Source organism: Dermacentor variabilis, chromosome 6, assembly GCF_050947875.1.
Source record: "Dermacentor variabilis isolate Ectoservices chromosome 6, ASM5094787v1, whole genome shotgun sequence".
NCBI lineage: Eukaryota > Metazoa > Arthropoda > Arachnida > Ixodida > Ixodidae > Dermacentor > Dermacentor variabilis.
Window position 1 is genome coordinate 116,839,649 of NC_134573.1, and position 269,791 is coordinate 117,109,439.

Sequence of the window (269,791 nt, forward strand, 5' to 3'; positions counted from 1 at the left end):
AAGTGGCAGATAATTCAACTTCCATATGATGTCGCGAGATGCCCAAATGGTCTACACCACTTGATCAAAAAGCAGTTGCAGTGGCGAATCCACCACCCTGTCTTGGCTCGGTGTTGCTGTCTGTGGGTGCCGTTTTACTCACCGAGGGCAGCAAAGGGCGGTGATAGCGTGGCAATGTCACCACTCCCTCGGTTGGGTGGCGAGATATTTGAATTTCGAAAAAAAGTATTCGGACCCTTCGGATACAATTTTCTCGTAAACTAAGCCTTTTCTTGGCATGAGATAAGTGTTGCGAGGTTGCTGGAAAGGTATTTAAACATTCCAAGCCGACTTAGTATTTGCCTTTGGTGTCCCTTTAACGAGCACCGAGTAGGCACTGCCAAAATCTGACATCTTTTGCAAGCACTTCAGTGCGAGCTTACCGCCAGTCGTTCGTGTGCCTTTTATTCATTACCATGGCACCAGTTACAGTAAGAGCAGCCCTTCTATAATTCCAAAAGTGTAATTTGTCAATCTAGGTTAACTTGTTCGTTTAATGGCTCACTCTAGGACAAATTTTCATCCTTTGGGGCTTGTATTATTCCCATATGGTAATTGTAGTCTGTCTTCCTTTCGTCTACAGTATTTACTTACTTACTGCAGTGCTCCCAGTACTTTACGGTCACGAATGGCATGCAGGTTTCTGTGTGACATAGTGTTCTTGACAGGACAGTATTGGGCGCTCATTACTAAAGAAGCAATGTGCATGCTACATAGAGATGTTGTTAAGATTTTTTTAATGAGTGAAAGGTTGCTTGGAAAGTCTGTCAATCAGGCAGCATGTCAGGATAAAATAACAGCATGTAAACTTTTGCATCACAGGTGCAAGATGCGCAGGCTGCAATGCGATGCTACACCATGTACAGAAAGCAGTGGGAAGAGGACGTGCGGAACGGTCGACGGTGGTTCACCCAGCAGAAGCAGCTGCAGCAAGTGCAGCCAGAGTCGTCTGCATGAAGGGACCTCCCTTTGTACACTTTGTTTTTGTCACATGCGGGCTGGCTACCTATTTATGGCTGTGCAAATTAATATAACTTGTATTTCATGATATATTTGTTTCTTGTTGTTTTTTTGTTTATTACTGCACACAATTGACACGATTATTCTGCCACAACACAGCAACAGCAGACCAACATGCTAATACAGTAGACGGCCATTAATTCAATTCCTACCGAAGGTCCTGGCCAGTCCCCATGCATGTTTATGGGCCCAAACATTCGTTATTCTGATCCTAAAATTGGCATTCGCCGGATAATTCGAACTTGACCAGCCAGCACGCACATTCCTGACCCCTATGGTGAGCCCAATGATGGCCCCTTTCGTGGCAGTGTCTGTCTCAGCGGAGCTTAGAGGACAGTGAGTGTGTTGAACACACATCTCGTCGAAAGACCCTATTTTCGGCCAGCCCTAGGAAGCTTTTTAAGCAATAATGGCCTCTCACAATGTCTCATTGTGGTATTAATGAGCACCTTTTGTTTTCCGAGGAAATCGGGCCAAAAATTGCCTGCACAATGCAATCGGATACAAAACCAAAACCGCTTTAGCGGCGTTCGGATGTTCTACCGCCCAAATTACAGCGAAGCTGACTTTAGGAAACCGCCCACCATTTTTACTTCGTTTAGAAGAGTTAAGGTAATTTCTACGTTAGTTTTCTACTTTGGATGCATAGAAAGTGGGTGTGCTTTTGGTTGGGGGGCATTTCAGACTCTGGCAAATACGGCCAAATGAATCAGCTGTGTGTTTTGGCATTTTTTCTGCGCCGGCCAGCCGGAAAACTTGATTAATTTTATCGGTCCTGCCAGGGTTGAATTAACAGAAGTCGACTGTAATTAAAGTGCCATACTGAGGCACAAAATGCTGCACGGACAACCTCTGAGGACATGTTCGACTGGGCACTAGCATAACCTGGTAAACCAGAGGGCCGCCAAGAGAGGGCACCATGCACCCACCTAGAGTGCTAACGTAGCTGTACAGCGAGCATCATGATGAGCTCCTCTTGGGAAGGTGCATGAAAACCTACTGAAGTGTGTCTTCTCGCTAATGCAAATACTATACTGTATTGTGAGTGGCTGACCAAACTGTCTTGGATGTACCGAATTATACAGTTAAACCCTAATATAATCTCAATATAATGAAATTCTCCATATAACAAAGTATTCAACTTTTTATATAGAAGCTTATCCATAGAACACCATGTATTCCGAACTCCAATATAACGAAATGTGTATATACGATTTCACTATAACAAAACTGCACTGTCCCCACGAAGGAATACCGAAGCAATAAATTGCTGTGGATGCAGATGGTCAAATGGTTAAATTGCATGCGGCTGCTTGCGAATGCACATCTGAAATCACGCGACAGGGTGGCCACTGAAACGGAGCAGCGCAGCAACAAGGCTCTCTTGCTGTAATGTTCCATATAAAGTCCAAGTGTCCTATTGCATCCCACAAGCATGGAAAGTGTGCAAGGCTGAGACCAAAAAGACCAAAAGTATGGTGAATTGATGCACAAGCAAGAGGAAGTGGGGAGGGAGTGGTGGGGGGCAGCTGAGCATGCGTCTCACCTGCCCTCCACTACACAAAGGCTGCAAAGACTGCACAAGTCAAGATGGTGGTGGCTTCACGTACGTTTCTTCCCAAGTGTTCAATACTAGAGGTCACGTAATCTTAATATTCGAAGACAAGTTAAGGCGAAAAGCCAGACGAAGCATTCGCTCCCTTCTGCCTGCGCTTTTCATGATAGCATTGGCCACAGTGACATTATCAGCCACGAGTGGACATGAAAGTGTTTCATGCTTCGCTCCATACTGCTGCTGTGAAGATACTGTTGACACGGCATGAAACTGTACCTTTGGTCACCGGCTCTCAAATTCAACAAAACTTTTTTTCTCATTAAAATTCTTTTTATTATGTGATAATTTCAGAAAATATTGCAGTGCCTTCCGTGCAACAAAAGTCCATCAGCAACCGAACTTATCTGCATAAAAGATCAAATTTCAATATAGCAAAATTTTAGTATAACGGAGCAAAAATATTTTACGGACTTCGTGATATAGAGGTTTAACCATATATTAAAAATTCTGCAGTCTTAATTTTTAGAGATTGTACAAAAAGAAAGCCTATTGGCTTCGGGATCTAAGAGTTGCTCTAAATTGCAAGGTTCAGGGGAACGGTGTACCATGGCACCATAGGCCCATAGCTGGCATGCAACGTGTCGCTGTTTGTTATTGGGCTAGTTGGTCCATACTTGTGGCGAAATAGGTGATGTCTAAAACCCAATCTCTATGACATGTTTCCAATTCCCACAGTCGCTCCAGCACGTGCAGGCAGCAAGAGCATAGCCATCCAGAGGGCACCATGTGGATGGCCACTGGCACCCTCTGGCCACTGGTGCATGGATTCAAGATTTGGACGCAACCTTACTATATATAAGGTTTTGTATCCTGTTCACATTATTTTTCACCCCATTACACAGTAAAAAAGCTAGCATGCAGATACGTAAAGCACGAGCACATGCTGCACTGTCAAACTTACTTCCACACTGCATTGAAGGAACCACATACCTGCTGCGGTTGCTTAGTGGCTATGGTGTTAAGCTGCTAAGCGCAAGGTCGCAGGATTGAATCCCGACCACGGTGGACGCATTTCAGAGGGGGCGAAATGCAATAACACCAATGTACTTAGATTTAGGTGCACGTTAAAGAACCCCGTTTGAATGAACAATTCTTTGCAATTGTCTTACTTTAGTCTCTGATCTGTCTCCCTTGTTCTTTCCTCTTCCCTGCCAATCTTTTCATTGTTTTTCTATCCCGTCCTTTCTGAAGAGTAGGTAGGTGTGGTGCCCCTTCCGGTTGCGATTGCCAGCCTGTCTTTTGGTAAATGTAGATGGTCATCCTACGAAAGCTAGTTGTATCAACAAACACAGGTTAAACGTCCTTGCAGGGGTGTGCTCTCAGTCTGTTGAATGGAATGTCACGTAAAGTTGGACCTTGATATAAACTATTAATGTTTACTATTTCTTTCACAAAATCTTTGAGGGAATGTTGATGCTGTTTGATGGAAGAATTCGGAATATATTCAGGTTCAGATATAATACAATCGAAACACAGGATGTTGGGCCCTGGTTCGATATTTTCCTTGTGTGGAATTCTGTGCTAAAATTGTCAAGTTGCTTAAAGCCATGTTCTCAGTAAAAGCAAGGCTTGGTACATTTCATAGCATATCTTATTGCTTCAGCTTGTCTTGGTGTTTGCCGTTAATGTCCCTTAAGCTTCCTCAAAGAAATTTATTTAATTTAGAGAGTTTTAGCATGTCCAGTATTTGAGCAAACACAAGCGCACTGGGCGTTTTACTGGATGAGTGGAGGTGCAAACGCGAGTGGCTTGCATGGTGCAGCCACCTGGTGGCACAGAGTTCAACCAGACAGACACAGCTAGTATTGCAGTAAACAAGTGTACTATTTTACTTTGCTGCTGGTGTAAATTTACGGTAGCAACGTCATCACCTCATTTGCGAGGAATTGCAGAAGGCTCCAAGCACTTCGACCCAGTGCACATGCTTGTGACACTAAGAGAGAAGTCAGACATAACACTTTTTTCTTTTTTGGACCTTTTCCAATCCATTTTTATTCATTTTTTTTTCTCTCATTTCACATCCCAGTTTGTACACCTTGATGTCACTGGATAACATTAGATAGCACAGGTCTCCTCTGTGATTGGGGTTGCATGAATGCCCCGAAAAACAACGAGAACAAAAATAAAACCGAAAAAGGTACAACGACAGAAGGCTCCGGCTGCACGCGAGATAACACTGTGGACGTTCCAAGATGGCTGAGCAGCCCAGTCACCGAGGTCTGCGATTTACACGACTGGGCAACTTGCGACAAAGAAGAAAGGCATTGCTATACACTGCCTCTCAACTCCTACTGCCTGCCGCTTACATTGACAAAACTCGCAGGCATAAAGTTTTCTAAGCATATCACATAAAGGAGTTGCTCACAAGTAACAGCACGCATTGGGCTGCAGAACTGGTAATGCAACATCATCTAAATCTGAGCCAGCTGGGACGTAGCAACGATTAAATGAGCCGAAGGGAGAGTATGCACGGAAAGAACCAACGCGAGATCTCAAAACTGTTGATGCCGATGGTCACTGCTCTGGAGAAAACAAATTACCTCTGTTTAATGCAGTGCAGTTGCTTACAATCTAAACTTTAACCCAACAAATATGGCTGCCATTAGTCAGCTGTACTGGAAGGCCTAAATGTGAAATTAAATGGGGGGGAAAAAATGCTGCCAAGTTTGTGGTAATTGTAAGTTGAATGGATCTGCAGAAAGAAGTAACACAAATGGACAATGCACACCAAAGTGTAGTGAAGCCTCATAAACCTCTATGCATTGTCACTTAGTCGCCACTTTCAATAGATCAACTATTCCAGTAGCAACTGCCTTTAACTGCTGGAGACGTCCATAGGGGACACTGAAACATCATTTTCGGCTTATTAAGAATAGTGACAATGTTTACAATTGCTACAACTTACTATAATAGTTAGCAGATGTCTTGACCTTTCATGTTGGTTCTGGGCATCAATTCAGTTGACCAATTACGAACTTAAAATTTTTTTTCAGCTCGGTAATTTCAAATTTCTTCTACTCAGCTGACCACTGTCAACCATGGTTTGTCAGTAACAGACTTCAGATTGTAAGACTACATAATGTGAGAATGAAGGCAATTTGTTTCCTTCAGAAACGGTGCCCATGAGCATTTTTCATTACTTATCCAACTGTGTTTTGTCACTTTGGGTGCGCTACTCATCTGGCTTTTGTGTCAAACAGTCAGGCTCACTTAGGACTGTTCTGTGGCTTCAGAATATGTCTCGTCGGAGACTCCACCAAACGTGGCAATGTGTATTTTAACACATTCTATGTTCGCAATGTGCACCTGCCCACACTGGTATCACTAGCTTAGCATTTGCAAAGCTGTTGCCATAAGCACTTGTAACCACTAAGCGGTGCAGACACTTTGCTGCCCAGTTCATCGAAGACAGCTCTCAGGTTATGCATTTATTGCACATTGGTATCGCTACCCCATAGTGGGAGGTGCAAAATGTGATGTGTTGTTGATGCTACCACCGGCAATTTTGGGAGGAAGTAACAGCAATAAGGATGCATGCTGAATTTGCACCCATCATCGGTACGTTCGAGACTCTTACAAATGTTGAACAACCTCTTCGTCTACTACCAAAACGTACTGTGATGCGAATGGCTTGCTTCTGGTGTCATCAATGACGCAGCTCACACGGTATTGGCTACCAGCCACTAAACATATGGCAACACAAATGCACGAAAGCGTTGTCATTCCACCTTTCAAACCACAGCCAGGCATTCACAAGTATGCCAGTCATGTAAACCTCAGCCAAGATGTTTCTGGTGCGCATCTTGATCCCGGAGTGAGGTATACTTTTTTTTTTTTTTTGGTCGTAATATGCAAGTGCTTGTAAAGAAGACTAGTGTTTTGTCGGCTGAGACATGTACGTTCCCCCCCTTCCTCCCCCCCCCCCAACCATACTTTTCTTTCAGTTGGTGGGTGTCGTGCAAAAAAAGAAAAGGAAAAAAAACCAGAAAAACGCAGGGTGCTTAACTGCGTCTCTACTGAAACTCTGCCTCTGGGATGGAATCCAAACAACCTCAGATAACTTGTGATGAACCAGCTGTAAATATCTCTGGGAAACTTTCTTTTCTTCAACAAATATTTACACATTATATTATTTATTTATATATATATATATATATATATATATATTATATATATATACTCATGCCTCCACCTACACAACGTGCACATTGCAGCATCAAAGTACAGTTTGAGGGAACGGGCAACGCTCAACAATTCAAGGTGTGGTGTGTGTGCGTCCACTTAATGGCCGTCACAGATCTCTGAAGCCTTTGGTCTTTCCCTGGAGCTGGGCCCCTCTTGTCACTTCTTTTTTTTTTTCTGTTACGAAGCTGTAACGCAGCACGCCCTACAAAAGGTACTCTCAAAAAGACTGGGTGCGGGAGCAGAGTTTGTCAAAAAAGCAGAGCTTCCTGGGCAAACACATGTAACACGCTCACACCAAACTAGAACAGTGCAGCAAGATCAGATTGCCAAGAGCCTCTACCCCCATGCCCAGAAAAGCCCTTACCCCTCCCCCAATGAAAAAATTCCAGCTGGAGAGGAACCCTCTCTCTCTCTCTCTCTTTGAGCGCAAGTGTCACGTCATCACTCTATCTCGTCTTTCCTTTTTGTACAATGCTGCTCGAAATCTCACTTTTGTACACCACCGATCCTTGGCATTCTTCCTCAACGAGGGGGTGGGGAGAGTTGAGGAAACAACAAAACCTATGGGCCCGCACAACAAACTGCGGAAGCAGAAACAAGCTATCCACCCCCTCCCCTCGTCGAGATTACGCCTCACGGAAGGGCAAGGGACCATCCACCTTTTCTCACTGTTAGCAGTACAAGTTACACGGTCTTTATTCAACAAAAATAAATAATGTTTCTCATCCCCCCCACGTCACTTACTGGTCTTTGTTGCCACCTTTCCATCGCCACGTTTCAAAATTCAAGAGACTGCACGCTGCTTTTCACACTATTGACATTCCTGCAAAGTTTACTGCATTCCAACCTTGCCATGACACATCAATGCTTCACAGACGAAATGAGACGGAAACCAAAAGCTTCTGCAAACCTGCATTGGGACTACCCTGTCCTTCAGGATAACACCCCTTCCTCGCTTTCTTTAAACTCTGCTCAAAGCAGAAGTCTCTCAAAGAAACACTTCGGTACACCTTCTTTTCACATTCTACAAGGACTTTGATCAACTGTGCGCATGCAAAGCTTTTTTTCCCCATTCCTGTTGGCTTGACAAAGGGGGGGAAGAGAGAGGGGTCGAGGGCACTGAGAGAAGCTTACAGCAGAAACATCCCCACAACAACGTCAACAACAACAACAAACGATGGCCCCCACAGGATGCCTGCTCCCCCGCTGGCCCCCTCGCGATTGTGTCACAGAGAAAAGGGCAGGAGCCCGCCCCCCTCGCAAATCTGCTGCGCCTGCCAAACAAACACAGAAGAAGGAACACTCGCCACCATCGTGGAACAATGGTTAACAACAACAATAACGGCAAGCCAGCCCCACCAATGACCAACACAGACCCTCAGCATCTCTCTGACCCTCATGCCAAATAAACCAACAAAATTCCACTTCTGGGCAATACTTGGGTCAGGAACCTTGCTCTCCATCCTTCCTCGCCTTACAAGTGACAGCATGTTGCTGCCAGTGTGCGATGCAGATGCAAACGGGGCTGTTGCGCAAGCAGCAGAGAGGGTGAGGGAGCAGCTACTTCTTTCCCAAGAGAGACGAGTGGGAGAGGAGGGCAGGGGCAACGGAACTGTCCGTCGCGCATCAAAGGTGGCGCTGTGCAGCGGCTCGAACGGCGGGAGGAGCGTCTCTCAGGCCTTCATCTCGCACTCCCGTGCCAGGTGGCCCACCTCACCGCAGTGGTAGCAGCGGTTGTTGGCGCGTGTGGACCGGCAGTTACGTGCTATGTGCCCACGCTCATTGCAGCTGCAATTTAGGAAAGGGAGGGGGTAAACGATGCAGTGCGTGTCAAGACAATGCAAAAAACACTACATCGGGTATCTAATAGGCAATGAGTACTATTAACTAAGGTGTACCAACATTTATGGCCCAAATGGCCAACTTGGGAGTCTGGCCAGTTCTAGAGTTTGCCTCATGGGAGTGACCAGTCCAATAAACTGGAACTGATTTTTTTTTTTTTTTTCAAGTGCTACCCATGATGTGTGACAGTAGCCGACCTTTATTTATGCAGTGTGTTGCTTACTTTCCCAAATTACACATTATTAGTGCAAAGAAAGGACAAAGTTACGTTAACATGTTGGCAGCATTTAAGCTAGTGTCTTCACTATCAGCCCAAGGTTAGCAGATTTCTGGGCATAAAAACCTTTGGGCTATCATCACCCATAGGTCAGCATACTCACTAACGAGCAAACCCCCCTCCCCAAATCATAATCACTTTACACTCATCTCATAGGCTTGAGATTGAGCGTCAACGAGTGAAGAAAGGCGTGAGTGGACGTGAGGATAAACGAGAGTGAATATGAGCAGGGAGTGAGTGCCAGTTAATGTGGGTATGAAGAAAAGCCGCTGACGGTGATTTTAATCCGCAGGGGGACTTGTTGTTGGGCTAGTTGGTGTCTGTTTAATGACATATTGCAGTGCAAAGGCACAATCACAAAGAATACACACAGACACATGTCACTGGCACCCATGACATGTGTCTGTGTGTATTCTTTGTGATTGTGCCTTCGCATTACAATATGTCATTAAGTGACTTTAAGCAGACCTGAGTATATGAGCATGAGTTACTACAGTCAAGTGTGAGTGGACCTGATCATGTAGTAAGTGGGTCGCCGGTGAGTGAAAGTGGACACGAGTACAAGCGTGAATGGGTGCAGGTAAGTGTTAATGGAAGAGATCATGAGTGTGAGTGATTGTTGGTGAGTGTAAGTAGGAATGAGCAGTAACGTTAGTGAGTACCGACGAGTTTGACTACATGTGTGCGATTGAGTACAGAGCCTGCAAAAATATTGGTGACCGAGTATCCGCTTATTCATTGTAAGGTTCGTTACAGCGAGACACAAGACATGGACAAAAGGAAGGCATAAAACGACACGGCGCTGACTGGCTAGCATATATATAGGTGCCAGTTCATAACCATGACCTGCACGAGACACAGAGATACATCGAGGCAACTTTGACCAACTGACGCATAATCAAAATCGACGTAGGTAACGCAGTTCCTTGTCATGAAGAGCGACAGACGGTTCACTGATACATGCCTTTTCACTAATCTTTGTAGTGTAAGCCTCAGTGATTTCCCTTGTAAATTGGCTCTCGTGTTTATAAATGACATTACTTCTTTTAAAATAGGGGCGACAACCGCACAACTTGCAATGCTCTGGGAGATTAAGTGGCACAACCGCTTGAAGAGATAGCTCATGCTCCCTCAAGTCGAACATTCACACAGCGCTTCGTTTGTCCCATGTACTCTCTCTGTTGATAGTGCACCCCTTTACTTCCTTATCCTTCAGCATATTATCAACTAACGGGCATATGTGACCTATCTTATGTTTCGCAGAAAAATGAACATCAATGCTGTACCTTGAACCAACGTTCTAAAGCCCATGCTTCAACTTGTGTACATACGGTACTACTGCATTTTTCCTTTCTTTCTTCTAATTTAGTTTTACCACCTTGGTCATTTATGCTCTTGACACCACAAACCATACTTTCACTCACAGATTAAATAATCATTTCGGGGTAACCAGCGTCCAGCAAACGATTTACCTGATCAGAAAAAGCAGCCTTCGACATATGAAAACACGACTTCTTTAATGCAGCATTTAGGATAGTTTTCGCTATAGCCCGCTTCACTACCTTAGAATTATCGGATTTATAGTTCAAAATGGGCATAACCGACCTGAGATCATATTTTCAGCACGCATGATTTTTACCAGAGGTTAATCTTATTATCTGCGAAACTTATTATGCCATACGTTTTGCCTGTGTCTTGTGTTGTGCTGTAATGAACCTCGCAATGAATCCCAACCAACTGGCCCAACTTGCCATCTTGATCTGCTTAATTTGCATTCTGCCGACCTATTTCGTCATCCCTGTGCTGGTGCTGGTAGCTTAGGCAAGTGTGAATGTCAGGTTAATATAAACAGTTACTAACTAGGGATTGCACCTTTAAAACTCTTTTTTGGCAAAGATGTGTAATTTCACACATTGCTGGGAAATTTGGTGTCTGTAGCTAATTGTGGACGAAACAAATAAGAGATGTTCAGAGCATGAAACTACAGACTACACTGGTTCAATGAACCTTTTCCAGGTAGACGTGCGCGCATGTGTAGTCGCGATGCAATCATTATTGGGGTTGTCCACACTCTGCAATGTGGGTGCAGTAGGACGTATGAACATGGGCTGGTGCAGTGGCGTAGCAACCGGGGGGGCCGGGGGGCCGTGGGCCCCGGGTGCAAGGGGCCAGTGGGGGGGGGGGGGGGGGGGGGTGTCATATACGTCTGAAGACACCCGGAAATTGTCTATATCCTCTCCTTCCTCGACTACACCCGAGGGGGGGGGGGTGACAGAAGACCTATGGGCCCCAGGTGCCAGACGACCTAGCTACGCCACTGGGCTGGTGGCCCGATCAAATATGCATGTAGTGCACAATAAACGAGAACAATAGAAAGCAGCTGAAAGTTGGCGGTAGGTGTGGCCCTGTATCCCTCTTTTGTGCACGTGCATTGCTCACTGCAACGAAGCAGGCAATGCACTGCATCAGCACAGACAGATCACAGCTGCCTTCTAAACACTGCTCAACCAGTGCACAGTTTGAAGGAGCAAGTCACAAGAGCATGTACACATACGCACAGAACATGACGGCACACGAACCTACTTGCATGCTCAATGCAGCTAAAAGAACACACACGGTCAGACCCATTGAGCCACAACGGTTAGATCCACAGTTGCGTTCTTGGCAGCATCCGCAAGCGGCACTTTCATGACGTAGAAAAGGCCCATTGCAGAACTGCCAACTTATTAGGCGAGTGTATGCAAATGCCGTGTATGTATTCTCTCACATTTCACGTTGGACTTGCATGGTGTTTTGACTGATAGGTCCTTTTCTATAAAGCTGTTTGCAAACGTGAAACTGTGCCTTGTGTTTGTGAAAAGCTACAAAGTCACTGCTTGAAATGTTTTTTGAGGTAATGCAATATATTGCTATATGCACTGCCACTTCTGCACTTTTACTCCGCCTTCAGTGTTGTCATGTTTGGTTTGTGTCTGGTATAAAACCGTATTTTCAGCTCTTGAGCAAGATACGCTAGCAGTATTAGACTGCTATTACACCACAAGCATTGTAGGTTTTACCACAGCAGATCTATGTTTATCAGATGAAACCAATGTGCGTAAGCACATTCTGAAATTGCCACGATGCTTGTCAGATGATCCAGAACATGTGATGGCACCTCATAAATAGGAGGCCAATAACCAGCTGTGGTGTTTGACTCAACACCTGCAGACCCATTTAAAAGTTTCCATTCATGAAGTTCTCATCTACTGCCTGCCTATATCAATCACCTCCATATGGTGCACGTACAGTGCTGTCCACTGTTAAAGGGAACACACGAATGTCGATCCCGTGCAAATTTTCCCCTCTGGCAAGCGTAGAATCCCCCCCACTTTGCAGTAGATGACTTCTGGTTGGTGGTGCTGGCACCTTTCTGCACATTGGTACAGGGCATTGACGTAGCTTCAGCACGGTCGTGCAGCTGCAGCGCCAACAGAGCGAGAGCCGCAAATTAGAGTGTTCCCTTTAACAGTGGACTGCACTGTACATAACGAACACGCAACGTTAATTTTGTAAGTCGTATGTGGCGCTAATGAGGACTTGTATTCATATTCCCAGTGCGAAGTTGAGGAAGACATGTACTAAGAAAGAAACAAAATAGACAGGATGAGTGCTGGATGAGTGCATCTGATGAGTGATGAGTACTATCTTGTTTCTTTCTATGTGAGCGTCTTCTTCAATGTTGTGCTGCATGTATGAATGCAAGGCCCCCTGCAACCAACTAGCCCGCCTTACTACCCTGGCACCAATGTGGGTGTTTTAACTTGGCATAAGCAGTTGTTAAGTGGGCCTTGTTGTTCTTCCTTGGCAGTGCACTGAGAGACCTGTGGATTTAATTATTACCGCACCATGAAAACAAGCACCACACAACACATTGTTCGTTTTCGTGAATTATTACGCATTAGCTAATACTGCATACCCAGAAATATTCTCTTATTGCTCTTCCCAGGCAGTGCTAGTCTCGACAACTCGAAGCATGACGACTCACTGTTCTGTGCCCCCGCGATTCGAATTTTTGCTTGATTACACCTTGCTGTGCGATCTGCCATCCTTCTGGTTAGCCCAGATGGTAGAGCGACTAGCCTGAAAGGCATTGGCACCTGGTTTGATCTCTGGGCAAGGATGAATTTTTCTTTAACTGTGAGGCTTTCTTTTTCAGAAACCTGTATAAGTTTCTTTTGCAGCTGTGACTACTGTTGGGTGGATGACGAATTTTCCCTTTCATAATTCTTCCTCTACCTTGCAGGCTTCTTCAGAACTGATTAGTGCTGTCTGTCATCTCTGTGAAATGTTATGCTAGCTGAACCAGTAGTTATAGTTATCATTACCTTCAGGCACGAGGGATTTTGAGTCATAGCTGGAAAGCAGACAGGATTGGTGTCAGCAGACAGAGAGAGAGAGAGAAAGGCCCTCTCACCGGTAGCAGACGTCGGCGACCGCGTCGTTGCCTCCTGCCTCGGGGCAGTCCCGGCTGATGTGTCCCAGGTGTCCGCAGTTGTAGCACTTACGGTCATCCCGCTCGCTGTTGGGGCAGTCTCGGGAGATGTGGCCCAGCTTTCCGCACAGGTAGCACTGGAGAGACAGGCCAGCACCACTCTTGTGGGGAGGAGGGGAGAGCAGCGCTTTCGAATGAGTCCCAAACACAGGAGAAGAAAGGCAACAAAACAAACGCAAAAGAGAAACGAAACTGAGGCAAACACAAGAAAGAGGATAGTGCAAACTAACGAAAAAGAAAAAAAGTATGATAAGATTCTATGACGGAGGGAATAGCCTCTTGTGCAGTCTCCTTCAGCAAAGATTTATGAAAAAGCACCACTGTGCAAGGGTGCTGCAAATAAGGTACACACACAACACTTCAGAAGCTAGCATAAAAACATGACACTTTGGCTGAGTTCGTAGTTCTGCTGAGCTTTACTGAATTCTTAGTAGTACTAGAAAGTCCTGTCACAATGTATGCCTTCTGCGTCTGACACTGCACCTAATGCACGGTACCAAAAGGAGCACAATGTAACCGAACCAACAGGCTCCCTCAGATCTTGAGGTGAAAAGGACTGAGATTTCCCACCTACACAAAATATCGTAAAACAAAATAGTATTTTCTCAGGACAATGTAGAGATAAAAACATACTCTTCCACTTTTTTTGCATGCGTGACACTTATCTCTTACTGCACACTCCTGGTCCAAAGCTGCGACCCGCAACATGTTAACACTGACCCACATTCAAGCTACCCTGTAATCATGTTGCCAAGAAGCACTGCATAAGAGGCCTAACTTGACACTGCCACAACAGCCATAAGTTTTCCGAGCACTTTGCAGTGCAAGGCGCACGTGGAAAGTACAAATGTAGTCTGACACGTCGAGTATTGTCTTTAAATTTCAAGTGAATTACTGCACCCTGCAACATCCGCACACCCGGTTATCTGCAATACTTAAAGGAGTACCAACACATATATTCTCAGAAATAGAAAAATGCTACCACATGCTCCTCATACATGTAAAGAGATGACACTCGGTAAGTGCGAAGGTTGTTAAACACATATAAGATATTTAAATTTGATGGTAAAGCTTGCTCAGAAGCGAATTTTCCGAATTTTGAAATGGAGGACTCGAATTTTTGTTGTTTTAGTTGGTAAGGACCATTAATTTCAATTTATGAAGCGTGGTCATTACTATGTGTAGACACCATATTTTAACAACTTCTTTTCCTGCGCCACAGAGTGCTTCCAGGCAGTGGTCATTCTGTGGCTCTGCCTGGTGTCATTTGACATTTATTGTGACATCATGGCACAGAGCGAAATTCGCCGACATTGTGCACTTATGATGGTGTTGCGAAAAGTTAACAAAAGCATTTCACTCACTACTCGCTGTGGTCACGCTGTAGCCACAGTGATCACAAGTACAGAGCAAGCCAATGTGTCATGACGTTACGACATGCCCACCTCCTGGGCATTGAAACTAGAACAGGTTCATCGAAAGAAATATTATAGTAGACTATATAGGGCACTTACACACTTGCCACTATTTTTCGAAGGCTTAGAGGGTATGGACCTTCTTTCAATGCAAACAAAAAAAGTCAAGTCAGGAACATCATGTCAGTACTCCTTTAAACACTGCAGGTCTTTTACAGCGGAAGCCAAGACTTGCGAGAAGGCACATAGACACAAATAGCACTGCTAGTTCATTAAACTGTTGCGACAGGTCACCACAAACGAATTTAAACAAGGAAAATGAAGGGAAAAACCAAATGACATTACTGCAAAGAAATAACTGGCAAATAATAAGCAAAAATGAACACATAATAAGCAAAAAATGAACACCCCAGGACTTGGACGTTGACGTTCCGAGCCAAACTATGTCCCTGAACCTTCAGGTACACAACTACACAGTGGATTTCGAAGTTTCAAACAAACGAAGTCTGTATATTGCCAGGCCTGTGACTGTGTTTGCTAATGACTTTCAAAACAATTTGCATATCCTGTTTTATCTTCAAGACAATGCAACAACAGTGTTTCCACTTGTGAGGCCAAGGCATCATTATTTGAGAAAGTCATAAATACTTTACAACTATATAAAAGTTGGCAATCTTATGCTTGGAGGCAACTTTTTCCTACAGTAAAAATAAGGTGACAGCTGCAAAGTAATTATTAGGGCATAGTAATATGCCTGCTTCTGTCACATGTTTTGCTGCTTCCATTGCACCAGTCACTGGTTTTCCAAGGCAGCATCTAGCATGTGAATTATGTGTAGTACACACACATAGCATATGCACAGCATGTGTAGTAAAGCAAGTCTTCAATCGACTTCTAGCTGCTAGAAAAGCTTGTCATATTAAGGCATGGCCAGTTTTTAAATAAGTTGCCACAACCACTGTCAAAAGACAAGCAAGACCACTTGAACTTTCAGTGCTGTGAAGTCTTCGCTGTGCTGTGTCACATTCGTAGAACTTCTGGCGCTATAAATTTCTGAAAGATGAATGCCATAGTTAGTGACAACAAAGAATTCCATGCAAATACAAGTTGTACAGGTGAGCAGGCCAATTAAATTTGCTCATTTTCGAGACTTCACACCAAAGGTCAACTACTTTCAACGTTGGCATTCTGCTGGTACTATTTTTTGGAGGCACACAGGGCAAGTGCAGTGTAATTCTGTGGGCCAAACTTGTGCTGTATTCTGAGGTTGTCACAGGGAATACAGAGTTTACATCACTCTCCAGGTGCTTTTGAGCAGTGCAAGTGTAACATGAAGTCAACTGGACAGAATAGTGTAGCCACAACTGTCACAAGAATAATAAACTATAGGGAAAGGAGAGTGGGAGACATTTTGTGGATCTGGATTCTTAATAAAGAGGTACTACGCACTCAAGTGAAGAAAAACAACCTAACTCGCACAACTTGAAAATGAAACAGAACTGGCAAGCAACACTATTTCAAGGACTACACATGCATAGTGAAATGAAGCCAGTGTGCTTCTCTGCTAAGATTTCAGAAGCACAGGAAAAAAGTTCGGCAGCATGTTAAACTCCTGTAACATGCGAAGGCAAAAGCCTGCTGCACACGTGGTAATGCATTGTTTTAAGATCAGAGGGGTCAGACTAAGACATAACAAGCTGCAGTGTGAAGTACACGCGTGGCAAGCCATTGTCTGAGAGCTCTGGCCACCTCTCCACGTTGCCATTTCGCATTGTCGCATTGCTGCTTTCGCAGTTAGGCTTCTTTGGCTCGTTTTCGATGCTTAGCTGTGGCTTCGCGCGCTTATATAGCAGGGTCAGACTCTCACAAATGACAGTCCTCTTCCACTTTACGCTACATTCTCTCAGCAGGGGAAAGCAGCATTCGTAGTCGAACGCCTTGCTCCTGCCACTTCGCATGTTGCACCTCATTTCTTGCTTGACAAGCATCCTCGGCCATACAGACTTCCTAGGGGAATATGCAATGTTTTATTGCTGTTTCGTATGCTTGTTTTAAGCTTTTTTTTTATTGAAACATATGCTGTTCTGTGTGTTGCATAGGTTATTTCAATAAATGTATGAGCCATTGCATTTTTGCTTGCTTATGGGCCGGGCCATTGATGAGCCATTGATGATGATGATCATTTTTGTGACACTCAACTAGACACCACTTTAAGGGGATACGAGCCATTGCTTATAGATTTCGCCTTAATAAAGTGGGTCATTTATTTCTAATTCGATATGCCTACCGAACGGATATTCGAGAAGTTCTTGGAGAATTTTTTAAACCTGGATTGAAAATCAATATATTAAGTATAGGCAGATTCGGATGCTATACTGGCAACTGGCAGCACTTAAAAAAATATACATGTGCAAATAAACAAATACCACAGCTGTGCTAGGTGAAAACGCGAGAGGTGGCAGCCATACTGCAGAGTCAAGCAAGGATAATGGTTGACAGTGGCTTCGTTTTTACTGATAAAGGTTGTATACATGCGGTTAGTGAGTTTTACGAGGTAGATGAATGTCAATGTGGCTCCCACAATGACACTGCTTTCAATTACAGCATGCAACAATGTGTAGTCAGCACTTCTTTCAATGGTCACTACGGCTGCCGTTACTTATGGGTTTTCTCACTGGTCGATTTGGAGCAGGATTTCTTGCTCCATGGCAACGAATCCTAATTTCACTGGTCAATCTGGAGCAGGTTCGCGCTTTCCGGTGGTCGTTTCGGATCAACTCGCTCCGCACCGGATCGCTCTCACTTGCTCCGCCACCGAGGCGCGGAGCTATTTCCGCCACCGAGGCGGAAATAGCTCGCGTCACTACCGTTCTCAAGCGAAATCGGTACCTAGTGGGTACACCCAACACTGTGTTGCTTCGCGATGTGGCTGCGTTCGGTGCTACTGTAGAGCTCGTGTTTAGCGATGAGAGCTTGGACGGACAGCGATTCAGCTTGGAATCAGCTGTTATGACAATAGCAGCTGATTTAAGACCGTACAAAAAATACACCTGACTTCTGTACCCTGTTTGGTTTATTTCTGTTGGTGTGCTGCATTTGTTATGCACCTTGTCTGCCAGTACTTGGGGGTGCAGACCTCGTCAAGCCTGATTTATGGCTTTTTGTCTGTACCCACCAAGTGTCTTTGACACTGAAATAATTGATTGATTGATTGATTGATTGATTGATTACAAGGTGACGCAGGTGCTGTACAAAGCCTTCTATGTATCTTGTCCATGCACAATCCTTGCGGGTGCTGCATAGAAATGACGGACTCTGCGACTGTCACGGTCAAATTACGCACAGGGGACGGCACCTTTGATTCCTGTGGAATTGTACAGTGCGAAAGTTGGTTTCTGGAACCGGTTTGTGTGATGTGTACGCAGACTTCCTGTGTGATCCCCGCGGAGCATTATTGCGCTCCGCTGGCCGATTCGGATTTGTGAAACCAGAGCACTCGCTCGAGGATTTTGGCGGCTGCTCCAGATCGACCAGTGAAAAACGCCATTAGGAAAAAGGGCAATGTATAGATACTTAAAAGATGAGGGAGGGGTGTTAGTATTATTGGTGAAATATCCACTACTGCCAACAATTACCAAAAATTTGCGAGTCGATCTTATTTAAATTTTGCCACCACAAGCCGCTCATAGCCTATCTCTCAGTGGCTGCGAGGGAGACTAACAAAGGGAACCTAAGGGTTCAATTTCTAGCCAAGTCACGACGACATCGAGCTAGCAAATGAAGTCAAGAAAAAAAAATTGACATTTTAAAAAATTGTGCTATTGAAGTAATTCAAGGAGAATGCTGAATGTGCGATAATCCTATCAATTTTTATAAAAGAGAAGGAAAGTCAAAGTAGAAGAAAAGATAACTTGCTACCAGTGGAAGCTGAACTGACAACCTTAGTCCAACACACACAGTGCTCTCCCAATGGAGCTTTGGGTGCAGTTGAAGAAGCTCAGGAGGCTAAAATATGGAGCACTGCGCCAGTTAGGATGTTAACAGACCTGCCTGCCAACAACCTGTCCGCCTTGTCCAGAGCGACCCAACAGCATATTTATGTATCCATCCGCCCACTCACTCAACCAATCCAGCAATCAACCAATCAGTGCTACAGTTTCAAGTGCCACCACCTCCATTACGTACATTTTGTTGTAGACTTTGTTGATTTTGTGTTTCAGCATGTGCAAATTATCCAAAGATTGTTTGTGGCAGACAGCAATTCTGTCACTTTAGCTGGATTACTTGAAGAAGCAGGTGCATTATTTGCACAGCAAATCACAATATAAGATTTGGCAAACATGGTTTCACCAATCAGTCCTCCAACTATCTTTTTTTTATTTTGCAGCTGTGGAATTCAAGCCAGTCAGTGTTCATGACATGTACATTTAATGCAAATATTAGGACAGCACAAGCTAAATATTATTAGCTTATTTATGTCTGCTGTAGAACAAGGGCCTCTCCCAGCGATCTTCTATTGCTATTGTCTTGCATAAGCCAATTCCATCATAGGCCTGTAAGCTTTCGTAATTAATCGCATTACCCGATCCTCTACCTTGGCGCCCACTGTTACTGTAACAGGCCACTTGTCATTTTCTCTGCACATTACATAACATACCACTCTGTATTCTCCTAGACAATGAAGTAACCCTGTCTACTAATGTCATGCCCATCTTTTTTCATTCATTCCATTGCTCGCTACATGGTCCATAGGTTCATCTCAAGACACACTGCGGATGCAAGAGATACAAGATTTTTGAATAATTACAATAATCATGAACAGCAGGTTGCCATTATCCCTCAAGAGAAAAGTGTATAACAGCTGTACTCACGTACGGGGAAGAAACCTGGAGGCTTACGAAAAGGGTTCTACTTAAATTGAGGACGACGCAACGAGCTATGGAAAGAAGAATGATAGGTGTAACGTTAAGGGATAAGAAAAGAGCAGATTGGGTGAGGGAACAAACTCGAGTTAATGACATCTTAGTTGAAATCAAGAAAAAGAAATGGGGGGGGGCATGGGCAGGACATGTAATGAGGAGGGAAGATAACCAATGGCCATTAAGGGTTACGGACTGGATTCCAAGGGAAGGGAAGTGTAGCAGGGGGCGGCAGAAAGTTAGGTGGGCGGATGAGATTAAGAAATTTGCAGGGACAACATGGCCAAAATTAGTACATGAGTGGGGTAGTTGGAGAAGTATGGGAGAGGCCTTTGCCCTGCAGTGGGCGTAACCAGGCTGATGATGATGATAATACTCTTGCCACCTATTAGCATCACATCAGCTGTTATTCTATCATTTACTACTGTTTTCCCCCGGACCACACTTAATTCCAAGTGCTGCCATAACACACATAAGGAGGAGGAAAAGGAAGGAAGGAATGGTAGGGAGGACAACCAGACACACGTCCGGTTTGCTACTCTACACAGGGGAAGGGGTTAAAGGAAAGAAAGGAGAGGGAGGGAAGAGGGTACTATCAGTGTGAATATGTGCAGTTGTCCACAACACATAAATCTTCAAGAACATTGGTAAGCTGCCGTAATGCCTGCCATAAGTGCTCTAACCCATATTTCATTAGTCTGAAGACCTCGTGATCCATGATTTTCCTGTTGGGACTTTGCCCAGATAAGAAGACTCAATAGATTGTCCAACCAATCACAAACTTTTGTGCCCTTGGAAGGTTACTGAACATTACCAGTCTTTTACATTTAATCTTCAACATACCCTTACATTTTGACAATTCAAATTTTCATTCATGTTTTAGATCATTTCGAGCATTGATAAACAGGACAATGCAATTTGCAAACTATATAGGTTGATTTCTTATTAATTCTCATCATTCCAAATCTAGCAACTAGAGTACTCCTTTACAAGCATGCTGCAAATAACATAGGGCTTCATCTCAAGACACATTGCGTATGCAAGCGATGCAAGCTTCTTGAAAAGTACAGTACTCTTGCCACCTTATCAGACCAGTGGTTATTCCATCATCTACTGATGTTCTTATCGCACTTCCACCAGACCCGCAGGAAAGAAACAAGGCATCAATTCCTCAGAGAAGTAAAAAGGTATAAAAAAGCATTCCTAAGGGGGACACTCTTTCTGGCTGCAAGAAAATACTGTACCCATTACCTGTCTGTCCCACAAGTGAGCTCGTTGCCCGACTGACCACGTGTGACAATATCAGAGCCCCTTTTTTACTGCCGCAGAGTGGATGTCCCTTTTTAAGTGCTTATTGCTAACTATACCACTCATCGCAGTAATTAGCTAATATATCCTGTCACCTTGACTTGTTTGCCGGAACTAGCCACAGTTGCTATTTACCTGCACTATGGTTTGGGGGCATGATATGGAGCTACTGAGGGTGGCTAGGATGGGAGCTTGCCTTCAGCCTTAGCCGTATGCAGAGTGTACACCATAACCTTTTGAGGGCATGTTTCTCTAAATTGACTGTAGTCAGAGTATTCCTACTATACAGACACAGACATGCATCAAGCACAAAGTTGCTCGATTTTACAATAGCAATGTATGCAGTAAAATAAGTAAACAAAATGCTAATTTAACCCGCCGTGGTTGCTCAGTGGCTATGGTGTTGGGCTGCTGAGCACGAGGTCGCGGGATCGAATCCCGGCCACGGCGGCCGCATTTCGATGGGGGCGAAATGCGAAAACACCCGTGTGCTTAGATTTAGGCGCACGTTAAAGAACCCCAGGTGGTCAAAAATTTCCGGAGTCCTCCACTACGGCGTGCCTCATAATCAGAAAGTGGTTTTGGCACGTAAAACCCCAAATATTATTATTATAAAATGCTAATTTGTGAAATGTGATTGCTTAAACAATTAAAGGGGCCCTGAACCACCTTTCATCGAAGTGTAGAAAGGCATTTGAAGTAAAAATAGGCTATTTCAGAAACTCTTTGCCACAAAAAGTACTTCAATGCATTCAGCAAAAGTGGAGTTATTTGGCAATCAAACACGGCCTCCAATGTGCTCCTGTTCCTTCTTCTTTGCCTTGAAGTGCAAAGGCTACGGCACAGTGGAGCGTGCCCACAATGCTTTGCCTTCAAAATGTCACCGTGGCACGCAGTTCAAATTTCATTTTGGATGTTAGATGTCACAACTTCCGCCTTTGGTGCCTACGACGCACTGTACATTAGCCAAACACGGTTGTCCTCAGTGAGCCGCAGTGTGCATAGTCAGTGGACTCGTAGCAGCATCCCACGGCGACCGTGGTATCTACGCCGTGTAGCCGACCGCAGCTTTATATCAGCTATCAGCTAATAGCAGACGTCTAAGGGAATTATGAAATAAAGTGTCCGATGATGAAATAAAGCGTTCAGAGGAGAGTGGGGACAGGGTCTTCCGTTGAAAAGAGAGTGTTTGAGAGAAAGGCAACTTTGCAATTCGCTTGCAAGCTCCACGTACCACATACGACAGCAAAACTTGGACAAGATCTTCATGGCAGTGTACGCTACCCGCACGACTATGTTATTTCACCAAGGCCAAGATTGTGGCACGATTGGTCGCTCAAGTAACGAAAGAAACCCCAGGCAATCCAGCTGAAGCGCTGAAGTGACGTACGAGAGGTTACTTCATAAAACCTTTATAAACAAAAAAAAAACAACACGCGTGGCATAGGCCATCACACAAATATGATGAACTCCACATCTCTCCCTTGGGATATGTTTGCTTGGTACAGTTAATTTTGTTCTATTATTTACTTTGTGAAATGTTTGTGATTACATAACGTTGCAATCAGTATAGATACAAATTATGTTACAGTACACTGAGTTAATGCATCTCCTTAGTGCTCAGCCATAAACACAATCACTGTTTATGCAGACCGACATGTAGCTGCAATATGAACTTGGAGTAACAATTATTATATTATGTGCTGGTTGGTTTCATGCCTTGGAGTTCCAGCATTGCCTTACAAATGAATCAAGGTGTTTGGACTACAAACAGTGCTACAAAAGGACTAGGAACATTTAGGCACAGACTCTGTGTAATGCCCGTCATGTGAACATATTTGTGGTTAAGCTGAACTTAGCCTATTGCTTTTCTAGCCTGTTGCAGTTATGCCCAATCACAAGGAAAAAATAACAGCACTTATATATGCAGCATTAAGCTCTGTTTCAAGCTCCCGTATCCACAATTAGTGTGTTCGTGTAAATAGGGTGAAACACCTTGAGTTTTGTATAAGCTTCTGACAATGAGTGATACAGCTAGAATTGATACCTGTCCAGGTTTTCATAGGCACAGTCAGTCTTTACAGATGCTGTTGGTCACCAGTTCAATCTGCCCGCTGACCACATATTTGACGGTTTCCTAGTATTGCCTGAATGAACATCCTAAAAACCACATCTTGAGAACAAATGCGTGTTACTGACCACTTGTAACATAGAACTGATACATATCGCTACGCGCATAATTGTGCATGCCACAGCAGTGCATCAAAACCACTGATGAAAGTAGTATTTAAAATGTGTTGCATTCATACTGAAACAGTACCGGTTGGGTCTGTGCTGCAAGTTTGAATACATAGTACATTTAAAATTCTTTAGCAGAACCAGTTCGAAAGTGCACGGTTATGCGAGTGCTCTCACTATCAATATGTTTTCATGTAGCAGGTTCACTTTTTCATAGTTTTTATTTATGTTTTACATCAGGCATATTTTTCAAGTGGCTGGATTCCTTCTAAGTATGCTAAGCATAGAATTGATGTTATCACATCTGATGTTCATGTAAGGAGTTCTCGGATAAAGCCCACATTCCATAAACTTGACAAAACTCGCCAAAGAACTGACAGTCCTTAATCCCTTCTGCGGCTGTATGGTTTTCACAGTTCTCAAGATGAGAGAAGTCTGGTCAAATTGGACAAAATTGGTGCCTGAGAAGGATGGGCATAGAATAATGTCACAATGCTTGTAATGATGAAGAATTACATAAAACTGCTTTAAAAGGTGCTCTTTTCAACATTTACAATTGTACTGCCAAGTGCTAATGATGCATGACAATGACTTGGCACCAATACACCAACTGCCTCTTACAACTTCCACTATGGCCAATTGTATTGGCCTTTGGACACAAGCTCTCCTCCTCCTACAAATGAATACAGGTGCTTGCACATCAAAGAGCAGCTGTGATGACAAGGCTTGATGTGAATAATTGTAGTTTGTTTTTCTGATATTAGTATTTTAATGTTTGCTTTCTTTGCTTGCTGTTCACAAGTCAGCAATGATTGCTTTATATGTCAAAAGCAGTTTGAACAGTTGCTATCAGGTTCTCACGTGCAATGCAAGAATGGCATGAATTTGAAAAAGCCTCAGGCAAGCAAAAGCATAAAGCAACTCTGTAGGTTCCCAGCTGCATTTTAAAGAACAATACCTGTCTGAAGTGTTCGCAGTAGCATTGCTTGCAAATGGGTGGGTATTTTACCTCATTTCACAGCGATGTTTTAACAGTCATCAGAATTGGGGGATGGCAGTCTGCATTGCCTAACTGATAAAGGCAGCAGCACCAATTTTTTTTTTCTTCTGCTAGTTTTGCTTATTTTGTGCACACTGTTTTCAGCAGGTTGCATTGTCCGTGTGTTTTAGGCACGTTTTCATTCTAAAAGGCATAAACCTGCTGGTAGTTAGCGCTGCCGCCATATCCCTTGCCGTTTTAGCCTTAGCGTTGTTAGTTCTTATCATGGTGAAAGACACCATGCAAGAAATGTCTCCTGCAGTGTCAGGTCTCGTCGCTCTGTGTGCCACAGCGACATCAACTTTAGTGCCATTGGCTGTTCACTTTTCTTTGTGTGCAAAGAGTCCAATGACTGCAATGCATAGGCATCGATTGACCACCTCCAGTGTGCCATTAATTCACGAACTCTCTTGCAGTAGGATTGCTGTGAAGGTAGCTTAAGTGACACCTACTTCACTCATGCGCATGCTTGAATATGGTGGCGTGCTGCTGCAGGCTAAGAGCTACTAAGCCTGTTGTGGAGAAAATTCAAGCTTTAATGCAATGGGATGCCTCCATACATGCACAGAAACATCAGCATGCCCACAACTACGAACAGTTTCAACTGCTCTCATGCAAAAAAAGAAAAAACGAAACTGCCCTTCGTTTTCTTTTTTTTAATCACTCCCACTTTATTTTATCACCTGAGCGAACAAGAAAATAGCTCCTTTATGTACAGCCAACGAACCACAACGCACAGCTTGTCTTTTCTCAGTGCAACACAGCCAACAAGTGACGAGGAAAAAAAGGCAGCCTACAACTTTGTGCAGGCATTAACAGAAAACTACGATATCTAAATCTTAGAAGCAAAGAGGAAGAAACTGAAAGCAAGGGAGAGAGAGGGGTGTACAGAGGGGAGAGAAAGAACAAAACATACTGCACCTCTCTTTTTGGCACTAGGAACTACTGAACTCCATCTCGAAATTAATGGAAACAATAACCATACAATTAGAAAAACGACACCCGCAACAGTACAAGGTTACAAGTCTGCAACAATAAAAATGAACGCTTTCGAACAAACAAAACTGCCAAATTAAACATAGCAGTTACAGCAGCATTTGGCTAAACTGAACACCTGGGCCTCCTTTTAAGAGCGAAGTCTTGGGCCAAATATTTTTAATACATATCTATTTTCCAAGTTATGGTGCTGAAAACTTGCAGATATATAATTCTGTGCAATTTTTTCCGAATACATTATCTATTTTGGTCTCATTGGTTCCAGTATGCCAGTATGGGGGCGAAGGACTCCCTCAAGCCATACTTGAATGGCTTTTCCCTTCACCTCCCATCACATGTATATGTGATAAACCAATAAAGAATCAATAAATAAATAAATCAATCAGTTAAAATATTATATAAACAAAAAATAGGCCTCATTCAGAAAATGTGTACGTTTTGTAACACAATTACCTGCATCCAGCTTTCAGCATTTTAACTCAGAGAATGAAGACTAAAAAGAACCATTCTTTTTTTCTTTGTGTCTAATTCCAAACTTGCCCCTTAATAACATGCACAAAAGAACAAAAAAAATTTGAAAGTAGGAAACAGGTTCTCAAGGAGCAATTTCAACAGCGAGGGTGATACGAAGGAGAGCTCAGTTTCTGGGAAAGGCAGCAGCCGGAGAACAACACGCCGCCATCTCTCCATAGCAGCTGGGACAAGCAGCAGGGGGAGGCACGCATGGGATGGGGAAGGACGAGGAAGTGTGCGAAATTCCGTTCCCACTCTGTGCACGAGAAAAACGCTGCCGCCGTCGCGGCCTACGGTGATGGTGGTGGTTCGTCTTGGAGGGGGCTCCCGTTCTCTAAAGAGTCGACCCTGCCGCCCCCCGAACTCATCATTCGGGACGCTGAAATGGGGGGGCCAAAGTCAAGAAGTGAGGAGAGGGGCAAAAAAATCAACCTTTTTCAAGAAAAGTCGGGAAAACAAACAAAAATCCACCCCCGAAATCAAATCAGCAACCACAATCAATGCCACCACAAAGCATGCGGCATGCAAGAGGACAAGCCAAGCACAGGATGCATGTGTGTGCAAGCCAGAGTGAGAGACTAAGCTGTGGCCTGCCAGAGACAGAACACACACAAGTACTTAGTAGAAGACAGAAAATTAACCGCTGGTCATTTTGACCACTATTATGCCATTTCCCCCCATGGTCAATAACCTCATGAGAAGTCATGTAATGTTTGTCTTTCAGAACTGTGCTTGCGAGGACCAATCATGAGCTGCCAGAACTCTTTAGTTATTGAATGCACATTGCAAGTCTGTTTAATTCGTCTCTGCTAACTGAACTAATTCAAAAGGGGCTTCACTTCATACAGATGTCCCCATTGGTTTTACAGCAAGGAACTCAAGAGGCTTTAAGGAGGTGTCACCGGGGGTCACCGGGATCATGCTGTACCGTAGTGTAGATAGGTCTGTTCACTTTGTGAACTATCATATTTTCCTATCATACCCCCCTCAAAATGGCAGTTTATGCGAAATATATATATATATATATATATATATATATATATATATATATATATATATATATATATATATATATATGCACCTGTTCACTCAGTGATTAAAAAAATATACAGTGATGCTTCACTTTGCGAACGCGGGTGATGCGCAAGCAATGATATGGACACTCTAGGCACATTTCTGCCATCATGGTCACCGTGATGTTCGATATAAAGTCCAAAGGTGATGAGATTGTACCCGTGCGCCGTATGCTGTATGCGCAAGTGAAAGCGTGCGATGGTGAGCCGAATCGTACACGAGGGAGGAAAGCGGGAAGGTAGTGCGAGAGGGAGGGTGGCTTGTACTTTAGAGCAACCGCATAGTTTGCGAAGCGGTGCGTACCACATCTTGAAAGTTATCTGCAGATGCGACGACTTCTTCAGAGTCGGTTGACTAGCAGTCGGCCTGCCGCCGCTTGCGTTGCTCCTCTGTCCTTCTCGCGCAGTGCTCAGCAACTCGATCACGAGAAGAACCCGCTACCTTAATAGTACGCACGCGACCCGTAGCAACTGCCAGAGAACGCCAACCCAGCGCACTTCGCGTGGCCATAGCATGTAATCTAATTTCAACGGCAGTTTTTTTTTTTTTAATTATATAAGTTCAATAAAACCCACCGATGAAAAATTCAGAAAAAAAAAGTGACTTATACATTGAAAAATACAGTAATCAGTTCTTGCCAGTTGAGTGGCAGTTCTTGCTTTGGCAGAACTGGCATGGCACCACACCATCTGCAGAAGCCCTGCACTACCTCTCAAACGAGTGCAAGCAATCCCTTAAATGTGTCCTGCCCGAAGCCTGCACTGTGCGAAACGAATAGCAAAGTGCAGCACCTCCGAAACTAGCTCAGGAAGTGCCGGTAAATCAAAATGGTGCGATACAAATCTTTAGGAACAGACACAGTGTAACAAATGCCGTTATAGGCGCTTCCAGATAGGCACTACCTTCATGCTTCCCTTAAAAAAATCACTTATCACAGTGTCACACACAGGCACCGCTGGTTAACTTTGCATTTTTCATGAATACGTGCATCACTCAGAGATGCAGCAGACTCCAGGGATGCACAGCTAGCCTGGCTGAAAAATTATAAAGCTAAGTGGATGCACAGTCATGCTCCTTCCGCTCAATCAACTCGGCAGTGGAGCAAGGCTACCGTTTTAGGGAGAAGAGACACTGCGCCTGATGTCTCTCAACTCTGCACTAGAAGAGAAGCCCCCAAAGTCTTTTATTTTTCACAATTTTGGCAAGTGGTAGCCTACAAAAAGATTATAATTTTAACTACCCTTTCACACTTTTCTTTTAGTTTCTTGAGCAGGATCACATTCTCTGACTCGAAGGACCGTGGCTTTGCGAATTCCCCTCTCGAAAAGCACAGTTTTAGAAGGAGACGTATGTGCTTTCTAACTGAAGTGCTAATGGTTACTCGTGGGGACAATTGAATGGTGTGCCAAAAGTATGTCTTTCTAGTAGCTCTTGAGATGAAGTTGCTTCAATGACTTTGCATGAAGTTGCACACTGACGAACGTTTGACAAAGAAACAGTCACGTCATATGATTCATTGTGCATTAAAGAGCCCAGAGAAAATGATGCCGGAACAGTGCACATTTCTACTAGGAAAGCATTGCCACCTCTCACATGGTAGACCTATGATTGGAGAGTCATCTCATGGCATCGACATTGTCAGTTTTACCTTACATCTTGCTGACTGAATTCTGAAGTTTTACATGCCAAAACAATGATTTGATTATGAGGCACGTCTTTGTGGGGGGACTCCAGGTTAATTTTGACCACCAAGGGATCTTTAACATGCCCCCAATGCACTGGACACGGGCGTCTTTGCATTTCGCCCCCATCGAACAGCGGCTTACACTTTGCTTTGCACAAACCTGAAGCCAGTTCACACAGCGCAGAATTGGTGTAGCAAATCTGCAGTCATATTACTAGCTGGCAGAATGTGCCATTTGAAGTGCCTGTTTCATTGTATGGCTGAAATGTTACTTCTATGGCTACTTTAAATTCCCAAGATATGCAGCAGAAGACATCAGCACATTTTTGTTTTCTTTTTGGCCAATGCTTCATTGTCAATTTACATTGGCATCCTGTTCAATGTAGCATACGAGTCAAATGCTGACTAAAGTTCAAGCTAAAATGAAAGTGAAGACAGAAAGGCACACAGAGACAGTACAGGTGTTAAGGTGCTGCCGATGCCTACCTGGAACACTGCTTGCCAGAGTGAACCGACACCGTGGTAAGCGAGACAGCAGACTGGCGAGTGCATGCTATTGCAGGACAAAGCTTAATTAGGCTGAGAGGAACAAACAAGTGTGTCGAAATGTGGGGGGAGGAAGAAAGTGCTAGAGGAGCGTACCTGAGTAGTCCCAGCCAGAGTGAACCGACACCTTGGTACGTGGGACAGCAGTTGTGCTAGTGCGTGCTATTGTGAAACAAAACTGGACATGAACTTACAAACAGAGCTTGAGGCATGCAAAGTACAATGTGCGGTGTACAGCAGGGAATGCATGCATTAGCTGCAGCAGCCTTCACTAGTCCACACACTGAACTCTGGTTACGGGGAGTTATGAGTGTGCTGTAATGCAGTGTTTGTCATGTGTAAAGTCATATTAGAATGTCTTCAAGTTTCCAACCCTAGAGGCATCCCAAAGCCTCACTGCCATGCGAAGATTCCTCTTGGCAGAGAAAATTTTAATGTAAGCTGACAGCTTCATGTCCGGCATGCTGGAACACTAATGTAAATTGATTTATGCTTTCTGGTTTCCTTCTTGCTTACAATGTGTCAACATGTACCAAGCATCCGGAGAATGCAATGGCACACCACAGTAAACTTTCACCTTTCTTAGCGATCAAACAAAACTGCATATGAAGAGAAATAAGTATTCTAGAATCTCATGAAAAATGGATCTTTCAAGTGTCCATTTTTAATAAGTCTTGGTGCCAGACACAAGTAAACACAAACACCAATCAAATAGATAACAGTTGACAGGGGCAGCAGACACCAAAATACTGATGAAGCACATATATTGCAGCAGGGAAGCTGCTGTTACCTCGTGACAGGAACCACAGCAACACTGCACACAGCCCAGCTGTTTAGCACAAACAACAAAGTGCCACTTGAAAAAGACGAGTTTACAGCCACGCATCATGCACAGTGCACAAGGTTCACCGGGACCTTGTAATGGGCATATTGTGGCAAGGGGTTAATAAAAGGGAGGGAAGTACACAAAGGCAGGCACAGCAAATAGGAATCAAGTGGTTGCACCTCCATGACAAACAAAACACGCAGGACAATGGACACGAGCTAAAAGCAGGAGAGATGACTGGAGTGCTGCTCACCCTTCTCTCATCCTGCTCGCAGTCCCTCGAGATGTGTCCCTGCTTGTGGCAGATGTAGCATGTCTTCTCCTGCTCCTTGCATTCACGCGCAATGTGGCCCATTTTGCCACAGTTGTAGCACGACACTGGTCAGAGGAAAAGAAAAGGGTGCAAGGGTTCTGTGCTTAGATGACTTCCCCCATATGCTGAAGGGCAAAGTGCACCGAAATTTCACTTTGGTTATAAATGCATACTTACAGTGTGACTACTTATAGTGAAGAGCAGAATATAAGTAATAATAATAAAATTCTGGCGTTTTATGTGCCAAAACCACAATCTTATTATGAGGCACGGCGTAGTGGACGACTCTGGATTAATTTTGTCCACCTTGGATTCATTAACGTGCACCTAATGCACAGTACCTGGGCGTTTTTGCATATTGCCCCATCGAAGTGTGGCCGGGATTCGATCCCGTGACCTCATGCTTAGCAGTGCAATGCCACAGCCATTGCCACCACGGCAGCTTATAGTAATAAGGTCTTGTCTGACTACCATTTACTCTCTCACAGAATTCAATTTAAGCATAACACTAGTGCCAGTTATAGCAGTCATAATGCAAAACACCAGTCGCAATGCAGCTGTTGAAAAATCCCGCAGACAAGCGCAGTAATCTACTGAAGCAATCTTGACTAAGCTGCAGCATTGCTACTATTTGTGTGCGTGCGTGTGCCTCATACAAATTCTAGCCAGAACAGGGCCTCGGAAGATTTTCAGCATGCCACAGGCGCCACCACATCTCGGAAGTCACGCACCAGTATTACGCAGATTTTAAACACCAAGGAGCTTTGTCATCTTTTGCAAGTGATAAGAGTTTCAGTACAATAGCGCCTCTTTCTGTGAGCTTTTTGCAACCCATCTATTTGTATTTCAATCATCATACTTTTTGCAAGGAAGCTGTTCTATATATATGCTGTTCTGGGCTTCTTGCAGCACCCATTACAGTTGGCATTTCACTGCAGTTCATTGGAGTTTGCCTTAAAGAGCTATGTCATCAACATAAATCGAAATGCGAATGGAAAATAACTGTTTAGAACACTTGTTCCACATGAGCGCATTGAAGTGAAAAATGTACAGTAGAACATCGTCGATACGATCCAGTTTCGTACAATTTCCCGGCACTAACATTCGCAATCAAGAACACAAAAAGATAAGACCTAATACAGCTACAGTCGAGCCCATGTATAACGAACCCAGATAGTACATCAATTTATCAGTTATAATGACCACATTTCACTGCACTTACGGCAAAGCCAAGAAAGTAGGCAAAAAAAAAACTTTCGATTTAACAACTGGGCAGAAGCAATCAGAGGATGATTATCAAGCCCAAGCAATAGCTTCCTAGCAGAGCTACTGGGATACCAGTTGTGATATGCTGCTCGAAACACTTATTGTTCACGTCTATAGCTTAATGCTGTGAGCTGCATCAATGTACTGTGACCTCACACTATCTCCAGTATTGGTCCGCGGTAAACATCACATTAAAATTCCTGCGAGGACCCATCGTGAACTGGTATATCAGGATCAGTTCATCGAGTCAGCATGACGACGACCTCGCAGCAACTAGATGTCAATTATTAAATGATGATGATGGTATAATGACGACAGCAAGACAAGTGACGGTATGACAAAGCTGAAATGGCAACGATGGCGCAACCACAATGGCATGATGACGGTATGACAATGGATGCATGATAGCGACTGCATGACGAAAGACATCACGAAGCTAGAATGACGACGATGGCACTACACCAACGGCATCACAACCATGAACACATATCTAGTGGCCCAAGCAGGTAGACAACTTGAGAAAATGGGTCTGCGTAAAGGCTAGATAGATATAGCTAGATAGGCTCAACACAACTTAAGTAGGCAAAGAATGCTAATTACATTAAAAATGGCAGTGACTGCACTTGTATTTTTTAAATAGCAGGTGATTACAACAGGTCAGGTGCAGTTTTGAAATAGCTACGATGCTGCATTTCGTTCTTAAAATAAAATTTTTAAATGGAAACTTGCAGCTTGATGCGATAATCCCTGCAAGTTGCTTGAACACATTATCGCTTCGCAGATTTACAGACATCTTGAGACTAACAAATTCCTTTTTCATAATCAGCATGGCTTTAGGAAGGGCCTCTCGTGCGATACACAGTTATTTGAATTTACAACAGACCTACACACTAACTTAAATTATAACTTACAAATTGATTGCTTGTTCCTTGATTTTTCGAAGGCATTCGACAGTGTCGCACATTGTCGCCTAATATCAAAACTCTCCGCACTTAAATTAGACTGTCTTACCTTGTCATGGCTCCGAAATTTCCTGTCTAATCGTCAGCAGTTTACTATTGCAAATGACTACTCTTCCTCCGTAACAGACGTTTCTTCTGGTGTACCACAGGGTAGCGTGCTCGGTCCCTTGCTTTTTCTAATATTTATTAACGACTTACCTCAAAATTTGTCCTCCACCATCAGAATATTCGCCGACGACTGCATAATTTATCGCCCTATTAAAAACTCAGATGATCATCTCGTTCTTCAGCAAGACCTTCAACAAATCAATAACTGGTGCAATAAATGGCTAATGACTTTAAATACCACAAAATGCAAAGTAATGTCTTTTACCCGGAAGTCGGCAACCTCACAGTATCCCTACCATATTAACAATTACACTGTTACAACAGCTACACAATATAAGTATCTAGGGGTTCTATTCACGTCAAATCTTTCTTGGACAGAGCATATCACGTCCATTTCAGCTAATGCCTCCCAATCGTTGGGGTACTTGCGACGCAACTTAAGAAATGTTCCTTCAAATGTTCGCAAGCTAGCTTACCTAACTCTCGTTCGTCCCAAGCTCGAGTATGCATCTCCCATTTGGTCCCCTCACCAGAAATACCTAATTGAAACGCTAGAACGGATCCAGAATAGAGCAAGCCGCTTCATCATAAACGATTACAGCTACCAGTCTAGTGTTACACAAATAAAACTTAAGCTTTCATTACAATCCTTGAGCACTCGCCGAGACATTGCCCTTTTAACACTGTTCCACAAATTCCTTCACTCCACTCGAACACCCGCATGCTTGAAACGACCCTATTCCACGTCACATAGGCTTCATAATCATTTCAGCTATGCCCGCCTTTACGGGTCTACAAAGGCATTCCATTACTCTGCTCTTCCTCGTGCTATCAGAATATGGAATTCACTCCCGGACAGCATTGCAAGCCAATCTAACTACGATTCATTCCGTGATGCCTTGATTGATTACATGACTAAAGAAAAGTGAAGTTTTACGTTTGTCGCACAATGCTTTCTATACTTGCACTATATTTACAGCTTATTTTCGCATTATTACTGTTATGTCGCTATGTTTACCGTTTCGTTGGAATGTCGCGTCCGTAACTTTTCTGTTATTGTTTTTCATCATAACTGTTTTTTTTAATTACACGACTTCACTGACAACAATCTGTGTGATTTATTCCTTGTTATTATATTATGTTTTTTATGTTTCTTCTTTTCCCTAGTGAATCGTGATCTAAATAATTCTTTTTTCATCTCAGTTGTACTTTGGTTGTAGGTTGTAAACAGATACGGTTTATAGATGTCTTGTATTCAATGTATTTTCTATGTACTGCCCCCCTTACTCAATGCCTCACTTTGAGGCCTGTAAGGTATTTTTAAATAAAATAATAAAATAATAAAATAAAGTGCCATGAGTAAAAATTAATATACATGTAGTGGAACCCTGATTATACGACTTTTTCGGGACCGCGAAAAAGCGCCGTAAAATGCGGGTGTCGAAAAATCCGAACATAATTTATGCCTATAAAAATACTACTTATTTCGCGCGACGGATTTACAAGAAACTTCAATGTAAACTACTAACATACTCTGCAGTGCTTGGAAAACCAAATTACCAAAAAAGTAAATGCGATAAGAATTAATGTTGCAGTACAGGTACCAATCATGCTTTATTCACACGAACCTTTACAGCACTCCACTGCCCACTGCCGCGATTCCTGCCAGCCGGCGCGAAATCTGAAAAAGGTCGGTTAGTTTCTTTTGGACCTTGTTTGATCCGTGAACCAAAAGCTTTTGCTTCAGTTGGGCAATGTCCAAAAGGAGGTCCTCTGCGGCATCGCATGAACAGATGAAGTTCCGGATGCTGTGTATGTGCTGTAGCACCTCGGCGAACATGGTGGGCACAGGCACGGCATCTGTGGCGTCGTTGTTGTCCTTGTCTGATGTAGCAGCAGTGTCGGCACTAGGCAAAGCCTCCTCGATGGCATCATCCAGCGACACCTCGCTGCAGATCGCAACGTTCTCGTCGGCCTCCACATACTCGGCGAAGGTCGTGGCGAGGTTTAAACCCTCAAACTCATCATCGGCGAAGCCTGCATCGGCCTCGAGCGGCATCGAGGTTGTTGCGTCCCCAGCAGAGGAGGCAGTCTCTCGCTTAAAGCCACACTGCTTGAACGAGTTAGCGATTGTGCTTCGCGCCACTGTGTTCCACGAACTGGCAATAAAATGCATGGCGTCGAGCACAGTGATCTTTTTTTCTGACTCGCTGCACTCCACAGCCACCAGCCGACGCTGCACGAACCACTTTCGGTACCCTTGCTTGACAAATTTAATGATGCCGGCATTTAGTGGCTGCAGCCGGCTTGTGCAGTTGGGCAGAAAAAAAAAACAACCTTTATGTTCCTCAGACTGGACATAACGGGTGGGTGGCATGGTGCAATATTTTCCTCACCTTAGCACCCATTTTGTTATCCAGCTGCTGCAAAATATTGCTGAAGAGCGAAGACGTCATCCACGCCTTTTTGTTGGTGACGGTAGTGTCTTCAACTTCTTAAAGCACTGTTGCTTTGCAAACTTTCCAACAACGATCATGGGCAGCCTCTTGGAACCGTCCTCGTTAGCACAGAATAGTGCCGTCACGCACTCTTTACTATGCTTGCCACCATGACAGCTGTCATCCTTAAACGCAACGGTTTGCCTGGCCTGCATATGGTAAAGAATACCGCTCTCATCGGCGTTGAAAACATTGCAAGGCTTGTATGCAGCAATCACCTACAGCGGCGACTCGATCCACTCGTTCACCGTCGAAATGTCCACGGAAGTGCTTTCTCCGCAGGAGCAGCTGTATACAATCCTGTTTTGTTTTTTTTAAAGAAATCCAGCCACCCATTCGATGCCTGAAAGTCGTCGATGCCCAGACACAATGCCACAAGGTCCGCATTTTCTTTTATAATGGTGCCGTCAACGTTGATCGCAGAGCTACGTGCTTGATGCAGCCACTTGACGAAAACTTTTCCAAACTTTTCATGCTGTCCTTCTTTTGCCGCTTTCTGCTTGAGCCCGAACTTGTTGGCATCCTGCCATATCACTGCTTTGTTTGACAGGATCGTCTTAAGCGAAGATTCGGGTATCTTAAGGTCCCAGGATATGCTGGCTTTCGTGGCTCCATGCCACTTTTCCGCTTCCTCGATAATATTCAGCTTATCGCCGAGCGACAGAAATGTCCGCTTTCGGGACATCGTGCGTCTCGCTGCTCCACACAACTCAAAACCTCCGCTGAACGCTGGTCGCTAGGATTATGACAAAGAACACGTGCGATAAACCTAGGCCTGTCCGCGCTACCTTGTCGGTGATCTGCTGCTGGGAAACTGGAAGGAGAGAAACGCTGCCCCAACGTGACGAGAGGTGACACCGCTGAGAAGAGAGGGAGAAAGTGATTGTGGAGAAGAAAAGGCGCTATTTCAGCACAGCGGGCATCACGGGCGGCTGCTGGTAGGGAAGAGAGAAACGAACGATGAGACGAGGCATGCGGAGAGACTGAGCGGAGAAAGAGACCCGCAGCACTTTTGCTTTGTCCGCCGTTCCGTCCCGCGCTTCAAGAGGGTCATCGTATAACATGGGTCAGGCGTAAAATTGCATCGGATAACCAGGGTCTTTAGTGCATTGCTTCCATGGGGACTTCGCCTGGACTGCGCTAATCCATTGTAAAACGCGGGTTATCGCAAAACGAGGGTTCCACTCTACTGAAAATATGGTTTTCAAACTGAATAAATCATAGCTGCAGATGCCAGCTTCAGTGTTAATTTTTGTACGTATGGAAGGGCAAGTCCACATATAATGAACTACTGATACAACTACTTTTCACGGAACTATCGAGTTCATTATAAATGGATTAGACTTTTACACTTCCTTTTTGCTGGTTAATACACTTCCGGAAAACATCTCTCGGCACCAATGTCCAGTAAACCGTCAAACTGCTATCATACTATATGTTTTCCAGCCAGTAGATCCCGTGTAATTAAGAAAAGCTGTGAGGCACACACGATTAAGAGCAGTAGTCGCCCTCAACAGCAGTTTTTCCACAGTACTCGCCCGCCCGGGTCCATTGCATTAAGCATCTTTGCTTATCTATTTCACAGCGTATGTGGCGTAGAAAACGTACTGCATGCTTTTAATAAGCAATAACCCAAATGACCCAAACATGATGCCGTTCCGATGTCAGTGTCATGTTTCGCCCTGGCAGAGATTCCCAACTGCCACCAAGTGGGCACGTCAAAACTTCCCACCAAAATGCATGCCCGAAGAAGCTGCTGACCCAGGCCAAATTCGAGTAGCGCAAACATAAGCTTGCTGAAGCCTCAAAAACGACAATGTGCGTCTCGGGCCACTCAGGCCCCACCAGATAGGTGCTGATCGGCATCTCATGCCACAACACATCACATTACGTAGATGTCAATTACAGTCGAGTCTGTTGAATTTTTTAGCGACTTCGCAACGTACATTCTCCCAGTTAGCACGTTTTTTCTTAAAAAGTACACACATACTTTTCAAGGCAGCTTAAAGAGACACTAAAAAGGAACACTGAATCACTTTAGATGGATAAAATATTCTTTTGAAACAATTTTCACTTCATTCGCGGTAATACGTTGACTAGTAAAGAATATTATGGTAAAAACTCTGTTTTCTTTCATTTCGCACCGAAGCTCCAGCAAAGGAGGTGTCACCACCAGTCTTTTGTTTCAGAGCGCAGTTCTTGGACACCCGTCCCTGCGGCGAGTGTCGGCGTGACCAAATGAACAAGCCCAACAGCAAAGGATGAAAAACACGGAACACAGCAGCGAATGAAAGTCGGCGACAGCGAAGAAAGCGTGAGGCGAAAAGTGGAGGAGGAGGGTGCAGCAGAACCATGAGGGAGAAAGCGAAGGAAGAGGGTATGGTGAAAGCGCAAGAAGAAAAACAGTGCCACCCAAGACGTGTTCTGCGACGATCACTGCGAGATGGCGCCGGAGTACCGTGCGTCCGTCTGTTCACTGCTTTAATCTTTCTTCAGTCACTGCTTTTCACTGGCTAACAAATGTTAAATGTTGTCCCTCAATGCACGATGTGCCTGCATGTATTGGGAGTTTCTCGAATGTTATAAATAGTTCTATCCTTTGGCTGTTCTCACCAAAGCTTTTTGTAATTTGATTGGATGCACAATGCAAACTGTGTAGTGCAGTACTTTCTGGAAGCCATGCAGGCACCAGCAATTGCATGGGAACTTTCAACGAGTCATGTACAAAATCCGATGCGCTTGACCCACAGATCAGATTTTCGACGCTCGCCGGCTCCGCTCGCTGGCTCCGCTCGCCGCTATTGTTGTGCTTGTTGTACGTGTTTTGCTGGGCACAAGTTTGCCAAATAAAGAGTTAAATTTGTCACTAAAAGTTTGAAAACTGTCATTCTTCACTGCCACTACCATGTGACAATATAATCCTAACACAAAATGTGTCGGCCAGTTCTTTCTGAACAATGAGTGATGCAACTGATCGAAGTACTTCATCTGCCGCAGCTGCTAAACGAGCTGCCCGAGCAGACGCTCAGCACTGCCGCAGAGAGCACACAGTCATTCAGAATCAAATTCTTCACCGCAATACATCATGAATTCAAAACACCTAAACAGCTGTGCTCAAAATTTGCATCAGGGAGTATCATAATCATCAGTGAATTTTTTTTTTTGCCTCTTTTCTTGCTTACCAAGTGTCCTCCAACAGTAAGGGTAGATCTTTTTTGCTATTGAAGAAAGCTTATTTAGTAATTTGGCTCAAAGTCTTCTCTTTAGTGTACCTTCAAGGAATGAGAATCCAAAACAAAAGCTGAAACTAGTCAGTGCTCCATGAAAGCAAGGAATGCAGAATGACGCAAGGCAAGGAATTGGAACCAGACACACACGGCACCAATCATCCTCCATAAGTTTATTGAGGGATGATGAAATGATGTGATAGCAGCTTGCTTGCTTTAATATTATTCGCGCACATGATGGCGTACTGTCATTGCTGTTCAGGGCAATTTACAATTAATTCCATTCTTGCGATTCTCGTGCTTTAAACAATCTCATGGCATATATGGGACAAAGTAAGTGTGTAGGCTACATAATATCATTTATGCTTGTGCTGGCTCACACTTTTTACAAAGAACATGAAGTTGATCCCAGCATTCTTTTTTTCTGAAGAAATTCATACTGAAGGCTGTATGCAGCATGCGGATTTTGTCCTTTTCACCATTCACGGCAGATAGGCTGGTGCCCTGCCCCATGCAAAAGCATCAATGCTTTACCGAGCTGCTGATCCATCACTATGTAATGTACATGCGTAATGATATAAATATATATACACTTCTCATCAGCATTAAAGCTCAATCAGGAGCTGCCACTACGTGTCTGGTTTGCATCAGCTGTGTCTAGCCACAATGTACTCTTGGAGCAAGCTTAAAAGCTTGCACTTCGAAAATTACTTTGCATGGCTTGTATTTCCTCAACATTTGCTTGTGGTTGTATTGCTTTTTCTGTGTGCCAGATGCTTTCAACTTCAGTCATTCCTCCAGCATCTGTCTTACTGTACCTGTCAACACCTTTGAAATTATGTTATGCCTGCTCCATATTGACACTGAAGGTATAGAACTAAGTAAATAAATATGAGAGAATGTAGCCGGCGAGGACGGCACTCACTTTCATCTGGGCCATGCTGGCAGTCCTTGGAGATGTGACCAGTGCCGTTGCAGCGGTAACACCGGTCCTCGGCCTCCTTGCAGTCCCTGGCAAAGTGGCCTATCCGGTTGCACTTGTAGCACTTCTCTGTCCCCCGCAGGAGGAAGAACAAGAGACAAAACAGCTGTTGCAGACGCCTGCCGTTCAAAGCGGGACAAGCCCATCAGAAAAAAACAGTGGCAACTTGCAACCAAGAAAAGGGCACGCGCTTATCAGTGGTGTGGGTGCCCAGCCATTGCAACACAAGGCCATTAATATTGCGAGTTAGTCTTGTGTGACAGCTAGGTGGACAGCAGGGGCTAACACCTGATGACATTCTGAAAGCAAACTTGACATCTTGTGCAAGAGCTGCTCCTTGTGGTATAATAGTAAACAGTGTGGCTCACCTCGTGCAGAAGCTAGAGGCTCAACAATCTAGCTGGTTGATAGGTGTGTGCGAATACTAATATACAATAGGTTACGCTTCAGAAATCAAAGGGACAGAAAAATGTGTTCAGTTTATCCAAAGCTTAATTTATGCAAAGTGCACATAAACCATCAATAATTATTATATTCGAAGATTGTGAGTGTTTTATTATTACTGTGGAGAAAAAATAAAAGACCTTCACACGCTTTGTTTCTGATATAGTACAGCCAATTTCTATTAATTCGACCCTGATAGAACCGAAGAAATTGATCAAAGTATTCAGTGGGCTGAATTAAACGAGATGCATAAAAATGCCAAATCTAACTGCCGATTCATTTAGCAACATTTGCTTGATTCTTACACCCACCTAAATAAAATATGCACCCACTTTCTATGTGTCCAAAGTAGAAAACGAAAGTAGAAATGACATTAAAACTCCTAAACAAAGTAGAAATAACAATCACCTGTTTTCTTAGTAATAAAAATGATCAAAGGTCTATTATGTGTTGAACAGTGGCCAGTTTATTAAAACAGCTTCACCACATGGTTTTTAACATTGGCTTCACCGCAATATATGGTGTTATGCGGTAAAGCATACATACGTCACAAAGGTGGTTGTAGTATCTTGTCGGAGTGCACTACGCATGCAATTTTCAGCTCAAATTTCTTGGGGAGAAAAATGCAGCAGATCCAACGTGCCCTATTTTAACGTATAAAAAGTGAAGCTTACAAGGCCGTGTTCACACGCACCTTCTAATCTGGGTCATGGATGCCCCGAATGAAGCGTTCTGAAATGCAATGCACCCTTCAATGAACCGGCATTATATATGCAATTTGTTTAGGGTAACAGACCCGACAGCCCTCCCCCCTCCCCCTCCTGGAGGAGCAAATGCGACTATCCAGGCTGTTGCTAGGCGGCGCAATGCACGTCCAATGTGCGGCCATCTCCTCCAGTGCCATCTTTCCTATCTCATTGCAGCTTTCCGTGTCACAGAGCCCCCTCGCCCTCTCTATCAGAAGCCAACGAACTGCATATCCAGGCCGGATTTCCCCCTCTACCTTCCACTGCTGCGGGTGAAGTAATGTGAGCCATCACTCCTAGATGGCGCCGCTGTCTCGCAGCCAAGTGTAAGCTATTTGGCTAGACAGCAGCAGCAGGCGGCAGTCATGGTTAGCAAGCCAGGCACAAGGGGTTCACAAAGAAAGCTTTGCTTTAAAGGAAGATGCATATTATAATTGGGAAATTACTTAATGAGGCATTGTGAGCTATGCTTATTGCCTGAATATGTTCCTAGGGGAGTCCGAAAATAGCCATTTTCAATGGCAGATGACGCATGTTCAACGCATTCACCGTTCCCCTAAGCTCTGCTGAGATGGATGCTGCCACTAAAAGGGTCGTTATTGGGGTCACCATAGGCATCAGACACAAGCATGACGACGGTTCACGTTCGAATTATCCAGCAAAGGCAAATTTTAGGATCAGAATAACAGAAGTATAGGCCCATAGAAATGCATGGGCACTGGCCAGGACCTTCAGCTGGGATCGAATTAGCGAAAACCTACTGCAGTTTCTTTTTTACAGGGTTGTGTTAATGAGCAAAACAATTGCAAGCAATTCCACACACTCGTCACATCTAATATAGCGCTGCAGACAATAACTGCCATCTGGTCGGAAACAGTGACACACACTAAAACAGCCATACCTATGTATCCTTCAATATAACCATGGCCTTCATCACAAACTTTAATATCTTCTCATCAGAGCAGGTAACAAAGGCATCATCTGAGATCACTCATTCCTGGCGACGTGAACAAAGCAGTAGCGGCAACCTGACTGGAAAGAAATTACCAAATCCATAGTGTTTTCTTTTTCTGGGATCATTACTTGCCTAGTCTTCATGATAGAAACACTGTTGCAACTTCAGCATCCTTAATTTGAACTAACTATCCTACAACTGCCTTATGGATTGGATTTTCTCCGCCATTTATAGCATCATCATTTCACAGGTTTGTCCAACATTTCCTGTTCCATACACTTATGAGGTAGGTGGTATTTTCAGTTAATTAATGTTTCGTTTAACCGAAGTTCACAAAAGGATGCGTTCCATTTCAAGCAAAGCTTGTTACCATTGCGCCTATGGGCAGCCAACTAATGTTGTTACCATCGCTTCGTTTATTCAGCATTTGCATTCAAGAGAGTTTAATCAAAGTGCACTCTATCAAATATTAATGGAATAGTGCCAGAAGCAAACCAAATATTGAATACCTTTCAATGAGTTTTCAAATAACAAAGAGCCATTTTTCTCATTAATATAAAATTGCTGCTCCCTTCACAGTATATTCGTAATGCTAGCGAGTTTATCATTACATTGCACATCATAAAGTGCTGTTTGCTAAAGGCACAAATGGAGCAGTAGGAGCAAATGAGCACTCTTTTTGCACACTTGGGACTCCCTGGTGAGTGCAACCAAAAGCGGTTTAGCCAGAAATGTTTGGCTCCCTGAGCAACATATAGTGCCCACTACATAACTTCTCATGTTAGTGTATGTGTACACTGAGTGCTAGGGCTAAATTTATCCCACTTTTTCTCCACTTTTATACTTGATCACCCACAGTTGGAGACTTGAAATATTAGGAAAACTACTGGAACATATTCATGTTTAACAATAGGGCCCAAATATTGAATAGGGCAATATTCAATTTGTTATTCGGAAGTTTTGACTATTTGCACATCCCCAGGGCTGGGCAAAGATACTTTGCAATTGTGATGATATGATACAAGCTACTTGGGCAACAAGTATTTGAGATGCAGATACAAGATACAACCACAATTATTGTACCTGATACAATACTTTCCATCTGTATTTCAAGATACTTCGATACATTTGCAGATTTCTTATTATAGATCTATACAATGTAGCAGTAAACGTGTATATGCACAAAGATGTTTGCTTGGAAATTTCTCAACTCTGACTGACTTTGTTTCATTTGAATGAAATGTCTGCTAGTGCAGTAAAACCTCGTTAAACTGTATCCGCTCAAACAGTAGTTTCGTTTTAAAAGTAGTAAAGTCAAATGCCCGACTCAGCGGCCATTGAACATAATGCGTCCTTTATCAGTATAAACCGTACCAGCTTATTGCGTAAGCACCTGTTAACACAGTGTTTCCACTTTTCGTCGCGCAATCACAGCGGTGCATCGTCCCATAGAGTTACTACACTGACTATGTGTCGCCCCCTTCGGGTGGCCTGGCAGAACAACAAGCCTCAGAGATCACAACGGCCTCCCAGCGCCCTGTTCTCTATGTGCCCCGTACATGTGATTGCGCGTGAAGCCACATCAACATCATTCTGGTGCCATGCCAGAGAGTGTTGTGGCGTCGTGCAAGCTACGACCCACGTGATGCCGCAGCAAAAAGCACTGGGTGCTGAGCACAGAAGAAAAATTGGACATCATTCATGCTATCGAACGTGGCACGAAGAAGTCAGCGCTGGCACATGACGTGACATTAAGCTCAGCGTTACCGCTGCTGTTACCACAAAAAGATGTCTGCTACGAGGTTCGAGTGTTCGCCATCGTTTCCTCTGTTGCTGCCGAAGTGTCACCTCATGACAGTAATGAGGACAACACAGAAAGTGACAGCATGGGCGATTCAGGCCCAACAGTGGCAGAAGCTGCGCGTTAAGTCAGCCTCATGAATGCAATCGTCGCGACAAGAACAGCACCTCGTGACTTCTGTAGCGCTACAGTGCTTGTGTCAATATGCAACGCCAATGAGGAATCTGCCATGCAAGTGTTTGCCAAGAAGAAGGGTCTGGCTGAAAAGCTGGCTCACACCTTCAGTAAGCTTGAGGCCGCTGTCGCCGCTGCTAGGCCGCCGCAGCATCAAACGAAAATAACGCGTTTGTCGCACGAAGTGAACAAATACTGCCTTTTTTTGCCCGTTCATCGTACTCTCTCAGAGTTCCGTTTTTGACAGGTAAGTTGGCAATCTCATGCTATTTCGTTTAAGCAGTACTACGGTTTAGTACGTACTTTTTCCGAGCTCCGGCCAACTAGAGTTTACCGACGTTTCACTGTATCTGAAAATTTTTGCCTCTCTTGCTCAAAGTAGAATACTTCCATTCCGAAAGAATTTATTGGGGTTGCTTTAGCTGCTTAACATAAAAAGCTCTTTATACGCTGCGCTGTCAATGGTTTTTGCTTGTTGATTTTGTAACTGATGGGAGCTGCTATGCTTGCCGACCAGCTAGCGGGTCGCCATCTAAATACAAGAATGTATAGGACGTCAGGAACGCTCCTCTCCGCGTACGTTAGTGGACTGCACCACGTACTAACAAAGGGAGACCATAGGCCGCCCCATGCTACTGCTGGCCCACGTTTTAGTCACCCTTGAAGAAAGGACCAAGCTGGTCTCGAAACGTTGGGTTTCAAATAAATTATTGATTGGAGTTAATAAGTTTTTCCATTTTTTCAAGTCAATAAGAAGCCTCCAGACGATGGCGCAAATACTGCTGTGGAGCTTTACCTTGTCCGTAAATGTATTACTGTTTTGGCATGTAATGTAGCCCAAAAAAATTGCTTTTGGTGCTTGCAAGCAACAATAACATACACAAAATAGTCACCTTGTATACAAGTCTCCTGGAGGCAGCACCAGCCATGCTTTGGTTCACAACAGTCAAAGTTGCATTCACGAGATCCTTCAAATCGCTGATGTGTGAAATTCACTATACCAGGGTGTACACCAAGCTGACATTTCCAAATTCCCCGAGTTTTCCAGGTTTTCTTTGAGTGCCTTCGCAAAATTCCCTGAGTGATGCAGAACTGTGTTTTATGTCAAGAAGGGCTGAAACCATATCGCCCGACGCTGTCACTCTCTAGTAAACACATGAAAAAAATATTTTAAAAAAAATCCGACTTAATCCAATTTGAATACAAAGGAGAAGTGTTTATGCTATTGAAAAAAAGAGGGACTAGAAGGGAGGGGTTAGTAAAATGCACAGCAAATAATATGTCTTTGAAAAAAAAAAACTGCAAATCAAGTCATTTTCAAATATAAATAAAAAGGGGATGCATACAGAAGCAAATATTTTGGAATACAAGCTATTTCTATCAACTGATAGCAAGCTCAGTGGTACCAAACCCGAACTTTTTCACAATTGAGATTCTCTCTCAACAGCTCGTAAGTCAAGCTCAACTGTTCTGACATACTCTCAGCCTGCGCACGACACCTCAGTGTTGTTTCACTGCTTTAAACAGTTTACTTTGGTTTCGGTGAGGGACACCTGCATCTTGGCGTCAGTCAACACTTTGTTTTTTGAGCTCAGGCTCCTTTAAAGAAGTGGTCTCATACTTAATTCCCCATTCATTCCTCAATGCGCCGGTCCTTTCTGTTCTCGTCCTTCTTTCGCCACGCGTTCGCCCCGCGGACCATTTGAAGCATACTCTTGGTCAGTTTACAGTCAACGTCCAATTTTTTGGACCACCTACGGGCTGCGAAACTTGCGAAAAATCGGGCAGTCCAAAAAAATAAATACATGTCTTTTACTGCCCTTAAGGGCTCAAATCGACAAGGGCACGTCTGAAAAAGATCTGAATGCCTGCCAGTATACATATTAGGCACATCGGTGCTCCTACTGTGACAAGAGAGGGCGGGTGCAGGCGTATAAAACTGAGGAATACATACTGTGTCCCGCCCCTTCCTACACTTGTTAAGCTTCACAGCAATACTTTGCTCATGCTTCACCGCGTAACACAAATGTATTGAGGCAAAACTAGCTTTTGGGAACAAGCATTACGCAATGCGCCACGCTTTCCAAGCTTCGAAGCCAAAATTATTGCTGATAGCGAAGAAATGAAGAAACACAGAATCGAACAACAAGAAGCTTAACAGCGAACATTGAAGCAGCTAGGCCTAGCGTTGCCGCAGTGGTGGCTACGACTGCCAGCAGATTTGTGCGCGAGAGTGCCAGTTCGAGGCGGCGAGGTAATCAAAATGGCAGTGGTGGTGGCTTTGGTTAATGTCGTTTCAGCCTGCGGTCACAGCAAAACGTCCGGTAAATCGGACAGTGAAGAGTTCTTGCATCCGAAATTTCAGACATCTGATACATTGACTCTATGGGGTACGTGGCGGTGCCGCGAAGCTGTCCAAATTATCAAGAATCCGGAAAGTCGGTCGGTGACTGTACACTGGCAACTCCTCCAGCCGAGGACAAGGCGTCAAACACGATTCGTTACGATTCCTGCATGTTAGTCCAGCCAGCATTACTGCGACTTTCGACCCTTTCAATAATATTACAGCTAATTCTCCCTGATAGAGGCACTAATTCCCCGAGTTTTCCCTGAGTTCTTCCAGAGTACTCAAAATCCCTGAGAATTCCCGGTTTCCCCGGTTTGTAGACACCCTGTATATGCAAAGCAAGCCCATTTTTGCATTCTTCAGACTGCGTAACAAAGCACCACACAAGAGAAACTTCGATAGCGACACTATAGCGGCATCAGAATTTGTGAGAGAGACGCCGGACGCATCACAGTACAGTGGCTACAAGCGTTATGACAGCGATGCAACTAAAAACAAAAAAAATCAAGGAAGCAATAGGTTGGTTGTGTGCAGACGGTTGAGTGCTTGTTTTGTCGAGACGGCGCAAGCACCACCACGGGACCATGTGACGCCAATAGAGACGCACACACCTCATCACCTGACCTCACTGGAGGGCTCTGGCGTAAAGATAAAAGAATGTCACTGCTTTTAGTTTTAATCAGGTGGCTCAGTGGTAGCAGTATAATCTTGAGAAGTGGTGTTTAGCAAACATTTATAGTTTCGCATGGTGATGCTGCAATAGCAGTATCTTGTATATTCAGATACACTATATACGCTTTCGTGTATCGGCAATACAGTGCTGTTTGTGCCCTGGGATGTGCCTGACAAGAGGCCAGTGCTGTGGTGGGTCGACCGTGGAGGCAGCATTCATCCCCGCATGGTGCTCGCTTCGGGCACAAAAACGACTACGTGCACGGCTCGAGTTTCCTCGCGGCTGCACGGCGTCTACGACAGAAGCGGCTGCCGGCTCATGGACTGCTATTCGGACCCTCCCCGTGCCGGCAGCAACGCAGCCCCCCCCCCCCCCCCGCTCCTTTGTGCGGCACCCAGGGCAGCCCTTTCACCGACCAACCAAGGAGGGCTATGTTTTGACCCCGTGCCTTGCAGTTGGTTCCCTTTGTCCTATGCCGGGCCATAAAACTTGCCCGGCGCACCATTCCGACCGACCACCAGAACGACCTGACAACGCAGCGCGGTGCCCGGAGGCGCCGGCCACTGAAAGCGTCGTTGGGACCACGGAGGCTGCCCGGACCCCCTCTCTCTTGACCTTGTTCGTCCTTAGGGACTGTCTGGAAAATCTGAGGACTGAGGGGTGTTATTTAAGCAGCCTATAGCTGCTCTGTTGGTCTCTCCTGATAACCACGCCAACTTGTAAACATTGTATAAAGAATTCTTCGCCAAGAAAGCTCTCCTTGTCTCTGACTCTGCATGAAGTGGGGTCAAGACCTCCTGCCGGCCATGCATACCTCGGCACATTCAACAAAAGATACATGTCTTGCCAGGCACTGAAGCTTCCTTAACACAAAGTGGTCAACTTATTAATATGCTAGCAGCGAAAGAACTTTTCAGTTACATGAAAGGTTTTACTGCAGTTCTGTTAAGCTGACCTTCTCGTAAAATGAACTGATTTCCAAAATGCCTTCAAGCATGTCGAATGACAAACCATACAATGAAATTTTTAAAGCAAGCTACTTCCTGAATTATTGAACCTTGCCAGCCTGGCTGCTTGAAGAGCACTTTTTCAGCTCACGTGAAACTGAAGGTGAGCTGTAGCCCTTTTTATCATTCAGCTGCTCAGTTGATTTGACTTGCAAATAGCACTGCATGTACTGAAGAACATAGGATTTCATTTATACTACCTTTTCTGATTTTGTTTCGCTGTAGGCAATAACATAGTCATTATCTCAATATATATCTAAAGCCTTTATTTTTCAAACATTGATTCATAGTTGACGGTAAGCAAATTTGTCTCTCATCTTTCCTGTGTTTTGATTACCTTGTGAGGCAATAAGTGCCACACTGGGGACATACATTTAGCTATTGCGCTATTGGGCACATATATTTAAGCACTTCTGCTGATAGGATAACTTCACTGGCACGAAAATGAGCTCGATAAATCAAGGATTATACACACACTTCAACAAGCTTTACAAACTTATGACGTGCATGGCCACTTATTCAATGATCCACAAGGTGCTGCAAATAACATAGTACTGGAGATATGGGGAACTGGGGCCATAATGCCAATGAATCACTTTCGGGGATTTCAGTGTACACTGACTAGTGATTAAGCCAACAGAAGGTGGACATGACTAAAAAGATGGCACAGCTCCAATGAGCGTTATTTTCGAGTAGCATAGATTTCAACTGCATTGACAAGATCAGTCTTGATCCAGCAAGGCCTTCAATCATGGACCTCTTATCGTGAAACAGTAAAAGTATGCCCACGGGTGACTGAATGACAGCACATGCTCCAGTTAAAAGCATCTGCTCCAGTTACGATGCAAAGAGTAGCTTTAATGCTGAAGAGTGGTAGCAAGACTATATATGCTTAGGCTACAAAAACACTGACAGTTTTCAGGGAGCTGACACACCTAACCTTCACTTTAGCAGCAGCCTTTGAACATTAAAACTTCGTGAAAATTCAGGTGGGTACCACACCTTAAGTCTTAAGCAATCCAATGCACACCAGGAGACATTGAACTTAATTAGCAGATCCTTAACAGACAACTTTTCTGGGTAGGCAGCACACTAACTTGGAGAAGAAAAAGCAGGACTCAATGTAACACTACAGTTTTACCACAGCAGGTAAAACTGTCAGTTGTCTCACCCTCACCTAGACTGTCACCACTTAAAGTGCAAACCAACAGAGGCACATCCTATCGTGCTCGGCAAAATGAACAGCGTTCGGTACAAGTGAAGCAAACAGCTGACAGGCGTGCTCACCTCTAATCGGAGGCTTGTAGTCCATGCGGCCTCGGGAGGCGCCGCGGCCCCCGCCCCGTGGTCCCCCTCCTCCCATGCCACCTCGTCCCCCTCCCCCACTGCCACCATCCTGGAAGCACTCGCGGGCAAAGTGTCCCAGCTTGTGGCACTTGTAGCACTCCGTGGTGGCACTCATACTTCCCTGGCCTCCTCACCCTCAGCTCTCGACTCACTCCACCCGCCCCTCGGCGCCCACCTGCTGCGGCTCCTCCTGCATTGAGAGAGAAAACAGCATGCCGATTACTGATAAAGATCAGCCAGAGAGTCTCATACCGATTTACTGATTCACGAGTAGCAACATCCCAAAGCAATACTGGCTTTATGAGACACAGAAGTGGACGGTTCCGGAATACCATTTTACCTCCATTGGAATATGGCTGCTGCAGCCAGGTATCAAACCCACAAGCTCTTGCATGCTCACAAGCAGAACACCATGGCCAATGAACCTCTGCAGCAGGCGAGTTTCGTACTGATATCAGAGGAGAGAAACCTAGCAGTGCTCCTATCATTCTACCACAATAGGAATCGTGTGTGGTAGAACATGTCCAAGACGTGTTTAACAGCATAACAGGGGCTCAGAGCAAAATAAATGTTTAAAAAGATATGCCTTGAAAACAAATCTTTCATGATACTAGACTTCCATGGTGCTTTCCTTGCGTGTTTCAACTCTTAATCACACGTCAGCAATTCATTACAGCTATTGTACACGTTCATATTTGTCATAATCTCAACTAAGACAATTTTGCCGACTGCCAACCGCTGGAGACTAAGATAACAAACATGCAATGTTTGGCTCAAGAAAAAAAAAAGGTAAGGAAAACAAGCGTGAATAGGAGGCCAGGCTTAGTTAAGAGGTAGTTTTGCAGCTTTTTCTCACTACCCCCTTTTGCTCAAGAAAAAATAAACCTTGATTCATTGAATTCACATAACCACCAGTGCTCCGAGCTGTTCACTCCACAGCACGAAAGAGCAACAACAGGCATTTGTGGCATGTAGTTAGCTAACAATGTGTGAAAAGGTTATCTTATAGATTTTCCTATATAGCCAGTAACTAAATGGTACACACACCGGTGGTCACTGCCCGGAATAAAATGGATGAAGTGATTTCCAGTGATGCTATGCTGAAAATTTGTTCCACATAGTTGAAACTTAAGTCCCTCCCATTTTTCTTTTTTTTCATTTTCAATGAATACTCAGTCATCACTGTTTGCATATCCTGTTGCCATGGCCACAAAATTTGGGCCAACATACAATGTAACATTGCCCAAAGTTCACTCGGCACTAAACATGTTACTATTACAATACTCCCACATCCGAGTCATTTACGTTTTCTAACCAAACAAATTTCTGAACTCCATTGGCCACCTCCGAGCGCAACAGAAAAACCTAGCTTACGTGGATGCCCACCAGATTTCTAAGAAAGATCATCGTGCGGCAGGCTATTGTGTCTTGCTGGACAGCACTTTGCCCTTTACAGGTGCATCAATCACCCTGAGCTCGTGGCACGACAGCAACAGCTGCAAGGCAGTATTCAGGCCTTGGGCGACAAGGTTTGCTGCCTTTGCACTGCTTAAAATTTCATTCCTCCAGCCTGCCAACAAGAGCTTGCTTCTCATAACTTTTTGTACACTTGCACAACTCTTCAAAATATCTGGTCACAACTGCCTTTCCACACAAAGTGGGCTGCTTCAATTGATCAGCAAAATTACAAGGAAAAACGAAATCTGGTTAGTAAAACTTGCTGTTGGGCTAGTTGGCACATAACTGGTGTGAAATAAGACGTGCCACGACCACAGAGGGATGCAGAGAAAGAAAAGGGCATCACTCGCAACTAATCTTTCACAGAGAAGCAGCTTAATATATAGCCGTTCCAAACACGCGCAAACCACATCATTTCAAACATTCCATCAAATTACATGAGATAAGGGAATTCCCAGAAACTTTCTAATCTAGTGAAGCATGAGAAAATTTGTATTCGCCTCCACACAGAACCAGATACTGACACACATCTCTTTTCTTTTTAATGTAGTATGCTTCCATAATCTCACATGCCAGGGCATCTGTACTCTCACCAAGAAAGCAAACACCAGAAAACCTCAGCTCACACATGCACAAATCACAATGGACAAGCAAATGTGCTGAAAGCTTGTTTTATATTGAAAGTTTGTGTTCTCTAGCTCTGTCATTTGGGCACCAGCCTGTTTGGTCTGTGTAAATGCTACTGCTGCTAAGCAGGATTTCGTATACCACGCCAACCGAGCGGGCGGCCTAGAGTGCCTCTCCCGCACAGGGAGGGCCTCGGCACTTTGGAAATACATGGGGGCACAGGCTAGTCAACTTGCGCGGCGCCAAGAAAACCATAGGTACCTTTTACCTGTTAGCCATGCTCTCAAGGTTCTGCGAAACATTATGAACATAAGGCACAACCATTGACCTTTTGTCTATCCACTGCCCGTTTTTCCTCGTTCACTTTTTGAAGGAGGGTTTCAGAAAGTGCGACGATGACAGAGCTAGAATAGCCAGCTGAATGCAGCCACTTGACCTGATCATCGAAACTTTCCTGCATCTTGCAAGGACAAGATTTCACCAGTGCCCCCTCCAGTCACATGGAAGCAATGGCCTTCTTAACAAGTTTGGAATGGGCCGCGCCAGAGGGTAAAAGCTCCTTGCGTCAGCGTGGGCAGTAAGCCCAACATATGTGCTGCTCCGAGAATGTCAGGCTTGGGCCTAAAATCTGCAACTTGCCATTAGTGGGAAGCTCATGCGTAAAAGAAAGCCCTTTGGTACGTTTTCTAGATAGTGCTAAAATTTTATCCACAAAAGGACTAGTTGTTAAGATCACTGAAAAGTCAAGATACCTAAAGGTCTTCATTTTTGCACTGTCAAGTACCTGAGCCAATTCTATGTCAAAGGCAGCTAAAAACGTGTTGCACAGAAATGACACGACACACAAGCCAATGCGGATCCCTTTTTGCCAAATATCAAGGTGATTATCGTAAGAGACAAACGTTGAGCGTGGATAAAATTTTAGTAAGGTCAAAGTTATCAAGAGAAATGCCTACAGCCCTCTCAGAGGCGAGAACCCCATTCTGTTCAATGCAGCTTCTTGCAATTAAAAACAGCTCTGCGTGTGGTACAGAATAAATCTTTGACGCCAACAGGAAAGGCACTGCCACCACTGTGAAAGTTCTGCAAGAACTGCGTGAGTACATAAATCAAAAGTTTTACATCATGCAAATCCAATCAATGTCTGTTTACATGTACTGCTTGGCTTTAAGGATGTTTTATTTACAGTTTTGTGTTGTGGACATTTGGATGCACCAGCAATATTACTGAGATTATTTAGATTACACCTGTTAAAATTAATTTCTGATCAAACATTATCACAGTCCTTTCAACCATTTTAATGGGAGGCTACCATAATAGGGAAGTCTAACATGAACTTCTCACGAGGAGTCTAAGGGGCTCACAACAATTTTGCAGACTTGGAGTATATTTAACATGCTATTACTACCTATAAATGCATGAATAATATTCTATATATTATGCATATGTGCTTTTTTTGGCAGTGGTATGTTCTGAAGCATGCACAATAAAAAGTAATATGATGTCCCCTTCCCCATCTTATGCACACACTGTGGTATACTGCACATAATTATCAGCTGGTCCAGCAGTCCATACGCAGCACGGCTCCCACGTGATTGATCTGTGTTTGTGTGGTTATAGTGTTTGTATGTAGCTGAAAAGCGGTTTGTGCTGACAAAAGAGGCAAATGATTGAGACACCACAGAAGTTATGCACATCCTGCTTAAAGCATTTTTTTGCTCCTCTTTCGCATATGGACATTGCCACATAAGGGCTGGTATTTTGTAAAAATTCTATTATACCTATTTTTCTATTCCACACTTTGCCAGTGGTCTGGGTGGCCCTACGTTTGCAGTATCGCCAGGATATTCAAGTTGCGAGTGTTAGATAAGAAAGAAACATAACTGAGTGACAGGAATCACTACATTAAACCTGCCCAGTGGAAAAGTGAAAACACATGCGATAGTTACTAGCTTTGCAGCCACTTTCTGGAAAATCCTGTGGTCTACAAGGCAACCAGATGCCAAGTGCATAAAGCAATTAATTCCACTGCTTGCAGTGCTTCGTGACAGAGCTCACCTTAATGAGTTGTGTGACAATTGCATTTTCTTCACTCTTGACATTAAAATACTATAAACACGTTGGTGCACGATTCGCGAGATGTCATATGAATGAATTGACTACCAAAACTGGTTGCGGAAACATGACAGACATGCAGAAAAAAAAAATAATAATGGAAATGTAGCGTGTGACCTGAACGCCCAGGTATTTAACGAGCTACTTATACAATCTCAGTAGCAACGACCGCCGCCGACACCGTTTTCATTACAACCAGGGCGATTAAGCAATCCACAACCAGCTGCGGGAGTCAGAGACAATGTTGCAGCGCAAACTGCGATGTAAACGAGATTCTGGGTAGCTCGATCGATGCACATACGGTCACTTCAGTATAGTCGCAATGAAGCTACCCCGCTTAACGAGGTCGGGACGCCACAAGAAACACTTTCAAGAGCTTACGTGCCGACGAACGGCACGATTGGCTAGGCACAAAACAAACGCTCCACAAAACCGCGGGAACGCGCGAGTCGTCGCTCCGCTATTTCGTCACCCTCGCGTTTCCGCCTTCGACCGATCAGGTGGACGCTCGAAGCGTTTTATTTCTCGCGTTCTCGTGCCGACTCCCCAAACGAAACACGCCGGCGGAGGAGCTCGAAGCCGCGCCAGGACGGCCATTGCTCGGATATTTACACGCCGGTTCGTCGCTGCCTCGACCACGAAATCCCGCCGCGCTTCCGCGATGGCGAGTGCACGCGTTCGCAATGGAAGGGCGGAAAGGGAGGGAAGGCGACCTTCGAATCACCGCAAGAGAGTGCGGGCAAACGCGCCCCTACGACGCGCTGAAGTGACGCGGTCCCCCTCCGTAACCGTTTATAAAGGGGTCCGTCCCATCTTGTTGTTTTGGAATGCGCGAGGTGGCGACAGAGTTCAAGGTCAGCCCCCTCGAACTGGGTCATCATCGTTGCTGCAGGAAAGAGGTGCTCTCCCGCGTCCTCCCGCCTTCGCACGATCAGCTGAACCACCGAAGCTCTCTCTCTCTCTTTCCTGGGAGCCCGGCCAAAGCAACCGCGGACGCACACGAACGCATGACCCGAACCCCCAGAGCGACAATCCCGACTCGCTGTAGCAACACACTGCGCCTTCAAGCTTTCTCACACCGACGCTCCTCTCTTCCGCGTCGTAGTAGAGAGAAGCGAAATGAAAGATCAAGAAAAGAAAAAAAAAGCGAAATAAAGGTGAGGAGGGAGCAGCCGCGAATACGAAGACGGAGAGTGGAGCAAGACCGGGAAGTGTTATTTCCCCGCTCGGAGAACGGCGCGGCGACCAGCGTTTCGGATTAAAAAGCGAGATTCTACACAACCGCGCGCCCCGAAGCAGCTTATCGAAGGGGAAAGATAATACACTAAAAACAAACACAACGGAGCAACAGCTGAGAGCGCCACGGGTTCGCTCGAAAGAGAAACACCTATCGCTCCCGGAAAGACAGCTACTGCTAACCTTCGCAACGAAACACAACATTAGGCTTACTTTTATTTGTTTCCTCCCCTAGCAGCGCTGACAGCCACGGTGTTGGAGCGATTACGAAAGCAGCGTCCCGGCGGGAATCGGTGAGCAGCCTCCGGTAACCGCTTCAAACCAGCTGTGATTCGACCTGGCCGCCAGTTAGACGGATAGGCTTAAAGGGCCTTTTTTTTCTCTCTCTCTTCTTCCTTCCTCACCTCGCGCCACGGAGTCGTCGGGGTGAACGCGGCCCCTTGATCGCCCAGGCTCAACTGGCTCCCAGCCACCGAGAGCGGTGCGCGCACAGGTCGTGCGGGGCTTGAAAATGTCTACCCACGGGTGCTTACCTGGTTTGCCGGCCTGATGTTCGTCAGTTGAGCGCCGTGTTTGTTTTACAATATGGAATAAAATGTAACTACGGAAGGAACCGCGCGTCACACGTGGGATTTGCACACGGCCCGCCACTTTAATGTGGAGGCGGAGTACGCAAGCACGTTTGCGCACAGCCGATGCGCAGCGGCCACCGCGACTCTGGCGAATGCTCGGGGAACTACGAGAAATGTACCGCTTTTGAAAGCTTCCCGTTGCATTTTCCGGTGCAAAATGCGTGTCAGCGAAGCGGCTCCAGATCGCGCGTAAAGCGACGTCAAATAAACCGCTCGCGGCTTACCAAACCGCGATTGCATACGTTTGCGCTTCTCCTCGCCTCCGCTGGAGAGAGCCACATGATAAGACGCAGCCACGTGACCGCGCCTAGCCAACGGCAGTGAGTCTTTTTGGCGCGCATGCATTCATCTGTAGTCTGCTGTTGGAGGAAGCTTGCTTGCGTGCTGTTGACGCGGTATTCTTCACCGATTCAAAAATGTGACCTAGGCCGCTATTTTGTAGCGATGCCTTATTCTATGCTACTCTTATCATCCACCACACAGGGCCGCCTGATCCCTTTGATAATGCGGGCAGACCGTCGCCCTGACCACTGGCCAAGCGCGAAAAGCCTGAAAAAGCATAGAATCGGAAAAGGCATGGCTACAAAATACCGGCCCTAGTCATCTCTTTCACTACCGTGCGTTTATTGAATTGCGCCTTCAAAACATGCAGCAGAAGCTTGATGTGAGCGAGTTGGTTTTGTACACTTGAAGAAATGGGCGCTACGAAGACGCGAACCATAGGGAGCCTCCATGTACCGAGTCATGGAGGCACCCTAGCGGACCAAAGGAGCGCCTTGTCCGTCGTACAAGTTCCTCCTTTGGTCCGCGTCTTCGCAGCGCTCATTTCTTCAAGTATGCAAAGCATGCGTTGACGCTATCAGGGCGGGTTCCATTCTTTAAAAGAAAAACTCGATTTTCACCAGATTGCAAGCATGTATAGTGCTTCTGGATGACAATTTTTCGATGCATATCTACATAAACCTTGAAAATGTGCACTGGCGTTATCTGGGTAACAAATGGCAATTTTTTTTTCAAAAACAAATAATTTTATTGCAATGGAAGACAATTCAGGAAAGAAATTCCACCCTCCATGGCAGTATTAAAATCGATGAGTACGTACAGTAATCCTGCTGGAAGCAATACGTACAATTCTGGAGTGATACTTCTTGACACTCATGGGCATATTGTGTAGGAAGCAATTCTATAGGATGAGCAGAGGTGTCTGAGCTCAAATTAATTGAATGGAACAATCACGGTGTTATAACCACTAAACTAGCTGCAGTTCCATCTAATCTGTATTGTGGTCCACTGTTGAAAAGAACGGCTAACCAATAAAGCCAATGTAACTGCAACATTTCTTCACCTTTATCAGAAAGAAGTGGCTGATATAATCAAATGGAAGCGTACACATATCTAGGGACCTTTGCGTCTTATCTCAGCAATAATTGATGGTGGAATATATACTAACTACATGTTACATTTAACATTCCGTTTACCAGTAGTACATACCATACAGAACCAATGACGTATGTTTGATGTTCAGATTTCTATTAAGGAAATGCTCATATAAATATGTCACTCTGTCTTGGTTTGTTCAGGGCCATCACAGTGAGCACAGAGCAGAGACAAACAGTACAATTTCTAATTGCCATATAATGCAACAATGCTGACCATTTAGACAAATACAGGGGAAGCAGAGCTTTTGACCCTCTAGCTTATATTCACATATGGAGGCTCGTACGTGGTCCCTATGTAGTAGCCACAGTGTGATCCTCAACCAAAATGTGACATGTTCACTCTAAACCACCGAAACAGATGTATTTGATATGTGTAAATTCGTCGAGCCCATAATGCGACCCCTCGCGGCCAAGTCCAGACTCCTTAACACCACCGAATGCTGCTTCAGCACAGGATATTATGCCTTCGTTGACACCAACCATGCCCACTTCGAGTGCTTTGGCAACACGCCAGCCCTGTGCAATGTTCTCTGTGTAGAAGTAGCCTGAAAGAAAAAATACATAGACATTGTTCAGCTTTGTTTTTCATGTACAGTGCAGGCAGCTCACTTGGAAACAAGAGATAGTTGTTTAATAAACATTATCTAGAGAAAAAAAAAGTAAGAACAGAGACATACATGGCAAAGCATTCTTAGCAAAAGCCTGCCACTATCAATGTTGCTATAATGTCAAATTTAAACTTTATCACACATTTTTACTGTGACAGCAATTATATGGACACTCCAGGTGCCTTTTTGCCATCGCTTTGATGTTCCATATAAAGTCCAAGGGCGATAACGCTATCACCGCGCACCGTATGTTGTACATGCAAGTAAAAGAGTGCGAGGGTGAGCCAAAAATCGTGGCTCAATCTTGTGCGCACCAGGGAGGAAAGTGGGGAGGAAGTGTGCAGTCTCCCATTGCGTACAAGAAACTGGGGGGGTGCGGGAGGTAGGGGGTGCGTTCTACTTTAGTAGCAACTGCATATGGTGTGGTAATGCAGGCTTCATCTTGAAAGTAGCCTGCTTTGGGGGAAGAGTATAGGTGGGCTGACAGAGTGTAGCTTTGTGGTGCTCTGTTCTCACCACTCAGTTTGCATTGAAGCGACAGACAGCGTGGATTGAGGTTTTGACAGTGAGTGTCTGCAGTCATCGAGTGTGATGTATGCATGTTTGCCCGTGTGTAACGACACCATGCTTGTTAATTTAGCTAGCAAGCGAGTGTTCACAAGCTTACACAGCTGATAAACCTACTATTCTTACTTATTATGGCTGTCTACTAATTTGGTATCGCAATCGATGCTTTGAGTTTCAGGCAAAACTGAATTTTTTTAATGTAAGCTGTCAGTTGTACAAATCTTTTACTCTCTGACAATTAGCCTCGAAGTATTTCAGTTTGAATTAAATTCACAAAATTTTTAATAAATATATGAGGTTAACAATACAAGAATAGTTTCATGTAAGAGCCTGGGACAGAGTAACATTCTACAAGGAAGCGGACAACATCCAGCCAGGCTGCGGTGAGCTTTAGCACATTTAAGCCAAATGTGTACGTAAAAACGAGATTAGTAAAGAAATTTAACTTTATCAGAGGTACGTCTCATTGGTGGATGTGACTATAACCAACAGCTCGACACTGTTGTACACGTAATTTTCTGAGCCCACTTTATTAATGCAAGCTGGCCAACAGCTAGATTGGCAGTCCGCTTATTTATGCGCTATTTGGGACTGAGGGTCAGCAAAACAATTTTACATATCACTGCATAATGAAGTGATGCTACAACCCTTTGAGGTGCCAAATAATTCTGCCTATGGAAAATTCATTTTGACCACATTTACTCCATGTTCAGAATCACGAAAAGCATACAGCTGCAGAACAAACTGAGAATTTTGAATTCTTCAGTGAGGCCTGCCAAGTTTGCAGAATGCTGACTCGGCACAACAACCCTCTACAAGAACATCAGATATGAGAACTTGAACTATTTTGTGTCTAGCATAGTTGGAGAATACCTATACGACGACTTGAAGAATGTGTAAAACATTGTGAATGATAATGAAAGAAGTGAACCCGCTGCATGACAACATAAGGACATCGAGTGCAAACATCCAGTCGTCTACTTTCCAATGCGTCTTAGTTAAATACTTCACATGTAATATTCAAAGTTGCAGCACAGGTCTAATCAGAAGTGTTTTAAGATGCATGCTGCTGATCATGGGTGTTGTTGGTCAGGATCATGGCAATACCAGGCCTTACTTGAAGTTTTTAACAGCCATGATCTTGACTCATGGTTGCAAGCAGACCTTACAACATTTCACAGCATTTTCGCAACATCCATGTCCCACCATTTGTCCTCACTGTCACCTTTTCTTTCAAGCCCCTCTCCACTGAACATATTTTTCTCTTTCATATATACTTCGAACAGGAGAGCAAAACAACAACAAGGAGGTGAAAACATTTTTCTGAGGCTCTGTTCAGTCGGAGCACTATGTTGCACGAAGACAACAAAAAAATGGTCTCAAACTTTGCAAACTTAAAAGCTCATCTGCAAGGGGAAAAAAATAAATAAAGCTGGCTCAGATACACCTACAATGTACACAAAAGAAAAAGGGAAACAGCATGACATGTAAGATTTGAAAGCCACCACAGTCCATGATTCTGTATTGCAATATGGGTCAGTTCAAAAGGCTACATTGGAACACATTTCAATGTGCAACTTGTACTTGGGAGCAGTTCCACTTGCATACGACTGAGGTTTTGCGGTGCCATTGATAAGCCTGCAGAATGATTCGAGAATTATCTTCCCCTTCTGTTATGTCGCAGGAATAATTAATGTTCATTTCACAGTTAAGTTAAAGTTATGTTCATTTTATAGTTAACACCCCTGTTACTGCTGAGGTTGACAGAATAATATATTTTAAAGAATGTTAGATTAAGAGACATAACACACAAAGCAATACATAGGGGCTATAAGAGATGCCTTATATAGCTGAGGGCTCCAGGGTAATTTAGACAGCCTGGGGTTCTTTAATGTGCAAATACTTCAAAGCTCTGCACATGTTTTTTTTTTTTTTCATTTTGCCTGCATCAGAGTGCTATCGTTTGAGCCGGGAATCGAACACACAACCTGATGCTGAGGCAGTCACCATGGCGGGTTAGCAGAATTACCGACTGTTAAGTTTTGATGCCTCACAACCATCGACTGTATTGGCCATGAAGGATACCACATTCTGGGCATTCATTTTTACCCTCTGAGGTTCCTCAACATGCGTCAGTCTCGGCATGCGTGCATTTCTGCATTCGACCCCCATGGAAACGTGACCGTGATGGCCAGGAGACAAACGTGCAAACACTTGCCCAACAGCAGAATTCCATAGCCAACGAGCCACCACAGCGAGTGTTGATAAGATGTATTTACTATAGTTGGTGACTGCCCAAGAATGTAGTTGCAAATACAGAAACTTGAACAGAATTTACATAGATGCATCAGTCAACTACGCTTCCTCACTTCAATGATGTCACGGTAGAGGCAATCTTCTTTCAATAGAGGTGCCTCTCTATAACTACGGTATTTACTCATGTAAGACCCACCCTCATGTATAAACTTCCGCTTCCATACTTTCACAGTCAAATGTATGGAAAGAAAAAATAAATAAAGCTTTGTCAAAGACTGGATCTTAAACGCATGATGCTTTGTATCAGCTGGTACATTTAACGTTGTTGGAATATTTAACAGCACGAATGCCATTGAGGACAACAATCTTTGGGAAAGTGCCAATGAGGTCGTAGTAAGCTTCAGTGGTGATGGCAGCAACATAGAGAGGAGAAAGATGGAAAATGCGTCGGAACTTGAACAATGGTTCCGAATTTTGAATATAAATGTGCAGCATGTAGCCAGTGTTATCATTGTTCTGCACATCATTCACAACAGTGTCCATGATTTAAGCATCTAGTCAAATGCCTGACTCATGTCAGAGCCATACCCTGCCAATATTTCGAAAAAAAGTGCAGGTCTTACACTAGTAAATACTATATATTTTTCAACGTGGAGGCATAGGTCAGCTACAGTAAGGTTTTGTGCACAAAGCTCGTACCTAATTTACAGACTGTCAACACATACAGTGCAGATAGTAATGTCACTCTTCACCTTAGTTTCAAAAACCCCCTTACCTGCAAGTCCAACCCTGGTGGAGTTTGCAAGCTCTATGGCTTCCTCTTCAGTTTTGAACCTAATTTGCAGCGCACACAACAGATAAAAATTGAATGTAATTGCAGTCACAGCACTTAATATTGCAGTTGACACCCCAATTTCATGTAGTTCAATCATACAAACTTCTAAGTTTTACAAGAAATTTTCAATCGTATGATGATAAGAAATTGAGCTCAATGTATCAACAAACTTGATCTTACAAAAGAAATTTTACCTGAAGCCTGCTTCTATGAATCGTTGAAGAATAAGTGGGCATAATGCCATGGAGAACGTTTATGTGCACAAAATGGCATGAAACAGCAATCAACCCCAAACACAGCTGCAATCTCAAATGCAATGCAATTAGCTATAAAGCATAGCACATTTTGTGCAGCCTGGCAACATGCGATCTAATTCAATCAACAGGATCTGGTATATCTTGTGGTCAGCTTGATATACAAATTTTGCTCATGCCTTGGCATTTAGAATGCCATGTGCTGTCACGTGCTTTGGAGTTTTCAAGAAAGAAACTTAAAGAAAGGTAACCAGTTGACCCTTGAAAGGTTTGGTGGCCTCCACAAAGAAATCGAGGATATGAACTCAACACATTTGTTACATCCAAAAAGTGCGTAGCTCTAGTCTCAAAAGAATGAGAGTGGAATAATGGTTCTACTTGAAGTCACGAACTTAGCACCCAACTGTCGCGTAGTATTTTTCCAGTTTTACTAAATTTTTCATTTTGCAAAGTTCACTCACCCCGTAGATTTCATAAAATTGGGTCTAAACAATTTACGTTCACAATCTGGCACCCAGCACTTTTACCCATACTTCAATTCACGTCTACGCTTGGTTGAGAGTAGAAATGCAATGGGTGAAACATGGTGCAATATGCAGCAGAAAAAGCAATAAGAACAGAGAGTGTACGTTGACATTAATCATGCAATCATTCAGCTTGTGCTAGAAAGTAAACTTCCTTCTTGGTCAATATTACCAATCACACCACATTATACTTGGGTTGGAGTTCATCAAACCCATGCTTGAATGAGCAAACTCTAAATATTGCCAATTATCTTGAAAAGGCATGTAGTGGGGCCACTATGGTAGGTAAATACTGAGTGCTGCATAGCTATGCATATGAGTGCCGGTTATACATGTCTCTTCGTGCTAAGCTGTTGCCTGATTTCGGCTTAAATTTCACACAGAAGTGCCATTTTACCTGCAAATTCAGTGAAGTTTAGACTGCAACTTCACTTCACAAAGCATTTCTATATGCACAACACATGTAGGACATCTTTGCACTTTTATGGAAGGTTACATTGCAAATCTGGGCACAAATCTGTGTGCGCTACTATGGTCTTTCCTCATCTCGATTGAGTGAGTGTCTGACTGATTGAGTTTAATGTTCCAAAGCAATACGGCAGCTACGAAAGGATGTGTAGTGATGGACTCTGGACTAAGTTATATTGACTGGGGTCTTTCAATGTGCACCCAAAGTTTGCAGGTACATCGCCATTTCTGCATACCACTTTAGAGTGTGGCTTTGTGTGCTCAAGAGCAAAATGCCATAGCCACTATGGCAGGTTCTGTGCATAGTGGGCCATTCATTGCACATTTAAAGCCTGGGATCACACATCAATGGCACACGCCATATCGGCTTCCGAGACTACGGTCTGTGTTCTTGGAGCTTATTTCACACTTAATTGGGGCACCAACTGTCTGTTGAATTTTTGAAGGCACACACAATCTACATTAGCTTAAGCAATGTAGGACCACTTTTAATCTCAAAACCAATTTTATCACTTAAATAGAAAAAAAGTGCGTCCATCCTATAGGCTGTGCATTCGTACACGTGCGAAAATCACTGTTCTCTTGGAAGCTCATAGCGTTCGATTCTTGGCCATGATGATTGCATTGCAATAGTGGGCAGACTGCAAAAACGCTTGTGTACATTGCTTAAGGTGCCTGTTAAAGACCCCAGGGTGGTCCGAATAAAATCAGAGCTCTCTGTAGCATTTCTTTTAGCCCGGGTGCTGCTTCAGGACATTAACCCTTCCCCCTCCCCATCAACACCAGATGGTGACATCACATTTTCCTTTACACAACTGTTCGAACATTCAAACAGAGGGCTCTCACTTGATAACTGAGGCCACAGGACCAAAGGTCTCCTCCGCGCAGACCAGCATGCTTCTGTTAACATTGGTGACAAGCGTCGGTTCAAAGAAGTTTCCTCCGAGTGCATGCCGCTTGCCTCCTACGAGCACCTTGCCTCCTTTCTTGACGGCGTCTGCCACATGGTGCTCAACCTGCAAGTTTTCAAGAGGAACGCCCGTACATGACCCATACATGACCTACGAGGGTAGGGCTTTGCCTGCAGCATCCTCTGCTCAGGGCCACAGCTCAGACACCAGCATGCTGGCACAGGAGCGGTGTGCACGCTATGTGTAAGCAGTGTGTCAATGTGAAAGGAGACACCAGATATCAATTTCCAGTGTTGCAATAAATAAAGTACCGTAATTTGAACTCTAAGCATAAGAATTTTGCAGCTAATAGACCGAAGCCGAAGATTTTTTGCCTACACTGATTTGCTCAACGCTGATTTCCACATATGTGTCATCACCAGCCCAATTTTTTTCGTCATCATCAGCCTAACTTGCATCCACTGCTCAATGAAGGCATTTCCCAGCGATCTCAAAGTATCCCTGTCCTGCATCAGCTAGCTCGATCCTACATACCTGGAAATTTCTTTATTTCATCACACCACCTGACCGCACGCCGTTCTTGACTGCAATTTTTCTTCCCTTGTCATGCATTCGGTTACTCTAACAGACCAACAGATATCTGCTGTATGCACAACCCGGCCTGCTCCGTTTCTTCCTCTTAATGTCAACTGGAATACTGGCTACCCCCATTTTCTGTCTAATCCACACTGTTTCCACACATTGTGATGAATAAGGGGAATCCGTGGGGCTTAGTGTTTTGTTAATCACAACCATATGAAGAAACAGACAGTGAAGCCAGAGAAGGTGTAGGAGAACTTAATGATTAAGGTTAATCTAAATGTAGAAATAATAAGTTAACGGGAAGTGAAAGTGATGAAAATGACACTTGTTGCAAGAAAGGACTGAATCCACATCTTCGACATTGTGCTAGCCGTGCTTTGCCAAAAGGATGTTCTACAGTTCCGACACCATGAATGGCGCTGGCTAACACCCCCAGAGCTTGTCTTGTACGCATACAGAAATAGCCAAGGAAATGGGTGGCAGGATGGCCACTGCTTAATCTTTAAAGCTCCACACTCACAACGTGGAAGCAGTGTGTTCGACTCCTACCTGCAGCAAGATATCTTTTTGCCCACTTTCATTTCCTTTTATCTTACTATTTCTACACTTACATTAAAGAAACATAATTAATTTGAATAATTTCCCCCACGCTTTCTCTGGCTTCAGTGTAAGTTTCTTCACGTGCTTGTGGCCACTTTGTTTCTGTCCCCCAACATTACGTCAATAATTTTTTGTTCTATCTCACTGCGCAGTCCTCAGCTTTCTTCTCAAGTTTCTCTGTTATCCTGCAAGTTTTCATCCTATACATAAGTACTGGCGTACACATTTGCTGGCAAATAAATACATTCACTATTAAAAGACCCCGAACAAATGGTAGAGAGCATTAGCTATGAAATAAATGGACTCTTGTGTCACCACTACTGTTTTCCTTTTGTGTGTGTCCTTTTAGTGTAAGATATATTGTTTACCAAATGTCCACTAAACCAAGAAGGAAATAAGGTGACAACACCAATTTTGCACACGCTATACCTCACTCGATCTGTACTGTATGAAGAACTCTTTAAATTAAGCAGTCTAAACAGCCAGGCAAAGCTAACTACTTGCATTATCCCATTCCTTTGCGACACCTCACTTGCACTGTCAGCTGACAGGCACGGCTCAGTGCCTCCGCTTGAGCTCCTGCCGATGTTCCTCGTGGCTTCAAGTTTTATTAAGTTGTATACTGAAAGAGGCTAGTGCACTGCAATAATGTCCTTCAGGTACACCGAGACAGTTCGTGAAGCTGAGCTTCTTAAAGGACTCCACAGCATCATCGTTTCAAATGTTAAACGTTAAGATTCAATTTCAACAATTCACGTACAAACTTTTTTCTAGCTCTTCTTCGCTGAGAAATAGATGTAAAGCACTTAAGAGTCTCTAGGTGCTTACATTTGAGAAAGTGAAATATTGCCGCATGCGTTGTTTCAGACGGAATGTGATGTCCATTATCACTTTCAGTGTGGTGCGAGATGCGCTCGCCACATTTGAGTGCTCAAGCGTCAAGAATGTTGTAGCTACCCGTAGAGTGACCGGCCTGTCATATCAGAGGGCATACATGAACACCAACTACTGTACCCTGTTCTCAAACTTGTGCTGTTATTCTCACAATATAATCCAGACTGTATGAATGCACCTTTATAAGCAGGGAACAGCCCGATAGCCATGTCATTCGATTTGCCGACTGCCAACCGCACTGTTTTCTATTGCCGCTGCTGAGTTGTACTCGGGATTACAGGGCAAAAGTTCGCCCAGTGAAGAGTTTTCTTCCAAGGTGGTTGGTTGCCTGCCTGCCAGCACTCACCAATACCATGCGACAGTATTGTGACGTGAAAAGCGAGCACGTGTACTCAGACAGGAAGCCAGATGAACAGAGACAATAGATTTCAGGATATACAAACTATCTATTGGGGCAAGCTCGAGCATGATCAATGAAGGAACGACTCGGGCACCAGCGTTTGTAACTGGCACTATCAACAAATGGAACACATATACTATCAGCAATGGTACATGGCTGACACATTGCTCCTGTTTATATATAGAGTGTCATTGCACAATCTCCTTAAACTAGTAGTTATTGCAGAAATTCCATAAGCCCTGACATGCATCACAACAAATTTTCCAAATCTTCACACTCAGAAATTAGCCTTATCCTCTTTTCTTTTTTCTTGCAGCTCAAAAATTTACTTCCATCAGCAGCAGCAATCATTCACTTCCCTGGATGAATCTCAATATTTTGCAAATGAGACAGGAGGGGAGCAGACTTTTCTTGTAAACTCCAAGGAGTTTGGGCTCTTTACCTTTTCAATTGCCTTAGAGTTGATGAGCGGGCCAAGGGTGGTGTCTGGCTCGAATCCGTCGCCAATCTTCATCCTCTGTGGAATGGCCTCCGCAAGGGCGGCAACAAACTTGTCGTGGATGCCCTCCTGAACCAGAATCCTGTTGGCACTCACACACGTCTGGAAAGCAAAGTTTTAAGACGTTTCCTCAAATCTAGCACACTTCCTCCCAAATGTTTTCAAAAAAAAAAAAATTTGAACGCACCTAGTTTGCATGAAGTTATATTGGCAATCAAATGCTTTGCCCGTCAGGCCTTCACAGTGTTCCCATTACTTTTCAACATTCCTGCCTCACTTGAAACTGCGTTGCAGCACCGACTCGAAACAACACCTGCCATGTTCCCTCTATTATTGCGCTCGGCTTTAATATTGGAATAGCCTCCAAGACAAGTCCAACGCTCCACCCAATCTTGGAGGCCACAATAGTATTTGGCCCAGTGGTAATCGTCTCCGCCACCATGTGACGCCACCATGTGACGCCATTACTTTAACAGCCATGAGATATCTTCGTTTTTGGTGAGATCTAAAGGAATCTAGCCAATGGTCATGTTCTTCATCACTGCATACAAATATACAAGACCAATTGTGGAAATTTCAGAAAGTCTAAAGAAATAGCAGGCAGTCTTTTAAGTGTAGTTATAGCTTTTCTGCTGTGTGTACCGTAATAATCCTTGGATCAGACGGTCACAAGAGCACCGTATAGTGAACAGGCAGGCCTCTTTAAAACATACTGCATGCATTTGAAAACACTTTGGGTGTGGGAAAACAAATGCCTATAAACACAAACGCTTGTGTGGCTGCTGACAGTGCCAGCGTGCAGTCACCTACAAGTTTCTATGCTTTTGTCATTTTTCTCATTTATTAATTATGCAAGGAAGGCCCCGCAAAGGCCCATAGAATGCTTTTTATTTTTTTCCAAGAGCATTTCATTTGAAACACCAGTGATTTTTTCCCATAGCTCCACTATTCTTCTAGTTTGTGGTACAGAGTCAACATTATGTACGTAACGAATGTCTTTGATAAATTCAAGGTCTAGCTTTGTTCATATGCTGTTGCCTGCTTTTAATGATGTTGAAGGTGCATCGAGTGTGGCAAAAAAAAAAAAAAAACATCTATGAGCAGAGTTAATTGATCCTTGAGTGGAATAACTGCCACAATATCTTTTTTTTGCTTGCAATAGGTGCATGGTAACTTAATTCTGATTAACCTGGTGGCAACTATACTTGAGAACTGTGTATTATTACTGTGTTTGGGTGTCTCATTCTTTTTTTTATAACAAATTAATTATTTTTGTCATGCACAGCCAAGATGGCCTTGCTGGATCATTATACGTAAAAACAAGGAAACAGACATCACATGTGTAACAACTGCCAGGCACACAATAAGCCCCATTTTCATTTTCGCTTTTTCCAAGGTTTTGCTATAACAACACACAGCCATATAAAATTATAGATACATACATAATCCAAATTAGTCCACATTATGTTAATCATATCAATGTACTACCACCTGACAAAATGGAATTGTCACTAATGTATGCATTCCTAAGTGACACTTCAGTTTTATGATAAGATTCTGAGACATGATTTTTTGGCACGTTGCTGCATCAATCTGTACCTACGTTGTTACAGTGAAACAGAGAAAGAGTGCAGTGTTGCACTTTTTCGCTGTTTGCAGCGACACATGACAAGGCAGTTTCTGCACATTCGGTGTCTCTTCTTGCGAGGATATAAAAACAATTGTCAAGGAGTTTTCAGGTTGCAGTCGTCACTTGACCCGGTACCTGCACCGTGATAACATGCTTCGCAGTCTAAATTTCTGGCACTCAAACTCTTGAGAGAACAATAGCCGACCTGGCCGGTGTTCCTGAACTTGCAAGCCAAGGCTCCGTTGACAGCTTTCCCCAGGTTGGCAGAGTCAAAGACGATGAAGGGGGCATTCCCTCCCAGTTCCAGCGACACTTTCTTCACGCTGTCAGCACATTGTGCAAGCAGGAGCTGCAGAAAAAAAAAAATTGCGAAGTGTGCCTCGCCATTTTCATTGACTAAACCAGCCATCCCGGCTATCATGCAGTGAGCTTCAGAAACACACGGATTATTCTACACAAATAATCCCAAGCATATGTTATTCCGAGTCTTGTTGAGAAACCACCAGCAATTTTTCAGTCACTGACATTCAATTAGTAAATAAAAGCAACGAGATACGCAACTATTTGGTTGTTGCTCCAATTGTCAAGATGTGAATTAAAGGGTTGTATAAAATTGTAAGGAATGTAAAAATGAAGTGTTTCTAACAAAGTTTACATAGCGTGTTTACTTTCCCCGGCAAATAGAGAAAGCCCACGAAATATGAAAAAAAATGCCCTGTGTCTGTGCTTCCGTGCACATGCAATAGCAGTGCCATCAAACAGTCTCAGTTGAAAAGCAAGTTGTTCTTCTGTTACTAGACCAAGCAGCAGCGATAACAGTATGCGAGTTCTTTCCACAACATGCATACAGTTCCTAGCGATTACTGCATATCAAGATCAAGAAAATGCGCTGCCCTGAATGGCAAACCCAAGATGAACAGCTTGCTTCCCCACTGAGACTGGGCTTACAAGGAATATCGTACATAACAAAGACATTTTTGTGTTGGACACATTCGTTATGACTAGGTTTGACGGTAGCCCAAAAGGCTTACTCACATGATAGTTTAAGCATTTGCTCTATGCCCTATGTTTTTTTGGCATCCTATTCTATGCTTTGACTTAGTGTGACATAATTACGCCATCACAGGAAGCCAATCGGCCACTACGAATGTGTCACTGACGCCAATGCTTGCTTCACCTTGCCAATAGCCGAAGATCCGGTGAAGGAGAGGGCATGGATCTGGTGGTGCTCGCACAGGGCCTGGCCGACGCCGGGTGTGTTCTTCTCTGAGCTGGGCAGCACGTTCACCGTCCCTGGCGGGAAGCCGGCTTCATGGGCCAGCTGGGCCAGGGCTAGCGCTGAGAGCGGGGTCTCTGGTGCAGGCTTGATGATGCAGGTGCAGCCCGCTGCCAGGGCAGCACCGATCTTCCGGGTGATCATAGCGTTGGGGAAGTTCCACTGTGGCAAACATTTCTTTTCTTTTTTTTTGGACGCACCTCTCACTTTTGCTTACACTGGCCATGCTGGCGATCTCGGAGGCCTTAATCTGTGGGGCCACTACTGCCTACTTTGAGCAAGAGGTCCACTCAGATAGTGCACCACACCCCTACAAGCAGCACTGACAGATGTGTGTGCGTGTGTTTGCACTTGCTCTTTTACCGATATGGTAGCACATCAACAAGTTCTTTCACTGGGAAATCCAATTGAGTTCAACTGAGTTCCCAGTTAACTAAACTGCGCTTTGCATAACGTTGAACTTTTGCACCAATTACCTTTTTATCATCAGCGTTTGACTACAACCTACCAAGTATAAATGTGACATGTTATGTTGCAGGTGCTCATAATACATTTTTGCAGTGACACTACCAATCCAGTCTATGCAATTTTCTCACTTATAAGAGCTTTTCTCTCAGTAAAAATGACGGTTTGGGCAACTCGGAATGTTTTACATTTTTCCCTTTAAACTTTACTTTGTATTTGTCTTTAGTATTTGCATTAGTGCCATACTAAGAAACAGAAAATATTAGTTTTTACAACTATTTCTGCCAAGAAAACTGATCTTTGACTGTAGGAATGCAGGTGCTAAATTGTGCACAAAATGAATGTGTTTTAGAAAAGCTTTTAGTCACAAGTGTTTTAGTCACAAGTCACAAGTGTCAAAACTTGATATGGCATAACATTTATGTCATTCAATGACATAATTATACAGTGAAGAGAAAAACTACATACAAAAAAGCTGTGGCCCAACCATCCACTAGACGATACGAGTTTGCAAAAACCAAATCCATAACACACAAATTAAGCTTCTTGGCAGCTTTTAATGAGGCACACAAAGAAACTACCAATATATATGAAAATATCAATGAGAAAGGCCTTGCTGCTTTCAATAATGTCCTGCTGGATGCCATCTTATATGAGCGCAAATCAGAAAGTCCTTGCCCCTATATTTTTTAGCCAAATTGTGGCTGTAAATGCAAAGCCAATATGTCCACTCCCAGCGGTGGACCTTCCTTGGACCGGCCCAGCCTTGTCTGCCGCTAGCTCCACGTCGCTGCTGTCAGTTCTTGAAGATGACGGCTTCGCTTCGTATGTCCACGGCGTACGAGCAACAAAGTGTGATTCGTTTTCTATGGAGCATGGGGACGAATGCCCATCGAAATCCACAGGGAAATGCAGCCCATGTATGGGTTGAAAGGTGTCTTGCTTTGAAAAGCTTGAGGTGATGGTGTTGTGAGTTTGCAAAAGGAATTGTCATGCAAAAGACTTGCATGGCAATGAGCGTTCGGGGAGGCTGCATGCATCGCTGACTGACGACAGGGGCATCCCAAATTTAGTGCTGCAATGGGACAAATGTCTGAACCAGTGTTGGGGGGACTATGTTGAAAAATAGTGTAAGGTACATAGAATACTATGTATATTTGTAATCACCTGTATGTACCTAATTTTGGCTAATAAAAAACAGGAGCAAACACTTTCTGATTTACCCTCGTATTTTGCGCCAGCAATAGAACCAAAGTATTAACATGTGCTTGATGGAAGACAAGCCAGTAAACCACTATAACATATAATGTTCTCGAATCCGGCAACACTGATGGCTTCAGGTAGCATGTGTTGGTCTATTGACCGGTTGCCGTCACCCAAAAAGATCATATTCTTGTGACGCCTGCGGCAGAAAGGATGTTCTATGTCCACCGCCAAGGCCTATAAGTGGTGGCGCTGGCTAACACTCCCAGGGTTCTACAAGGAAACATAAATACCCAAGAAAGTGGACGGGGAAATGGTGCCGCGGTAGCTCAATTGGTAGAACATCGCACGCGAAATGCGAAGGTTGTGGGATCGTTCCCCACCTGCGGCAAGCTGTTCTTTCATCACTTTCATTTCCATTCATTTATCGTTTCTTTATTTCATTTATTAAGCACAAGTAATTTCCCCTATGTTGTCCTTGGTGTCAGTGTTTGTTGGCTTCTTATGATATGACTAATAAAAATCGGGCCTTTCGGTTAACCCCATTTCTTCTCGTATAGTATATAATGACAGGTCAAGAACGCAGCAACAAATGCCTCTCACAAGGAAATGAAACTCGTATGTCTTACATTTATCACCACTTATTATGTCCTCTCCTGGCATATATACCGTATACACCCGTGTAAGGACCCCACTTTTTTTCTTTCTTGCTATCATGACAAGATGCAATCCTTATACAGGGGCAGACTATTTCGGTTCATTTTCTTGGGCCATGCATAATCCCTGTGATCCCTTTGTAATAAAAGAGCGAACTTTATTGCTCTTATAGTGCATTTATTTGTTCACAGATGCACATGATGTGCCTGGTGTCCCTTTAGTCTTCACTACTGTCCCTATCAGCGCTGCTCAGGCTCAGTCCGGAAGCACATTCATGGATACAGTCATCCCCCGTGCCATCCATATGCCTGTGACTTTAAAGCTTTTCACAACAATATTCAAAAACACCGCATCCTGTGTGCTCAAACTCACAGAGGGGACATGCTGCAACACTTTTTTATGCAATTAGCACCTTTTGAATACTTCAGGTGCTTTGACTCCATCTATCCACTAGCCTCTTATGCCGACCAAGTCACCAAAGTTTTCTACTAGCTTGGGCCACTAGGTGTGTACTCATTCTTGCTAAGCCGCCGTGGTTGTTCCATCATCGTCATTCCAGCTTCATCATCTGAATCTCGTCACACTGTTATTGTACTGTTGTCATAATTTCAGGAACATCATCCAATTGCTAAGATGAGTTTGAACAGCTGAACTAAAGGAACAAAGGAAAACAGGCAAGTACATCACTGTACTAACAATTGAATTTGTTTTCATGCTTGTGGCTGCATATATAGTAGTGCATGCACAAAAATGAAAAGACAGATACATAGTGTTCATGCCTCATATCGGCCACATAAAGGGAGATGATATGTCACATGATCACATGTCACCTGCCGGCAACATATGTTCTTTCTTTAGTCATCAAAAATACTGAGGGGGTGCTTAAGCACATGCTCCCCTCCTTAGATATCTCAATGGGCTCCACGATTACCCTCTTTGTTTGCTTGTTTCTGCTTTTTTTTTTTTATGCTAACTTGATTAAAACGGGCTTGGCATGCACATTTCCTGCAATGGGCCGCCAAGTATCTGGTGTTGTCTTGAGTGAATCTGCATGCTCTCTGGTCCACTTATCGAGGCATCTTCCTGTTTGCCTGATATAGGCACAGCTGCATGACACAGGGATGCGATACACGGCAGCTTGCTGGAACTGTGCGCATATTGTTTTGTGGTTATTTTTGCATATTTCTCGTTCCCTGTCAGCATTCACGGCTCTGTACATGGTCAATGTCTAGTTTAGAGCTGAAAATACAATTTTCAAGTCCCGTCTGTCAGTGATCTTTTTAAGACTGCTACTCACGCCATGAAAATATGAAAAGATGGCAGGCAGCCTCCTTGCGTTGTCTTCATCTGTCAATGTCTTGATAGGGTTCTTGCATTTCAGCTTCTGAAGCATGATCTCAAAGATGGCAACTAAAATCTCTTGGGGGCAACTGGCATCGCTCAGCCTTGCAGCTTGTCCCTTAAGAGTGTCTAGCATCTCATGGTGGCATGATCTTTTAATGAACATTAAAACCGCAAAAGCAACAGCTCGCTTCATGGTTCTTGATTGGCTGGAGGCATAAGGGAGCAGACCAACCTTGAAACAGGGCTCATACTTCCAGCAAACATGCCAAGTATTTTTGATGACTAAAGAAAAACACACCTTGCCGGCCAGATGACATGTAATCACGTATCATCTCTCTTTACGGGGCCGATATGAGGAGGGACGCTATGGAAGAGTGTCTTTTTGTTTTCGGGCATGCACTACTATACATGTAGCCGCAAGCATGATGATAAATTCAGTTGTTAGTACAACAATGTCCTTGTCTGTCTACCTTAGTCATTTGTTTTTTTTTCAGTTGCACTGTTCAAGCTCGTCTTAGCTATGAACCAACTAGCTCAGTTAAATACTATTGTGTGACCCAATTTTCCTCATACCAATCATGGTTGGTATAGTGGTTGCGCTTAATTTTGTGTGCGCAGCATGCACATTTTCGAAATGTTAATTTGAATTTCTGGGTGATCTTTGCTTTAAATGCTCTGTATAGAAGCTTGCCTTCGTCTCTTTTTTTTCTCGAATAACATTTTGAATTGACTTTCTGTTCACAATGTGCTTGATTGTGCACTGGTAAACTTCATTATAATATTGATGTTTTTGCTTGAGAAACTGCTTATACCACGTTTATTGCTTTCAATTCTTTTTTCTGTTGTTGTTTTCTTCGTTTTTTCTTTCTTTTTCTTTTCAAACATTATTGTCTTTGGAATGCCCACCTGCTATGCTCTCAACTGAGAGTGGCAGCATTGAAAATAAATAAATAAATAAATAAATAAATAAATAATGTGCCATTAGCCTTCCGTAATATGTCAAAATTGCTTGCGCCCCGCCCATACATACGAACGTGGCACCTGCTCACATAGGCTGGGCCCAAGCCATTCCAACCTATCACAAAGGGTTAATGGCGGATTCGGAATAAAAACAGAGTGGAAAAGCTTTATATTATCCCAGCCCAGAAGTCTTGATTATGACACATGAAAAAGCACAAAACAAAAAGAAAACAAAACAAAAATGACAATATGCTCAGGAAACTATGAGCATGGGAAATATGTAAAGCCAGACACACCGGTGTGATGATTCCTGTGACGCCCACTGGCTGCTTGATGAAGACCATTTCCCTCCCTTTCACAGGAGCGGGCACGTAATCGCCGTACATGCGCCGGGCTTCTGCAGCAAACCACTCGAGAAAGGAGGCCCCGTAAACAATCTCCGAGCGTGATTCCACCATTGGTTTGCCCTGCAGCAGGTAGGGGAGACATTAAAGGGGGCGGAACACCAAAAGGTTGAACACCCATAAGTCCCTTTGACAAAGATATTAAAAAGGCATTTTTAGCAGAGCATTCTCGGTCTGCTCCACTCAGACCTCATATTACTCAGGCTGGTGTACCCTAATGTGATTACTCAGATCAATGTATCTTAACTATTTGCCTACAGCCACACAGTGGGAGTACTAGCACTCATGCACACAATGCTCATAACGACAGTAAAACTTAGGCGGCTTCCCATGCTCCGTGACGAAGGCAATTGAGCACAGTATAGAGCGTGCATCTATACTCGGTTCCTTTCTTGTTCTACAGCCAACCTGACTGAGTGCTGCTGGCATCTCGGGGAGACGGGCACCTTATGAAAGCGAAATCAATACAGTTCTCTGCAGCCATCTGAGCATGTGAAATTTGAGCAGAGTAGAATGTAAATGATGCTCTTCTAGAAATGTCTAATCTATGAAACAATAGTTGACTTTGACATGTATGCATTGTCCCAATTCTTTCTTTTTTTGTTGTATACTTATGTTTCCAGCTGTCGCATTTATGAAGGTTATTCTTTTTTGTTATTGCTGATGTTTTACTATGTTGTTTTGACACTTTTTACAAAGCTGTTTCTTTTTCTGTTGATTCCTAGTGTCTCATAGTGTGGTCCTTTTGCTTGTGCATTTGTAGACGAATGACTACACTTTTGTGTTAACTGCCCTTTTCTACGCCAGCTGGCCGGGCATCTGTAGTGATAATTCCTGTCAAGTAACGCTGTGCTTTTTCTCCATTGATTGCCTCCATGCGTCCTTTCTTTTTTTCTTGTGCCATGTTCTTCACTGATAAGTCAATGTTATATATTTTGAACCACTTTGAATAAAACCATTGACTGATAGTCAAAACATGTGTTTCATATTTCCTTCTGTCCTATGTGCACACAAACCAACTATAACCCAATTTTGTACTACTCTCCTTAAGTAAAGATGTATTAGCAAATTATACTTTTTATTAGTAAATTATGCTACACAAAAGATCAAAGTCATTTTTAACAAGTACATTAAGGAGAGAGGGCAGCATGCAAGTCAAGGATTCCTTGCTGTAATATGTCTAGGGGGATGGGAACATGCCATTTTTCTTTGTGTATTTTTTCCCAGATACTGGTATTTTCTTTTATCTGTGCCAGCGAAATAGCAACTGAATGGTTACATTTCAGAAAGAATTTATATCTCAATATTAACCTACAGTTGTACAATGCAAGCAACAGAATAATATCAAATTAAAATAAAATAACCTTTTGTTGGCCGGAAAAAAGGCACATTTGCTATGCAGAAAACTGCTTCTTTTTGAAGCAAATGCAATGCAGACAGGTTTGTAATATTTGTGGTGCACTAAACAAGGCTACAGTATTGAAACAGTGAGAACACCAACAACTTGTACAGAATAACTGATTTTAGTAGGAAAAAAATATAACATTCGTGCAATAATACCAACAGCAGAAGATGCCTTTTACACAGGTATTCGACATGATCGTTCCAATTCAAATTACTAGAAAAAATAACTTAAGTGTTAAAACCCAACCAACACTCTCTAAATATTCATTTAATAGGTGTATGTTAGGTGACACTTTCAGCATTTTTCCTCTTCCGCATGCACACCACAACCTTTGTCTTGTAATTTATACGCAGTTTACTTCTTCCCATTGTGCAAAACTTGATAGCACTTATTTCCTTGCTGTTCTCATTCCCTTCCTGTAGTTGCCGTAATAAATACTGCTGTGGTGTTGCAACTGGGCGAAACCTGAGCTGTGAGGACACAAAAAGTAAAAAATAAAGAAAAAAAGCGGGGGGGGGGGGGGTGCTCTGAACATCAAAGAACATGAGGTTCTTCAAGGTTGCTCAAAAGCACCTAAATGAGAGCACACATAAATTTTTGCATGCTGCCCTTGTCCATATTATGTATAGCTGCTACGGCAAGGAGTTGAACCCATAGACTTGTGCCTGTCAGCTGATTGCCACGACCATTAATAAACTGCACTAGATACAGGAAAGATGTTGTCAAAACAAAATTTTAAGGTCTGCATCATACATTTTCAGCAGTCATGAGCTTGGCAAGGTCTTCAGCGTGCTTGTTTTGCAACTCGTACAACCTGAGTAGCATTGCTGACCGCTCCTGTAAAAGAATACGAGATCAAAGCAAGGGGACAAAGGTTAGCACCATTATATTTTAGATTTACACACATTGCTACAACTCAGGAACAGGCAACATCTTGAATAATGGTTTTAAGAGGCAAGAGCTGTGATGTTTTCACTAGGTAATGTGAAAAAGTGGCGAGTACATTGGCAACAAAGAAAAATGGCAAGTGACTATAGTGGCAAGAGCAGGCAAGGTTGGACAAAGAATAAAAAGAGGCAAAACAGAACAAGACCTAAACACCAACAATCCATGGAATGAGTGGGTGACTGATCAGGCAAAAAAAAAGAGAGAAACACTACACAAGCCAGAAGCAGCGTCCTCATATACTGAGCATAGCATAAAAAAGTTGTGCCAGGTATATGAGACTATCCCAACTACACCACTGGCTGATTTATACTCCATTTCTGCCACAATAAATTAGGTCCATTGAAAACTTAGTCTCGCCGCATTTTTGTATCTTCAGAACCATGAAAAACATACTGCTGTAGAACGGATTAAGAATGTTCAATCCTTTTTTAACATGGAGGCCATATAGGATCATCATATAGGATCATCATATAGGATCATCATATAGGATCATCATATAGGATCATCCTTGTTCTATATTCTTTCTCGTGTTTCATTTTTTTGTGCACTGCCCAAGAATGGACCGTATAGAATGAAGACTTTATGCTATAGAACAGGGGTGGCCAGACAGGTCCAGGCAACAAAGAGCCCCCCACTCCCCCCCCCCCCCAATAAAAAAAACATTTTACTCAAGAGCTGCAGTAAAAGGGGGGGTATGGTAATTTTTTTTTTTTTCGTCCAACAGTGCTGGTGGTCACAGTGAATGCCACTCATGCAGTGACTGCCTCTACATTGTGCTTCCCCATTCGCGAAGCAAGCACCTTGAAGTTTGGCAGCCTGTGCGCACGTCTCTTCTAGAACACAAAGGAAGCTGGTCTATAGATGCAAAAAAGGGGGAGGGGTTTACAGATGCCAGAGAGTCGCAAGCCATACTCGGACCTGCACTTTGACCCCACTACAGAACTCTCTACAGTAACATCAGATATGAAAACGCCAGCTATTTCACCCTTACCAACTTGGACAGCACCTATCCAGCCACTTGATAATTTAATATGTATATATACTTGATGTAGAACATCGTGAAAAACCATGAAAGAAGTTAACCCACTATTCGATGACATATTAACACCAAGAGCAAACACCGAAATGTGTACCTTGCAACTTGTTTTACTTGAACAGCTTACATACATTATTTAAGCTTGCAGCACAGGTCCAACCAGAAATGTTTCAAGATGTTTCCGGCACATTATAAATAGAATTATTTTCATCAGTGCTCTTGCTTTTGATGCACTATATTGGAGTGCACAATTCTGCACACAGCATCTGAAGTGGATGTCTGCGAGGATTGCTTGCCTGTTTTGCTCACAATAAAGCCAAAATGCACATCATCAGTGGCAACACCGCTAAATAAGTGTCGATTTCAGCACAAAAAATGGTCGCAACATCTTTCATCACTACAGTGAAATTCACATTTCACCACAGCGACAGATGGTGCCATCAGTCTGTTGTGGCAAAATTGACCATTCTTCTGTTGTCATCACAGACAACAAGTATTTAGGCTTTAAAGCAAATGGAACAGGTTAGTATTCAATTGAATCCACTGCAAAATGCTGCCTTTATTTGAGCAGGAATCAGTCAGCAGTTTAAAGTCACCTGACACTTCTATTTATGGGATGCTCAGTATAAATACAATATCGCTAACAAAAAAAGAAATTGTTGAGATCAGAAATTTTATTTTGCAGAGGCAGGAACAGAAGGACACAGGCATTTGCAGCTATTGTGTAGGTGACTGGGCGTGGTTCATCCTCGTTTTGGCGAGCTCTGACAGACACAAAGGGATTTTAGTGGCTGTCTCCACAGGAATGCTTCTGAAAGGCCAGCCAGCAAAGTACAGGTGCATGAGCACTTCTGAAAAGCTCAAATTGAGTGCAGTTCATTGACAGTCCTTCCTTTTTGCTAGGACTGCTTCTGACATGTGACTGCACCAACTGTAGCCGTGGTGAGTATAGTATATTGTCTGTAATAGACAGTCAATAAATTATCAAGTTTTAAGAATGCATACCATGCAGGATAAAGATAAGTGATTAACTTGTGCAATGCTTAAACTGTGTTCCCTCTAGCCACAAATTTCTCTTAGCCTGCAGAAATGTGCACCGTCTCCAAACGTGAAAGTTACAATAAACTATCTTCTGCTGCCACTCTGATCTTATAAACACCTCCGTAAGCAGGTGTGCATTTGTTCATTCATAAACAGGCTATATGTTTGCCCAGCATTAGCATCCCAAGTGCATCTTTCTATATGCGGGTGTACTGTGACGTTTACTGTGTAAGTGTATAAGTACTATGTAAGTGGTTTTTTTGTGCTGGCAGACACGGACATAGTACAGGACACATGAGGCACTTTGCGTGTCCTCTACCCCATTCCTAAGTCCACGTCTGTTAACACACACAAAAAAAAAATTCGCAATACATAACGAACTCACCCAAATTGTAACTCTGACTTTATCCATATAAACCGTCACCATACCAAGTGACAGAATATGAAGCCACAGAAATTATGCAACATTTGAGGGCAAGTTATAGTAGTATAGTAGTAAGAATGCTTTTATTTTGTCGAAGGGGTGGCCTTGGGTACCATAAGAACATTCTCTGACAATCATCCATTCACACTGCAGCCCACAGCTACACGGCCAACATCTGACAGCCATGAAGAACCATTTGTGTTCCATTTCTGGCTTCTTCTTGCTACACATGTAGCTACGTATATGATATGCACACCTCACAGAAACCAATCCTGTGCCATAGAGCAACTAACTTTCACGGTTGTGCTACATATATGAAGGGTCCTTCGTTTTCAGGTAAAACCCAATAATTACACATTTTTACACCCCAAACACATTTTACGAAAATCAGGTTTAACCCAGTTTCTCCTGAAAGTTCCACCTTTTTGTAAAGGGTAAGAGCAGGTGTTACAAAACGAAGAGCGTTGCTTGCCTGGCATGTGTGAAGTGGTGAATATATATTATTATTATTTATAATTATGTGAATATTACATGTGCTTTATTTTTGCTTATCCCTCAAGAAAAAGCAAGCATATAGTATAAAATATAATCAGCACCTGTTGGCCTTGAGCAAATGAAAGCTTGTTGCTCTCTTAGCAGCCACATTTGCATGAATGCGATCACAGTGCAGCATGTCACATTCCCCGCACTTCGCATACATGTCATGGTGCTAACGCACTAGAAAGTGAATTCAGCACTGACATTGCTCGAGCATTGCAAATGGTAGCTGCAATGTTTAGAGGATGTTTTCCTAAAAGAGGTACATGCAATAGCTCGAGACAAGTGTAAGATGAACAGAAAACTGCTCAAATTGCAAACGATAATGCTTGTCAACAAGGTTTAGACAAGGAAAAGCATCACACCTCTTGTGAAGCATGCCTGTGTACACTACTATTTGTGCTTTTTTTTTCCTTTGTTAAAATAAGGCAGCGAACAAAATAAACAAAGGGAGTGCCAAGTGTGCGTCTATATGTCGTTTTTCTTTTGTGGTTCCTTTAATGAGTGTAAATAATACCTGTCAACAAGAATTTGTGCAGATTATATAGTTCCTCATGACTTGCGAGCAGCTCTCTTTGTCATCATATGTTCCTGTGAATGATTGCCTTTTTAAACAAAATTTTAGTGTTCAAAAGCTAAAAAGCTAGAAGCCTGCGTTAATCATTTGTGAAAGTTACCAGGAAAATTTCTAAATTTGTGTTAACTGCCAGACAGCAAAACCACAGATTTCTCTCTGGTATTTAAATAACATCCAACTGCCCCCTAAATAAATGAATAAAAAACAGCATATAACAAAGCACCCTGTATATATGCAGTAATGTTTTGAAAAGGGTGTATCAGAATGTATAATGGCTCGATTGCTGGAAGCGAACAGGAGAGAATTAACTGTGCTTTGGAGAATATGCAAACTGTACATATTTGGCTCAACATTTCGTAAATAATGTAAGTAAGTGCACCTTTGCTGTAGTCTCCTTGAATGACTTGAAGGCAATAATGGCTGCCTGGACTGCTTCTTCAACATCCTCTGAGGAGCAGTCAGTGACACTGCAAATTACTTCCCCATTTGCAGGGTTGAACACCTGAAATAAATTAAAGCAATTACTTTTATGTCCTCAGGTAGCACATATACATCTATAAGATTCAATTCAATTTCATTCAATTTGTTTTTCCATGATAGCAACGAGGGTGCAGCCGCATAAAGGCTATGGGACTAAGCAGCTTGTTGGAGGCGGCTGCCCCCTTCTTTGGCAGATGGACAGCTTAACATCAAAACATGCTTCAAACAGGTATCTATATAGTAACCAACAAAAACCCAAGATATATTGCCATGCATGCATGCGTACGTATATAAGTGCATAAAAATTTATGTACAGACATTTGCGTGTTAAAATAGATTAAAAAGAAAGCAACATTGTACATTATCACATAATGGGAGTGCTTATACAGATTACCTTAACTTAGAAAACGTACAGCCGGTTCAATGTTCAGTCAGACGAAGGCGAAGAGAAGAAAACAGGAAGTATGGAAATAAATGTGAAGTAGGACAATATTCCAGCATAGGATGGAATACACATTCTAATAAAGCAGCGCAAAAAGAAATAATAAAATTGCAGCAATGACTGAAACAGAATCACAAGAATATACATGTAAGAGATCAAAAGTTAGATAATCAATGTGTCCGCCCATATGAGGGTTTCAGAAAAGTATTCACAACATTTTAAAGGACTGAACAACTTTTATTTCTGTATTGTCAGAAGAGGGGCCTTCTGTTAGTGTACTGAAAGTGTTTGTTTCGACGAAAAACATTATTGCTTCGGTCTTGTTAACATTCTGTTTCAAACTATTTTTAATGGACCAGTCTTCAAGCGCGTTGTTTGTGTGGTGATACATATTAATGTCAGATCGGCCGGAAACAAACAAACTTGGGCTGTCTGTGTAAATAATTATGTAATGTGTGGAGTTGTCAATGTGGATGATTTATTTGTGTATGGAATAGAAAAAAAAGGGCGAGGGAGGCAGGCTCAAAATGCTTCCTTGCAGAGCACTGGAAGTAGGTGGTTTTATTGCAGATGAATAGAGAATGACCTAGACAAATTGTGTTTTGTTTTGTAAGTATGACGATACAAATGAGTGGGATGCAGTACAAGCACTGTAACAGTGGAAATATTTAAGTAAGGCTTCATAGTGAGTGTGATCAAAAGCTTTGGTAAAATCTAAAAATAACCAAGACTAAGTTCTTGTTTTCAAAGTTGTGTGAAACAATCTTTTTGAGCTAGGAAGCTCTAGGTCGGTAGACTTGCTTCTTCTGAAACAATGTTGTGCCAAACTAATAATACTGAGGGCGGTCAATAAAGCATGAAATATAAACCCTTCAAGGTGATGTGTACACAATTGTGTACACCAAGATAGTAATCAACAGCAATATCACTGATGAAAGTAATAGAAAGATGAAAGCGTCTGATAGTTCAGTTCCTTGCAGTTCTACACCGTCTATGACAAGTTTAGTGACTGCTACCAATATGAAGCGAATATATTGAAGATTGCGGACATGTCAATTAAATGCCTCGCAGAAATTTGCATTGGTTTCCACATGAACTTGCATATACAGCCCACATACAGCAGCCACGATATATCAATCTACAGCATTGGCCAAAAGTTCACAGGCTATCACATGCACAAACATATGTTGACTTCGTGTGCTGTAGCAGTGCTTGTATTCGATTCTAAGAGAATTTAGAAGAGGGAATTAGGGACACTTGGGAACAGAAAGCTGAGCGAGTTGGTAGGGATTCACGATAGTAAAAGGTAAGCATGAAAACACGAAAGAAGTAGAGGGAAACGTGTCTTATGGTCAAGGCCATTGGTATATATAATGGATAATATATAATTATTTTACATAAAGATGAAATGCCATGAAACAGTTATCTTTTGTGTAGGCCCACACGTGTTCCCGATTGACGGTTAGCACTGCCTCCATAGAAAAACATATCTCCATGCTGCCTCGATCTCCTAGCTGAGCTTGTGCGTAAATTCATTTGACGGCCGGGTAGCGCTGCCATTTCTGAGCATATGCACTGATAAGTTTTGTGTCTATCTTCAAGCTTCTCCGCCACTGTGCAACCTTTCGGTTGACAGTCGTCATTTCTGTTGTCTGTTTCTCTTTTTAATTGTGCCCATGCATTGTCTGCACGCAGCTTTCTTTGGAGGCAATATAAGTTCACCACCATCCACAGCGACTCCGAGTGTCAAAATTACTTCAGGAGGCCCACCACCCGTGTGAAAGCCAACATATTCGCGCACGCTGTGACCTATAACTGGAAGCTTTTGATAGCTATATACAGCCGCGGGTCTACATATATGTATACACGGGTCTTATGTCACCGTCACGCAGCGAAAAGTGACGTAGTACGTACTACAAGTCTGTAAACATATACATCGCTATGCCCGCGTGCATATGCGTTCACGAACAGCGGTTCGAGTATATTAAATATATGCATGCGATACTCACGGGGAAAGTGGCTCCACTTTTCGACTGCCGCCAGCTACCATTGATGAAGGCTTTCTCGTGCGCCAGAGCATATTTATGCTGTAGTCGCACTGCCGAAGTCCCGCACGCACGTGACACCATGATGGGCACCTGGGTGACAGAAAGAGCGAAAACGTCACCGCACAAGGCAGAGAAACTTCGTTACAGGAGCTACCTTAAATTACATCGCTCCGCGTGCAAATATGCGCTTCGTATAAGTTGCACTTTCACTATCTTGCACTTTCAGATCTGAAAGTGCAAGATACACACACGCAGCGTGGTAAATGAAACTTCCGACTCGCGCGGTGCCCGATAAAACTGCTTTACTCTCAACTAGTTTTTTTTTTTTCTTTCGAGAACGAAAACATAAGCATCGCGCTACGATAAACACTCGCGGGGTTGCTCAAAAGCGTCTGCTAGCCACGGTGGTTTCGCCATCAGTTCACGCAATTGGTTAAAAGAACATACCAGGATTCCGGTGCTTCGGAGAAACGGCAGCATCTTTCGTCTCTTAGCGGCCTGTGCACGCCCTGCTCGCGGTACCTAATCAACACTAAACGACAGATAATAAAAACTTATTCCCGAGGTCTTTGCCACTGCACGAAAGCCATGTTCATGGCGCTGCGCTAACATGGCCAAGCCGCTTAGCCGCATTGTCGGGTCTACTCTGTGCGTTTTAGAGAGCGCTATAGTTAGAACCACTACAATAAAATTTTAAATGTAAGTAAAGCGCTTTTACATCTCGTATTTTTAGCGTAAACATGCATGTGTGACAAAAAACATGTTTATTTGCTAGTTTCGTTTGGTTTCGTTTTGCAGCCGGCACGGGAGCAAGGACCAACCCACCTGACCCAGCCCACTTCCACTTTCCTCTCTTCGTGAAATCGTGAATGCTTCTTATTTATCATATTCCGCAATCACATCTGTAAGAATCTCTTCAGGGAGGGCGTTACAGAAATCGTGTAGGACGTGCGATCGGAGAGCCTGTGTCAACGTGCATCTAGACAACCTAGGAAGAAAGTCTAGAAAAAAAGATGCCCGACAAGAGGAAAGTCAGCCCCGTGAAAGATTTCTTCGCCGGTGGTTTCGGCGGCGTTTGTCTCATACTCGCCGGCCACCCACTGGACACAATTAAGGTGAGTAGAACCCAACGCCATCTCAGAGGTGTCTGCTATGGCGTTACAACACGCGGCTTTAATATTTCTGTCAATTAGACGAACGTGTCATCCGATGTCAAGCTGTCGGATATGCAGGGCTTGACTGAAAGGATGTTGTCGCAAGCGATGCGGCGCTGTACCGGTTGACGCGCGGCAGAGTACATGTATGTGGCTGCTTAAAAATTTCTGCGCGCGACGGCATACGAAGCACGTGCATTGGAAACACTTGTTGCTACAAACCGCGGCGCCTCGATCCGCTGCAGTGTCGAAAGGGGGAATCAATCGATCCGCGACGGTATACGCGAAAGCGTTCGCTGCAGACACTTCGGATGAGGTTGCACACCTTATCGCTGGCATTGCTGGTCCCGTACGTTATGAGCCAGAAGACGTACGCCACTCGTTTTTGCTATCTCGATCTCGTCTGCAACGTTACAGCTTCGATAAGGCGCCCGCAGCTTCGTTTTTCAACCGCTCTCTGAGAAGAGGAAGAAGAAACGGCCATGCACTCATTCAATGGCCGCGCGTCTTGATCCATGCATTTAAGCAGCGCTATATAGATTGGCCCCAGCTAGCTCTGACGCGATTTTTCGTGATTGTCACTCGAACTTGTGGCCGCTCAGTGAATAGAAGTCTGTGTTGGGTTCACGGGTGTGTGCACGTACAACTCGAGAGACCCGAACCGACCGGCGCGCGTGCAACATGGGTTCGAGAAACAAAGTCAGCCCGTTCAAGGACTTTATCTCCGGTGGCTTCGGCGGAGTCTGCACGGTGGTCACCGGGCACCCTCTAGATACCATCAAGGTAATTAAATTATATAATGAGAAAGGAAAGTAGAGCGGAATGTGACTGCGTGCACAATGCGTGTGTCGCCTCACCTTAATCTGTTACATATATAGTTCGAATCGTCAGTGCGCATACAGTCAGAAATGGACATGGTGCAACATTAACATTGGTTGAGCGATGCTTTTCTTGTTCGTTATAAACAAATACATGCATGCACAGTTTAATCAATATATGCCATTCAAAGGAAAGCTGCGTATCAACAGCCTGAGCAGATAAGATGAGCATGCAGTGATTGCCAAATGGCTATCATTGGTTATTTTATTCATTACACATATATTAAAACATAAATGCATGTAGACATATATATCACTATGAAAAGAAAAAAAAAGAAGGTGAGAGTCTCTTGACTTATAACCTTTTCTGTATGCCTTTTCTACAAGTGTCTCATTAATGCTGTCCTGCGCTTTAAAATGATCTACATTTAAAACTGCCAATTGCCAAATACAGTGAATGATAAAGACCGTTAGCTATCACTTTTGTGATGGAAGAGCTGATATGCAGTCTTCTCGTACTGCAGGCATTATTTTCCTATTATCATATTCAAGATCTGCTTAGGAAATAACCTTGAAAACCATCTATCAGCATGGACAAGAAGCAAATATATTTCTTGCAATGGTGTGGAGCAATTCAGTCTCTCCAAGTGTTTATTTGAAGTGATGATAGTTTGAAGACACTAGTACACGCACATGATGATGATGATGGCCAATTGCTGTATTCAGCTGCTTATTATCACAGGACACTGTCATGTAGAATTTACAAATATATGCACAAATGTATTGCAAAAGAAAAAAAAAATTTGCGCAGAATCCATGTCACGATCTCATCATGAATACCTATAGATATTAATTCGTTAATGCAATTAGCATTGAAGCAGTGTAGTTGACAAATTCTTCACTTCTACATAGCCAGCTTATTCAATTTTATGTTACTGTCATCTTTACTTCTCTGTAACTCCATGTTCCTCAATCAATGCACGCACTTCTCCCATTCTGTTCACTTCTTTTTCTGTACTCCACCTTAGATCAGCAGAAAAAAATACACCTAAGTATTTATAATCTGACACTTGTTCAAGAGTAGCGTTATTTATAGTGCAATGATTGCTGTCATATGAGCGCTTCCTGGTAAAGGTGACATGGACACTCTTTTCCACATTCAGTGACATTTTCCATTTTTCACACCATGTGGCAATCAAATCCAAATCGTGTTGTAGTGCTTGCTGGTCAGATTCACTGTTGACCCTATATACTATGTATACCCGCTATATAATATATATACTACTATATACTATATACTATATAGACCCTATATTCTAGTTAAGGCTACTGTAGTGTAGCCAGGAGACCGTCTATGGCATGCATGATTCAGCAGCTGCTCTTGCCACAGGTGTATTTGAGCGAGGCAGCAGCTGCCAAAGGGTGTCAATTATTTGCTGGAGCATGACTCTGATGACTGGGTCAGTGGCCCAAGTTGTCTATTCAGGCACATACCCAGTGGGCACATGTTGGCGTAAAAGAGGTTTGATATGGACCAACATACTGAAAAGTGCATGAAGATTCCAAAGAATGCTAATCACATTAAAACCAAAATGGCAGGTATTACGGTGGTCTAGCTAAGCATTGCTATAGGACTTGTTGCAGTGGCTAAATGATTACGGTACTGCGCTGCTGAACACAAGGTTGCCCATTTGATCCCCGCCACAGTGGCCGCATTCTGATGAGGGTGAAATGTGAAAACAATGGTCATGTGCTGTGCTTCGGGTGCACGTTAAAGGATCCCATGTGGTCAAAATTATTCCGAAGCTTCATGCCACAGCATCTCTCATGGCTCACTCTGCACTCATTCACTTTTGAATCACTCGAACCAAAAAGGGTGAATTACATTTTCTTTTTCTTCAAAATTCATACTGCCCTACAATTTGGGTCAACTGGGATTACATTCGACTATAGTCTTAGAATCATACCATTACCGGTCATTATGTTTTGATGACTCATTTGTGCATGTTATTGTAGATGCTCTGTCTTTGATGACATTGTTCTCACAGTAACAACTCAAAGTAGAACCTGTGTCTTGTTGTTTTGTGGTGTAGTGTCCATCTTTTAAGTACTTGCAATCAAATTCAGTATATTAATAAAGGGAAAATGAGACATCCACCAAAATGTAGCTAAGTGCTACAAAGGAAACCCATGCGGGTTCCTCAAAAGAAAAGCTTCGCAGTTGAATAAAAATTTGTCCTGGCTTGGGACTCGAACCTGGGACCACCGCCTTTCCGGGACAGCCGCTCTACCACCTGAGCTAACCAGGCAGCTAGCAGATGGCAAGCGAAGTCGAATTTATCAACAACACAGAAGCAAAGACAAGAGTTTGACATAATAATTCTGCGGAAACCCGCAACAACCTTGCGGGTTCGAGTCCTGGACCAGGACGAATTTTTCTTCAACTGCGAAGCTTTTCTTTCAAGGAACCTGTATGGGTTTCCTTTGTAGCACTTAGGTATATTTGGGTGGATGTCTCATTTCCCCTTTAATAATTACTTCTCTCTGCCTTGCAGGTTTCCTCAGAACTATTAGATCAAATTCAGTATATTTGACTGACTAGCTATACCATACCATTGCTACCAATTTGCGTTCTCCCTTAGTAGCAAATTATAGGCAGTTATTTTTAACTGTTAGTAACATGTTTTTTTTTTTTTTCAATAAATTGGGTGTGCTCAAAATTATCACCTGGTTGTTTGCACATGACAGCACCATGCATAGTCTTATCATTGGATAATAATTTATTTCTATTTTTTGTGTCTATTATTTTATTTTGAAGTAGTGTAACTGTGCATGCCACTTCTAAGTGAAGGTATGTGATTGATGACCTATGTGGATGCTTTATGGTGGATGACACAGTCCTCAACTAAGCAGGTGAAAGCAGGTATTCTTCCTCGTGCTTTCCATTTATAGCATTATTTACCCTTCACCATTTGCAACTTCAGCACTGCAATCACTCGTATCTACCACACTGTGCTGTCGAACAGGAGGTTGCGGGTTCGATTCCTGACCACTGTGGCCACATTCTGATGGGGGCAGAACGCAGGAACCCTCATATACTTAGATATAGGTGCACATTTTAGGATGTTATAAGCTCCATAAATTAACTATTTGTAATTTCAAGTGCATAGCAGTTAAGCCCTCAGCAAGGCCTTTTAACCATTCGCTTCCCCCCACAAAGATGTCTGTGAAACCTTTATATTGCTCTCTTACTTCTGTCAAATGCTTGAAGGGGCATAAAATTGTGTGATTTTTAAAACTTAGATGCATCACTTACATTGCTATTGGAATTGCAATTTTCCACCATGCCTACAGGTTCTGTAGTATAACAGTGCACTTAAATTAACAGCTACACTTGTTGCAGTTGGTAAACTTAAGTGCATAGGGTATATGCGAAATTCTGCAAGTGAACTTCCCCGCACATCTCGTTTGACCTACACATGATATTAGGACTTCACCTACGTAGAAGTGGAAGTAAAGCAGAAGTGCATGAAAGTTGGTGTTACTAGCCTGGCCACTATCTCTTCCTTATTACATCCTCACTGTTTGTAAGCCTACATCCATCGTTTCAGTAGAGCCATGAATGAGCTTGTTTGCAGAAGGTTGTCGTGAGTGGTGAATGACCTGGAAGATGTCAAGATAATTGTAACTGATTTAAGCAAAGGGAGTGTTGGCCTAAAGATGGTCCAGAGCAAAGAGAATATATGATATGGGTTGCATGCGAGATTTGACAGCATGCTCTACCACTCAGACGATAAGCCATGTGACTGCTTACATACCCTAGTGATGCAGTATTCTGCTACACTGTATGTGTATATGACGGAATTAAATGCAGACGTTGCTTTGTATACCAGAATAACGTCTTTTTAGAAATGCACTCGTTACTAAAGGCATTTTCAATTTCAGTTTCCGTCATTGCACACCTAAAAAAAAGTAGTACGTTCTTTTCTACTATAACTAACTTCTGATATATGGTGCGTTATATTTTACCCGTTATCGCAATACTTATATTTTGGGATGTTGCCAGTATTTTATGTATTTTGAAAGTTGCCTGATTGTTATTTGTTACTGTTACAGTTTACACTTTGAATACTATAGTTTCTATTTGTATTCTTGCATTCACTGCTTTTAAATGTACTCAGGACTGTAGGTCCCCATGTGTTGTATGCTCTGGTTCCTCCTCCTGTATATTCTGGTATGAATGTAGACCACTGACTTACGTGAATAAACTGAAGCTGATTCAGTTTTATTACTCTGTTAGCTCTGATGACTTGTGCTAGGTGTTGAACCATAGTTGTTGCACAAAACTGAGGGTTATTGCTTCGTATGTTCTACCTATGAAAATGGTTACTTTGGTTATTGAAAGGTAACAAAATTATGAAACTAAAGTGTGCTGCTAGTACAACCATCAGCTTCCATAGCAGCCCACTCGGAGCAAGTCTACAAAAAATCATCTTGGAATGATGTAAGAAGCATGGACAAACAAAAACAGTGACAGTGCCAACTGCCAGCTAGCTCCTTGTGTTCTTTGTTAGCCATGTTTAATGCACTGTCAAATGTTTATCAGCTTTTCCTGCATTAATTATGAAGCTAACAGTGAAACGAGTTGATCTAAAGCACTCTCACCATCATCCTTTAATACCCACTGTGCCCGTCATCGTAGTTGCATTCAGCTATCAAGAAAAAAAGAAAGAGGGAGAGAGGAATTAGAGCTCACATTTTAGGTTGCACTACTATCAACACTATCCTAAAGACATTGCACCTTCTGTGGCAAATACTTGTTGCACAGCAGCAATTGTTGCTTCTTGCACCCAGTTCCTATTCTCTTTCTAGCATATCATATGTTTGGTGATTTCCTGGCATTAGCACTGGCATATGTGTGGAATTGCTTGTGTACAAGCAACCTCTGCTCACAGAAGTGATGATTGTTGTAGGCCTCTAAGGCTGTAAGATTTTCGCTGCAGTGGTTGAGGGAGAGAATTTACTTGAAATTTATCACCGGTGGTCAGGCAGTTTCCAGACATGTGAATATTACCATGTGGAGTGTTGGGATCTCATGTGCCCTTGTACATGATGGAAACAGCACAACAGTTGTGTGAACACAAAAGGGGCATTTATTGCTCCTTCTGTACAAGAATGCCAGCTTGCCGAAGTGAAAGCAATAGTTCTTCAGCGAATATTTTTTTTTTAGTGAACCCGCTCTAATTCACTACAACTTCAGGCTTGGAGTGGCGCCTAACACTGGCAAAAAAGAAAAAAGTGCCAAGAACCTGTGGGGCTAGACTAGTCCAGATGCAACCAAATTAGGAAGGCCCACTAAGCTTCAACAAAAGACACTTCCTCACCAGAACAGGAATTGGCCTCCCTAGTGCAGTATTCGGCCACTACCTCCCTCATGACTCCTACAATTAACCCATGGCCCTCAGTCCCCAGCAGCTGCGAAGCACATGACCAAGGCGGTGGTCAAACCTGCGATGCTGCAGAAGGTGCTAAGAATCTCTGGATTTAGACAGGCTGCCACTGGAAATTGAACCTGGCAACATTCAACGCAGGAACCCTCTCGTGTGAAGCTAGCTTAACAGGACTATTCGAGGAACTATCGGGCATTGCATGGGATATTACTGGCCTTACTGAAGTTAGAAGAACTGGTGCGGCTTATACATTGCTGATTAATGACCACGTCCTCTGCTACAGAGGAGTTCCAGATAAGAAACAATACGAAGAGGATCTCTAATCCATAATGACAAAGCGGGCAACATTGACAAATTCTACAGCATTAATGAGAGGGTAGCATGCAGTAGTCCTAATAAAGCTAAATGGGAGGTGTAGAATAAAGTTAGTACAAGCCTACGCTCCAACCTCCAGTCACGATGATGAAGAAATCTAACAGTTTTATGAAGATGTTGAATTTGTGATGAGAAAAGTGAAAACTCCATATACTGTAGTCCTGGGCGATTTCAATGCAAAAGTGGAGAAAAAGCAGGCTGGTGAACAAGCGATTGGCAACTATTGCACAGATTCTAGGAACACTACAGAAGAGATGTTGGTGGAATTTGCGGAAAGGAATATGCCCAGAATAATGAACACCATCTTCAAGAAACCTAGCAATAGGGTCGAAGCAGACCTGGAAAAGCCCTCATGGAGAAACAAGAAATGAAATAGATTTCATTCTTTTTGCTGATCCCAGCATAGTGCAGGATGTAGAGGTGTTAGGTAGGGTAAAGGTGCAGTGATCATAGGTTAGTGAGGGCTAGAATTTCCCTCAATACGAAGAGAGAAAGAGTAAACTAGTCAAGAAGAAATGGGCCAACCTAGATGCAGTATGGGTAAAAGCAGACCAATTCAGGCTTGTGCTTGCAAACAAATATGCAGCTTTAGAACAGAGATGAAGATGACATAGAGGTAATGAATGAAACCGTAAATTCAGAGACAGCAATTGAAGTGGGAGGCAAGGCACTAAAACAACCAGTAGGTAAGCTCTCCCAAATAACAAAATTAAGGACCTAATAAAGAAACGACAAAGTATGAAAGTGTCCAGTTCAAGAGACCAGATAGAATTCGCAGAACTGTCAAAACTGATCGACAAGGAGAAAGTAAGAGATATTCGAAATTATAACGCAAGGAAGACTGAGGAAGTAGTAAAACATGCATGCATCATGAAATCAGTGAGAAGAAAACTTGGCATAGGACAAGCCAAGATGTATGCTCTGAAAGATAAGCAGGGTAATATCAGCAATTTCAAAGATGTAGTAAAAGCAGTGGAAGAATTTTATACTGACCTGTACAGTACCCAGAGTAGCCACGCTACTGTCATTTGAAGTAATAATGATCAAGATACAGAGGCTCCCTATCTATAACCATCGATGAAGTTAGAAAAGCATTGCAAGATATGACCAGGAGAAAAGCAGCAGGAGAAGACGGAATAACAATTGACTTTATCAAACATGGAGGAGACATCTTGCTTGAAAAACTTGGAACACTAGATTCTAGTGTTCTGTGCCAGGAATCTGTGCCATAGTTGCCAATTTCTTGTTCACCAGCCTGCTTTTTCTCCACTCCAGCCCGCTTTTTTTTCCACGAAGTTCTACTTGCCACAACACCCAACACCGATGTCTGAGTCATTCGTGGTTGCATCCCCGCAAATGTAAACGCGTCCGAGCGATCATGTTTTTCAATGCCGCTGCCACATTAGGATGCCGAATGGGACGCCTTTACACAAGACAATACCACCCGCAATACCGACGATTTCGTGTGGTGGCATCCTGCAGTTGAAGGAAGAAAGTTATACGCTCGAGCACTGCCTCCTCTATGCTAAGTTATCCATGCTGCCAGGTGGCGCTAGCATTGGAACACTCCCGCCATCTCTCGCTGTTGACTCTACGACTCTGACTTCCACCATCGCATATGTGTCATACGGGAAAGCCAAACATTGGAAGATGCGAGAGCCACGCGGGACAGATAAACGTCAGGGGACGCAAGAGTGTCGAGCGCCCTCGCAGGCGGGACACCAGTAGACTATGTAAAGTGCCAGTTGAGTGCGTGGGACACGAGTCAAGGTCGGAGTGGAGATTGAGCATCCTGAGGTGGGGTGATCTGATTCCCGCAAGAGAGAGTTAATTTTTATGTGGAAAACGATTAGAGGGAACAGATAAGGCCATAGGGATTGTCATGGGGTGATAGGTGTCATAGGGATGGCTGTGATGTGATGTTTGTGTGGAGAAGGGAGTTAAGTGATCCTTGCAAACTTGGTTGGTAATGTTGGCACATGTATAGGTCACATTAAATCAACTAAATCATTGCCTTGCTGCACTTCTGACTGAATCATGCTTATCATTCTCATCATTCTTTTCACACAGAGACTCGATCGACACTATTAAGTGCATATCGACATGATTAAGTGCATATCTGAGTAAGTGTGGAATGAGCCAGCTCGCCACCTTAAGATGTCCGGTAGGGCACTGTCCTCACCTACACTCAGCTGCAGCTGTGCTGCGCAGAATTGCTGAGGTGGGACATGTAGTGCCCTCATTTGGTACGTACTGCACCACATTGAGTAGCATGCCTCCTGGTTTCACTTCTTTAATGGTGAAGAGTTCGACAAAATTCTCATCTGGTGTGCATGGGACATGTGGTGTAGTGATTGAAGCAGCAACTTCTCACCAAAATATAAACAGCGAAAAAGGATCTGGTCATTATTAGTTCTTTTTTGAGGTGGGGGGGCAAATTTTTATAATGTTGCTTTGATAATGGGATTGCAGATCACAGAGCTATGAATGGATAGACTGTGAAACAAGCAATTGTAAATCTGTTGTCTACATTTCCCATCAGGATTATTACAGGACTTGTGTTGAACAAGATGCCTTGGACAGGGTCCACACTTTTTCTTGTTGGAGATCTCTAAAAAGAAATTTGACAAGACAGCCACAAGCTACTCAGTAATGGGATGTCACTAAACATAGCCAAAGCCTGCTAAATAACAATGCTGCTTGATATAATAATAATAATAAAACTATATTTTATCACGAAAGAATACGAAGGTCCCAAAATTTCAAGTTTCTTCTTTTTACATTTTGGTGAACGCCTGTTCCAACCACTATAACACAAGTTTACTTCGTTCCCTTAGCAATGTCACTTTAGCAGTCTGTCGTCCACCTCGCTTATGTTTGTGGTAAGTTTTCTTTTTTTTCAGACAAATAGTTGCATTCCTTTTCAACAGGTACGGCTCCAGACTATGCCGAAGCCAGGTCCTGGAGAAAGCCCACGCTATACAGGTACCTTTGACTGTGCCAAGAAAACTATAGTGAAAGAGGTAAGCATGGCACCCTTTATGTGATTGTGTTGTACTGAAAGCTTTTTGAACAAGAGGTGTTGCTATAGCCAATGTTTTGACACGAGAACTCATCTTTGTCAAGATCTGCTTGAATCTGCTTCATTTATGAAGCTTGTCGAAAAATTGGCTCCAGCAACATCCCTTGTTCAACCTCTGTTAAGCTTCTTCATCTTCCTCTGAACCTCTGTGTTTCTGTTAAAGTGTTTCTCAGGTAGTCAGTGACTTCACGAGCATGGCTATTGTTACTGTTTGTGTCGTAAATTTATACAGATAACACCTTAGATATTTTTGTCTTTTATTTTCTAATGACACACTGTGCTCGCAAGGTTGCACAAATTTGTATCTGGCTGTTTGAGCAAAGCGGTGGTTTGGGCTAGTTCGTAATCCATACTCTTAGACTTTTAGTGCAGAATTTTAGGACGACACTGAAACACACAAAATATGTACAAGTACAGTGCTTATGCCTGTCATTTTGTGTGTTTCAGTGTCATCCTAAAATTCCACACTACAAGTTTTAGAGTATAGCTGTTTTATTATCTTCTGGTAATAAAAATTTGTGCTTCAGTCATACTACGTAGAAAAAGAAAGGAGCCTTACTCAGATGTACCTGCTAGCTTTTCAACACATGCACGAATAAGAACGGAAGACTGCATATGCGGAGCATGTATGCAGACAAGAAGAGTGCGCATAAAAAAGAGTCTACACACCATGCACATCGCCATAACTAAAGCTGTTGTCCACAATCTGTCGGACATATGCCTCGTAAAGCATGCAAAATGCCTTTCTCAAGCATGGGAGAGGCATGCAGACTCCTGCCACAAAGGAGGTCCACGATGGAGTTGTGTAACGATGACTTCCTCTGTCAGATCCAAAGTATGCAGTCACTCATGTAAAAGGGCAGGAATTGTAGCATAATGACGATACTTTATTGTGCTGTGCAGTTGCCTGTCCTCTTTTCACAAGTTTCTTCTTTTATTGAGCGGTGAAATAATGGTCAGCGCGTAGGAATTTTGTTGTTTTATTTTCATGCCACATAGGGTGTCCTTGGGCTCTACAAAGGTATGGCTGCGCCCCTCACGGGAGTGACGCCCATGTTTGCTGTCTGTTTTCTCGGATTTGGAATTGGCAAGAAGATCCAGCAGAAGCACCCCGAAGAAGAGCTCACGTAAGCTGGGGGAAGTGGCACAAGCACTGCTTATTTGATGATGACCGATGTCGCTTAATCTGGTTTTGTGTCCTCGAGTGACACATGCTATGGCAGAAGCCATAGTGGAGGGCTCTCAATTTATTTTTTGACTACCTTCAATTTTTTAATGTGCACCCAGTGCTCAGCTAATGAGGTTTTTTCCCACTCTGCTCTCACTGGAATGTGGCCGCTGTGTCCAGGAATTGAACCCTCGACCATGTGCTCAGCAGCGAATAGCCATGGCTAGTGAACTGCCTCCATGGCTAGTGAACTGCCTTAGCACATCTCTTATCTGAGATCACCGTTTTTTATGTGAGTCATCTTTGCAGCTTAAGTCAATCCTGTGGCATTATGTGACCGCCACGTCTGGCTTCGTTGACATGTATTCCTCCTTCATGCTTGAACCTGGACTGTGCTTGGCGCCCGTTTTGAACTGGTCATTTAAAAGGTCATGTAATTAACTAACTGTTGCACTTTTGAAGAAGTGAGTCTTCATACCATAATGATTGTGTTGATAACTACACAATAAGAGGGAGGGGGAAAGAAAATTAAAAGAAACCAATACTTGTGCTAGGAGATCTGGACCCTCCACGATGGTGTCTCTCATAGCTCTTGTGTCGCTTAGGACGATAAGATTGGTCAACAAATTAATGAATCAAATCTTCCATGCATGCTGTGCAGGTTGCCCCAGCTCTTTTTAGCTGGCATGCTCTCTGGTGTCTTCACAACAGCAATTATGGCCCCTGGTGAACGGATCAAGTGCCTTCTTCAGGCGAGTTGTCAAGTTGCAGTCTTGTCAGCGATATGAGGTCTAAATACATTCAGGGCACAAAAGAAGGAAAAAGCGAACGCAGGGAGCACAAAATGCCATATGTAATAGCATCTTGTAAATGTAATGTAAGGAGACCTGATATGAGGAGAAAAGGGCCTGGTATCTAGCAGCCTTCTGAAAGGCAAAAGTATCAAGTCTTCTGCCTGCTGCTGACAGTGCTTTCACCACTGTATAGGCATACATGTTGCACAGAAATGTGCAGTGGATAGTGAAGTTATTGACTGAACTCAGCACAAGTACTCGGAAAAAGAAAAGAAAGAAAGCTTCGAATTCTGAATATCTTCTCAATTCATCACAAGCAGAAGTGGTAAGAAAAAGAGGGCAAGGAAACGAAACAAGGCTGGTTGCTGCTGTTCAATACATGCGCTGCAACTCGCAAATGGACATGCGTGAACACGTGCTTCACTGCACGAGATGCAAATAAACGACAGTCGAAAGGTCAACACATTGTCTGCGACCATGACATTGGCAATAATGAAGCAATGTAGCTGCAAGCGACACACAGAAAGTTAAATTTCTTACATACTTGCAGCCCAAGTAAAAAATTACTGCTAATGGGATCGCCCGTTTCGCTTTGTTGGCATCTGGCGTTGCTCATAAAACCATACCCATTTCTGCCATTCTGCGGCGGGTGGCAAGTCTCGGTAAAAGTGGAAAGTGTTCCTTTGGCAATTCCACTGTGAAATTAGTAATCTGCAGTTTCATGATCAGATTATTATACATTTATTAGTTCACCACAGAATGAAGGCCTTTACACCTTCTTTCTAATGTCACCACTCTATAATCCTCCACTGCCCTTGATGCAATTCCCCTCCTTAGGCAAGCCCTTTATCACTGTAGGGAATCACTGCCACCTGACCTATGCCTAAGGGACCTGCTGAATTCCACTCCTTGCTCTTAGCTCAAATGTAGTCTGTCTAACCCACGTTTGATCTCTTATCCACACTGTTGTCTGTCTCTTAGTACTACTATTTATATAATTTTCTGTTCCACAGCTCATTGCACAGCCCTTAAGCCGTAGACCTTTCAAAAATTTCCCCATTTAAACATCACGTCCAGGTAATTTATGCTAGCTTACGCACCTATAAAATAACCTGCACTTGAACCTCCTTACACCGAAATATCCTCCGGCTAAAAAATAGCTTTGTCATATACAATATTCGTAATAAGCATATAATATTTGCACAGATGTAATGCAAATTCTTTTTTTTTTTCGAGATTTATAGCCTAAGAATGCACCTCGTATTATGTTTGGGTGAATGATGCGAATATATAATGTACTTTAAAAAATGTTTATTTTATTTCCACCTGCTCACTGTGCTCTCTCTGCCTGCTGCCGCCTTGTGTAAGAGCTAGGTAGGAGTTGCCAGTGTTCAGTTTGCCCCACCTTTCTTCTTCTGATTTAGAATTGGAACACTGTTAGCACTGCATAAATGTGGTTATGGTGTACTAATCAGAACCTTGAGCGAGGCAATAGGCACTGTTGTGCAAGCACATCAATCGAGCATTCTTTGATCCACCACACAATATCGAAAGGCTTTGCCATTATTGATTGTGTTGCGGGAACCTCTGAAGTGTTCTTTGTCCGATAACTTTGGCAGATGTCTCGGAGGATGATGCCATCTCCATAGGCTGTGGCAAAGATGTCGGCACTCGTCCTTTTACATTATTTTGTGATGGCAGTTTGCAGTAATGGCGAACAAAGCCCTGCTGACATCTACTTCTACTGGCATCTTATGTCTAGACATCTACTGACATCTGAAATCATTTTTCTGGCACTACATACACTTTTTTGGAAAGGGGAAGGGTCCCAGGGCTCCCACTTCTTTGCTGGCACTATGTATACTTCTTAGGGGGGGTGCGGGAGAGTGAGGCTGGGGGCTGCTTTGAAACTGTTAGTGCTTGCAGCGATATGCATTTCTATAAATGGAGATGAGTCTTGTGTCGTTTCCACAAATTTGCTTCAGTGGCCTTCCTGGGAGTGCAGAAGGAGGTGTTTTAACATTCTGGAGTTGAAACAAAGCAACATACACACACTGATGAATGCCTCTTTGCTGGTTTGTGGTCACTGGAACAACAGGTTCAGCAGGCCCACGCAGACCATGGAGGCAAAGCCCGGTTCGCTGGACCTGTGGACTGTGCCAAGCAACTGTATCGCGAGGGGGGAATCCGCAGCATCTACAAGGGAACGGCTGCAACTCTTCTACGTGGTGAGTTGTGGGGGATTGTTGCAGTCGCTTTCGCATAGTATTGTGTAGCTTTACTTTGGGGTCATGTGAATATTCAAAACTTCCGAATAACAAATAGAACAGCTTTTCTATTTGATTCAGTCTTCAAATTGAATAGTCACTATTCGTAAATGTTAACATTTTTTTAATAGTATTTGAATATTTCAGAATCATCAGCAGTGCTGAATCAAACATAATATCGGAGCAAAAGTACAATAAATTTCATCCCTGTGGCAATATTGAGAATAAAGAAAAGTGAGAAATTACGTAGTGTAGCAGGCTACTTTGCTCAGGGAGCCAAACCTGACCAACTAAACTGTGATCGTTTGCACTCTTCGAAAAGCCCTGGCTATGCGTACAAGCTACATATTTGTCCGTAATGTTCCTTTTGTGCTTTTAATAAGCAGGTCCTTATAGTGTGCAATGTAATGACAAAAGCTTGCTAACATTATTAATATGATAATGTGAACATTGTTTTGTATTAACGGCAAGAAAACTCTTCATTATTCGAAAACTGTTAAAAAATATTCAATATTTGATTTGATTTGCTTCTGGTACTATTGATTCGTATTCTATTCAGTCATGAAAATTACTATTAGCACAGCCCTACTTCACTTACTGTTGTGGCTTCAAGGGTTGTCAAATTCTGCTGTCAAGCACAGCACGGTTGTGGGTTTGGCATCCAGCTTTCGTGGTCGCATTCCTGCATAAATATTGCTGCAAATGGTAAAAAACTACAGTTTCAAAATAATTACTCCAGAAGTATAGAATAAAATGCATTTGCTTTTCAGAGATTTTTGCACTTCAGCGCATAAAACGCCGTTTCGTTAAAAAGCTGCTAAAACAGTAAAAAAGTTTTTATTTTACTGCTAGTTTGATGGCGCATGTCTCGAAACTGGTTTCAGCCTCAATTGTTTCCAAATGAACATGCCTTGCTATCACATAGGCTACTATTAGTAGATTACGATACATGCCGTGGAGTAATTTGTTGGAAACTCAGTGAAATTTTGTTATTAGCCAATCACACATTTTGATTTATTGTGCAAGTAGTAATGCCTGGAACCTTGAGCAATACAGTTCAAGGATTAGAACTGCGCTATCTGCCGCAGCTAAATTTTAAAAGATCCTGTATACTAGTTAAAAGAAAGATGCCTGGTATATGCGCCACATTGCACCTTCCCGAAATAAAATCCCACCTATGCCACTTCTCTTGTAAGTGTAAGCGCAGCCATGCTAGCTTGCAATATTGGTCCCATTATGTCTTGACATATTGTTGTGCGCAGATGTGCCGGCCAGTGGCATGTACTTTGCCAGCTACGAGTGGCTACAACGGGTGCTCACACCAAAAGGTGGCAGGTATGCATTCCTGCTACTATGTTGTGTGTGTGTGTGTGTGTGTGTGTGTGTGTGTGCGTGCGTGCATGTGTGTGTGCGTGTGCTGCCATTGAAAGCAGTCAGATATCCTTGCTTTCTATTGGTAAATTTCATTGGCCATGTTGAAGCAGCTCTTCCTAACACAAAATAGGAGGGTGTCACCTAACACCCTCAACAATAATGCCTCAGGGCAATTGTAGGTATGGGGAAAAAAAAAGGAGCACTAAATTTTATGATTCAGCATTAAATGCTTGTGGACATAGAAAGCCTTGCACATGTTAGTGGAATGTATGGTCTTGCTCTGTATCAGCTGTTGTTTTCACCAGTGGAGCAAGAATGAGTATCAAACAGTGAAATTATACCCACTTGTCTGGCATGCCCAGCTGGTCAAGACGCTTGCATGAAACATTGCAGCTGGCCCCCATCAAGCAAAATTAGAATACAAAACATCAGTCGCATCTCAAGTTTTGAACCATGAGCGTCAGTGAGCTCTGTGCACTTGTAAAAGCAATTGTGTGAATCCGCAGGAGCTTAAATGACTATGAACTATATTAAGCTATTGTGTAAATCATGAGAACAAATTTAAGAAAGACTTGTGTATTTTTCTGGTTCAATTGAGAGTGTCCCTGTCACACAACTAAGCACTATAGAACAGACGTGTTGCTGGCATAGGAAAAGTCAAGTCCCGTGCTGGATTCCGGATTCTGCCTTTGTTTTGCAGCATGCTGTGAAAAGTGTATGTTGGTGCTTATGACTCAACAAAATATGAAGCAGCCATACAATTTGTTTATTGAGCTGCATGATATCTCTTGTAGTTACATGACTAGACAGTGCTTAAGCATATAGTTTTGTTCTTGAAATGTGGTAAATGAAATGCGACTGCGGGCTAGCCAAAATATAGCAGATGTAGCAAGGCTTTTGCACAGTTTTGCGCAATTGTTTCAGCAGTTGCATCACATAGGCTGCAACTGGTGTTGACGTTAACACTTTTTTTTCAAAGGCATGATTAAAATGTGTTGAGCGCACGTGATATTGGCGTACAGTTACGAGAGAAGGAAGTATTGCTAAGAACGATGCCTTTATCGGCCCTAGGAATGTCGTCACAGAACCCAAAGTCTGCAGACTCACATTTCGTGAACCACATAGTTATGAAGGCCAGTGGAACATGCCCTTCACCAACAAGACATTCAATTTTGTGCGAGCGTGTTCTTTTGCATGCTGCTTGCCAAATCTTCGATTACCAACTAGCCATTAGTACCTGTTTTCGTAACTTGCTTAGCAATTTGCTTTCAAGAAGCCATAGTGGCTAAAGACATATGTGCCGCATAGAAGTTGAATGAGACAAAAAAGAAAGCCAAGCTGCTCATTACATAGCAAGTTATTAACACGTCAGATTCAAATCCATGCATTACAAGTAAATGTTGTTGAAAAAACCAGTTTACTGTTACCTCTCGTATTACTCAGAACTGTACCTCAGTGAACATGCATTTAGTTTTTCGAAATTTCTTTTTGCTCAGTTGATGCTTATCGTGCTGACTCGCTGTGAATGGCTATCTGATGTGCTTGCACCTACTGTCCAGCCGTTCAGACCTGAGTGTGAAGGTGACCCTGTTTGCTGGCGGCATGGCGGGCATCTTCAACTGGCTCGTGGCCATACCACCCGACGTGCTGAAGTCACGACTGCAAACAGGCAAGTCTTTTATGGTGGCTTGAAAGCTGACATGAATGCAATAACCATGAGTGCTGTTCATTGGTATAACAGACAGATGGGCTGGAGGACAGTTAAGGCATGGGTTGGTTCTGCTGCAGCGGGAGGTTTTGGTGTACTAGATGGCCAGAGGTAGTAACCAAGCTATGCATTGTTAATTGATGACTACTCTATGTTCTGTGGCTGCTAAGCTTTATCAGCGAACCGTTATCCTATTTCGTGTGGCTACTAGATGCTCTGCTACAACATATTCGCCATATCTGTGCTGGAGCTAAGGCTCTGTGGAACTGCTTGTTGTTGTACCACTAAGCTGTTCATAACATGCATCCTGATGCAGTATGTGAATAAGTTATAGAGTATTTTTGCATTGTCACTTTGAATACGATTTCCTATTGCCAGGAAATAACCGAGTGCAGCTACAGAAAAATCGAGAGCTGGACGAGTTGGTACATTCTTGGAAGACTACAAACGGTGCAAAAAGGGCAGTGAAAGACGCATCAGAGTGAAAGCAGTGCCCATGTTGTGTTTTTCACTGTTCTGTGTCTTTCATGCACTGTTTTTAGTCTTCCAAAACTGACTGCAGCTAGTCTGCCTACACGTTCACCTTAGCGCAGCCTGTCCATATTGAAAGGGAAAATTCACATTCACCTGACTTTAGCACCTGTGTTTGTAACTTCACGCTAAAGTCAGGTGGATGGATCTGACTGTAGACTGAATATACAAATGTGCATGCTACAGCCCAAAAAAGCTAGATGCCAATTTTCCCTTTCATGAAACTTCTTCCAGCTTTTGGGTTTCCTCAAAACTGATTTGCCATAGTCTGTCCATCTGTTTCAACTTCCTGGACCCATTGGTGTGCATGTTCTGCACACCCATAAAAATTAAAATTTAATTTATGAGGTATGCTTTAGTGGGGATACTCCCGATTAATTTTGACCACCTGGGGTTTTTTAATGTGTGCCCAAGGCACAGTACACAGCGTTTTTGCATTTTGCCCCCATCAAAATGCAGCTGGTGCAGCCAGGATTCTATCCTGCACCCCTCCTCATGCTTATCAGCGCAACGTCAAAGCCACTACGTAACCTCGACGGATCCTGCGGCTTTAGATTTTGATCTTAGAATCAAAACTGAGATGTGAGAACAGGTATTGGAATTAAAGTGGAGAAAAAACAGGATTAATTATGAATTACTTGCGAGAAATGCCATGAGATGGAGAAAGCAAAGGTAACAGTGCTGAAGCTGCCTTTGGCTATTTCACTGTAGAGCAAAGTTTCCAGTACAGTAGGTGTTACCCTTGTGTAGAGTACGGGAACGACGGCTGCCGGGGCACTCGGGAGCCAGAAAGCGACGTGTAACGGTAGTTGCTGGGCCCAACCGTGCCCAGAAGCTAGCGTTAGACATCGCTGGCTGCCTCAGGAGCACATAAATGGTCACATAAACTTTTATGAGGTGCATATTGCACACTACTGTTAAATAAAACTCTTTTTTCTACCATTTGCTGGGCCCCTTGTATAAAAATGTTGCAAGTTCGGTAATGGTATAATTGCGTAGGCGTATCAGTTGGGCACAATGTTTTGCTTGGGTGTTTCCTAAACTAAGTACTAACTGACCATGTTGACTGGTGAAATGGTAGAGCGTCTGCCTCGTATGCAGGACATACTGGGTTCAAATCCTGGTGCTGCCAGGAACCCACCAGTTTTTCTAATGTGTAGAGACGTACCACGACCTGGTACTCGGTTGTTTATGTGAGTTCTCATCTTGAAAGGGGGCCCCTATAGAGATTTGCAAGGGTCTCTGGATTTCCCTTATCCCCACTACAGCTCTGGTGAAATAGTCGATCATCCGCCATTGCTGTAGGAGGCAGACGAGTGCTGTCTCCGGGTACCTACCAGTAAATTAGAAACAAACGTGCTTCCGGCCTGGTGCTCTGCAACTACAGGAGTTCCAGACGCTTGGAAGGACACCCACCTATTGGAAAGTTGGCGTCATAGGACTGCTGGAGCCCCTTTCACCACAAATTGATGAAATGATAGAACATCCGCCTCAAATGCAGGAGGTCCTGGGTTTGAATCGTAGTGCTGCCGGAAACCCACCGGTTCTTATAATGGGTAGGCATGTACCACGACCTGTCGCTCGAACGTTTATATGGATTCTCATCTCAAAAGGGGGTCCCATAGAGATTTCTGAAGGTCTCTGGGTGCCCCTTCTCCTATCACAGCATTGGTGAAATAGTCAAGCATCTGCTGCTGCTGTGGGAGGCAGATGAGCGCTGCTGCCGGGCGCCTACCGGTAAAATAGGTACACGGATGCTGCTGGCCTAGTGCTTGGCAAGTGCAGGAGTTTCAGACGTTCAAAAAGGCACCCACCTACTGGGAAATTGGCGGCATGGGACCGCCATGCTCCTTTATTTTTAAATGAGTGCATGTTGGCAATTTTCTGAGCCTTCAGCCATAAGGTGTAATACCAGCACAGTGCGAAGCCTTTTCACACGAGTGCCCTTTTCTGAACAGTGTACACCGGAAATAAACTCGTTGCAGCTTTTCTTTCAACCCCCTCCATTTGTTTTGTGTAAATGGAAAACAAAGTTTGATTTGATTTGGGGTTATCCTAACAAATGGAGAAGTGACAGCACTGTGCATTGAATCATCGATTGAAATCATGGTGTGCACCTGTGTTTGCCGAGTTCTATAAGAGGTATTGGCGTTAACTGCCAAGAGGGCTTTTTTTGTTATTTTATCAGATGGTGATTAGGGTACAACTTATGAACAGCGTTCGCTACCACCCTCCCCTCTCCTCTAGTTTCTAAGCCATTTCGCAACTTTCCCGCTTAAAAGTCTCGCACCTTCCCTGTGTTCGTGACCCACAGTTATGGAGATACTGCCTTTGTTATTCGCTTCCATGCTAGTGATGCCAACTCAACTGCAGATGCAGTTATGCCCATTGAAGGTCATTACCAGGCCCCATTGAAAGCTTGCTTATACACTGGAAGTTGGGAAAAGACCGACAGACTACCTCCAGGGTTAGTTCGCCGTGCGGATAATTACGTGCTGGGAGAAGACAGAAGAAATAGAAATGTTGCGTTGCCATGCTGCTCGGAGGCAAGCTCCGCTGCCATCGTCCACATTCTCCCCCTTTGTCTTGACTAGTGTCCTCAAGAGACTTTTCTTCCCTGCCATCATCCACGCTCTCCCCCTTTGTGTCGACTAGTGTTCTCAAGTGACTTTTGTTCCCTGCGATCATCCACATTCTCTCCCTTTGTCCTCAAGCAACTTTTCTTCCTGGCCTTCCCCTTTACTATGTCACGTTAGCGTCACGAGCTCTGCTTCCTTATTTGTTCTCTTCCTCTTTTGCTGTGTGGCATACTTCCAGTGTTAGTATTCTACAGTGGATTATTTATCAAAATCACGCGCCATAACTTGTAACATTGCAGGCACTGCATCTCACGTAAAGTCACTTGTGTGCATGAACCCAACTGGTTGGAAGCGTGGTTTCCTCGTGAGAAAGGGTGTGCAGGCTGCTGTTTAAAATTTCAGCTGTTCGATGCTTTGCAAACTACATGATTGCCCACATGTTGTCTACGAGCTGCACTTGTGCGTTTGCAAATTCCCAAGTTTTGAGAGGGAAATTCTAAGAATTCACGCCTCTTTCATGTGCAGCACCCGAAGGAAAGTACCCGAATGGCATCAGAGACGTGTTCCGTGAGCTGATGAAGCACGAAGGTGTCCGTGCCTTGTACAAGGGTGCCACCCCAGTCATGCTTCGAGCGTTCCCTGCAAACGCGGTAAGTACATTCAGTTTGGTGCAAAATGACATAGTGGCGCAAAGAGTTTACAACAGCTTACCACAAGTTTACCATATCAGAATGAAATCTTGTTACTATGAACTTCATATTAGATTTTCTCAGAGTAACGAAAATTCGAAAATTCCCCAGTCAAAAAGCCTATTATTGTTATGTAAAAGAATATTTTTGTGTTACAAATTGTGCAATGAACATTTGAAACATTGGGCGTGCCTTCATCAGTGCCAGATGGCTATGATTACAATCCGTGCCAGACCTATCACAGTCATCCGCAATGACAAATTGCAGAAATAAAAACAACATTAATAGACACCGTTGGCCATAATTTCTTTCCTCCATGCTGTTGGTCCTGCAAATACTGCGAGACTACAATTTTAAGGATTGCATGGATTTTGAGATATACACCGTAAAACTTGCAATAAAAATACTGTTGTTCCAGATACCTTTTTATCAAATTGCCGCTTTATGCATTCAAGCAAAAAAGTAACTGGAATGCCCATGTATTTCATCATGCACTTTAGGAATGAATGTTTCAAAACTGGTGTCACCATGAAAATTCAATCCAAGTGAGTACGCCTTGCGAACTCAGTAGCTGCAGTTGGTAAATTGCAATATGTGCTGTAAAGTAATGAATAAGCGAATTAGAAAATATTTTTGGTTGGTTAAAAATGCTATCAATTCCTCATGTAAGTAATGTCTGCTTCGGAGTAATCCAGCTTGAACAGAATTATGCTATCTTCCATAGGCACTTTTTAAAAATCCTGTATGGTCTAAAAAAAAAATCCGGTATTTTAAAGTAACGAATTATTTTTAGTGGTCCCATGAGATTTGTTATATTGAGATTTCACTTTACATGTTTATTAGAGGCGTTCGAATCCTGAAATTTGTGAATTGAAAAATGAATGTTGAGTTTAATGTTGAATAATATTAGTACTAAACAAAGTGAAATATAAAGCATGAATGGATTTCATTTGGTGAAACAAGGACTTATTTGTATTTGATAGTTGTATAATTATAATGATGTTCAGAACTGGTCATCCAGTCAACTGTGGAGCTTGTATATGAAAAGTATTGGCTTTCAGTTATCTGGCGCACCACTGACAGCAATGAAACACAGGAACAACAGCTCACTAGATGCATGTGAAGTGCTATGTGTTTTGAAGGAGTCAAGCGTAACACTACAATGCCAAACATTGTTTTAATGCAATGCCAACATGGTCAGGCTGGAGAAATAACAAATTGTTTTGCATAAATGAGGACCAGATTTGTAGGCTACGTAAAAGCGAGGTATCCTTTTCAAATGGCAGGAAATTATTAAGCAGTGTTATTTTGCTCCGTGAATTCTCTCGAGAACTTGTGCTTATGCACGACAACTGTAGCTGTTCTGCAGCAGAATCATCCTGAATAGTACTCACGTGCATCAATCTTTTGCCCCCGAGGCTCCAATCTGAGCCCGACAGGATAGGTATTTCGCAGCGGTGCACTTGCGACCAGCAAGCTTGCCGAAGAGGTTGTGAAGTTTTTGCTTGCATACATCCCAGCTGGTCAACTCTTCTTCGTGTGTGTCATATGAGGTGCGTGCTGGTCCCTGGAGGTAGAAGAGAAGATTTGCGAGCATCACTGTCGGGTCCCATCGTTTGTGTGCAGCGATGCGTTCGTATATGCCAAGCCATTCTTCAATGTCGAATTTGTCGGTGCCGTTATCAGAGAAGGTGCCGGGGTCGTGCGGATGGGTCAAGGCGACTGACTGTTGCGGTGTCGTGAATGCTGATGGCCCGGGTGCGCCCGGTGCTGACGCCATGCTTAACCCAGAGATCTGATATTCTGTCAGCATGGTAGTACGGCCGAGGACAAGCCCACTGCGGAGTTCCGTCTTGTGAAATACCCAGCACCTCCACCAAAAATGAAACAGGCAGAGATGTAAGGTTAAATGGGACTGTGTTTATTCTGCAGAAGATATATGGCCGGTACAACCGGTATGGCCGAACGTTAGGTTAGCCCCACCATGTCGTCTCTTTCGTCTTGTTGGTGATCGCCGTCTTCGTCCCTCTCGTGGCACCGTGACAATATGTTAGCTCTTATAATCAAAGAGAGATGAATATTTATAGATTCTGAATTGTGAAATTTTAATAGCAAAGATTGTTCAATTCGTATTAGAAATTTTGAATATGTGCACGCTTTTAATTTGAATGGCTTTTTCTTCTTGCAGGCTTGCTTCATGGGGTATGAAGTTGCGATGAAGTTCCTCAATTGGGTGGCACCCAACTTATGAAGAAAACAGCAGTGCTGCGAAAACTTGGTCAACCCTCTCCCCACCCTTGTGCAACGAAACCGGTGTGAACACAAGCTTCAACCTTAAGAGGTCAAGGCTTGCTGTACTAAAGTCCATCCAGTGCTGTACATAAGCATGATGAACTCCTTTTAAACATGTTAACTGTTGCCTGCTAGCCTGCGAATTGATATGCTGGACATATGGTGGGGCCCAGAAGATCAGTAGTCATTAGTTTTGCTTGGAATAGATTTCTGGTGCCTACGTGTACTTATTGCTGCTTTGCCAGCCTGGGACACTATATGCATGTGTTGAGAAAGCTAAGGGAAAGGTTGTTGGTTTTGTTGAAAATGCAGTTTTTCCCGCCCATGGCTACGCTGGAGAAAAAAAAAACGACCACTGAGCGGAGATATTGTGCTGTCTTTAGCAATGTTAGTGGTGCTGATGTGTTAGTTGGCATGCAAGGTGGTTGCTCTTTTTGATGTTTAGGCACCTTGAGAAAGAACAAAGGTTAGCTGGCGGTATGTCATCGTTGTGTGACACTGTCTATCAAAGTGCTGTCAAGTGCCCTAATCCCAGGTCGTTTGCATACTAACTTAGCTAGACGCCACAATTGTTACATTTTTTTGTGTGGTCCATGGAACTAGAACTACTTCTGCAAGTACCATAGTCGACGACATTACAGCAGTTGGTGAGCAGCTATTCCTTCACGACTACTATATTGAACTGCTTCTTTACGTAGTCTCTTTCTGAGAGGCTGCAGCTACATGCACTTTATATATGTTGAAGGTTATTTGCTCAAATGCAGTTCTGCTATGGGATTGTTATGCTGGGACCACACTATATTTTTTTGTTCCAGTTTAAGTGCACCGTTCATGGCATGCCACAGGCTCTGTTGTGCATAAAAGAACCTCCTTTATACATCTTCATAAATAGAAAAATATTAGTGATTTCCAATTTTCTGCATTGTTGCATTCCCGTGCGATTCCAGTACATTGTTGAGACCTCTGCCTTGGAACCTTATGTGCAATAATGCGTCTCGAGTATTGCTTAAACTTGTTGGTTTTCCTATGCTATGCAAAGAGATTATGTATACTTGTATGTAGTACAGTATGTATAAATGCACACAGTTATACTATACTGGCACTGGTTGTATTTTCAATCTGTGGATCTCTTCCTAGTAATGCACACTAACTTCCACTCTTTTAGGATCATGCAGTAAAGCACCTGATGTACAGTATCTAGAATACAAAGCACAGCATCTCTGATGAGATAAACAGATTAGGGACCACTATAATGTTTCCCATAGACTCGGTGCTCTTTTATTGAGCTGAACAACAGAGAGAAAGGAAAGGCTGGGAGGTCAACGAGATGAGTTTCCAGTCTGCTACCCTGAACTGGGGGGGGGGGGGGGTCGTTGGAAAAGAAAGGTGAGGCAGAGAACAAGGAAAAAAAAATTAACAGGAAGGGCATTTCAATAAGAGGTGTTCACACAGGCAGGCAGATCTCACAAAGCGTAGGTGTACTTGCACTGCTTTCTGATGTGATGTTGTGTCCCGAGATTTCATAGGTGCTTATGAGCTAGCTTTGAAGGGAGTTGATGTAGTATTTTCTGGGCAGGTTGCATTGGGGGATACCGAATCTATGACCTTTCACCCAGAAAATATTGCAGGACAAGCAAGTGCATGGCTGCACTTAATGGTGCACTAGTGCAGCTGCCCTGCATCAAATCAAACTTGCGCAGGTGAAGTGATGCCTGAAGACGTGGCTTCGTATCTGCTACATTGTTTGAGTGCGCTGACGAAAACGTTTACTGAAGTCAACAGCACACTGAACTGGGCTTGAGGTGGTGAAATCGTCCTTCCCTATCGCATGCAGTACACAAACGCAAGGCTCCCTTGTTGTGACGGTGACAGGCTACTGAAAGCAAACTTTGTGAAACCACAATGACAAGCAGGCTTGGCGAACCCAAACAATGTAGCACATTAAGCAAAGCCATGCATCTAGGCGTCCCTGTGCCTACACAGGTTTGCTTCAATGCGCTCGCGTACCCTGTATTGCTTTGCCAGTGAGTGTACAAGCCATGGAGTGTTGCACAGCACAGATGCGGCAGTTCTGCCCCCACATTCAGTGTGCGAGAAATAAAAGTGATCAAATATGGTGGCGTGAAATTTCTCCGACAGCAAGATTAATACGTACGGCCAAATTATAGGCAGTTACTTGGCAAAAGACTGGTGTTCGAAACGACAGGCAGACAAGAATAGGAAATGTGTCAACATAGTTGCACTGTGCTCATACTTGGAAATGTGCAGCTTGTCTGTAAGGTGGATGCAAGCAGTTTCATGTGAAAAGTTCACAATTTTTGTTTACACCAGCTCGTACTTGCAAGAGCCATTATTTATCTGCATCAAAACGGCAAGTTGGGCCAGTTGGTTGGGATTCATAGTAAGGTTCGTTACAGCGCAGTACTAGACAAGGACACAAGAAGGTATGAAATGACGACACGGCACTGACACTCAACTGACATTTTATTGAAGATATGTATAACATATATATAGGTGCCAGTTGATAACCATGACATGCACGACACGCAATGATGCATCGAGACAACTGTGACAATCTGACGCATAATCAAAATTGACATAGGTAACGCAGTTCCTTGTCATGAAGAGTGATGGATGGTTCACTGATGCACGCTTTGTCCCTAATCTTTATGTTGTGAGCCTCGGCGATTTCCCTTGCCAATTGGCTTGCGTGTCTAAAAATTACACGTTTTTTTTTTTTAAATTCGGAGTGACAACTGCAAGACCTGCAATGCTCCGGGAGATGAAGTGGCGCAACCCCTTGAAGAGAGAGCTCATGCTCACGAAGTCGAACATTCACACATCGCTTCGTTTGTCCCACATACTCTCTACAAGATAATGGAATGGTATAGACAACCTGCTTAGCACAAGTGATGTATCTGTTCACATGTTTGAAAGTGCATTTTCCCTTCATTTGCTTATCCTTCAGCAAGTTATCAACTAACGGGCATATGTGACCTGTCTTATGTTTCGCAGAAAAACGAACATCAATGCTGTATCTTGAACCAACAGTCTTAAGCTCATGCGCTAACTTGTGTACATACGGTACTACTGCGTTTTTTTTTCTTTTTTCTTCTAATTTTGTTTTAATACCTTAGTCATTTATGCTCTTGATGTTGCAAACCATACTTTCACTCAGATGAACTAATCGCTTCGGGGTAACCAACATCCATTAAACGATTTACCTGATCAGAAAAAGCAGCCTTCGACATATGAAAACACGACTTCTTTGATTGACATGATTTTAATCAAAGATTAATCTCAGGTCTAGAAACTGCAGTTGATGGTCCTTAGGGACTTCGAAAGTAAAATCAAGGCCCATGCCGTGCTGCCTGAATAACGTTAAAATTTCATCAACACCCTCGGCGTGAATGTTACTGGTAAAAAATATAACGATATCATCAATGTAGTGAAAAACCCTATTGGAAAGCTTAGCAAGGCGGCGCTCTAGTTGCCTATCAATATAACCTAGAAAAATGTCCCTAATGATAGGAGCTACGCACGAGCCAATACAGACCCCCTCTCCATAAAACAAAGGTAGACCTTCAGTAAAAGGAAAAGTTCAAGAAAGGCTTCTACTAAGATACTACAGTCATTGATGAAGGCTTCATCATTGTCATGCACAATGCAGTCTTTAACGCATTTCATAACCTGGGCATTTGGAAGGGAATAATATAAGTTTTCCACATCTATGCTGAAGGCACACCGAATATTCAACTAACTGTCTTCCAGGTACTTGCACACATTTTCCGAATTGGCTATCCGGAAAGGATCAACTATTGTTAAGCTCACAAGATGCCTCTGTAGGAATCGCGACACGCTTAACCGCCAGCTGTCCTTTTCAGAGACTATGGCCCATGGGAGAGAGTACGTGGGACAAACGAAGCGATATGTGAATGTTCGACTTCGTGAGCATGAGCTATCTGTTCAAGGGGTTGCGACACTTCATCTCCCGGAGCATTGCAAGTCGTGCGGTTGTCGCCCCGAATTAAAAAAAAAAGCTAGTGTCACTTTTAAACACGCAAGCCAATTGACAAGGAAAACCGTCAAGGCTCACGATATAAAGATTAGGGACAAAGCATGTATCAGCGAACCGTCTATCACTTTTCATGACAAGTAACTGCGTTACCTATGTCAATTTTGATTATGCGTCAGATTTTCACAGTTGTCTCGATGCATCTGTGTCTTGTGCATGTCATGGTTATCAACTGGCACCTATATATATAGGTGTTATACATATCTTCAATAAAATATCAGTTGAGAGCCAGCGCTGTGTCGTCGTTTTATACCTTCTTGTGTCCTTGTCTTGTATTGCACTGTAACGAACCTTACTATGGAGCCATTATTTATATGCGTGTCACACGGTGCACTCTTGATCGCGATCAAGCCCGATCCTGATCGAATTTTTCGGTCGCGATTGGCTCCTCTGCATCACTGTGGGAGGGAGTCAATCAAGGTCAACAATTTCAATCCTGATTGGGCTCGATCACAATTGAGGGCAGCTGTGCAACACTATTAGTCACCTGTGCACTTGTACTTGTAGTACTTTTAGTACTTGTAGTATTTGAAGGGGTTTGCAAAAAACATTGTAAGCAAAGGCACTGCTCGTGGTGTCTTATATACAGTGAGAAACAGGCCACATTCAGGAATGGCAATACATTTGGCAATACTACTTGCAGTGTGTGCCAGCCATGCCTACATGGTTCTACTGCTTTGGCCAAAGATGTTTTGCAGATGGCCATATTGCTTGTCAGCAGCCCTGTGAAGTGACGAAGTTGACTGAGGGGAAGAAAAATCATCCTCCAGGCTCGACTTCTTTCCCTTACCTTTGAGGCAATTTTTGGCTGGTTTCCTAGGAACTGCCTATATATAGTCACTGACCAATAATTCGGACTTGATGGGGACCATCAGAGAGTCCAAATAAGCAGGAGTCCAAAATACCGGATTCACCCGAAAATAAGAGACTTTATTCCACAAATGGCCAGAAAGAGTGTGCTGTATTCACAGACCATCGCTTACGAGGATACTTCCAATTTCCCGTGATTACTGCAAGATGCATCGTTCTTTACACAGTGCCAAGCACACTAGCTTATCACAGTGTGGATGCGCTGCTACCCATAGATGCATCTGGTGCTATAGCCGTGTGAAATAGTGCAAAAGTGAAAGCAACTTTGAAAGTGATCATCAAGGAATGCGGGCCAAGTTTGTGAACGTGCTGTTGCTTGCACATACGCTTGCCTTTAGCCTAATTGAAGAGCACGTCACTCTCTACTATTGTACTAGACCACATCTTGTAGTACCTAGAAAGGTGTTCCAAAGCCACTGACTGACAATTTACAGCATTCGTTTAAGTGCACTCTACACACATAGTGCCCTGCAGAGAGAAATTACAGACATTGCTTCCCCTAGAAATTAATGCACTTGTGAGAGTGGTCATTCAAGAATGGTGATAGTGTGTCAGGCTCAAAGGTGGAAAAGTACCACGTGTGCATGAATGCAACACATTTCTGACACTTTCTAGAAATTAAGCTTGCATAGTGACCAAGAGTGGCTAGGCAGTGGAAGACCATGTGGAACAGCCTTGAACAAATGCCAATATAGCACTGCAGCATGCAGTCTCAACAGGAATTCTAGCTTTGTGATGAAAGAAGCACCAAGGCTCAATATTATTAAAGAAAAATGTTTATTACAATAACATGATTCATATAGAATATTTATATAAATGTTCTTGTGTGTGTGGGAGAAAAACCATTGCCAGCAGCAGCAGATGACCTTGTCAAAACTGCAATGAGAAATGGTGCACTTTCAGCTCAACCGTACAAACAAGCATTCAAAAGTCTCCGATGAGCCACCATGTTTCAGTAGAGAAATACAAGCTTATTGAGCAATATCAAATCAGGTGATCTGTATTGCAGGAAGCACATAATCTATCACTGTATCTTGAGACCCTCTGTCAAATGCCACAGTTGAGTTTTTTGGGTGACTACAGTATGATCGAGAAATCCCTGTTGATTGCCGATGAACTGGAACAGGAATTTCATTTGTACTAGCGAAATAACTGCCGCAATTCCTAAGCTCTCTCTTATTACAGTTGTTTCAAGCATTCAAAAGCATAATGGTAAGAACTCCCGTCTTCAAAGGCATCTCCATTGAATATGATAAACTTTTGACATCTAAGCCTAGTCAGAAATGGGACAACCATGCACTCTTGTTATTTTTGCACAATAAAAAAAAACAAGTAAAAACATACAATGTGACTCTCATGATGCAGTGCAACACATTGTGCTCACCCGCTTAAGAAATTCTTCGGCACAAATACGTGCCCTTGCATTGAGTGACAGCTTCATTTCGCTGATCTCCTTGTCGATTTCCTCCATAAAGTGGATAACAAAGTCAACGAGCTTGTGCTTGTACATCTGCTCCGTATGGAAGTTTGTGATGAGGAACGAGATGTCGTAGCCCTGCAATGACAGTGTACATGTTGTGTCAGTGCTACTTCCATTTGTCCGCAACACACACGCAAAAAAGGAGAGTCTCTCATAGCAACACTGAAGTTAACACCCTTTTTGGCCTGACCTTCTGAACAAACAGTCAAACCCACTTGTAACAACAACTTTCAAGTACTGAGAAAATCCTACTGTCATAGCCAATAAACAGCAGAAGGGACAAACATACAAACATTTTAATTAGGCATAAAAGAAGCACAGGTGAACCCACTTATAACTTTACCGGTTTTAACAATATACTCAAATGAACAGTGAGCAACTGCCCCATTGTGAACCTTTGTGTGTGTTGAATGTTAATTAAACTGCCACATTATTGGCTATAAGAAAGCTGGCTACTAGCACTGCTTAATCCAATTATCCAAGCATTTAATCTTTCTTTAGCTTTCTTTGCACATACAAATAACACTTCAGCAAGAGCGCTGATGCATCGTGTCAAGACAGCACTTGTACATCTAGCTATGTAAGGAGTACAGTTGAACTTTGTTAAAGTAAGGTCGCAGCCAACACAAGACTGCGTTCATTATATCCAACACCAGTTATACTAAACTATTCTTTACATGCTGATATTGGCGAGAAAATCTTTAGATTTGCTTTGCCATATCTGTTAATTTGCTATTTGTGTGTTCACTATATTGAGGTCAGACTGTACTAGCATAACACTAGCCGAACTGTTGTTCCCATGAGTGGTCCGAAAGATGTGAAGCATACAAATCCCCTAAAGTAAAGAAGTAAGGCACCAGCAGGGTTTATGTGCCCTCCTTGCTAGCCAACCACATGGACTAGGTAGAACAAGCAGGCAGAAAGAGGCACGTCAGAACATTCACCTCAACGGGCTTGCGCCGCAGCACAATGAAGTTCTCGGCACGCATCATCATGAATCGCATGAACTTGTGGCAGAGGATGTGCTCGATGTCATCAGCCTGCTTGATGGCAATGCTGATGCGAAGCGAGTTGATCGAGCCCTCAATGAGCACCTTCTCCTTCTCGTTGCGGCTGATCACCACGGGTGTCAGCAGAAGCTCCTTGCTGCTCCTGCACGGTGCAACAACACGCGTTGAGAGACCCGAGTCTGCTGCACACTGAATGCAGCATGAGCAATGCAGTTTGTACCAGAATGGAAATGCCATGGGTAATGATATTTTTAAAGGCCCAGTCACCAGGCTACACCAGAAATATTGGCTTTACACTGAAAACTGCAAACTGCTGTCTAGGGATCATTTTACCGCAGCCATTTCTCAAACTGGTTTCTTTTTGAAGAAGAGGAGCAACACACACTGTTAAGCAAATGATGAGACATGCATCAGTATGGGGCCATATAGCCATTCATAGGCAAGGAATATTTGTAGGAACAGGTGCCAATCAGTTGTGATAGTAAAAGGAAAGATAACAAAAGCACTGATCAATGACATACAATTCCACCCTACACTATGGAACTTGATTCATGTACAAATTTGTAGAAGGCTGCTCAAATGAACACCTGATTGGGCCCTTACCAGACCTCACAGAAAATTTGTTATACACTGAAATTATTAATACTTACAGCGTGCACTACAAACACGGACCAAGAAGAGAGATGAAACGCTGACTCACGACTAAAAGTTTATTGCAGTTTATTGTAGTAATAATAATGCAGATGTAATGCCTCGCCCAGCCAGCTACTGTATACTCGAAAAGTCGTAAAGCGCCATCTAGAAGTTCTTTTACCACAACAAATTTTCCAATCAGTAAAGATATAGGAGAAACTGAAATGTTGTGGTGCAGTGCTGCCAGAGCATGAGCTCCACTGCTGACATAGACATACTCTTGCCACCACTAAAAGTCCACAAGTGACAATCCTTCCCTGCCCTCTCCCATACCAGAACTGAGAGGCTGCATCACATTTACGTCATGAGCCTTGACTTTTTTTTTTTTCTCTTCTTCTTTTGCTATGCTGTGCACTTGTAGAGGTAGTTTTGTGCGTGCTGCATTGGATGATGAATATATTCAAGTCATGACCGCGATTCATGCTGCAGGCACTCGGTGTGACATATATTTGCCGGGATGCAAGACATCCTCAGACTGCACAATCAAATAACGCCCGTGTTGTTTATGTGTTCTCTCCCACTGTCCCCATCTTTATTTGTGATAAATATGATATGCACAATATGTCATTTGAATTTTCAGTTTTTGTGATGTATATCAGTGTATTGTTGTGGACACAAGTGTCAGCATGTGATCTATGTGCCATACTTGTCTGCTCACAATATGCAGGTCTGATGAGGGGCCTTTTCATCATTAGCAGCACATTTATGTGCACTGCAGGACAAAGGCATCTTTCAGCCATATCCAATTACCCCTGCCTTGCACCGGCTGATCTCATCTTATGCCTGCGACTTTCCGCATTTCATCACACCACCAATTCTCTGTCATCTTCGTCTGTGCTTCCCTTCTCTCTTGGCATCTACTCTGTAAATCTAACAGATCGCCAGTTGTCTGCCCTATGCGTTACATGGCTGGCTGAGCTCCATTTTCTAATCTTAATGTCGACTAGAATATCAGCTGCCCCCAACTGCTTCCTATTTTGCTACACAACGCAATTCTCGAGGTAGCTTTGTGCATCCTGCATTGGATGATTTACTTGAAGTCACGACCGTGATTCATGACATTACAGGCACTCAGTGTGACACCTATCTGCCGGGAGCCAAAGCGTCCTAGGACTGCACAATATGTCATTTGAATTCTCAGTTGTCCTTGCGATGTACATCAGTCAACCATTGCGGACACAATTCCTGTCCAGGGCCCCTCACCAGGCCCCATAGCAAATTTTGGTTATATGTTGGAAGTTGTTACGTGTCCTCTAGGGAGCGTTCTGCCGCAAATATTTTTCAAATCAGCTCATTAATAGCCGAGATAGAAATATTTCAGTGTCGCAACAAATGATTTCAGGAGGCGAGCTTCACTGCAAAGAGAATTTCTCCACTTGCCCCGTCTAGCTTCTGCAAGCGAAATTCCTTCCCTACGTTCTCCCATACCGGACCTCGAGGATCGCATGACGTATACACCACGGGCCCCACCTTCATTTTTTTTTCTCCTCGCTTTTTTGCGGCACAGCACATTTCCACTGACGGCGTCACATGCGAGCTGTTGCGATTGTCTCGTTTCACAGCACACGATTTTGCGCCCTGTGCATGAGGACACCTGACTAGCGGTATGTCTGTGTGCTACACGAATACTGAGGCAGACACAAGTGGATTACAGAGCATAATCCGGCGCTGGAACACCATAGAAAATGGCAGTTTCGGTGTCTGCACACGTGACTGCACGATGTGGGAACAAGCAGACAAAACAGAAGTACATCTCTCTTGCTGTGGTGCGAAGTAAAACAAAAACATGCAGACATTCGGTTTGTGTGCTTTATTATTTCTCTAAGCTTTAATTCGTCTATTCTAACAACATATTACACAAATAACAGATGTTGGCTGGAATAATTATCGAAGTCACGTGTCACCATGAGCGACGTCGCAGCGCGAACACGTGTATTTAGACACACTAGCATGTTTATACGCCATCCTCCGGCTTGGAGCGTGGCAGCCGCTAGGAGAAGGGAAAACGGTGTTTAGTTTGAAATTTCAGATCTTTCCACGGTGCGCAGCAATGTAATACTTTACAGACAATCGTTATCGTGCATTGTATGCTCTGCGCTTGTAAGCTCAAAATGGCCAGACCTGGTGAGGGGCCCTTTAAAGTTATGCCAAACATATTTCATTCGATCGTTCACTGCATAGTCCTTAATTTCTTCTCAAGCTTCTTTGCTCGACTCCATATGTAAGTAGTCAAATTCCATGACTGCATACTTTTCTATGATAGCATTAAGTGCGTGACCTGGTAATGCAGACACTAAATATGAATGGCGCATACCGCAGTGTTAGTAAATGGCCCTTCTTACTGCAGTGAGGAGGAAAGCTGGCGAGCCAGAGACGCACCAGCTCACCATAATGTAGCAGATTTTGACAGTGTCTACTCGGGCATAGCTGTTCGTTTTACCGCAACAAGGACAACTACATTGCATTCTGGTGGGACCAGAGGCTTGACCTAGCAAGTTCCTAGAACTTTTGATATGTCAGAATAGCTGAGGCACTAAAAAATACAGTTAAACCTTAATATAACAAAGTAGGTTAAACCGGCAATTTCCTTCAATATATCGAAATTCCATTGTATTGAAATTCAACCTTTCATGCAATTAAGTACAGTCACCGATCGATTTTTCTTACACCGAAAGGGGCCGCAGAATTTTCCGAATTATCGGGCAATCGAAAAAAGCAAATTTAAATGAGAAAATTCATTTTGATAAATTTGGGAGTCGGCGACGAATGATACGGTTTTATGCCACATCGACGATATCTTCACATAGGCGGTACAAATTATGCAAAGCCAGCCACGCTTTCGCGTGCCCTCCATTCCCGCGATTTATAGTGTCGCCCGCACTGCCACGACGCTGTCGGGAGAAGTGCCGGCAGCAGGGAACGAATGCTTCGTCTGTCTGTCGCTCCGAGTCACCGAAACTCGAGATTACACAAGCTTCAATACTAAACGCGCGAGAAGAGAGCTTCCACGATGCCACACCGTCTTGGCACGCCCACTCTTTACACAAGTGGCAGATTAGTACCTCTAACATGCACGGCTGCGTATGCACTCAGCCGCGTTTACAGCCATGCAAAGCCACGGCCAAGATGCACACCAACCTACCCCTCCCCGCCGCTCATGCGCTCTCGATTGCATTGCCGCAAGCTCGCTCCTCTCCCCCTCTTTCCCTTTGCTCGCTCGCGCAGGGAGTGCGTGAAGCAACCATCTTTCTATCGCACCTTCGCACACTTTCACTCGCACCTAAAGCACAAAGTGCGTGGAACCAGGAAATGTGGAATGAAAGCTACTAACAAAACTGTGGAGGTCACCTCGCGAGTGCGACTACAACCGCGTGAGACTCTTTCGCGCGGTGTAGTCGCCGCGCATGCAGGAGCCTGGGGGGTGCAACAGGATCTTATCGCACTTGGACTTTATACAGAACATGATGTGGCTCCACTTCGGCAGTGCCTTTTGTCACGCAGTGCACAATTTGAGAGGTGCGTTTACAAGCAGCCTCTTGTGTAATTAATTCATTTGACTATCTGCGTCCATGGAAGTTTCCATTTATTGTCTCGGCATTTCTTTGCGACGGCAGTGAAATTTTGTTATATTGAAATCGCATACAAACACAATTCGTAATATTGAAGTTCTAAATACATGGTGTTCTATGGACAAAAGGTTATGAAAAGTTAAATACTTCGTTATATCGTGGATTTCGTTACATTGAACTTCGTTATAACGAGGTTTAACTGTACTTTAAATTCATGTGGTGTTGCACTAGTGCACCAGCACTGCAGTTCCAGTGTGATCAAAAATGAGAAGTTTGACTTTCTATTTTTTCTTCTCCTTTCAGTAAAAACTAAAGTTTTCCAATCAAAATTAATAAAAACTTTTGAAAAAGCACTTTGCCAGACAAACCTTACCAGTCTATATTAAGCAGTCTAGTAATTTAAGAATACTTCGTGTGTACGCTTGTCTTTCACTCGTCCCTTCCTTAGCAGTGTTCCCTGTGAATACGATGGCCAACCAAATTAGCTCGCAGAATCAGTCTCCAGTGCAGTCGAAACTGGTTTAATGTTCAGGATGTGTGAATCTTTGAAATTTTGAGTACGAATAACATAATTTGTGCTATTTTGTATGCCTTGAGTTTGAGAATTCACTATTTTAAGTTGGGCAATATTCATTTGTGTTCAAGTACTCGGTATGACAACACTTATCGGAGGCTACAGGGAGAAAGACAGGTGCACGTGGTGATTGTTCCAAATGATTCTGTGGCAGAGGCACTAGTTGCTGAACAAACACATCAAGTACACAACCTCCACTCAACAGGGTGTCTCACCTTAGGCAACTTACAAATTTGTTTTCTCAGTTTAGGCAAATCAATTCATTTGGACAGTATCACCATTTCCATCCCTTTAAGCAGTGCAGTGCAGTAGCATTACACTTTGCACCTTCAATAAACACAGCTCTCTAAGTGCATCTGTTGACTATGCTATTCCTATTTCATTACTCTGATTGTCATGGTGTGCCAGATACAACCGCTTTTCAGTCACTTTGCATTTACAAGCTCTTCAGTTGATAAGAGACACAGTTCTGCATGGCATTACGTGCATCAAATAATGTAAATGAGCCTTTTTTTTCCAAGCGGGCTGCATGCAACTTTTATATTTCAGTGTGTTTAGAAATGAGAAAACACATTTAATGTTCAATGCAGTATCCGAATGCCATTTTTCTAAGATACTCAAATTCGAGTACAAAATTTCGCTGTTCGAACATCCCTAATAGTGCTGTTCTTCAGTGTCCCTTTCATGCTGTCTGGTCACACCGCACCATTCTTCTGCCGCCCAAAGAAAAAAAAAAAAGGAGGTGGTAGGGCTTAACGTCCTGAAATTACCCAGTGTGTTACAAGAGATGCCATAGTGGAGAATCTGGATTTATTTTGACCACCTGGGGTTCTTTAAAAGGGTCCTGCAAAAATGTTCTACCTAATAGTAGAACGACATCACTATTAAATTAGGTCGCCTCGCGAATCTCCTACCACAAAAATTTGAATCCTTCAAGCACAAGCAAAATTAGGCGTGGTTATCAGACCAATCAGTGGGTTTCTAGACAGGGGAGACAGCAAGGGGGCACAAGGGAGCAATGCCCTGCTGGCCCCGCCCAAAGGTTGAATGCGAGACAGCTCGTGGCGGCACCCAGTAGTGGCCACAATATCTATGCTACAGTTTTCATCTTGGAGCCTATGCACAGCAGCAGACGCAACAACATGCATCCATTGTGTCTAAACCAGCAGTGCAAACATGAAATGGTTTTTGTGTCTTTTTGACATTGCAGACATATATATTTTTTATTTATTTAACTTAAATGAGCAATAACTGTATTACTGAGAATGTCCCAGCAATGACACTGCATGACGACATTGTGGAAGTGAGAGCAAAAGCTTTTTTTTTTTTCCACTGTTACGTGAGAATGTAAATTCCCTGCTGCATGCAGTGCAATAATATTTCACATGTTCAGGGGAGCCTCGTTAACAGATTCGTGACATTTTTGTTATGTTCAAAGAGTGTTCCAGGGCACCTGTGCACCCAAAGCACGATACACAGGCATTTTTGCATTTCGCCCCCATTGAAATACCGCTGCAGTGTCCGGGTATCGAACCCACACCCTCATGCTCGACAATGCAATTACATAGCCACAGAACACCTTGGCGGGTTTCACACAGTTCTCGAACGCCTTCCACGTGTCACTGAACCTTTCCACAAGTGGAAGCCGGGCAATGTCACGCAACACCAAAAACGCAAACACATCAGAGTGCCTTTACCTCACTTCGACTTCAGGCTTGTTGTGCCTTTCCACGACCTGGGAGGAGAAGTCCTTTAAACACATGGCTGCATTCAAGGTGTGCCTCACAGCTGTGAGGTACGGCCGCAGCGTGGACGACTGGAATGCAGACAAAAAACTTGTGAGAGCCCCTCACAGTGACACACTGTTCATTCTCCGCACAGAGATTATACAGCGCTAAGGGCAACGTCACGAGACACCCCCATAGATCAGTACACTCACTCATGCTCGGACTGATTTCGCAGTTGTGAGTGAGAGTACGAGTGACAAAGGCTGAGAGAGAGTATGACTGTGAGCAAGTGCCGGCAAATGCAAATCTCGGTGTGTGTGAGTGGACGCAAGCATGAACATGAGTGAGAGCTATTCAGTATGCTGAAAAGCATATTGGAGAGCAACTGTGAGTGAGTGTCCACTATCCTGACAATGTATGGACACCCCTGATGGTAACTACTTAAATGGGCCCTGAACCACCCTTTGGGCTTGGTGAAATAACATAGTCCGTGGGTAGCATAGGCTGCTGCGAATATTTCAGCCAAGCTTTACTGTCGTATGTGGTGCGTGGAGCTTGCAAGCGGATTGAGCAGTTACGTTTGTCTCAAACGCTCTCTTTTCAACAGAAGGCCCTGTCCTCACTCTCTTCTAGAACTATTTCGTCATCGAATGCACTACTTCGTCATCCCCTTAGATAGCCGCTATTGGCCGATAGCTGACATCAAGCTGTGGTTGGCTACATGGCATAGATACCGCGGCAGCCGCTAGTCTACTGGTTAGGCGCACTGCGACTCGCTGAGGACAAATACATTTGGCTTATGTTTAGCGCATCGTAGGCACCAAAGGCGGAAGTTGTGGCACCTACATTAACATCCAAGATGAAATTTGAACGACACACCACGGTGACATTTAGAAGGCAGAGTATTGTGGGCATGCCCCACTGCGCCGTAGCCTTCACAGTGCAATGCATTGAAGAATGAACGGGAGCACAGTGAAGGCCATGTTTGATTGCCAATAACTCTGCTTCTGCTGAACACATTGAAGTACTTTTTGCAACAAATTAGCTCTGAAATAGCCTGTTTTCACTTCAAATGCCTTTCTCCACTTCAATGAAAGGTGGTTCAGGGCCCCTTCAATCAAAGGAGTATGGACGTGACATTTCTGATGTCATTTTTTGTGCTAAAGGTTCGAGCCTTCTAAAGTCTAGAAGAAACGCTGGCAAGCTTTGGAGTGCCCCAAATAATTTACTATAATACTTGCTTCATTGAACCATTTTCTGTACCAACCAGGTGGATGCATCATGATGCACTGGCTCACTTCGTTCCCGAAATCACTGTGGTTGCTGCATGCGAACGTAGCAAGAACAAACAAGCACAACACTCTTGTTTGTTTGTTTTTTGTTTTTTTTTAGTGAGCAATGTCACCATACCTAGCCTTAGTGCTACAAGTCAGCAAATTTCTCTGTGTCGTTGCACCTGGTGTCAACAAATGTTGACACCAGGTGCAGCATCTGAAGACCAACTTTAGTCTTGAAATGAAGTATTAAAGGTGTTTTCTAAACTTCACACTTGCTATATGTTATCCTCATATGCATGAGAAACATGTGGCAGAGTTCCTGCAACTTCAAAATATGTGCTTCTGTACTCTACCTCTACAAATGTCCACCATGGACTCTGAATGGTAGCTACATATGTGGAGCAGAGACAGGGTTCACACAGTGTGCCAAACTGGTCCCACTGCTGAAACATGCATGGAATGTTGACAGCAAGTAGGCTTGTTGGTAAGCAGCCACTATGTGTGCCATAGGCCACCCCAGACACGACATCTGTTGTAAGTACAACACAAATGTACTCAGGTTCTTTTCCTGTATGCCTCTTATTAGCCTGAATTTTTATACTCCTACTGCAAGAATATGTGCACACACACATGAACAAGTGGTGCAGAGCTTTGCCATTGATACTATACATAAAATTACCAATGGAATGCATGCCGTTAGTAACAACTGCAGAACTGTCAGTTGTTCGGCACTTAGTGCACATTGAACTAAACGAATTTACATGCAAAACCATCAGTGTGTGTACAAGTGCACTGGGAAATAAATGTGCAGCACACTGGTGCATTGCATCGAAGGCAAACAGTTCTACATGTGTAGTTCAGTCTGTGAAAGAAATGAACTGATTGCTAGCTCCTTTGTGAAACTTTGGTCTGCTTGCCTTCGCTTAAGAAGACGAAAGTATGAAGATCGTTGGTACGCAATAAAAAAAAAAGAAGAAGTAAGCACTGTCATGTGAAAATTGAAAGCTTCTGTGGTTTAGTTTTAAATTTCCAATTGAATATTATGCTTGTAGCATACTGTAAGGTTTGCTAGGGCACCCCTCTTCCTGCTTTACGAAGGTGACAGAAATGTCCGTATTGTTCTGTTTCGTGCACGGCAGCACTTCTCATAATGAAACAAAAATTAAAAAATCGGGGCTAAAGCATGCTAAAAACACCCAGGCGCACTAGCGTGGGCTGCGTAGATGTAATAAAACACGAAGAACATTCTTGGTCGGAAGTCAAACCCAAAGCAGCGCAACTTTCTAAAAAGTCGAAGCAGAGCGGGAACAAGCTGCAATTAAATACAGTACTACACGCAGCGTGCCACAGCTAGTCGCTTTGTTACGGCCATCGAGGTAACAAATGCAGCGCACAGATAGGTAGACAAAAAGTAATACAACGCCGGACGCTGTGTTTACAGATTTGACTCAACGCAACATGTCCCGTACAGAAGCCTTAAGGCTGCCTGCAAACGACCATTCTTTCTGAACAAAACGTTTGAGTCAATCGTGCTTGCGACCCCCGTCTTCTAATGCGCCAAGTCACTTCGACAAGGAGCTTCAATCGACTTATTATTCACACATGAGCGATCAGCTAGCACTCCGAAAGCGAAGGACGGCTTCGGGTCGGTTGGCTCACCGCGCGAATTTAACGCTCAACGAGCTCACAAACAGTCTAGTTACAGCGAATTCGTTGAAATACGTGCAATACGTAAAACTCGTGGCATCTGTTGTGCGAGACGGAACAGAAAATGCTAAGCTTTTTCTTTCAAAGTGACAACGCCTATGCTCCCCTCAATGCAGCCATTGCATAGGACAGGCCAAGTGAAGGTAACGATAAGTGTTTCGGTATCCGTTTCACACTCAAAAAACATACAGCGAGAGCAATGCTGTCAAATGAAATGACGCCACACTAGGTTCGAAACTCGAACTCACCATGATTGAGTGTTTTTCACCGGAGTTTCAATATCAATATCGGCCGGACATGACAAATGCAGCCCACCCACAACCGGCGCAAATGGGTCAAAAGCTAGTAAGGCTTTGCCTTTTCATACATAAAAAGGGTGCAACGCGTTTGGTCAAGTAGTGCGCCACTATACAAAAACTAAAAAAAAAATTTTAGTTTAGCTATGAATAGCTCTCATTCATTATTATGTTAAAAAACAAAGTGAAAGGTAATAATAAAAAAATGTGTATTTGTCAAGCTAATTGTATATTTTAAAAAGTAGCTTTTCGTCATGCTTATGGTACTTTAGCTTAAATGCATACTTATCAAAACATATTTACTTAAAACACTTTAAAAATACTTTACTTACAAAGATTGCGGCTAACTACATTTTTAATTGTGCAAACAAACAAACAAAATATTTTGTGACGTAACAACATTGTGCGTAAACGTCACACAAACGTTACCAATTTATTGATGGAGGTTGCAAAAGTAGTCACTCGCGAGAACACGTCTGCGCGAGCTCACCGCAAGAATAGTTACGTCACATCGGCCCCAGCTTCTTCGTTCCAAAATGGCGGAAGGTGGTCCCCCTGCTCCCGATTTGGAGACTCAGCGTACTGAGATAACAAATTTCTTCAAGAAACCATTGAAGAAGGACGACCTGTGGTAAGCACGCAAAGAGCCCGGCCGCCGTTGCGTGCATTCCGTGGCCGACGGGACCCGGGGAACTGCCGGGAAAGTGCGTCGTGCCTTGTCCCTTCGGCTAACGTACCGGTGAATGAGCGTCTATGAGGGACAGAGAGGCAGCGCTTCGGCGCGCCGTTCTCCACGCAAACGGGACCCGATTCGAAGAGTCCGAGTTCCACGTCTCTGTGGTGAGCTCGTCCGAGCTGTTTGTGCCAACTTTCGGCGCACGAGGTTACCGCCCAAGGTCGCCGGTTGCTCGCCAGCTGAAAAAGAAATCCTCTGGCGTCTATTTGGCACTTGGCAATTATTACGCAGCGCGACTTCGCATTGGTGCGAATCCAAGCCGCGGCTCCCGCCTGTGAAACCCGAAAGTCATTTCGTATTTCGTCATTTCGAGGGGACCCGGTGTCGTGCCTCTGGCGTGCGTCGGTGACCGATGATTTGTGAACTCCGAGGTGGCTCCTGTGGACTCCGTGCACTCCGCGAGGCGCGCGCGGACTCGCTGCCCATTAGCCTTATTTGGCAGTTTTACGACATTTTCTTTTGTAAACCGACGCGCAGCAAAACGACATGCGCGCACATTCGTAACTGCAGTCGGAAGCGACGGGTGGTAGTAGATTGTGCGTCCACTCCATGGTCGTCGCAACACGAGTTCCGGATTGAGCGCGCTTCCCCGACGGAACCGCTCCGAGCTGCGGCGGGCGTATATTTTTATTAGCTTACTGGCTGTTTGCGCGTGCCATACGAGTGCCTGGCACCGTTTGATACACGGATAACGCCACGAAATAACCGTCTACCCATTTGCAGGTACATGGTTGACAAGAAGTGGTTCAACCAGTGGAAGAGGTATGTCGGCTACGACTCGTGGGAGACGTCCAACGACATCGGGGAACAGACCACGCACCCTGGGCCGATTGACAATTCGCCGCTGCTTAAAGGTCAGTACCACAGCTCGCTGTTTTCTTTGCGCGGCTGTGATCGAAAGCGGCGTCGTGACATATGAATCGGGGGCTCTTAACGATGTCACGGAATGTGCTGCGTGAGTCATTGCGGATTGCACGACAGAGGAAGTTGCGAGGTTGATACGCTGGTGCTTGCTTGATGCTTGAGCCTTTCACTCGCGGGGGCAGCTGCGTTATCGCGCAGTTTTCACGTACGGGCACGCAGTGTGACGCAGCATTGTCACCTTTTATTAGTGTATCGTCTTTGTTCAACAGGATGCTGTATATAGAATACGCAGTTGTTACTAGGCACTATTAGAAGGTACCTTTGTGTAGACAAATTCGTGCGAACAAAGGTTATCTATTACTAATAGGTTATGTATGAAATTAATATTTGCCTGTTGTTTATTTGGTCACAGCAGTAAGAACATGAAACACAGCTACCAGGAGTCTTGTTGATACACAGATAAGACAAATGAAAATTCGTCTAGGTAGGCATAATAAAAGAACATGTGTTGCAGATAGAAGTTATCAAAGCCCTGCAATAAGTTCTAGGCATGCGTCAGCAGCTGAGAAAGACATCAATGCTGATGAAATTCTTCCTGTCCGTTCATTGTTTACTTGTGGCAGCTACGTCAATCTTAATTTTTATGCGAGAGAGAAGCTTTGGTGTGCACTGGGTATATTATTAGTGGGACTTTGTGTTGTAAATGCCCTTGTCCAATGTCTGTTATCTGTTGCTGTGAATGAGTTCTGAGGTTTTAAATGCCAAAACTACAATTTGATTATGAGGCACACATTAGTGGGAGACTCTGGATTAATTTTGACCATCTTTCGTGCCCCCAACGCACGGAGACACTGGCATTTTTGCATTTCGCCCCCCATCAAAATTCGGCCGCCTTGGTCGTGATTTGATCCTGCAACCTCGTGCTTAGCAGTTATCCGTTGCAACACATTGGTACATTGCCTCTCAAAACCACAGCTATTGTGAGTGCTTGAAATGGAAGTTTTGGAGGCTCTGCTAGAGGTCTCTGCCTTCAGTTGTAAATGAGAGCAGTATGTCGGCGAGTAGCAACAAGGTCAATACCAAAGCAATGAAAGGGGCTAGTTGGCGCTTGTTGATGGCCATGTCACACTAAGTTTTACATTGGCAAAAAGTTGCAAAGGGAACAAGGACGTAGACGGACGTGTTCTCATCTACGTCCTTGTTTCCTTCTTTGTACTTTTTTGCCAGTGTAAAACTCGGCGCAACATAATGATGAACGAGCACCAACTAGCCCGTTTCGTGAAGATCAGCGGCAGTTGCACAGCACTGGTCCTGCCTGTCCATGTTATATGTTTTCATTACCACATATTCATTAGTGTGTCTGTTCTGCGCTGTTTCAAGAAACAAAGTGCATGTGCTCATGCCTGTGTTTATAGGTAGGCCTGGTGGCATATTTTATTTAGTGCATATGTCAGTTCATGGCAGTTTTCAAACACTTCCTTCATTAGTCAGTGACTTGCTGCCTTCTATTGTTGCAGCTTGTTGGTTTGGGCAATGTGTCTCTGTAAACATGGCTTATTGGATACTGTCAATCCCATTCTCATAGTCATTACGGGGAGGATAATATTTAAAAAAAACCAGTACATAAGTGGTAGCATGTCACAACTGCCGATATTGTCACTGCTGGCATTACATGGCGTCGCACCTTGCATTGTGCATGAACCCTACTGAAAGGTGCTTATGGCAAGCACGTTGAGCTAGACTGCTAACTTCCAGCCTTATAGCTCGTTGGCGTTCGTTTTTCAGGAAATCAATGTATAGTTTCATTGGCATGAAGCTGACAACAAATATGCACCACTAACTGTTCAATAAAAGGAAGGTGTCGGAACAGAGAATATTTTCGCACACATGCTGTACAAAGACAATCCAGTCTACCATGAAATTTTTCTTTACTTCATTATTAAACGTTTCTGTTGACGAAGCCTGCAGAAAAATAGGCTTATTGATAGGCCCGCTTGACAATATTCTAGAGCATGTACAATACAAAAATAATCCAATCATTACATTTTTTTTTCCCTTTTCCTTTATCATCAGGCGTATAGATTGATGAAGTCTGCAGAGATAGGCTTTGTTTGTTTGTGTGCCTGATGATAAAGGAAGAGAGAAAAAAAGCCAGAATGATTGAAGACTCTTCGTATTGCACATGATGAAATGTCACAGTTGATAATGGTGCTTGTGTGAGTCCCATTATCAGTGGGTTGACTGCTTCATGCTGTTGACAAGGATGTACAATAAACTGTGACAACTTGCCCGGCAACAAGTTCTTTCAAGGTAATAGCATAGGAAACTGCGATTAAAAAGCGCTGTTTCTTTTTCTCAACTTCTCTAAGTCAACGTGTGGTCCTGTTGCCACCACGAGATTGTCATTATTTTTACAAACTTGTGCCATTCCTTTTCATGAAAAGTCAGCATAAGCTAACTTTTGTAACTGCAGTTTAAATCTTTTTTTTTTATTTATTTAGCAGTTGCCTACCATGAGGTTGTTACTGGGGCAGTCCATACTCAAATGTACTCCACTATGGGTGAAAGGTTCTTCAAACAAAACGTTTTAACGTCTTGCCCATGTGGGCCACTTCATCAGGACACAGAAAAAAAAGGTAGTTCATGTGTACCAGGCAGGAACTGAAGTCAGACTCAAGCTGAAGTCACACTTCTGTGCTTGCCATTGTGAACTATCCCAGCTCATAGGAGCTAACATAGTTTCGTTTAGAAAGAACTTAGGTTGAGAAGTGTAAAAAGAAACACATTTTTATCCACACAGTACCACCCCTGTTTTTTTGTGAAGCTGGCAGAAATGTTAAGGGATGAGGCTTAGTGTGACTGTTGTATGCATCTTAGCAATATTATGCTTCGAAGATTTTTTTTTTTTTTTTGCCATTGGCCAACTGTAACTGCAGACCATGTAATGAATCACCTGTGATGTCTTATGTTTCAGCAAAACTGTGTGTTATAAGTTGTTTATCCAAGGAACAGTATATGCGTTATGAAAATCACGGGTAGTAATTAGTATGTGGTGAAAACAGCACAAAGGGTGATGAAGCACAAAATCAGTTTCCTCTCTTTTGTTGCCTTTCATCCTGTTTTCATCACACATCAACTTAAGCAACTGTCACTTGCCCCACTATGCCTGGAAAGCATGCGTGGTGCTTTTTCTTTTCTTCTGTTTTGTGAGCTTGGAGAGCACTCTACACTTGACACCGTGGAACGTTCATGCCATGATCAAGTGATGCCTTCAACAGCAAAATGCCGGAAACAGTATCCACATTTCATTGTTTGAAGTGAATTTCGTTTACCTTTTTTGTTTTTTTGGATGTCGCTTTTAGCGACTCAAAGCTTTGTCAAAACAGCAGGATAGGGTTTTCTTGCAAATATTTTTGCTAAATTTTATTCATATCAGCCAGTATTTGTTTTTCTGCCTCACAAATGGAGCTCTTGTCATATCCCGACTGTAACCAGCAAGTGGGGCCATGTGCTGAGATTAGATAATGTTTCCCTTCAGTACCTGTTGGCAGGGCACCTCTCGCTCAAGTGCAGGTACCATATGCTCTTGTGGTGTTCTTGCATCGGGAATTTCCATACCTATCGCAGTAGCTTAGCATTGCGCTGCTGAGCTTGAAGTCGCACGTTTGATCCCGGCCACGGCAAACCACGTTTCATTGGGTACGAAATGCTAGAACACTCGTGTTGTTAGATTTAGGTGCACGTAATATTCCCCTGTTCCAGTCCATGACAGGACTGGAACAGGGGAAAAAGGCGCAACACACAGCATCTACAGTCAACCACAAAATTTTACGGAACACGAGATGTGAGAAAAAGCTTAATATCTGCGCAGCCTCAGCCTACTATTCGCATTTTCAGCCTTTACCAGTATATGTGAACAACACTGTGATGTTAGGTTTTACTGGCTGCTGTTACAAGCAGCTCGGAAATCAGACATTTTCTGAGATGCCGTGGTCTGTAAACTTTTGTCGTTGACGGTACTAGCAACATAATTTTTAGTGGTAGAATGAAGAACACTTGAAATTTCTAGATGGTCGCAGTAGAAACTATCAATGAGGGCTGGCAATTGCACATGTAACGAATAACTGCATCCTTCAAATGGGCACCAGTGCAATAGAAGCCAAAGCTGCAATGCAGTTTATCGCAAATTATGTCATATATATAGTACTCATTCTTTAAAAAAATAATTCAGCTAGCACAATATGTTGATGCCTCCTTCTTATGTGTCTGTCCTGTCATGCTGCTGCAATGCTACACACACCGTATTTATTCAAATATAGGTTGACCTTTTCTTTTTTCCAATATCTTACTCAAAATAAGCTATCGCCCTACATTCATGGCCTAGGAATCTCTGCCTATATTCTGGAACAAAGCTAGCAAAAGGGCCGGCCTAACAGAGTTCCTCAATTGCGCACACCATAAAGCCAGTCTGGATAACCTCCAGACTGGCTTTAAGAAATGCTGCTCACCCAGTGCACTAGATGGCACAGAGCATGACGTCATTTGCGGAGGAATCCTGCAGCGTATCTGATGAGGTCAATTTCTCCGGCAGTTCAGGCATTGGCAATGACTAGTGAGATTTAGTAGCCTATGTCACATTGTGTGTCATGTTCAAAGTATTACATTTCTCTAAAGAAAAAAAGTCGACCTATTCTTGAATGATATCTTTTTATTTCTCACTGAGTTCAATATACAGAGGCCAACCTATATTTGTGTTCGACCTATTTGCTAGTAAATACCATAATGGCAATAATATTGCAACTTTTCTCAGCAATGTTTGAACTGTTAGAATTACAGAAATGTGTGTGTGCTCCTGTCCACTGTATTTTTCTGATGTGGGGATAGACTGAAGAATAAACTTTGCTACTTTTCAAGGCCTGAATCATTAACATGTGTCTGTAGCATTGCGCACTTAATGGCATTGGCTGTTGGGGCATGACACACATGTGCAAGCAGTTCTAGCAGTTTTAGGTGTGAGCACCTGAATTAAATTTTTATCGCACATTCGCCTGAGCCACTTGCACCTCCTGCAAAAACTATATAAATACATAACTCTCATTCGCATGTGACGGCATGACTGAGACTTTGTAGTATCAGGGTCGTTTGATACTTTTCTTCTGGCCATGGAACTCCTATCTAACTTCTGTGTAATACTCCAGTTGAAGACTATGTGTATAACACTACAGGAAAGTTTCATATAGGGCCCGTAGTGGTTGTGGTGCCGGCACATTGGAGCGAACACCGTAGGCGTTTTGCATACACAGTATTAAAATGATGTTGGCTGATGTTGGCCAGAATTATACATTTGGCTGGAAATATGTTTACATGTGTGAAAAACATTTTGATGCCGAAAATGTTATTTGTGCAGGCATGTGCACCGAAATGTGTTGTTGCAATGTGAGTGATCCAAGCACAAAGCAGAGGCCATTCTGATAATTTTAGAGGCCTTCTGGGTTACTTGTTTGAGCTGAAAGAACAGCCTCATCCAGTGACACAGTATCATCCACTAACACAATAGCTGTGGGCAGTTGGTGTCTCATAAGTGCTTTATGATGGCAACCATTCTGCCCTTTCATTAAGAAAACACTCTTGCAAGAAGTGTAGGTTGCACAGATCAGAATTTCTACTCAAGCAGATTATAAAATTAATTTTTCTGCTGCACGTGATGTGACAACTCAAGAAGTTTAGTCAGCTAAAGTTTTTATGGTAGCTGGCAGCTTCATCTGATTTTCTGCCACCACTAGGGCGGCTTCTCATGACCATATTTTAGGACCGTAGACACCATCAATAAATTCATGCACAAAATAATTGATGCGACTGAAAGTTATAGCCCTATTTTAGTGCGTTAAGCACCATCAATAAATTAATGTGCAGAATTCATTGTTCTGACTGAAAGCAAGAATTTTTATAAGCCATGCATACACCGCTTACGATGGGCATCTGCACTTTACATGCTGCAACTTGTGTAAAGGTGACTCAAAGTGTAGGTTACTTGGCATTGACACTTATGGGAGGTTGGTAACATGCTGTAATAAATGGACACTTAGGAGGAAGGACGCAACAAACAGTTATTGCTAAACAGGGTTGACTGGTAGTTTTTATGCAAGCAATGCCACTTGGTGGGTGAAGTCCATCACCTAATGTTGTGCTGTATAATTTAAGCACAAACACATCACATGCTGAATTATTTTGCCTAGAGTTCTCAATGCATGTGTAGTCTGCAAACATGTTAAAATAAGTGCAGGAGAAGTGGCTTCCCTGGTGCAGAATTTGTGTAAACACACCCTTAGCCATCCCGGTGTGGCAGATTGATGCCCATCTACTTATGTCATTGTCTCTCATTGCACCTTCTGTCCCTATGTGAAACTTTCAAGGAAGTCTCCTGACAAGATGAAAACTTTTAAAGAACCCTGATTTTAGTATTTTCCAAGTTTTCTGATTGTGACAGATTTCTTTGGGGAGCAGCACCTAACAGATCGTGGTGTGCCAGGTGGTTCGCGTGAGCTTTGATGAAATCAAACCATTTTACCATGGTTGACTGTGGCTTCCTCATCGTGCAGTCGCCATTGAAAAGTTTACTAGCAGAATCCAGGAAATAGCTGACTACTTCTACAGCCTAGGCAGGCAAAAACCAGGGTGCCTGGGCACACAACAGGCTGTATTTAGATGCCCAACCTGTACTAGCATATTTGTGCTCCTGAATTAGTTGTAAAGTTTGCATATTACGGTGTATTCTAAGATTTAGAAATATTGTCACGTTTTGAAAAGAAGAGCTTCTGTCCGTGAAAGTGTTCTAAGTTATTCAAGGATGGAGCTAGCAAGATTGAAAAAAAAATGTATGCGATGAAGAAATCGCGATTGTACCTGTGCCACCTTTTGTGGCAATGCAAGGTGGCACACAAAAGGCTACTTACTTTAAGCAACTATATTCAGACAACTTTCTTAAGCAGGCTATAAATCATTTAGAGCAAGGTTGTTGAAGTCACTCTGATTAAAAACACTGCGTTGCTTCTAAGTCTCTGCTGTGCCTAGCTTTCTGCTCCTTGTATGCTGCATCCCAACATAAAATGTCATAAATAAAGTGCACCTGTATCCGATAAAAAGGTCTCCACTCGGAGCAAACAAACGCATGCTGCTCCCTCCCCTTCCTGGCCCTCACCCCCCCCTCTTAGTCATGTCTGTATTTTTACGCTTGGCAGGTGTATTGCCTAATCGAGTTCACAGGTTGGCAGATATGTTGTACAATTTTACTGGGTACGATCGCAAGCTGCTGAGAAATTCATTTTTTATACATCCCTGCAGTCTAACTTGTTGGCACCAACTGCACATGGTGGGTCGCTGTGTAATGGGAACACCTGATTTGTATCCTCACTCCTAGTTAATAAGAGTTATCCCGTATCGCTTTCTGAAAAGGTGTCAAAAAGGTGTCTGCTAGTTTTACTCCAAGTTGTACTTCTGCAGTAATCATATGAATCTTGATTTCAAGAGTCTCTGATTGGGTAATTTGTACATGTCATTTAGAACAAAAACAATCACTAACAGGAGTTCAGAATTATTGTTTCTTTCTATGTGGACATCTGTTCATCAGCTCGATTTTGCGAATGCTGAGTGACGGATGCTGGCAATACGGTTTTTGGTGGACTTGAGTGCTTCACAAATTCTAACACTAGGGATAAGAGGCAGGTATAAAAGATCCTGCCAGAGATCCACCAGCTATCTCTGTCAACATTTTTGGAGGAGATTTATTAGAGAAGTACGGCCTTATGAATTCATACAACGCTCTACTGAATGTAACCATTAGTGTTTCCTTCTGTATTTCTTCTGTCCCTTGCGTCGTCCAATGTTTCTGCAACCAGAAGTACTGAATTGCCGTGGAACACCCTTGTTCTACAGTCAGGAGCATGATTGCTGAGCAGACTGCCTGGGATTGTTCTTACACTTTTGCAGAGGACAACAGTGGGGAAACCAAGGACCACTTGATCGATGACCTGGACTTCCTGCTGCTCCCACAGGAGGCATGGGACAAGATGGTCGCCTGGTATGGCCTCATGCCCGACCAGTCGCCCCTCCCGCGCAAGGTCATCGAGATTGGCCTGTTCGTCAAGAACTGCAAGGTATGACTTGCGCAAACTCTCCTGTGGGCCCTCATTCTTCTATTTGCTTAGAGACCACCCAGGTGCAAACCACGTTTTCTCGCAATGATGCAAGGTGCACACTGGACAAATGCTAATCTTTAGTGCCTTTCCTGCTTGCTTTGTATCTGCCCTGCCTGTTTTTATTATTAACAAGTTACCAATTGCAACACCTTAAAACAAACTAGCTTGGATTTTGTGTGCACTACATACATGCTTGTTCTCGTAGGTGAGTAAGCTGTAGCGTTGCACTTCTGAGAACGAGCTTCTTGGCTCAATTGTTCGTTGTGCTGGGCGCATTAAGCTGCAGCTGGAATATAGTGAGGAGCTTGGGTTCACAGGGCTTTTTATCTCATTGCCTGCACATTTAGAAAAAAGAAGGCATATTAGGTAAACATTTTGAGTGCTACAGTGTCCATCATTCACTTTAGCACGCAGAACATAAAAACTGGTCATTGAGTGGTGGTCTCTTTAAACTTGATACAGTTGAACCTCGCAATGACAAAATCTGCGGTGAACACGAAAAAATTCGCTCTCATGAGAATTTCGTTGCTGCAGAATGAGACAGCACAGATAGGTAATGTGTCGCAGAAGAAAACATTACTGTCAAAATTTTGTTAGCACACCTTGGCAAGCTTGATCGAAGATATAGAACTGCATGCATCGATCAGCAGTGGCAGCACTGCCGTGGAGCAGTATTCTCGGTCAACTGCATTCGGAGATACGATCACATTTGTGAGATTTTGCATAACATGGCACCGAATGCAGAGCAACAGTGCCTCATGCATGCAGCAGCATTTTTCCAGCGCACTGACGCATCTGGTGCCAAGCACGACAATGATCGTATCTCGTATACCGAAAGGCGATCGATCACGATTACAGCCCCTCAGCGTAAACCTACGTCTGGTGCCAAATCTGCACGCGATGCCTGTTTGGTGGCACCAAAGCGCCAGCATTCTTGAAGCAAGAGATGCGTATTCCCGGACGATTGTTCAGTGACAGTCATCTCGGGCGCCATAAGCAATTCCACTTCGGTGGGACACGGATTTCTTTGTTTTGGCTACATTTTTCTTACCGAGGTGCACACTATGCACTGCACTAGGTGTGCAAGAATCGCCATCGCATGTTGATATCAACATGCTTGTTGCTTCAAATGGGCTATCGGCAAACAAAATGCCAGCCATGACGTATTTCCAGTGCATGTGATCACTTTCGGCCTATTGGTACGTGATTGTTTTTAGAAACAAAAATGGCGGCGCCTATGCAAGTGTAATGTGGCAGTATTTTACACAATTTTAGTGCAAAGCAATCGCATTTGAGCCCATTTTGGGCCTTCTAGCCTTGTGCAAGTAGGTAATATGCGGGGCTAGGTTTCGGCAAATTTCATTGATGCAAGATTATAGTACAGCGACATTTCATTGTCGAGAGGTACGAAATGCATTGAATCCTATGGTCTTTCGCCGGGGATACGAAAATATTTCTTTGTGAGAGTTTCGTTCTCGCGGGATTTTGTTATCGCAGGTTTCGACTGTAGTTAAAGGAAATTCGCATGCATAATTGGGGTGCAGCAATGGCTTCTGCTTGATTTTAAGTTTATCTCCTGCTGTAAAAGTTTAAGGTCTTCTCTGAATTTACTCGAATCTTCTCTCTTACTGCAGGTGGAGGTGTATCCAGTGGAATTCAAATTGTGCACAAATTCGAACATGGATCAGTTCGTCACGCGAAGGTTCAGCAAGGTCGACACCATAGGTGTGTGTGTAATCATTGCTGTTTATTGATGTTGATTGGTATTTCTCATGATGTCATCTCTGAGCTCTCCAAGCTTTGAATTTTGTGTCTGGGCTGACTGCGTGTGCGTACACAGCCCAGGTGGAGAAGGACATGCGCACCATCTTCAAAGTGCCGCCTGAGAAGGAGACGAGGCTCTGGAGCCGCTGCAGCAGCAACACATACGAGCACTTGCCCGATCGGGCACGCACAATCCAGGACATAGGGCTGTACCCTGGCCAGGTAAGTACGAAGCAAGGGTGCCCACCTGTGACTTCTGGTTCCTTTTTCAATGCGATGACATTATGCTGATCGTTCGAGGGTGCTCAGCATTCTGGGTTACCATGGAAAACAGCTGGGAAAGAGGGGTAGGCAAGGAGAAAGAAAATAAATCTGCATGTTGAGCAGGGCATTTGGAAGAGTTTAGGAGGGGACTTCTGATTGTACTGTCATGTTACAGCCTGGCATCATTCTCTCTTTAGAGTCATGCTGTTTGCATAGCTGTCTATGTCGCCCTTTCGAGAGGGCAATTTTGCCCGAAGAGGAGAGTCTTTGCTTGGGTGGAGAGACGGCATTGTCATGCTGAAGCATTGAATGCTTTGTGTGTTCCACGTGATGCAGGGGCTGATCTAGGGTAGCGTCAAGAGAGACAGAATGGGGAGGTGTGTAATAAAAAATAATGAAGGGGAGAGGGGACCCACTTCATGCTCAATTTTGTCAGCGCAGGATGAAAATAGAAAAGGCAGAGCATTGAGCAGACTGCAAATAGAGTTTCTCAAAGTCTCTTTAGCAGCTAATCCTATCAGCAACTGCTTCTTTTTTCCGTGCTGTCCAATTGTGGCTCAGTGGTGAAGGGTAATTACACCATTTATGGAATTCGACACAATCCAGGAGTTTCTGGGGACTGGCTTCATAATGGTACGTATTCTTTTAAAAAAATATTTTTTGCCAGAAGTCCTTGGGTAGATACAAGCAGTTTTCTCAAGCACCATAATCCAGCGCATTCTTAAATTAGGATAGCAGTAGTGGCTGGCTCTGTGTGCTCTTGGGATGATGTGAGCCTAGCAATTCCTGTCCTTCATTGCTTCTGAAATCTTAGAACAGTCTTTGTGCCTTGTTTGTGGCTGACAGTGTGGCCTCTTAATGGCACATCGTACTGTAATCCAGAGTCCTATCTCTGTCATGTCCTAGATTCTCCTCCTGGAGGAACGGAATGATGATGGCACGTGGCCAAGGCAAGTGAAAAGGTAAGTGAAAGGCCTCATTCTTTGCTTTTGTTCCTTCATCTTTCCTTTCTTTCTTTCTTGTATCATCGTATTCACAGTGAAGTCTCTCAAACATGCTATTTTTCTTGCAGCAGCAAGTCCCCTTACACAAACAGCAGAGGATCGGAACATAAAACATATGGGGCACCAGGCAACACAATGTATGTTGCTAATGTGTTAAAGCATGTTGTAATGGAATGGTAGAATATTTAGGTCTTTTGTGTTGTGAGCATGTCCTTAGTTTGCGCACTTGTGAACACTTGCAGATAGTTGGGAGATACAGTGACTCTCAAGTTTTTTGGGCCCGTAGGACACTGGGAAAACGGACAGTTTGAACAAAGTGTAGTTTCAGACTCAATTTCTTTTTTAGTCCTGGCCAACAAAAACTACCATGGACAGCCTGCGCTATGGTGGAGCTTAAAGGCTTGCTATCATAGAAGTTCAGGATTGAACGTGGTGTTAGATAACTTTTTGAGATATTGTTGCTGGCACATGGCATATTGATGGTTGAGGCGTACCAATACAGTTTCAGAATGGAGGTACACTTTGATGTCAATTCTATCAGAATTGCCTTAGACCTATCAGCCAGGCTAAACTTGGAGCACTGAAAAACTGCTCTACCACAAAAAAAAGAAGAAAAAGAATAATGGAACTGTCTTTTGAATAGTGATACCTGCAATATGGTATGGTTAGACATTGTCCGAGAAAATTGAGCAAACTACTATTGTGTTACTTATAATTCTTTTTGGTCAACATTATATACATTGGCTTTACCGAGCACATGGCAGTGCTCTGTAAGGTTTGAATAATGTGTGTGAATCCGGAAAATTAGTCACCTACTGCATTTATGCTACCACAGTCAGCGAGTTTGAGGACTGACGATTATACTGTGCAGTTGTGCGCATTTAATTCACAAGTGTACTTGTTAAAAGGATGGCATTACTCAATTGGGTTGCAAGAAAACCATGTAATTGGCTCATAGCAGGTGGATGCAGGCACAATAGTACATTTTACTCGGAGGCAGCTAAGTGTCAACGACGGAGAAGGTCCTGGCAACATGGGAGCAGTGCACGAAAATTCACTGTTGTGTCAGTTTATATATATTGTCGTTGAGACCTTATGCACGGTTTAGCTAGTCTTTGTCAACATTCAACATAGCTGCGTTCTCGCATAGCTCTCACAACATAGCTGCGTGTCATGTAAGCATTTTGTGTGCCATGATGTGCATGCTCTGTCACCACCTGGGGCATTGAATGTTCTGACATTTTAATGTGCATCTTGTGAAAATCTGACATTTTATTAGTGTTGACCAGCTAATGCCACATGCCATTGTCCTAAGAGTGTTGTCACTGTTGTTTGATCCTGCAACTTACATGATTGGTTTTTAGTGACTTCTGTGCTTTTAGTGACAAGGGGAGTGTCAAACCAAAAAACAGATGCAATGTGTAATAAGGTGGAATGACTATGCAAATCAGCATTGAAGAGCAGAAAACATGTTAGTGAGCAACATAGAACTTTCCACTTTTTTTTTTTTTTTGCTGATGGTTCTGGTCACTCGCCTGACAGATGCGATAAGTTCTTTGTTGTCTTGCTGTCAAATACTTCTCATCTGATGTTTAATGCTGCGGGGACACACATCTTTATTGATGCTAGTCTTTGTCATTTGTGTTAATGGTGCAGAGGATCTCTCAATTTTTTTGAACATTAGGAGCAGGAATTTCTCAAGTGCATCTTATTCAGTGCTCAAGTTGTGCCTGAGCAACCTTTACCACAAGTGCACTTAATCATGCGCCAAGGTATTATTGTTCCGTCTACCCTGAGCCAATGAATTGCTGCCCCTAATAAGCAGTGTCAAAATATTGGAATAATTTGCTAAGACCAAGTGTTCATATGATAATGTGTCTAAAATGGTGTGCAATGAGAATACATGGTCCCATGAAATGTTTGCGAGACAATAGTTTTCACTAATAATTAAGGGGTGGGTCATCTCAAAAACCAAATTTGTCGGCATTGCCGCAAGTTTGAGTGGTTGCACGCACCTATAACAGAGCTGCAGAGGCGTTTGAGCTTTGTTTGATTTTTTACATGAAGTTTTCGATGCAGGGTGGGGTAAGCATGCCAAGTGTTAACACACACGCATTCGCCAACACAGCTGTGTTAGTGTTTTCAGAGAGGCTAACATCTCGTGTTTTTTCTTTTACTCCTTTTTCTTCCCTGCCCATGCAGTGCGACGAGGAGTTACAGTGCTGTAAGTAGCTCGTACAGCAGCTACAGCAGCAGTTACAACTACGACCTTCAGGGGGGCAACACGCCAGGGCTCTGTGGTCTTGGTAACCTCGGCAACACCTGCTTCATGAATGCAGCCTTGCAGGTAATTACCGTAAACTATTGAAACGGAAATGGGAAAGTGTAAAGTAAAATCTGTCTATAAGGTACTTGATAGTGTGAAGCGTTCTTATATACTATGTACTCGATTTCATACTGAACAGGCAAAGTCACAAACGATATCTCAGTACAGTAAAACCTCGTTAATATGTAGTCAGCTGAGAACGATGTTTAGGTGCATGCTAAACAATGTACGAATTAACCGCCAGTCCCTGTTTAGAAGCTACTTAGTGGCCGGAAAAGAACTACGCCATGATGCTCTCAAACACACACACTCGGACAGGCTTTATTTGTGGGTAGGCAGCACGAAATCGGCGACCTTCACTTGCCGTCATGATGGCCTTTCCGCAACATCTTCGAACTTGGTAAGGCCACGAGCGAGTTTGTCCACGAGGCCCCGCTTCTCTGCTAAAGCTTGCAGGACACTCAAATCACGTGCCATGTCAGATAATGAAGGGCCGTCGTCCACTTCTGCATCGTCATTCGTCCATCTTCAGTGTCACTACCCGTGAACTCCGCACATGTAACAACGTTGACTTCTCTATAACATAAACACGACATGGCACAGCAAAGACCATTGAACACCACAACACGACTGCAAACACACTGGCGGAATGAAGAAAAAGAATCGTGTAGGAATTTCTTTTGTAGTTGTCTAAGTATGTGTAAGCACTGTGCCACTTGCTCATCTCCAAGCAGCCTGGTATCATTATCAATGTTATGGAACTCCATCTGTCCATTACAAACTAGACTCAAGCGACAGCACTGCCGTGACACGAACTGGTGCGCACAGTGACGCAAGGTGCATTGATAACGGAAGCAAAGTACTGCAGGTGGCGGCGCCCGGTGCGCTGATGACGTTCCGATCACTATAAGCCGTTATCCCTCATTAGTGACTTATCCATCCACGTCAAACCATTATGAACTGTGACCAACGTACACAGGTGCTGCCTGTGTATATGGCACGGCCACATGGACCGTATCTTGAAAACGACCTGTGATGCAGACAGATTACTGACTGCTAATAGCTCTGCGCGCTGAAGAGAGATGCACGAGCCCACATCTTGAAAGTGATCTGCGAAAGGGGCAGGGTGCGGCTTGTGCCTAGAGCTCTACGAGCACTGTGTTCTTGCTGCCTCGTTCGTGTTGAAGTGACAGGCAGCATAATGGTACAGTCGCTCGCTGCTGCGGGCTTTATTGCGAAAGTGATCGTCTTACGGGATGGACGGATGAAGGGACATTTTTCTCATTAGGTAAGCATAGAAATGCCTATGCGTTTAAAAAAAAATGTGCTTCTGCGCAGTTACTACTGGATTGGATTGGGTTCGACGGTGACAGTGAATTCGCACCCCTACCGGCAGCTTCTTCGCGTTACCGGAAGCAAATCTCGAAGGCCACACTTTAGTGCACTGCAGACGGCAACAGCTGTATGAGGTGGAACTACGTCATGGTGGCCAAGTTTAAACATCGCTTTCGCTGGCGGCTGTCATGCGGGTGTCACAACTCGAGAGTCGAACGTCTGCGCACATGAGATTGTGCCGATTTTGTGCCTGTGCGTGTAGAACAAGAAAGAACATGGTTAGCACTAATTGTTTGGTGGGCACTGAACGACTACGGCTTAAGTGGTCGGCCAGTGCGTTGCGTTCAACAGGGGCTGGGTGGGGGAATCTTCGCGACACTTCGTGAATCTTCGCTGAAGCGGCAGATTTGAAGACTGAGAAATGTGCTTTCCAACGAGACCAAGATGGCGGCGCTCGGTCGTGCCGTTCCGGAGATATTGTGGCGTGAAAAACGCTGTTCTTTCTTGATTTCCGCGAGATTTTTCACGACCTTGGCTGATAAAACAAATTTTTTAGAGCACTTCTAAGTAGTTTACAGTGATGATATTTGGGTATCAGATAGAAAAAGAGTTATAGAAACTGAAAACGTTATTTTCAAAAAATCGAATTTTTGGCCATTTCTCGCGATGTAAAACCTGCTTCCCCCCTTAAGTGGGTACGTATTAACGAGGTTTGACTGTAGTGCAGTCAGTGCATCTTTCATTCTGTGTGCTTTGCAGCATAGTTGTTATTGATCTCCAACTCTTTCTGCTTAGCAACAACTACAAATATAGCAACTAAAGCTTTTGGACATTAAATCGCATGTTATTTGTGCACTTTCGTACTTCCGGTATGCAACAGGCTATGTTTTGATGCAGCGGTGCGCCGTGGCTGTTGGTTGCAGAAGCGTGTTGCTCCGCTTGTTTGGTGGTAAACAACTTCAGATCTGCGGTGTCTTACTATTGCTAATTGCCATATTTTGCGATATACATGTATGGGAATTATTGTTACGCTAAGTTGCTTGAAGTGCATACAGTAGAATCTCGCTCATACAATTTGGGAAAACTGTGAGAAAAAATGTACTAACTGGGAAAACGTACGATCAGAAGGGACTAAAGAAATTTGAGACTCAACTTTTGTTGACATCTGCGTAATGCGGAGCGTCGCGCAGATCGTTGCAGCACGAGACGCCGACGCGCGCCGTGCTGGTGGTGCTTCGGCGGCCCAAGACTCGATTTGTTGTTTTCCTATAGTGAGACGTTTTAAGAGGGCGACAGGAAACTGAAGCGAAATTGAGCTGGTGGGCGACGCTGGCTGCTGCTGAAGCGAAAGGTGATGCCCACACCATGCCGCCTGCAGCAGGGAACGGCAGCACATTTTGATTATCGCCTACTAAAAGCGTGCAGTATGCTACCAATGGCACTACACACCATGCGCTGTAAGAGATAGGTGAAGATGCTTATCGCAGTAGGTTTGGCGGTGATAGCTGTGAATGTGGCGTGCAACAACCAGAGCGGAGATTTGCTGGCACCTGAATATGTGAGAGGGGTGGCTATATACTGTTATCAGTTATGCACACCTGGGGCCTTTTCTTGTTCACATGTTCCTGTTACTCTTCCTTCAGAAAAGCATTTGCCTGAGTTTTTGTTTTTCCCTCATTTTTTTTTTTTTTCATACGCAGTGCATGAGCAACACCCCCCCTCTCACCGAGTACTTCACGACGGACCGGTACCTGTCGGAGCTGAATGACAGCAACCCACTGGGCATGCGAGGCGAGATCGCCAAGTCCTATGCCGATCTCGTCAAGGTCATGTGGTCTGGAAACTGTTCCAGTGTCATACCCAGGCCCTTCAAGGTGATGTCACAAACACGCACATGCAGCATTGTCAGTTGCTTAACCTGCTACCGTGTTGATGGCCACAGCAACAGCATGTCCTCGTACCTGCTGCTCTAGCTTAGTGGTTATGAAATTTCGCTGCTGAGTTCGATCCCGGCCATAGTGGCCACATATTGATGGGGGCAAAGCGTAAAAATGCTCATGTAGGTAGATTTACGTGCATGTTAAAAGAACCCAGGTGGTCAAAATTAATCTCAGTCCCCCGCTAGGGTATGTCTCATGGTCAGATCATAGTTTTGGCATGAAAAACCCCAGAATTCTTTTAATTATCGAGCTCTCGTCTGCACAATGTGCCACCCCTACAGTCACGAAAAGGTCCTTTAAATTTCTCTGATGCTGAGCCGAATCGAACCCATCACAAGGGTTCTTCAAAGGCAGCAACCTGATGCATTAGCAAGCTGTGCAACAAATGCACTGGTCATGTGCCGCTTTTCAATGAACTCCTTTTACGCCAACTCTTTAGTGAGCTGCGTCACGAAACTGGGCATGCACAGCTCTTCAATGACCCTCTTGCCAACTTGGGTCACTGAGTATGTGCCACTGAGTGTGGGGCAAGCGAGGGAACAATTCTAAACCTTTGACGGCACCGCCACGCCATGTTTGTCGTGTCGAGAGGCCACACGTGGGCTTTTCGGCAGTGCCACTAGATGGCGCAGCATATCCAGAAAGAAGCACTCGAGAGGAGCCTGGTTCTCAGTGTTCACACGCACCGGTGTGCTGTTCATTTCGGAGGCCACGTGCAGGCTTCATGGCAGGAGTGCTAGATGGTGCCATGCTCTTAGGGAAGCGGGGAAGAGGAGTCTTGCTGCAGTTACATGCCTCATACCTAACTCGTTTTGATGGTGGCAATAGGCTTTGCAGTATTGATTCAATGCTAATGCATTACCATCAACAGGCATCGTGAGATGAGTTCTGCCACATTTTTTTTTTTTCCTCAGCTAGCAAAGATGCTTCTAGTTGAGAATGTTCCTCGCCTATATAAGTTCAGTGACCAGTAATTGTTTTGTTAAGTATTGCCCAATCACGGTTTGTAAAATGATAATGGTCTGTTGCTTTCACTCACAGTAGTGCATCATGTGTTATATATTGTGTGAAAGATGACCATGAGATATGCTAAACCTTGTTATTTTTTGTAATCAATCCTGTATTTTGTTCTGTAACCATTCTTTTCTTGTTGCTTGTATACTTCCTTATTATACGCTGTTGTTGCTTTTAGATGTTAACTACAATAACTGTTCTTGTACAGGAGGTCCCGATACAGTCTTTGACTATGGGACCTCCTTCTGCATACTAAGTACTTGTAATGGGACCCAACTTCTAATAATAAATTTTTTATTCTGATTCTGAAAGAAACAGGGAAAAAGCAATTGTAATTGTACTGGGTATTTGGCGTAACTTTAGCCAAGAATTAGAAAGAAAAAAAAGAAGCTGTAAGCCACAGCTGGGTGAAAGTAACGACATATTATTTGCCGTCATGTGGCAGTCTTCAAGGTATTTTTATACAGTAGAACCCCGTTGACACGTTTTCAAAGGGACCATGGAGAAACTTGCCAGCTGAGAAAATGTAACCGTGAGAAAGGCTGCAAATTGCCACAGCACGACGTCGGAAAGTCCGAGTGGCTGCCACTGCAGTTATTAGATGTCTCGGTGCTCATACTGTCACTAGCAACGGCACATACGCGTGTGTTTTATTAAGGGACATGTACGGTGTTCCATGACAGTGGCCCCTACCGCAGTATTGTGTGTACGCTTCGCCACATAACACGGTTCTACTGTGCTGAAGCTGAATAAAGAGAACCGACAATTGTGAAGTGGCAAATAAGGCCCTGTACCTGGCAGAATTGGCCCAGTGTGCATGGTTCCCGGTAGATTTTAACCGATTTGCACCTTTTCAGATGCTTCAACTATTCTGTGCACGTTTTCTCCCAATGTTTGTGCAGTGCCTGGCCTGTGCAACTTTGTTCGTTGTTGCAAACTTGGGTTGCTTGTTGCTTGCTGCTTACTGCAAAGAATTGGTTGCTTGTTGCAACATGCAAGAGCCAATTTCTCCCTGCACTGTTATATTTATGTGGCGGCCACTTTCAAATGCAGTGTAAGGTGTGGGAAAATTACAGAATGGTGCTGTATCAAATGGGAATATAATACAGTGGAATCTTGGTGCTATGAATCTCAAGGGGTGGCGAAAATATTAGTATCAGCTGAAAATTTGTGTCTGCAGAAAACGAGAATAGTCGCAGTTTCGCCTGAAAAGTGAAGCAACGGATGCGATACCAAATTAGTAGATAGCTATACGGAGTAAGGATAGTAGTTTTATCAGCCATATAAACTTGCAAACATTCGCTTACTAACTAAATTAAAGGAGTACTGACACAAATTTTCGATCTTATTTTCTGCTGCAGTAATTAGCTAATGACCCTCTAATCGCTGCACGAAACAGCATTGGCTTCAGTGCGTGGCAGGTAATTATTTGGGGTCTTGTTTGTAGCGACCAGTCTAAGTTTCAATTTGAAGAGCAACGAGATTGGCCAAAGAACGAATTAAACGCAGCTGGACATGTGATCGCACAAAACTGCAACTTACGCACGCCAGCGCGAGAACTTTGTCTTGCTAATTTGTCTGCTACGCCTGCACATGCCTTGCAATTGGATTGGACAAACTTTATTAAAAATCCTGCTTAGTGATGTCTTCACAATCATCGTCGTCCTTGTTTTCGTTGTCCAGCGGCGACTATTTCCTGCTTGCGGTAGTCGCCGCCGAATTAGACATGGCCAACCACATTTGATTTGATTCACTACAAAGCAGTGACTCGGAAAGTACGACTAACGACGGCTATCAATATGCATACGGACCAGCAGAAGTAGTATTCATTGAGGGTACTTTGGGAATGAAGCATATTCCGGAGCAGGACACAAGGCGAGGTAAAAGTCGACACAGCATCAGGCTTGGGGGTACGTAGTCTTGGTGGAAGATCATTGGACTGCTCTAAGCTCAGCCAGTTTTGTTTATACCAGGCACGCTCGAAATGAAACGAGCAAATCTGGCTGCTTTTCAGCGGGGTCCATTCTAAGCATCCAGCGATGTGCACGAACTCGGACCTCTTCTGCCGCTTATCGACGCCAAGCAAGCCAAGCGAGCTTGTGACAACTCGCTAGCCGTCGGATCCAAGGCCGATAGCCCTTGAGACCCATCCGCAGTTGGTAATAGAGCATCTATATTTGTTGGTACAATCAACGTCTGCACATTTATGTCGCTCATAAGTGACAATACAATTAGTCTTCCGGACACCATTAATAGCGATAAGAAAACACGTTAGCCAGGCAAGCCGCTTCGCAGAGAAGATTGCAGCGGTGGCTGCACTGACTGCTTGCGAGTCAAAATCACACCAACGATTTACTATATTGCGCAACATTTTATAACATGCTCACTTTCGAGGTCACTTTATGAGTTATTTCGTGTCAAACAAATATTAGCCGATTTTTGTACCTCCGTCAGTGGCGAAAAAGTCAACGCGACGACCAGGACGATCAGAGTGGCATGAAACTTGCTCGCAGGGCCGTCCTTGATGGCAGCAAAAACTCGTGACGTAGCGTTTTCTCGCTTGTTTACATTCCTTTCTTGTAGATGTCTCAAGGTACTTCATGTTGCAGTTGGCTGCCCGCACATACTTTAAAATTGATTCTAACTATAGTCTCAGCTGTATTCGCTATTGATATTTTGCAGACGATGCGTGTGTGTCCACATATATTGATCTCGCACGTTAACTTGACTTCTAAATTTTGTGTCAGTACTCCTTTAACAAGCACGGTGCCAAGCGTACACAGGTAAACATGAACACCTCTCGCTTGACAACCGCAGAAACTAGCTGTCAGAACGCTGGAGTGAGGAATCGCGGCACCAGCAGCAAGTGAATTGACCTCCATGCATCTGTCACTTCAAAGCGAACGAAACTCGAAAGCATAGCGCATACGAAGCTACTGGCGCTATGAGCACTCTGCAAACATTGCAGATCGCTTTCAAGATATGGCATCTGCACGGCCGAGCCGTAACAGCAGCTGCCGGAGAATGACCCCTCCCCCCCCCACCTCCCCTCGCAGTTGCCCCATACCTCGCGTGCAGCAGGAGAAAGCGCGCTTTTGCTCGGCCATCTCGCTGGCACGTGAGAATGAACCGCATTCGCCGGCTCACGCTCGTGCGCTTTCGCTCGCACATACAGCATAGGGCACTCGACGACGATTTTATCGCTGTTGGACTTTATATGGGAAATAAAAGATGGGAGGGCTCAGGGAGAACGAACAGGCATAGAGGGGGTGAAAGGTTCTGTTGTTCGGAGCAGCACCTCGCCCACTGCTATTGTAAACATGCCAAGAGGAGGACACCGTTGGGGGGTGGGGACTGATTGCTTTCGAGCCTGCACGCATCCACGACCGCAACGAAAATCCCGACCCGTCTGGTGTCCGGCCCCTGTTGCTGTCAGCTGCTCGCTCCTCGCGTGTTCATATCACTGAATCAGAGTGATAAATTTGTAAAGATCATCCGAATTTTTTTACAATATACATAATGCACTAAGGCATGAAAAAGCATTGTGTGTGAATTCAGTATTCAGAATAGAACATAAAATCTGGGTTGCGAAGGTTGGAGTTTTAGCTGCAAGTCTGTCATACTTGCCTGGAAAAGCTTATCCTTGTGCATACTTTGACTCGACAGATATATTAAGGCAGACATTATCGCAAGGGTTGCGTATCATTTGCACCGGAGTGAGAAATGTGTACAGATCATCCGAATTTTTTACGTTGTGCACAATGCACTTTGGCTGGGAAATTTTGAAAATTCATATTGCTACGAAATTCGTATCAGCCGAATTCGTATCACCGAAATTCCACTGTACATAGTAGTCAATGGGATTTAGGTCAGGACCACGAAAACACAACATAGCAGCCAGGAAAACTTAACAGCAAGGAGCGTATCAATAGGGTTCCACTGTCTTCCACTTAATTAGTTGATTAACTGCAATGAATTATGAAAGTTCTTTTAATATTCACTTTAGGCCCAAGTGGGTTTCATTATGTTCTACAGGGAGTGCAGAAATGCTTGGTCCACTTTCTTCTGACGTACCTTCTGTATGGTGCTTTCTTCCTGCAAAATGGGTATATTTTTCAAAACATGTGACGATGCTCATGCACTATCAAATTGTAGTGCTCTCAATCATGTTTCGCGCCAAGAGAATTGAAGGACAAGAGAGGATGGCAGAGGTGGTGGTATGGTGAAATTCTGAAATTTGCAGGTGTGGGATGGAGCCATTTCATGCAAGACAAGGGTAATTAGAAATCGTTGAGAGGGAGTTCCGTCCTGCATTGGACATAAAATGGGATGATGATGACAGTATCTTAAAATGAGCGAAGAATGATCATATGCACAGTTTTTTGAGTGGATAGGGGCACATCTTGCAGATGGCGGTGGGCCGGTTCGCACCACAGTTCTCTGGCTTCCAGCAGCAGGACTGCCAGGAGCTGATGGCCTTTCTTCTGGATGGCCTTCATGAAGACCTCAACAGGGTCATCAACAAACCTTACATCGAGCTCAAGGACAATGATGGACGGCCTGACGAGGTGTGCTATGTGAATGCTTGGCACAACCAAATTCTGAAAGCCATGCATCATTTGTGTTGGATTTCCTTGAAGTAGTGCTTCATAAGAGGGGCTTGTCTCTAAGGCATGAAAAAGCAATGTGTGTGAACTTCAGTATTCAGAATAGAAAATAAAATCTGGGTTGTGAAGGTTGGAGTTTTAGCTGCAGGTCTGTAATACTTGCCTGGAAAAGCTTATCCTTGTACTTTAACTCAACAGATGTATTAAGGCAGACATTACCGCAAGGGTTGTGTGTATAGTTTGGAATATAGTCGACTCTCGTTACAATGGACCCTGATCCGAAGTCCGTAATATTCTAAACGCCCTACTTCTGAAACTTTTGTCGCAATGTCTAACAACTTTATTGCAAAGGGTGAGTGATGAACTTCCAAAGTTAAAAAACGAACAAACGAACAGTTTCACCCGAAAGGCGAAGCATTGATTGCCATAGCAAATTAAGCAAGATAAGTGCGGCCGCAGCAACGTGAGAGTTCACCTTCGTGCTATATATAGCTTCAACATGAACTAAACGTCGAAAGCACAACACATATGAAGCTACCAGCTCTGGGTGCACTTTGTCCACATCGCAGATTGCTTTCAAGATACAGCACCCGTGTGGGTGCACACTTTGTCCACATCGCAGATCGCTTTGAAGATACGGTGCCCACATGAGCGCGGACTTAACTAGCGGTATAGGTCAGTGCTACGTGAGTCCTGAGGCAGACACAAGCGGTTCATAGAGCATGATTGTGCGTTAGAACACGGTAAAAAATGCCATACTTTTATTTTCTGTGCGCGTGACTGCACGATGCAGGAACATGCAGACAAAATGGAAGTGCACCTCTCTTGCTGCAGTGTGAAAACAAGAACACGCAGACATTCGGTTCGTGTGCTTTATTATTTCTCTAAACCTTAATTTGTCTATTGAAGCGACAGATTACACAAACAATAGATATTGCCTCGAATAATTGTCAGTCATGTGTCGCTACGAACGACATCACAGCAGTGTGATCTACATAGGCGCACTTGTGTGATCGATGCTGACTTTCCGGCTAGGGGTGCGGCACCCAGGAGGAGAACGGCAAATGGCGTTCGGTTTGAAATTTCAGCTCTTTCTGCAGTGCATAGCAATGTGTGCAGTAAAGCCTCGTTTAACCGTACCCACTAAACAGTAGTTTCGCTTTCACAGTAATAGTCAAATCCCTGACTCAGCGGCCGTTTAACATAATGTGTTTTGTATCCGGAAAAACTGTACCAGCTTATTGCGTACGTATCGGTTAATGCATAGTGTTTCCACTTTTCGTTACGCAATCATGGTGGTTCGTTGTTCCCTACGGGTGGTCCGGCAGAACAAGGCCTCCAAGCACTCTGTGCATTTGCGCGTGAAGCCACATCAACATCATTTCGGTGCCGTGCCAGCGAGTGTTGTGGCATCGTGCAAGCTAAGACTCGCATCATGCCGAATCTCGGACGAGAAACACCGGGTGCTCAGCATAGAAAAATTGGACATAGCTCGTGCTATCGAACAGGGCACGAAGTTGGTGCTGGCACGCGACAGGGATATACCGTTGACTACGTGTGTGTCGTTTGGAATGCAAAGAAGTTGCTCAGCGGCGCTGCTGTGACCGTGAAGAGATGTCAGCTCAAGGTACGACTTTTTGCCTTCGTTGCCTCTGTTGTTGCCAAAGTGTCTCCTAACAACAGTGATGAGGATGACACGGAATGCGACAGCACGGCGATTCAGGCCCGACAGTGGCAGAAGATGCGAGTTGCATCAATCTCGTGAATGCAGTTGTTGTGACAAGAACAGCAACGCGATATTAAAAAGGTGCCCTGCGATTTCTGAAGTACTACCGCGTCCGTGCATGGAGGATTTGCTATGCCAACGAGGAATCTGCCAAGCGAGTGTTTGCCGAGAAGAGGGGGCTGGCTGAATAGCTGGCTTGCAGCTTCAGTACGTTTGAGGCTGCTGTCGTCACTGCTAGGCCACCGCGGCATGAAACGAAAATAACTTTTGTCGCGTGAAGTGAATAAATATTGCACGTTTTTGCCCTTTCATCACACTTTCTCCTAGTTCTGTTTTTGACAGGCAAGTGGGCGATCTTATGCTATTTCAGTTAAGCAGTACTACTGTTTAGTACATACTTTTTTGCGAGCTCGGTTTAACAAGGTTTCACTGTAATACTTAGCAGGCATGATTGTTACCGTGCGTTGTATGCACGACGCTTGTCAGCACAAAATAGCCAGACCTGGCGAGGGGCCCTTTAAGGGAAGCCTCACCTCGGTGAAGTGGTGGCTGTGCTGCTTGGTTATGACGAGTCCTGAATGCTTTTGCGCCTGTCCTTCTTTCGCACTTTGTCCTTAGGTGGTGGCGCATGAGGCGTGGCAGAACTACCTGATGCGCAACAACTCTATAATCGTGGACATCTTTCACGGGCTGCTCAAGTCTACGCTGGTGTGCCCAGACTGCCACAAGCTGTCGGTGACGTTTGACCCCTTCTGCTACCTGTCCTTGCCCCTGCCTTACAAGAAGGAGAAGCCACTTGAGCTGATCCTCATTCGGGCAGACCCCTTTGAAAAACCTATCAAGGTAGGGGACCTTCTGGTGGGAGCCGGAAGGTTTTTGGCATATTTGGCGTAGAGGTTGCATTCCTTAGCACAGCTCCTTTTATGCAGATGTTTCCTTTACATAGTCTTCAGTAGCTTGATGCAAGCAGAAGGAATGCCACTCATCTCTTTAATAAAGCATTGTCAACCAAATTGTAGATTTTCTTTGTTGCATCTAGTAATCCGTAATGCAGATGCACCTCACTGTAACGAGCACAGATATAACAAAGTAAATCTTGGCCATGCTTTGCTTTAGTGAGTATATTGTACTACTTAAATGAAACAAAATGCAAGATCTGTGATAATTATTGGTTACAGCAGAGCTTGTACACTTGCTGACAGATTGTTGAGACACTGGTTATTCAGATATGTTTGATTATTTGGACAGCTCCGTGGCACCACCACAGGCTCCATAGACTTGAGGTATAAGGACAACCAAAATTTTGGACAGCTCACAGCGCGTGGTGTGATAATTCAGACTATGTTTGCAATACTGTGTTCTAATTTGGCTGCCGAGTCAAGCAGAAATAGCTATATTTTCATTTTGATACATCTTCAGCCATCTCGCTCGCATCTCCTTGAAACCGAAGTTATTGAAGCCTAGTTGATCTAGTACCCATCAATCGTGCCCAAACTGCAGTACAATATGTACAAGCCACTAAGTTGTAAAGGCCACCGCTACTATGAATTTTTGTAATGTCTGCAAAGGCTGCATTTGCGATTTGTGTGATTTGGTGTGCAAGTTCCCTTCTGCTCTTACCAGCCACATTTCATGGCCAGCTGATCCTGTTAATAATGCAGTTGGAGTGTCGCTCTCACCACTGAGGAAGCGCAAAAAACGTGAAAGGAATAGTAACATAAAAGGCATTGGTAGAAAAGCGCGAGTACAGGCAATTTAGGCCAAGGGCAAGTGTATGTGCACATAGTAATGCGTTGACAAACTTGGGCCTTATTCTGAAATGACTACTTTCAAAGGTACTTTCAGTTTCATGATATTTCGCGTGACTAGCACGTCACTAATTTCCTGGCTAATCCGGTACTTTTCACTCGATTGGGTGCTTTGACGGTCCCCATACAGTCTGAATTATCTGTTGGTGACTGTGTTTGTGTTAGCTCGCAGCTCAGCATTTACGCTAAAGCAAGGTGTGAGAATGGGCTAGCTAGTATTCCATGATGTAACCAACGCAACAGGGGACACAGAACACAAGAGAGGCAACAAGGACAAGGGCCGTCTTCCAACTGGCGTTTATTTCAAAAATACATCAATATATAACCTCGCGCACTCGGATGACAACCAGATATAAATGTGCAGGTTAACACGAGCACCACAAAGCAACAGGAACGCCAGGAACAGCCTTAGGCCTTGGTGCACTCTTGTTGATTTGTGGTGCTCATGAAATGCACATTTGATGTCCGTGAAATATGATTTGCTCAAAGACGCCATCGCTTGCGTTGTGATTTGGACTCCCCTTAGCGCCACCCGATCTTATGTCTCATATGCTTCTGAGCACCGGCAACTGTCCGAATTAGCCGAAGTACGATCATCTATGTCCGAGTTAACGAGTTTCATGCCATGGGTTCATGTACAAGTTTGACGGTACCAGATGGTATGACCAAATTAACCGAATTTCTTAATGGGGGCCAAATTAATAAGGTTTTTACTTTACGCAAAATTATGATAGGACCACAGCATCAGTTCAAATTAACGAGATTGCACTGTATTACCGTTAAAAATGATTTTAGTGTGGTGGGTTGAATTCATTTTCTTGTTACAGGAATTAATTTCACTCCTGACCTCGCTTTGATCCCCTTGCAGATAAAGGTGACTGTTTCAAAAATGAGCACCATCCAGGATGTGTGCAACTCCATATCTCGGTTGATGGACATCCCAGCCGACAGGGTCAGTAGCAACGACTACTTCTGTGCGTTCTTTTAGCTACCAGTCTTGCTTAATTAAAACTGCTGATCCCACCATAACTTAAAACAAAAGGCATTTGCAATGCCTAACCGTTTATTTTATTTTTTAAACTAAGTTGAACCTGGTGTAACTGTATGAAAAAAAAGGGGGGGGGGATTTAAAGGACATGTTGCTCTCTGCACCCTTTCACGCAGTGAACAACCTGACCACATGCGTATCTGCAAAGATGCAACTGACTGCATGCACACTTGACGATGTTTACAGGCATGGTTACAGGCCAGTGTGAACTTGACAAGGAGTCTGGAACAGCAAAACATGAGTGCTTTGTGTTCCTGTAATGTTTTTGCTGCCTGCAACCACACTCAAATGTTCCGGATGCTCTTGCAGTCTCATTCTGGTTCACTTAGTTCGCTATTCCAAGTGGGCTCAGCGTTTTCCAGCGTTTTGGAGCTCAGCATGAAAGCCACACTGCTGTGTCAAGTTAACTTTCGCAAGTAGCTTTTGTGCTTGTGCACAGTGTATTTAAAATAGCTGAAGGAGTGCGCAGAGAAAAGGAAGTACAAAGAGGGACACCTTTGACTAATGTCAGCACACACACAGTGTAGTTCCCTACAAGCTGACTCTTGTGCAGTCTGTGGTTGATGCATCTGAGGAAGGGAGGCATTTTTGTTGAAAACTGTGGATGTTTCAAATTATGTCAATAGAATCGTGTGCTGACTTCTATCTACCTTCTTTCTCAATGCCCTTTTTCAGGAGCGTAAGGTACCTTTGTCATAATAGTATCATTGCTGGCTGTCAGGATGTTGCTTCTTATGTTTTTTTTTTTTTTATGTGAACTTGAAAGTTGTTTCTGCCTCTTCATGGTCAGTCAATTTGTTTGTCATGCTCTAGCTAAATTTAGCTGGTGGCGTGCTTCTTCAGAGTTTCTCAGTCATGCCAGTTCTGATGCTGTGCTTTCAACTCCAGGCATGCTTGCGAGGGAAGGGGGAGGGTGATTGTTGCCTCACCTGTGATTGATAGGATAGGATTCATTGTCATTATGAAAGGCATTAAAAGGTTCTTAAAATGGCCGCTTCAACTAAAAAAGAAATAATTGAAAAATCGGTTTGTCTGGATTTTCTTTTAGATTGCTTGCCAACATGCCGCAGTGGCTTAGTGGCAGTGGTGTTGTACTGCTGAGTGCGAAGTCACCGGTTCCTTTCCCTGTTGTGGTGGCCATATTCTGATTGGGTGGAATGCAAACGGGCACATGTACCGTCCTTTTGCGTGCAGATTAAGGAGCCACAGATGATCAAAAAACAATCTAGAGCCCCCTCCCCCACTGCAGCATCCTTCATAGTCAGAACGAGGCCTTTGGGAAGTTTTGCAACTGGTGTGCGATGGAAGAGCTCTGGTCCATTTCTTAAAAGTTCACATCATTTTTGGAATGGCGACTCGGCAAGCTTAAGACGCCCTCTGCCTTACCGCATGGAAGCATCTTGCAATTGCTTCTGTGATGTTCAAGGAGGGTACATCAAACGATTCAGGCCAGCCTCATCCCAAGACACTGCGCACGCTCAAAAGCAGTGTCTTGCAGACGGCGTGGGCCACAAGGACCATTAGCCACTCTGCTTATCCTGGCTCCCTGCCTTCTGCCAAATACTGATTGCTGTAAAAAAAATCTGAGAATCGCCCGACACACTGAAATGAAATGGTACAAAATGGAAAAATAAAACTTGGCATGTTCTGTAGATATAAAATTGCCATCTGCAACCAAGGAATTTCACGAGACCAATCTCTTGCTTCGTTAAAAGATAATGGCTTTGGCTAAATAAAGCATTGCAGGGATTTTTTCGACCTGTTACCTAAGATATTACAAACGTTTCAGCTAAAAGAACAGATGGGCCTGGCCTAACTATACAGTAGTTGCTGCTCTAATAAAATCCAGATGTGTTTGCATACTTTTCTGGAGATGGAACATTGGCCCAAGCCATTGCTGCGCTGTTTTACTTTCTTCCATGCTTTCAGGTCTGTATGTATCTACAGATGTTACATGCTTTCATGCATTGCAGCTCGTGGTGACGGAAGTTCACAAACACCGGTTTCTCAGGGTGCTTACACACTCTGATCAGGTGGACACTCTTGAACGGAGTGACGTGTTTGTGTGAGTGCCCACCTTTCTTCGCCTGACTAATCTGGCACAGAATTTGTCTTGCCTGCCTTGTCTTCGTGGTTGGCATAATGTTTTTGTCCTCCTTTCTCTCTGTCTCTTTTGTTTTTTTTTTCATTCTTATGGGCAGGTATGAGATGCCGCAGCCATTGGATAACTCCACATTGTTTTTGCCAGTCTATATGCGGGAAAAAAGGTGGGTGAGCAGTTCCTCTTGTTTCTCTTATTTCATTGTCTTGGTAACTCCTTCGTGTGCGGAAGTTGTTTTAGAAAAATTTATAGTAGGAAGGGAAGAAATTGTAAGAAGGCAGTATTGACTTTAAAAGAAATGTTGGCAGTCACCTTAGCATACGTTAAACAGGATGAAGGTGAAAGCCTGTGCGCTGACAAAACATTTATTACAGTCAGCGTCACCTTTATGTAGAGCGCGGGAACGGCGGGCTCCAGGGTGCTCCTGATACAGCCAGCGACGTCTAATGCTCACTTGTGGGCATGACATATAATGGGAGCTGGGCATATTTGGGCCAAGCAACTACCGTTAGACGCTGCTGGCTGGCTCCTGAGAACCATGGAGGCCGCCGTTCCCGTGCTGTACACGAGGGTGACGCCGGCTGCACATTACGTGACATTTTCATTCGAATGCATTGTTAGTTCCTATCACAGTGGAATCTCATTGATACGATCTATACGGAACCAGAAGATAATGTGTGATTTGAAAATTGTGTTATCCAAAGCAAGCCCTAAAGAATATGGAAATAGGGGTACTCAGTGACAAACTCAATAGCAAAGGTCCACTTGGTGTCTAGTGACAGTGCTCTGCATAACACGTTATACAGAAGTTATATGGAACAGCATCACTCAGCGCCACGCGAACCCCAGCCAACACAGTTTTATTCAGCAGTGATGGACTAGCTTGTCAGTTTGCACCAAACTTTTTTTCATTGTCTGTAAAAGTTCTTTTGGGAGTTAAAAAAGAAGCAGCTATTTTTTCAGTCAACTGATCAGCGGCGTACCGCCAGTCAATGTGACCACACTGTCACAGCAGCGTTTTACCACTGGTGGCACACCGCACCCGTTTCTCCTCCAGTGTGGCTGTGGCTTAACACATCATTCTTGGGTTGTTAGAATAATAAGCGAATAAGAATAATAAGTTAATAAGTGTTTAAGCTAGTACACTGGAATATAAAGCTATGAAGTTTAGAAATACCACTAAAACCCTACTTCTGCAGTCATATTATCTAATTTTACGTACAAACTCAATTGCAGTAACTATTAAAATATATGGCTCCTATGAGACGTTGGCTGAGAAAAGGAGAAAAAACATATTAGTATTCAAAAACACATATTCAGAATCGTATCAACGAAACTCCACTGTACTTTTCTCCCGCCAGCGTTTGTGGGTTCGAGTACTTTAACTCTATCATGATTAACTTTGCCTTAACACCTGAAGTAGTAGGTTCAACTCAACAATCACAGTGTCAGTTGGAATCCTCTTTGGAGATATGGTTGGTTCGCCCATATCTCGAAGTTGGTTTGCTTGAATTTTGGTGCTATAACGATAAACAACGGGTTTGCTGACCCACGAGCCATCGAAGGCTCATTAGTCGCCTTAATATATTTTTGGCAGAAACTAAGGAGATTTGAGGTAACTATCATGCAGGTCCTTTAACTCATTTGCAGAACAGTTTTAAAATCCTGGATGATTCTCAGCAATCGTAAAACATAGGTCATGGCACAAACAAGTAATGCAGGCCGCATGCTTGTAGTGGGCATTGGCTACTTTCCTGCAGCAATGCCTGTTCGAAAGGTGGCATAGGTGGTGCTATGAATGTGTCAGGGAGGCAGTCCTCTGCTGCAGGGCTTCATTACTAGCCTTAGCACCCTCATGCTGGTAGAGCTCAGGCTCATAGCAGGGTCAGTGCAAGCTGTGAAACATGGGCATCATTGTCAGCATGAAATACAGAGGTTTATTTTAGCCCACATACTTCGCTATTCCGATGCCAAGTCCTATGAGGATTTACAGTCAACCGAAAAAGATTACAGACCACACAAGCGCATGCCAAACTGCCTCTTCACGACACTTCCGTTGTGTGAGCAGCTTCCAAGAGCAGTGCTAGGCTGGAAATGTCCTTTTGTTGTTCGCTGGCTTGTCAATTTTCTTGCTTGGTGCAAGGCTTCTCTATTTTTCTCTTTGACAGCTGTGGAAACGTGCTTCTGTGTCGAGAACAGTATCATTGGAACTGATATTGCCTGCCACTGTGCTTCGCATGAGAATGAGGAAGTAGAAAAACTATGTTCAGTGTAAGAAAATTTATACCGCGGCAAAAAACAATGGCTCGCTTCCGGCCTAGAGCAGCTGTCGGCTACAGGTGCCGCACTGCTGCGGTGGCGAAAAGAGGCAGTTTGGTACAGGCTCCTGTGGTGCGTTAACTTCTGCTGTTGACTGTACATATTTAAGGAGGGCCTTATAAAGCGGGCTGTTATAAACAAATTGCTGTGAATATTTCCTTCAGCTTTTTCTAAGCCTTTTATTCAAGTCGTATTAATGGATCTTCATTTGGTCACATTTGGTGAAATATGTTGGAAAATTTTTCCCGTCTTTATTCCCTATCAAAATTAGTCTTGTGCAATGCAATGGAGGTACAGAACTTAAGTGAGAAAACAAAACACGACACTATATTGATTAGACATAACATTTTCTGTGCTGGTTTCTTGCAAGCTTGTTTAATTCTCTGTTGTCTTAATGCAACTACATTCGATTGCATCTGCTTGTGTCTGCTGTGGTGGTTCCAGCTCGCAGTGCGATACCAACAGCCGGGCAGTACCAAGCTGCCACCTGTTCAGCTACCCGTTCTTTGTGTCTGTGCCTGCCAAGGACTGCACCTACGACATGCTCTACGAGCGAATCCTCAAGTGCCTCGTGTGAGTGCTGATGACCTCTTGTTTTTCAGCCTTGCTTTCCTATGTGAATGCTGCTTGCACACGGTGCAAAAAAGCAGGTTGAGGGGGGGGGAAAGGCAAAAAGAGTTGCTGCGATTACTTTGCAAGCATTTGTCATTTAGCATTTATCGGGCGGTGACAGCGATTATCGGGCGGTGACAGCGATTATCGGGCGGTGACAGCGATTATCGGGCGGTGATAGCGTAAATCAGATGCCGTGCTCTGAGGCTTGTCCAAATCAACTGCTGCGTGGCCATGTATCACTGATTTGATAAGGGTTTCATGCCACAGAATGATGCCTACATCTCCTGAATCTGGAAAGCTACAAACTAATTTTCTCAACTAGTGACAGGGTAAAATTGATGAGGTCTTGCTCTATTGCATCATTGATTACAGAGCAAAAGCAAGAACTGGTGCACCGAATGGTTTTCACAACCCAAATGCCTCTTTGCTTTTCAATGCAGCTCCACTTAGCTGGCATGGCACAAAAGTAAAACAGACCAGCTTGCCTTCTATAAACAGCAATTGGCTTGCATATTTCTGAGATGTTCTCGCAACGCGGGTTATGCCATGTTGGCATTTTGAGTGAAATCAGCAGCCCTGTGAGTTGATTAACTGTGGCAAGGTGGTGAATTTGACAAGTCTGCCTCTGTCCAGGATAATACTCCTGACCAGCACTTAAAAGTATGTGTGTTGTGTAGATGATAGTAACTGTATGACAATCAAGTGTGTATGGTCTTGCATATTGTGTTCTGAATGGATGGTCCAATTGCATTCAGGACCAGTCCTGTTGTTGCTAGCACCCCTCTGGCTTACTGTATGGAAGTGGTCATGCATTCCCTTCCGTGCAATTATAAGGAGGGCATATGAAACGACTCAGGCCGGCCTCATCCCAAGGCACTAACCTGACTCCTGGTGTGTCTTGTAGAAGGCTTGCGCCACAGAGTTGCAAGGCTTGCACTAGAAAGAGCCTTGCTAGCTGGTGCTGTTACTCTTGTAAATTTTGTTTGATTTCACTTTGGCATAGATGCCTGCCAAATGTTGTTGCTCAGCTATGGCACGTTTAAATGCATACCGTATTTACTCAATTCAAGTGCGCCCTCGATTGTAACACGTACATTTTTCGTGACCAAAAAAAAATTCCTTTACATTACTGTGGACCTCATGCATTCATACAGAAATACTACTTTCTCTCGTTTGGAAAAGCAGGTTTACTCCCAATGCACTAAAGTTGTGATGAATAAAAAAGTAAGTTTCGCCCAAAAGGCGAAGCATCGATTATGATAGCAAATTAGTAGACTATACGAAGTAAGGACAGTACTTTTATCGGCTGTGTAAACTTGTAAACACTTGCTTTTTAACTAAATTAATAAGCATGGTGTCACGCACGCAGAAGCGAGCGTGAACGTATCCCATTCGATGACCGTGGAAACTCCCTATCAAAATGTTGGAATGAAGAGGTACGGTAGCAGGAACTAGCGACTTGACCTTCATGCTGCCTCTCGCTTCAACGTGAACACAGCACGGTGCTCTTAGATGCATAGACTCTGTCCCCATAGCAGATCACTTCCAAGATGGGGCCATGCAATCAGTCGCACCATACACAGCAGCTACGGGGGTAGAATGCCTCTCCTCCTGTTTCTGCCAGTCCCACACGCAATTTTCAGGAATTCCAGAAGCGTAGACTGTTGGGCCAGTTGGTGCATCATGTAGTGTTGTTAAGCGGAAATACAGGTGGGAAGAAATGGAGTGGACAGGACAGCGTCTGTCCTGTCCACTCTGTTTCTTCCCGCTGTGGGGATGCGCGACTTTCGCGCGTCCCCAGATATCTTGTTTTCCCCCATCTCCTGCAATCCCGCTTCGCCGCGTGGCCTGCGTGACGCCCGCGGCGGTCGATGTGGTTGAAGCGCAGCGTGAGGGATGGCGCGAGTGTTGCACTGCTACAGGCGGGGTTACTTGGGCGCCGGGAGACAAGGCGCTTCCTCGCGCGGATCGGCGAACAGCGTCGACGTCCCGCGCGCGCGCCGACCCATGCTTCTGCAAGGCCGTCTCGCGTGGCCGCCTTGGAACGCGCCACCGTTCGCGTGACCGTACGCGCGAACGACCAGGCGTTGGGATCCAGCATGGGGCGAACATATTCGCTCGCTATCCGGTCGCGGTGAGTCGGACTTCCTAGATTTGTCACGCGCCCATCGGCATGTTTTGGGGATAGCAACTCGGCTAGCAAGCATTGATCTCTGAAAGGTGCAATAAATGCCCTTGTGTTTGTCCGTACTACTGTGTTGTCGTTCCTTTGTCCCAAGAATACGGGTGAGAGAACCCCACACCGCCCATATTTCCGTTTAACAACACTTCAGGAACTCTGAATGCCTGTGATGCTGCTTGATGTCCATCCTTTTCCGCACAAGTGCTCACTTTCCTTTTAATTGCGGCATCATGATGAACTCAACATGTCTTTGCAGTTGGTGCTTCCATGATGATAGAGCAAACACAGAAAACGGAAACACAGATGGTGGACTAATCTAAGCACACCTTGCTGCAGCACATAGAGGCAGCTAGCTCGGAAGCATGTACGAGGCAGTCATTTTGAAATACTGATGTTGACATGGCAATGCAGATTTAGGGTTGTACTCGATATTAATGTGCACACACTTTTTGGCCCCGTTTTATCAGAAACAAGTGCGCGTTAGATTCGAGTAGCCACGGTAATTTGATTTAATATAATGAAATGGGCTGCGCTGCTATGCTCTTTTTTTTTTTTTTGCTTCCTTTTTGGCCTTTGCTCTTGTGATGAAACTTCATGCATCGCAAGAGCATCACCAGCAGCCTGGCTGCTGGTGGACCTTGCCTTTGTGGCCGCAGCATAGGGAACACCAACATAAGAGACTCCTAAGAACTGAAACATTAGTCATAGCAAGGCACCCTACTGGAACAGAACTAACAAAATGAGGCAAAATATATTGGAACATGAGCTATAGTAGGGTGGCTAGACACCAGAGAATTAACAAAGGATAGCAAAGCATTTGAGCACCACATACAGTGTGCAAAATTGTTTCAGAAGCCCATGGAAAAATGTTCTGCTTTAATAACTTAGATTTTTCTAAGGAATTCGACAAGGTCTCCCACATACTTCTTTTTCATAAACTTAGTCAACTTAATATTGATAGTAGTCTATATTTGTGGATCAAAGATTTCCTTTCAAATTGTTCCCAATTTGTTGTAGCCAACAAATTTTCCTCTAACCAACGTCCTGTTCAATCTGGAGTCCCATAAGGATCCGTATTAGGCCCCCTTCTTTTCCTCATTTTCATTAACCACCTTCCCTCTTTAGTTTCTTCTAATATTCATCTTTTCGCTGACGACTGCGTTATTTTTCGTGAAATAGTTACTGGTAACGATGCTGACATTCTCGTCAGATTGATATTCTATACCTAACTGGTGCAATACTTGGCTAATGGAATTAAATATTAACAAGTGTAAAGTGATGCGTATCTCTCGCGCATCCAGTAGTCCTGTTCCATATTACCTAAACAACTCTCCTTTAGCTGCGGTTTCTTCCTATAAGTATTTAGGCGTTCATATCACTTCTAATCTAAGTTGGTCTCTGCATATTGAGAAGGTAATTAACAACGCTAACCGCATGTTAGGTTACTTACGCCGTAACTTTTCTGCAGCCCCTTCATCTTTAAAGCTCTTATTATATAAAACACTCATTCGATCTAAATTAGAATACGCCACTCCAGTCTGAGATCCAAGCATTAACAATTTGGTTGCGTCACTAGAAATGGTGCAGAATCGCTCTACTCACTTCATCTGTTCCTGTTATAACCGCACTGCTAGTATAACTTCTATGAAATCTGATGTATCTCTCCCATCCCTAGCATCCCGCCGAAAAATTTTCGCTTGAACTTTTTTCATCGGCTTTACTATCACCCTGCCCTCCGTGACGAATTCATTCTTCAGCCACATTATATATCTAACCGTGTTGACCATCGCTTTAAGGTTGGTATCGAGCCATGTCATACTAAAACCTTTCTTTACTCTTTTTTACCTCGAACTTCACAATATTAGAATCACCTTTCTTCCGACATTGTTTCCATTAATGATAATACCTGATTTAAATATGCCTTAGCTAACATTGTATAATTAGGATTTACCATACCTTACCATGCTTTGTGATATTATGTTTATTATGTTCATCATTATTTTGTTATTATTATGTTACTATGCACTGTGTTTATTCTCTACCCACTCCCCTCTTTAATGCTTCGGCCATGAGGGTAAATAAATAAATAAATATTGGGAGTCATGGCCCACCCGTTTTGTATTATTGTATAAGAACTACATACAACCAATACAACCTATACAAATACTGTATAAGAACTACATACAACCATTAGTTGAGATGCTTTGTAAATATTTTCCCGTAACACCCCAGAAAGCTCTTGACAGAAAAAAAAGGAGGGTAGCAATAGAAAATTAAAGCAGTGAGCAGGAAATTAAAGCAGTGAGCAGGCAGGAAAAGAACAAGTCCCACTGATAACTTCAGTGCAGGATTTTTGTAGCATTGAGCAATCTCTTGATTGGGTGAAGACTCTGGATGAATGGTATGGAGATGAGATGTAGCGTATGCATGGAGATTTAGGGTCTGTATAATTATTTTTTCTCTATTTTTACATTTTGCGGAAGTGCCCTTTATGAAACGTTACTGAGGGTGAACTCTTGCACATACAGAGTTTCCTTTAAAAATTTTTAAAAATTTCAAATATTAGCAAGCACAGGCATGATGGTACAGATTCGCCTAGACTTGGTCCTTTTGGCTTCACATAACTTTTTGACTTTGCACAAATTGGCCATCTTCAACAAAATGTATTGTGTTTTAAGTTCAACTATTTGCTATAATTTCTTGTGCGTACAGATGCTGTTTTCACCATTGCTACGAAATTTAGAAAGATGATGTGGAATAAATAATGTTACAAGAATGTCTGATGCTACATGCACGAATATTGGACCAATCTATATTCCACCCATCATTCGTATGGTAACTGAAGTTATTGTGGCATCAAATTTTCTTCTAGTAATTTCTGTAATAGGCTATGCTGGCATCCATATTTTGCCTTCCCTGAACCTTCTTCATCCCTTTCCCTATCACCCAATTGCTGAGTTTGAGGTCGCAGGTTTGATTCGTGCCATGGCGGCCGCATTTGGGCGGGGACAGAATGCAAAAGCGCTCACGTGCAGTGCATTGGTTGCATGTTAAAGAACCCCAGGTGGTCAAAAATTAATTTGAAGTCCCCCACTACGGCATACCTCGTAATTAGAATCGTGGTTCTGGTGCATGAAAACCTCAGAATTCTGTTTTCTATCACCTCCTCCTTTGCTTTTTCCCAGGAGGTACGTGACACCCCCGAAACCGGGTGACAAGTGGTGCGAGAGTGAAAGTATGGAGGAACAGAATGGAGGTGAGTTTTTTGCACATTGCCACTTGCGCTGAGTAAGGAGGCGTCTATTTCTCTCGCAGTGGGCTTCATGGTCTGTGTTGTTCAAAGTATGCTGGAACAGCACAACTGCATAAGAACAAGAAAGCAAATGCTCACCACAGGACGAGTGCTTGTCCTGTTGTGCAGGTTTTATTCTTTGTCGCTGTTTCAGCTTACTGTGAAGATGAACCAACTGCTGTACTATACTCCATTCTATAATGCACCTTCAATTGTAACATGCACTCGATTTTACGACCAGAAGTAAAAAGTGCAATGCCTTTGATGGCGACACGCCGAGAAATTGTAAATACAACGCCCTTGGTTGTTCACGCACCAATTTTTCATGGTGAAAGAGACAATAATGGTGAAAATCTGTTTCCTCCGAGCTGCAGTGAGTGGACGTTGCTCACTGTCGCTTTCGGAAGCCTCCATATCACTATCAACAGCCCATATGATCTCGTCTTCAGTGTCTTCTATGGCATTTGATATACCATATTTCTTTACTCCTTGCAGATCATGGCAGACTAGCTAAAGCCTCTAGAATATACAGTAGAACCTCATTGATACACTCCCATTAAGTACATTTTCCCGGTGCCAACAATCTCAAACGAGAAGACAGAAAGTGACCCAGTAGAGTTCAGCCCATTTTTTCCTGGTTTATATGTTCCCACAAAAGATTTTTCGGCACCGTTCAGTGCGTCTCCAAACTGCGATCGTATGATATGTAAACAATGTAAACAATAAGATGCGAGAGGTGCATGCGAGCGAGAAAAGTATATAGCTGCCTGCCGTGGCAGCTTCACCCTAATACTCGCCCGCCCATCTCGTGTAAAAATGCCACCGCACACTCAGTTTCTAATTTCAGTACCAGCAAATCTCCTCCAGGGTCGTTGCACGTGGCACTCACAGCTGTCACTGCCAATCCTATTGCGATAAGCATCTTTGCCTATCTGTTTGACCGTTCGTGGTGCCATCGGAAGCATAGTGCACGCTTTTTAACAGTCGATAACCAACATGCGCTGCCATTCTCTGCTGCAGACTGCAATCGTACACGTTTTCCAGCCGCAAAATCGCATGCGCCTCAAGCCTTTTCTTGTTCACATGCGATTGATAACGGTATATAGCCCACCCGTCTCACGTGAAAACGACGGCATGCCCAGTTTCTTATTTCGGTACCAGCAAATCACCACCAGGGTCGTTGCATGCCACCATTCACAGCCGTTGCTGCCAAGCCTATTGCAATAAGCATCTTCACCTATCTGTTTTACACCGCACGGTGTACTGCACGCTTTTAGTAGGCAATAATCGAAACGCGCCACCGTTCCCTGCTGCAGGTGGCTTGACGTGGGCATCACGTTTTACTTCGGTGGCATCCAGTGTCGCCCACGAGCTCGATTTCATTTCGGTTTCCCATCTCCACCTTAACCCTTTGAGGGTCGATTTTTTTCGCCATATGCGGCCGCCCAGGGTCGATTTTTTTTATTGCATATTCCGATTCTTCTTGTGGACTTATTTCGAGAAAAATTACCGTAACTTTTTAGGGTGACTGTAAAGTGAGAACAAAATATTTTGCCTTGCCATATATGCACTCTTCATTAATTAATAACAATAAAAAAAAGAAATAAACTTAGAATTAAAAATTTGACGCATTTTTATGCACATAGTTCAAGGCTTTGAGAATCCACACATGAGAATATTTCACAAGCCTCAAATGTTCCTGCTCTTACACTAATATAGTCCATAGCGTAATCGAACTGCGTAGGTGTGCGCACTCAGGAAAACTGTTTGGTTGTGTGCCCATAAAAGAAAGCAACACGTGTGACAAACTTCCGCTAATCTTCATCTTATCGCCAACCAGCTAGGGCAATTAGTTTTCGCGAGTGTTCAAAAAAAAGAAAAGAAATTGAAACGCATACACGGTGGCATCCTTCCTATGCGCACCCCTGTGAGCACTAAACGAGCGAGAAACAAGCGGTCGCCCTTTGAGCGATTAGGAACGAGATAGCCATCAGTCTCGCAAGAGCAAAAAGCTGAAACCGCCCGCAAAACAAAATCCAAACTGCCGCCCGCCCGCGTGCACGCCAATGCGCGAGCGGTGGTATATAGACGCGGGGGAGCAAACTAGTGCTAAAACAAACCATGCAACGAAAACCGAGAGAGGGAGGCGCGCGAAAAATATTCCCTGTATGCCCACATAGTGGCAGCACATGACGGAAAAGAAAAAGTTTGGAAATTGGCGCGCTTTTTAAACGTACAGACGGCGCCATAATTATACGGCATCGACCATTTTTGGACTTGTTCGCGGTGCCATATATTTATGTCATTGACTGTCAAAGGGTTAAAACACCATGCAATATGAAAACAACAAAACGCCTCTCGGGTCGCTGGAGCACCACCAGCTTGACGCGTGTTTGTGTCTTGTGCCACAATGATCCGCATGACGCTTTCAATCAGCAGCCCTGTGAATCTATCAACTGTGGCAAGGTGGTGAATTTGACAAGTCTGCCTGTGTCCAGGATGATACTCCTGATCAGCACTTAAAAGTATGTGTGTTGTGCAGATGATAGTACCTGTATGTCAATTAAATTTTTATGTTCTTGCATATTGTGTTCTGAATGGATGGTCCATTTGCCATCAGGACCAGCCCTGTTGTTGCTAGCACCCCTCTAGCTTACTGTATGGAAGTGGTCATGCATTCCCTTCTGTGCAATTATAAGGAGGGCACATGAAAAATGATGCAGGCTGGCCTCATCCCAAGGCACTAACCTCACTCCTGGGGTGCCTTGCAGAAGGCTTGTGCCACAGAGAAACTTCTTGGCATGTGTTTAACTCCCGAGTATCTTCATCTGTCAGCTGTGTTTTGTTTGCGCATGGAGTCATCATCATTCGATGAGCTTCCTGTGATTTCTGTCACATCACCTGCTCCTTCGTTATTAGAATTTGAACCTTCTTTGGCATTGTCCGCCCACTTCTGTGGCTGACCCCGCTTGCTCATGCTGCCACCAGTTGGCCATCATTGCCCTCTGTTTCCATGCTCGTTAGAGAACATTAGACTGTCAAAATTATTCTGGAACACTCTGCTGCCTTACTTCTTGGGTCTTGCTTTAGAATGCAGATGCAGTCAGTAAATAAGTCAACTCTTTGTTATGATCTAATCTTCCCTCTTCTCATTACGTGTCACTCTCCTCCTTCTTTTTGCACTTTGTTGCTGTCTTGCCAGAGCATACAGTTTAACTTAAATACAAGTCCTCCGCTGGACACGTAGTTTCGTATGTTATATTTCAGAGTCTTGCAAACGCCGGAAAAATATTAGGGGATCAAACAAGAAGAAGATGAAGTCGGTCCCTAGTAAGCATTGGCATAAAGCTTGAATACTAGATGATGCAGCTAAGGAAGTGCCACACATTTGTGAGGAGAGGATTTAATCTCTGAGCACTTTCATACAGAACAGAGCTTTCTGTAAAGGCTTGCATGTGTAGTGTGACATTGATAGTACAGCTGAATCTTGATAATTCGAACTCGAAGGAGTCCAAAAATTTGTTCAAATTAAAGACATTCGAATTAAAAAAAGCTAATTGAATGGAGGACTCACATGCAGTGGCACTTGTACACTGAGCTAACACATGAGTGGGAAGTTCCAGAGGATTTACTCGCACGTGTTTACAAAAACGCAGTCAGTTATTAAGCGTATCGGGGCTCATACTGTGATAGGAGACGGCGGGTGCACGCGTGTATAATTGAAGGAAACATACCCCATCCCTCGACTATTGCCCCTTGAAACTTTTGGTATGCTTCACCGCGTAAGACTGCTGTATTGGGGCGAAGTTAACTTTTGAGAACCAGCATTATGCAACGCACTATGCTTTCCGCACTCCGAAGCCGTTGGCGAGGATTACTAAGGCGAAGTCGGCGCCATTGCTAACAGCAGCGAATTGTTTCAATGAAAAACACTGCACCGAACAGCAAGAAGCTTGGTAGCGAATGTCGAAGTAGCTAGGTCTAGCGTTGCAGTGGTGTAGCTACAGCTGCCAGAGGAACTGTGTGCGAGAGCGCCAGTTCGAGGCAGCACGATAATCAGAATGGCGGTGGTGGTGGCTTTGATTAACGCCTTTTCGAACCTGCGGTCATAGCAAAAAGTCCGGAAAATTGGATGGCAAAGGCCCTTTGCATCCGAAATTTTAGACGTTCCTATACACCTGTCACACAGGCACCTGCAAACTCCGTTGACATGAAACTCCATAACAGATTTTCAGCCACGAAGTTGTGGCCGTGCTACACGGCCCAATGTGAGCTTTCGTCGGACGCTGCATGGGACAGAAACGGCACTGCTGCGCATACTTTCTGCTGGGTGCAACTGCTCACATACACCGTAGCCATTAAAGGTAGTTTTTCATTAACGCGGTATGTAATCTAATAAATATCGCAGCGAGAAAGTTTTCTGTATGTTACTGCAAGATTTGTTTTCCAAGCATAGTGAAGTTGAAAGCGATGCCGGCTACACTGCGCTCTCACTTTCGTGCGTGGGCATCGTGGGTCACATTCGACTGGTGCGCTTCGAGTTGTGATTCCATGCTGTGTAATTGTGTGTCTGTTCGCAGTGAGCTCAACTGCTTCCAGATGAGTGACAAAACTGATAAACAAACGAGATGATGGAACATTTCCCCATACGGCATGGTGAAGCATTGGTGTAGAGGGTGCAGGCGCTATGTTGTTAAAAACAAGTTAAAAACTCCAATTACGTGGTGCAGGGCAAAAAGACAAAAAAAACCACTAACATTTGTAAGTAAGCGAGTTATGACGATGTTATTAGTGTGGTTTTCTTCACAGCTGTAGCTACCCGGGAACGAGCGTACTCCATCCAGCCGTAATGATCATTGCCGAACTCCCTTCAGCAAAATCTCCATCCAACTTCGTTGGCACAAGGGAGACCATGTGACATGGAGCGCAACTATCTTGATGTAAAGACGAAGAAATTAAATGGAGTTCGCGGGTGCCCGTGTGACAGGGGCGCAATTGACTCTATGGGGTGCAGTGCCGCGAAGGTGTCCGAATTATTGGGCATGTCTGAAAAATTGGGCATCTGGAAAATCGGTCATTGACTGTATAGTACACCCGTCACCAACAAGTGATGTGCTCCTGCACACGCCTGCACACAAATTTACGCCGCATTTTTTGCCCCTTTCCCGCTTGTGGCATTGAGGGGTCTCTCCTAAGCTCTTCCCTTACGGCGGGGTCAGAGGAATGCTGGTCGAAGGCACCACCGCATGATTTGGCGCGTTACTGAGAGCATTGTCGGAGCATAGTATGTTCGAATTAGCCTTCGCAGATGCTTGCGCATTCAAATTACCGGGTGTTTTCACACATTGGAATAGACATAACTTTGACGGGACTACAGCATCAGTTTGAATAAACCAAAAGTTAGAATTAACCATGTGCAAATTAATGATATTCGACTGTATTTGATACAAGTTGCAGCTGCTTGTGGCATTCTTCTAGGATTTAGAGTTTTTATGCCTGTCATGCAGTTCTGGATCTGGGAAATGGAATGCCCCTTTTTATCATTTTCTGCTGTTGTCCGGCCCTGAAAACTTATTAGTTTTGCTTCTCTAAGACTACCATTAGATATTGCTGAAGGAGTGTCGAAAAGTGTTGAATGTCTTACAGGAGTGTCGAAAAACTTTTCGACTTATATGGCTGCTTAGAACTGCATTTGTATAATGCGCGTAGCCTATAACACCAGGCTGGGTAGTGCTAAACCAGACAGCAGCATGAAACATCAAGAAAGCAACAAGCTTTGCAGAAGTGGAAGTTGGGTCCAGTGCTTGTGCCATCACTTTCTGAACAACTTGCCCGCCTGTTAAATGAAGCGAGTGTTTCAGCTAACTTTTTTTCCCTCAAGAAACAACTTTTGCATTGATCGTGGAGCTTTTACTATAAAGTATGTGTGAATAGGACAGACCCATTTTCTCAGTTCTCAGTGCTCCGTCCGTTTCCTAACATAACGCAACAGTTTTCTCTTTAACGGACCCCATTACTGCCAGTGGTAATCTGCCCATAGCCTTTTTGTGTCATACAGTTGACTTTCCGTTAGTTGGACCCATGCGGGACCGCAAGATCTGGTCGAATTATCCAAAAGGTTGAATAAACAGTAGAATAATGAATTAATTAATCTTTTTCATTGCTTAAAATAGTCTTTTTGATTCTTGCTCTTAAAGAATGACTCAACCACCGACACATTTTCATCCTGCCTCAATGCGACGCAACACGAAAGAAGCGGGAAAGAATGGCTTCATGGGCAGAAGGAGCATTGGCTACTAAAAGAAAAGTAAAACAGACTCGTGCCTAGGGAAGCAGCGGCGCCGTCTGCTGAAGTTCTTGTTTTCGAACTTTTGGTAACCAGTGCATGCATGGGGGGGGGGGCACTGTAGAGGTCAAATTAAACGATGCGGCATGCTTTCGCATTCAAACTAAGCAAGTTTTCCTTCCATAGAAACAAATGGTTTCTCACCGGGACTTTCTACCGTGTTTGAATTAAGTGAAAAATCCGAAACTGAGGTCAAACGAACGAGAGGTGATATCACATGTTTGCCTTAATGTGTTGCCTCCCTACTAAATGCTTGACAAGTGCAGTTTTGTCCCTCTCTCAGGCATTGGTGTGTGGCTTTCGGAGTGCCAGTTTTAACTGCCTGTCCTCCGGTGCCCCGTGTCCCTCTTCTCCCTCTCCCTCTTCATGCATACGGCATCCCTTGGGGGTGGGGAACGCAGAGGTTCAGAACGGCGAAGACGAGCTGTTTGCAGACGTGGATGAGGAGATGGCCAGCGAGACGACTGCTGAGCCACCGCCCAAGGAATGCCCGAACAAGAAGCGGCGCCTGTTCACGCTGCACTGCATCAACGAGAACAGCTCGCTCAACCTGGCCACCCTGGTGGACAACGGCCAGCCCCTGCAGCTGGCACCTCGTACTTACCTGGGGGCCGACTGGCTGCCCAAGGTGCGCGCCCACTACTTCGACGAGACCAAAGCGGACGTGAGTGTCCTCTTGCTCATCTAAAAGTTGGAAACATTTTACAAAAGTTGGTCAATATGTTTTGTAATCAGATTGTGGACAAATGTGACCTGAAGTGGTATTCATCCATGGCAGTAACAAACGCAACAGTTCGCAAAGCCAAAGGTGGGCAATCTCGGGCAAGTTCTTAACTCGCGAGGTCGACCTAGACCTCACAAAGGGAGGTGAGGGTGAGAACTGCTAGGAATTCTGTGATGTTGACAATTTTGACCTTAACTCTTTGTTGCTGCGAGAAAATGGTAGTTTTTTACAGATCTCGGAAAAAGATTATTTGACACTACAAATAATATTCCAGCGCATATTGCAGCATAGCATATTGTGCATAATGAAATGCTCTTTCCAAAAACATATGGTGCCAAACAAAAAAAAAATGTATTAGTTAAAACATAAAAATCCTAGAAAGCGTCATTTTTGCTGCCAGTTATAAAAACAATAAAGAAACAACTCTACAAAAACATTAATATCAAAGGAAATTCAGAATATGCATTTTAAAGATAAATAACCCATAAATAGTGTCTGAAAAAATAAATGATCAGTACACCGCTGTTCTTCGGATACAAAAAAGAAACAGACCAGTTCATCGCTCATGCCATGCAGTGAAGCAGTTCCTGGATATTGCGAAGCATAAATGCGCTCCAAACTTTTCCCACATAACACCTGGTTTTTGTTCAACTTTGCAGTCCTCATAACACATTTTGCAGTTAGTTCTTTCCGGCATCTTTTGAGGATGGTCCGATGAGAAGTCCAAGGAACGTACTTCACCAGTTCGTCTAGAGTCATGCACCTCTTCCAGGACCGGTCGCTTTCAGCGTAGTTTGGCAACTACAAGATTATGCATGCAAGCATATCTCATTGCCTTTTTGCAGATTGTCTTTATCACCTCTGCAGAGAAGAGTAGAAAGAAATCCCACGCCATTGTAAAGTGTCTAGCACTCATCCGTAGTACTGGGTGGCCTTCTTAAAGTAAACCTAAGTTTCTTTGCTGCCGATGGCAGCTCATCATAACCAAGCGAAGTATGCACCCTGAAGATAATCAGTAGAGCTTCCAATCAGTAGAGCTTCCAGGTCGTGCGAAAAGATCGGCAGGTAAGTGCGCACAAGGAAGGAGACCGCTCAAGGCCGTCAAGGAAACTCGCCAGTGAACAGCTGCGGATGTCCCATGCTGACTCAAAACATTGTTGCTGTCACAGCTTGAATCTGCTTTGCTATCATCTGCAGAATCATAACTAGAGTCCCCAACAGTAAATTGAAGTGCGGGGGCAGCATAGTTTTGAGCACAACACTTTTCTCGCGGCGCAACTACGTGGGACGACGCCGTGGGAGCAACTTTCGATAACTGCGCAGTTAAAAAAGTACTAAATGGCTATTTTTTGTATACAACTTTATAAGCACAAACATCTGACAGTTTCTAACAGCAATTCCTATTCTACAAGTCGCAAATGGGTTTTCATGTAATGCGTTTTGTTTGTTATAAAGTTATGTTAATCACACAACTCCTTGTACGTGGGCAGGGTTCAAACACATGGCTTTTTGGTTTAGGTGAAATGTTTTAACCTGAGCACGTGGTGCAACTTTCACAACTCGCGTGCCACTCATGTGATGCACTACTCCTGAGATGCGCTACTTCATTTGGACTTCCCAGAAGAACATGTCATTGCAAGCAATGAAATGCTGCCCATGATAGAGAATAGGCAGAGCTTTGTGTGCCAACAGATTTCTGGTGTAGTGTCAATAAATGGGCAGTCTCTGCACATGTGTGGATTGCACGTTGTAATATCATTAGAAGCCAACAAACACTGACACCAAGGACAACATAGGGGAAATTACTTGTGTTCAATAATGATAAATTAATTGAAATGAAAGTGGATGAAAAAACAACTTTCCGCAGATGGGGAACAATCCCACAATCTTCCCATTACGCATGCGATGCTATACCAATTGTCGGCTAATTCCCCACTTGCGGCAAGTTGTTTTTTCATCCACTTTCATTTACATTAATCTATAGTTTCTTTATTTTCATTTATTGAACACAAATAATATCTCCTATGCTATCCTTGGTGTCAGTGTTTGTTGACTTCTTATGATATGACTAATAAAAATTGGGCCCCTTGGTTAACCCCCTTTCTTCTTGTTTATTGCATAACAAGGGTCTCAAATCCAGCAGCATAGATGCCTTCACCCAAAAAGATCACATTCTCATGACGCCTGCGGTAAAAAGGACGTTCCACATCCGCTGCCAAGGTCTGCGAGTGGTGGTGCTGGCTAACACTCCCAGGGTTCTACTAGGAAACATAAATACCCAATAAAGTGGATGGTGAAACGGCACCGCAGTAGCTCAATTGGTAGAGCATCGCATGTGCAATGTGAAGGTTGTGGGATCGTTCCCCACCTGCGGCAAGTTGTTTTTTCATCCACTTTCATTTCCATTAATCTATCGTTTGTTTATTTTCATTTATTGAACTCAAGTAATTTCCCCTATGTTGTCCTTGGTGTCAGTGTTTGTTGGCTTCTTATGATATGACTAATAAAAATCGGGCCCCTCTCTTAACCCCCTTTTTTCTCGTTTGCATATTGTAAAGTACACAAATATCTGTGAGCTACTTTGTCAGTACATTAGGTGCTCCCTCGTTTTGTTGTCGCCACAGCATACATGTAGAGTTTCGGTTACAATGGTAAGAGTGCATGCGGTGCAGGACGTGCTGATCCACGAGTCGGTGCACCAGCGAGCGGTGAAACGACAGCTGCAGCTGCGCGAGTGTCTGGAGCTGTTCACGACGACCGAGAAGCTGGGTGCCGAGGACCCCTGGTTCTGCCCCACGTGCCGCAGTCAAAAGCAGGCCACCAAGAAGCTCGACCTGTGGAGCCTGCCCCGAGTGCTCATCATCCACCTCAAGCGCTTCTCCTACAACCGCTTTTGGCGCGACAAGATCGACACCCACGTTGACTTCCCCATCACGTGCGTCCATATCGCTCGCCTCTCAAGCTGTGCCGGGCTCTTGGCCTGACCGTTTGTGGCTGTGGGAGATGTAGCTAGGGGTCCAGATCTGAACCTAGTTCTAGAATTTCAGTTTTATGTGAAATTTCGAACATGAGAAATGGGAGCTTTGTTGTCTACCTGCCATGATAGCTCGATTATGGCATTTTGCTGCAGGGTGTGAGTTCACGGAATCAAATCTTGGCCACAGTGGCCTCGTTTCAATGGGGACAAAATGCAAGAACACCTGTGCACTTAGATTTGGGTGCCCGTTAAAGAACCCCAGGTGCTCAAAATAATCCAGAGTCCCCCACCACGGTGTGCCTCATAATCAGATCGTGGCTTTGGCATGTAAAACCCCATCATTAAAATTTTTAGCATTGATTTGGGTGTTGAACTGCATGAATCAATCACATTTTCTTTACTGTATGGTCAGCCAAGGAAATTTACCGAAAACAGGTTTCACAACAAATGTGAATTTGTGCTTTGTAAAGGCATATCGCTTCAATTTAATGAATTACAGGGCAGGTCATAAAAACTATAATACAGACTGCTTTTTAGCAAATCTCATGTCCTGTAAATATTTGTGGCCAGCTGTGTGTTGTGTATATGTAGATTTAAAGCATTAATTTCCTTGAAGTGTGCATAAATCGAATTTATTTTTAGCAATACAGTATCTGCATATTTATATAAACTTTATGGAATATAAACAGAATGGTTGGAAGGTTCCCCCATTCTATTTCTGGTAGCAGTGTGTAAATACAGTCGAATCTCTACAATTCGAACTCGAAGGGGCCCGAAAATTTGTTGGAAATAAAAGAAGTTCGAATTGATGTTCTTGAAGCATTCATGCACCATAGCACGATGCATGAACGGTGCGAGCCGTGAAGCGGCGCGCAAGCGCACAGTGAGTGAGGACCACGTAAGAACCCACTCCAGCCAACACTCGCTTCCCTATAACGGCACAAAACGAAACTTCAAGAAGCAAGCTGGCGCTGGGCTGGCGGGTCTGGCGGCATCGGTGCGGAGACCATTGCAGCTGAGGGAGTTAAGAGGGAGTGTGAGGGGAGTGCAGTTACAAGGAAGGGAGGGAGGGAAGGAAGCGGATTTGCTTTCCTGCCAGCTTGATGGATGGCGCTAATTACCTCTTCGAGGGGGCATACTGCTACCGAAGCAGTGGAGTTGCCGAAGCCAGACTATGCCTCCGCTGCTGCTTCCCTCTACGTGTTCGCATGCTTTTTTCTTCGTCTGCTGACAGATCTTTGCTGTATTTACATTCTTCATCTTACGTTCTTAACGCGAGTAATGTCTTGTCAAGATGACGAAGTCTGTTCCACTGATCATGATAGTGTTGGTGCGCTCCCTCCTGTTGCGGCGCCCTCGTGTTCAAAATACAGGGCGAATTAGGTACTTGGTGCCGCCTTCGCGTCCTTGTGTCGTACAGCATCAGATGTGGTGCTCTGTCTCCAACAACCTTTTCATCTGGAGGTTTCAATTTAGACTCGTCATTGCAAAAAAACAACCACGAACGAGACCAAACCAAGCCAACCAAAACAAGCGCGAGCAAGAGCTGACGCGAGCAGATGATAGTGCAAAACAAGCGGGTCTGCGTGGCACCAGTTTCTCAAGCATACGTCACTGTAGGGGCCACTCTTATTGGTCACCTTCGCTCGTGGCTCGCTTGCCACCGCAGCGAGCAGAGAAAAATCTGCCCAGGACCAGTCCCTGCTATGGCGCGCATTTTACCGCCGGTGTGGCTGGCGCATTACGGCGTGACACAGAAACAGCGACCTTGCCATTTGAGTTTTTCCCTCCTTCAGGCATGGTGTTGAGGGGTCTCTCCTAAGCTTTTCCTCTGTGCTAATTGGAGGCGCCGCCGTGTGAATTGGTGCACTGCTGAGAACGTTCTCAGAGTGTGGTATGTTCGAATTAACTGTCACAAATGCTTGCGCGTTTGAATTACCAGGCGTTTTTGCCTATTGGAATACACATAACTTTGACAGGACCACAGCGTCAAGTTCGAATTAAGCATGCTTGAATTAAGGAGATTCGACTGTACTGGCAGGAGTTGCAAGCAGAAACATTATCACATAAGATGCCAAGATAGTGCCAGAACAATGAAGGGAGAAACATTCTAACTTGTTGCTTGAACACACAACGCTATGGGCTAATGCAAAAAGCATGACAGCATATATTGCATGATGACCAACTGTCACATCGTAATTTTTTAGGAAACTAGACTCAAATGATTTACACAGTAAAAACCTTGTTAATTCGGATATCACGGGACTGAAAAAAATGTTCACATTAACTGAATGTTGAATTATCAAGGGTACCAAGAGAACAATAAACAAATGCATAAACCTTAACACTATTTCATTTACCGAATGAATCGGCAAATCCTGTTTCTACACAAAGACAGTTCGGAAGCTGCAGTTCTTGTCATTTTGCGACTGATTAGCGGAAGCAGCGGCAAAGGCCTCGTGGCTTTTTCGCATTGCAGTTTTGCTGCAAAACCCACGCCTTCGTCCCGGATGCGCTTTTCGTTAGTGCATGCACATCCCAATGATTCTGTTGCCGCTTAGCTGGTTGGCAACAAATTGTCTCTCCATCGTGATATAGTTGGCGGATTAGATGCCAGCATGGGGGCTGCGGTATTGTCTTTGCATTGCACCGAGTGAAAACGGAACTATTGCTCGCGGCAATCGCTGCGAATGAAACTGTGGTCGCTATCCTGAAGGCGCACCGTCAAAACGAAAATACTGTTTGCCGCTTCCGCTATGGACGAAACCATGGCCGCTATCAGCACCGTGATCACGAATGCTGACGATTCAGCTCTGAAGGCACATGCCCAATGCGCTCTCAGTTGAAACAAAACTACTGTACTTGCCATAACTGCAGTGGACGAAGCCACGGTCATGATTGGCATGATCATGGATGGTGACTACACGGTTCTAAAAGGCATGCAGCCAGTGCACACACCAAGTCAAAACGAAACTACTGTTAGCGCAATTCTGCGGGTGGAACCATGGTAACTAACGATGCGATCGCGGATGGTGACTTCGCAGTTCTAAAGGCACGCGCCAAATGCAGTGTCATGTGGAGCAGCAAACGCAAGAATAAGGGCTATAAAGACAAATAAACATGAAGCATTCTGGCGTTCCTGTCATTTTCCACTGATGAATGCCAAGGCGGACTCTGGTGCTTCATTTCAGTTGAACGCTAGTGCGGCTCTTGCTCTTCTACGTCTCGCATGTGTGCCACTCGCTGCACTCCAAGGTTTGACCGAGTGAATCGGTGTACGGCCAAATACGTCCGAATTAAAGAGAATTTGGTGCCACTAAATGTTGCATACGCCTGCCGGGACCAGAGGACAAATCCGTATTGTCTGATTTTCCAAATTAACGATGGTCAAATTAACGAGGTTTTACTGTGTTAAGAAGATGATTCTAAAATGCTTTGAGAAATGGCCAACAATGGACCTTTTGTTTCATATAATGGTTGTTTGCTCTTTTAAGTTAAGCACTTGCATCTTGTGGTGACTGTCATGTAGCACGCTGGCATTCAGAAAGCGCCTGTGGAAGTTGGAAGAAAACAAACGTCTTTGCTGTCTTTCCTTCATCGCTTCTGCCTTTGCACTTGTGCTAAGATGTAGTCTGAATGCATTGCAACTGCAAACTTTGTTGGTCGGGCAGTGTAGAGCAGCCTGCATGCATCTCGGTTGCTCACGAAGCAGTTTGGAGCATGGAGCCATTTCCTACTCCTTTTTTCTTCCAGTGATCTGTGCATGGACGACTACATAATCAACCGGAAGCACGAGCGAGCTGTGTACGACCTCATCGCAGTTGCCAACCACTACGGTGGCATGGGAGGTGGTCACTGTGAGTATGGCCAGTGTAATTGTTTGTGAAGGTTTTTTTAGGCACTCATTATGAGCATTATTAAAACACAACTAGCAGAATGAAGCAAGTGTTCAACTTAATGAGGACATGGGGATAGCGACCAGATGTGCAGTGCACTTCCAGCTGATTTGATATTTAAAGCATTTCGTCAACATCAGGCACGTTCCATAGTGCTGGCATTTCCTTGCTGAGTCTACACTGAGGCAGACTTCATTGAGGCATACTCTCCGCTTTCTTTGTGCATCGTCCTTTTCAATTGGGCAACCTAGCTTACTCAGTCCTAGTCTTTAGTCGAACCTGAGTTGGCCTAGTTGATCAGCCGGCCCAGAAGTGGCAATGTCAAGTAAGTGCAGCTCCACTAGCAAAATTAAAGGGATAACCCGCCGTGGTTGCTCAGTGGCTATGGTGTTGGGCTGCTGAGCACGAGGTCGCGGGATCGAATCCCGGCCATGGCGGCCGCATTTCGATGGGGGCGAAATGCGAAAACACCCGTGTGCTTAGATTTAGGTGCACGTTAAAGAACCCCAGGTGGTCGAAATTTCCGGAGTCCTCCACAACGGCGTGCCTCATAATCAGAAAGTGGTTTTGGCACGTAAAACCCATAATTAAAAAAAAAAACAATTAAAGGGATACTAAAGGGAACACTGGTATTTTTTAAGGGTGTGCAAATATCAAAATTCACAAATTGTATTCGGTACAAATACAGCCAACGTCTGATTTCTTGGGCTCCCTAAGGGCTGCGAAAGTCAGAAAAATCAGGTAGCCAAAAAAGAAAATGAATGCATGCCTTTTAGTGCTCCGTGCTTCCTTGTGTCAATTCGAGCCTTTAGCTCAAAGCGCCACCGGTATGTCCGAAATAACTTTGAAAGCCTGCCAGTACTTTTATTAGGTCTATTGGTGCTTGGACTGCGACAGGAGATGGCGGGTGCACCTGTATGTGTAATTAAAAAACGAATACTGTGTCCTGTGACAGGGACCCCTTTCCATTCTTGGTATGATTCACCACACTGCATTGCGACAAAGGCTGAGTCTACTCTGGCGGCAGTTGCAGTCATGCGGCCCCTATCTTGAAACCAATCTGCGGTAGGTACAGAGTCTAGGCACACCGAGGACTGTGTGTGTGCTGTTCTAGCTACTTAGTTTGCATTGAAGCAAGAGGCAGAAATAAGGGAAATTCACTTGCTGCTGCCGCCGCTCTTGTTCTATTTCTGATAAGTTCTCGGAAAACGCTTTCAGGGAAGTGCTGCGCCGATTGCGCCACCTTGTGCCAGACCATCGAGCTGCGGCAACCTGCGCTAAAACACTAACTTCGAATGAAGTTTCCAAATTTAGCATGTGTGCACTTTGTCTACATCGCAGACCACTTTCAATATGCGGTGCCCGCTCTGGTGGGCACTTTGTCCACATCGCAGATTGCTTTAAAGTTGCGACGCTGGCGCGCACTTTGTCCCGATCGCAAATCGCTTTCAAGATGTGGCGCGGGCATGCACTTTGTCCACATCGCAGATCGCTTTCAAGATGCGGCGCCGGCACTGGTGTGCACTTTGTCCCGATTGCAAATCGCTTTCATTATGCGTGGTGGGCGCGCACTTTGTCCACACTGCAGATTGCTTTCAAGATGCGGCGACCACATCGCAGATCGCTTTGAAGATGTGGTGTCCGCGCTCGCGCGCACTTTGTCAGCATCGCAGATCGCCTTCAAGATGCGATGCCGGAGCTCGCGTGCACTTTGTCCCCATCGCAAATCGCTTTCAAGGTGTGGTGGGCGCGCACTTTGCCCACATCGCAGATCGCTTTCAAGATGTGGAGGGCGCGCACTTTGTCCACATCGCAGGTCACTTTCAAGATGCGGCATTCATGCTGGTACGCACTTTGTCCACATTGCAGATCACCTTCAAGATGCGGTGCCGGTGCTCGCATGCACTTTGTCCACATCGCAAATCACTTTCAAGATGCGGCGAGCGCTCACTTTGTCTGCATCGCAGATTGCTTTCAAGATGCGGTGTTCGTGCTGGTGTGCACTTTGTCCATATCGCAGATCACTTTCAAGATGAGGCGGCCGCGCTGTTAACAGCAGCAACCGCAGTAGAACCCCCGTCATTCCTTCGCCTCCCCCCGTGTCTCGCGTGCAAGATATTGAGCCGCGATCGTCGGCTGACCTTCGCAAGTTAGTTGCCAGCCCGTGACGACATGGCAAAAGTCCGTTTTACATGTCCAATTTTGACAAATTGCCACTAATTTCCTCTGCTGTAGCGGATAGTTCATTGTAGTGCAGTCCGTTAAAATCGAACTTCGTTGCGTTAATAAAATAGTTAGGACAAACTAAGGCTGCAATATGGTCCGTTACATGCGAAAGTCTGCTGTAGGCGGGTTCGTTGTAACAATGTTGACTGTATACACAGTGCACTGATGACACGGTTTACGTATGAGGCCATTTATATTAACTGGTATGGGGACATGTTGTCACATGGATTTTTAAAGGAAATTTCGCAGGCATTGTACTAATTTTCTTTTGTAAGAAAAAAAGGACCACACTTGACCTGGGTCGCCATATATGCTGTCATCGGTCATTTCTCGATGTATTCCACAACCTTTTGCATGGGCATCTTATTAAATAATTAAGGCAATAAATGTTAGTTCATTAAAATAGCTGCATTTTCACAATGGAAAAAGAAAGACTAGCCTCAACATAAGCCTATCAACATAGAGTGGGCTCTGTTCACGGAAAGCCCTCGTTTTTTTCTTGGCCACAATTAGCACATTCGGTGTGTAATTTAGTGGTGGTTTCTGAAAAATCTGTGCGGGTTTACTGCATAGCTTCATGTTACAGTCGGGTGGATGACAGTTCTTCAGTGATGAATTTTCCTCATCTTGCCGAACTGATTTGCCATAATCTAATAGTGCTCTGCAAAGTCAAATAAGGAACACCTTTTCTTCATATGCCGGTATTTCACTCATATTGACCTTTACCAAACTGCGCCAAAACAGACAATCCATGCTCCAATGTGCCAAATTTGCTGCTCCCAGGGATGCTTCAAAACTTCCTTGACTGCTTCCATCCCTGCACTTTACTGATCTGTGCAAATCCATGCTAGGCTCCCTGTACAGTCAAATCTCAACATATCAAATCCGCTGAGACCGCCGAAAATCGCTCGATATTCTGAAAGGTCGTTATAGTGAAAGCACCAAAATGAACTGATTTGCCCATCAATCCATCAGTTCATAAGTTGTCATCGTTTGAGCTATCCACGAAATCATTGTTGTTGGCAACAGGCTCTCGCGCTGTTGCTATTTTCCATAGATTACGCTGCCACCCACCACCAAAGCACCGTATAATAAGAGTGATGCGCATAAAGCAGACGCTGACGCTGAGGAAACTACTGAATAAAAGGAAGCTTCAGGTAACCTCCAAAGTGCAGTGTTTCTTGTTTTTCATTTACTTGCCGGGGACACCACAACTGTCTCACTAGAGGCGGTCAACTGAGCTATTCCAAAACGCAAGCGTGCGTAAACAACATCGTCCGGAAAGTGCAAAGTGCGACTGTGTGGCATCCCCGCGAGTATGGAGGTTAATTTCTCTGTGCACGCAGCTAGTACGGCTGCAGAAAAAAGGGCGAAAGAAGGAAGAGACGCCTTCTTTGCTAGGCGAGACTTGCCTGGGCGGCGCACGCGCTTACAAAACCTGTTGTGTCGTCTCCTCCGCAATAGATTTTTAAAAAATTCTCTCCTGCGTTTTTTTTTTTTTTTTTTTTTATTGAGCGCTGTTTCAGGTTTTCAGAACCCACGTGCTGTGGCATTCGCTTTCTGCAGCTTGTCATCTGCTAGCCTACAGTTTCGGCTGCCATGAAGGATACAGGGAAATCTAAGAATCCTCAGATTTCAAAATATTGGTTGATAGTACTGAGGCTTTGTTAACATGACACGGAAACTGAATAACGATTGTTATTCTGAAAAGTTCGCTGTTCCGAAGTTCATAGTACTGAAGTATTTTTATATTGGAAACCCTATGAAGTCAACTGGGGGATTTCTGAAAAGTTTGTTAATCTAAAGAGTTTGTTAATGTGGTGTTCATAGTAACGAGGTTTCAATGTATTTGCTTTATTTTGTTGTTCTGTTTCCACAGTGTGATATATAATGTGTCCAGGTCCAGACGCTACCCTAAAAAGCCACATTAATACGAAACTGCATATAGTACGAGGTGAAATTTTGGGGACACGAAATGGGAAAAAAAGTATTATCCACGCATAATTCGAGTTAGAAAAACTCGAGGAAAGCATTTATTTAAATTGCACTCCGCACTTCGGTCGCTGTCTTCCTCAGCTGTACTCTCTTCGGATAGTTCCTTGTTGGAAATATCTTCCCAGAGGTTCTCATCCTCTGTGCCATCGAGCGTGTTCAAGATGCCGCACGTCTTGATTGCGCGACGCACAAGGTGCTCTGGTATGTTGGCCCATGCATCCACAATCCACTTGCATAGCATGGCTGGCGAAGCCCTCTTCAGCCACCCGGTCAGCGTCACTGCAGGCTCACCTGAGCGCAGCCAACCTGTGTAACACCGCTTGACCGCGTCCTTTAACGGCTTGCTCACGTAAACATCTAAAGGCTGCAGCTGAGACGTTATCCCACCCGGGATAACGACAAGTTCAGTGCCAGATTCACGCAACAGCCTCTTTACTGAGTCAGCCAAATGGCAACAAAATGCGTCCACTACAAGGATGGACGGGAACGACAACAGTGCGCTGGGCCGCCTACACCAGGCGGACTTTATCCAGTCGAGCACAAGGTTTTTGTTCATCCACCCTTTCTCGTGGCATCTCACGACCACATTTTTTAGGCACTGTCTTGCGCTTGAAGACGACATAGGGCGGGAGCTTGCTTCTGTCTGCCGTGCACGACAACATAAACTTGTTTAGAGTCCTTTTCGTGCATGGTGAGGGGTGGTGGCATGTCCAGATAAGCCGGCATTTGGTCAGCATTGCCGATTTGCCCTACACTCTAAAACAAAATTACACCCTTTGGGTTGTATCTTGCCATACAACAATAAAGGTCATCTGTGTCCGCATTTCCTTTCTGGTACTTGCCAGTAATGGACGGCATGCGCGTTATCAGCATGACAGCATTCCCGACAGGAAAGTAGCGGGCGCAGCGTTTTTAAGAAAGGAAATGCAAGCAAGGCAGATGACTATTATTGTTGTGTGGCAGATATACACCCAAAGGGTGTACCTTCGTCTAAGAGTGTAGCTGGTAGTTCTTGGACTTGTGCAGCGAAATAATGGGGCGCTGAAAAGCCACAAGCAGCTCTTCGAACGATTCTGGCAGCTTTTGCGAAATTGAAGTTCGTTGACGTAAGGAAAATCCAGCACGGCACATGTAGCGATAAATTCAGTGCTTGCTCGCTTTGAAGCCGGAGCTCGGTAGCCCTTTTTCTCTTGCAAGCTCCTTAGCTTTTGCCTGCATAAGCTCCACGCTCACAGCTAAATGCATGGCTCGCTGTTGACATACGAACTCCGTCAGGGTGAGTTCGATTTCCGGGAATGTCCCACTCTTTGGGCCGTGAAAGCTTCGTGTTTTGCTGCATGCGAAAAGGGCTTCCTTCTGTCGACGCCATCTGCGAATGTTTCCCTCGTTGACACCAAACTGCCTCCCGGCCGCACTGTTGACGATGTCCTGTGCGGCTAAAATAACCTTTCTCTTGAAAGCAGCCGAGTACTGTTTTCGTGGTCCAGACATCTTGGTCCTTCCATGTGAAATAAGAAAGGTGCACTTCGCGAAGCGTGGTTTGCACATGTGCTGCCAAGGTGCGCACTCAACAATAAAGAAACGATGCTGTAGTAGCACAGCAATAATGAACCCAAGCCCTAGCCACACAGCAATAACGAAGCCAAGCCTTAGCCACGCAGCAATAAGGAAGCCAAGCCATAGTTACGCAGCAATAACGAAACCAAAACTTCTAGCCCAAATTCCTGACTGAATTTTTTGTTCGGATCCGCATATAGTACGAGGTGAAAATTTGGGACGCTAATAACAGGAAAGAAACCTCGTATTATACGCGGGTTTTTACGGTATAAGTTCCACTTCAAATGGAGTGCCAAGGTAGGTGCAGGTAACCGTGGCAACACTTTTCCTTTCTTTCTTTCTTTCTCTTTTTTCCTTGTTGCAGACACGGCTTACGCCAAGAACAAGGAAACGCAGAAGTGGTACCACTTCGACGACTCGAGCATTTCCTCAGCCACAGAGGACAATGTTGTGGTAAGTGTTGTCTAAATGGCGTGCCTGGTGGTGTGTGTGGAGGAAAAGTGCTGGAATTTTGCTTGGCTATCTGTCAGCTGCATAAAATTAGAGATTTATTTATTAGGGGTGTGCAAATGCTTGAATTTTCAAATAATTCAATTCACAAATTGGTATATTCAGTGAAAGACCTGATCAAGGTGTGTGTAAAAGAATTGACATTTGGGCAAATTGGTAAGGCAGCACAAGACGACTAGTCGTCTTGCGTTGCCTTTTCAATTTGGTCGGTGCCTTGACGGCACGCAATCTTGAACTTTGACGCACAGGAACAAGGTTCATTCAAGTCGACAGGACTAATCTCAATGATAACAAGACGCAGAAAGAGGGAACGGCAACAAAAATGGCATGCATGGACTGCATAGAAGAATGTGCAAAGACTTGACTGATTAGCCATCAAGAAGCAGGCAGATAATTTCGGATAGGCATGTTACCACATGCATTCTGGAACTTTTTGTCCACACACAAGCTTAAGAACAGAAACAAACTTGCTCTAGATCTGCCAGCGTGTAATCGACACTAATCAACATATCAGCACTGTTGCGCACATGTTTGGCTTCCGTCAGTCATGGTTCGGCGTGTTATCTTTCATCTTGAATGCCATTGCTCTTGATGAGAAGCCCACAATAATGCATATATAAGTGAATTTTTTTTTACCGCTCTACACACCACAATGCAGCATGCACCGCATTCTATAAAGGCATCTTCATGCAAAGAAAGTGTTTGACTCACAAAAGTTTCTTGGGGAGGCTCTCCCCTCCCACTTTTGTTTTTGCAAGATGTCAGCAGATTAACTCTGACCATACTGAGTATCAGTGAGGCCCCCTGTTTCCATTCTCTGTATGCTATAATAAGGTTTTATAGTGAGTCTGTGTACAAACGCATCTATGGAAAAAAGCAGAGGGGAGGGGTTTCATGACTCTGGGAAAGGTGGTGGGATTCCCCAAGGCCAGACATTTTGAGAAGCCCTCTGCGAGGAAATTCAGCGTTTTCTCAGATCTTGCAGGCTGTAAACTTCTGATGCAAACTGTACTGCTTTAGATAAACGAAATGCAAGATAGGGCAAACTAGAATGTATTGTCATTGCTTCCACAGCTGTGTGATGTCGGTGCAATTTTGTCTTTTATATGCAGTTTGTGGCCTATTCCATCCTTGGCAACCACATAAGTAGGGACGCAAAATCATGCTCTTCAGTTATTGCATCTAAAAGTTGTTGCACTTCAAACTTTCAATTTATGTTCCTTTCATCTATGAAAGTACTTGTTTTAGTACGCAACAATGTTCAGTTTTTCTCAATGGTTAGTGTGAATGTAGTACACTAGCAGGATTCTTCAGGATTTTTTTTTATTGCACACAGTTAAGCTAGTGAATTTGCTCTGCACGTAATGCATTGTACAATATCTTGAAACTGTAATTGCAACTAGCTTCACTTCACTTTCAGGATGTAAGTAACTATGCACACTGGCATGTAAGTACTTACTGCAGCATGTTACTTGGGACGATATGCACAATTTTAGGAACATGTTTTGGTAAGTAGCATCAGTAATCTAACAGAAAAAAAATCCCTGATTTTGTCATGCATGCACGGCTAAATTTAGTGCCTTTATCCAGGTCCTATTTAGCCCTATGGAAGGGCTTAATTACAGAACATGTTGCAGTAATTGGTGTACAGTGTGATTATGTAACTAGTCTAATGTAGCACATATGGCACAGATGAAATCCGCCTTTGCATACTCTGAGTGGGCATGTGCTAAACCATAGCGGCGAGCGCTGGAATTGTTTTGTACAGCATCAGTAGACAGTTATAGCATAGCGTACGCAACTATAGTGTACACTATACGCTATAGTATAGTGTACGCTAACAGTGAATGTTTGTTAGTTTTAGTTGCCCCGCGAGATGTTCGGATCTCAGAGGCCATATGCTGTCATTGGGGCTATCTCCCGACTGCAGTGATAGGTGGAGCTGACATTTCGAGTGTTCCTTTCAATGTTAGGCTTCAACTCATTCGAAATGAGAAGCGATCTCAAGCTCCACAAGGTTATCCATAATACCCCATCGTCGAAGTGGCCCGAGACTAAGCAAAAGCCCTTTATACAGTCATTTGCTATGAACCAAGTGAATTTTACACAGGCAACACTAAATTCAATTCGAAGCGGGCAGCTGGGACCACCGGCATGTTTCACGCAAGCTACGCAAACCATGCAAAGACGCTAACGCTAAATCTGAGAAATAGCGTGCAGTAACAACCCGTTATAATGTACGCTAAACTAAACCTGTCTAGGGGTTTGCAGAACGGACGACGCGCTTGTATGGATAGTGCGAGTAGGCTGCAGCATAGTTGAAGTTGATGCTGACGTGAACGTGTTCTGTCAACACTGTATTTGCACTGCGTTTTTGTAGAAATTTCACCTGTTCACATCTATATTCCGTTAACATGTGGTACATCACTGTAGGCTGACATGATATCGATGCTGACAAGAAGTCGATCTGACGCAGACGGCAACATTCGGCCGATTAGTTAGCAGGCTGTGTCAATTAGAGACATACGGTGTCTTACTAGTATGACAACAATGCGACCAATGACACTGAGTCGTCCTGACCGGTTTCCATGCTGATGGCTTTCGTGCTGATGACGCCAGCAAAACCTGTCTGCAGATCGCCCTGCAGATCGCCCACACTGAGAGAACATTGCACAGACAATGCAAATGTCTCAGCAACTGCGCTTGCATATACACTCGAACTTCATTATAGCAAAATGGGATGTAATGAAATAATGGGTATAATGAAGTAAAAAATTCTGCCTGAAATCCCCATAGATATCCATTCTTTTAAAGCCTTGTTTTAACAAAGTGAAATTCTCCTACCAGTGGATATACAACGAACTAGATTCGTTTCTGAAACCAAAAAAACACCTGACTGTTGCTTGCCGAGCACATTCCTTTCCACAGCGTTCGGTACTCGTTCTCCATGGCAGTTAAAAACTACCGCGTACCCGCGTTGAATATGTCGTCGAGCAATATTCTGAGATGGCATTGGCATCAGTGCAGTCTCGGAGGCCAAAACCCAGCCCAGCCAAGCCGGTGCAGTGGCTAACGTCCTTGATCACACAGTGAAGCGCTGTGTTGTGTGCCACGTGCGTCTTGATTGCAATGAGCCAAGTGGAAAGCAGTCATGAATGACTATAACAATGGAACAGAAGGCAGCCATCTAAAGTCTGTCGCACCAGGTGCCAAGTCACGTGTCGTACATCGACGATTCTTTTGTTGTCTTAATCAGATTGAATTGCATTTGTGACTGTGTAATGGATGCGTAGGCCGCAAGGCCGTTTTCTTATTTCTGTTTACAATTGCACACCCCATTGGGCATATGTTGCAGTAAATGGCGATGATCTATGCAACGAAGTAATGGATATAGCATAGTAATTTTAGCTCCCCCTTCAACTTCGTTATAACGAGGTTCGAGTTGTATATTTATTGTTGCACAAAGTGAGTCGAAATGTACTTCTCAAGTTGAAATGCACAATATACAGCCCTTGCCAGCTGTTCACATCAAGTTTGAGATGGTGTCGATCGAAGGCTGCCAGTTGCACTTGCCGGCACTTCCATAAAAAAAAATGCAACTACATGGACTGGTAGATCTGTGTGTATATTGTTATGCTGACTGACTAGCTTATTAGTTAACCAAGAAGCACGGTTCGCCTCTTATTTCAAACAGGCAACAAGTGATGGCCCTCCCGATACTGCAGCACAAACAACCTCGCTTAGTTACCATGCAAGTACGGCAGGCATCGGCGTTTTTGCTTGAAAGCAGCACACTCTCTAAATGAGCGCTTATGCGCGCATTGTTTTCTTTCGCTAACTGAACGCTATAGAACATGCTATAGAAAACACGCACTTTATACCTGAAGAGACCTAAAAATCAGAACGAGCTATCAAAATCAGCAGTAGCCACCTTCCCCATACTATACTGTGTGGCCGAGCTGTAGCGTTAGCCAAGCTGTTCAACAACACTAACAAAAAAAATAATAATGTAGGTCTTATAATTCATATCTTGCACTGAGATTTTTGTGTGTGTGTGTGTGTGTGTGTGTGTGTGTGTGTGTGTGTGTGTGTGTGTGTGTGTGTGTGTGTTCTCTTTTTTGCTTCTTTGAACAGCTTGGCTAGTGTTAGCTGGGACACCCTATATATTTAAACCTGGTTCTGCGATATACGTCGGAGTAGACTGCAATATTGGAGACAGAGAAGCATGGAGATTTAGTATGAGTGCCTGCCTGTAGCATCTCTTTGATAAAACATGAGCGTAACCTGGAAGCGGTGTGCGAGCTACTGCTCTTGGGGCTACATAGGTCTAGTACAAATACATAAAAGCCAAAGAAAGTGAACAAGTGAATGAATGAGGGAACACCGGAGGTTTTAAAATAGTACCTTGCACCGTGTTTTTAAACTTCTCTTTTTCGTTGAAGAGTTTGGCAAACGTTAGCTGGGACATCATACAGTACAGCCACCTTATAGTCGCTGTTTTCGAAGTGCCCGGGTCACTCATATCTGCTCATCATATATTACAGCCACCTATAGTCGCTGTTTTCGAAGTGCCCGAGTCACTCATATCTGCTCATCACAGTGTGATGTGACGCTTCTAACATGCGCCGCTTGCATGTTTTGCAACATTTTTTTCATTATTTGATGTCAGTGGTCTGCGGTTTTCACTGTACTTGAAGCAAACAGCAAGCGTTGTACCATATATCTGCTGATGTAAACAAATGTGGCGTTCTAGTGTTGTGTATATATAAGCACTCTATGTGCACTGTCGCTTCTTTTAAAGGGGTCCTGAACTAGCCCTCAGGCTCGGTGAAAAAAAAAAAAAGCAGTTCACATATAGCATATGCTGCTGTGAACATCTCAGCCAAGTTTTGCAATCTTGCATGGCGCATGGAGCTCGCAGGCAGAGTGCAGTCACCTTTTTCTCGAACACTCTCTTTTTAACAGAAGCCCGCTCCTCACTCTTTTCTGGATGCTTTATTTTGTAATATAGCAGATTCCCATACGCAGCTGTTGTTGGCCATTAGCTGACATCACTCAAGAGAGGTGTTTGGATTGGTGTGCTTCTTCCTGCTGTTACTGTGTATCTTCATTGACGCTTATTAATAGAAAGGCTGAAATAAGCGAAAATGTGCTTTCGAATTTTGATAATTATGTACTTCCGGAAGAACCTGACTATCATCTGCTCACGCTTGGCCGTGGCCGGCCGTATAGGAATTAATCTTTAACCACCTTGCTTATCGGTGTCATAGCCATCAGGTCTCGCAAATTCACCTGGCTTTGAACACACAGTTAGCTTCGAAACTCTTGAAACTTAAGGTCAGACCACACGCACGCTTGCCAGTGTGCGTTAGACGACTAGACGCCTTGGCAGGCATCGCTTCGCATTGAGCTAATGATAGCGCTTCAAAAATGCGAAAGTTGGATGTGGCTACTATCCGTCGGTCAAGCTGGCGCAAGACAAAGCCAGTCCATACCACTTAGCATGGCCAGGCTGGTGCATATAAGCGCGAGCACACACTCAAACCCGGTTGTGCACAATGCAAACGCTGCGCATACACACTACAGTTGCATGTGTCTGGGGTCTGCTACGTAGCGTAGATACCATGGCTGCCGTGACGAGTCCGCTGGCTGAGCGCACTGCGGCTTGTTGAGGACAACTGCCTTTGACCGTTTGGCACGTGGTAGGCGCCAAAATCGGAAGTACAGTGATGTCTACATGAACATCCAAAATCAAATTTGAACTGCGCGCCTCAGTGACATTCAGTAGGCAGAATGTTGTGGGCAGGCCCCCCCTCCGCCGTAGCCTTCACAATACAAGGCATTGAAGAAATAGCAGAAGCAATGAGAATTAGGTCATATGCAACCTTTAATTGCCAGTAAGTCCACTTTTGCTGAACACATTGAAGTACTTTTTATGCCAAAGTATTTTTGAAATAGCCTATCTTAACTTCAGGTGCATTTCTCCACTTCAATAAAAAGTGGTTCAGGGCCCCTTTAAAGAGGCACTATAGTCAAAACTGAACTATAAGAGCAGTTTTTATCTTAATGCGCACATTTAGTGCAGGTCTAACAGTAACAAATACGTGAACTTGGCTGATACGCCATAGCTAGCCTTCACTCTGCGGAAGCGACCCTGTCTCAAACATAATGTGGGCGGCTGGCGAGTTCTCGAGATCGTGCATTTCTACTTCCGAAGCATGTTTCGATTCAGGTTCGGCCTGACTAAACACGAATACAATTGTAGGCATTGTGGAAATTGCGTTCCGGTGTGATGTATTCATTCAGCAGCCCATTGCAATGGGATTCGTTTTGTCGGCGTAGCTGCATGAAAGCCTGTCATCACATATAAGACTCGCGTTTGTCACTCGCACCAGCGTCCTACTTAGGAAGCATCCAGTAACGCAAAACGAAAATTACAAGAATGACTGACAAATGCACAAACATTTCAGCTCGCTTCATGCAGCACGTGTCTCACAGCACCACACCAGGTTCGGGCAAAACAACTGAGGGTGTCCTTTCAACAATGGATAAAGGAAATAAACTAGGAGGGAGCATTACATGATGCAGCCAGCCTTCACAAGCCACCTCTCCATGAAGCCACCCCCGTCTCTTTTGTCTCCCTCAAAAATTCAGCCGGACGTGCATCCTGCCCTCTGAGGACTTAGTCCAGTGCACTTGATTCCCAGTAGGCTTTAATCAATGTGTTCAGGAGGTTTGCCAACCGCTCTGTGTGCATTTTCTCCCAATATGCTTGTGCAACTTTGGTAGTTTCAGTGCATACATTTTTCGTTTTCATTGCAATGTGTAAGTGTGGCAGTGGCACCAGCTATCTCTTGTAGTAACCTGTTGAGCATGGTGCGGCAGTGGAAGATTAAAACTTAACACATGACACAATCGTGTATTAATTGAAAATAATGAAGAGATGCTGACCGCATGTTAGGCTAGCATTTTCTGGGTTAAGCTTTATTATGTTATGCTTGCCTCCTGCCTAGGTATAATCTTCCTCCATGCTCTCAACAATGTTTGTATTGCTCCATGCATCTAGCCCACATTTTCCATTTTTCTATGCAGTCCAAGGCAGCCTACGTGCTGTTCTATGCCCGGCGTGACTCTGGAGATCGGACATCCCCCAAGAAGCAGAGCACCACAGCAGCGGCAACAAGCAGGCAGAGCTGCTCCACAACGGTTGACGAAGAACGGATGGACCTCAGTTAGGGCGCTGCCGAGACACGAGTGACAGCGGTGCCTCGAAAGGTGGCTGGTGGTGTTGGCGCTCGCCTTGTGAGAGAGACCATGTGGTGCGCCACAGATGGCAGACTGTTGCCGCTCGCTGCTTCTGCCGCTGGGCACATCAGGGCATCCGAGAGGGGCGGGGGCGACAAAATGTGGAACTTGGGTCAACGCACGCGACGGCCTTACTGCTCGCTTGGTGCAAGTTCTTGGCCCTGGGAAGCGTGAAGCTGTGTGCCGGCAAGCCGTCCCGACTGAAAAGTGGAGAAGAGGGTTCGTGATGCCAATGTGGCAAAGGTTCACTACTGGGCCTCCTTTAGCTTTGTCGTCTCTTAACTTGCTGCTGCATTCCTCACCTCCCAGTTGTTGTTTGTGTGGTTTTATTTTTTCTTTGTTTTGTAGCTCCCCTGAATGGAGCTAAAAAGCAGTGTGCACTCCTCATACTTTTTTTAAAATATCTTCCAAGTATACCACTTCTGTGATGAGACTTTGAGGCTGCTGTTACGAAGCGGAGGTCAGTGTAGACTAGCTCTTAATCAGTTCCACATACTAGGTTATACATAGTCAGTTATGCTTTCGAGCCACCGAGAAATTTCCAGTCCAGATACATTAGGAAAATCCTTGCTGCTTTTCCATGCTTTGCATTACAACAGTTTCACAGGAGTTAATTTTTTCTTTTCTTAGTTTGCATGGAAAATTTTTGGTAGTTGGCTGAAGCTCCATGACAAATTTGCACTTGCCAATCTGCAGAAGCTAGCAAATTGAAAAGAAGGCGAAAGAAGTCATCTATCTGATGACTCGTACAGAGCTATTTTTTTGCACAAGTGTGACTACCTGAGTGATTTGTGGTTTCCAGTTGTGTCAGACGTTTGCCACACTTCGTGACTGAAGTGTTCGTGCGAATTTCAGCCGTTGCAGCAAGAGAGTGCAAGGGCAGATCAGGAAGTGTGCATGTGAGCTAAGCGGATGGTGGCATCCAGAACCCAAGGCAATGCAAACTGTATTGTTCAGATTTGGAGGCTTCGGAAGTTCATCAAAATGATAGAAGTCGTGCGATCGGAAGGGTGTCTTGCAGAGACAGCTTGCAGGCACTGTTCGTGAGCTTTCTTCGGTTGTCTTCTTTTTCCCAGCATACTTGTATTAACACCCTTGGTTGTGGGTGCGAGCGCAGTGTGCATGAGAAGGCTGCTTTTTAAAAGGGAGATGATCTCGCACGAGTTGATAAACTGGTTGCTATGGCATATTGTGAGCGAAGCAGCTTACAACATCAGCATCTCAGTGCCACTGTATGTCTATACCAACCGTTGCGTTGAGAGTGATTTTTTAGGGTTATTTTTGCTTTGACGAATGGTGTAATTTATTTTTAGTCATTTTGATCAATCGCTGAACAACCTGTGTGATGGCTTGCAGGCTTTTGCGTCCTTTGTACATGTTTTCTTGTTGAGTTGTATAAATTTCAATGAGTACCTCCCCCCCCCCTCCTTTTCTTCCTAAATTTTTCTTTTCTTTGTTTTCCTTCTTATTCCCAAAGACTGTTGCTGCAAGTGGCAGCATGTTACTAGAGTGTCTGCGAGTTCTGGCCGTGAATTTCGACAACGGAGCTAGATATTCGAATGCTGGTCGAGAGAATGTGATGCTGTCATTTTTACATGAAAAAATAATAAAGAACCTTGCAGGCACGAGGGTTGGCTGCCTTTTCTTGCTTAATGCAACATTTAGTGTAGGTTTTATTTTTTTAACCTGGAATTGGCAAAACACTTGGCACTCTGCATGGTGCTAGTTAGTGGCACTTGCAGTGTGCATGGAAAACTCGGAATGTTAAAAGAAAAATAGTCCAGTGGCAACAGCTAAGTCATGTGTCCTTGGGTGGCACTGTCAACTGCTAAAATTGCAAGTCTGCTTAAAAAAAAAAAAGTTTTTATTCAATATTCTTCGCGTTCAGTGAGGATATTGCAAACACTGTCGTCTTTCAAGTAGCAGTTGGCTGCTAGCAATTTATACCTCCTAGTTTATGCTTCACTCTAGGGGAAAAAAAAAGATACATCGCTTTGGAAGGTGGTAGGAGCATGCATAACATTGTTGGAGAGAGCAGCGAGCAAGTGGTGTTGAGAAGGTTTGCATGCTGGGGGGCGAGGCTGCTGCTGAACAGGCATTGCATTGTGGAGGCTGCACAGTAGAGTATATTATGCAGCGAGGTGGTATAAGGAAGTGTGATACGACTGTGATGGGGTTGAAGAGTGTGGGCCTAATGTGGCATTGAGTAGAGAAAATGAGACATAACACATAGCCAAGGTTTATGAAGGTTATGTCTGTGGAAGAAGCTAACAGAAGCTGTTGTAGTGCTGAGCTGCCTAATTGACATGCTGCACATTCATAAGCGCTCAGAGTGGTCGAGTGTTAGCTCTTTGAAAATCGTATAGCTGAAGAACAGACTCGGAGTCTTGGTGGGTGTAGAGAACAGCAAATACAGGTCTGTGCATACTGAGGCTCCTGTGGCACCCACAATTGGTGGTCGCTCGATGGGCAACCAGCACTAAAGCTTTGCATGCCAACAGCAGCACTGTAACCCAGCCTAGTGAGTGGAGGAAACCATTATCAGTAGTACATGCTGTGGTTTTGCATCAGCAAATTCACTGCTCATCTTGAAGTGCACGTCTGGCTTCTGATCTGACTGGGCACCAGCGTTCTAGAATGTAGGAGCACAAGGTCGCAAACGGAGCTTGGCTGGATGGGTTGGACTAAAGCAGACATTGATACATGTACATGACTGTTATCATTTCTACATCTCGTGCCATTTTCGTGGCCTCCCGACCGGGCAGTGCCGGCATATTTTAAAAATTCAGTGCCCTCCTGCTCTGTGAAGGATGATGACCAGCGAAGCTGTGTATGTGGGCCCCTTAATGGTGAACTGCACCTCCACCGCGGGTTGGCCCGGCATTGCACTATCTTTGGGGTCAGCACACGTATGGGGAGCGCTTAACGCCTGCTTCACCTCGGCCGCGGCTCAGCCCGGCATTGCACTACCTTCGGGTCCGGCCCATGTATGGGGCATGCTTAACGCCTTCTTCACCTCCGCCTTGGGTTGGCCTGGCATTGCAATATCTTCAGGATCAGCCCATGCATGGCGAGTTTTGTCTACACATGGGCATGATGCTGGGAGAACTAACTCTTAACAGCTTCGCTGTAGTAATTGCACACTCAAACTGCCGCAGTGCCTCCTGGCCTGCGCTGGTTCCCCTAATGGTGCTTAGGGCTGAACCACATTGAGAAGACATGTACAATGATCAGGTCAAACATCGGTGAAACACATGCCACCCATGCTTTTGCATATCTTGCTCAACCGTAGCAAGAGGGGCCCCTAATTGTTTGACATGTGACGTCAAAAGTAGGTACACTACTTCCACACTTGCCATAGAAAGTACTTGGCCATAGAAAGTACCATGTATATTGAAGCCTTAAAAATGTTTCAGGCAACATTAATATATTTTCCTGCCTATGGAGTCATCATGCAAGCAACTAGAGCATTTTAAATTCCAGGAGACCTTCATGTAAACAGTTCTTCCGTGTACCCTCTCGTTGCATTTGTTACCTACTGAATGCACCGTACATATGCTTGGCTACAATGTGCTGCTATGGCAACTATCGTCATAAAGCAGTTAAGAAAGCACCTTAACCCGTGGCACCCAGCACCAAATTCCATGGATGGTGCAGCATGGTCAAAGCTAGCATTCCTTTTCATAGATCTACTAGGTTTCGAAGCTGCCACGCTTGCTTCGCCACCTTTCAATGTTATCTTACTTTTTCCAACGTAATGGCATGTATTAAATATTTCACTTGCACTGCTGACTGACATCCTCCTGTTAGTAGCTTGATTAGTGTAGCTATCGCCTCAGAAAGGTGGCTGTGCAAGGTTTCATCCGTGGCCTACATTGGCATGGCCTACGTTGGGTTTGGAGGGGGTCGAACCCCCCTCTCCCCCCGAAATTTTCTGATGAGACCCCCCCACCCCTTCCTCACAGAACAAAGTTTAAGGAGGTGGGCTCCGAAAAAGTGATATGGATGAAAGGAAAAGTCCGCACGGGGAGGAGGGGGTTGTGATGTCACCGTGCCTAGAGCTTAGGTTTATCCAGTTTGCCCACAGCCGCTGTCGTGTCTATAGTAGTAGCATTTCCTTGCCTTCTCATGTCGTCTTTTCCCCATCCCCTCCTCCCCCACCTCCCTTGTATGGGAACTGCGAGCGAAGAGAGGCGAGGCTGTTAATCACTCGTTTTGCAACTGCATTAGTTCTGCCCATTCTCTGCCTCCTCTCCTCGCTCCTCTCTACCATTCTATCTAGCTTCCATCTGGACTTGGGTATACAGTGAACTCTCACTTGAGTGAACTTCAAGGAACCGAAGGAAATAGTTCACTAAACTGAATATTCACTAGACCAACAGAAGACATGGCATACAGAGTCAAAAGTTTGAAGTGCAATTCATGGAGCAAGAGACATGGCATCCATAGTGTTAGAAATGTGTGAAATGGAATTTGTACATATCAATGAAAAACGCACCACGTGGGTCGTTTGTGTGCACATGCGGAACCGACGAGACTGGAAAGAAAGAGATGACGACCATGCCACGACTAGGCGGTCGGAAAAAAACACACACCACATGGTTTATGGTGTGGCAGATCACCGCGTTGCCCTGGCGGCGTTGTAAGCGCCAGGGATGTTACTTTGTTCATGGCCTCCGAGATTACATGCTTGCTCGTTTTGTGCAGGTGATCTTGGAGGCCATGCCTCATTGCCGTTCGTTTTCCACTCCGCCGCTTTGCCCCAGGGGCGCTGTAGCGCCAGCGACGTTCCATTGCTGCTGGAGCGGCGGTTTGGTGAGGGCGGGCATCGGTTGCGCCTGCAGTGCAGTGCAAGCCTTGGTCCTCTGAACGAGTTTGTTAAACTGAAATATTGACTGTTCCGAAATGTGTTTAAATGAAACATTTTTGTATAAAATCTATAAGAAAACTGCCGGGGATTAATTAAAAAGTTTGTTATTCTGAAATATTCTATAAACGGACGTTCGTACAACTGAGAGTTTACTGTAGTAGAAAGGTAAGCACTGCAATTTTCAGGGGGTCACACATGTAATTACAGCTGTCAAGAGGCTAATGTGGCGATTGCCGCCCAGGGAGCTCCAGAGGGCAGTATGCATATTTGACGTTTGCAAAGGTCCAAATAAGTTTCTCGCGTCTTTCCTCTCTTGCAAGCTCCTTCCACGTATATACATGCTCTGAACCAACCCCAAGGCCGGCAAGCTATCGAGAAAAGAAAAAGCTTTGCTTTAAAAGAACGCTGATTTGCGCATGGCAAAATATATCATGGACGGGGGTGCTGGGCCAAGGAAGCTAAGAAACCGGCACAACAAAACAGGTAGGAGAATGGCCGCGAAGTCCACACAGAAACAGAAATATGGGAGTGTTAGCGGCCACACGCCGTTCAACAAAACGGTGAATGTTGAGTCTGAAAGTGAATAATGGAATGTTAAGTAGGGGAGTGGAGTGAGCGATACAAGGAATGGGGGACGCGCATAAAAGGCATCAAGAACGAAGTTGGCGGATAATTATGGACGTAAGGAGGGCGTCTCGTCACTGCCTGATTGCTCAACACTAGACAGTCGTGGTCAGTTGCCTAGCTGAGGTTTACATAACACGTGGTAACATGTGCTGCTTCCTGTGGAGAATCCATCCAAACTAAACGTCTCGGCAATTTTTCAGAGTAGACGGGTGTCAGGGCACACGACGCTTTCAAATTTCTCAGAGCTACTGACCTTTATTTTACTGCGAACAACAGATGCTGTAATTTTCACAAAGGCTTCTACGGGAAGCAGCCCTGCTTTGGGCTGTCTGCCTCGTCAGTTCCGGAGTGTGATCAAATAAGAATATGCATCACATGATGACTACAATATCATGATTGCAAGTTACTTCCAAACATCTCTTCAAACAAGTCGGACAGCAGGTCGCCAAAAGTGAGTGAAACTTGCATAATATGATACTATCGATGTTCTAGCGCAAAGCTTTGTTCCTTTATTTTTAAATCTAGAATAATAGAGCATGCCCACAAAGCCGAAAGCACGATTGAGTGTTATCATCATCATAGAAGTGTATAACGAAACAAACCCCAGCCTTTGTTATGATATATTCCTGAAAAGCATTTTAGCGATATACGAAATTGCTTTTCCACTGACTCAGCGTACTAAACACAAAAGGTTGAGAAAGCCCTGGATAAATATGGAACTATACAAAAGAATTGTTCACAAAAACAAACTTTTCGCAAAGTTTTTACAAAGTGGAGATTTAAACTTACTTCATACTTTCAAAATAATGAGAAATAAACTGAGTTCTGATTTGAAGAAAGCTAAGCAAGAATATTATAGCAAGATGTTCTTTGAGAAACATACCCTGGAGCAAATATGGAAAGTTTTCAATAAACTTCGTTCGAAAGCCAATCCATCAATACCAAATGAGATCAAGATCAATGGAACGTTTTATAGCAGTGCCTCTCTGTCAAATAAATTTAAGGATTACTTTCTCACTGTATGTGCTAATAACAATGTCACCTCTGCCGGTCCAGACCCTACTCACTATCTGCTTAATTGTTCGACAAGTTCACTCTATCTAGAGCCAGTGACGCCGTATGAGTTACAGAAGTATGTGTCACTACTACAGAATAATTATTCTACTGGAACTGACAATATTAAAGCGGAAGCAGTGAAAACTATAACTAATGTAGTTGCACTCGTCCTGGTGCACATATGTAACCTAATGTTAGAAAAAGGGATATTTCCGCAGCAGTTGAAAACGGCAAGGGTGTGTGTCATTCACAAAGGCGGGAGTCACGATGATCTTAATAATTACCGCATGATCTCCGTTTTACCTGTTTTTTCCAAAATTACAGAAAATGTTATCAAGAGCCGATTAACGTCTTATCTCACTAAAACATCAGCAATAATAATTGATCAGTATGGTTTCCAGAAAGGAAAATGCACTGAAATGGCACTTATCAAAATAAAAGACAAAATTATTAGTAATATTGAAAGTAAGTTTATTACACTTGGGTTATTCTTAGACTTCAAAAAAGCTTTCAATTCTATTAAACATGAAATATTATTATGTAAATTACCGTTTTATGGAATAAGAGGTACTTCTCTGGAACTTATTAACAGCTATTTATTGTCGAGAATACAGTGCACAGTTGTAAATGGTGTTCCATCTGCTTTTGGCACAATATGTACAGGTGTTCCACAGGGCTCCATTTTAGGGCCCTCAATTTCCTACTTTACATTAATGATGTTATCAATGTACCTTGTTCAGCTGATATAGTTTTGTATGCAGATGACACTAACATATTTTTCTCCAGTAATGACTTCTTGAACACTATAGCAAATGCAAACAAATATTTGTCTGAACTATCATTATGGATGCATGCCAATGAGCTTCAGCTAAATGTGAAAAAAAACTTAATTTATAGTGTTTAAAACTAAAAATAAAATTCTTACCTTCGAGCCTGTCCTCAGTTTCAGGGGAGAAAACATTGAACGTGTGAGGTCTACACGTTTTCTTGGTGTGGTCTTCAGTGAGCAGTTAATCTGGACTGAGCATATTAATTACTTGCGTTCCAAGATATCGTGCTCAGTCGGACTAATGCATAAATTAAGGCTTCTACCAACCTGGCTCAAAAAACAACTATATTTTACCCTTATCCAGTCACTTCTCCATTACTGCTTATTTGTATGGGGTAGAACAAAGTCTACAAACCTAAACTCCGTATTTATCTTTAAAAAAGAAAGCAATTAGAGCAATCCTTAATGTTCCTTACACTTCGAGTACACGAGAATACTGGCAACCACTGGGCCTTCTTAACATATATAAGTTAATAACACTTCGACAGGCAATAGAGGCTCATTGCTTGATCCACAACAAACCTAACCTTAGCTTTTGTTCAGTTGCACAGCCTGATGCTGTTTATGAGCTCCGATATGTCTCTCGCAAAGCTCCTGAGGTTAGAACTAACTATGGGCTTCAGACCTTTGAACATACCATTATAACTTTCTTGAATGACAACAAAGATATCGAAACGCTAATACACGAGTTCCCAAGTGAAATACCTTACAAAAAAAGAGTTATGGATCTGTTACTTAGGTCATAACACACTATTTAGACCTACTGTAGTCCTAATGTGGCAGATTATTTAGAACATTGCTAGATAACGGTGCTTTACTTATTTATTGGTTTTTGTGTGCTCTCTTTCTTGTTTCCTTTCACAGCTGTAATTTCAAAAATTACTATGTCGAAACATTTATATACTGTACAGAATTGTGGATGTTCCTTTTTTTGTGCGATTTTAACGTTACTTTAGAAGAAAGCTTGTTGTCGTCTCAAACGCACTGTTTGTCACCACAAGGAGGATAGGCCTCATCAGGCATATACAGCCTTTAGCCTCCCTCCTGATGTGGCTGTGTATGTTTGGATGCTGTATATAACATTGAAAAAGAGAGAATAAACTTTACTAATAATCATCAGCCTAATTTTATGTCCACTGCAGGACGAAGGCCTCTCCTGCGATCTCCAATACCCCTGTCCTGCGCCAACCGATTCCAACTAGCACCCGCAAATTTCCTAATTTCGTCTCACCACCTAGTCTTCTGCCATCCTCTACTGCGCTTTCCTTCTCTTGGTACCCATTCTGTCACCCTAATGGTCCAACGATTATCTAACCGGCGCATTACATGACTTGCCCAGCGCCCTTTTTTTCTCTTAATGTCAATTAGAATGTTGTTTATACCCGCTTGCTCTCTGATCCAAGCCTCTCCCTTTCTGTCTCTTAAAGTTATGCTTAGCATTCTTCTTTACATCACTCTTTGTGTGGTCCTCAACTTGTTCTCAAGCTTCTTTGCCAGTCTCCAAGTCTCTGCCACATATGTCAGCACTGGTAAATTGCACTGATTGTATACGTTCCTTTTCAATGATAACGGTAAGCTTCCGGTCAGGAGCTCACGATGTCTGCCGTATACGATCCAACCTATTTTTATTCTTCTGTGCATTTCCTTCTCGTGGTCAGGATTCCCTGTAGTTGAACTAGGTAAATGTACTCCTTCACAGACTCTATAGGCTGACTTGTGATCCTGAACTCTCATTCCCTTGTTCGGTTATTCATCATTATCTTTGTCTTCTGCATATTAATCTTCAACGCCACTCTTACACTCTCCCTGTTAAGGTCCTCAATCATTTGTTGTAACTCGTCTGCAGTGTTGATGAACAATGTCATCGGAAAACCAAAGGTTGCTGAGGTATTCGCCATCGATCCTTACTCCTAAACCTTCCCAGTTTAATAGCTTGAATACTTCTTCCAAGCACACAGCGAATAGCATTGGAAAGATTGTGTCTCCTTGTCTGACCCCTTTCTTTATAGGTATCTTCCTACTTTTCTTGTGTAGATTTAAGGTGGCTGTGGAATCTGTAGATATTTTCTAGGGTATTTGCATAAGCGGTCTGTACATCTCGATTAGGCAATGCCTCTATGACTGCTGGTATCTCTACTGAATCAAATGGTTTTTCGTAATCTATGAAAGCCATATAGAGAGAGAGGCTTATTGTACTCTGCGGATTTCACGATAACCTGATTAATGACATGGATGCAATCCATTGTAGAGTATCCCTTCCTAAAGCCAGCCTGTTTCCTTGGTAGACTAAAGTCCAATGTTGCCCTTATTCTACTGGAGATTATTTTGGTAAATATTTTATATAATACTGGGAGTAAGCTAATGGGCCTATAATTTTTCAGTTCTTTAATGTCGCCCTTTTTGGGGATTAGTGTAACGTTTGCATTCTTCCAGTTTTCTGAGACCCCTGCAGTCAACAAACACCTAGTATAGAGAGCCGTCAATTTTTCTGGCGTTATGTCTCTTCCATCTTTGATTAGATCGATTGTTATTCCATCTTCTAGGAATGGAAGATGGGTGGTGCTTTTTGCACCAGTTTGGCCGTGATGTTACAGATTTTTGTGGATTGTATACGGTTTAGTTCGCTGGTTATTTGTAAAGGACTACATGGAATTTTAAAGGAACTGAAGGTTTGACCTAGAACGTTTGAAGAATGTTTCCTTGGTCAAAACATCCAAAATGCAAAGTTGCCATCAAACCTGAATATAGTGAACAAGAATATAAAAATATAAAATAAAAATAATATTGGCATGTAATGAATATATGCTTAAATGAGCATTGGATTAACAAAAATATTTGCGTGTCATATGAGGCTGCTATACAAAGCTTGACTGTACTCTTAAATTTGTGATTGTATGATCTTTGATGACATACAAGCACTGAGGTGTCAATGTGAAATTCAGTAAAGGAAATTGGGGCCTTCATTGTCTGCAGTAATAATCAACCAAATGAATGGAAAGAAATTGTTTTGAAAGGTTACCATTAAAAACTGATTTAATGTTGCTTTTTAGTTCTGAGCAAATCCGTAGGCTAAAGTTTGCGTTTCTTTGCAACTACAAAGCTGCTCCTGTGTGGTTGTCATCATATCAAAAGGTAGGCTAAAGTTTGCACTTCTTTGCAACTACAAGGCTGCTCTTGTGTTGTTGTCATCATATCTAAAGATATTGGAACTCGAATAAAATGCAAGATGAATAATTGATGTGCCTGAATCTGGAACACAACCAGAAGAGTGCAAAAACTTATCCTAATGTGGAGGCATGGTAGCTGTGTCAGCTTTCTCCATTCATGCTTGACTGATGAGGCTCACAAGCACAAGTTTTGCTTCGTCCACATGATGAGCCCTCCTCATGTAAGCACAAGTGAGCACTAACCATGGCTGAGGTGGCACCAGCTTATTCTCTTATTTTCACCAGTAGTACTCAAATGAAAGCCATGCTTCCTGCATACAACAGGCTGACAGACGAATTGCTGCCATCTTGCTGTGTTTGTGGCAAAACTTTAAAATGTGGCCAAGTCTTTCAACAGCAAGATTTGGTTGCTGGGCCCCAAGAACAAGATTTAATTCACAGTGTTGTGGAGTTGGCCACTTCCATCGCCACACTGTTGTTCAACAAAGACCACAACAGCTTTGAGGAGGTGCTACAGGTTTGGGTGCCCTTCCAACTCTAAGAGTTTAGTGAGCATAAGGAGACCTCAGAGGAGAAACTAAAAGAGTGTCTGAAAAGCAGACAGTTGAAGCCAAATCCTATTGTCACAGTGCAGCAAAGAAAGCCCAGCTGGAGGAGGAAGCTATACCAGTGGAACTAACATTGCAAAGCCATCCTGGCAACTGCTCTGCCTGAACATTCCTTAACAGAGCTAAACATTCCACAGAGTTCAATTTGGTGAGGTCACGTCGCATATCACTGACGCTTCAGAGAGAGATAAACAAGGCAGACATTCCGAGTTCATTCTTGCACTTTCTACAATATGCTCTCAAATAACTTGAGAACAATGCAAAAATGCTTTTCGAGTTGTTCTTGGCTTTCCCTAAAACAACTTGATGAGGCTATTCATTTATCACCACTTTGTGCCAAAAAGGTTGTAAAGTGATCCTCCTGGAGTGCAAGCGCCCAGATGCCGGCAACAACAGCCAAAGGTGGAGGCAACAATGGGTTCATGCACAAGAGAAGGCGAAGAGTATGATCCATTGTTAAAGAGCGCTCAGTAGTCTATTTTCTGTTATTGCTGCTATAGTACATAAGGGCACGCAGGCTAGTATTTTGCTATGTATACACATACATCCATCCGGTGGATCATGTCAGCCACTTCTTTCTAATAAAGTTAAAAGGAGCATTCCAGTCATATTGGCTCTATTACTTATTAGGTGTTCCCTTTAACAGCAGACCATACTTGTACATGCTTAGCACAAGTGGTTTCAACCTTTGGCATAAGGTGCTCAAATATGTAAGCCTGCTGTCAGCTGCTAAAACAATCGAATTGGTCACGCATGCACACTGTGTTTGATAAATTTCTTCCCATGTTCACCTATCAGCCAAAAAGAAGTGATGCAGAGGCATGTTGAGACTCGAGATTTGCAAAGTCCATTTTCGTAGCAGAAACACCTCCTGTACGTAGCTAATGCTAAAGTTTCCTTTTGCTCCTGATAAGGTGGTACTGGGTAAAGTGACGTAAGAGACTATTGTTGTACGTCAGTCCAGTTTCCCTCTCAGAGCATCATCTACCAGAAAGAACTCCTTGTCCTACATTATATAAAACTTGCGCGGGCATACAATGTCAAACGCTGATCAGCATGTCCTGCACCACGATGATGCAGAAGTGTGCTTGAAGCATTCTGAGGGGCCATTTAATGGAAAGCAGCACGTTTCATGAAAGATGCAAAATGTGTGTGGCGTCAAAGGTCATCTCCTAGCTGGCAAATGTTTTTCAACAAAAAGTTGTATGTGTTTTGTATTAAACCTTTAGGCATTCAAATTCAGCCATGACCTTTGCAGCCCTATCCTCCTTTTTGTCACTTCTGCTACACGCAAAACTGTCTTCTGTGCACATTCAAGCACAGCAACGCCAAGCGTGCTCTGACCACCATTGTGCAAAGCTTTCGTGCTGGTGCGACTTAGAGATTGTGCGGTGCAGTCTTCGGCCGTGCTGTCCATCCTGAAGGCAGCAGTGTCATTGTTCCCTGCAGTGTCTTGTTCCCAACATCCTCATGATGATGATGTTGAATAAAGAATTGAATTGAACTGAATTGCTATGAAGTGGTGCCACACACCTATCATTGATAAGCTTTCTCTGCCTTTGACTTTGGCAGCTGCTACTCCAGTTGAGCGCTACATAGTGCGAGGTATTGTTTGGTAGTAGAATGGCACTTGCGAACTGTGGTAATTAACTGAAGCAAAACATGAACTGTAGATTGCAAAGTTAAAATGTTCATTTCACACTGCATTGTTAAAGATGATGATTAAGTACATTTTACATTAGAGTATGTACATATATACATGACGACATAATTACTCGATGTCCATATTAGTTTACTGACCAGGGGTCATCTTGTTCTTTGTTACTTATTTCCTTTCTGCAGAGTAGGCAGGCCTTGTGCTCCTTCCGGAAGCAGTTGCCAGCCCCTTGCTTTCCCTTTGCCCTCTTTCAAGTGTGTATCTTTGCACGCTAAATAAGGATGATAATAATGACTGTGATAGGGATCACGTCTTGACCAGTGTCATGACTGGTGGTATCACAGGTGTATTCACCGGTTAGGACGGAGCAAGTGCAATGTGCATTATTGCTGATGTCAATGTGCACTTATCCAAGAACACAGATGTGCTAAGCCCAGAAGTCGAGAGTGGACGTGTCAAGTGATAGGTGATTGCACATTGTTTTATTGGCACTTTACCAGGTCTGAAGGTCACATTGAGTGCTATCTGGACACTTGATAACAGCTGTGTGCTCCATATATGGGGTCCTAGGCCACTGTTTGAGACGTTGTGTTAGAATGCACGGCCTTTGGTACTAGCCCACGAAGACGGTTAGATACCCGGCAGGAAAAAAATACAGAAGTAACAAGAGTGAAAATACAACCATATCAAAAGTATAGATAATAGCACAGTGTGGCTTTCACAGATATGCACAGGGATACAGAAATATTTAGAACGCAGCTATGAGGCGTCCGTTCCTGCTGCAAGCATCAGCGTCATCCCTCGACGTCCTTGTAACCAAGTGAACGAGCAAAGAAAGAGGAAGAAAGAGCCAACGCAGAGCACAAATGAAAGATGGCGATAGCAAAGCGAGTGCGAGGAGGAAAGCTGGGGACGAGGGTATGATGAAAGTGTGAGAATAAAAGCGTAGTGCCGCACACAACAAGCTTTGCTGGGACAATGGCTACAAGACTGCGCCAGAGTAGCGCACATCGTCTCTATGGAAACAAAGCGCTGCAAGAGCAGAGGTCTGTCTGTGGCAGCAGCTGTGAATCACACCCACACATCACGATTAGCGAGGTAGCGAGGCAGTTGGGGGGTGCCACACTTTGCTCCCTTTGCAACGTGCCGCAAGAGACAGATTGTTCGTGCCAGTCAATGTATCACAAAGTGAAAAGATGTATGCAGCTTCGCTCAAATTTCACATTAGGGAGTATCGTAATCATTGGACAATTTTTTTAGTAAGGAAAAGATTTTATTGCTAGAATAGTTGTTCACTGAAGGGTCACCTGTCAATGTATAGCTAATTTGGCAATACATTTTTTTCCCAGATTCTCCTAAGCATTTATGTGAAAACTACCGATTGCTACTTTTTTAGTCGATTGGATTTTAATTTTTTTTTTCATTATTTGTTGATCACCTGGGGCTATGCAAATAATTTATAGCCTAGTCATGTATTTACGTACTGATAAATCCTCTTTTCACACTTTCATATTTTCTTTACACATATTTTACTGTGACTTTCATCTCTACTATATCTTTACTCTTAACCTCTGTCTTTCTCATGGCTGCTGGACATTTAATGTGTCCCCTGAGATGCAAGTTATGTAGTCTGTGGTCCTTCATTTCCTACCTCCTTTTGTTCTTATTGCAACAAATTACTGCTACTAATACCCAACATCTAAAAATTCCATTGCCAACGGCGTTGACAGTAACGATTGTACCAATGATGGAGGGTTTGCACAATAGCTCACACGTTGTGGGCTCAGTATCCAATACTGGGTGAGGACAGATGAAGTTTTCTTTCATAGAAAAACTTCTGCCAGGGAGATGACAATTCTAAACACGATGATTATACCAGTGGCAGGCACAATGAAAGCTATCGGGTAAAAAAAAGCCGTTGCTGTAAAATTTACGAGTGTGCAAGCATAGTCATGTTTGGGTGGGGACAATTCAAGCGTTTGCTTCTGGCAACTCTCTCTTCTGCCAATGAAACATGATCATGATACTGGTGACAGATGCCACGAAAACTTGAGAAAGAACCCTTCACGACCAAATGCAACTAAATTTCACTTTGGCTAATTAGTATACACTATTTTAATCTTGGCAAAGGTGCAGGGCTGGTACTATTTTTCACAATAGCAGCCTTTAAATAACACCTAAGCTGACGCACATGTGGTTAACGAATATGACATAAATCTCAGCATGTTGCCTCGGAGATTTTCCAGTGTGCCGCGGGCAACCACGGGCACTACCTAATCTTGGAGATCATACCCAGGAGCTGTGCCGATTGTCAGTGTTCTGGGTCATGCGTCACTTGCGGCGAGCGGTAAAGGCGGTGTTTCTTTTTTTTCAGTTTCAGCATCAAAAACGCCCACCTTAATGAGCTTTTTGTGATGCATCCACTTGCATTTCAAGCACAAAATTTTGCACGTAGGCTACTGTGTATCTACACTAGCTTAAACTAGGCTTTTTATGTGGTCCAGGATTTCGTTGCAGTTGGCCTTCAACGAGCCATCACTGTAAAAATGTTGAATGTTAAAGGAATCTTGAGTGGAGACAAATAGGGTGTTTGTTTATGGCAACTTTTTCTTCTGCCAACAAAATATGACGATGACACTGGCACGGATGCCACGAAAACTTGAGAAGGTACCCTTTAATGGGCTATCACTATAGAAAGGTTGAGTGTGTCAGCAACATTGCTGTGGACTGTTGCCTTTTTATAAAAGAAACAGATGGCTCCAAATGTGCTTTTTCAATAACTGTTTAATGACATGGCGTTGACTTGCCGTATAGCCGAAGCCTTGAAGCCATTTGTGTCGGGTTCAGAAATCCAACTGTGTGAGTGCTCTCTATACAGTCACAACTCAGGAGCTTCCTATAATGGTCGCAGAAATCAAAAACACTTTCTGAACCTCGGGCATAGACGATACTAAAAGCTATTATTTTGTACAAGTGGGAATAAATATGCTCATAAATATTGCTAAAGTGAATATAAATAAGGTAAACAATTACCAGACTTACAAGCATAGAAGAACTTGAGGTGCTGTATTTGCATTAAACAAGTGGAAAGAAATTATGTATTGCTCTTCACCACCATTTTTCAGGAACTGGACATGAATTGCTCCATTTCTGGTTTTGTCCTCAAGTTTTTCCTGCAGAACAGAGCACTGGTCTTGAAAACATCTCGAGCTGCGTACCTGACCGGCAAAGCTTGTTGAAAATTATGGGATGAATGTCCCAAAAGTGCTCAGTCTGCTATCAGGGACGCCACGGTAGAGGGCTTTGGATTAATTTTGATCACCTAAGTAAAACGTTCACTTTAGCCATAGTATTACTACTACTGCGCAGTAGTTGCTGCTGTAGTAGCAGTGCTGCTAGCTACCATTGCTAGTAGTAGTGCTACTACGGCGCACGTGAACTTTCTCCTTTTGCCTTTGCCTTCTTTCTTTCAATTCCTAACCCCTCTTACTTGCACAGGGTAGCCAACCAGACCTCTGTCTGGCTGGCCTTACTGCCTTTTCTTGTTTTCTCTGTTTCTCTCAACCAAAGCATGGCGCCAAGCATTTTTGCATTTCGCCTCCATCAGAATGTGGCTGCCGTGGCCATGGATTGAAGCAACCTCGTGCATGGCATTGCAGAGCTCGTGTGTGACCTGAACAGCCCACGTGACCAGTTACTTGAGCTTTCCTCACGCTTGTGTTGTGGCAGTCTTTGAGGGTCACTGGGTGCAGTCACACCGACTCCCTTTTGTTTCCTGAGACCAAGAACTTCATGATTCACTTTACAAATGTTGTAATTTGGGTGCACTGAAGTTTAAGACGCAAGAAATTTTACTGAGCCCTTTTTTTTTCTTTTTTCCACTACTAAGTGGCCTGACGTTTCACATGGGTATGTGATCATAGCAGTAGTGTTAATGAACACAAAGCGAACTTGTGGCTCTGTTCACTCAAACCCATGCACCTATTCTGCCTTTGTTAAGGAAGACAATTAAAAGTCCACCAGACGCTTGGACAGTGGCTGGCCAAGCAGAACACAAAATAGGAGCCCTCGGTACCTGCCATTTTGTAGCCAGGCTAACCACACTCTTGCTTGAGAAATACTTTTCTTAAAAATCTTACAGAATACTTGATCGACATTAACACTGCTTTCCACGGATGCTAAGTACATCTAATTCAAGTGCACCGGGCTGTGAAATCATAAAAATAATAATCTCCCCCTCTTCAACAGAGCAGAGCTTGTGTTGTGACTACCATGTGTAAGTAGATGCACATAATTCAGCACAGGTATCCGTTGAAGGCCTAAAGCCTTGTGGTCTCTTGCACATCTTTGATAATGTTGTTGACGACATCTCGAGTGCTTGCTTGGCCACCCAGATCTGGTGTATGGATCTGTTGAAAAAACAGAGAATAAACGTGGTGTCCTAAAATAGCAAAACACAATGGCCACAATGCTTTTGATGTTCATCAAAAGCACTGCGCACAATGCAATTTTGTGTAGTTTTCATATCTGCTTTGAAGAGATCATCCAGTGATACCATGACCATTTCAAGATTTAAAATGCACCACATTTTTCTATATTAGAAACAACTGACGAGTACCTTTTTAGACACCAGCAAACTTTTAAGAAAGGTATGTTGTTTTTTCTTGTTTACGGAACTTGACACCATGTGCCTTGGATGATATAATGAGATGTGTTAGCATGCTCATTTTTATTTGTATGCTTGTTTTCATCTTTTCTTTATTAGTACAGCCGACGGCTATCAGATTAAATCTTAGCAGCATGCACAGCATGAAACTGACATACGAGAGGTGGTGAACACAAAAGTATAAAACAAATGCACGTAAAACGCAGAAGAGGGATGAATCTGGTAGTACACAATAAGTTAGATGACCTATGGGTACCATGATGAAAGAATAAAGACCAAGATATTGAATGGGTGAAAGCATTACCAAAGCAATTATGACAGCAGGGAGAAACATGTGCTGGTGAACCTTTGTAAGGAAACAAGAATATCTGATGTGCAAGTTAATGAAGTTGCACAATTCTTGGCAAAGGTGAATTAGACTCTATACAGCAGGCATAAAAAAGCATGCATGAAAATGCAGGCCTGACCTGCACAAACGATGCAAAAATGTGAGAGCAAAACCAGCTCAAAGCATGAAACGGGGGGAATGGAAAGGCATCCGTGACCTCGTGCATCACATGGAAATTGCAATATATGAATGAGATGTTTTGATTCGGAGTGTTCAAATAATGCTTTCATGGCATACTGCTTTAGTCGCTCTAGGTCATCCGAGAAGAACCATTCATGCTTCATTCATACAAATTGACTTCTCCTAGTTGAAATAAACACAGTCGCTATTATACCTTGGGCCTTTTCCATTGGCTGTCCACTGATCTCGCTGTCATCGTGCTATAGTACAGCTTATTCATGGACGTAAAGATATTGTTGGACATAAATATATTGCACTATGGACTGAACCATCATCTACCAAGAAAGCTACTGGAGCGCTGCCAAACTTTTTAAAGATGACTGGCCTTTGCAACAGCCCTTGAATACACAGTGAACATTGTTCCTCCTTTCCTTTTTGTTGCAGGCTGCAGTGTTAGCGGCTCGGAATTGTGCTATGCACACTATACAAGCTCTTTCTACTTTCATTTTTTCCACACCAATTGATATTATATAATTAGGCATGCTGGCAATATAAGCCTTTTTCTTGCTAGTTGATGCCTTGGTTTTCAATTGCAATGCTGCCCGACTGCTTGCTATCATAACACTTTTCATCCTGCTTTTCCCTCCCACTGTGTAGGGTAGCAAACCAGCTGGAACCTGGTTACCCTCTCTGCATTTCCTTCTTCTCTCTCTCTCTCTCTTTGAGCATGCCTTGTTGGCCACCGCAGCTGTGGACTGCAGCACAAACACCCGCCCAACAATGCCAAGTATACTTAGCTGCTAATCCCATGAACTGCTACCCAGTACAAAGAAGACTACTACATCTCAATGTAGAGGCACAACGTCAACATCACACAGGAAAGCACACGCATAATTGCATAGAGTAATTCTGGGTTGCTTGCATTAAGCCACAAGGAGGTTGCATGCACATCGCTCGTGGTTCCATAAACGCATGTCTTGAACCATACACCAGCTTGATTAACTTTTCCAAGTGCTTGACATACCTTGTCAACATTCAGAGTTTTATCGATTGCATGTCTTATCACAGTTGCATGGTCCTTCAATCTGAAAAAAATAAAATGTTATGATCAATTAAAGAAAGGAAAGAAAAATAGGACTAACATTTTAGCAATGCTCTTGCTTGCAACTAAGTTTAGACATTTATTTCGCAGCATCACCGTGAGCAGACATTTTAAAGTTGGCTGGTACTTCTCTCGTGCACCTGTGGATACCACTGAAGAAGCTGCCCTAAAGGCAGGCACATTCTGAAATTTCTGGATGGCACCATTCGTCTTGTACAATTGCGATTGTGCTCAGTTCTAGAGCAGGCTTACCCCAAATGATCCAGCAGGTCGACACTTGCGTTCATCATGGCTAAAGGGTTGGCAATGTTCTTGCCAGCAATTGACTTTCCGGTGTTGCGTGTCCCCTGAATCAGATCAGAGCCCTGCTTTTAGCAATTTTTCACCACACAATGTTCAAGGCAGGTTCACCCTCACGCATGTTCTGCGCAACAACACTTGTTGGTGTATGGTTCATTTGAAAAGGCTCCCTGAGGTTTCAAGTTCCACTGACAGACATTAGCGCACTTGCAATAGCCAGCATGCTTCACTCAGCATTGGGAAGGGTATGACAGCCTAGGAGTGCAACTACAGAAGCGTTGTAAAACACTGTAAAATGTTTGAAAGTTTCAATGTCTCCCCTTAGTTCATAAACACGGTTTCCATGCTTCCAACCTTCGATAATGTTTTAGGTGCAGGAACAAAGTCACCTGTTTCAAAGGCAGCACAACCATTTTGGGCTACTTGTAGCTCAAGAGTTTGGAAAAGTTCCAGCCAGAAAAGGCAGTCCTTGATACAGGTAACAGCTGTCACGTGGTTCATAGGTTTTTCACAGGTTCTTCTATGGCATCCCACCTTCAGGTGGCCATTCGTGCCCTCACTTTGTTGAGTGCCCATGAGTCAAAAGATTTCTAGAGCCCCAGCTATCGTAGCTATCATGAGCTATCGTCATTTAGTATGCACATCAAGGACTTGCCTGGCGTAAATCAGTACGGTCAAAGACACCATAACAAACACCACGTAACGAGGCAGCCATCACACCACTCATACGTGTCCAACTTCTGGCACATTTTTCTAATGCACGTCGAGCATGATGATAGCTGTTGTAATAAAACCACACATAGCATGAGCACATGGAGGAGGCAGCTGCATGTCACCATTACTCATTTATTCTCCTCTTACCACGTCTCCCGCCATTCGCACCTTGGTCATCTTATTCAGCCCTTGTAACTTGCTTAAACTGATCTTGTGACACTGGTGAAATCAAAAGCAAGAAGAATCAAAGGAACCAAGGGACTTGATATTTTAGTAACAACCAGACGATGCTAGGAGACAAGGAAGCACTGGGGAAATTAATTCTTTTTAATGCGAAAGCATTATAGGCATACCTCGCACACTTTTTAGCTATCTGTCTGAGGAAAAAATGCGGGGCAATCCTAAAGCCAGTGCAATTTAACACAGCGTTTCAAAGCGCTAGCTATCACAAGGGAAGAATGCAGAGATGCGTCAGATGTTTCAAAGAGTGACTTTGGCACAGGAGAACCGTGTGCGTGATGGTGGCCTAATGGTTAGAGCATTGGGTTGCTGTGTTTTAATATAGAGGTTCAAATCTCCCTATCAGTCACTCATTGATTTATAGCATTTTAGGCTCATTTCATCCGCTTTGGAGGTATCTAACAGAAAACTCCAGGTGGGTTGAGCGTACACGAGCACATCACAGTGTGCACAGAACAAGTTTATTATAAGAGACACAAGGTGTAGAAACATCACTTAGATAAATGAGAGTGTGCAGGGTCACCCATGACATACACACATGAAGTTGTCTGGAAATCAGAATCCAAATATGCTATCATATACTTAGAGAGTTTGGTGCTAAGTTGTCGACTAGTTTTTGAAGTAAGCTTTTGAAATAATTACACGATAGTTAACCTTTACTGACGAATGTTGCCTACAGGCAACATACCAGAAAAATGTTTTTGTATTTCTTGCCTAATTGCGGTATTGAATACAAAGTTTCTGGCTAAATGTATTTTGCCAACACTGAATGACAGGCTGCAAGCATCACTTGTTGGTTTAAAGAAGGAATGCAAGATGAAGTAGATGAAGTTCGGCACGCGACTCCCATTATTTTGAAAGCTCAGTCAGGCAAGACAGACCGATGGCAGGCGTCCGGCTGCAGTAGTGTCACACACGTGATGTAAAGCAAATGAAATGTGCACCTATGGTTCACATACGATGAGAGCTGTCTGTACAAATTCAAAACAATGCGATAGGTAGCTGGAAGCCCACCTTCAGTCTTCTGCCACTATTGCTGAAAAAGTTCCAGCAAATTATTTTTTTCTTTTGTTGATTACGTTTATTATAGATTTGTTTTGCCATTTAGATAGAAAATATTTTGGCGGGGACGGGGGAGGGGGAGAATTTAATGTGCCATCATTACAGGGTTCAGTTTTCAATGGGCTTTATACTCTTAACAAAGGGAAAGAAAAATAAATGGGAAGAAAGGGCAACCTGCTGTCGATGGGAGCTGAAACCACAAGCACCATAAAATGTGTGCAATGATCTACAAATTGAGCGATGCTGGCAACTGTCCCTCTGTCCACTTACTTGGCCAACTGTGTACATGTATTAAACCTAGCCCTGGAAGAGCTAGCCAGTGTCGTTCTAAAACATGGCAGCTGCGGTGTGGAACATCCTTTCAACCGCAGGTATCACGGTTGATGCCTGCGGTTAATGCGTGCCCCGACACATGCTTTCCTTGTTTTTGTCATCTGGTGGTTTCGTGTGGAGGTCAAATTCTTAGATGGGATACCTTAAATAAGAAACATGAAATATGTTTTTTAAGCATGGTTATCTTTGTTAATGGCTATTCTCAGATGCAGGCAATGCATGTACAATTGTAGACATGTGGCCCAAAGATAACAAAGTACATGTATAAGAGCAGGTGACTAGACATACTTCAAGCTGAATTCAATGTAACACCACTGTGTCTACTGTAACTTCTGCTTGGACTCTTTCTACACAGGTTCACACAGTAATAGCAGCATCTCAAACGAAAACCAGTTTTGGTAAAAGCTATCCAAACACTGCAAATGACTGTGATAATCATGGGAAGCACTTGCTACTGATTCCTGATTAAAGGCATTAAGGCATTAAAAGCATTAAGCCCTTCATGTGCTGACTCAGTTCAGAGTGCAATGATCTTGAATGACTGCTCAGAAAAGAGTGTGCTGACCGTTTCAAACACAGCATAATCATGGCCATAGTTCCTCCCAGATGTGATGCCTGGTCCACCGACAAGGCCACAGGCGATGTTGGTTAGGATGTTTCCATACAGGTTGGGCAGAAGGAGCACATCAAACTGCGATGGGTTTGACACAAGCTGCAAAGAACAGGCGTCAACAAACAATTTTAGTACAATATGTTCTAAACTTTTACATAGATGCGCGAAAAATGGCTACAGCCCTGCTATACACATCCTTCAGGAAGCTACTAGCTGTGTGTTCCGCAATTGAAGTGCATGGCCAATAATAAATGCTGCAGCACCATCTGGTAGATAGAAATCAAAGCACTTTTGCAGCAACAATAGAATCTTTTATAAGGCCTAGCACTGTTATAATGGTTAGCTGATCTCAATAATAATGACAACGCATCAGTGACACATTGTCCTCGAAGTGCAATGAGGTTAAGCAAGAGCTGATTTGACCATTTATTTCTAGCTGCTCTGACAAAATAAGCAGCAAGGTCAAGTTTTGATTGAAGCAAAGCCACTTAAAGCCCGTAACACTAAAATCAAAAGTCAGTGTGTGCGCAGGACCCACAAAATTCTTCATTGCATTTTGCTCATGTGCACACTGGACATGTTATTTTATAGCTTTTGGAAGAACTTTGCAAGCACTATTTCAAAACGCTATAATGTGAAATTTTGTTAAACTATAAGTTGTCCTGCAGAAATCTACAAGGTGGTGGAAGTTTCAAGTGAAGAAAAGTCGCTGCTGACGGTAGGTAATGTATTGAAATATTGCTACAAAGGGCCACCCATTTCAGCATCCTCAAAAAGCAAATTTCACATTTGAAATCAAATACATCCCAGTTAAGGGGTTTAAACCCCTGATTGCATTTTTCTAAGGCAATCACTCTGCCGTTCGAGCTTGCTAGGAGACTGTTGATGATAACAGTGAATTAACTGAATTAACTGAAGACTGAATTAACTGGCAACTTCATCTGCAAAACTTATTTACACAATTAATTAATTTAACATTTCCACCACATGAATCTTCAACACACACACACACACTCTCTGGTCTTCAAATAGTGAATACCACATGATGTTAAGTGGCAGTATCTACTACAAGCCTTGGCAACGAGATTACACTGACCTGCATGCTGCAGTTGTCAATTATCATGTTGTCGAACTCAATCTCAGGGTAGTCCTTTGAAACCTCTCCGCAGCACTTGAGGAACAGGCCATCAGAGAGTTTCCTGTGAAGACCACGGTCAGTGCATGTGGACGGCTGACGAAAAGTGCATTTTCCTATATTCAAAGTTATGCCATATAACTAATGTAGAGTACATAAGGGACACATGTATAAACGGTTCTTCTGGCTGAACTGCTGACTCATTCATGCTGAGACTTCTCACAGAAGCAGCACTCCACTGTGTACTGTGTTCAATGACTACGCTTGGGTGCACCATTTGTCCGTTTCATTCAGAGCAAATTGGAAGTACAATGCAGGCCAGGAAGTGTAGATTTTGTGAGCAACTAGAATGGTGGAGCCATTTGTCACAGTTCCAAGCAAGACATGATGCACACAGTATTTTGTTGGCTGACAACGTCAGCTGACACTACCATACCTTTCACCGAGATGACACATTGTTTGGTCCTGCATTGCTGCAGACGACATGTAGTTGTGACTTATTCTGGACAAAACAAACTGAGTGCTGCACCCAGATGTAATCTTCAGCAGTATGCATTGTAAAATATACAGGCGACATTTCTCAAAGCGTGGTATGTGCAGAAGTGCACTGGTCCTCAACAGAGTTCAAGAGGGTATACCTTTAATGAGCATTGTCTATTCAAGACTGAGTGAGATGCTTGGTAAGATATTTCCAACGATGCACTATTGCAGAGCCACAATCCTTAAATCAACACTGATAAAACTGAAAACAGATAGGAGTGATGCATGTCAAGCCACACTTTAGACCTTACTGCCTTCCATATAGACTGATATCACCTCACTTCATTTCATGCTTGGGGCATCATTGTACTCACTGGTCACAAACTGTTTCAGACTTACAATACAATTAACAATGTTTGAAAACTGACATGCAGTAGGCTTTTAACTGTTATAGGTTTAAAATGAAATCTTGTTGTTGTTTTTTGTGCATACATTATTTTTTAAAAAAGCAGACATGCCTGTGAGCAAGTCAAAGGGTAGTGAAGTTTGAGATGCACTGCACTACAGTAAGCACACTGGTATGACCACCCTGTGGGCACTTCGTCATAATTTATGTCATGCATGACGCACCAAATATGATACATATTGTACATATACATTGCGGCACTTTGCATTTGTTGCCTGCGTTTTGCTCTTGTAACACAGCCAGAGTGGCAACAGTTTTGTGAATGCTATGTACGCACTATAAACAACACTTCTCTATGCATACAATCAATTTCATATCACCACAAGGCAACATTATGATGAAATTTACTGACATAGCTGCACCTTCTGAAATAATTTAACACTATGCCATCTGTATGCTCCTTTGCAGTAACATTCGATTGCCATGTAGAACCTGGCCCAGATACAGTCAAGAACATAGGTAAATCTCAGTGCAGCATGAACATGTTGCATGCAATACCAATATGTATTGCATGCAGTTCGGGAACATGCTACCAACAAGGCTAAGAATACCGCCACACAAAACAGCTCACATGATGTTGGCCTTGTGAACAGCTGTTATCTTCTTTCTGCCATTTTGTCGTGCAAACTCAAAAGCATAGCGTGCAATCTCCTCTGATTTGTTCCTTGTTATCAGCTTCAGGCTTTCCACTACACCTGGAACGCTCTAATATACATGGAAAAGGACATGGGAAAAAGAACAGGTGGTGACACTTCAGTGGTTCTGTACCATTGCATCTGGTCCAGTTCATCAGTTTAAAATGTGATACAATGCATGGCGTTGCAAATGCGATAGAATGCATTATACGATGTAACGCATAGTGTGATACTGTGCACATAGCATGACATTGTCTATTGGTTACAGGTAAAAACTAACAAAAATCTAGCCCCAACTAGGTTCCCCTTCTTGTTCTCACTCATAATGCATGAAATGTCATACAGTTTATATTAACCCTTTAAGGCACTGTTTACTGATTTGTGTGCGCCAAGATTGTGCACAAAAATAGCATTGATGAAATTAATTATATTTAAAATGTCTTACATACATCCTGAAACACTTCCAATTGTAATTTTGCTGTAAGTTTGAATAAAATGCGCAAAACGTTTTAGTAAAATGGGTGGGATGACAGACAGTTGGGTATTTTCTTTAGCTCAGTGTGAGTACGCGTTGCTGTATGCAGTCAGTTCACTTCCTTCATTGTTTTTCGCAATGCATTGCACCAGGCATGATTTTCAAGTGGCTGGATAGCTGCTTTCCAATTCCACTGGACATGAAATAGTAGATGTGATATCGGATGTTCCTGTAGTGAGTTTTCACATGGAGGCCACATTCTGTAAACTTGACAAAACTCAAGAAAGCATTGAAAATTTGTATTCTGTTCTGCAGCAGTATGCTTTTTATGATTCTGAAGACATAAGGAATGCGGTGAAATTAAGCTTTAAATCAACAGAATAAACTGCTACCCGAAAGCATTATATTGCAGCTTTATCTATCAGGGCACTTACAATCATGTGGGCCTTGTTGCTTCTGAGCCTTGCTTCTGTGTTCACAAAGTGGTCAAGACATATGACTTTTCCTTGGCTTTCATGAGTGTACTTAGGACAACACTGCCACTTGGCTAAGCAGAGATTCCTATATAAAAAGCTGCTTGATAGATGCATTTTCACTTGTGATGTACAACTATCAATAGTACTATCGATACTGTTGACAGTTTAATCGTTATCAAAGATAGTACTATCAAGTGCACTCTCAATAGCAATATTTATAGTGCACTACCAATAATGCAATATCATGCGACATACCACACGTCAACATTGCAACATAGCTTGCAAAAGATCAAGCGCCAACAGAGACAGCACACTAAGAAAGAACAGAGACAGGAAGCGCCTTGACCTGTGTTTGGTCTTTCTTAGTGTGCTTTCTCTGTTGGCGCTTCATCTTCTGAAAGCTATGAACCAATTAGCGCCACAACGTGTTCGATTGCAACATAAACTTGGTAACATTTTCCCGTTCCCAAGTGCATGAACCTAGTGTTACTGATGGTCAGTTATTACAAAATTTCTGGTTATATAACTAGCCAGGAAATGCAAAACTACTGATCGCACTGTCAATAGCGAACTTTCTCAATACTATTCGTAGTAGTCAATAGTTCTTGTTACACTATCGATAGTTTCATAGCAAAACTGCAATGCTATCAGCAGTGCATGCTGTCGATAACTATCAATAGTCTTTCTTACACTAATAATAGTCAGTTTATCAATTGTTTTGTATCACTAATTTCTACACTGCTGTCGTGAGTAGATTATGAATGTGCCTTGGTACAAAATTCTGACTCACGAATTGCCAAGAAGGGTTAGTGAGGCACAATGGCCATTTCAGCTGGGTGCCAGTGCTGCCCTCCTTATTTAGGAGCCGGAAGTGCAGTGTTCGGTGGATGAATCCACAACAATACAGGGGTCAATTACTATACTACATGCAGGGGTCTATTAGGCTCTCTATTGCAGTAAAACTTCAACATAACACAGATATAACGAATTATTGAATGTAATGAAGCAATTATAAAATTTTCCCCACCAATATCAGCATATATCAAAACATATGCTTATAACAAATATTGGATAAAATGAAAGCATTCTTGTGTCATATGCAACACTGTTAAAGCAAGGCTCCACTGTACTGCTTCTGAGCGGCAGAAAAATAGCACGATTCACATAATGTGGCAGAAAGGCAGTTTCCACATTTATTCCATGGAGTCTACTGTGTTTAGCTCAAAAGCCTGCAATTTTTCTTTCTTTGTATCACAGCCAACATGGCGGGGCAGCACTAAAGTAAGTGGCTAGCTGTTTAATAAAATGTATGATGAACTTGACAGTCTTGCACCTGATCACCATTATTATGCCAGGTACAGTCGCATGCAATATGACTTACAACACCCTTGTTCATGGTCTAAGGGGCTCCAGGGCTGCGCGGTGTCTCTGACATGTGAAATAGCGGTTTAATAAATACCACTAATTGAAGCTGTGTTTAGGTCTGGAACTTACTCTGAGTCTGCGCAGCCGTACAGGCTTGGAGGCCCTTCGAGCACGGGCACCGGTGTTGCAGGTCATATTGCACGTGACTGTACATTCTAATGGTGACAGTGGATTCTAGAGTATGTCTAGCATGTCTGTTTCTAACAAATTTTCAGTTGAGTCAGTGGCTACCCCATCTGCAAATTTATGGTCTTTGTACCCTCCTACATGCTCCACTGACAAAGCCAATGCACTCAAAGTAGTCACAAGTCTACCGAGGCAAAGATGTTGCAGAGAACTGACCTCATGCTCGGCACAGCTGTATTCTCCCTCTGTGTTTTGGCGTATCAGCACGATGTCGATGTTGTTGTGGCGAGTCGGAACGCCGGGCTGGCTCTTGCAGTGAATCACATTGACAAAAAGCTTCAGCCGTAGGCGCAACTCTACATTGCGGGACTTGGAGGTGGGCGAGTTGTGCCTTGTCTCGATGTTGCCTTCCAAGAGAAACAATGTGTTCACTTTCCACAGCCTCCCAAAACATGCTGCCATAGCGCCAAACATGAAAGAATACAACTAAAGACAAAATGCTACAGTTATTTTGAATATTCTACAAACAAGACGAAGCCATAACACGAGAAATGTGAGAGAAGTGTTCTCGATTGCAACGAATGCTAGAGGCAAAGACAGGGCTTCAGAACTGCAATACATGCATTGTTCTGCTTTTTGCCAGTGACCAGTTGCACTGGATAATCACTGTTATCAAGTTTTGGCTCGGCGGAAGACGTGCCTGCTGTATACAAAATTTCCTGATCATTACTGCCAATTCTATGACAAAAGAGATATGTCTAATCAGACTGCACACGCAACGTAAATTATGTTATACATTATATAATTTACACAGGTACCAACAATTATGCTATAATGTAAGGTGATACATGCAAAATAACAGATGAACTTGACCCGTGAAATTAAAGTCGATGATTGCTGAGTGTGCCTGTTGCTGCCATTTTCACTAGAGTGGTACATTGCTTTCTGGGCACAAGTTCACCCAATAAAGAAAGTCTAACGCACAGAGATCAGATCAATATATGTAGAGGACAACATAGAAACGGACCTTCTCGAGGAGCTATGGCTAAGCACTCTGACTAGCTCGGAACTACACGACCAACTATGGGCAATCCAGCAGGCCTGGGCAGTGGTGGAAAGGCTATGCCTCACCGCACATAATGCCCGGGTGGCCTGAGCCCCAGCTGGCAACCTTGCAGGTCCTCATGGCTCATTAAAGTTTTTTTGGTCCGTCTGTCTGGTCTTTCATTCACAGTTCTGTTGGTGATTCTGATTTTTCATCACTACTGCACTATGACAATATGCTCTACACTTTTTCAGCTACTCTAGCCTCAAGAATTATTTGTTTGTAACAAGTAGCTTACATAGATATCTCCCTACTAATAAGCAAATACTTATGTGAAGAGCTCTCAACACATATGCCTTGCAACTCACATTTATACGGGACACCCACGTTTATAATCCAGTGAAATTAACATTAACAGGTCCTGCTTGTAGGTATTGTGCACTAAAAGAATCATAGCATGGATACGGGGGCCAATCAGAGATGGTGCAACACAGACACAATGTGTTGTGTTATAAGATAAGGCAAATGTGTTGTGTTGAGACAAAGACAAACATCTAAAAACCTTTCAGGGCAACGCCGTTTCTTTTGATGGCCGTGATGGCTTCATCAACATTCTCCAGATCGTCCTGGGTAGAGTCAAGATGAACCTCTTCAAAATCCACAGGCACACCACCATATCTGAAAGAAGTAGAGCACAAGTGGTACCATTGCTATACTATATCCATGAACCCCACAATGCTGCCTTAGAACTGATACAGAAAACTACACAGGTCTCGTGTTCATATGTCCGTGCACATCCGGACTGTGTACACAACCGTCGGCTAAACTTCTTCGACCAATAAAATGCTTTGATTTTGCATTTGTCCTTGGAGTCAAGTGCTAAAGTGCTATGAGATTATATCTCATCAAAGTTTCACAAAAGTTACCTTGCATGAAGTAAAGGTAACAGTTTGCTGCTGCCCTGGCTATCTGGCTATCACCTTTTTCACTATATTACTAGCTGGTGCCCTATGGCTAGTTGTCAGACACAGACATTCTGGTGTGTATAAGCTGTCGTGCAGCCATGCTATGCCTGTGGAAACAGTCAGCTTAAAATGCTGTGTTCCAATTTGGCAGTTATACCATGGTATTTGTTTTTATCACCTACTTATGTGTGTCCTTACAATCTTGTGTATCACAAGGTGTTCTTACAGGACGGGGGTCATGTGAATCTGGCCCTGAATTTCCAAGCACATGAGCATTTATCAAAGCATTTCTTACATGCAGGCTCATGAAGCTAGGAGGAACGTATGTAATGCAAGTAACTGCTAAAAGCAAGTGCCACATGATAACTGACAAATCATAATGCTGTATTTTATATTTATTCTTACCGTGGACATAGCATGACCTCATAATAAGTAAAGTATGCAGCACTGTCTGCATGGAATGACTAGCCACAGGGAATGGCAGCACACAGACTTTAGCACACATTTACCACACACATACACATTCGTAGCAGTAGGCCTGTGTTTTTCATGCACGAAATTTGACATGGTGAAATGGCCAAACTACAATGAAAGCCCACCAAAGCAACAACTCAGCAGCACCGCTGGCAGCAACAGCTGTCCCCCAACTTGGATTTTGCAGTTTCTTGTTTGCCTGTCTTGTAGCTATGACTTGTCACCATGATCACCTTGTTGCTATGCTAACCTAGCTTATGCAAATCTGAAACACAGGTGGGGAAACAGTTCTGCTATTGACTGCGGGCACTGACAGTTTGCCTCAGTGGCTGTTTGTGATCTTTTTTCCAAACTAGCTTACATGTATGTGATACAGTCAGTGCTGCCTTATAGTTTGCTGTAACATAGTGAAATTATTTACAGCATTGATGTGTGCACTGCTGTTGAAATCATAGTTTTTTATAAAAATGACTAGAGCAAACTTTGCACTGGTGTAGTTTTCTAAAAAAGAATAAAAAAATATGAGAGGGAACTCGAATGCTATGGTGTCTATGGGAGGTGCAAACATAATGGTTCAGCCAGCAAAGGAATGATGGGCAGTGCATATATTCGCCTGAATATTGTCCTTCTGGCTCCAAATGGCTTTGCGACTTCACAAATTAATCATTATCAACAAAATATTGCATTGTGAATGCAACAATTTGCGATGATCGTTGCGAATTGTTGACAGTGTAGTGCTAGGTCAACATAATGTAATGGTATCTATTCCAATTACTTTCCCTTTCACACTTCATTGGTAGTCTGAACAGTGCTCTGCCTATGCAATCACAAGGATCAGCTGGTCATGAGTGGTGGGTGATAAGGTAGCAAAAGAATTGAGCAAAAGGAATCAGTAGATTATGCCAGCCCTATATTCAGAATGGCTAGGGTTGAGGCTAGTATGGTTGTACAGGTTGAAGTTAAACATGCTAGTGGGTCACAAGAATGAACACTGAAAGGAAATGTTGTTCAATCTTGTCCAGGAGCAGTGCGAGCCCGTTTATTGTTTGTTCTTGTGACTTTCACTTCAATGTACTTTCTGGATTTTTACTTGGTTGACACACCATGTGCACTGCCTGGCTTCAATTCTGCAAGTGTGAGTCATGTGCTTTAAAGTAAATAAATAAAGTCCCCATAATTATCTATATTGAATCGATTAACAAGTTTGCCAATGAATATTACAGAATTTCTGATGTCCACAGGCATAATCATGTTTTGCAGAAAAGTAACCTAGCTATTTATCACCCTGCGCTGTTTTTAAGAATTGGTGTTTGACGAATCATTGGGTGTGTCTATGGAGGCCCAGGAAGATGGTGGCAATATGATGAAAGCAATCTACCTGAAAACTTCACGAACGTGCTTCATCAGTTCAGGGCCGATTCCATCACCAGGTAGCACTGTTACCATAAAGCGACCTCCATATTTTGCCTTTGCTGTCACGTGTGGAGGCTGTGCCTGCCCTGAAAAGTACTGAAGACAAATAAAAATAATACCATTTTCAATTTTACGAAGCAAAACGCCTTCAGTCAAGAAAAATTCACACACACAGGCACATTTATTGTTGTAGTAATATGTGATAGCAATGTACTGCAAGCAAAATTTTGCATAGCTTTTATTGTGGTCAGGACCCCAAGCTTGATTCCATGACGTACTAATTTCCTGAAAGATTTGCTCATTTTAATTCGTTTTGCTGTCATTGTTATAAAAGTTTAATTCCTACATGTAAAACAGCTTTTAATTACGATGGAAGCGGAATGCAAAAACGCTCGTGTTCCGTGCATTAATATATTGGGTGCACATTAAAGAACCCCAGGCGGTAAAAATTGATCCGGAGCACCCCACTACGGCGTAATGAAGTCGTTTTGGCACGATAAAAGCCCAGAATATAATATAAATATTTTAAGCCTTTATTTTCATGCCAATTTTCTGCAGAGTGACGGAACTCCGCAGGATAACGTTTCAAGTTCGGCACTTGACTGAGCGTGCCAGAGTTCGTAAAAACCTAATGTGATATCACACAGGCTTTTCATTAGGCGTGTATATAGACAGAACGATGGCGATGCTTCGGCGACGGGAGCCCGCAACACGCGTCACGGGCGCTCTTATAATGCGAAAGTTTTTCTTTTTTTACTTCGCAATAAGGGCAATCACTAATTTGATAACTTCAGCTTTGCGTACTTTTGCTCGAACTATGCGCACAACCCAAACACACCACGATCGAGCGCTGGCGATCGGGCAAGGCGTCTGCTTCGCAGATAAGGGATGCATGCGCTGATAAGAGATCATAGGGCAACTACACCTCCGCGCGGGACAAGGAAGATGCGCTCCAAATGATAAGACCCGACACGGTCGTTTATTTAGAAAATTAAGGGTGTTTGCTCCTCAAATTTCCGCCTGACCTTAGAATCGTCCTGCGCTGCTGCACATGCGCACTTTGCATATCCGGAGTCCGGCACGGAGGCACGGACGGATTACCTTTCGCGGCGTGCTGGTTGTTCCTGCGGGAAGCAGTTTACGAGGCACAGATCGAGACACGTTAGTTAGCAAACGCACTGAATTTGCCATTATTACGAGTTCTTGCAATGCGCAGTCCCCACCCGGATATGGAAACCCAAACTACAAACTGCTGCGATGCGCTGGACCGCTGGAGAACCGCTAGTGTGCGAGCTGATGATGATGCTTGTAATGTGGCGGTGCTGTGTGCAACGCCACCGTGGTGGAAAGTGTCAGTTGTCAGACATTGACGCGATACAAATTACATCAGTCTGCTTTGTTTTGCAGGTGCGGGTAATCAAACTTCGAATAAATTTTTTTCTGTCGACACGTACATTGGAAACCTCTCGCAAAGCGGGCTTTTATCGAAAATCCATGCGCTTAGTCATTTACCCATTTTCCCTTTATATATTTTTCTTTTGTTGTTGTTGATGACATTGTTGTTAGCACACAGCACTCGTAATCGTTATTTGTATTGAGGACAACAGCGACGATGAGACCAGCAACACCAACAGCAACAAGAAAAGAAATTTTCAGTCGTCTTGTCCATTTTTCGAACTCCATGCACTGTAACCTTATACAATAATGCGCAATATTAATGAAGGCAACTTATAATTTTCTTGCATAGACCGAGAAAATCTTTAAAAAATGTTTCGTTGGTACTTTTTGCGAGTTATGCGTAATAGAAGCTTGTCTCAAGAAATGGCACATGAGAAAGTCCTGCGCACGGCTTCTTTTCAGTGTCACTACCTGCACAATTATGAAGTGATCAAGGTGCCTGTTAGCAGCCACTATGACTACGTACTTACTTCATCCTTTAATGAGCGGTTGCGGTTGGTCACACGTCACGTGTCTTTGTTTTAGCAAGCAAGCATCGGAGGCAGCGTCCCACGCTTACTACTGACAGCTTGTACGGAAGTCTGCTTTCGCCGCATCATAAATATACCTTAGGTGAAGCATCCCTTCAGGGGGGGGGTGCTGAAAGTACTGTCGCAGTGGCGCTGAAAACTTTTTCGCGTACTAAAAATGATGACTTAAGCGCACTTCATTCATGGCGGGAAACAACACAAGAGTATTGCTGGACTCCCTGCTGTGTCTAATTAACTTAATACCAACCAATCACAAAGCGACGGAAGCTCATCAGTTAGATTAGTAGTTATCAGTCTTCTAGCCATTGCGGACCACTATAGAGCTGACCCGCTCACAGATTATTAAGGGAACTCCTTGAGTGTATTTACATTAAAAAAAAAAAAAACTCCTCTAGAGAAACCGATGTCGGGATGTGGCCCATAACAAATACGGTACGTTATGCTCAATACTGCATCCCTTCCAAGCTAATCTGGTTGCGCAGCTCGAAGATGGAGGCAAAATAGCTCGTGGTTATTCGAATTGGTATAAAAAAAAACGTTCTTACTTCGTATTGCGTTTGATATCTGGAAGTGAGCTAAGTAGCTGTGTAAGTCACGACTACTAGAGCCAGCCAGAGATTTCTAGTCTCAACGTACCATTGCAAGCGGACTTAATCATTGTCACCCCTTCTGGAAAACCGGCTTACTGGTTTAATATCAGTGCCGAAGCCGCTATGACGACGTCGTGTTTCGATTCTATAGTGTGTATTTTTCACCGTGTAACTCAGTGCACACTGACGCACAGCTTTTCACACAGTGTGGTGCCCACATTTAACGACGTACGCGTCTGCAGAGTAACACACGCAATGAACTCGTGCTCCTCTTGGTATACGGTAGAGTACGTTATAATAAGATTAATTATTTAGACAGCAGTTAGAGAATATGGCTGTCTATAGGACCGGCGAAAACGTTGTAAAAGATTGACCTGTATGTCTCACATGTCCCCCTTTCCCTGTATACGCTTTCCCCACTGAAGCATTTAATATCAGCATACAGTGATAAAAAAGCTACAAGGCTGTATACCTGCGCACTGTATAAAAAATACACGAAATAATTGCTTATGTATACATCCAAAGCCATTAAATAAGTATATGTGGAAATTAAAAAATAAACAAGCAAACAAAAACTATCAACTTAGATTTAGGTGCACGTCAAAGATTCCTGTGGATTGGTCAAAAATTATTCTGAAACCTCCACTACGGCATCTCTCACTGCTCCAGTGTTGCTTTGGTGCGTTAAACCTCATGGATCAATCAATCAATCAATCAATCAATCAATCAATCAATCAATCAATCAATCAATCAATCAATCAGTAACGAGCATGCATGACAAAATTGCTTTTATTGATAAAAACATTGTGTACAATAAGAACACGCAAACGAGCAAACGAAGCAAACTCACACACACACACACACGCAAAATCGGCAGAACCCATGTCACGATGACTGTCGACGGTAATGCGTTTATCATTGAATCAATATAGCGACACATCGTATTGCCACCATCGAAACTGGTTATGTATGAGGTGTGTACTGCAGCAGGACTTCTCATTAACGCTTCCCTGAGAACACTCGGCGCCATCTAGGGGCGTCGCCGTGAAACCTGCGCATGGCGTCCCAAATGCATGACGCGCCGGTGCGTGCGAACGCTGAGGAAAGCGTCGTGCGGCAGCCGGCCTCCTCTCTCGCGCTTATGTCTAAACTCCCCGCGCCATCTAGTGGCGCTGCCGAGAAGTCCGCGCGTGGCCTCCGAGATCAACGTGGCGTGGCGCGCCGGTGCCAGCGAACGCTGAGCATTGTTCTCTCGCTTTCCGCACGTCCAGTGTCACGCATACAGCGATCCAAGTTTGCGAGAGGTTCATTGAGCAGCCCATACCCAGTGCATTCGTGGCGTGCGTAGCTCGCTAAAGCGTTGGCGCGGAAGAAGTTCGTTGAAAAGCGGCACGTATACCCAGTGCATTTGTGGTGCCGCCTGCTAAAGCGTCGGTTTGCTGTCCTTGAGGAAACCGTGTGACGTGGTTTCGATAGCGTCCAGAGTCGGAAAAATTTCAGGATCGTTTCTTCTCAGTGTAGAGTGCACACGCGTACTGGCACATACCTAGTGACTCAAGTTAGCATCACAGAGGTTCACTGAAGGCCAGCGCTGACTGATTGGCTGAGACACCCAGTGCTCCAAGTCGGGGTCGAAGAGTTTCATTGAAGAGCGGTACATTCGCAGTCCCGCACCTATACAGTGACTTACGTCGGCGGGAAAGAGGTTCATCGAAGAGCGGCACTTATGTGTGCCCGACCACAAAATATTACGGACCATGAAATCTGCGAAACAGCTGAATATTTCCGTTGCCTCACAACGCAGCCTGGTACTTGCATTTCGGGCCTCGACTAGAATATGCTAACAACATTGCCGTATACACTTTTACTGGCTACTGCTACAGGCTGCTCGGAAATTGAAGCTTTTCTGAGATCCCGCGGTCCGTAAACTTTTGTGGCCGGGTGCACACATTGCAATTTCGTTAGGTTCATTTTCATCGATTTTACCAAAGCTTTCGGTTCCATCATTCACAGCATCATTTTCCTTAAACTCTAGTCAATGGGTATAGAAGGCCCTCATTTGCAGGTAATAAAAAGCTATATACTAGACTGAGAAATGACGGTTGGTATTTTAGGTAACCTCTCCAGTACCTCAGCTACTAATAAAGGCGTTCCTCAAGGGCCCACCCTTAACTGGCCCACTACAATTTTTTATTTATGTTAACGATCTTCCTAATCGTCTTTCTCCTTCCACGCAATTCGTCCATTTAGGCTGATGACACAACCATGTTTTCTTCCAGGCATGATATTGATTCTGTTGTTAATAAGATAAACCGTGATATAAATAGCCTTGTCTTGTAGCGTGAGAAGAATAAATTGATAATTAATCCCTGTAAGACAAATTGTATCTTCTTTAGCTCACATTCCAAAATCCGCCATAATAATTATCCGATTTGCATTACCTCTCACTCAATTAACTCCTAGGTGGATGCTCATATTTTCGGGCACCAAACTTGACAATCACCTGAAATTTACGGCGCATATCGCATCTCTAAAAATCTAAAGATCATATGATATCCGAATTCTTATGAAAGCGCGTCACTATTTTAATGCCTCAACGCTGCTTGCGCTTTACTTTGATCTTATGCACACTCACCTCAATTACTGCAATGAAACATGGGGCTTGACATATCCTTCACACTTAGCGCCAGTGCAACTCATCCAGCGTCAACATGTTCGAATCATTACTCATAGTGCATACTATGCACCTGCCTCCTCCTCCCATATTTTCAGATAGCTGAAATTTCTTTCCGTTGAATAACCTCATTTCATTTATAACCTAGATAATATAGATGGCCGTCTAATTCATAATCCTAACGTTTTGGTCATTATTGGCACCGTGCAGACCATTCATTCGAATGCATCTAGACTTAATTGACAGTCAAAAGAATTATTTTCTTCCAAAGGTAAACAAACAATCCGGTTTTCCGCCATAAAAAAACTTTGGAATGATTTACCAGTTCATATTGTAACAATCGGATGCATAACAAGGGCAAAACGAATGCTAAAACATACATCTCATAATTTATTATGATAAGCTGTACTTTGGTCCTTTTTTCCATGTTTCGCTTTTGCGGATGCTATTTTTCTCTGCTAATTTAGCTTTTTCTTGTTCCTAATGATAATTCTGTACATTTACTGCTTTGTTTAGCTGCTATTCTGTTTACGTTTCAAGATACATTATAACAATAGGTCCCCTCACAGTATTTCACTGTGAAGCTAGAAATTATCACGACGCCAGAAGCGAGCCAGTCTTGAAATCGGACATAATGGCTAAGGTGGCCGGCCAGTGGTAGACCCTTACGAAATAAGAGTTTTTATGAAATCAACTTCTTTTTCTCTTCATTCAGGCAACATCACGCAGCCAGAAAAATAAAATATATGATAGTCCATTAGCGCTGCTTTAAACCCCTATAACGTGCGCCACTCATGGTCGCGTTTTGATTGTTTTGTCGCAGGAAAGAAACGGCGGGGAGCAAATGCGGAAAATTTTGGAGGGGGAGAGGGGAGAGTTGCTGCTTGCCACCTTTAGTCGAAACGTCTACAGCTCCTCTGCGTATCTGCTCTAAAGGTAGAAAATTCGAGGAAACGTCTGCAGCGTCACATTTGAATTTTTCCTCATTATATGCCGAATGTCCATTGCTTTCGGTAAGTAAAAAAGCGAATCTTAATTACGAAAGTTAATCTGCCACACTGGACGCACCTTGCATTTCATTTATTTAATTTCATTTATTTTTTTACCCTCAGGACCTTTCGGCATATACAGAGGGGGATATTATTACCTTGTCTTCATTGAGTTCGCTCTTATTGCACGAACAACATATTGAATTAGCGACCACTCGTCATTATAATACAGAAGAAACATAAGAAAGTGCCTGGAGTGCGTTCTAGCGGTTCCCGTGTTTCTGTCGCGTTGGCGCATTATTTTGTTTCTGCGGACGTTCCAGTTAATGTGTAGTGCGTTTGTCCTGTCGGTGCACCGAATTTCAGCGTCTAGTTAATACGGAGCGCTGTTAACGTACGTGTCACGTAAGCCAAGTAACCACTCAGCTCGCCCAGCTTTGGACATTCTTTATACCATCGTGTTGCTTTGTTACGTTATTATTCTTCCGGAAATTAATGTGCCCAGACTCGTGCTTGTTCTAGTTTTCTCATAAAAGTTCGGAGTTTCGGAGTTTTGATAGATGACCACCTTGAGAACCTCTATATAAATACGATAACAGCCACATATGGAACAGTCTCAATGATAATTACACGCAAAAAGAAGCCGTTACCCTTTGTATACACCATTAATGGCCATAACTTATCCTCTGTTACAGAATACAAATACCTTGGTTTAGTAATTACGTCGGACCTTAGGTGTAATAGCCATGTAGCTCACATTAAGAAAAAGCCATGAAGAAGCTCGGATACCTGAGGAGGACCTTGGCTAAATCTACAAGTATTATAAAATTATTAGCATACAAGACTTTCATCAGACCATTGTTAGAGTACGCTACTCCTGTCTGGGACCCTTACACCCAAGCATGCATAAATATTATTGAAATGATACAGCGGAAATCAGCCAGGTTTATTTTTAATTCCTACCGCCGTCATACATCAGTTAGCGCTCGTTTACATGAGGCGAACCTGGAAACCCTAGAGGTAAGACGGTATCGAGAGAGGCTCAAAATGCTATATTTAATTCATCGGGAGCATGTAAAGCTAGATAAAAAATTGTATATTATCCCTTGTAGCCGGCGCCCAACGCTTTCATCACACTCATTCAGGTTAGACGAGTATTCGCTCCATACCACTTTATTTAAGCAGTCGTTTTTCCCCGAACCATCCATGATTGGAACGCCCTGTCTGAAAACGTTCTTCAAAGCTCAACCTCATCGTCCTTTGTGCACGCTCTCATTAATCTATGACCCGAAACGTTCTCCACGATCTCTGTCCTATTCCATATACTATGTGATACAGATCATATCATGTTAAGGGCACCCTTATTTTTTTTTGCGCATAAGCCATTGTGAAAATATGTGCTGTATTGCAGAATTTTTTTGTATTGTTGTTTATTGTTGTTTCTTCTTTTTTGCATTGTAACAGGATGACGCTTTGCTTGTTTCCACCCTTCCTTTCTTTTTTTCTTACTTTTTTTCTTTCTTGTTTTTCACATGTTATTAGGTTGTTAAACCCTTTATGTATATCCGACTCCTGCCTAGGGCCTATAAAACAGGCTGACAGTACGAAATAAATTTTAAAATATATGCTTCTGTCAACGAAGAGAAGGCAGGAGTGGGCAGTTTTTCACCATCATTAAATTGGTCTTACTCTCTTCAACTGCCTGACTTTACACCATTATTTCAGGCAGAGTTATTGACGATCATTGTAGCTCCACGAAAACTTTCCCCGTCTACGTATTTATTCAGCCGTAATCATACCCGACTCCTTGTCCATTTGTTCTGCTCTATCAGTGCCAAATTCATCTACCATTCTGCGAGAATTGTATTAATCTGTCTCCCAACATTTACGCCTCATCCATTTGGTATGGCTACCAGGACACATAAGACTCGCTTTCAACGAGTCAGCAGACGGACTAGTGGCAAAATCTCTTAAAGGCCCGGTTCCGAGGATCCTAAAACTTTGCGCATACATCACTGCGGCAAGATTTAAAAAAAAATGTTTCCAAGAAGAACATGCCAAATCATGTGTAATATTTAACACCGATCTTCGACACCTTAGATTCCCTTGGCACAACAGATGGTGTTCAACAAGAAAAAAAGAAAAGAAGTTTCATTTACGAGAGTGCGTTGCCGAATACCAATGCTTTTATTCCCACAAATTTGGTTCGTGACCTTCGCCTTAATGTTCTTATTGTAGCGAACCTGAAACTATGAAACATTTATTTATAGAGTGTCGTAGGTTCCACGTGCACAAAAAACGGCTTCTAGGAGGTCGCACCTTCGCCAATTTGGATTGGTCATTACGCTTCCTGTGACACTGTCTCTTGGTGGGGCGTCGGCACTAGGACACCGCAATAGGAACGTGCGTGAGGCCATATTTAACTTTGTAAGTGAAACGAGGAGATTGCCATGTTAATTTTATCGTTTTATTTTCCTCAATATGAAAACAAGGATATTAACTTCAAATTTTAAAATAGTATAGACTGAAAATTGCTATTAACGATTCGTATTCATTTAATGTCTCATTCTTAAATTACAAAATTCTATTTAAGTACTCTTCTCTTTTTACCCGCTACCGCGCGATTCTGGCCGATACCCGGTATTGGGTTGATCCAGGTCCATAGGCACCAAACGAAACCAAATTCCCCGGACTCATAGAAGTGTAGGGTGCCGCGAGGATCGAGGCACCATAAGCAAGAGGAGGAGGAGGAGGGAAAACATTTATTTAAGAAGAAGAAAGGACAAACAGGTGTCTTTCTGCTTGTGCGGGAGGTGCCCTTAGTCCAGGGCTCCTGCATCTCTTGCTGCATCCCGGGCGCGTAATTACAATTGCTAGTAGGTATCGGGGCGTGGCACTTGCGAAGTAGCCGGACGTAAGAGCGGGTGCGGGTGAGAGAGTAAGAGGGGGTGCGAGAGAGAAAATGTGGGGGCTTTTGCTCCTTGAATGTAGGACTGTGCCTAGGCACTACTGAGGAGTTTCTTAGCGCGTGTTGTATGCGTTTGTCCCTAGGCGTGCCGGCATTGCGAAGTGGCCTCGAGTTTGTTTACGCTCGGACGCTGGCTGCCGGCGCGGTGAAACAGGTGATAACATCGCAGATGTTTCCGTGGGAGCAGTAGGGACCGTGGAAGAGACTGACCCGCATATATTGAAAATGTAGAAGGCACAGCGCGTTAGGAACCACGGTTAAACGGGAGTGCCTGAAAGGGTGCCGGCGACACTCGATGGCCCCGCAACTGCTATAAGAATACGCCGCGCCCCCTAACGCGTTTTACGCTAACCTAGCCTAACATTAACCTAGCCTAACGTTAACCCAACCTAAGGAGGCCGAGACAGAAAGGCAACAATGCTCACGACGTAACCGTTGTGAGAACACGCCGCGCCACGCCGGCTTTCACGCTAACCTAGCGTAACGCAACGTTAAGGGAACCCAACCTAAGGTAACGTTAGCCTAACCTAACGTAACATAGCGCGGCCGAGACGCAAAGACAATAATCCGCATGGCATAACCGCTGTGACGCCGCGTCACCCTAGCGCTTTTTACGCTAACCTAATGTAACCTAAGCTAACGTAAACTTAACCTAAACAACCTAACATAACGTGGACGAGACGCAAAGCCAGTAATCCTCACGGCGTGACATTAGGCAACTGCGTTGAACCGTGGTTGCTAAGGCACTGTGTGTTTTTCAAAGGGGATTTCACTCAAAGGGGACCACTCAAAAATATTCCTGAAAAGTCCAGGACAGCAGGCCCGGCCTCTGCTACGGCCACTATTGCTCCCCAGGGGAAATCATTGCTTTTTTTTCTTTTTCTTTTTGAAGGTGGAGTGCCGCAAGGCGTGACAAAGTTATAATCCGGCATGACTGGCCGCCATTTGAATATGAACCTGGCAACGTTTAACGCTAGAACGTTATCTAGTGAGGCGAGTCTAGCAGTGCTATTGGAGGAATTAGAGGGCAGTAAATGGGATATAATAGGGCTCAGTGAAGTTAGGAGGCCAAAAAAAGCATATACAGTGCTAAAAAGCGGGCACGTCCTCTGCTCCCGGGGCTTAGCGGAGAGAAGAGAACTAGGAGTCGGATTCCTGATTAATTAGAATATAGCTGGTGACATACAGGAATTCTATAGAATTAACGAGAGGGTGGCAGGTCTTGTGAAACTTAATAAGAGGTACAAAATGAAGATTGTACAGGTCTACGCCCCTACATCCAGTCATGATGACCAGGAAGTCGAAAGCTTTCATGAAGACGTGGAATCGGCGATGGGTAGAGTGAAAACTAAATACACTATACTAATGGGCGACTTTAATGCCAAGGTAGGCAAGAAACAGGCTGGAGACAAGGCAGTGGGGGAATATGGCATAGGCACTAGGAATAGCAGGGGAGAGTTATTAGTAGAGTTTGCGGAACAGAATAATATGAGGATAATGAATACCTTCTTCCGCAAGCGGGATAGCCGAAAGTGGACGTGGAGGAGCCCGAACGGTGAGACTAGAAATGAAATAGACTTCATACTCTGCGCTAACCCTGGCATCATACAAGATGTGGACGTGCTCGGGAAAGTGCGCTGCAGTGACCACGGGATGGTAAGAACTCGAATTAGCCTAGACCTGAGGAATGAACGAAAGAAACTGGTACATAAGAAGCCGATCGATGAGTTAGCGGTAAGAGGGAAAATAGAGGAATTCCAGATCAAGCTACAGAACAGGTATTCGGCTTTAACTCCGGAAGAGGACCTTAGTGTTGAAGCAATGAACGACAATCTTGTGGGCATCATTAAGGAGTGTGCAATGGAAGTCGGTGGTAACTCCGTTAGGCAGGATACCAGTAAACTATCGCAGGAGACGAAAGATCTGATCAAGAAACGCCAATGTATGAAAGCCTCTAACCCTACAGCTAGAATAGAACTGGCAGAACTTTCGAAGTTAATCAACAAGCGTAAGACAGCTGACATAAGGAAGTATAATATGGATAGAATTGAACATGCTCTCAGGAACGGAGGAAGCCTAAAAACAGTGAAGAAGAAACTAGGAATTGGCAAGAATCAGATGTATGCGTTAAGAGACAAAGCAGGCAATATCATTACTAATATGGATGAGATAGTTCAAGTGGCTGAGGAGTTCTATAGAGATTTATACAGTACCATTGGCACCCACGACGATAATGGAAGAGAAAATAGTCTAGAGGAATTCGAAATCCCACAGGTAACGCCGGAAGAAGTAAAGAAAGCCTTGGGAGATATGCAAAGGGGGAAGGCAGCTGGGGAGGATCAGGTGACAGCATATTCGTTGAAGGATGGTGGGCAGATTGTTCGAGAGAAACTGGCCACCCTGTATACGCAATGCCTCATGACCTCGAGCGTACCGGAATCTTGGAAGAACGCCAACATAATCCTAATCCATAAGAAAGGGGACGCCAAAGACTTGAAAAATTATAGACCGATCAGCTTACTGTCCGTGGCCTACAAACTATTTAGTAAGGTAATCGCAAATAGAATCAGGAACACCTTAGACTTCTGTCAAGCAAAGGACTAGGCAGGATTCCGTAAAGGCTACTCAACAATAGATCATATTCACACTATCAATCAGGTGATAGAGAAATGTGCGGAATATAACCAACCCTTATATATAGCTCTCATTGATTACGAGAAAGCGTTTGATTCTGTCGAAACCTCGGCAGTCATGGAGGCATTACGGAATCAGGTTGTAGACGAACCGTATGTAAAAATACTGAAAGTTATCTATAGTGGCTCCTCAGCCACCGTAGTCCTCCATAAAGAAAGCAACAAAATCCCAATAAAGAAAGGTGTCAGGCAGGGAGATACGATCTCTCCAATGCTATTCACAGCATGTTTATAGGAGGTATTCAGAGACCTGGATTGGTAAGAATTGGGGATAAAAGTTAATGGAGAATACCTTAGTAACTTGCGATTCGCTGATGATATTGCCTTGCTTAGTAAATTAGGGGACCAATTGCAATGCATGCTCACTGACCTGGAGAGGCAAAGCAGAAGAGTGGGTCTAAAAATTAATCTGCAGAAAACTAAAATAATGTTTAACAGTCTCGGAAGAAAACAGCAGTTTACAATAGGTAGCGAGGCATTGGAAGTGGTAAGGGAATACATCTGCTTAGGGCAGGTAGTGACCGCGGATCCGGATCATGATACGGAAATAATCCGAAGAATAAGAATGGGCTGGGGTGCGTTTGGCAGGCATTCTCAGATCATGAACAGCAGGTTGCCATTATCCCTCAAGAGAAAAGTGCATAATAGCTGTGTCTTACCAATAGTCACCTACGGGGCAGAAACCTGGAGGCTTACGAAAAGGGTTCTACTCAAATTGAGGACGACGCAACGAGCTATGGAAAGAAGAATGATAGGTGTAACGTTAAGGGATAAGAAAAGAGCAGATTGGGTGAGGGAACAAACGCGAGTTAATGACATCTTAGTTGAAATCAAGAAAAAGAAATGCGCATGGGCAGGACATGTAATGAGGAGGGAAGATAACCGATGGTCATTAAGGGTTACGGACTGGATCCCAAGGGAAGGGAAGCGTAGCAGGGGGCGGCAGAAAGTTAGGTGGGCGGATGAGATTAAGAAGTTTGCAGGGACGGCATGGCCACAATTAGTACATGACCGGGGTTGTTGGAGAAGTATGGGAGAGGCCTTTGCCCTGCAGTGGGCGTAACCAGGCTGATGATGATGATGATGATGATGATTGACTCAGCACCAGCGCCGCACCCGCGAGAAAGTCTCTCCATCGTACATTTAGACACAGCGATCCCCAAATGGGGTATCAGTGCGCGCTGGTTCACCTGTTTCACCGCGCCGGCAGCCAGCGTCCGAGCGCGAACTCGACCCCCCTCCGCCATGCCAGCACGCCTAAGGACAAACCCACGCTACACGCGCAAAGAAACTTCTCCGCCGTAGTGCCTAGGCAGAGTCATATACAACCGGCAAAGGCCCCCAGACTTTCTCTCTCGCACCTGCTCTTACTCGCGCCTGCGCAGAAACGTCGAGCGCCGCGCGAAACGCCATGCCCCGCTGTACCTACTAGCTATTGTAAAAATGCCTGCCGTGCTCGCCGCACCAGTTGCTGCTGGTTACGAGGGTCCGAACTACTCAGCACTGCCTCCCACTGCTCGCGTGTGGGGTTGGGTATTTGCGGGGCTGCCTTCACGTTGGGGCACGCCCATGTGGTGTGATATAGGGATGCGTAGTCGTTACAAAGGGGACATCTGTATGAGCATAGTGTAGGGTGTATTGCGTGTAGTCTGCTTAAATGGGGGTATGTATTGGTTTGTAATTGTCGCCATGTTACGGCGTCTTCACGGGAGAGGGTCTTGTGTGGAGGTGGGTATTGTCGTCTGTTCAATCTGTGGTGTTGTAGTATGGTGTTGTATTGTAAAGGTACGGGCTCCATAGATGCGGCCTCTCTGGTGGCGCCCGGGAAGCGTGAGCTCGGTCTACAGCTTGTGCACGCTGATTTCCACGAGTACCGTCACTATGACGCTTGCAAAAGAAGTGTTGGATCCTGGTGATTTTACTGCAATTGGCGTAAGCTTAATTCCTCACCTTACCTTGGGTGCGATATTAGCAATATTTCGGGCTAATTATCATGAAGGCTATTATTTCGGTCAAGGCGCCCCGCTTATACAAACACTGATCTCCGCTATCAGTGGCCACACATATGAAAATGTTTACTTACATGATGCTGATGAAAATTTTTTTTACTACGGGATGGCTCGAAGGCCTATTATTGTGCCTATAAAAATAAATGATACGTTAATGCTACAGAAAATTTGGAGGACGCTTAAGCTTCACCTTTAAGAGTTGAACGCGATAGCATTCAGAGATCCCCGACTGCTTCTCACGCATCCCGGCAACTTCAGCTTATGTAACCGTAATGTCTACCGACAAACGCTGGCGGCGAACTACATGCACGAAAGCGAACGTTAAGGTTCTTTGTTTCTCCTTCTTCGCCTCCGCGTGCCGCTGCCGCGGATGCGCGGAGGCAAGCGCCATCTGGATGGTGTTGTTGCAAGGAACCGAGTGAGGCGCGCGGCTCGATGAATGGTAGAAACGCTGAAAAAGAGGTTTGTATTTAAGTTTCCTCGTAAGAGAATTATGTTTTCTCGTATATTCAAATTACAATCCGACGTTATCATGTCTGTAGGTTGCGCGTAAGTTGTACTTTGCGATTTTTCTGACGCATTTTACTTTGAGATATTCAATCATTTCAGTAACGCCTCGGCGCCATGCGGATGGTCTGCGTGGCTCAGTGATTCGGAATGATTTTTCGCTCACAGGATGGTCGGCGCCGGACGCCGACGCCGGATTCTTTGAGACAAGGGGCCCTGAACGCTGTATCGCGTTAGAAGGGACGAAATTACGTAAGATGGAAAATTTGCTGGAATCCACATGAACTCCATTCGCTATGTCATGCTCCAATCCGGCGCGAATGTTGTGCACTGGGAGTGACACGACGGTCAACCACTTGGTTGCTATAGTATATGCCTTGAATTGCGAGGACATTTGAAGCCTCTGGCTTCGGGCGGCGTTGGGGAAGAGAGGAGAAGCGCTCGGTTCGGCTTCGCTCTGGTCTCGCAAAAACAGTCGCTCGACCACAACTGCACACTCACTGCTCGTTCTCTGCCGTTCTAGTAGGATTTTAAAATTCTCGCGCCACTCCTGTCAAACTTTAGAAAATTATTAACCGAACATGACTAATCGACTAAGTCGATTAAATGAAAGGCGGACATCGATGAGGATTAATCGTTCTGCGGGATACTTTGAATCGATCAATCGTTCATCGATATTGTGAAGCCTAAATCGGGTTCTTCTTTTTTTTCTTTCTCCAGCACAGCCGGCGCCGCTGCTAACGCGGATGCACGGAGACCAGCGCCATCTGGTGGTGGCTCAAGGAACCCAGCGGCGGTGACGCGCGCCTCCTGCGCGCTGTGATTGGTCGGCCTATTCGGCGACACGCGTCTCCCACGGTCCCGAAAACCTGGCGACGTTCGCAAAGAAAAAGCTTCGTTTTTGGGATTACGCTGTAGGGCTTGTTGGTCACACATTATTAAGACTGTTGCGCAGAGCCTTCGTAGCTTTGCGCAACACTTTTAACCAAGCGAGAAGCCACATGCGGGGCAAACGCTGGATTCCACCAATTCTCGCGTTCGCGCGTGCGTGCGCATATGTACACGCCGGACACGAAGCCCCCAGCGTCGCAACAACAGACCTGAATGAAAAAAGAAACTAAAGAAAAAAGAGAAAAAGAAACATGGCCACAGCGGTGCATGGCTCTCATGTCACCGAAGCGCAAAATTTTGTAATTGTATTATTCTCAATGTTTATATATAGGTTTGTGTGTGTTTGTGTAATGTGGAGACAAGAGCCCGAATTCCGATACTGTTTGAGACTATATATATATATATATATATATATATATATATATATATATATATAGATATATATATAAGAAGCAATAAATAAATGACAGGCCGGCCTGGACGCAAAGAAATCTGAACTGCGGAAATTAAAAGGAACCATCTCAGGTTCCCTTGCACACACTTTCAGCATGCTCTTTTCTCAGCTTCTCTCTCTATCTCTCCCTCCGCCACCTTTCTTTCTTTTCGCTCCTCGTTATGCGTAGACAGCTGCGCAAACTCTCTTTCTTACTCTGTTTGCTCTAATTACAAGGGAAATAAATTGCCATCGATGTCGGAGGTATAGTACGCGGGAAAAAGAAAGAAACAACGTCGAGGGGCGGAAAGCAAAAAATTAAAATAAAGCAGGCTAAAATTAAGAGACAGACGCCTATATTTGAGGAAAAAAAAACATAAATACGGTTTTTTGTTTCGCCTTCAATCCGAGCCTGCTCCTGTCATTGGACACCGGAAAGCCTTAGCTGCGAAGTGCTCGTTAGGACTATTTTTTTTTTGTCAGTTTTGAACAGAATTGCGTTGCTTCGTTTGACGCAATTTTTTTTCTGCACTGTGGTTTGAGCGCCGAAGCACGCGTCAAGCGTAGTCTGTCCTTCGTGCTTAAAGTGGTTCGCTGGAACATTCGCAAACAATATGCCAACTGAACCCCACGGGGGCACAAGGTCCAGATGTGGCCAAAACTGAACCGCTGCCTGCATTTCTATGAATTGTTCCCGGTTCCTTTCGCACTGCCAGCGCTGCTGTTCCCGTCGCGTTATGTCACCTCGGCGTATATAGTTAGAACGCTGTTCGAGTTGCTCGAGCGCAACGCTAAACCGTGATCACTTCGTTAGGTTTGATTTGGTTTAGCCGACAAATTTAATTGATCCGATTTATAATATATTCACGTAGCATTCTTTTGGTCGGGACCGCAAGACTGCTCGCAAATCAGCAGAAGTTTGAAGTAAGCGCCGTATGTGCGTGCGTTAATTAGAAGCGAGTATTCCCTCTCGTCTTTGCTAACTCGTTTTTTTTTTTTATATAGTGCCGCCCATCGAGTTAGGCTGGTGTGTTGCACCGAAGTTTGACAGAGGGCCGAAGGTACAGTGTCCTAAATTCCTGGACTTCAGTCCTGGCGAATATATATATATATATATATATATATATATATATATATATATATATATATATATCGTTGCTTATCATTTTTAAAGGGAAAGACACGACGAGCTTCCTGCATTCAGGAACAACATGCCTTTTTCTCGGCTTTATTTCTGAACACATCGCCACACGCATGCACCAGCAGCCGTGCAGACACTGCGCAGCGCTCCGATCGTCGCACCCGGAAGGATCGACATCGCCATCAGCTGCCGCAGTTGTGCTACGCGTCGCTAGACGTGCTGCAGCTCCGGACTCCTCCTGCCAGACTCCGCCAGCTCGCGGCGACGTCTGTCACCGGGGCTCGTGCGGCTACGTCGGGCGTCGAAAGGGCGGCGCGTTTCCGGACGCAGCCGTGTACGTCGGCGTCGTCGAGTGCTGCCGCTGCGGTGCCGAGCGGCCAATCATCATCTGCATGGCGAGGTCGACGTCCGGGCCGAAAGGGCCGCCCCACGGTGCGCTCATCTGGTGCCACCCGGCCAGGTTCACGCCCAGCTGCGAAGGCTGCGGCTGCCGGGCAGCAGCTACTTGCGGCTGCTGTTGCTGCTGCTGCTGCTGCTGTTGCACAGGCTCTTGCTGCACCAGGGGCAGAGAGTGGTACCTGCGAGTTGTCGAGGAGGTTGGGTAGTTGAAGTCGAGTATTCCTGTTTCGGGGACTATCATGGCGCGTTGTTCGGTAAAAAAAAAGTGTCCCTAGCGATTTCAATTTTTAGGGAAGTATAAAGGTGGAGGTTATTATTATACCTATTCATATTTGTGAACTCTCCCGATTTTTGTTTTTCGTGAGGATTACGAATTTGGGCCCGTTTTACGGTTTTTTTACTTACGCCAAATGTTAGAACAATTAGTTCTATCCGCGAAAATGTATCGCGCGGCAGTCTTCGTAACTTCATTTGAAAGTTTTCTGATGGTGAAAGGATGAGAGAGGAATACTTGCTTCGAGCAACTATATAAAGAAATAGTTATTGAAGTGGATGAAATTCACTGTTATCTATACAAAGAATTCGTTGCTTAATATTTGCTGTTCCAAGCTTGCTCCTGCGAGGCGTGCTGCGTCTAAAGTAAACTATTCAATGCTGCTGGGCTAGTTGGTTCACTCTAGCGCAGAATAATGAGCCCATACTTTAGACAGGACAGTGATACTTATACGAGGGACAGACGCTTGTCCCTTAGCACCTCCTGTTTCGTGCCTGTCTCACTGTAACGTCTAAACTTAGCGCTTATTCCGAGCGAGAGTAAAATATTTGTTACTCAAGTGCGCTTGTATCGCTGGAAAGTTGTGTTCCCGGGGCAAGCTTAAAAAAGAAATAATGCGTGCTATCTTTTAGCACTGTTTTGCAAGCCAAAACACTACTAAATCGCAACATGGATGTTACGACTAAGTGCCGTGAATGCGTGTGTTTTTGGAAGGGAGTACACTGTCGACGTTGCCAACTGAAAGGTCTTGAAATTCGCGGATCCTTCGAAATATCATTTTTTTAAAACTTTAATGGTGCCTATTAAGCTGGTGCACTGTGGTGAAGTTCGACAAATGAGCGAAGGGGCAGTGCCCAGGATTTTTCGGACAGTTCATGTTTCTACACATCTGCACTCTATTGGGCTATAAGACGGTCTTGTGAGCTATTGAGGTCGTTTTAATTGTTAGCTGTGACGAATCTGTTGAGGGACTCGCATCGTATACATTTACAACCAAGACACGGGCCGCCGGAAATATATATATATATATATATATATATATATATATATATATATATATATATATATATATATATATATATATATATATATATATATATATATACATATATATATATATAGTCAAGCTTTTGACCGTGTCTTTACCGCTTTCCGAGTCTTGTTCTGCAGCGAAGTGTACCGCAGTTATGAGATACCGCCTAGCCAGCTCCCATGCGTCTCTTCGTAGCGAGCGCGCTGCGTCGTAGGCGAAGAAACGATGCCTTAAAGGGACACTAAAGTGAAAAATGATTTCTTCCGAGTCAGTAAATTACCTTCGTACAACACCAAAAACGCCACTCTAACAAGGATAAGACCAAACAAGCCAGAAAAAGCGTTTTGGATTTTGATGGCATCTTCTAGGGCCTACTAACTATATATAGCGGTACAGATTGACTTCATTGTGTTCTAAAGGAACCAAATATTAAACATGGCAAGTTTCGGGAACATTTACTTCGCCAACGCGGCCAAAATGCGAAAACATACTTTGGAATCCCTGACGTCACGCTGACGTACGGGCGCTGGAGTTTCGGCGCGAAATTCAAATACTGATACTTGGACCTTCATTTTCTCATCTAATAATCTTTTTTTTAATGACTGCCTGCAGGGTTCTCAAACAATCCTTCATTAGTCTAAACTGGTTTATTGTTTCGCTTTAGTGTCCCTTTAAACTGGACAAAAGACGACGACACGCACGATTCACAACCGTAATGTTGATAAAGAGCAGGACACACTTAACTAATCACACTCAATATATGGCAACTCCTCTTTGAGCAATGACCAAACCATCCCAAATTAGCATTCTGCCGTATAGCTACGGCGAACGCTTTGCCCAGTCCCGATTGGTTCGTTATAACACGGTTCTATAGAATATTGCGCGTACGCAATGGGAACAGGACTGACCGGTCAGCCGCAGGTCTGCCGCGCGAGTGGGTCGAGCCGCTGGCTGCAGGCTCCGGGAAGAGCGTCGGCGTGCCCATCAAGATGGCGCCGCCACCGTGGCCCGAGGACGCACCGAGCAGCGCGCCGTAGGGCTGAGCGCCGAAGCCCTGAGCACCGGCGCCCGCACAGCACACCTGCGCCGCGTAGGGGCAGGCGACGGCGGTGCCGGCCATCTCGTGGCCCGAGGCCGCGAAGGCGCACTGCTGGAAAGGGCCGCCGGCGTCGCGGCGCTGCGCAGGCTGGCCGGCTGCCGGTGGCCACAGCGCTGCGGCAGCACTGGACGCCGCAGCACGTGCTGGGCCCCGGTGCGGCGCTGGGTGAGGCACAACGTACGCATCGTGTCGAGCCAAGACGGCACGCTTCTTACATATATCGCTCAAAGAAGTGGCGAATGCCTTCGCTAGACGTTCGTATCGAGCCTCTGTGCCGCTGGACAGTGAAGTCTGACGCGTGCGGCGAGTAGCATTGCTTGGAGCCCGGGGGATATGTATGATGCAGATATGCAGGGGAATATGCGGGCGGTATGCGGGGGATATGCAGACTAAGCAGCAAGATGTGCGATAGCTGAATAATTTTAAGGGCGCCGGCGTGTTTAAGTCGCGGTGGTGTTGGTGCACCGTGGATGTGCGGTAACGAGCAACAGCTCGAGAGCGCATGCTCGCTGTTTAAAAGATAGGCCAAATGGGATGTCTGTGACATGTATGTGTGTCTACGTGGTTGTGTGCTTAGTTCTACATTCCTTATAAAGAATGCAGTGCTAAAGGAAGCACTTTGTTCTGGCTGTCGAGGTGTAGCCGACGGCGCTCAGACGGTAAAGACGCTCGGCGTAGTGCACGTGCGTTCTCACTGTCGCTCCTGTAATTGGCTGACGCCTGCTGTAACTTAAACTCCTGTGCCGAAGAGTTTTGAAACAGTGTAGAACGCGGGGGAGTACAGAGACAATCCGGAGCGTTAATGGCATTGATGCAGAAGCCAAAGGAAACCGTAAAATGAAGTTGGGTACAGCGCAATAGCGCATCTCGTGGTCGTCTTACTCGCGGTCTGCTGCTGCTGGCGGCTTGCCGTGGTCGCAATCGCGGTTCCGTTCAGTGTGCTCCTGGTGGCGTTGATGCTGTTCCTCTGCTGCTCGTGCTGCATTGCATAGAGAAGGCCGCCATGGAAAATGGTATTCGAGGGCTCTATCGCACGTAGGAAGTTATACATGGTAGGCGTAATGGCTGACAACGGCGCCGCAAGATAACCAGCCCTACGGCATACGCCAGCTCCAGTGTTCCAGCATCATCATCATTCTCTGTCCACTGTAGGACAAAAAGCTCAGTCTCGGCGACTTCATCCTCTGCCTGCAAATTTCCCTGTTCCGTCCCACCATCCATTTCTCTGCCGTCATCTCATCCAACTTATTTTTATTCTTCTGTAGACGTTTCATTATATGTTACCGCTGGTACATTTTCGTTAAGCTGAATATTTGTTACAGCCTGTCCACACGCGAATTCCGGTGCTTTCTGAATATCGGAGACATAGAATGGGTGCAGAAGCGCTGGTAGCGACGTCTAGTAACGCTGCGCAACCTAATGCGTTGGCAGACCCATTGAAAGATAAGCACATTCAAGGCCTGCTTAGCTCCGTAACTGATCGGCCCGCGGCCGACCACTGAATGTAAATCAGGAGTATGTGACACATATGAGGAGGAGGAGGGCAAGAAAGAGAGCGGGCATGCTTATCTGGACGCGGTTAATTCCTGCTATGCTGTCGAATTCGCCATCTTTTCAGCTCTCATTGGTTCAAAGGTCTATTACACACTTTCTGGTTGACTCAACGCCAACATGGCGGAATTAGAATCCAGAATACGACGACTCCTGAACGGGGTGTTGTGTTCGTCGCTTTCGTGGATAGGATTTGTAACAGTTGTCTGTCGGTTATAAGGCCATATCACTAAGAATCCACAGCCAAGTGGCGGCGTGACCTCTGCAGCGCTCTTTGCCTCAACAAGCTGGTCCGGATAACACAGTCATCGTGTATGATGCCCCTAAAGGTGCCGTGCGGATTTCCCGCCTGTTACTTCGTTCTAGCCGTGGCTGCTGCATTTGGAATATTCCAATCCCAAATGCATGCACTGCGCAGGGGACCACGAGAAACGCGCAGTAAGGCGATATATCGGATAACTGGATTTCATTGCAACTCATTTTGAACATGTAACAGCGACCGTGGACAAATCAGAAACTCGCCTGCATCGCACTGAAGAACTGCATCGAGTCAGGTCCGGCTGTTGCTTCATGCCTGGTCGGTGGCATCGGCGGTCCTGGCACAGCGAAGTGGTGTCTGGCCACCGCGGGGGTCACGGCCGTGGGCAGAAGCAGGGGCAAAGATGGCGTCAGGGTCGAGGGTCCAGCCGTAGCCAGAAGCGGCCAGCACAACACCGCTGCGTCGTGGCGTGCATAGTTCGCGATTGCACACCGCGACTTCGGCAACGAAGCAAGAAACGGAAATGTGCGCAGTGAACAGTGCAAAGTCGTTCGTTAGGAAACCTAGAAGCACCGCCCAGACACCACCAGAACGCGTTTCAGTTAATAAATGAACGCAAACCGCTACTTCCGAGATCAGATGGCTCCACAAACGCACTTTCCCACCTCGGACGTAACGTGAAATTTTGATTGCAGGAGGTGCCACAGAGTTAGGGGGTCCTCAGTCCGCGGCTCATCTGGTGAACTGTTCAGACTCTTCTGACGGTCGTCCACCGGGAAGCGTATGATTGCGCTGGGTCTTCGTGAGAATGACCCTGTCCGGTGTTAAGGAGGAAGCAACCAAGGCCATAGAGACAGGAGGAGCTAACCTTTTAATCCAGCCCTTCTCATTCTGAAGCGAGACCGTCTTCCTATAGCACACAAGTCTTGCCGTTCTAGTGCATATTTTGCTAGACCTAGGTGACTTGGGCTTTCTTTAGCACATTTTTCAGCAGATTTCTCATTTTTCTTGGACGAATCATCGCGAATTCGAAGAAATGTCTGTCGGGAAGTAAATACTGAATGTTACAGGCTGTCTTAAAGAGAAACAAAAAATTATGACACCACTGACGACTGTGTGTGCGTGTCTTTCTTAATGGAGACAGTATAGAAACAAATGTTTCCGTTCGTAAGACTCTTGGGACACATTTTAAACAAAAGCGACAACACACAAATTTACCCGCCATAGACGTGCGTTTCTACGATTTTCGGCGTCGTTACGATGCATGCCTGTAACACGCCCATGTTTGTCATTACAGATGTCCTCTATATCGTCGATATTGTTTTTAATTTGGGGATCTTTTTTTAAAGCGGGGCTTCGCAATAAACATTTAGGACGTGGTATCTGCCGGGAATATGAAATGTGGTTTGAATGTATGCCCTTTGCGAGAAAAAAGAAAATGAGAGCCCTCGTTTTAATCTATGCTCTTTGCGAGAGGAAAGAAATGAGAGCCCCTGCACAAGAGCGCAGAAAATAACGACACGCACGTGTTGCGGCTACTCCCAAAGTCACGTGAGCAGCAGGGGCCTGGGCGGTGTCGAAGAACCACCCCAGTTGCCGGGCGCTTCCGTCGGCTGCGTGTGGCAAGCCAGAACCATTCATTTGCGGATGAGCTGCGGAGACGAAGGAAACCGCATTTGAGCTGCATGCTTTAGACAACGACGACAACAGTGACAGCGACAGCAACGACAAACAACAACACGCTACAAGAAAAAACAACAGAGACAACAAACATGACAACAGATCAGCTGACTTGAGAAATTTAATGAAATACAGGAAATGGGAAAAACAGACCTCCTTTAAGCAGGCTCTCTCCAAATTCATCACCAACCCCAGCCAAGGGAACGGGCCTGGGAGCGGGAATTAATGTTAACGTATTATGCGGACTAGAAATTGTCTCGTCTTCATTTACAGTTGCCTTTTTTATTTTTTATTTGTGTTGATGTCCCATGATACCCGAGAGCGAAGAAAGAACTTGAGGTATAGAAGGTCGTGAAGAAGTTGAGGTTGATTTGCTGAATTTATTCTTGAAGTTGATATTGAGTGTTCGCTTGAGACTTGGATACCGAGTTTGAAGTTTACGGTTAAAAAATTTTGATTTTGATTTTGCCCATCGTAAGTAGTTAGGATATATTCATGAGAGCCCCCTTCCTCATAATTTTCTTAACATGTAGAATATATAATCAATTACACACCCCTCATAAAGATTGCCAATCGCATTAACGTCGCCAATCATATCCAAGAAATGTATGCGCCGCCATGTTTGAATTTACAAGCCTTCTAGTCATGAGGACTTACCAGCGGTGTTGCGCGTGTTCATAGTAAAACTACTATATAGGCGCATGTGATTACTCTTGAAACAGGAATACGAAGTCGAATATATTGTTTATTATAATCGGTCCTTTTATTTCAGAATTTGGGACACCGCTTCGTCGTGCGGTCGAGTCTCGCTAGTCGACATGGTTCTCAATTGAATAACCAGTATTCGAAATGCCGAATTTTTTTTTTAGGATGCTTCTTTCAAATATTTTTTTTCTACTTGATTATTGACGGGCTGATTGTAAACAGATATCTAAGTGACGAATCGATAACCACTGGGACAGAAACCTGACGCCATTGAGTGATTGAACGTCGTCGTAGATCTATCAGAGGTTTGCGTTGTAATAAAGCGCACAAAAATTATTCAAAGATCTATTGGATGTTCACTGGATTCGATATAGTCTTTATTCGATTCGCACTGCTTTTGCTGTCACCGATATTTGATTCGTATTGAATATGTTTTCAGTGCCACTATCTGCACGCTAACGACTTTGTTCTTTGTTTCTTCCACTGCTCCTTTTACACCCTATTAAAAAGATTAACTTATCATTTTGATATACGAAACGCGTATTTTCTGTATATTTGTACTAGGTTGGAAAATTTTGCTATACGCACAGTGAAAAATAGTCAATGAAAAATATTTTAACGACAACAACAACAAAAACGAAGACAACGACAACGACGAGAAGGACAACAATGACAACGACAACAGCAACCGGGCACGACATAATTAGTTTAGTAAATCATTAATTCGTAATTGCTTTGTTGAACTGTCCACAGCTGAAACTTCACTCCAGCGTATAAAAAATGCTATCGTTGGATTTGCGTCAAGCTCCTCACGCTAAAATAATTATTGAGGCATCAAACTTTGCGTAGGATGTATGATACGTTGGGCCTTATAGGGATAACTTAACGAATGCGTTTGCGAATTTCAGCTACCGAACCTAATGTGGAGTCTATAGAGAATGGCGGGAGGGTGATCGTGCACTTACGCACGGCGGCGCAGTCTCTGCCACAAGCAACCAGCGGGCTCGGCTGGCTGAATGGATGAGCTGCAGCGGACTGAGCGGCGGATGCAGTGCCTCCTCTGACGGGGGCCCCACGCAGTGATGGGGCCAGAGGACCGGAAAACCGGTGCACCTGGTCGCGAAATCAATCAATCAATCAATCAATCAATCAATCAATCAATCAATCAATCAATCAATCAATCAATCAATCAATCAATCAATCAATGTTTGATACAAGCCTCTTGCCCGTAGCTCACAGGCCATGTCGACCCTTTACAGAGTTAACTATGAGAGTGCAATAAGGCGCCATGAATTCGTAGAGGCGCCATTTCTGGCAAATGAATACAACGCAGACTCCACAAAAACACCACGAGCAGTTTTTTTTTTTTTTTCTTACCGTAGCGAGTGGTTTACGTTTTAGGCCTTTTAGATTCAGGTCTAAATTGAAGCTATTGAGAACCACGTTACGCTTTCGGCGTAAGTCGCAGATCGCACGAAGGATTTCGCTGGCTGTGAATTATGCAGACCAAACGGTTACGGTACCAGAAGTGCGTAGAAAGAAAGTAATCAACATGTTTTGCATAAATGCGAACGTCGATGCAATCGCAGGTTCGTGGTCTTAAAAGCTGGCTTCCCCGCAGTGTGAGTGTTTGTGAGGAGAAGACCACTTCACAGCCTAACCAGATTTATATACGACGTTCCCCACTTGGCCGTTAAACAAGGGGACAAAAGTGCTTCATTCACTTTTTATTTCGCCGGTATATCGCTTGTCAGTTGCGAACCTGGCGACTGTCATTTGAACAAATTTTTTTACGTGTTTCTGCGGCCTATACTGGGGGAGGGACAGATCGATTCTTTGCGGCTTGCACGCGAGCTTCGTTGTGCCGAACGCTCGAAAGCGGCACGTTCGAGGCCCGCGGGATTCACGTACGCTGTATGGCTGCGCAGCCGAGCGAGCCGCTGCAGTGGCCGAGACAGTGGCCGTCGGCCTCGTCGGCGTCGCCTGACCGGCGCCCGAAGACCGGGCAGCGCTGGCTGCCCGTCGCCTGTTCCTCTGCGGTGGAGGCAGCGAGTGGGGTAGCTGCTGGAAGTCCGGGCTGCTTCGATCCTGCGTCGCGGCTGTGGAAGCACTTGGCTCGTGGTCGCCAGAGCCGTCCATCTTGCTAGCAACCGCCTTGGCCCTGCGCTCCTGCTCCTTGCGTCGGCGGGCCTCGCGCGGGTTGTAGACGTAGCCTGCGGGATGACGGACGGGCCGTCTCGGTAACGCTTGTTCGCACTAGTCACACCACCGAGCTTCCTACATTCATTAACCGGAGGTCCGTTTGCCTTCCGTCTCCTTCTTGCAAAAGGGCGCGTCTTACGAGTCTCTGTAAAACTTAAGCCTCCACGCGTGAGTGGCGCATGCACGTCGATACCGGGGCAGCACGGCGACGGCGGCGGCAGCGCATGCGTGTCGAGCGTCGGTATAGTTTCTAATTGAAATACAAGTGGCGCCGCGGCGCTGTTGCTAGCATGCGAGTGATGCAACGCGGCTTCTTTTGAATAACATCTTTCAAGAGTCAGGATCCGCATTTTATAACTCCTCTTTTTTTCTTCCACATTTGTTAGCGGTCGTCGTTGGCTTGTCCGAGGCCTCAGAGAGATTGCGCTTTCAGCTACCATGTCTCGGATGCCAAGGCACTTCCTCATTATTATGATTATTTTGTCGTGTACGTTTTTGCATGCCCGTGTGGCGCAACGCGCAACCAATTTGGACGAGCGCGCGTGCCAGACAAACGAAAGCATCGTGCTTTAACGGGACTCGTTGGTGGAGTTGCCATACTTGCAGTATTTAAGAACCATTGGCCCTGCCTTCCTTTGTGTCGTCGCGTTAAAGCGATCTTGTTTTCATTTGTTTGAACGCTGGGTGCAAATGCCGACGTGCCAGCAGCTACATTTATTCATATGGAAAGTAACACAAATATATTGCAACTTATAGTCATCTTCATCAATGAACTACTGCGTGAGGAAAGCATATCTACGCATATCTGTTCCAATTGATTATGAACATAATCATAACATAATCTATTATTATATAAACTAGAACAGTATGGTGTGCGTGGAAAGTCGAACGGCCTTCTGCGTTCATATCTACAGTACCGAAGTCAGTTTATTTCAAACTGTAATTTCAATTCACAGGCTAAAAACATTAACCCTGGAGTCCCTCAAGTTAGCATATTTGGGCCGCTTTTATTCATTGTCTATATAAACGACATTTCTGGCTCTGTTACATATTGTCAATAGGGCGGCTATGCAGATGATACAGAAATTTTTTTTCTCAAGGTTATAAAGCCAGATAGGATGGTGTCTTTAGCAAATGATGCACTTGCACAGGTATTAAATTGGCTAAGAAGAAATTGCTTGAAAATCAACACAAAAAAAGAAAAACACAGGCTATATTTTATCGCACTAAGCGCACAATTCTTAAATTGACAGAAACCTTATATCTTGATAATGATGTAGTTAGTATTGTTAACGAGGTTAAGGCGTTGGGTGTTACATATTCAGAGACACTATCATGGAAGAAGCAAGTGGAAAATATCTGCAACAAATTAAATTGCGTCACTGGACCGATTAATAAAAACCGTCAAATATTACCCCTAAAAGCTAAACATTTAATTTACAATCGATCGTTTTTATCAACAGTACATTATTGCCACCCTCTATAGGGCTATACATCATTAGATAACATTAAGAAACTCAGTCCATGTCAAAAGCGCGCAGTTCGTGCAATTGCTAACGTTTCATACGCTACTCATACATCTCCTTATTTTAATGCATTTAATATACTAAAGGGGGAATTTATCTACGCATTCCGTCTTCCCTGTACTTAACGTTTCGCCATTAAAAGCGATAACACTGACTTTATCGGTTCTTTTCGTTTAGCAAAGCGACACTGTCTATACAACACAATTCAAGATTCTTCGCTTCAGCGATTATGCCGCACAAATTATGGAAATCAGTCGCTATCATTCCAACTAGCTGCGCTCTTAAGCAAATATGCCAAGCATGGGGAAATCGCCGAGACTGCATGCACGCGCACGTTTTATATCTGTTGTTATCAAGTCAAGATATTATTTAGTTATACCCATCAAGCCGTTCTTCCGCCTGCGGCTTGCTTAGTTTCAGCAACACTGTGTATTATTTATCGCAGCAGTCGCAGAACGCTGTCAATTGTACTTGTAGCGCATGTATTTGTCAATGACTGTCTTATTCCTTTTTCTCGAAGGCTGTGCATGGTTTTTTTTTTCAGTTTTTGTTGTACGAACTTCTTACTATACGTCAGAAATTTTTCTCTTGGCGTATTTTTGGCTTTCTCTTGATCTCTATACTTCCAGAATTCTGAGGTTATTTTAATTTTACAGGTGATAGCAGATGGTAAACTGTTTTCGTTGCCTCTTTCCGTTTTACATTTCATATGCTCGATATGACATTGATTTCTCAGCCTCATATATTGCGAGATGTTTCTTTTTCTTTTTTTATCTATTATACATTTGCTTGTTTTTATTCCACAGCTCTGTAATCCGTTTTGATCCTGTATTTCAGATATTCCCACGTTGTATGACAAATTAAAACCCATTCCGCTCTTTGTTTGCGTAAATTATAGGTTATTTGTATATCTTTTGTCAAAGTGTATCTTTTTTCAATAAATATGTTTAGTTGTTTCCCAGTCACATTTATTTAAAAGTGTACCGCGACCAGTGGCGTAGCTAGGTCGTCTGGCACCCGAGGCCCATAGGTCTTCAGTCACCCCCCCGGGTGTAGTCGAGGATGGCGAGGATATCGACAATTTCTGGGTGTGTTCAGACGTATACGACACCCCCCCCCCCTCCCCACTGGCCCCTTGCACCCGGGGCCGACGGGCCCCCCCCCCCCCCCTTTGCTACGCCACTGACCGCGGCTCTATTGCTGCTGGACTTTGTAGGGGGCCGGAGCCTTGCCAAGTTGCAGTTAGCGGCTTTTTTCCCGTCACCCCGATATTTCGCGTGGAGAAATAAACTTCCTTTGATTGATTGAATTATTTTTAACCGGAAAATACATTTTACTAACGCTTAACTTTGCATAAATCAGCAAACAGCCTTCGATTACCAAACAATTGAAACTATAACTATAGTGAAAATATTGTTCTAATATTCCTTTCACATTTTGCAATTATTTATTCAATCATCCAATAGCTCAGCCATTCTAAAAAGAAAAAAAAAACTTGGAGCACGGTTAAGCTTTGCCTTTAAGAGGATGCTTTAGCTCGGCTGCTCCCATCTAAATACATGTAAAAGGAGAATTCGTTTTTCTAGACAACCACTGCACCAAATTTGACGAGGTCTGTTGCAGTTAAAAGAAAAACGTTAAATCTAGTGACTGTTTCGAATTTTCGATCTAGATTGTCAATTTCTCCCTAAAACTTGGCGAAAATCGCAAATTTCGAGGAGACTATCAAGTTTACAACTCTAACTCGTCAGTGAAAAACAACATCACAATGCTCGGAACTTCATATTATAGTACATCAAAAGCGGACAAAATCGATATGTGAAATATGAATATAAAAAAAATTTAGTAATATGTAAATACAGCTTTTGCAGAACCCCTTGTACGCAACGTAATGCATTCACGTAATTGATTGTAATTAGATGTAAATGTAAAACTTTGGCCGCTTTGAATGATCTACTGGATGCCATTTACAGAACCGCGATATCTGTTGTTGATGCATCGCTATTAATTTGTAAACTTCGTGCTTCAATTTCTTCCGGACTTTCGAATTTTTGAATATTCTCTTAAGAAAATTCATGCCCTAAATCGAAATTCCGTTGCCTATATCGTCATTATAATTAAACTTTCTTTATCAAATACAACAAATTTCATTAAAATCGGTCCAGGGGTTACCTCGGAAAAGCGTTTACGGGTTTTACATGTATTTAAATTTAAAATATGGGGTTTTACGTGCCAAAACCATTTTCTGATTGCGAGGCACGCCGTAGTGGAGGACTCTGGAAATTTCGACCACCTGGGGTTCTTTAACGTGCACCTAAATCTAAGTACACGGGTGTTTTCGCATTTTGACCCCGTCGAAATGCGGCCGCCGTGGCCGGATTCGATCCCGCGGCCTCGTGCTCAGGAGCCCAACACCATAGCCACTGAGCAAGCACAGCGGGTTATATGTATTCGAATAGGTCACGCCGTTGTTGGGTCCGAGCTAAAGGTTCCTCTTAAAGGGACACTAAAGGCAAATACTAAGTAGACGGGGACTGTTCAGATGCCATTCCAGAAACCTCGCAATGCTTCTTTCGACCAAGAAAAGGCTTAGTTTACTAGAAGATTGCATCTTAATGGTCCGAATACCTTTTTCAAAATTCAAATCTCCCGCCATCCAAACGAGGGAGTGGTGAAGTTGCATACGCCATCACCACCCTTTGCTGCCGTCGCTGAGTAAAACGGCGCCAGACAGACGGCGGTACCGAGTCAAGACAGAGCAGTACGTGGGTTCGACGTTGCAGCTGCTTTTGAGTAAAGTGGCCTATAGACCGTTCAGGCATCCCGAGACATCACATGGAAGTTTAATTCTCTGCTACTTGCACTTAGTGCGAGTTTCGCGTGCCAGCAAAAGCAGCGCAGCACTGCGCGATAACGAAACTACTGAAACGCGAAAGCCCGGGCCCGGGCACAGTCGAGAGAAAACGAAACCTTCCGACGGCCTGCGTGGTTACCAAGGGTAACTTCAACGAGTTCGTTTTTCTAAAAATGAAATAGAACTGGGCATGTAACATTTTATTTCATCTCATAATACAAGGACGTTTTTTTTTCAACGAGTAGTTGAGTACTAATGACAGTATTTAATTGAGTGCTTTCGTCATCGGGCAAATGCTTGAATGTCCCGGGGAAGTCTCTGATCGTCTCCTGCATTCACCTCAATTTCTCGATTATTAAGGATCTGTTCGCGATAATATTTACGCCTTAGAGATTATCGAGCACTAATGTATCACTTTAGCTAGGCTTAATATTTGCCTTTGGTGTGCCTCTAAGAGTGGAACGCGATATTATTCGAAGATCCCTGACTGCTTCTCACGCTTCCCGGCAACTGCAGCTTATGTAACCTTAATGTTTTTCTGGAAACGCTAGCAGCGAACGCTTTGAAGGAAGGCAAGCTTTCTGGCTCCTTTTTCTACTCCCCTCACCCCCACAGCGGGCGCCGCCGCTGCCGCGGAAGCGCGGAGGCAAGCGCCATCTGGATGGCGTTGCAAGGAACCGAGCGGGGTGCGCCGCTCCTGCTCAGTCATAAAACTGCAGCTGGAAAAGGGGCTTGTGTTTGAGTTTCCGCGTAACAGAATTACGTTTTCTCGTCCATTACGATTACAATCCGACGCTATCGCGTCTGTAGGTTGTGCATAAAGTCATACATTACGAATTTTCTTAGCATTTTACTTTGAGAAATTCAGTTATTTCAGTAACGCCAATGCGCCACGCGGAGGAAGACTCGGGTGGTTCGGGATGCGTGGTTAGGGATGATTTTTCCCTAACGGACAACGCCGCCGACGCCGACACCAGATTTTCTGCGACACGCCCGGGGCCCTTAACGCTATCGTGTAAAAAAATTTACTCGAGTATCTTTTTTTGTGTGTGCGACAGTAAGTATACCTGGATACTTCCTTCTGTGGACAGCGGCAGCTTCGGCCGCCTTGCGCAGGTAGGGCTCTTTCTCGGCTGCGCTCAGGGATCGCCACAGCTTACCCAGCCGGCTGCTCACGCGCTGGTTGTTTTCCTGCACGGGGTGCGCCGGTGAAGTAGGGCGTTATTATATCGTGGCTATACGCTATTGCTAAAAGCTGGACTCGAGGGCATTGTGATCGAAACCTATTTACGGCACTAATAAAGGAGACCAAGACGTTAACATGACATGCACAGGATGGGACGTTGGACGTCAGCAGCGGCTTTGCTGCAATTATGACTGCGTCCACGAAAGACACGATCGCGTCAAACATCGAGAATACACAACATGTAATAATTCGAGCCGCCCATCATGCGCACGCACCACGTATCGTCATTAGGCATTAATAAATAAATAAATTACTTATTTTTTTTGTGGCCATGAGAAGCTGAGGCCTTGGTTATGGCGCACATAAACATCCTTTTTTTCATGCAATCAAACCTCTTTATTTGAGATCCCTGCAGAAGATGTGCTAGTGTAGTTATAGGCTTCTTACACGCAAAGGGCTCCGTTTATGAATCGTAGTGACAAGTATAATAGCAAGAACGTACACTTGGTTCTGCACATAACCCCCGAGTGCAAATTAAGAGGACTACAAATTGTCATACGGCTTTAACAACGCGATTACACTCACTAAAAGCTCGAACACACTTTTATAGAAAGCCTGCGCTAGTGGATGATTGATGAAATAATTACAGAAAACACGGTACTGAAATATTATATTCACTTTAATTTTAGTTTGTGCTTAAGTAATCGGGGGTTGTTTGCAGATTTATACAAGGTTAAGCGTTATTAAGCTGTGTTTTTCTGTTTAAAATGATTTGAGACAAGTGATTATGAACAGACATCCGCGGAACTGACGTGATATAAACACTTTTTTTATTATTATGCGTAGTACAGCTACTATGGCGTAATAGTTCTGCGGAATCCCGCAAGGGGGAGAGAAGTAATTAATAAAGGGAAAATCATGGCTTTTCTTTCCAGGAACCCGTATGGGTTTCCTTTGTAGCAATTGCTACGGTTGGGTGGATATCTGATTTTTCCTTTATTAATTACTTCTCTCCACCTTGCCGGTTTCCGCAGAACTATTACGTCAAAACTCTTGCCTTTGCTTCGAGTTGTTGATAAGTTCGACTTCGCCCTGCCATCTGCTAGCCGCCTGGTTAGCTCAGATGGTAGAGCGGCTACCCTGGAAAGGCGGTGGTCCTGGGTTCGAGTCCCGGATCAGGGCGAATTTTTCTTCAACTGCAAAGCTTTTCTTTCGAGGAACCCGTATGGGTTTCCTTTGTAGGAATTGCTACGATTGGGTGTATGTCTGATTCTCCCTTTATTAATTATAGCTACTTCGCAGCGAAATGAGCTGAAAATTAAAAGGAAGATCGACTCATTTTGAATGTGCCGAAAAGGGGAGCCAAATGATTTAAGCGTTATTACGCATACTGAAGTTGCGTAGCTCTTGCCTGCGGAACTACCAACGTAAAGGGAGCATTCAGTGCTGCCGAGGACCAATGCAGCAACGAAAATTAGAGCCACGTTTTGAAAGGAAAGCTTTCCGAATTTTCGACAGAGCATTTCGAATACGTTAAGGAAGTTGACATTCCCCCCGACATGCACGCACGTGATGCTCTTATAAACGGGTACACTGGCTGCACGTACATTGGGATTCTCAGCGGCCACCGATCGCCTTCTCTCCTGTGCGAACAGCATAAAGGCGTTCGGAGGCCGCGGAATGCGCGATCGCAGCTGGTAACTGTGTTGGACTTCGCTGCTCATCGATGGACCCGGAACGCTGAGATCGACGACCTGCGTGGAATACATAGGTGCCCGAAAGTGTGGATATATAATTGTCTGTCTGTATGTGTCTGTCTGTCTGTCTGTCTGTCTGTCTGTCTGTCTGTCTGTCTGTCTGTCTGTCTGTCTGTCTGTGTCTGTCTGTCTGTCTGTCTGTCTGTCTGTCTGTCTGTCTGATGTGCTGTTTCGTTGTACACATTTCAAGTATACATAACTATTGATCATTGACTTTGAACAGGTAACGTTTACAAGTACATATGAGTGCCATACTGGTCCGCAGTAGTAAATGAATACGCGACAGCATCTTAAAGTCTTATGCCGTTGAGTCGCACAAGGGCTTCTAGCCGTGCGGTATGTATGAATACGTGGGTTAATGCACATATTTAGCACAGTGGAGACGCACTATAATGGACAAAGGCATACCGGAGTAATGATCCCAGCTCGCCAGCTCGACAGCACCTTGTGACGCTTTTGTCGACAACACGCTAAATGTCCTTGTTTTGCCCGACTGTTTTCTCCAGAAAAGGAAAGGCTAGTATTTTTTACGACTGTGTCGATGTCTACGCGCATGTCACAGCACATGAGTGACAGACAGTCGGTCTTTGCAAGCCTCATTTATACGCGCTTATGTTGAACACGCAATGGAAAAGTGCGTGTGCCAACTTGGCTGCATACCTCTGTCTTCCGATATCACGGTAAACGTGCGCTAACAAGCCTCCGCTTTGTCAAAAGTTTCAGATATTATCTGACAAGATTTTTCCAGAAACTAACCAAATTCAAAAGAGTTACCCGGTCTCTGCGCTAACACCTTTCAAGGGATCCCGAAACACCGGTAGCTTAAGACTGCAGATCTGTTGGATACATCTTGTGATGCTCTGCTGCCAGACAAAGCTTCACTAGATGTTGCTACCAGCGCCGTTACCGCCGTCCACGGCTCCGGTAACCCGGTAATCCGTAAACAACAAGTTCATAGACAAGTTAAAACTACCTATACAGGTAGCTTTAGGCAAATATAAAAGCCTAAATGGGCAGTTTCAGGACAAGGTAGAGCTGCCTATAGGTAATTCATGACAAACTGCCTATATAGGTAGTCCTAGGAGGAGAAGGTAAGACTACTTATATATGTAGTTATACCGTTTAGGGTACCATTTATATAGGCGCAGTTTACGGATTACAGGGTTACCGAAGCCGTGGGCTGCAGTAACGACGCTGTTGTGTATATAGCTTTGTCCAACTACGATGCGTATGAAACACTATTGTGTTGCGTGGGTGTCCTCGTCAAAAAAAAATTATAAAAAGACCGAATGCTAACAATTATGTTGTTGCCAACGCTTTGCACCACCCATTTAGTAGGATATATGATAAGTCACTGCAGCGCTAGCTTTATATATGCTCCACGGTTAAAGGCTAAACTCCATGAGCGCGATTTTGTGCGCGACAGCGACGAGCGACGGCTTCGAGCGACGGATCGGGCCGCCGCGTGAACAGATCGCTTGGTCTTGTCGCGCGATCGCTCGGTTCTGCAAATCTAGAATTCGTCGCTCGTCGCCCGGAAGTGCTATGAGCGACTAGCCAATAGCGCAAAGCCGGAACTGGATGTACATAACTCCAGCACTTCCGATTGTCGCACGGAACGAGCAAACGATTGAATCGTACGTGCAAGGATAAGAACCTACTGCAAGACTTTCAGAAATATTTTATGCTGCTTTTTACAGCAAAATACATCAACTTAAGTTAATAAATCACACGTCACGCTAGTTTCGGCGCCTATATTGCTGCCCTCATACCGGCAACACTGGGGAGACGTCGCTTGAAGTCATCGCTCACATGGGGTGCAACTTGTAGGCGACGAGCGAACGCGACAACCATCTCCATCACGTCGCTTGTCGCTGTCGCGTGCAAGATCGCTTGCATGGGGTTTATACTTAAACTCTGCGTCACAAGACGTCGCTAGAAGCGTTGCTGCTGCCATACGCCATCCCCGGTAATACGGTATTCCGCAAACGGGTAATACGTTTACGGCCAAGCCCTCCATAGCCAGAGGGGAGGCCACAACTATGTCGCCCTCTACGCCACCCCCGAAATTTCTGTCAGTAGGCGGCCTGTGCAGACCCTCCCCCCCACTCCGCTGTCTCGCCACCAATCAAATGCCTCCCCCCCCACCCCCCCAAAGAAAGAGAGGCTTCTGGCTACGTCACTGAGGCTCTTGAGTTGTTCCTTCAAATCTGCGCGTACCACATCAAGCTCCGGCATCGTAGCTTCTTCCGCTGCGTCTCCTGCGCCGTCTGCAACAGCCAGCGCTTGCGGTTGGTCGTCTGCAGCCGCGGAGTCAGAAGCGGACGACGATGCATGACCGTCGCCGGGACCTTCAGCTACAGAGCCGAGACTTTCCAGAAAACCACTCTGGTCGAAGGATGAGCTGCTGCTCACCGACGAGTCGTTGTCTTGGTCATCATCGTCGTCCAGGAATGTAGCTGCAGCGACAGAGTCCATCTCATCACCACCGCTTAACGCTGTTCACCGCGGGTAAAATGTTCACAGGAGTGGATTCTCGGTTCTGTTGATCAAACATTGCTCAAACATTGCTCAAACCAAAGAGCGCGAAACACCAGAGCCACATAGATGAATGGAGCACTGTGGTGCGCATCTCTGCGCCTTCATCTTCTTGCGCTCTTGGTTTGAGTAAAGTGTTGAATTGGTGTTACGTGTTTAAGCGGATGAAGCCAAGAGACAACGTAGCCAGGTAAAAGGCAGGGGAAATTAAGTATTACCGTATAAAGCCAACAGACAATGAAACCAAGGAAAGCATCGGGGAAATTAGCTGTAGTTCAATTTGAAATGTAGAAAATAATAAAGAAAGGGAAATGGAAGTGGACTAAAAGATAACGTGTCGCCGGTGGGAGCCGTACGCGTGACGGCTATCAAACCATCCACTAACTTGGGCATTTATGTTTGTTAAATTTAGCCCTAGGAGTGTTAGCCAGCGCCACTGGGAGCCAAGGTGGGCGGATATGGAGCATTTTTTTTTACCCGATGGCGTGGCGTAATACATGGTCTTAGGAGAGCGGGAAAGTGGCTAATAAACCCTAGCATGCTCCCTGATGACATCAAGGCTGCCAGATTCGAGACCCTCCCAATAAATAAACGAGAGAAGAATGGGAACCAAGGGGCTCGATTTTGTTAATCATTACCATATAACGCCAAAAGACAATGAAGCCAAGGAAAACATCGGGCAAATTACTTGTAGCTGTAGTTAGCTGTATTTGTTTGACGTCACCTTCCTATCACATTTTATTCCATACAGTCATCCCCTTGTATCTTACGCGATTGTTCTTTCTTCATCTTTTTTTTTACATCTTGCACCGAAGCTAATGATAGTAGGCGAGCACCGCCATATATGAAGGTATTGTAAAATAACTACAATTCGAGGGGAGTACTTATGTTTGAGGAATTGCCGCGACATATTGCAAGTTAATCATAGCGACAATACGGAAGCAGAGGGACTAGACACACAGGACCAGCGCTGTGCAACTTTGGTCAGCCAACGTCAGTCGTGCGCGCACGCTTCTCTGTATTCGTCTTTTCGCGCTGGCCAACTTACGGTCGCTACGACCGACCGTCCAGTGCGGGATTCTTCGACGTGCTTCGAAATAGCGGCACCGCCGGCGTTCTCGAATTCCGCGTTTTTTGCGGGAAGCGGACGCTGCGGCCGGGAAATATGGATGACGGAGAATGATTAGCAAGGTGCGCCACACGACTCTTTTGCAGTCTAGTCATAGAAAAAAAAGATGTTAAGGAAAGACTCATTGGGAGAAAGGTGCTTACGGCGTGATAGGCAAGCCACTAACTTCTAGCGGACTAGTGCGTGAAGACTACGGGAGAGAATAGATCAGTTAGCGAGGATAGATCGTCACGAGAGCACCACTATAAGAGCTACCGTGACTGAAGGTGATTGGGAGCCTACTTCCCAAGAGTCAATGCGCAGGTAGGCGGCGGAGAGGAGCGGCGTTAGAGGAGGTTGGCTTGCTGAGGCTAGCTGCCTGCTGACATGCTCCCTCGTGGTTTCCTTTTTCTCTTTCCTCCCTCCGCGAAAAAGACTGGATAGCCACATGACAACTTGAGCCTTTTCGTAAAAAGTATAAAGGAAAAGCTAATAGGGGCTTTACCGCAGGATTGGCAAGCGTTAACCTCCAGCCGACGAGCGCGCGGAAACTATCGGGGAGAGAGCTGGGCCGATCGGAGTTTTAGATTTTGCGCAAGCAAACAGGTTTGTTGGATACCTAAAAGAGCCTTGCGCACGCAAAGCGCCAAGCCCGGCTTGCGTTCTTTCGAACCCGTTTGAGGTTCTCTTGTAAGCCCGGCGGTCTGCGTGCCCCAACTTTGCGTACGCCAAGTCTAAAGCTCCCTAATGCCCTGAAACGCCCGACGACCAAGGAGGCGGGCCTATTTCCCAAGAGCCAACGCGCAGATGGGCCCCGAAGCACGACTCTTTCGAGATCGGGCAGCGTGCGTCGCCCGACCCCGGAGGATGCACGCCCGAAATACAAGGAGGGGTGGAGTCGGAAGAGGTTGGCCTGCCACTGCTGAAAGTCCTTCCACACACGTCTGCACGCCGACCAGCAAGAAAGCGGTGGTGGCGCGCGGGTAGAAGGACTTTCGCCGAGGCTATAGGTGCCCGACGTCATCCGTCCTCCACGGCCGGGGAGCCACTCGGACTTGCCCGGTCGCGCGTGCGGCAGAGTCGAACGCCATGGACCCCCCTCCGCAGGCGTGGCGCATATACTGAAGCTTACGTGTGTTCAAGCCGGACGGCTTCATGGCGGTCGAGGCCTCGGGCGCGGTCGCGCGTCGGGGGGTGGTCGGTCCCGGCCGGAGTCCTGGCGAGAGCACCCCGCTGTTGCTGGAAGCGGGAGCGACAGTGTTCGGGCGGGACCTCGGCAGAAGGGCGCCTCGATTTCGGCACGCGGGAACGAGCGCCCGCGCGAGAGGTGCGTGAGTTCGAGAACGAAGTGGCACGCGCGCATTTCTTCCTCGTCTCTATCGTGCATTCCATATATGGGCTTTTACCGAAGAGGAAGCGGAGCTGGTGGTGCGAGCTCTTGGCATTCTTTGTTCTGTTCTGTAACAATGGATCTTACCCGACTACGGGGTTTCATCCAAGAAGCAGCTGTGCGGATTACAATCACGTTCTTTTCTTCTAAATGACAGAATCGCCAAAGTAAAGCTAAGAATGTTGGAGCGTGGGTGAGAAAGAAAATGCAGAAATGAGAAGAAAAAAGAATACTAATTTTGAGATGAAATAATTGATAATGAAGAAATAAGAAGGAAGCAATAGATACCTTTGGAAATTTAGTAAAGCAGTAGCGTTGTGTTCCTAATAAAAATTGTCAATTACAATGCAGGCGTCCCTGTGGCTGACAACCAGTGAAGAGACACCGAGGCGGCGTATGGCTGGCGAAGTTAGTGACAGCCCGAACCGGAGAAATGGAGCTTCTAAAAGTTTACTTTGTCTTAAAGATCGACGGGAAAATATTAGATTCTCTGGAGACCTTCTATCTCAGACAACGTGATAACGACGTTTGCAGCCCATTCAGGAATTTTCGATTTCCCCGCTAAATTTTAGATAGGCGACTTTCTCGCTAAATTTTTTGTACATTACGTAATATATTCCTTTGATTTTCCCTCCAAATGTTTCTTTGGTTTTCTAGGCAGGAATAAATGTCTATGTTAATTTCATCCTATTGTGGGCCAATACCCGTCAGCGGCCACGCGGCAAGTTTACAAGGAAAATAACCAATAAACAGCCAGCGTGCCATACGTTGAGAGCGACACCACCATGACAAACAACAGCCAGCGCTGGCTGCAACCACATGGGACGCTTTTCGGACGTATTTTTGGAGCACCACTTTTCGATGTCGGTGCGTCGTCCATGCTCGATGAGCAATGACGTTGCTGTCAGCAGAAACTCTCTCCATGTGGCTATACAGGGTGCCTCAGCTATACTTAGCACGAAACTTCCAGAAAAGACGGATGGTAGTTCTAGGCGAATAAGGCATAGTGCATGTCGTTCGGTGTCTTATCGAAAAAAAGAAACGGTAGCAAATAAAAAAAAAAGCCAGAGAGTCAAAGAAAGCTATCTGCTTTAAAAGAAGGCACAGGTGCCGTAAGCACTAGAACCGTGTAAAGAAATGCCCTACTCTCCTAGGAAAAAGATCGCGTCAATTACTAACTAAAAGTTATAATAACTTCCTATCCGAAAGTTAAGTAAGATTCTAGTAAGGCCAGCTAGAAAAGGCGCTGGTAGTTGTTTTTACTCCTCAAAGGAGGCGGTGCGTATATTACTGGCACAAGTAGTCAGTTTCCGAACCGTATACAGATATAGGTTCGTAAACCTATACGGGTTTCTGAGAAACCTGCATGGGTTTCCCTTGTGGCTTCGTGCTGCAATCCGGATGGATGCCGATTTTTTTTCTGTTTCGTGTACTTTCTCCACCTTGCGGGCTTCCGCAGAACTGATTTACCATATACACATAATAATGACACCGACGTAGTGGCATTTTACATACAATTAATTTAGAGTTGCCTGTCTTGTTTAGAAACAACGCTTCCATTACGAAGAAATAACTAAGTCGTTATTGTTCTAGAAGCGTATTATAAACACGTACGCCAACACAAAAATAGTTGGGAACCTATAAATGTATAATGGACTGTCTCTGCATATGTGGATCACAAGGAAGTGGATAACTATTAATCCCATTGACCCTTTTCGAGGAGCAGTTTGCTCTAAAGGAACGAGATGGCGCTTTCGGTGGCTCGCAGCTAAAGCCCCTTAAACTTCGTAAAGTACTGCCACGCTTTGAAGAATGCCGCCTGCTCCTCACGCGCTCTGGCCGAGGCCGACACCGCGTCGCTATTGGCCTAATAGCATCACGTGGGCCCTCGCGCCGTGCATCAGCGCCATTTATGCTCGAACAGCGACTATGGAGTTGCGAGGAGCGCATGTTGGCGCCGTTACTATGCTCGAGCAGTGTAGGCGGCGCCATGGTCGAGGAGGGAGCGTGAAAGAGAGGAGAAGGGAGGAGGAGGGAAGGCGGAGAAGGAGTGTGTCACTACTTTACGAAGTTTAAGGGGTTTTACTCGCAGCAGGTTGCCTCAGCGAAAGCGCGCGAACGTGAAATTATTAAACTGCTTCTGCCCTGATACTGTGCGATCAGCTGTCGGAAATGCAACTGGATGTTTTCTAATGCATTGTGCTTGAGTCATGCTACAAAATGTGGAGCGGTACAGGGAAGCACGTGTGCCGTAGTCGGCTGGAAATATTGTGACTGGCACGTTAAGCAATAGAACGAGTCTGTGTGACAAAGTTCACGGACCGCTGCTACATATAAGGTGTGCCTGTGTGACAGGCCCTTCACAATGCACGTACGGCTTTCCTCGAGGATAAAAATATGTCACTCTTCCTCCAGCGTTGTGTCGCTAAGCTCCGAGGAAAGGACTTCAACCCCGCGGCGGCGGCAAAAGTGAGTGCCACTCGTTACACAGTGACAAATCAAGTAGCTCCGTTTCCTGGCATAGTAACTTTCTTGCACGTCATTTAGGCTCATCCGCCCCAACTCACACGCAAACTTGCGTCCACTATATCGCCAACGTATCAAGAATAATTGAATGGGCGTATACTTGAATCAGTGCGTCGAGGCATGGGTGACGGCAACTACACCGACACAACCCGAAAGTTCGACGCTGAACGATTCCTGACGGTTCACAGAGCAAGCAAGTCACTAGCGATAATACGTCTTCGCTACAAGCTATCACAAATCAAAGAAGAAACGTGATGAAGACGTTCCACTTAGTGAATCTATAGGTGGAGTGATATTGAGAGTGATATATGCAGTAAGAGTGGCAGGAAGCTCGACCGAAGGAAGAACTGACACTCAAGGCCCTTTGTTCCACAAAGGTTCTGCATAGTATGCAGAAAATTTTTCTTCGTCGGTCTGCTATTGTAGAAGCGTAGCTTGGCAGTATAGCTCAAGCGAACGATCCTAATTCAGCGTGCCTTTATACAGCACGTATACCAAACCACCAGTTTTCTGCGTTTGCAGTCGCGGCCTGGAATGTGAGCAAGAGTGACACCGTAGGGCTAGCAAGATAAAAAGAGACGACGACGCCCCGCCGTCGGGAACCGCGAGAACTCGGCGCTGTGATACGAGAGCGCGCGCGAGCGAGCGAGCTGGTCGACCATGCGGTGGCAATCGGAGAACGCACTCGGCTGTGGGATCGTGGCGGAGCGCTATAGGCCAGCAGGCAGCGGCGCTCGCTGGTGTGGGGTGTCGTCCCGACTATTCGGAGCGCCATTCTACGCCAGAAACGCCTGCTCGTGACTCTGCCGCGGCATGCTGCAACCGACACCGCATGTGCAGCGGGGACCGGTGAGACGGACGCGACGCCGCTGCCACGGGACACGCGCGATATGGCCATGGGAACACGACTGCCCTTGCTTGCGCGTCTGCAGGTTATCCTCATTTCCTGCGTAATGCGTGGAGCGATGACGCGACGGCACCCCTGATGGGGCTTGAGAGCGACGCGGTGCTATCTATCTATCTATCTATCTATCTATCTATCTATCTATCTATCTATCTATCTATCTATCTATCTATCTATCTATCTATCTATCTATCTATCTATCTATCTATCTATCTATCTGTCTGTCTGTCTGTCTGTCTGTCTGTCTGGGATATCGCATGCTATCTAGATATCCATCTATCTATGATATCACATGCTATCTAGATATCTATCTATCTATCGGGCTATGATATCTATCATAGATAGATAGATAGATAGATAGATAGATAGATAGATAGATAGATAGATAGATAGATAGATAGATAGATAGATAGATAGATAGATTGTGAGAAATGCCGGCTGGTTGGACGCCCTTTCATGCCACGGCCACTGCAATTGATCCCCCCCCCCTCTTTTTTTCTTTTTATTCACGAGCAAGTACTTGTCGAGCGAACCATTTTTCAGCCAGACATAATCAATGCCCGTGCACGTAAAACGAACCATCAAGTCTCTCAATAGTTGTTTACACCTCAACTATAATGTCGATGCTCCGATGGATGGCCCTTCAATCAGCCTTTCTGCACAGCAACACGGCTGACTTAACAAGATGACTAAAACTACATAGAGAGATATACACGCCTGGCAGCTTTCTAAGAAGCATGAACGTGACGTGAATCGAGTGAAGATTTAACCAACGACTTTATTTCCACGCTATGGCTTATGAGTCATAACCTGACCACCGAAACAAAGGCCTTAGTTTCTGTTTCAAGTGGCCTTCGCCTAAATTTGTCGCAAAATGTCGGTGTACTGCCATTTTCCTTCGGTGTTCCTCAGCTAACTTTCCTATTTGAAGGAGTATTTGTATGGGGCACTTAACGTGACTTTTTATATCTTTTCTACTCCTCTCTATCTAAATGTCGCAATGTAGCCCAAGAGGTCCATCGAGAAACTAACCGAGTTATGTCTTGCGGCCAAGATGTTTTAATCTCGGAGATCAACGGTCTCCCATGCTTTTACTTCGAGCATAACCGTAGTAGTGACGTCACATGCCTTCTGCATGCTTATGTACACATTTATACGCGTCGACTCGTTTCTTACGCGAACTTTCTACTTTTGATTGTGCTTCTTTTCGATTAGTGGCATACCTATTACTTCCTCAGCTTCTCGATAGTGACGTAACACTTGACGCCTTACTTTAACCAGCCTGGTTTCCTTTCCTCCGTCAGTCTTCGCACTTCACTGCGGCTTGGTACTGCGTACACAAGACATTTCCTGCATAAAATTTCAAGAGCTGATAATACGGAATGCACTTGTGGCCACGCGGATGAGGATGCATAGCATCTTCTGGTAGAATGTCCGCGACACACACACACACACAGACAACACTTAGCACGTGACTTAGTAGCATTAGATCGCAGGCCCTTCAGCCTGAGGAAGATCTTAGGTCCCTGGCCAACATACTCATTGCAAAGACGAGCGTTACTGGCCCTTCAAAGCCCTCTACAAGCGAGAAATATTTTAGGAAACTATTGAGTATAGCATTGAAATGGGATAAGCGCATAGTATGTTTTTAAACTCGAGTTTGGACAATTCAGTGCCTGGTTTAGTGTACCTTCGTATGAATCTAATCCGTGCTTTCTTATGTGCCCTGATTTTAGTCTAGTTATGTGACCGGACTTTGTACTTCTGGGTTGACTTTCAGTTTTAGTGTGGCATTAGTGTACTTACGTAACTGGATTTCGTGCTTTTATGATTTGGAGGTCAATCAATCAATTAATCAATCAATCAATCAATCAATCAATCAATCAATCAATCAATCAATCATCATATAGTGGGGCATTAGTGTACTTAAGTGACTGGAATTTTTGTTATTATATGACTTCATAAAATGTTTATTATTATTTATTATTATTTTTAGATCCCTATATGAAAAGGAGTAGCCAGTGCGAATTAAAGGCGACGTCTCCTAAATATCCCCCCCCAAAAAAAGACAAACAAAAAAGAAACGCATACCGTTTTTTTTTTTCATTCAAGAGAAAAATCTGGAGACCGTGGCACCGTGGTAAGAGTAGACGTGAGGCCTTGTGGCGCTGCTGTTTCCAGTACCAGCCTGCAGGAGTTCTACGTCCGCTATAGCTCTGATGTTTCCGCTGTACCGCTGCATTGACACTGGTCATAGTGCTGTACTCCATTATTGCTATTTTTTAACAAAGGGGTCTTGCCGCAAGGCACATGCAGTAAAGAAAATTAACAAAATAAAGGGAAAAGAAGTAAACACAGTCCCGAACGAAGCAAGCACAGCGACAATGCGTGTGCGCATTTGTTGTACGTTATCCAACGGCTGTATAGTGCCCAGGAACATTAGGCTTAAGTTTGGCCTCTCTGAGCATCCTTTCTTCTATATCCCGATTACCAGGATTACACGTCCGCTGCGGCAAGAGCCACGTTGGTACGCACTTTACTTGGAACCAGCGGCATACGCCTTGTTCTCAAGAGTGCAGTATTAGCTCCGCGTAGATCAAGAAGCTGCTCGCGAGGGGCTTCACTTCTGATCTCAGCGGACGGCCGACGCGGTCTCTTCACTACGGGGACGCTAAAGACTGGGGCTTTGAAGCAATGTCGCCGACTGGCGTGCGACGGTGTGTGCCTCGTTCAAATTAGGCAAATGGAGCTATTGGAACACGCGTGCATTTGCAACCCGAGGCACCGGGCGAGTCGGGGCGCAACGCTACACCTCGGTGACGTCGCGGCGAAAGCCTGCCACAATGGGGACGCCACTACCTCTAATGAGCCGAAGAGAGTCAAATGGATGCGCGCGGCAACCCACGCGCGTTGGCGAGCGGCAACCGGATACCCCCCCCCCCCCCCCTTCCCATCGTTGGGTCGTGCTGTATTGGCTCGGGATGACACAAATGGAGCGCGTTATTCCAAGGTACCGCATTTTAATATCGTTTTACGCACCTTGGGAAAGGCGTGCTCTTTACCAAAAGAAAGAAAGAAAGAAAGTATCCTCGTGCGGCCATCCGAGACATGTCCGGTGTAAACGCGGGGATCTATTAATCTGCTCGAAACAGTGGGAGTCCCGTAAGATCGGCCTCCTTCGGGTGTTCGGTGTCTCGAGATAGTCCATCTCGGCATGTCTATACTTGCGCCGAGAAGACGCCGAGACTTAATATTCTCGAGATTAATACGTACCCGAGCGCTCGAATGGAAATGTGGACCGTATAGAAAGGCGTTCGAGTTTCTTTCCGAAAACCAAACCAAAACAATAACAAGAAGAGTTTTTTTGCCTGCCTTTTATTTAGCGGAGTGGTTGCCTGTTTGAGATTGAGGGAGAACGTTTTGATGCGAGAAAATAAGAGAGGTCCGCAGGCTTTGTCTCTGGCCTGCTACTCTGCATAGTGAAAAGGAAGAAGGAGAAAGACTGAGAGGGAGTGCACTGACGATGGCAGTGTATACAGTGAACTATGTACACGTGCAATATGCATACATATTGTGAGCACGCAGCTCACCTACGTCACAATGCACACGCGCTTGTCATGTAGTCATCTAAGTTGAAGGCGAGGCCGCTCTCTACTAAAAAAAAAAAGAAATGTCAAGAGTGCTCCAATAGCTCGCAGTGCACTTTGGTTGCTGTTCCGTGACCCCCAGAATCTTCAGCTCTGAAATGGGTGTGTCGTCTAAACCATACAATGTGGCTTTAAGTGTCTGACTTTCTGTGAGGTAATCAGTGCCTGCTTGAGAATTGGTCCATTTGGTCTCGGTACCTCTCCGAGTACGTATGCTCGAAGAGTTGAGTGAGCAACACGGCATTGACACTTTTCATGTTGTCACTTGTGATGTCCTGAACGCAATGTACGGGGTGCCTTATAATGATAAAAGAGATTACGCTGGAGATACGTAAGCCACCCTTCTGGCAACGCATTTCCCCGTGGACGAAGACAGGACAGAAATGCGGAGCGATGAGTAAAATGATCACTAATTAACTTCGGATTAACGACCTTCGGGGACGAGTTTCACTCTCCCAATCGAAGCCAGCCAGCGCTCCGGTCTTGCCGATTGAGCACGAATCTCGATACTTGTAGAAGTTTCAAAATGTCCGCCAACAATATTTGTGGCTAAATACACAAGTTTTCCAAGCATTGTTAACCCGAAGTGCCCGAGGAAACAGTGTAGTTCTTTTATTTATTTGTTGTTTTAAACTGATGTTCAAAGCGTTTCGCCACCTTTCTACGGGCTAGCTTGCACCCGCGTACAACCCCAGTCACCACTGTTTGGCGCGGCGGCCCTCGTCGCTCTCTCTGTGTCACACGGACGCACTTTCGATCGCTATCAAACTTCATCGGAATCGAACTTTTCGATCGCGATCGACAATGATCGCTGCAACACGGTCCAACAATCCGGATCGAGCTGGGTGCAGCTCTATAGCGCATGGGCAAAGGGAGTCGAAACCACTTGACAAATATGCCTAATATTCACCTTTGTCGTGCAGCTACTTGAAATCCTGCCACGTACATTGCTCTTGTTTTCAGGGGAAGAAAATGTCGCTCTTATAACCTGCTGTTTTTTTTTTCTTTGCCCACACGGAATGCGACACCAATGCCTCCGCAAGTTCGTGACATCACGGTCTCCAGCTCGTCTATATATATACGATATTGAGGAGGCCATTGCCAGACTGTCAAAGGACAACGAGAGCTTGACTGAAAACCGGTTAGCACTATTGTTTTAACCACTGCACGCTTTGAAGGAAAGAGAAATGATGAAGCAAGAACTCGCTCACGCATTGGTGCCGCGCGCATTTTGAAGCGATTGAGCTACGGAAACGCACCGACGAAGAGAATGGGATCGCGCGCAGTGCAATAAAAGAAATTGTGAGTTGGAGAGAGAGAGAGAGAGAGAGAGAGAGAGAGAGGTGACGGCGCCAGAGAAAAAGGAAGATAGAAGCGCGCTAGAGGTCGCGTGTCGCCGCGTATGCGCCGGAGACCACATGACACCAGCGCCGTAACGCGAGACAGAGCCGCCAAAACCCGCCCACCCACCACTAACCACTACTGCTTGCCGACGACACTGCGCCGCTGCCTGTCCGAGTGTTCGGGCGGACGTGCGCAAAAGCGATTTTTTTATTATTTATTTATTTATTTGGCATCCAGCCGTGCCTCTGCGTATGTTTAGAATATCTTTTCTCAACGTTTGCAATGTTGGCTAGTTGTTCGGGTTTCTTGCTCTTGGCGCGAAGTCGTCGGTTGTTGATTTGGTTCCGCTGCAAGAGGGAAAAAAAAAAGAAAAGATAACGAGATGAATTAGGACAAAAAAAAAAAAAAAAGATGTGCCGCGCGAAACGCGATACGGACACGCTCACAGAAAGGGAAAAGACAGTGGTGAAACCCAAGTTCGGAAATTAAAAGGACCTTCTCTGGTTACTCGCGGCCATGCCT

The 269,791-nt window shown here is 44.1% G+C and overlaps 8 protein-coding genes across 17 annotated transcripts in view; 3 read left to right on the top strand and 5 right to left on the bottom strand.

Annotated features, from left to right (window-relative positions):
* Positions 1-1,089, top strand: part of LOC142585085 (uncharacterized) — a 15,742-nt gene extending 14,653 nt beyond the window's left edge. For both annotated transcript variants that reach the window (XM_075695584.1, XM_075695583.1), the window contains exon 7: positions 862-1,089. Coding sequence is in view for 1 of the 2 variants with exons in the window: in XM_075695583.1 (XP_075551698.1) it covers positions 862-996 (135 nt within the window). In the remaining variant the exon portion in view is untranslated. The remainder of the gene's footprint in view (positions 1-861) is intronic.
* A 3,598-nt stretch (positions 1,090-4,687) lies between these two features.
* CNBP (CCHC-type zinc finger nucleic acid binding protein) lies at positions 4,688-55,132 on the bottom strand. Of its 4 annotated transcripts, XM_075695588.1 has the most exons (7): positions 54,890-55,132; positions 48,861-49,110; positions 39,370-39,495; positions 30,324-30,448; positions 29,341-29,406; positions 29,185-29,251; positions 25,073-26,319 (listed from the first exon to the last, which is right to left on the bottom strand). In XM_075695588.1, exons 2-7 carry the CDS (start codon positions 49,033-49,035, stop codon positions 26,231-26,233), a joined length of 648 nt encoding a protein of 215 aa, XP_075551703.1. In that variant the 5' UTR covers positions 49,036-49,110; positions 54,890-55,132; the 3' UTR covers positions 25,073-26,230. The 4 variants fall into 4 exon arrangements, with proteins under 4 accessions (XP_075551702.1, XP_075551700.1, XP_075551701.1 ...); XM_075695587.1 differs by lacking the exons at positions 25,073-26,319; positions 29,185-29,251; positions 29,341-29,406 and adding exons at positions 4,688-8,647; positions 13,435-13,589 and having other exon boundaries at positions 54,890-55,049; XM_075695585.1 differs by lacking the exons at positions 25,073-26,319; positions 29,185-29,251; positions 29,341-29,406 and adding exons at positions 4,688-8,647; positions 13,435-13,613 and having other exon boundaries at positions 54,890-55,043.
* Positions 55,133-55,993: 861 nt separating this feature from the next.
* Positions 55,994-83,315, bottom strand: Ssadh (succinic semialdehyde dehydrogenase). 2 transcript variants are annotated; one of them, XM_075695590.1, is made up of 11 exons: positions 83,150-83,315; positions 82,664-82,792; positions 80,112-80,234; positions 75,923-76,006; positions 73,657-73,827; positions 68,633-68,893; positions 67,661-67,804; positions 65,769-65,927; positions 62,786-62,955; positions 60,634-60,692; positions 55,994-56,972 (listed from the first exon to the last, which is right to left on the bottom strand). In XM_075695590.1, the coding sequence occupies exons 1-11, from the start codon at positions 83,180-83,182 to the stop codon at positions 56,764-56,766; spliced, it is 1,542 nt and encodes a 513-aa protein (XP_075551705.1). In that variant the 5' UTR covers positions 83,183-83,315; the 3' UTR covers positions 55,994-56,763. The 2 variants fall into 2 exon arrangements, with proteins under 2 accessions (XP_075551705.1, XP_075551706.1); XM_075695591.1 differs by lacking the exon at positions 83,150-83,315 and adding an exon at positions 82,857-82,973.
* A 196-nt stretch (positions 83,316-83,511) lies between these two features.
* colt (carnitine/acylcarnitine carrier protein colt, mitochondrial) lies at positions 83,512-109,099 on the top strand. 3 transcript variants are annotated; one of them, XM_075695595.1, is made up of 10 exons: positions 83,513-83,817; positions 92,570-92,745; positions 93,430-93,522; positions 94,581-94,708; positions 95,411-95,501; positions 97,642-97,771; positions 99,073-99,145; positions 100,744-100,853; positions 104,528-104,652; positions 106,880-109,099. In XM_075695595.1, exons 3-10 carry the CDS (start codon positions 93,445-93,447, stop codon positions 106,940-106,942), a joined length of 798 nt encoding a protein of 265 aa, XP_075551710.1. In that variant the 5' UTR covers positions 83,513-83,817; positions 92,570-92,745; positions 93,430-93,444; the 3' UTR covers positions 106,943-109,099. The 3 variants fall into 3 exon arrangements, with proteins under 3 accessions (XP_075551707.1, XP_075551710.1, XP_075551708.1); XM_075695592.1 differs by lacking the exon at positions 92,570-92,745 and having other exon boundaries at positions 83,512-83,817; XM_075695593.1 differs by lacking the exons at positions 83,513-83,817; positions 92,570-92,745 and adding an exon at positions 84,054-84,639.
* Positions 109,100-112,686: 3,587 nt separating this feature from the next.
* On the bottom strand, positions 112,687-124,365 carry Arpc4 (Actin-related protein 2/3 complex, subunit 4). Its single transcript, XM_075695596.1, has 5 exons — positions 124,214-124,365; positions 120,952-121,070; positions 114,353-114,560; positions 113,313-113,483; positions 112,687-112,804 (listed from the first exon to the last, which is right to left on the bottom strand). Exons 1-5 carry the CDS (start codon positions 124,214-124,216, stop codon positions 112,799-112,801), a joined length of 507 nt encoding a protein of 168 aa, XP_075551711.1. The 5' UTR covers positions 124,217-124,365; the 3' UTR covers positions 112,687-112,798.
* Positions 124,366-124,719: 354 nt separating this feature from the next.
* On the top strand, positions 124,720-192,565 carry LOC142585090 (ubiquitin carboxyl-terminal hydrolase 15-like). Of its 2 annotated transcripts, none has more exons than XM_075695598.1 (21): positions 124,720-124,892; positions 125,721-125,851; positions 133,848-134,014; positions 135,691-135,781; positions 135,897-136,042; positions 136,991-137,046; positions 137,160-137,225; positions 139,291-139,435; positions 142,450-142,623; positions 148,113-148,271; positions 150,655-150,879; positions 152,713-152,796; positions 154,866-154,957; positions 155,094-155,159; positions 157,757-157,885; positions 163,295-163,365; positions 170,149-170,411; positions 173,144-173,406; positions 177,202-177,305; positions 183,487-183,575; positions 190,725-192,565. In XM_075695598.1, the coding sequence occupies exons 1-21, from the start codon at positions 124,798-124,800 to the stop codon at positions 190,866-190,868; spliced, it is 2,760 nt and encodes a 919-aa protein (XP_075551713.1). In that variant the 5' UTR covers positions 124,720-124,797; the 3' UTR covers positions 190,869-192,565. The 2 variants fall into 2 exon arrangements, with proteins under 2 accessions (XP_075551713.1, XP_075551712.1); XM_075695597.1 differs by having other exon boundaries at positions 124,721-124,892; positions 137,157-137,225.
* Positions 192,566-206,517: 13,952 nt separating this feature from the next.
* On the bottom strand, positions 206,518-223,689 carry LOC142585091 (isocitrate dehydrogenase [NAD] subunit gamma, mitochondrial-like). Its single transcript, XM_075695600.1, has 10 exons — positions 223,506-223,689; positions 222,370-222,500; positions 220,115-220,230; positions 218,724-218,914; positions 215,942-216,075; positions 214,386-214,488; positions 213,242-213,388; positions 210,280-210,374; positions 209,950-210,010; positions 206,518-208,160 (listed from the first exon to the last, which is right to left on the bottom strand). The coding sequence occupies exons 1-10, from the start codon at positions 223,593-223,595 to the stop codon at positions 208,071-208,073; spliced, it is 1,158 nt and encodes a 385-aa protein (XP_075551715.1). The 5' UTR covers positions 223,596-223,689; the 3' UTR covers positions 206,518-208,070.
* Positions 223,690-239,341: 15,652 nt separating this feature from the next.
* LOC142585092 (uncharacterized) lies at positions 239,342-260,757 on the bottom strand. Of its 2 annotated transcripts, XM_075695601.1 has the most exons (11): positions 260,591-260,757; positions 258,033-258,271; positions 255,663-255,809; positions 253,937-254,060; positions 248,199-248,500; positions 247,253-247,400; positions 245,429-245,554; positions 244,166-244,359; positions 242,975-243,071; positions 241,902-242,253; positions 239,342-239,865 (listed from the first exon to the last, which is right to left on the bottom strand). In XM_075695601.1, the coding sequence occupies exons 1-11, from the start codon at positions 260,613-260,615 to the stop codon at positions 239,577-239,579; spliced, it is 2,043 nt and encodes a 680-aa protein (XP_075551716.1). In that variant the 5' UTR covers positions 260,616-260,757; the 3' UTR covers positions 239,342-239,576. The 2 variants fall into 2 exon arrangements, with proteins under 2 accessions (XP_075551716.1, XP_075551717.1); XM_075695602.1 differs by lacking the exon at positions 258,033-258,271.
* Positions 260,758-269,791: the final 9,034 nt, after the last annotated feature.

Excerpts from the sequence above, each read along its gene's own strand:
- Ssadh (XM_075695590.1), bottom strand. The coding sequence starts at position 83,182 with ATGCTGCCGTTTCTCCGAAGCACCGGAATCCTG. Across the intron at positions 82,793-83,149 it reads TCCGAAGCACCGGAATCCTG|GTGCCCATCATGGTGTCACG; the intron begins GTATGTTCTTTT and ends TCTGTCACCCAG. Across the intron at positions 73,828-75,922 it reads AGCTCATGACTGCTGAAAAT|GGCAAACCAATGGTGGAATC; the intron begins GTATGATGCAGA and ends TACCTGCTGCAG.
- Arpc4 (XM_075695596.1), bottom strand. Across the intron at positions 114,561-120,951 it reads AAGCCTGAAGTCGAAGTGAG|GAGCAGCAAGGAGCTTCTGC; the intron begins GTAAAGGCACTC and ends TGCACCGTGCAG. Across the intron at positions 113,484-114,352 it reads TGCGGCGCAAGCCCGTTGAG|GGCTACGACATCTCGTTCCT; the intron begins GTGAATGTTCTG and ends CTGTCATTGCAG.
- colt (XM_075695592.1), top strand. The coding sequence starts at position 83,716 with ATGCCCGACAAGAGGAAAGTCAGCCCCGTGAAAGATTTCTTCGCCGGT. Across the intron at positions 97,772-99,072 it reads GGCTGCAACTCTTCTACGTG|ATGTGCCGGCCAGTGGCATG; the intron begins GTGAGTTGTGGG and ends TGTTGTGCGCAG. Across the intron at positions 99,146-100,743 it reads CTCACACCAAAAGGTGGCAG|CCGTTCAGACCTGAGTGTGA; the intron begins GTATGCATTCCT and ends CCTACTGTCCAG.
- LOC142585091 (XM_075695600.1), bottom strand. The coding sequence starts at position 223,595 with ATGGCAAATTCAGTGCGTTTGCTAACTAACGTGTCTCGATCTGTGCCT. Across the intron at positions 222,501-223,505 it reads CAACCAGCACGCCGCGAAAG|TACTTTTCAGGGCAGGCACA; the intron begins GTAATCCGTCCG and ends ATTTGTCTTCAG. Across the intron at positions 218,915-220,114 it reads AAACGGCGTTGCCCTGAAAG|GCAACATCGAGACAAGGCAC; the intron begins GTTTTTAGATGT and ends TTCTCTTGGAAG.
- LOC142585090 (XM_075695597.1), top strand. The coding sequence starts at position 124,798 with ATGGCGGAAGGTGGTCCCCCTGCTCCCGATTTGGAGACTCAGCGTACT. Across the intron at positions 150,880-152,712 it reads CCTTTGAAAAACCTATCAAG|ATAAAGGTGACTGTTTCAAA; the intron begins GTAGGGGACCTT and ends ATCCCCTTGCAG. Across the intron at positions 170,412-173,143 it reads TCGACGAGACCAAAGCGGAC|GACGTGCTGATCCACGAGTC; the intron begins GTGAGTGTCCTC and ends CATGCGGTGCAG.
- LOC142585092 (XM_075695601.1), bottom strand. The coding sequence starts at position 260,615 with ATGAAGCCGTCCGGCTTGAACACAC. Across the intron at positions 244,360-245,428 it reads TTTGGGAGTAGCCGCAACAC|CGGTGTTGTGCTGGCCGCTT; the intron begins GTGCGTGTCGTT and ends GCCACGACGCAG. Across the intron at positions 242,254-242,974 it reads CCAGCAGCAGCAGACCGCGA|CGCCGCACCGGGGCCCAGCA; the intron begins GTAAGACGACCA and ends TGCCTCACCCAG.
- CNBP (XM_075695585.1), bottom strand. The coding sequence starts at position 49,035 with ATGAGTGCCACCACGGAGTGCTACAAGTGCCACAAGCTGGGACACTTT. Across the intron at positions 39,496-48,860 it reads CTACAAGCCTCCGATTAGAG|AGAAGTGCTACAAGTGCAAC; the intron begins GTGAGCACGCCT and ends TGCGGGGGACAG. Across the intron at positions 13,614-30,323 it reads GCGAGCAGGATGAGAGAAGG|AGTGGTGCTGGCCTGTCTCT; the intron begins GTGAGCAGCACT and ends CCTCCCCACAAG.